Source organism: Temnothorax longispinosus, chromosome 1, assembly GCF_030848805.1.
Source record: "Temnothorax longispinosus isolate EJ_2023e chromosome 1, Tlon_JGU_v1, whole genome shotgun sequence".
NCBI lineage: Eukaryota > Metazoa > Arthropoda > Insecta > Hymenoptera > Formicidae > Temnothorax > Temnothorax longispinosus.
The window spans coordinates 4,152,491-4,380,558 of record NC_092358.1 but is presented as its reverse complement, the minus strand read 5'-3'; the positions used below and the strand labels follow the sequence as shown (position 1 = coordinate 4,380,558).

At 39.7% G+C, this 228,068-nt stretch overlaps 7 protein-coding genes and 5 non-coding genes across 18 annotated transcripts; 9 read left to right on the top strand and 3 right to left on the bottom strand.

Annotated features, from left to right (window-relative positions):
• Positions 1-2,911: 2,911 nt before the first annotated feature.
• On the bottom strand, positions 2,912-79,895 carry LOC139816050 (uncharacterized). 3 transcript variants are annotated; one of them, XM_071783370.1, is made up of 20 exons: positions 58,086-58,495; positions 47,636-47,694; positions 46,932-47,297; positions 42,324-42,469; positions 27,420-27,592; positions 23,504-23,668; positions 17,177-18,078; positions 16,290-16,673; positions 13,443-13,623; positions 11,027-11,125; positions 8,829-9,049; positions 8,586-8,724; positions 7,157-7,923; positions 6,934-7,025; positions 5,899-6,488; positions 5,502-5,748; positions 4,883-5,128; positions 4,476-4,656; positions 3,970-4,240; positions 2,912-3,049 (listed from the first exon to the last, which is right to left on the bottom strand). In XM_071783370.1, exons 4-19 carry the CDS (start codon positions 42,466-42,468, stop codon positions 3,970-3,972), a joined length of 4,803 nt encoding a protein of 1,600 aa, XP_071639471.1. In that variant the 5' UTR covers position 42,469; positions 46,932-47,297; positions 47,636-47,694; positions 58,086-58,495; the 3' UTR covers positions 2,912-3,049. The 3 variants fall into 3 exon arrangements, with proteins under 3 accessions (XP_071639471.1, XP_071639462.1, XP_071639454.1); XM_071783361.1 differs by lacking the exon at positions 47,636-47,694; XM_071783353.1 differs by lacking the exons at positions 46,932-47,297; positions 47,636-47,694; positions 58,086-58,495 and adding an exon at positions 79,439-79,895.
• Positions 11,767-11,838, top strand: Trnae-uuc (transfer RNA glutamic acid (anticodon UUC)). The gene has a single exon. It is a non-coding gene; the product is annotated as a tRNA-Glu (tRNA).
• Trnae-uuc (transfer RNA glutamic acid (anticodon UUC)) lies at positions 12,304-12,375 on the top strand. Its single transcript has one exon. It is a non-coding gene; the product is annotated as a tRNA-Glu (tRNA).
• On the top strand, positions 12,741-12,812 carry Trnae-cuc (transfer RNA glutamic acid (anticodon CUC)). The gene has a single exon. It is a non-coding gene; the product is annotated as a tRNA-Glu (tRNA).
• Trnae-cuc (transfer RNA glutamic acid (anticodon CUC)) lies at positions 12,963-13,034 on the top strand. The gene has a single exon. It is a non-coding gene; the product is annotated as a tRNA-Glu (tRNA).
• Trnae-uuc (transfer RNA glutamic acid (anticodon UUC)) lies at positions 41,874-41,945 on the top strand. The gene has a single exon. It is a non-coding gene; the product is annotated as a tRNA-Glu (tRNA).
• On the top strand, positions 70,258-73,897 carry LOC139810406 (uncharacterized). Its single transcript, XM_071773938.1, has one exon. It carries the CDS (start codon positions 71,508-71,510, stop codon positions 72,420-72,422), a length of 915 nt encoding a protein of 304 aa, XP_071630039.1. The 5' UTR covers positions 70,258-71,507; the 3' UTR covers positions 72,423-73,897.
• Positions 79,896-81,022: 1,127 nt separating the features above from the next.
• On the top strand, positions 81,023-86,878 carry LOC139816141 (sialin). Of its 2 annotated transcripts, XM_071783509.1 has the most exons (10): positions 81,023-81,382; positions 81,823-82,057; positions 82,962-83,167; positions 83,403-83,624; positions 83,765-83,849; positions 84,064-84,230; positions 84,498-84,647; positions 84,922-85,054; positions 85,545-85,798; positions 86,369-86,878. In XM_071783509.1, the coding sequence occupies exons 2-10, from the start codon at positions 81,973-81,975 to the stop codon at positions 86,660-86,662; spliced, it is 1,596 nt and encodes a 531-aa protein (XP_071639610.1). In that variant the 5' UTR covers positions 81,023-81,382; positions 81,823-81,972; the 3' UTR covers positions 86,663-86,878. The 2 variants fall into 2 exon arrangements, with proteins under 2 accessions (XP_071639610.1, XP_071639617.1); XM_071783516.1 differs by lacking the exon at positions 81,823-82,057 and having other exon boundaries at positions 81,024-81,382.
• Positions 86,879-88,470: 1,592 nt separating this feature from the next.
• Positions 88,471-173,050, bottom strand: LOC139816087 (uncharacterized). 4 transcript variants are annotated; one of them, XM_071783438.1, is made up of 4 exons: positions 172,244-173,050; positions 171,812-171,861; positions 92,108-92,287; positions 88,471-91,450 (listed from the first exon to the last, which is right to left on the bottom strand). In XM_071783438.1, exons 3-4 carry the CDS (start codon positions 92,285-92,287, stop codon positions 89,492-89,494), a joined length of 2,139 nt encoding a protein of 712 aa, XP_071639539.1. In that variant the 5' UTR covers positions 171,812-171,861; positions 172,244-173,050; the 3' UTR covers positions 88,471-89,491. The 4 variants fall into 4 exon arrangements, 2 of the variants coding, with proteins under 2 accessions (XP_071639539.1, XP_071639534.1); XM_071783433.1 differs by lacking the exons at positions 171,812-171,861; positions 172,244-173,050 and adding an exon at positions 92,856-101,534; XR_011732940.1 differs by lacking the exons at positions 88,471-91,450; positions 92,108-92,287 and adding an exon at positions 103,120-103,195.
• On the bottom strand, positions 127,572-133,203 carry Cpr27 (cuticular protein 27). The gene is made up of 4 exons (XM_071783575.1): positions 132,652-133,203; positions 131,907-132,004; positions 131,283-131,675; positions 127,572-130,783 (listed from the first exon to the last, which is right to left on the bottom strand). The coding sequence occupies exons 1-4, from the start codon at positions 132,661-132,663 to the stop codon at positions 130,558-130,560; spliced, it is 729 nt and encodes a 242-aa protein (XP_071639676.1). The 5' UTR covers positions 132,664-133,203; the 3' UTR covers positions 127,572-130,557.
• On the top strand, positions 149,853-191,212 carry LOC139816118 (uncharacterized). The gene is made up of 2 exons (XM_071783466.1): positions 149,853-150,656; positions 186,712-191,212. The coding sequence occupies exons 1-2, from the start codon at positions 150,600-150,602 to the stop codon at positions 188,551-188,553; spliced, it is 1,899 nt and encodes a 632-aa protein (XP_071639567.1). The 5' UTR covers positions 149,853-150,599; the 3' UTR covers positions 188,554-191,212.
• An 18,725-nt stretch (positions 191,213-209,937) lies between these two features.
• Positions 209,938-218,095, top strand: Tll (nuclear receptor subfamily 2 group E member tailless). Its single transcript, XM_071782696.1, has 4 exons — positions 209,938-210,004; positions 216,568-216,804; positions 216,976-217,199; positions 217,430-218,095. The coding sequence occupies exons 1-4, from the start codon at positions 209,938-209,940 to the stop codon at positions 218,093-218,095; spliced, it is 1,194 nt and encodes a 397-aa protein (XP_071638797.1).
• Positions 218,096-228,068: the final 9,973 nt, after the last annotated feature.

The following is a 228,068-nucleotide window of genomic DNA, read 5'->3' as shown; positions in this document are numbered from 1 at the left end:
ACGGTCGTCGCATCGCCCCGAATCTCGTAATACTTAACGAAACTCCTAACTTTACCCGGGGTTATCGTTACAACGTCGCGAAATGATTGGTCATTACTTACGTTAGCTACAGGTGTTACGGCCCTGTTATTGTCATTATTATTACAAGGGCTTAAGGAAATAGTTTTCCTAGCTATGGCACACTTATCGTCGCTACTCATCGTATCCTTTACTAATGCTAATGCCGATCGATTCGCGATCCTTCTTCGATCATCGTCGATCTCATCGTCCGCGATTACTTCGTCAGTCTTTTCTTCGCCGCGAGTGTGAATCTCCCTCGAAGCTTTTTCGCACTTCCTGCCGTTTTCCAGGCTGTTTCTGCGCGTCGCCTTGAACTCTCTACTATCGAAAATCTTGTTCATTGTCGCGGGTGCTCCGATGGGAATTCTCTTCTGGAATTCGTTGGCTTGTTGCCGTTCACACTCAACGCTAGTCTTCTTAAGTATCGTCTTGGGGATGCGAATATCTCGCGATTTTTTATTCTCTCGATTCGCCTCGACTGCACTTTTTGTCTCTTCGAACATTTTTCCGTTACTCGTTTTCATCTTGATCTTCTCTGATTTGATATCTGCAAAATTTGTATCGATATTCATTTTGGAGTTATCCTTTACAATTTTATTTTCAATCTCGCAGGATGATTTGTTGAGTTTTTCAATACTATTAATCTTGATGATTTTTTCGCTAACCACTGGAGTGTCGTTCTTGAGATCTTGAGGCCTTTCCTCGATCTTCATTTTCGTGAAATCTTCCTTTACAATTTCCTCAACGATTATTATATCATTATTTACGTCAATAGCCTTGGTGTTTAAAGGAATGCTGCAAACGTCGTTTCGAGATATTTCAAATTTAGATGCATTCTCTTTTTCTTTGGAAATTCTGTTATCGATCGCAATCGAGCGAGAAATATTTTCGTCATCTTCTATCTTTGTTACTGCTTTCTTATTCTCGGGGCTCACTATTTTTAACTTTATGTTATTAAAATTGCAGAGAAGCTCATTCAGCATGTCATTCTTTACGTCACTGGCACTTTTATTTTCTGATTGCATTGACTTTACGTTTGAAATCTTAACAATCTTTTCTTCCATTTTTTTGGAGTTTTTTAAAACTTTTTGATTTTTTGTATCCATTTCTGTCGCATTAGAAAAATTATGCAAACGTTCACTTTCTGTGGTGACATCTGTTTCTAATTCCCGAATTTTATCTGATGATTTATTAGAGTCGCTTAATTCTTTATCAATGCTTGTTGAAGTTATAGCAGAAATTATCGCGTAATTCATCGAAATATCTGTCGAATCGTCAGATAGCATAGTTTCCAAAAAAGAATTTCGTCTAACTTTCACGGGTATATTCTTTACGAAAATGTCTTCCGACGGTAAAATTGTCTCGTGGTTATTCTTGGAATCCACAAAAGAATTGTTTCTTTCCTTATTCTCTTCAGGAAGCCGTCGAGCTTGTTCGATTTGGACCGATTTGTTTATGAAATCATCAGTAGAAATGTTCTTGTTTGATTTAACGTCATTGCATTCGTTTAAAAAAGTTGGCGATGACTCGAAAAAAGCTTTTTCGTTCTTGGCAACACATTTCTCGTTGATGTCATCGCAAGTTTTTTGAAAAAACTTTTTTTCTTCCCGGTGTATTCTTCTTTGTGTTATTTTCGCCGCTTCTTCAATTCTGCAAGCCGTTTCTAAACTTTTATCTGTAAAGCGATGAACGTTTTCCGTAACTTCTGAAGTATTATTACTTTGATCCACTTGTTTTGCGTCGTGTTTCTCGTTTGTGATAGTTTGTCCCGTTATTAACGTTATTATATTTTCCTTTCCGGTTTTGAGACTCTCATCGCTGGCTCGCATGTTCCATGATATCGAATTAGAGTCCTCTTCGCGAATTTCCTCGCAATTGACGTCGTTATTTCTATCGTCACAATACGTTTGTGGAATCGTCTTTAATTTCGCGTCAATCTTGTTTGCGCCCGCCGGTATAAAAGGATCGTCTTCTCTCGTTGCGGAATTTCCTTTCTCGACACTCGACGTGTATGATTTATCTCGCGTATTGTCACAGCAATCTTTTACGTCCTCTCGGATTTCAGTCAATCTCACGGAAGAAGCGGCGCTTTGTTCGCCGGCTTGTTCATCGCCGAGAATGGATTCGTAGCTTTGTGAACTGTCACATGGCACACCGTTTTTTACATTAGAGTCGCGTTTGGACGAGGAAGAATTTGACGATTCGATCACGAATCGTACCTTCGTGCCTGTACGACATTTTGAATCGTCATTATTATTGAAAACATCATAACCAGGCGATCTCTTGTCATTTATTCGATTGTTTTCGTTCGTGGTATCTTCGAATCGATAGTCGTCAAACTTTCGAACGAAGTCACCGTCGTCGTCAAAAGGGTCCCTCCATCTGTCCGATCTGTCCAGACACTTCTCGAACGGAAGGTTCGTTGTCGTTACGCGAAAACAAACATCACCGTCATCCAACATATGCACTTTCGACGATTCTTTCTCGTGTAAGTTTTTTGTGTCTTCGAGATCCACAGAATTGTTTCTATCCCATGTGTTGGACACTACGTTCTCGAAATCGTGCAGAGTGAAAAAGAGCGGTGGATATTTGTCGGTTGCTTTTCGCTTAGACAACGCGACATCGACGGAAGACAGAAACGGCGGTTTCGATACGATTGACTTTGGAATTGGGTCATCGCTGTTGCTCGTCGTCGAGCTGTCTTTGACGATGACGCGACTCTCACGGCGGTGTTGCTCGCTTTCGACTCTTGGACAGTTCGCCGCGATGTCGCATTGCGGCTGGCGGTTTTCGAGGTATGCAGAATTGTTTCGTCGACATATTTCCGGCAGAGGCGACGGCGGCGGCGGACGTTTTTGCTGAGATATCGCGACGTCATTCGTGGTTCCCGTTACTGCTCCATTCGCTACCAACGGTTCGATCGGTGCAATTTTGATCTTACGTTTCATTCGCCGCGGTGGCACAGGTGGTTCGGTTAAATTTCCATTATCTGTCAGGGAAAAAGAGATGGGACCTTAGAGAAATATTCTTTAATTTCGATAGAAGATAGAGAAACGAGAGACTTCAATTGATTTGAAAATGATATATTATTTGTGACGTTACTGTAACGTGTTTGCGATTCTTACGATTGTACATAATGCGAATGATGATATAAATATAACGGGCGAACGGGTAATTCCAGAATATGAACGCGAGAGGGTAACTACAACGTTAGACTGCCCGAGACATACTAAAGATGATTCCTTAGAAATGACATCCAGACTTCCCCTTCCTGTTACACGGTCAATACCAAGCTTATATACCATTGCCAAGGTTAATTTCATGTTAGGTGTAATTTCATTAAAAACAGAGACATAAAAACATTGCATAATAATATCATGAAAAATCCAATGCATTTTATCGTATACAAAATATCGTACAAAAGCTAAAAGCATGTGTTATGTATGTTATTTAAACTTTACTACTTTGTTTAAAAAAGGTAGATTTAATTAACACAAAAATATGCTACTTTATTTTATAAAATTATTTTAGATTTGCTGAACAGTTAAGATAAGAAATTCGTTTTTATTCCTGAAATTTTTTCTAATAATTTTAATTTAACCGAGCAAGAGTTACGAACTTTAGTAGTTCCGACAAGGGCTTCGCTAAACGGATAACGACAATTCGATTACAGTGCTGCTGTACGTTGGCACAGTCGTGTATGGCCTAGCAGAGATAATAGTCTTTTCGCAAATAGAATTTTCTATGAGATTCCGTCATATGCGGTCAATAACAGCGGAAAACGTAATAAGTCGAGAGGTTTTACATTGACAAAATTTTATATATATATATATATATATATATATATATCCTATATATATATATATGAAATAGAACGCGGATTACATGTATGTATAGATAGTTACTTACCTAAATGAAAACTTGGCGACTTGTTCTACTGACATCGAAATCTTCTATAGATAGCAACATACTGGCAGATTTTAACGCATTATTGTCATCAATGAAATCAGTCATGTATAGGCTGTTGGCGTTATTATGATTGCCCATAGCGCTGGATGCGGCACTGCTATATGCGCTTGAAGTATTCTGCACCGACGCTACGTCCGTGGTTTTCTGAACGATCCACTTGTTCATCATACTAGACGTTTCCGCCTCCGATGACACATCGAATTTGATGTTACTGCGAACGAGATAGAGAACGAAAGAGTTAACTCTGCGGATGCAGCGAGATCTTTAAGAATATTGATTAATTCGCAAAATTAATCATTTATACTAATTATTGAATCGGAAGGAGCGAATAAACGCTGTATGCCTGATTTATCCGAAACTACTCGATAAGAAAATTCGTTTTTCCAAGACAATATCCGTTATTTTAGCAAATTGTCAAACTAATCATAGTCGGTTGAAATACTCACTGTAAGTAATTGTTTTCTACAGAGCCCTGGCCTTGGTCATTTCTCGATTCTATGCTTTTTCGAATAGCGGGCTGCGAGAGAACCAACTCGACCGTTTCAGACGAGCTCTGCAACATCTTCAGAGCGTCCTCGTAACGAAGGTTCAGCAGATTCTGTCCGTTTATTGCTACGATCCGGTCACCTATTAAAGAAAGTTTAACTAAAGATATTTACTTTGTACATTTAGTTATATTTATATTTATTTATGTTATTCTCTAATTTGAATCCATTAATTTTTTTTTCTATATCTCATTATATATCACCGTTTATTTGATTTATTCAATTCGTTAGCATTTTAATTATGATATCTACTGCGAATGAATTAGATGCTTTCATTTTGAAGCAATGTGAACATTTTACTTACGAACCTTTATTTACGTTTCCGGCCATATCGGCTGATCCGCCAACGGAGACCGCCTGAACGTAAACGCCACCGTCATTACCCTCCATTACTTGCAAACCTATGCTACCACCGTGGCCGCGTTCCAACTTGATCGTGTGCAAAATTCGTTCCTCGGCGAACGACAGCTCTTCCAAACGAGCCATTAAGGATGCGGACATCGATTCGTCCTCCGGTATTCGGAACGTTTCGTCGTCGGTCCGTATGTCGGCATCTATCGAAGCAAAAAGCAAACAAATTTTAAGTAAAACTGTTATTTCAAAGATATTTGTAATAAACGTAAGTGATGCATAACATTTTTATAGAATGAAAGTAGCTAAAAATTGTCCACACACAGCAATGACAAAACAGCGTTTTAAACATTTAATTTATTTAGAAATAAAAATTTGATTAAAAAGTGTTTTATTTAAAGTTTGTAAAAATTCGTGAGAATATTTTTGTCAAAACGTGATTTTTTTTTTAACGTGTATATGTATCTGATCGCAGTGTCGTTAGGAGCAATATTTTTATTTATATAAGTAGAATTGATTAAAATTATTTTTATTTGTATGAAAATTCGTAAAATATATGTGTACACCATCACTTACTTAGCACATACGCTTCTGGCATAGGTGACTCGGTAGATCGTGCCGATAGTGATTGAACAGACGATTCGGTATCGGACTTGAGAGATAGTGACTCCGTGTCGTCGGTAAGCGCGGTATCTTTCTGGACTAAGCTGCTGTAAATCGCTCGCGTTCCCATTTTTACACCCAATCGACGCGGTAGACTGGGTGTACGAAAACCGGCCGACTGCCTCGGCGCTCCGTGATTCGGTAAACTGGCCGCTTTCATCTAAAATGATGAAACATCGTTTCGTTAAATAGAGAAATATGAGATAAGTTTTTCAATAGCAAATTTGGACAGAATCTGCTGTTGGATGTATTTTAATGGTATAATGAGAGAATAGTAAACAATTAATGTATAAAATGTGCGTTATAGTACCTTCTGCAATGTTTTCTTGACATCCGCCACATTCCAAACTTCATCCGGAACGGGAAATTCACTCTTTCTCGTTAAACGAACTTTATTAATAGCGGCGTATAGTTCCTCCGGATTGTTAGGTTTATCTAGCTGGTTGATGTTGTTCGACATAACTTTTGGGAGCGAATATGTGCACTCGGTTTCAACTTCACTGTCTATACCGGGGCAGCTATAGAGTTTGTCGTGCTCTGATTTCGTTTCTCTGGGTTCCAACAGGATCTTGTGCGGTGTCGTTAAGCCTCTCTCCGATTCTTCTTCTGTGTCTCGCGATTGACCCTCTGGTTCTAATCGCACGTTTACTTGCGCGTAAAGAACGTCTTCTTCGGACGAATAAAAGCCGGGTTCGCGACCAGCGTCCTTCGTTGTCGTCACTACAATTGTGTCTTTCTGAGGATTTTCGTTCTCTTTGTTTTGATATTCTTCCAATTGCATCGGATAATTTAATTTCTGCTGCACTTTAACCGCGCTCGTGATCGTTATCTTAGTTTTACCGTCGCCGATCTTGGACTTTAATGGTGTAAGTTTTGTTTCCGCCAGGGGCACTCCAAAATCTGAAAAATAATATAGATTGATTTTATTCTAGATATTTTTATATGACTGTTTTAAAGAAATAACATTTTACAAATTTGTGAATTACTAAACTTTATTTATATTAATTATTGTATTTATAAAAATCTAACAAAAATAAAAAACCGCGATAGATTGAGAAATTAATAGTAGTAATTAAAATATGAGGTTTGAAGAAAGTTTTTGTGTGTTTAATAGTTTCTGCCAGACTATTAATATAACATCATTGTAGTTTATTGAAATTTCAGCTGAATTTCAGTTCAGTTTTCTGCGAAATTTACGTTTTAAGAGGATTTCCATAGAAGAGGAAGATCAAAATTCGTGCGGCAAAGTGTCACAATTTAGCTAGTTTCCTATCGCGTAACTTTCGCGGAAAGTTCAAGTTTTAAACATTTTAGCAAGCTTATCGGTAGGTGAAAGCACGTGTACCTTTAGCGAGGCCCTGAAGCGACGTGAGCTCCGAGCGAAGTCTAAGGAAGAACTGATGATGCAGGGAGGTGAGCTTGAAGGCGAAGTAACTTCTAGAAAATAGAAAGACACTTTATGCAAAGGTCGTTATTGCAAGTGGTGAGCGGCAGTGCGGCACTCGATACACATTTTCGAGCACTTGCCGCGGCATTAAGAGTTCGCTCGATGCGACGAGCAGACTTACTTTCGATGATCCATCCGCAATTTGAACTTGCATCGTTTTCCATTCAGCTTGCTGTACACCACCAAGCAACTCTTACTGTAACTCAACGTCTGCACGTCCCGCCACAGAAAGTGAGCCAGTTCCGTTCTCTCCCTAGGCTCGCCCCCTCGCTCTAACAGTTTCAAACCTTGAGAATGTATCGCCAGCCACACGTTGCTCTCCGTTTTTTTCTTACTACTCTTACTGTTTTTACTATTATTACCATTAACGTTGTTAATATTATTATTGTTGTTTTTGTTATTATTGTTATTGCACGTTTCATCGCGGCATAAACCAGCGTTCTTCGCGTGCTCGTCCGAGTAAGGTATCATCGGTACATTTTCGCGAGAGCTTAATCGCGGGATCCCGATCCTGTCATAGATTTCCCGAGCGGGTTTCTCCTGACGATAAGCGTTTCCCGCACCATCGTGCGGCGACACGACGTCACGGTTGTCAGACACGGCGGTCTTCCCCTTTCTCTGTCGCACCATTAGTTTCTCCAGCTCCTTCGAGTCTACCGTGGCGATGTAGTAGTGCGAACCGTAATCCGGCAAGGACTGCGCGTGAGTTATGAACATCTCCTCGGCTTTGTTCGAGTCCAAGCCACGACGGTCGCGGTGAGCGCGGTGTAGCTGCGCCCGAAGTGTATCGGCGTCGACGCAGGGTTGCGATTGATGCCGGTCCGCGCTCAATACCAAGGACTCCGGCACGTAGTGTTCGAGGAGGAAGTAATCCCCACAGCCGTGCTCCTGTGAGATATACAATAGCTCTGATGAAGCAGAGAAGTTGCGCATGGATTATGTCAAACTTGTTGTCAACTCCGCCACAACAGATCAAAATAACGTCTTTAACTATTTACTTAAGATGTTGAGAACTGACTCAACAATTATTCAGCTATTAATATCTAGTATTGATAGTTGAACGTAGTTTAATAACTGAATTTATGGCATAGAAATTATAGAATACACACTATTGATATATATTATATATTAATAGATATATACCGTTTCTATTTCTACATTTTAACATCAAAAGAAAGTATGACAGATGCAAAAAATGACGTTAATTTTGAAATATATTGTACAATATTTATTTCTTTTAACCCATTTCACTTAAATTTTAGAACTTATTATCTTTGAATTTAACAATCGATAGATTCACGTATATATATGAAAATTCCTAGGTCTTATTGTGAAAAATAAATTAATCGTGTTTCATAGTAGAAGAGTGTAGACTTTTTACAGAGTCGCAATATTTTCTATCTATGATGTCTCATTTCAGCTTCTCATTTTATTTAAAATAATCCCAATTATCTAGAGTTACGATCATTTTTGACCATTTTATTGTTCCGTATTGTGAAGATAATCTCATTATAAATAGCGCGCATCGTATGAATCACTCGTTAACTCACGTTGACGTTGTAGTTCCCGAATTCAGCTTGAAGTGCGAGGCCCGTCAAATTGATTAATTCGGAATATGGGCAGACCAGCTGCTGCTCCAGTATACATCGCCTTATTTGTAGATATAGCAGATGCTTCGATATCCAACTCCTGGAAACAGTATGGACAATTAGTGGACAAATTAGTCGTAGTCGAGACGAAACTAACGAGTTAAGTCGAGTCGAATGTATTGTCGTTGTCTGGTTCGAACGAACCTGATGCCACGGAGAGATGGCAGGAAGAATCGGAGCCGCAGATACAGCATGAAACTAGTCGGTAGGCCCAGCAAACCTTTGCTTTTACCGCTGCTTAACCATCCCGGTGGTGCGACTTTATTTAGTTTCGTGTCGGGTGGTAACATCGCGAAATCCCCGGCCAATAGCACGGCCAGTCCTAGAGTGAAGTTTTCATCGAGACTTTCCGCTTGAACAATAGCCTGGAAGGATTTGCGTATATAATGTGTAAAATGGTATATGTTATAAAACTGTCTGAGATTGGTTAAATCCATGCAGTTGGTTTAATCTTTAATGGTACGGATATAATAACGGTGGTTATACGAACAAATATCAGTTTAAAGATGTAAATATAATTATTTGTTATATCAATTCCTAGTGTAAACTGATAACATAAATTTGATACATGTTTCTATATCTTCTATTAGCATTTCTACTTATGCAATGCATGTAAGACACGCGAGAGGGAAAACTGAAACAGCGTCTGTAAGCCACGCTATTTATCGTGGAATTATTATGCGAGACAAGCAATTAAATGCAGAGAGCACAGGATTTGTGCATTTGATTGCTTTAAAGATTATTTATTATAGCGCGATATGATACGCATTTCTGTCGCAGAGGTAATTTTCTATTGGCGCGGATTTGCAGAAGTAATCCAATTTGGAAGTTTCGAGTGAGCTCTCGAGTTTCAGACGCTCTGTAAATCGACCATTTATTAAAAATTGCACGATAAAATACTCCGGTCACGTTTAAAAGCTTGAATTAAGCAGCAGATGGACAGTGAGAGGAAGAGTTACGAGCTTGAAACAGAGAGCTTGAAACTTGTCTTTTTAGACTAGTGAAATTAAATGCCACCAAATTCTCTTACTCTACTTTTATATTTCAGTATTTTCGTAAAAGAGAAGTCTGGTATATATTCGGTAAGCTGTAAAAATTTTAAAAATACTGACTTATTAAAAATACTGACTGATTAAAATGTAGCGGAGTAATATAATTGTTTTAATTATATTATAAAATAGCTTTATAGGTTCAAATGATTTTATTTTAATTTTAATTCTACAAATAATTCAGAATGATATTGCCGATCGATATTTTCGTTGATAATTTTATTGATAGCGTTATAAAGAAGACAGAAAGAAGACAGAAAAGTGTCTCTCTCTCTTTGTAATGTTGGATTTGAACAAATGTTGAAACATAGATTTTTATGGAAGAAGGGATTGCGCGATACGCTCGTCGAGATCACATAACTCGTGGTTTGTGGATCTGTCGTATATAATGATTAGGCTTGGCGGCACGCCAGAACTTCTCGCGAGTTCACGCCGGAATTTGTGGTCTCGTAAACAACCGGCCACGTCTTGGCTTTCGCGGCCTAAGTGTGGCTTTGAGAGGCCACCGTCGCGCGAGCATTACGATCGAACCAGTTCCGCTCGAGAACTAGCGGACGAAGTATATTTTTTAAAGGATTTTTGTCAGGATATATACCGGCAGGATACATTCTTCCGCGTACGCAGCAAATGAAAAATAATTCTTTCACGCCGATGTTCTTGCGTAGACGCCGTATACATATATTTCACTTACTTATAGGTGATACAATTTATTAGTGTTCTGAGGTATGATTTTTCGCAGAAAAGAACTTTTACGAGGTAGGAAAGATATGTGCGATAAGACACGAGATAATATTCAAGCATATCATCGAAAATTGATTTCCAAGTTATATCAATTAATTTGATTGATTTATATTGATGCTTTTATATTATTTTAAATGGGCTGATGTTTATTATATCTTCATTATCTTTGGATTAACGTATTACATGTACAAATTTGACAATGCGAAAGCAGTGACCATTAGTTTAGTCATATGATTGATTCTCGGATAAATAAATGCCTGATTTGCGAATGACTGTCAATAAAATAATGATTATATAACGACATCACAAATAAAGATTAACGCGTTTTTAAATATTTTAAATTACGATCGAACTTTAAATTTTGAAGAATGTCATTGGTCTAGAGTATTAGATAATTTTTTCATTAATAATCTTTCGAGAATAAGTACCGAATAAGCTACGTGAAATATCCGATTTTTTCTTTTTTTATTCATCTTTTGTTTGAAACGTGCGTTATTTCATCATTGTTCATAGAAAATTAACGAATTTAGTGCACTTTACCAGTGAGCTTACCTGAAATAAATCCCCGGCGGTGACCTTTTGAGGATCACAGGTTACCTCCACGCGTTGTCCTGTTAGCATTATTACGACTATCCGGCCAGAGTTTCCCGCCTACGCAGACGAGTTATTAATTATATCATCTTATATTTCTCTCTCTATTTTGTCTTTCTCTCCGCAACTTTATATGTTGATGCAAATGTTTATTGTCAGATCTATTTCCCTTACATCCAAGAAAATGTTAAATTACTTTGTAAAAAATATGGAATAATTTATTTTACGAATTGCATAAGTAATATATCTCTATTTATCATTATTTTAATTCTAATATCGTATGGAAATTATAAATTACAAATATCAAGAGACACGGTAGTGTCTCGCGCCAAGTATATTTTATACAACAATATAGGAAACCAACCTATAAAACATTATTTTTGTTTATTTTAGTTGAATAAAATTAATATTTATTTAGAGTCCAAGAAAATAAATCGTTGATGTTAGTTTTTTTATCTAAAAGACACGAAAGTTCTGAAATTATATTAAAATAATTCATGTTGCCTAATACACAAAGCCACACGTACACAGCTAAATTGAAGGGCGACACCAGGATCCGGTATGGTCTAGTGGCTAGGATACCTGGCTTAATTTCACCCAGGAGGCTCGGGTTCGATTTCCGGTACCGGAATATCTTTTTTTTACCCCATTTTACCGTCATATAGCTACAAGTACGTTCTTAAGAACGTTCCTAAACGTAATCCGGTATGGTCTAGTGGCTAGGATACCTGGCTTTCACCCAGGAGGCTCGGGTTCGATTCCCGGTACCGGAAATTTTTTTTTAATTTAGATTTGGCAAAAATAAAAAGAATAGATTAAAATTGTATTGCAAAAATGGTGCAAACAAAATTCGTAAAGCGTTAAATAACACGATTTTTATTAATATTTTTATTAATGTTTTTATAATATAGCTGCAGAGAGGCAGAAAGTAATAAAGATATTAAATTAAAATAAATGCAATATGCTAAATGGTTTCATATATATCTTGAAAATTAAACATACATTTTAAAATCAGAAACATTTTTTAAATATTTTATGTTATGTTCGGTAATTGCATAATAATATATCATTCCATGTATATATTCCATGTATATATTCCATGTATTATATTCTGTAAAATAAGTCTATATTTTGTGATATAATAGCTTGTTATGTGTATCTGTTATTTTAAAATTAATATCAAATGCAATATTATTGATAGCAGTTGGATATGTGAACTTTAGCCTCGTCGTCTTCAATCCGGTATGGTCTAGTGGCTAGGATACCTGGCTTTCACCCAGGAGGCTCGGGTTCGATTCCCGGTACCGGAAAATTTTTTTTTTCGCAGTCTAAATATTTTTTAATTTTTATTCATGCATCGTGCAATGTTAGTAAATATTATTTTAATTTTATGTCTAAAATTATGTTAAATTTTTTTATTTTTTAATCACGAATTTTTTGTATCCTTATTTTGAAATTAAAAAATAAATTTTGTATAATATAAATTGATCTCTGTTTCTAAATAATTTTAAAAAAATATTAAATAATAGTGCAATGTAATTTAAAAAATGTGAATACTCTTTTATTAATAGCGTTTAATATATTACATATTAGATTTCAGTGATGTAATACGCAATGATACATTTTCTAAAAATATGATCAATTTCATGCGTTGTTTCGAGAACGATCATCGTCATCCGGTATGGTCTAGTGGCTAGGATACCTGGCTCTCACCCAGGAGGCTCGGGTTCGATTCCCGGTACCGGAAAATTTATTTTGCATTTCTATTTTTGCGAATATTTTAATGTAATTTTTTATAGTCTTTTATTTTTAGAAATTATTAAATAAATTTATATAATAATTCATAATTTGAATGTCGGCTGATAGTGACGACTTATAGCAAAGGGGCCATACAATCTCCGGTATGGTCTAGTGGCTAGGATACCTGGCTCTCACCCAGGAGGCTCGGGTTCGATTCCCGGTACCGGAAATCTTTTTTTTTACAGGTTTTGCGGAACTTTATAAAGTTACATTGACAATGAAGTCCTCCATTTAATTTTCTGTCCATTCCAGAATCCATGAATTATTTAAATATTCTTTGTATTTTTTAATCGTTTCTTTTGAAATTAATACGCGAGAAACGAATAAAGATCAAATGTAGACAATTTTGAACATTTCCATTAAAAATATTTCGTTTTATACTAGAAATTTGATTTGTAAAATATAGTTTGTGTGTGTAATTTTAAATAATTTAGAAATTTACGACAAATGGGAAGTTAAAAGTGAAACATAACCGTGTACCGCAGGTTATTTATAAAATTATTTACGTCCTGCATCTAATCATTAATCTAAGTTTAATCATTTAATCATTCTAATTAATATACTTTTATTTTCGTACCTTGACTTGTCCCACGCATAACGTCTTCGGGGGTTGATTGGCACGAACCACAAATTCAGGACCAACACATCGCGCCTTATTGAAACACCTCGTGGGTCCACCCACTGTTCTGTACAAGCGCGACGGTGCTCTTTGAACTGCTTTTCCTCGCCGAGCTCTTGGCCCGTTCCTCACCATAATTCTGAGAAAATATTTTTCATACGATTCTTCAAGATGAAACAGACCAGTTATCACAACAACGTATTTCAATATATCAGTAAAAAAATTAACTTTTTAAATTTTTTTATTTTATTGCTTTTGTAGGATTTTTGAGTATATATTTTTACATTAAACACACATTTAACATTCTTTACACAAGTTTTTTGACAGATTAAAGTAACATTTTTTGTGGAACACTTTTCACGTGCATTCTTTTTAAAACCATTTTTAAAAGGTAATTTTTTACTAATATCGCTATTTTTTGTACATTTTAATATCAGGAAATATTAATTTTATATCCTAAAAAAGCAGTGAAAGATTCATAATCTTTATTTTTTATCGTATTTAAAAATAGAAACTTCTTTGCTTATTAAATATCAATTTGCATACATAGCAAAGTTCTCAACTCCTATTTTTTTATAAATTCCTTCGTTTCAATGTTTTGTTGGATCAAAAATATACATTTAATGCATATTGATTAATATGAATAGACATTAAATATATATCTTAAATACACACACAAAGAAGAAGTTCATAATTATTATATTTTTAGCAACAAGCAAATTAACCAATGACTTAAGTTTTCAAGACTACTTGACTGTGATTGGTCAATTTTTTTGCCATGGCCCTTACAGTAGTCAATACTGTCGATAAGTCGATAGTCAGTTGCCTAACACCTCGTCTAACATCAAATGGTGCAGATAGACTGATAGAGACTTTTTTAGGCGACAATGACCAAATCATATAATCACTGCATTTTTGGCTTTTCGCTGCATCATCTTCGCTCATAGCGCATGTAGGACAAAAATAAAGATAATTTTGTTATATATTTTCTCCATCAGCTTTCGATTGAGTCTACTCAGAATCCAATCAGTTCAGCCGTTATAGCAATACGATATAAATTGCGTATAGTCTCAACTAGCTATGTCATAAAAGACATATCCGGTCTTGCGGCTCGATCGCTCACACGTACACCTGACGTGAGACATTATTGTGTCTCTTAATAAAATGCGCAATAAATCTGTAGTATAAGTCAAATGTAATCGAGCTGACGTTGAAGAGGCTGGTTTCATTTTTCTCGCCCTTTTTTCTCTGCTGCCGCGTGATTAATATGGATCGAGCCAAGCGGAGCTTTTCATTCGGCATAACATACCGCGATGCACTTAATTATGCAACGAACCGAAACACGCCTATGGCAAAATTTCGCACAGACAGCACGTAGAACACGATCTTGCTATATGCAGCGATGTTAACGAACTCTGTCGCACCGAGTTTAATTAAACTTTAACTGGAATAGACTCCGGAAATGCTTTTTTAGGCAGTCAACGTTAAATGCTTCCTTGTCTTTCTCATTTCCTGTCCTTCTCTTCTCTTCTGTCGTTCACACCGAGAACTTGGTGCAGGAAGAACGCGTTGAGGTAAAAGCTCGCGTGTTTTCTCGAGGCCAAATTAATTTTTGCAACGTACTAGGGATGTAATGTCCACAGGAGAGAATAGTAAAGATTTGTGAAAATAGTACCAGAGAACATACTTGCATTTACACAATTAAATAGAGATATGGCATCTTTGATTGAGCTGGATCTTTATAGTTTAATAATATTTTTGTGTGAATTTATATACTTTTAATTTTAATTTAATCACATTGACTCCGATTTATTATAATTTCTAGATACAACAAAAGTTGTATTAATTTCCTGTCCAACTGCGCGCTTTTTGTTTTATTTTCGCTCGACTAAATGTCATCATAAAATCTAGGACTCCGTAACTCTCACGAAGTTCAAAAGTTGTCGCCGCGTGCCGTGTTTTGACCTTTCCACGACATGGACGTAGAGCAGTCGATCGGCATGCATTCGATTGCCATTAGCTGCATCATCTAGCTAATTTCACGTGCTCCGGTGTATCTTGAGCTGTTCGAAACCACGATGCGTCAGAGGAAAATTGTCTCTGACGCTTCTCTCTGCTAGAGTGAACTTCGTAAGCGCTTATTAACACGAACATATGACTGGGAGGCAAAACTTAATAATGCGGGTCGCACGTGAAGATCGCGAAACTGTTTCACGTCCCCCTGTGTCCTCAATTACCTCCGAAACGCCCGCCCTCGTCACAAGATCGATGAAATTCCGGCAGAGAAAGTGTGAATTTTAAAACAGGAAATATGAATTTCTGGGTTATTCATAATGCGACATTATCGTTATACAAAATTGCAAGTTTCCTCGTTTTCGCACAGTGTACGGTGCATAATGTTATATATTGGCGATTTTCAAGGGAATGCTAAAACCTTACGAGACCTTTTTTTTTACTTTTTTTACTCGGAGAGATTCTAAATAAAAGGACTTCTTTAATTAAGGAATGGGAAGTATACAGAAGCTCCTTTCTTTTTTTCTTTTCTTCTTACTCTAAACGAAATTGGTTATTGATTAAAATTTTATCCGCTACCTCAGATGGTTTGTAACGATTCGAAACAGCAAATTGCAATCGGGATTGAATGCTCTTCTCTAATAAAATGAGTAACACGCAATTTGTTACTCATTTCTCTGACGAACATCCTACTTTCTTCTTTCTTTCATCGTGATAGAAAGCTGATGTATAATAGAATATAGTGAACTGACGTAGATAATTGAGTATAATATAGGAAACAAAAGAAATTACCTGGGAGGCTTTGCCGGCGGCTCTGTATGGCTGTTGCATTCCGAATCGGAGAGAGCGGTTTTTCTCAGAGTGGTGATAATTCGAGGTGGCTTCGGGGGTCCCTGGATTCCCCTTAGTCTCATGGTTGCTGAATTGTGTTGTCGTACCGTTTGTTCTTCTTTTCGCGGAACGCCGACGTATCGAGGCTCGGCTGTTGCGACGCTCGGTTGCGACAATCGTTTGAAATCCTCGTCAGCTTGCGTCCTGCTCGGTAGCTGCGGGTTCGAGTGTTGCCTTTGCAGGAGCACCCTTCCCGGAGGTGTTCGTCCGTACATATCTTCGCGAAGACGCTCATTTGGTTGCGAAGTTACGTCGGGCTGAGAACGACCGGTATTCGAAGGATGCCTATTTCGAACGAGTTGGTATTGGTAATGTCTCAGAATGAGAAAGGGACATTGCGCCAATAGGAAAAATTATTTAAGATTAGAAGTAATTAGTCTCTGACGAACATTTGGGACCGAACGACTTTAAATTCGTGAGAATATCCGCGCTCAAATGTAATATCTCCCTCAAAGCTTTTTGATTTATAATGAGAAACTATTGTGCAGAATCTATAAAGACTGTTTCCATTCTTATAATTCACGCTTACAATGAACTTAAAAAGAAATTAAATCTTTTTCATCTCAGAATTTATATTTAACCTCGTGAGTTAAGAAATAACAACTATGAAGGCAATAAATATGAAGAATATAGGTTGTATAAATTATGATAAGTTAAATTACAAATAAAATTGATTGGCACAAGTAAAGAAGTGCCTTTTCGGTCGGGCTGAATCTTTGTAGCTTAATAATAAAAATTGATTCGTTTTTCTGGCGCGTGTAAGTATGCTAACGATGTCCCGCACGTACCTGTTTATCGATGACGATCCGTAAACGTCGTCACCGTGACAGATCGGGTGGGTTTTTGCCGACAGTCCATTGACTCGCACATCCTGGGAGCTCAGGAAGGGCTTAACTGGCAGGGCATATATCGGGTCGTTGTAAACATTCCCGTCGGGATTACCGTCGGCCATCGCGCTCGTCGCCGTCGGCAGATTGCCGCTACTCCTGGTGTGTTGAAGCCGCGTGTAAACCGGTTGCGAATACGTCCTCGAGTGATGATGAATCCGACGTGCCGTCGCTGGTCCTATCGATCGGCTGCCGCTTTGGATATCCAGCTGCGATTGAAAGTGCGCCCTGTAGGCGCTGAGGGCGGTCTCTCGTTGTTGTTGTTGTTGCTGTTGCTGTTGCTGCTGCTGCTGCGAGTCGCACAAGCTCGTTAAATTGGGATGCGACTGGGAATTGCGCGATTGTGCTCTGAAATGCGCCCCTTTTGCGTGCTGGTAATTGTAATGATGACTACCATGATCCTGCTGACTCTTTGGTAGCTGCTGCGTGTGATCTTGTTGCTGGTGAAGCGAGCGAAATTGATTGACTGTCCGTTGAACATGATTATGTTGTTGTTGTTGCTGCTGCCGTTGGACAATTAACTGATTTGACAAATGTTGCCCAATATGAGCCTGATATTGAAAAGGTTGACCATTCATAGCTTGGACATATTCCTGCTGCTGTCGTAGTGGGAGACTGTAGATCTTCTGCTGATTCAATTGTTCGACCATGTTTCGTGTAGGGCACAGGGCATTCAGCTGATAGTGAACTGCTCGTTTCCGCGCTGCATATTGCGGCGACTTCACAACCTCTCGATACATCTCCATCACTATGTGCGTGAAGGGCCTTGCTTGTAGACGCGTTCGGCAATATTCGGATATTACCTGCAAAGCGAGAATATGATACTGTCATATCGTCGAGTCGTGTATTAATGGCGTAGGTAGCTTTTATTGATATTTGATAGCGACAGGAAAGGATCCGCAATAGAAGCGGAAATTGCACAAGTTATAGTTCTATATATGATTAACATTGTAAAAATATAAATACTTTAATTAAATAATTCATGAAAAATTCAGAATTCGAGATTTCAGAATTTAATTCTATTTTTTAAATGTCAATGATTAGAATAGAATACAATTAGCCTTATCCTGTTGTGAAGATAGAATTACTTAATTCATATATATTATATATATATGTATATATATCAGATAAACGTTCATGCAAATCTGAAAGTTCGCAGTAATCATCGCAGACATAATATGATCGCGAAGATGCGTTTATCGTGCTACCCAGCGCGCCGATTATCTAGTTTCGAAACTTTCGCATCGTGCAGGAGATGAACTATTAGCTTAAGAAGACAATAGTTGTTGCCGGAATTCTATAGATCCAGCTAAGCTAAGATCCTCGAGGAGAAGTACCGGCACCTATTAACACGTCATTGTGTTCTCTATGATGATGAATGCGAAACTTCACGCACAGTTAAAGATTTAATAATATTATTCTCTTTTCGCAAAGATTTTATAATGAAATAATCATTGTCGACAACGTTAAATATCTATTTGTACAGTTAATTAGAATGTCGCTTTTGGATTTATGCATCGTAACGCTAGCTTTCAGCTTTATTACTCGCAATCAACTAGGATAGTTCTAATCAACGTTAATTAGGTGATAAACGCGTTCGTAACGTTTCGTTGCTCAAGTATTTCTTCTTTCAATTTTTAAGATAGATAAAAATAGGATATTTTAAGCTGATAAAAAAATTGGTTTTAAATATTGCTTAACGAGGAAGTCAATTCTAGTGTCAAATAGTATGTTATAAATAATGATTAGATGATAAAATTGCCAGTAGTCAAGAATGGAATTCAGACAAATATATTAATCAGTTAGAAAGTTTAATGCAGAAGTGTTCTGAAGCTAAATACAATAAATAGGACAGCCTTTCATTCAACTATGGTATACAAAGTTTCTCTATATACGAAGGCAATGGACAGACCTGAAGCTGATATGCCGTTTCATTGCACTGGGATATTAAGGAATAAGCGATGTACGGGAAGAGTAATAGACGTGTAGACTATTATTCTTAACAAATAACGGCAAATCGTTTCGCTGGATAGCTCAGTTCGCGCCACGATTGGCATCCACCGGCTGCGAAGTCAGTGGGGCACTCGTCTTAACCCCGGTGTGTTCAGCCACAGGCTTGCTTTATCCGCGCGGATAGATACGGTCAGGCAAAGTAGGTACTCGAACGGATAATTTATTGGCTGCCGAGGATTCCTCCTAGAAACTGCGGTTCCGCATTACGCCGCATGCCGTGCTCTCGTCCTTCCGCCTCTCCGCCGACCGATTTCATCAATTTTGGGGGTTATCGGAGTTGCAGAATTATTATCTCGACCCGAGATGGACGACTTATTAGACGGCCGCCCGCCTCGTTGTTTGCGGGCGATAACGGCCGCCGCGTTTTTGAGGTTGTCGGCCGTTAATCATCGAGCTTGGCGAAATTATCGTATAGGTATATGTGAGCCACCACCCTCGCATACAATTTTGCGCTCGGAACCGCCACTCATCACGCCGTTCGAGGTGCGCTAAACCCCCGAAAGATCCACGGAATTATACCGGTTCGCGAATTTATTTCTTGTAATGTCGCAGTCGCTTAATGATCCCGTGCCTACATAAAGTAATCTTTTGAGAGATTTGGACTCGCGCAGATTTATCGATGGCTTTATTGCGCTTGCAATGGACTCCGTTTTAATTTTCGTTCTAACTCTTGCATTCAATATATCGTTATTCATTTGAGTTATTCATTATAAAATCGGAGTGCATATTTTATGTAAATTTTTGGACTGATTTCTGGAGCTGATATGCTAAAAGTCGGATAATATTACGATCTTTCTCGCACAAAAGTTCCCTTATTTACAAATTGAATGTAAGAAATTTCCCTTTCTTTCTTTCTCATCCCGAGTTTCCTAAGAAAGCAAGGAAGAAAAGACGATTCTCTCCTTTATCTCAAGTTTATACACATTCCAAGACTAGAATTGGAAAATTTCGCATCGCGTTGCGCTCGCGTGCTCCGCGTTCGTGCGGAAATATATACGCTTCGCGCTGCAGCCTATAGCTGTGTTGCACCGTGCGACCGCATCCGATCCTCTATCACGCTATCTGTTCACCCTAATATTTACATGTGAGAGAAGTCCGCATCACACGTATATCCCGTCTGTTTGCTGTCCGATCAAAATAATTTAATCATGCGCGGAGGCGTCGCGCGAGCCCGTCGCCCACGATTAAATTTCATAATCTTGCCATTTGCATCTGTATAATTGTCGTTGAAAATCCGATGAACAGGTAGAAATCGCACGTGTGCATTAACTCCCCTCGTTAAATCCCGTCGGTGTGAAACTGAAATCGAAAATTTTCGCGTCGACATCGCGTCGACATCTGAAAAATACATTTTAACTCTAGTATGCGAGTAAGGTAAACAGGAGTTTCAATTAATATTAATGTTATTTTGTTTATTACACGGATAGACTATGCAAACAATCGGCAGAAATCAATTCGATGCAATATATAGTAATTGTATATTTACATTTTATATACAAAATTTGTTTACTCAAATTATAATCGATACATAAAACAACACGCGTCTGAAATACCATTGGGTCTAACGTAATATAATTGTAAACAGATAAATATTTTTTGTTGAAATGTCATGCGTCGAGCATGCGATTGTATGTTAGGTAAATGACACATTTTTACAACAATATGAAGTATTTTCCATGACATATATCATTTTCATTATCTTTTTTCATCCTTCGAACGTATTATACCACGACTCATCGACCTATTATATGCGGTTGGCAGTTGTTGGAGCGTATATTCATTCTATTGGTTTTCAGTTTGTGTTAAGACTCTTATATACATATATGTACATACATATGTATATATAATGACACAATAATAAGATATCTTATATAAATGCTATTCCACATTTCTTCGCTGTGACAAATTCTTTTGCAAATTAAAAGTTTCTTGTTTGTTGAAAGGAACAGAACGGAATGCAATTTCATTAAACAGGATTTACACAACTTTTTAATTGTGGACATTAAATATCTTGTTAAAGGAGCCTTAAATTAATATTTCACTAAAACAAAGTTTCAAACAGTATTATATTTGCAGTAATTGTAACTGGGGGCTACTATTATAAATTGGATCCACGTTTATTATTTATCTCAATGTTATCTCAATGCACGTTACGTGCTTAGCTACGGATATTTTTTTTGCTCCGTGCAGTTAATTAAATTTCACAATGTAGTATTTTATCAGATATTAAATATTGTTTTGAGTCGGACTGACTGACTCATTCTTCGAGTGTCATTTAAAGGTACGTATATTCACCGTTATACCACGACATCTCACATTGCTATTCCTTGTCATGCAAATCATCGGCATCTGCTTGCACCTCGAATGTCGTCTCGACGTACAAATGCTGCACGCGCAGCGTACTCGCCCTGCCCGTGATAGGTGATTCAATTAAAGCGAGCTTTCATGCAAGCCGACGGCGGACACTCGAGGGCCGCACGGTGTCGCGTGGCTATGATTAAGTCTATGTGATCTATCGATTAATTCTGCATGAACATTATCGAAGTTTAGACATAAGCCGTGCGTAGTTAAAAAAATTATCGCGGAAAAAAATCCGTAATATTGATTATTCAGTTCGACTTTCTCATTGAATTAAATTCCTGCTTAGGAATTCAATTGATCCCTCGATCGCTTGATCAATTTACCGAAGAGACAATAAAAAGTAAGCAAGAGCATAGTCGCGTGATATTACAGAAAAATATGTGTAGCGCTCAATACATTTTTCATATTTCTATAACGATGATAATATTCATTTATGGTCTTTCTTTCTGCTTTCTGACAATGAGAATCACAATTTAGGTGATTATTGTATAAAACGGAAGTCATGAATAAAATGCATAAGCATGATGGTCTACATAAAATACTTGGCTCTTGCGATTACGATCTGCATCAGGACATGGATGCATGTCTATGCAGATACATGAACTTTAGCATGGAGACTGGATGGACACGTATATACACATCTGCTGTAACATCTAGTCGCAGTTACAAGTTAAGGATCTAGTTACTATGACATGCTGCGTCTCGAAATTTCATCGTCACGGTAGTGTCGCGTGTTATTAGCGACAAATTGCTTTATTATTCTCACCGTAGAGACGACCCGGCCTTTCTTGGCGCACGCTATGCATTCCTCATGTGTTTGTGCCCAATTCCAGTCTGACGCAGCTGCTCGCATGGATACGTTCACGACATTGAATTACTCGCCATTTGTAATCGTGATGTGAAAATTAATTTTGCTATATATGTGCTGCGGTACATGGGATTGGGATTGATATTGTTAATCTGCGGGTCGTCAAGATCCAAGTCGCAGCGATATACGTTGAATAATGTATATCTATGATCCGTAATCATAATTGTCTGCAGAGACGATTTCTTTGATATATATTTATTAAAACATCTAATTTAATACAGCGATATAGAACCTTATTCATTTGAAATGTGTTATTATATTATTTTTTAAAAGTATATTTTTCGCGATTATTAACGACTGATTTTTTTATCGTAAAAAAATATTTTCCAAAAAATAACATAGGATATATATAAAAATAAATCGTAAAACAATGCAAACAAGCAAAATTAAAATGTACATTATTAAATATCGTCGTTTAATGATGAATGTTACGTTATCTAACTCCAGATATATCGAACAACCGGCAGAATGATGAAACACGAGAATCGAAAACTGTTTTGAGAAAGATACGTGAAAACGATGCGTTGTTACGGCGCGCAGAGTGAAATATCGAACGCTGAAGAGTCACTCTAAACGATACTCGTTGATTTATTTCGGACCGTCGATAGTGCACACACAATGAACTTCGGAATTTCGAGCTATCTAACCGTACCCCACGGCAAAATCGGTAGTCTCGACCTTTTATTAACAGATTGTACAACGCGCTGCGCACAATGCTCGCCAGTTAGGTAACGCGGAGCTTGCGTGTGCGTGTGCGCGTGAGTGTTTGTACTGATGATGAATGAATAACGTGCAGCAGTCTTTTAAAGAGTACGAGTAAAACGTATTAAATATATTTGTACATACAAATTATATTGACAAATTATGAGAAAATTAAACGAAAATTGGCGGAGATTGACGGAAATGTAACGGGGCTAAGAGACCTTCAGGATGGAAATCTGGATAGAAGAATATATTTCATTAAAACTTAAGAACTTAAGACTTACGTCGAGCAAATTCATCAAGGAGGCACGTCTGCGAGGATCAGGCTCCGTCATGGCGGCCAACACTGATTGCAAAGCGGAAGAGGGCGAAACGGAAACGGTCCCCGTTAACGCCGTTGCTCTCGGAGTCGTGTCTAATAATGCTCTGCCTAAGGAATACATCCACATCTGGAATCAAAATGAGATTAATCTTTATTAAGCACATTAAACATTAAATATGATTAATAGTAGGAGTATGTTTTGCGTTGATTAAAAAATGCAATAATTACATTAAATATGTCATGAAATACATTATTCTTTTACTGAGAATTTTCAGGATTTCTATTACATATATAGGTAGTTTGTAAATTCTCTTTTAACAATAAGTAAAGTAACGTAAGTTACTATATGTATATAAGATATTCGACTGCGCGCAGTGTTAAGTAGTTATACGTATTCCTACTGAAAATTTTTGAATTTGCCATCCATTTTTAAAATACACTTTACTCTGCACGCAGAATTATATTGTTGAATATATAAACAAAAGAATGGCTATTTAAAAATGTAGAGAAATATTAGTATCTCTACTCGCGATAAATTTTGATATGTTTCTTATCCTAAGTGATAGACACTAGCGTTAGACTGATAAATAAAAGAATGCTACTATCTGGAGGAAAGGGGTACAATACTCTCAGGAACAATATCTTATATCGGATAAGCTGTGCATGTCGAAGAATACATCAATTTTGAGAGTCGAGACTGCTTCTATCTAAAGCGGATGCAATTTTTCTTATTTTCGCGGGGTAATATGTATACTGCACATACGCATCTAAACATGTCTAGGAAGATTATGTAGATTCGAGGAAGTATTAGAGTTATCCACATTTTTATTCGCTGGAAAAACAATGTTGTCCGATACTTTCATCGATAGTACTAGAAAATGTCGACTTCATCCCTTTGATACTTGAAAACTAAGCATCGATGTTATTCGATACTTCCGTTGCTCGAAAAGAATAAATAGCACAGCGTCAGTATGAATAATTTCTTCTGTCATTTTTAATTACTTTTGCATTTTATTTTATTTAGCGGTTCACGATTTTTTGTCAACATTTATAATTAAACGTAAAAAAACGAGATTTTTGTAAATCTTCCCGTTATATATTGACTTCGTGGTTTTTTCATTTATTTACGTAGAAGAGAAGTGATGTTGTTGCATATGCAACTATATAGCACCTGTGCTCTCACCGTGTCACAGAGATCATTCTAACAACTCGCTTGTGCACTGTGTCACGCGATGAAAAATGTAAGAGCGACAACCGCCGGAAAGGCGAGTGCTTTTTCGCGCTAGCTTTATGTCGCCCAGGTAATCGTCGTTGTGTACCCTGATGCTGCAACCATCACCGGCGAGAGTTTCGTGTTCTCCGGAAAAGTGGAGTCGTGACGTGAATGTCAAGGTGCGCGGGACTCTGTTATCAATGATGGATTTAGGACATTTTAGATCAAAAGCACAACTCAAGTGAAAAATATTTTTAAAGGCTAATTCTTCGACAAATTTTGATTGAAATATTTGTAAAAACACCCCGTGCATGCTAGTGCTTTCGTAGAAGATTAAAAGTTACACAAAACGTAAGAAAATAATATGCATTTGTTTAATTGCATAATGCGTAATGAAATTGTACATGCAATTACTTTCAATTAATATTGCCATGAACAGTGTAGACTATAAAATATTCACACTTTAAGTTCATGCACGATCTAAAGTCGTATAGAATCGGAACAAAAATTACAGGAAAGTTGCATAAATTACTATCATAATTTTTTTTATTATAGTAGAAGCACATTTTGTAAGATAAAAAACCGAACTTTCTTTTGTACCTTTTAATTACGATGTCTAAGTAGTCTCGCCTTTCATAGTCTCTCATAGAAGTCTTTCATTATCGCCTTCATGTTAAGTGTACTAGTAATATTAAATTACTAACGAAGTGATAATTATTTCTAACTTAAAAGTGCAGTGAAATTTATTATACTTTTTGCTCTGTGTGCAGTGAAGCTTCTCATTTTTCTCTTTTGCTAGAATCCTGTTGGACGAATCGGAATTTATTTTTCGATACGCTTTAAAGTATCGTTAATGGAGATGCACCGATACTTTATTTGAGATTGAAACTGAATATTACATCTTGATGTTAGTTTACGATACAGACAGACAGAAAGCAGATTGAAATACTAGATCTTAACGAATTTTATTGAAAGAACTTTTGCATTTTGCATTTAATCGATACCGTGCTTTCGAGATAATTAATAATAGCTTATTTCGTAATTTTACATGAAAAGAGAAATATTTTTTATTGAAACTTAGAATATTTTTTTATTTCTATTTTCAAATCATTGATTTTCAGAGTAAATAAAATGTAAAACGCGGAAGTTAACGTTCTTTTTGAATCGCTCCTCTCCAGTTTTGGTTTTATTTACGTTATAACTTCCATCAATGTTTATTTAAACCATCATGTTATTTCTTTTTGAACATTGATAAATACACATTGATGTGTTTATAAAGCGGAAGATATCTAAGTTTTTACGATTTTTCACAACGGATATTTCTAACCGTAAAATATTGAATCGTAAAAGTATATCTTCCATCTTTTGTTCCTTTCTCACTACAGGGTTTTATTCACTTCTGTCATATAACTCTATATAAGTATTATACTCACTATCGTAAACGTCGGGAGTTTTACTTCTATGCTATTTCAATAGTTACGAACGTTGCGCAAACGTAAATTACGTACGTACGCGTCTCTTCGCGCGCTTAACGAGCGATGCGGATGCAGCAGGGTGCATCAAGATTGCGCGCTCCGCGAGGCCTTATCTCTTCGTTAGGGGCTGGGGTGAGATAAGGAGAGGCTTTGGAATTTGGCGATATAAAAGAACGATACGGCCAAAGTTTATTTATCGTGCGCGTCGTTTGTTCTCCCTTTAATCTGCAGGAGATAAATATACCGGTGTTCGTGTTGAAACAACGAGGCTCCGTCCAGCCGTCAACGAGAAGAAAGGATGGCGCTATAAAGGGGAGTGAAAAAGATTGCTGAGGGTGGAGGGTGGTAGAGAGAGAGCGCGAGAAAATCCGACGGACGTGCCTGAAAAAATGTGAGAGGGGCCATAGGAACGGCGCTAGGATTTTGCTAAAAGTACACAAAAACCGGCTTCAGTCTCTGTTGCATCTCTCTTCGTTCTTCGAGTTCTTCGAACGGTCGGCCTCGGCGCGGCGCGGCGCGGCCCCGTTAAAAATTCACCCGGCGCTGAAACGCGGAAGTCGAGCAAATAAAAAGTCGTCGAGCCGTCAAAGGACGACTATGGCGGCTTAATCCTCTTCGCGTTGAAAGGATTTTAATAGGATACGTTAATAATTCTCCGGCGCGCGGGTGCTCTTTTAATTATACCATCGGCCTCGCCCTTCCGTAAATACCGCTATCATTTATACACGCTTTCGCGTATAATTGAACGATCGGAGAAATTGAGATGTTCCATGACAAACGTGTTTTGTCACGTCGTTTCTTGATCCTCATATCTAATTTCGCGACGCGCAATTATTCGACTCTGTTTCGGTTGTTTACCTTTATCAGTATAATATCGCATAATCGTGATTGAACAGTCGAAAGCTCAAACATTTCATAAATCCAGATAACAATACGCATTGCGTAAGTAGATTGAGAGGAAATTCGTAAAAGGCAAAGAAAATCAGTACAAAATACAAGTCGTTCAAAATTTCAGCTGTAATTTATAATTAGCCTTAAAGTAAGTTACACACTTACTTATATAGTAAGTGTGTAACAAACGTCGGAACGCCCACTTTAAAGTCTCTCGCGTAACGGACGTCAGATCAGAGCGCAATTCGTTATTGATTTAATGGCGCGTCATTAAGTACTGTGTGCTGAATGTGACGTACTTTTTCCGAATCCGTGTCCGAATATACGCGGCCGGGTCGATATTCTGGCGGCAGGTACGCCCGAGCAGTTTCCGGCGGTGCGAGCTGCAGCAAAACCCTACCACGTGGTGTCAGTTCCAGCGTATGCGGAGTCACCACTGGTCCTGCTCTCGAACCACCCACCACTCCTCCATCTAGAACAAATATTAATAGAAAATATAAGATTGTTGTCAGAACCACAAACTTACTTCTATCTATACAATAACGTAGTGAAGAATCAGCAAAAATGTCTCTAAATCGAGAATGGTTGTAAAAATATTTCGCTAAAATGATCGTAATTTATCATTTTCTTTATAAATAAATACGCAAAGAGCAAAGGCAAATTATTAATAATTCATATTAAATTTTTTGAAAGGCATGAATTACGTTTAAATATAAAATTGTACGTATATTCGTTTTTATTTATAATTCATTCATTTTTAAAAAATATGAAAATTGAATTTTGTACGGATAAAATCTCTATATGATATGGCATAAAAAAACGAAGTCTTTCAGACACAGCTTTTTGTGCAAAAATTCTCTTTATTTATTTTAATCGTATGAGGTATTCATATAATTATATAGAAACATATTTTTAGAGACACCAGTCTGGTATGCTTTGACTCACTGGGTACGACTGTAGTATGTTGTATAATTGCGATTTGTCGCTGGAAGCTGTGATATCGGCCATATATGTGCCAAACTACTTACGGAGAGGGATTAGGGTTATAATTAATTCTTCGACTAGTTATAGCCTACGGAGCGGCTGACAAGCTTAAAGGCAGACGGAGTTGGGGTCGCAGGTGCTCACGAGGGGATCCTCACTCGACAAGGGGATTTTCTGGAAATTGCCCGGTTTATTTACCGCGATCGCGCGCCCACGCCAATTCGGATCATTTGTTATCGTTTTTAACGCGTTGTATTTCTTTTCAACGTCTTCGCTGTCTTCTCAAGCTGTTTTTCTGAAATCCTATTCTCAGAAATTGTGTCGAACGTTTGAAACATAATTGAAAGGAAATCACGTCGAGGTCGAGGAAGATTGAGGAAACCGCGAATGAATTCGACCTCTTCTCCGCCTGCAAATCGCATTTTCCGCAAACTCGTAATTGTATTTTCATTTTTACGATCGCCAATTTCTCCAACATCTGTACTAAATGATCGAGATCGAATTTTGCCGTAATTTCTGTATTAAAGGGATGTATTAGAACTTTCAAGTATTACTCCACAGCTATCTTGTAAGCAGCATTTCATTCTGATGTCTTAATAACGCCACATTTTCCACACGGACCTCACTTTTGTTTAATGGCAAACAGCCTGGTCTGAAATGTTAGACCATCCATTATACTACTCCCGTTATAAATTCCGTATAATTCGCCATTGGGGTGCTAATTCTGCGCGTGTCACGGACATTAACAGCCTAATGGTGGGCTAAAGCGCCTTGACACGGAGAATATTCTCCCGCGAGTACTCCCTGGTAATTTAGCTAAGCGCTCCGACCGACAAATTCTTCCTCTTCCGCCGTGTCCCCGTAAGCGCCCTAAGGAAATTAGCGCAGACTGCCAGAATCGACACGTTAAACGTTTAATACTGAGCACGCTCGATTAACTTGAATTAATATGCGTGCCTATACGCTTATATCGTTGTCGTATTTCATTTTGACTGTAGAAACAAGGATCTACATATCCGTTTAAAATGTTTCAAACCAATGCACGTTACTACGTGACAATTATGTGTGACATTTTCGTATCGTCGTTCGTATCGTCGTTTTTTTTTTTTAATGCAGTTTCGTTTAGCGATACGAGACGCAATTTCTAATTCTGCCAGTAGTCAATCTCCGCGAACGATCGGACAGGTTTCCGTGTAAATTAGAAAGCAGAGACGCATCGGATGGGACGCTCCCAGCGATAAACTATTTCCGTTCTCCGAAGATTTAAGCTCTAAGGAAATTAGGTGGATCTGAACGGGATCGACGTGTTCCCTGATAAATCTCGACTAATCCCTAGATGGAGAGAGACGACTCGCGCAATCACATCGGCTGATAATTAGCGGAACATTTCCATGTCACTTCAATTCGCACGTATCTATAGAGATGCGTTTAAAATTGAATTACATGTAAAAAAACATTACACACATTATACGCTTTTCAAATAAAATCGAACGCAAACGGAATCTGATTGGTGCCACCGCGTTGTTGCAAGTTTAGTCTGGTTGTTTTTGAAAATATCAATTTGCATAATAAACACGTTAATTATCGATGTCATTTGCATTTCGTTGATGGGAAGAAATATACTGGATAAACTGTACAGCGGTATCGAGCGTTTGCGTCATCTATCACTGTCTGTTTTTGTTACCGTCAATGTTATTTCGCCCTGTGTGTTGCACTAGTAGTCAATCTCTGTAAACGATCGGACTCGTTTGGGCGGCGGAATCCGATCGTCGACGGAGGTGCGATTTCCTGCTCTATGGGACGCAAGTCCTCGAAACTAATGTCACGACAATCTACTTGTTGTAGGTATGCAGCATGTGCAACAAAACACAAACTCGCTATTTGCAGGACATTCTGCTTGGCGAAAGTCGATGAAATTCTCTCGCACAAAAAAAGGTTTACTGTTCGCGAGATTTAATATAAAACTGTTATTTATATACGAATTTTCACGCGGGAAGGGAGAAAAATATAGAATAAATATGTGCTATTGATCTATCTCTAAATATATATTTTTTAATTTTTTGTTATTTTATTTTAAAATAATATTCTTTTATATAACAGTTCTTTACATTCTTGCATATGTTAAAAATTTGTAATATTCGTAGTTTCCATGAATTAATAGCGAAAGCCATTAAAATATGTTAATAAGTGGTTACTGAATGCATCATAGAGTTTTACATTTCTCTTTGTTTATTGAAGTATGCCGAAGGTGCAAGTGAGTCTTTCAAGTGCAATTAACGCACAACATTAATTACTGTCGGTAAATTATTGTAACTGCTTTACTAATATGAGGTGAATTTTCGGTGCATACAATCATAAACGTGTTCGCGAGGTTCTCATACATGATTGATGATTCGTGCGTATACTTCAAACATTAGGTCGCTCTTTCTACATCCCATCATATCTCTCCGCGCCGCGAAAGGTCAAAGCAGACTTCGCGTTACATCGCATTGTGTCTGTCTTCCATCGATCTTCGTTCAGGCAGTAATGCGTTATGGATACCTAATAGCCCGGGTCCTTCAAATCTTTTTCAAAAATGGAAGTATCTATAAATGTATATATATTTTTTTTCTTCAAGATTTTAGGATAGGCGACTGAAATATTCACGTGAATAAATTTAACATTTCTAACAGTCTATACTAAATAAAAAGAAAAGAAATATATAAAATAGAAAGTCCGTTAATATATTTAGTCCTAACTTAGAGTCCCATTTCGTCTCAGAGTCTGCTATCCGACGTATTTTCTCTCTGGCAAAAATCTTTAAATATAATCCGAGTTTAATTTAAAAATGAGACATAATTAATGAGATTAAATTTAATGATATATCGTGGAAAAATTAATTTTAGATCATTCCTTTTATGTTTGAAATAATTCTTTTTCAATCCCTCGGGAATTGCGCAATGAAATGTCCGGCGGAAGAAAGAGCCACATTTACGTTGTCGAATTAAATAGATATTAGGTTGTAATTCCGGAAAGTAGGATTAGGTTTCCCGAGAACTGATAACATTCATTATCTCGAGCTCCTATCGACACCCCGCATTATTGAGAGCGTCCGGAGATTGTTTTAGAGATTCATGAAGCACCGCAATGTTCACCTATTTCTTAACCGCGTTGGCGGATTCCAGGACGGTGTCCCGTTCGCGTGGGTGTGACGTAGGCGTGCGTACGTGTGTGGACAGCATCGAGGATGAGGATGTATCCTTGTCTACACGTATGAATGTACACGTACACATATATGTGCGTGTTTCGACATTGATGAATAGTTCCCTAGAGCCCTTCGTTTCTGTCTGTCCTATAAACACTGACCGTTTGAAATCTACCCTCTACAATCCTTCTGGGCTTTCCCTATTCCCGCCTCTATTTAGTGCCTCTTGTATCTGCTGAGTAATTCGATGGGTGACCGTTTTGGCGGGGAAAAATCGCGTTGCGCGAAATGAGGAAATGCGCCGCGCGAGCGGAGGAAGATTTTTCAGGTCGCGAAAATCAACAGCCGACGGAAATAACTCGAGTAAAATATTACCGACAAGTATATAAGTATAATTGAATTTTACGGAATAATCTGCAAAAAAAATAAATAAAGTTATCTATAAAATAATATTACGTGTGATTCGTTCTAAGAAAAGTTTATTAACGGGTACTTTGAAACATATTTAATTCTCAAGATCACCTTTTACAAAAAAATATCTCGGGGAGCGGAGGAAGCTTCGAGCTTTAGATACATCTCTCGCAAAAGAAAAAAAATCTGAAAGCCGCGGAAAATGTCGAGTCGATTCGCCTTTGCGGTCCACGATTTACGATACGAGTTCCCTGCGGATCAGAGCCGGCGTTATTGGCGCGAGCATTTTAAAAAGGAGCCTGATACTGACGCGTCTCTTTCCACTTGAGAGTGCGGAAGAGAAATATGTTCCATCTGGCTCTTATACTTGCAGCGTGGCTTGTCGCGAGAGCTAGATATTAGCATAATCTGGTATTAGCATAATCAAAAATTTGTATAGGTACTTAAGGTAAAATTTGTAGTCTTAAAGTTTACGATACGAGTTTCCTGCGAAGCATTTTTAATAAATTTTAGTATCAAACCCCCAAATCTATCACACAATGTCTAATCTTTTTTTTTTTAATTAAAATGTCAGATTTAATTTAAAATAGCGCAAAGCAAGTTTAATATATTTTTTGTAAAGAATATATATGTATAGTGGAGATATATTTTTAATATTTTATCTATCACGTATTTTTTAAGATATATAAAGTTAGATTTTTCTTTATACAAAATTATAATATTGTTTTCAATGCAAAACGCGAGTCTTTATGTTGGGCATATTTTCATGACCGCTACTGGACCGTAGCTCTAACGTTATTAAAATTTAGGTCAACCGCGGGTTATCGAGAAATCACCGTGTAAAACGTACGTGTCGCGCGCAAGACTCAACATGCAAAGCTAACGCGCGACGGTAATACTAAAGCGTCGGTTTTCAGCGTGGTTGGAATTTCATTTTATAAGAGAGGAAACGTGGGAAATGACTGAAATTCCACGACTTTCCGCTATTCGCATAACTTTTCGCTACAGTAGGCGCGACGATTTACATGCACGAAGATGCACATCTCATTGTAACAAACGCGTTGCGGATTACATTGATTGCGGATTACACACGTATCGAATAGCAAGTGACAGACAAGTGACACTATTTGTTGAAAAAATTGGTCCTTTTTAGTATTTGATTGTTAGGCGAGAAGAGTGCAAAACCGTTACCGCTCTTTGTTATGGATTTGAAAGCTTTGCTCGAATGTTTTTCACTGGCAGCTGTTCGTTGCATCGGTTGACCGAACAAAGTTTTGCAGGACTTAACTGTGGTTGCATTAGCTATGCTACTAGTCCTACAGTGAAACAAATACACATTTGCAAGTGTCTGTACCTTTAATGGCAATCCTGTGTTTCGCGGGTGAAATAGGCACAGTTTTGAATCAAGAAAAAAGCGATAGGAGGCACAGTATAACGTGTGGTGCACCGATTACATTTCTTGGAGATTCGGCGCTTTTTTTCAACATAGAAAAGTTTTCATTGATTGACGTAACAACATTTGTATTCTATAGAATCGCTAAGAAATGCTACTAAGATTAGTATAATTTTACAAGAAGTAAGTATAATATGAATTATATTTAACAAAGTTTATATTTAAAAAAGAAAATACATTCTCTTTTCTCTAGATTCATTTAGATTAAGTTTTACTACTAAACTTGTGATGTTAATAAGAGACGATAATATCAAGCACAGACAAAGCATGGAAGTAACTCACGTCTTTATTTCAACTGTGATTCATCGCGATCGTTAATACTGAAGTTAAGAACTTTGGATTTTCTTAGAGGACGAACAAGATGTAATGTTGTTTACTCAAGAATGCTCGGAAAAGTAAGGATTTTTCAATGTACGGAAAACAACGTCGGGAAACGAGAAATGTCCGGAAGGCGAATTAGTATGTTGGCAGTTACTAAATTACATTAGTTAGTTGGCGTTCAAGTCGCCCGTTGCCGCAAATCGATTCGGCCGTCAACGGTAATATGGCAATGTAATTATCGTCTGGATGCGAAGCGTTGGAGAAAAAGGAACGCGAGGGAAAGGATTAAGGCGTCGTTGATGGCACCGGGGGGAAGGTGCGACGCGGAAAATTCGTGCGGTAAATATTTAACCGCGAGGTCTCCGAGCCTGCCGGCGGCAAATAACGCACAAAGATGGCAGATCATTAGACGTTACATCTCCCTTTAAGGGCGTATACCGGGGTCGCTCATCCCTGCAACCCTCAATGTCGGCTTCTTCGAGAGAAACCGGAGAAACCAACCCCCGGGGACGTACCACTGTAAAATATGCCGCGTACATTTACATACATCTACCATTTTTCTCGACGTTACTAGCTTTTCCCGTTCCACCTGCCGTTCTGAGCATATGCGGTATCTTATGAATGAATTGAGAACAAACGACTGCAAACCCGTTGACGAGATTCCTCAAACGCCACAGGTCTCTCTAGTCAGAGGACGTTTTGTCAAAGACGAAATTTAAGATCTTTTTAGTTAAGTTTCTCTTTTTTTTTTATTGCAAGTTGTATCCTAATTACAATTACAGCGAATTTAAAAACATGATAGAAACTTAGATTACATTCTCAGATTATTGTGTAATAATTTTAGAATCTTTTGACAAATTATACGATTATTTGAGAACGCAGTAGGTACGCATAATTGACAAAGATATGTAAGATTTGGACTGGGGTCGAAAATTAAAGCTTCTTGTGTCGCAGCATAAACTTTACATTTTGGATGTAATTGGGAGCTTGAGTGGTTCATCAAAATGTGGAATGTTTCCCGTCGGCGCGAATATTCGCTATGTACTGGCAAACTGTGAAAGAGGAGTTAGAAAGGTCGTTAACGCGAAAGACGTTCGAAGTGTACCGCCGCGGTCCTGACTTCGGCTGCAGCGACGGCGAAACGTAATTAATGATCGAGATGGAAGTCGCTAACCATCGAAGGGCGGCGCGGCGGAGAGAACGTGGAAGACGAGCAGGCATTTCCCACGCGCCGCGCGCTCAAGATGAGTTTGAAGGAGGGAATCACGGAATCTCGCGCTCGCGCGGATGATCGAGTTATGAACGTAGCGAACCGATGATGCTGTTATCGTGATATAATATACCATCTCTCCTCATAAAGTCATTATCCTAAATTGTATGTTACAGTGGTGGAGAGAATATATGGTGAAATATGTTAACGGCGTTGTTAAGAAAGTTCCTCTGACATGTAACACGAACTGATTACAAGCAAACAGACACAGTAGGGAATAATGAAAGTAGTAATAATGGAAGACGGTCTTTTATCTGTGCGAGAGTCTTGTTTATTCGTGGCAGGGAAATTTACGACAGCGATTTTACGACAAAAGACATTTTATGTCGCAGTAATAACGTCACAAAATTATCTTTTACGAAGAATTCTTCTATAAAGAAATAATAAGGTTGATCATTATGAGAATAAGTTCTTAAAATTTCTCAAACATTTTCGCCGTAAACCAATGCTATTGTTGAATAAAATCAGCTCCGGCTGATTCGCTCGAACAATCGGAAATAAAAGTCTTCGATGAATACGGTGGCTGGATACGGTCGTTCAAGTCTCAATTGCTAGGCGCGTGCCACTTGAATACGATTTCTCTTTCGTTTAGTCTTCAGCTCACGTACTTTACACTTTTCGTATCATATATCATTGATTTAACTACAGTGCATTGATTTTTTTATCGTTATTTTATTTTAAGGAAAATTCCAGATTAATATATTGTAGATTGAGAAGAAAAAAGGGAAAATTGAAATTGAGAAGAATTTGATTAAAAATAAGATAAAATAAGTGTGCAATAAATCTTACACAGCTAATAAAGAGACAGAATTCTTTTGATTTTATTAGCACTCAAGCCACTCAATTTAATTAATGTTTTTAAAAATATATTTAATTCTATTAAACGATTGTATAACATTTGTTGCGTATAACATTAAAATAAATAAATAAGTGGATGTTGTCGTGTTTCGTTTAATCACGAAATAGATCTCAACTGCCTTGAATATCAGGATCTGACTAGTGGTTTTTGAAACATTACAAAAGTATCGCAAAATAGGAATATATAGAGATTAGCGATCTGATACGTTTTTTTTTAACACAAGTAAGACGAATAATTTACAACTGTTAAAGTTGTATGACTTTTTGTTAATTAATTTTTGCGGTAGGAAAGGAAACCCTTATTGATTTTTAAATGACCGATAATTTCACGATTATATATAAAGATGTTTAAAATTATATATAAGCTCGTTTTTGCCGGATATAGAGATTTTCCAGAATAGAGATCTATATACAATTTATCAAAGACCATGTTATTAAAATTAAATGCGGCAGTCGCTAATGAGTATAGCACACCATTTTACCTGCGAGTATTATTTCTCAAAACTATCATAATATTTCTCTTGGAGTTACTGTCTGCTTTTAATTTGCAAAAGACCGTTTAAGAGGCTCTACAGGCAGGCAGGCAAGCGTAAGCTCGCCTCGAGAGTTAGAAGGGTCGTCTCTTTGTGGATAGATAATGAGAGACAAAGATAAATGAGATGGAACGGAGGAAACTTCATATGTCGGGATTATCGTCGGGATTTTCACCCTTCATCTCTCATTAAGTTATACACGTTATACACGTTGAATGATTTCGATACTGCTTTAATATCGCTATTTTGAATGATTCATTAACTTATTAATTTGTCAGTGATTCAAATTTGTCGACTTTCGTTTATTCGGTTTGTCTTGTTTTGAATAAATGGAGGATAAAACTTTAACCCCTTTCAGATCGATTATATTTTTATATTTTCAACTACGTAGTATAGAAACAGGTGTAGATTAACGGAAGATTTGTATGGGTACAGATATATTCTATAGATCAATACGAGAACGGAGTCTCCTTCCTTATGCCGCGATTGCCCTGAATCTATATTTTTATTCCATGTTAATCTACTGCCTTTTTTACGATGCAGCCTTTTCATCCCACACATAGGCACTTGGTGAAATTAAATCTGCGAATGCCGCAAGCATGCTCAGCACGAGCGTTTCTCCTTTGTTGTTATGAATGCAGTTTTCCACATTCTGCAATCGAAAATTATTTAGAATTTTAATAAAAATTCTAATTACTGAAAAATTGACGATTGTGATAATTAGAAATGCTAATCAAACAATGAGCAACGGACCAAATAATTGTGTTCTCTTCACATTTTATTAAATATATTTTTTGAATAATTTTTCTATTAAACATTAATCATATATATTTCTCTCTAAATTTTTCCTTCAATTTATTATTTTATCTGCATCGATCGTTTCGAAGTTATAAATACATCTCTATAAATCTTTTAACGGTTTAATTTTCTTTCAATTATTGAAAAAGACAATAATTCTTGCTGAAAGATTAATGCGAGTGAGTTGGCTTGCGCAGCGTTTACAATCGACTAATTAAGAATTGATTACAATTGAAATTTCGATTCATAGTAAATCACCGCGATGAGTAAAGAGAACCAGGGAAACGACGTTCGAGGAGGATGAGATTTAAGCGCGCGCCTTTGACGGACGGTTGAAAACATCTAGAGCAACTACGCGACCGCTTTTCGCCGAGTTCTGTATTAACGTGGATGAGAATATTTCAAAGACACGGCGCGGTGAACGCACGGATACACCGGTGACCCTATTTGTTCGTCGACGAATGGTGACTTCTCGCCGAAGGGATTATACGTTGCCGACATTATTAAAGCTCTTGTATACTTTTTACGACGTGTAACCAAAGGAGTCACCGCCGTATTCCGAGTTTTTCTTCTACAAGGTGTATTATCAATAAATAGATTGTTGCTTTAAATTAAAGGGTTACTTCATTAAGAGCGGCTCTTGTTGTCGGCCAGTTGAAGGCGCAGATGCTACGAAGGCGATTACGCGACGGGAAACAATTCGCTCGACGGTGGTGGGACCACATCTTGCATTTAAAACTTTCACAGCTGTGCGAATTTACGCGATAATTTCGAGCTCCTGACAGGTCTGATGTGAGCTTATTTCGAGGATGTGCGGTCGAATCATCTCGCGTGGATGATTTTTGAGGTGCATACAGAAAATTATACATTTCTACACAGAACTAGGAAATGCAATAATATTGCTATCGCAGTCTCTCACTTTGAAACGCTTCAGCAATATTAATAAAATTTAATACCGCTATCTTAATTAAGATATTATTAATATATTAATATTAACATTGCGCGGACACCGTGGGCTTTTTAAGGCATAGTCGAGTTTTCATTTATGATTCCCACGGAAATGGCTTCAGCTTTTAAAAAAAAATTGCAACAGTTCCGGCCCATGTAAGTATAGAAATTATTTTTTGAAACCTTAAAGATGATACATGAATTTTTGTAGATTTCTTGTAACACAGAAACGCTTTCAAAAAGCCTTTGAACTTAAAAGTCTCAGGGTGTTCGGGTGAGTGCTCCAAAAACACGGCGTCCGAGCAGTGTTAATAATTATGATTTACGAAAATATTTTTCTCTTTTCTTCTCCTTTTCTTTATCTCTCTCTTTCACGATGCTTTATTTTATTACATTACATCTGATAAACTCGGTGCTTGCAAGATTTTCGGAGAAGTTTGCGAGATTTTGAAGAAACCGCGCTCATGACGTGTTCAAAATCAACGAACAAAATAAAGGTCCAGTTTTCAGGGCAAATGCAAGGACGAATTCTCGGCATTCGGGATACGAGGGTCCTGCGGTGCGGGCGATGCACCGCTTATTATACGGCGCTCGTGAGTCATGCTATGCGAGCATCGCAATCGCGTGCAGGATACCTCACGGCAATCTCAGGGAGAGAACTGGAGGGTCCGAATTGCCGACATTGTAAACACGCCTGTTAAGCCGCGCGTATGTGAGTCAAGAATGAGAGCCTGGCGCAACGTTGAGCGCGGCTTGACGCGTTTAATCTCGCGCCGATGTTGAGAGAAGGGGACGCTGATGGATATTTCGATACTGAAGATACATCGTTACTTCTTCGCTTTACTATCCATACTTCACTGCCTCCATTAGTTAGGTCTGATGTCCGGCACTGTCGAGCAAAAAGTACAAACTCGTACCGATCTCCGTAATTTACTATTTCACAAATCTTTATCCCTCCGATTATCATAGGTATTAATGTGGTGCCACGACGTTTCTCGATACTTTTTGCAATCGAGCAAAAGTATTAATCGCTGTTAAGTAGTTCTTGTCAAGAGAAGATGTAAGCGACGATATTTTTCAGATGTTTTAACGTCTTTCGACATTAGATAGCAAAGACTTTGGCATACGTTCTCCTCGAGTCTTTCAGAAGTTTCTAAGGAAGATATTTCTTGAGATATTTTGTGCGAATTTTCAAGAGCTAGCCGAAAGAGAGCTGCTTCTTGAGATTCTGCTTTTTCATAGTATCTATATCTTATCGGATTACGATAGTTAAAAGAAGATTTGAGATCGGGATGTTCCTAGATTTCCTAGATGTAGAAGCAATCGTTGAAAAGAGAGAATAAATGTTCTGTTATATAGGTATATATCATTAAAAATAATACCGTAAAGTGCAATATCTATACAGGAAAGTTTAAACCATAAGGGTAAAGTTGTTTAAATCATAAGGGTAATCTTACGGATAAGCCAATTACCGTAACAGTGGCTTTGCTCGATGATGCGATTAATACTGCGACAGCGTCGTCGATTACTCGATTAGCAGTGTCTCTTTGACGACGATACCTGGTCTCTCTCGACACGGTTTGTAATTATTGAATATTTAACGTTGACGCCTGTCCGACGTTTGACTTGCTCAGAGAGCGTCGTAATTGTCGCGATACATGCGGTTTAACGGCCCACCGATCTCCCGGCCTTTGTCCTTTGTCCAGATTTGATATTATCGATCCCTCTGGAATGCGACGTAATGTCCCATTTCGGATTCCGTTTGCAGTTTCTCAGCGCCGTACCGCGTTTAAATATCGAGGCGAATAAAAATCTTTCTTGCACAATTCTACCCCTCATGCGCCGCGCTCTTCTAAATATTATTTTATATCATGAGAAATATGTTTGTCTCGCGTCGCGCTGCGTCGAGCTATCTTCATTTCGCTCGCAGCAATGTAATTTTCGCAGCGATGTACATCTCGAAAGTGTGTTAATCTCGCGCGATGATAAATTTACCTATCGCCACGGGGAACGTAAATGAATCGGCAGAGAGCGGCGATACGGATACGACGCATACGGCGCCAGATGCATTGCGATTTTTTTTCAGTATACGGAGAAAAAAGTCGGGACGAGATATTAATGAATTTAGTTAACGAGCGCATTGCAGCAGTTTCTCCGATTGCACTATTATAATATGGGCGATTGCCGGTGTGTGGATTTCTCGCTGGATTTAATAAAAATCGCAGCGTGACAAAAGAGCCAGAAATGGAATTGGATGGAATTTACGTGTTTCGTGATTTATTCGTAAAGCAAACATACGGTCATACACAAAATGCAGCCGTGCACTTTCCAACTATTCGCGCGATAATTCAATAAATTTGCGGGCGTATTAATTGCGTGATAAAGCTATATAATTACTGAAGTATACAATAGACACGCGTGATTAATATTCGTTTGCCGGGACATCGAATTGCACGTTGCTTTCTATTTTATTAGAAAAATTTATATATGTCCACTTTGTATTTTGTTATTATATTTTAACACAAATGCATGATTACACAATAATGCAAATTACATAATAGGAATAACGGGAGGTGAACCAATATACAATAGTTTAATTGAGTATAAATGAACTCTTGGTGTTATTCTTTCTCTGGGGTGGAGGGAGACTTTGCCTAAGTCCTTGATGTATCATCAATCACGTAGCTCGATCGAGAATTTTTGGCGCCGGAGGATAGATGAGGCGGATGGATACGATTTTTATAGCTCACCCCGTCATACGGAAGGCATTTTTTCCAACGGCCGTCAATGCGTGAAATAAATCGGATATATAGAGGAAGATACCATAAGAGAACTGCCTCGTTAGACCATGACACTGCCTCTCGCCTCGACCCTTGAGGCGTCTTAAACGTGAAGAAGGATGATGCAGGAGAGAATTGATGACGTAATCGAGCGTATATATCTATAATATTGTTGGCGATGTTGAGATGGAAGTATTCAAAAAGACATCAATGTACTTAATGGAAATGTTTTTTTTTTGCGTGTAATATTTCCCCGGGAGATATGGATTTTCTCTCTATGGAATATTTTAGCGCTGTCACGAGGATGATGCAAGTGACAATATTTTTATCGAAATAAAATATACAAGCGATATTGGCTCTTATCAATTACGTCAATAACGAATGCTGTAAAATGAAATTTTTCAGAAGAATTGGAATTTGTAATAACTTTAATATTAGCAATATTGACATTAAAATTCTGATGACTCGATGAGAGTATAGTGATGTAGAATTTTACATTAACGAATATCGATACTTTTTTTTTATTTTCAATAATATTTTATCAAAAGCAATATTTTAAAATTTTTATCAAGAGGTTAAACTGTCGTACTAACTGAGATTAAGTTAGTACGACATTCTTTTATTCATTGAGGTTAATTTTATTCGATCTTGTTTAATTTTTTTATTCGCACTTTTATCGGCGCTTCTTTTGAGTTACGAGGTGGCATTGATCGTGATAAAGTTTCGGCTTCACACAGTGTTTCATATCCGAAACATGCTAAGCCGTGTCACATGTAGTGAAAGCTCGTGACAAACTCGACCAATATTTTCTGAAAAGCCTCTGGGATTTGTGGACGGATCATCTTTGGCTGCTTTATGCCCACGAAAGCAGAAAAGACCGCGTAAGTCTCGAGTAGGGAATATGAAAGGATAGTAACGTGATGGTGACGATCATATTTTACGTGTATTTTCAACATTTAATATTTTGAGAATAAAAATTATGAGAGGTTCTCTGTATTTAAAAAAAAAATACGAGAAATTATAAAGAGAAAAAATACATACAGTTAAGTCACTTTTTTATTAGATTTTTGCAATTAGGAAAACCATTTTTTTCCATATTATTAAAACACAATTTATGGGAGAAAATATTTATTATGTAATATTTATTGCACGATTAGTACGTTTGTCTTCTTCCTGCGTGTGTAGTATCGAGTTTATACAACCGTTCGTATAATCCGGTATGGTCTAGTGGCTAGGATACCTGGCTTTCACCCAGGAGGCTCGGGTTCGATTCCCGGTACCGGAATATTTTTTTTTTTACAAAAATTTAGTCTGCAACTATTTTTTAAGTTATACATTTCCTACTATTCAATAAAACTAAAATAGCACGTTTAATTATTATTTATTAATAATGTATTTATAATATCTGTGTAAAAACTTTTTTTTTTGGAAATGTATAAATTGCAAAAGTAAATATGTATAAGAGTAAATAAGATAATATAATGTTTTTATATTAAATATTAATTATATAGTGACAATATATAGTGGCAATATACAGTATAGCAATATCTATCTTTATTACTTTTTCCTCTTTCCTCCAAAAATTATATGTCAAGATTATGTGAAATATTTTATTATGGATAATATTGGGATGAATTATGTATAACAGAATTTTTTAACTTACTTGATAGAAAAAGATCCTGGAGGGCCTGGGCTGCCTGGCAGAGGAGAGCCCACGTTTCTGCAGCAGCGAGTCCTGTGCCTCGCAGGGTAAGGACGTCCCCTGCCACTACTGCGAGTCCTGGGCCCCCGGTCACATCCGTCGGCATTCTGTGAGTAACAAAATAGTATTTTATAATTATCTATTTGAAATTTTAAATGCTTATACCTTTATGGAATTTTTTAAATAAGTAGTTAATGATTTTGTAAAAATAATTAATAACAAATTTGTAAGAGTAGTTGTAAATTTTGTAAAAATATAATAGTGATAAATTTGGTAAAAATGTGAGATGAAGACATTGAGCGGATCGCGAGGTAGAGATTTCAAATACTAGGATTAGGACGACGATACTTTGTTTTGCCTTGTGGGGTGAACATGCGCAGAATCGGGGAAACGACACGACGGCAACGTGTAGCCCGTATCGCGAACAAACAAATGCAAACACGGCGTGCATATTGAAGGTATCGGGTTTGTTGCTTGCTCAGTCCCGCTTATATTAGCCCCTTTGTTCGGTGTGTCGCCGTGACTTGATGTCCCAGCGAATGAAGAATTATTTTGCAAGGATTACTCAGGTTCTTTTCTTGATAATGTCACGCGATGTGTAAACGCAAGATACGGAGCATTTTGCGATGAAAATTTATTATGTGATGGTGCCTTGTTTATATTAAAGCAACATGTTTATGTTAAAGAACATGCCCATAATAATATCTTTTCGATAGCTATAATGCAAATATAATTTTAGAGAATTTGATCAAATCAGATAATAAATATACTTCTTACATGTTATTTTTTATGTTGTATGGCTTTTTCTATAAATACGTATTTTCAAAATTATCTCGAGAAAAAAATTATTAGAAAATTCCTATACAACTTAATTGCATTTTAAAGATTATAACATTGTAAAAGTAGAAAAGAACTGAGGATTGTGATATTTTTCGTAAATTATATATTTTTTGTTAAAATTTTTCTGTTTTCTATTATCTCGTGAAATCTTTTCCACATTTTTGGAATATAAGAAGAGAATATCGAGAGTTGGGAAGATTTATCGGTTTAACTAAAAATCCCTGAGTTTTCCCGCTTATTTTTAATCAAACACACGCAACCCACGTGGCGACGCAGTTCTTCTGTCTCTGGTCGTCTGCAATTTTGCTTATAAATCTAGCAACCACGCGCGGGAATCTCGACGTCATATGCACATCTCGAGGAACAATCAACAGATACCGTCAGAGAAAACAATAGACGTCAGTCCCGTTTTCAGCAGCGTTCTCCTCTGCGATTGCTCTTTCAAGTAGAGTAACGCGGGCTATCGTTATCTGCTTTTCTCTGTGTTTCTCACTGATTTCTGCACGTTACGGGAAAGGGGACTTGTCTCGTGCACGTTTGCGCGACGCATAGGGCATAGGTCGTGTTTGGATTGTATTAAAATTTAATCCGCCATCTAATTATGACGTCGAGCTGTTTAACATGAAAAGCAAAATACATTCCGATAATTATATTCAAGTTTCATGAAAATCATGAAGGGAAATTTTAGTGGTAACTTTAAAATACGTTATGTCTATCTACTTTATGGTTATTGTGATTATAGAGTCATTTTTATTAAATCGACAAAGAAATATATGCATATATATGTCCACTTTATATCTAACTTTCTCGATAATAGTGATTATCTTTAATTACTGCATACTTTCTCTAATAAAATAAACGCGTGTTATATCGAGAAGTTCGATGGACGGTGAGCGTACGCATGAAAGTTTCAGATTATCGGGTTTCCCGCGAAACTAAAGTTCAGATAGTTCAGAGCCGATATATTCGGTCCCACGAGCGTGTTTTGGACTTCTGCACTTTCTCGCACTTCTAACTTATTGTTAGTCAGCTGCGATTGTCCTCTCTATTGTGCGAAAATCACGACCGTAAGATCTCCGCCGAAAAGTTTTTCTTCATTTCTCGCGTGAAACAGCGCAATACAACAATTTTGGTATCTTCGGCGAAGTGTCGATATTATACTTTATGATCGAACTGACTAATAACGAAAGTAATCGAAGCTGCAAACTGCTCAAATACGTATTAACTGTGAGTGTAATATTTTGTCGCGTAACAAAATCTTCGAAAATCAATTGTCAACAAAGTTTTCGGAGCAACACCTCGTTCTATAATTTGTTTTTAGTCTTTCGCGAAACCCAGTTTTATCAGACAGATCACACGTAATTCTTTGACCGCATGATCCTTTTTCAATTTGTTCGATATCGGTATGACTTTAATTGTGATTAGCTCCATTGCACGACGGCTGTCAATTTACAGCGAGTTCGACTTTATTCGATCGGGCGTGATCGCTCGTTCCGTACTGTCCGTACTGACGTGTATTACGAAGTTATCGCCAGCAGAAATTTCCCATTCGGCGTGCACGCAACACCACGCATGCTATTTAACCACACATAAATTTCGTTTTGTGAACGAAGTTTCGAGAGAACGAATCAAACATAATTTCCGAAGTGTAACTTTCATAGTATAGTAATTAGGGAGTAATTAAGAAGATGCATTCTGATCGCAATAGCGATCGAGGTTATTTACAGCGTCAATAAACGCCTTGATTAGACTTTCGCTCCAGACGGTGACCATTCCGCGATTGATATCTGTCTCGTGTGTTGATATTGGCTTGCATGGCTCTATCATGCATTATCTTTCCATCGGATTATTTTTAATCTATGAACTATCGTAAAATATAGTGACGCGCGCGATGATGGATATTCTGGATGTTCGTACACATCCTGCAGTTCAAAACGTTAGATTGCATTGCGATAGGATTTATTGCGGATATTGCCTCGCGCACTCTCGTCGCGATATCAATCATATTTTCGCCTTTACAATTACTCACTTTTAAATTGATATTACATTATTGACGATAATAACATCCATCGTTTTTTTTATTTTCTTAGAGCTAATTCCTTTTTAATTCTAGGATATAATGAATTTATATGATTCCAGATTATTCTAAACAATGAGAAATGAGACCTTGTCGTCTTTTATTAAAAATGTAGTGTTCTAAGATGGCTAAAAGTATAACTTAATATAGGAGAAGAAAAAGAAGCAAAGACTATGATATGTTGTTCCTTTTTTAATAAAAAGTATCCAAAACTTTATAGTTTTTTTCATCCTTTATCCGTGTCGACACTCGCCGAAAAGTTTGAGCATCATCCAGTTTTGAAACTTTCGTTCTTCATTAATATCGCTGTTTGTGATTCTCTCCAGCGCGTCGTGTATCAAGCTTGATTTCTCCCGGCGACCAGAGCAAAGAAACTTCGCGGAAATATTAATTTTCCGCGACAAATAGTCCATTTTGCGAAGCCGGTCGCCGGTTTTCCATGGAGTCAGCCGGGGCGCTAAAGGAAAACGTCGAGAGCAATTAACGAGCTAATTCGGCGCCGAAGTCTACGTCGTTACTAAACGCGCAAAGTCGATTATTGAAGTGGAAGATAAAAATTAACTCTATAAAATAGACGAAATATTTTACTATATATATATAGATACATCTTCATGTATGTTTTGTTCGTTTTGTTAACGCAAAATTGGTCAATTTTGTCACAATGTATTTTCAAACTCATTTTCCTTGTCAAGCTTAACAGTTGAAATGTTAATGTCATAGCAGCTATCGGTTTTATTATTATTAGCGTCATATTTATTTTACAAGATTATAATTTTAACAAGACGTATGTCATTTCATCCAAGATGTATGCTATTTCAATCAAGCGTGCAATTTATTTTATATCACGTTCGATCGTTCCACGTATTAGGTTATTCTCGGCATACAATGGACAAACGTGCAGCCATTCATGCAACTCGGTCACCTTTTATGCAATTCCCGACGCAGAACAGCATTGAATTATGCAATATCCGAATTCGGTCGCAGTTGAAAGTTGAAAGAGATAGCCTTGAGTGCTTTTGACAGACCTGATCATCCGATAACTTGCTCTCAGCTAATCAGACGTGCATCGGATATTACATTTCATTGGTTGGCGTTATTAATTTTCGTTACTATACCGCGTGCTATTCCTAAATCAAATTTTTTTAATGTCAGCGTGGAAACATTTGCAAGAGACAGACAAATGCGCATGTAATAACGTTAACACATTCGTTATGAGTGATCACGCGGGTAGGGCATTTAATTAGCGAACAATCAGCGTCGACCGGCAGGGTCCCATTCCGATTTCACGCGATTTAATCAGGGCGCCCCGATCTCTCTCAAACTGCACGGTGTAACAATCACGCAGGAAGTTCCAATCCGCGTACGTAATCAAATCAGCGTTGTGCAACTTCGGACGTTTTAAATCGAAAACATCAATGGAACAATTTAATCGAGAGGCAGTCGAGAATATGATACCTATAACGGAACCAATTCAGCGCCCGCGCGTGGACGATGATCGATTTTCCAAAACCGAAAACGGTTTATCGGCTATTCGTGAATCGCGTAAAGCGAAATCGGTGCCTGTGGCGCGCGATTATCGTGTCTGGCGGGACACCTCGCATAATCTCAGCCTGCCTGTCTCCGATCGTATATATGCATTCCTATATACCCACCTTACACATTGTCGATCGGTGCGTCATAGCGCGGCGACATTCGCGCCGTGATGATCTCGTGCGGCGCGAAAGCATGCGCCCGAGTACCCGGCAGGTAGTACACGAGGCAGGAGACCCCGACGAGGAACAGGAAAAACAGGAACACGAGGTCGAACATCAGCAGAGAGTTCAAGGTCATCAGCTGCATCGTGCGCGTACAACTTGATCCACCATTACACGCGTGCACCCACGCACCAGCAAACCCGTCGCGTCTACCACCACCACACCGCCTCCCTTCTTACTTCATCACGCGCCTCGACGTTCGACGTATTCCCGTTTGCACGAGTGGAACGTCTCACGAGCCTGCTCGGCGTTCGGCGCGTTTGACTATACGATAAAAGTAATTCCGTCTCAGACTGCGAGCGTGGCGATTAGTGATTTTTGATGACCATTTGTACGAAACTACGTTGTGTCTAATTTATGAAGTTTATAAAAACATTATATTTGTATATCAAAATCAGGAAAGAAATTTATAGTTGCGTGAAAAAATTGGATTGCAATTGGATGCGCATTTAAAGAGAAAATATCTGCATTTGTTCGATTTAATTACGTTGCTTGATATTTGCGCAGGGAAAATAAAAAGCTTTGATGTAATAGCGTTTCTGGTGTACTCGCTGTAACAGCGAGTGCAGCGGAGAGCAATTAGCGGTTAATTAAAAGTATACCGAAAGGCAACGAGACGAGTGAAAGTAGCGGAGCGGTTTTTTCCCGTTTCTTCTTTTTACTAGAATGAAATTTTCGGAAACCTTTTCGAAATCAACTTGCGGCAGTTATACGACCGATGATGGCGGGGGCGGCCGCGGTAATTGGATTTCTCACGAATTATTATCGAAAGTTATCGGAGCCAACGGCACCAGAGTCGTCGAGTTGCGCGTATTGCCGTCGATAGGAATGTACGTGCCGATATCAGCGATTATAGGTACTTTCGTACCGAAATGAGCGCGGAATAATTAGCCTCATTATCGATTCCATTTATCTACGCGCATTCCGCCGTTCACATATAGTGACCTGCGTCATTTCAATGGAATTGTCATTGATTCCTTTGATTCACGTGGAATCCACGTGTGATCTTCATTCTGCGCAAATCTCTACGACAATCATAATCAATAATAATTCAGTAAAAGCGAGCAATTTTACAAGACTCGTCAAATTTGTTGTGGCTGTCGCAGATATCTTTTTATAAGTCAATCTGGTACATTTATAGAGTTAATATTAAAATGATAAATTGTCTTTAAATGTTTTTCGAATATTGTTTCTCTGATATTTCTTTTTTTGTTTTTTAATGAGACGCACAGTTCTACATTGCCTTATCTCTGTGATTCTATTAATTAGATTTATTCTCGTCGAGCGAGAATCAATAACCCTTTGTCTGACGTGGCATTGACTTTATCGCGATCTCCACCATTGATCGGATGCTCGACCGTGTACAAGATATAAGCTCTATCTCGAAATAATTGTCACTAGGACCTCTCGAGGACCACGGCAAGTCGAAAGCAGCGCTTGAAAATCTTCTCGTTCAGCTAAACGTATATTTGAGAGAGACGAAAGAATCGGCGGCCTTCCTAAACACAATAGCCACGAGCCATTGGTTGCAGCGTGGGCAGCACGGCGGAAAGAGGAGCGGTTTAAGCACAGAAAACGGTGACACGAGCAGACCGATCGATTGCCGATTAAATGATTAAACGTAATTCTGCGCTCGAAGCATCATTCACATCGAGATTTAGAAAATAATTAGAAACGATGGATTACGTTCTAGGGAAAATGCACAATGAAGCACCATTTGCGTTTCAGTGAGATTTGCGAAAAAGTTATACAATTTATAGAAATAATTAATAGTAAAGGATATTTTAATTTATTATTTTTTCCATCTGAGGTTACTAAACTCGGGGTTTTTAATTTTTAATTTATCTTTTTTATACCCCGCATCGGGGTATATCTCTGCGCGCGGCCGAGTGATTTTCCAGTTACGCAAATTTTCCAGTATCCGCTGGTCCATTCAATGGGTCTCGCCGACGCGTCGACTACCGGCGGAAATTTACGGGATGACATAATTTCCGTGCGACCCGGTGTGTCCGCCCAAAAAGGCGAATTCCATCTTCGTGTCAGTCGCCCGCGTCCGTTCGTTGAATACCCGGGAAAATTCATAAATCATCGACGGAAACGCGAAAGTCATAGATCGATACGACGAGTTATCTCGAATCCTTTACCTCCGGTACTAAATTTTCCACGTCATACTTGCTACCGCTCGTCGTGAATTTTCGCGAATTAGAAATACTTTGCGTTATATAAACTTGAAATAAGAAAGAACTATTGAAAGAACAATTTACAAAATTTTTACTTCTAATTCCCAATTAGTCATAAGTCTATATAGCGAAATATTATTGCGTTAAATCCAATTTGACTATAATATTTTCGCAACGGATTTTTTTCGGCTTTTCAAAAATATTTGCGAAAAAGGATCTCGAAACTGTCAAATAGGTTTATAAAATTTGTCCTTGTCTCTTTTATTTTCTCTCTTTGTTACTTTAATTAAATCTGCATAACCTCATATTTTTTGGTACCTTTAAACAATGTAATACCTTTTCGTAATTTACAAAATGGAAGAGTATCAATCGAATCGCACTTCAAAGCGGAAGTACTATTAAATAAGGACGGTATTCACGGAACGACGAGCGGAAAGGGAGAAAAAATAAATCTGCCTCTCTTTGTCAATACGGTCCGCGAGGAAATAAAAGAAATAATAAAATTATTCCATCAGTGATTTAACTTTTCTCCGGAACTTAATCCGCGTAGATCAGACGGAGCATTCTTAATTTGAACTTCGTTCCGCGAGGGAACAGCTTTCGTCCTTCCGCGCGACTATCCAGTAAAAAGTTCAGAAGGGATCCCCTCATGAGAAAGATCCTCCATGATACCGGTATTGTGCCTCGACGACAAACAAGAAGCGAAAACGGGAAATGTCATGTGCGCCCGCCAGCTGTTGCGTGTTTTAAAGCTCAAAAGCGTGACACGCGCGTGTTTCACGGCGTGACACGTGCTCCGTTGCACAGCATCTCGATAAATAGGACACCGCTATGCGACAGAATGGATTGAATCATGATACTCGGAAATGACGGTCCCTGTCCGCCACGTCAGTCTATTAATTTCCTTGTTTACGAGAAAGGAAAAACAGAATGCTTAATCCTGGGAGTGTCTGTGATGAAAAGACGTCTCTCTTGAAAGCTTTTTCAAATTGGCAAGATTTCGCATTTCTGTTATTATTCTCAAATTCTCTCAAGTATACCACGTTTAGGAGAAAATAAATATTTTACAGAGATGATTTGTCGATGTATTTGTCGCAGAAAACCATACCGAGGGTGTATAATGCCATTTGTATTTCCTTGGATTATTTTTTTTGTACACAAATAGAGATGCGTAGATGATTTATTATGATTTGAATTGCGCGATATATATTGTTGATAAGACGCATTAAGACGTCAGTCTACTGGACTTAACGTATTCATCGAATGATTAATACATCGCAATGACGCGTAGAATATCGCGGACAATTATACTTGATCGAGTGCAGAAATAAAATCTTCTTATCGTCTTTAACGCTGATTTTTATGTTTAGACATTTATGCGTGGACCGAGCACGTCCGTGCATAAATGTACTTAACGAAAAGAGAAAGTCATTCGTGTAAATGTAAGCGCAGGTCTGTAACGGCGCTCGTTTAAAGCTAAATCGGAAATAGCATTTTATTTCTCTGTTGGAATCTGTTTAATGTACCGAGAAAGTGGATTAATTTTCTTGGTAATAATAATGTGACTTTGAATGCATTTCTTCGGCGCGGCGCGAGTTCTCGCAAATTCGACACAGTTGCAGTGTCCCGATAGTTCTCTCGTCTTCTCTTTTGCGCGATGGGAATATTTCAAACCGATAGAAATCCCGGTGGGATTTATGCTAATTTCAAGATCGGCTACGGCATAGATTGCGCGGTAAATGACGTGTGAAGGGAGTAGATAGAAAACGTTGTAATGTACGATATTGGGTTTTGCGATAAAACGTGGCTTTAAAGCGCGCGAAAATAGGACGAATAGCAGCAATCGATGATACCTGATGAAAGGGTCCCGAGCGGCCTCTCTTTCCTTTTCCCCACTACTTTTTCCTACTTCTCGAAGAAATTCGCTGGATATCAAACAGGAGACGAGACGAAGGAAGAGTTCGGAATGGTTTACGCCGCTACCGAGTAGTTTGCGACAGATATAGACCACGAGATAAACGACGTATTACCGGTATAAAGCAACTTCCTCGGCGCACGGCGACAGCTATGCCTGTCAGCGTACCATTGCACCTCGTATCTTTCCCATAGCCTCTTTTCTCGAATCCAATTCAACGAATCTGCGGAGTACGTGCGCGTCAGTACGTAGCATGGGATATGCGCCAGCACGTGTGAATACGATGAGATCGCGTCAACATCGAAATGTGAAAATTCGAAGGAAATCTTAGAAAAGAAGCGTAAGAAGGGAGAGAAAGAATGAAACCCGCGATGTGAATTTTCGCGAAACTTCAATATTGTAGCGCAATGTGTAACGTAAATGATAAATTGGATAATAGCGAACGAGGCTTCATTGAAATAACGTAGGAAAAATATAGGTCCATTTTATCATGTTGCGTAATCTAAATTATGACAGTGAGACATCATTAACTTTACTTTGCCAGCAAAATTGTCTGAAATATATTGTCGAAGCGAAAATCCAACCGGCCACAATCGGATCAGCACGATATCGGATATGTATAAACGCAAATCCTCCCCTCCCCTTTTCCCCTTTGATTACTCAACCTTGTGTAATGGAAATCATTTATAACGATCCAGCAACCACATATCAATTAGGTATATTGCATTTATCTCGCACTTCGTGTAATCATTGCATCATTACGGCTGCAGCTGTTGAATTTGATATCAATTGATCATGAGCTCGTGATTCTGACGGTCCAATTTGATAATTTGATACGCATCACGTTGCAAAAAGTTGTGCGTTTCATGCGCGTGACGACACGCGATTGATTTCGATTTCGTCGTTTAATGGCTCGTTCAGTCTTCACAATGCGATGGTCCAGTCCGGATTTTATTAAACGGCTTTCCCATGGTCGTGTTTTTCTTTCCCCTTTTAGCTTTCAGTTCTTACGCTTCGGCGAGTCTACCTCCGACAAACACGCGTCCACGTCGGCGATAAAAACAGCGTTTTCCGCGGCCGGTTTTTCTTACGGCTAATAGCAACACTTTTTTTGAACGTTGAAATATTTTACCAAAATAAACCCGCTCATTTTGCAGTTTTCAGCACGTAAATTAGTTTGGATTATCACTCGGTTGGGCTAATCTATGAAGAAAAAAAAATATTTGACTTAACTTACTATTGTAAGTAGAACAAAATTATATAATTTGACAATAATATCGCATTAATTGATGTGTATTATTCAATTATGACAAAAATATAATTTTATAAAATTTGGTACTCCGGAAATAAATCAAATATTCTAGCATTAGAAAAATTTATTTATTAAAAGTTGTTACAGTTGTACAAATTAATATAAAATTAGAAAGAAAAGTTACAGCAAATTACAATAGCAAGTATGACTTGTAGCTTGATGTAATATAATTTCGTAATTTATAATTGAATTTTTTTTTTTTTGAAAACTACGCGCCTTGAATACGTAAAAACTTTCTGCAAAATATACAAATCCAATATAAATTTAAACTGTCCACGCGCTAAAATTGTTCTCGCACGTAGCAAGGACGAGTTCGGTTCAACTTTTCGCTGGAAGGAATTACACCCGATGGCATTCTCGAAATGGACAGGCAGATAGACGTTAAGGAACATGAGAGGAAAAAGTTTTCGCAGATGCGAGACGGTCTCTCCGCGGGGCGCGATTAAATATGGGACACATGGGCACATCTTAGGCGGTCGGAGTTGCGGAAACGAATGTGGAAAAAAGTGGCTGACGCGCGCGAACACGTTAAACGAACCGCGACGTCATAATTTCCAGCGGTGGATCGCGATAATTTAATTTCGCCGGAATGAAAGATAGCGCGCCTTCACAAAGTGGACCGACCTTGCGCGAGAAATTACGTCGTGCATTCGCGCCGGGGTGGGCGCGGGGCCCTGGCGTTCCACAAGTCGCTAAACTGGGAAGCAACCCGAATTCCTTATCGAATTTCCAGTACATTATTCCTCATGGAAAATTACAATTCGCATAGCAGAAATATGAGTCATATTAACGGTTTAGAATAGAACGGCAGGAATTGTTTAGTTAGCATTGGCAATGTGTGCGAGCGCGAAATATGTAGGAGCAGCTGTCATGATGTAAGTACACGTGTGAGTTCTAGCGATATAGATACATATTTGATACGAGAGAAGTGCGAGAGAAGCTATTTTTTTTTCTTTAAAACTTTGTATAATTATATAGTTATACTAAAATTCACACGTTGGCTAAGTCCATAAAGAAGTGATTGTATTATCTTTTTTTTATCTCAATTATCTTATTTTTATCTCAATTCAATTCAACAATTAATTCTTATTTATTTGACATGGACGATACTTTTTTTATATAGGATGTTTTTTGTAGCGCGTAAATGATTGTCTGCGATTTGATCTTTTAATCTCGTTCGTTAATGGTGTGCGATTCTCCTATCTAATACACACATCCAAAACCGATAAAATATATTTTATTTTTGTTTTTATTTTATTTCTGTTCCGACGTTTAACTGGCGACAAATCTCATTTCACGTGAGAATATTTTTCTTTGCATTGCATCACAATCAACTCGCAACGTAGTTTATACTTTAACTCTTTTTTTTTGCGCCCACGATTGGTCCGATAATTAATCCTGCAATAATGAATTATCCGTTATAAACGTTATTTTTTCTCCGACAGAAATCTCGTCCGTTTTTCGCTGCGTTGCGCACAGCAATAGTCTTTCCCTTTATCGTTACTTTTAAAATCTTTCATCAACGATCGGTTCCTCAGTTTCTAACACGGCCGCAAATTGGATTTCTTACCGACACGGAATTCATTTTGCCTCCATGGCGATGTATCGCTTTCGTCAGCTGTTCCTATATTACGCTTTTTCATCCAGTTACAGTACCGATAAAGTCTCACCTCCCAAATTCGATTTTTTATAATTCTTTTTCTATCGAAAAACTTTATTGAAAAATGTATCTAAATTTCAGGATAATTAGTGACGAGAGCTTGTCAGAAATTCGCTCATATTTCTCTCAGACGAGGCTTTTATGTATATATACAACCGTGACTCGTTAGGAACAGGTTGAAAGAAGCCTGACGTCTCGTGTGGGATTAAAAGACCAAAAAAGAGAAGAAGAACCGAGGGCTGTCGTGCAAATTGCGCGCGGTGGCACAACCGCGTGTATAACTGAAGTGTATTGCGAGAGTTGAATATTCCAAGCAGAAATTAGTCGATGGTCGGAGATAAGAATTTTAATTTGCGGATTTTAATTTGCAAGAATGCCTATTTGTATGTTTCTTCTGGTCGCTTACTGAATATTATAGCGATTCTTACATTCTTTTATCGGATTTTCTTTTAAGCATTTGTTAACAAAAAATAAAGAACCACGGCTATCGATAGAAAATAATACGTGTCGATGTTTTTGCTCAATTGCGCGTAAACTTTTATCGAGAAAAATGGAAGGAGGTGTCACGATGTTTCCGGTTACGATGGTCGTGTAGAGTGGATAGGAATTTAGAGGAATCGCCTTCCATAGTAATCGTCCCCTGCGGAAATGATGTGATTTACGGAGAAACTCTCTGCGGAGGGTAACGCGAAAATGATTTTGTCATTTTACTCTGGAGGAATTTTTTCCTCGGAGGAACGAAATATTAATTAATATTATTATTTAATCAGTTTCCATTTTACTTAGCTTGATAGAATACTGTAACACGCTGTGCATTTAGATTACGTGGAGAAGTAGCATAACCTTTTCTGTTTTAAACTAGTAATAAAAAATAACAGGGTTGTCATTATTATTTAACAATTATTAATTTGAATATAAAAATATCGATTATTTTTACAACAAATACCGTTAAACGAGTTTAGACATATTTGTAGAAATTAATAATTTTATTTTGGAAACGAGAGCCAAATAGATAAATTTATTTATTAAACAAATATATTTTGATAATTTTTGAAAAAGGCAGATATGACAGTTTACATTCTTTTTCACGTACGAAAGTGACAGGAAATGATTACGCCTTTAACGATTTATATTGGAAGTAAATATCGGGATATTGTCGCCGCATTGCTTCCATCAGTCTCTCCGTGACGATTCATCTTCTCTTACAGAGAATGACTCGCAAATGGTAGAAAGTGAATAGTATCAGTGTGAGAGAATAAAAAGAATTTAAATGGAAGAGAGAGTATTTATATTCTGAATGCGAGTTTATCTCTCGTCTTTTTGTACATAATCATATTTTATCACATGATATTATCAGATTTATTTCGTTAATTAATTAATTTCGTAAATGACGTTATTATCTTATCGGTTTTCGAAATCGGAGTTTCAATGAAAATTACGTAATTTTTTGTAATTCCTAATCATCTATGGATTTAATTTTTTTTTTTACGAAAAAATTATATTCAGAGAAAAAATAATTTTTTTATTATTTTCTCACTTTTGTAATTTTAACAATAGATTGCAATCGCGCAAAATAAACTTGAAAAATTAATATAAAAAAGCCGTATAGTTCATTTTGAAAATGCATTCATAAAGAGTTAAATGATGTCATCGTCAAATTTAGTTTTTTGAAGCTAAATGAAATCTTTGCCGTCAGATAGGATGAAACAACGTAACATGATGAAAGAAAAAAGTGGATAATTCTTTCTACTGGAGCTTCATTAGAAACGCAATCGACTTCCTGGTTTTAATGAGGTATGACGACCAATACGGCCACGAACGAAGATGAGCTTCCGGATTTCGTTAACAGATATCTGCTTCGTCTATAGCAGTTTGTAAATTATGCAATTGCATTAATAATCTCGTTTCCCTTTGAAGAACTGACGAGAAAACCTTTCACATTTTTAGAATCCATCAATTATTCAGAATCTATCTATGCCACCTACGAGAATTTGTCCGTAAATTTTATCTGTGTGCCGGAAAAAATATCATATGCAATTGTGTAGATCGCGGGAAAAGGTTTTATTCCTATGCGAATTAATGTATTCGCGGAACAGTTTATTTGTGATGCGCTGAAATAAAATTTTTAATTCAATTTTTCCACTACGTTTCACGCAGGAGTCCAATTACTTGTTTTAATTAATTAATTATGACCCCCTTTCATTTCGTGTAAACGGTAGCGTATATTCAGCATTTAAATAACAACTGTACCGTTCCGTAAATATGAATGTTTCCAGTCAATGAATCGATATATCAAAAGCAAGTCTCGTATTCTGCGAGACACCATTATGATAGTTTAATATTGTCACATTTTGTATTTTTGGCTGTACATGTACCGAGATTATACTAAATTGAATTAGCGAACGCAATATGACAATTTTTTACAACTGTCGCAATCGATACGAATATTCCCAACATATATTCAAGCACATAACATTCTGATATCGTCAATCAATATATAATTCGTATTTTAATTCGCTTATTAATATGATCCAAATTAATCACAATTTAAATTGTCGACATGGATTTTATTAATATTGATGTACGAGGAATTCTTAAAGGAAGTTGCGAAGTGAAATATTAAATTAACACAGCATTGGCTGCAATATTGATAATGCTGGAGCCCTTTAAAAAGTAACGTATAATGCATTTACATGAAAATAATTAAAGTACAAACAAGTTAAGAAACAAAGGAAGAATTTTGCGCAATAAAGATATTGGCATATCTTACGTGTATCTCAATCGCATTACTTATTACTTTTTTCCATTTTTTATTCATTATTATATCACGAACTTACATTGTAAGTTATATAAAATTTCCAAATGAAAAATTGTCACTTTTATAAAAATTGTAAATGTGATAAATATATCAAGTCCAACATATCCAGACATTTTTATAATTACAGATATAAAAAGGAGAGAGAGAAAGAGAGAGAATTATAAAAATTTATTTTTCCACTCATTAATATTAATTCTTTATTTTAATTATTTGAATATTGGAAATTGCATTAGAGTTCAAGAGCTTCATGGAATAATTATTTCAAGAAAAAATTGGTTTCCCTTTTAACGGGAGAAAGAAGTTATACAGATAAAATAGACTCGGATATATCTCGTAACACCGATAATCTATATTAATGCCTATATTGTTTGGATTTTTTGTCAACGCTATTTTTTCGCCGCGTTTTCTATTTTTTCGATATTTTCCCGCAGTTTCACACTCGCGTTCCTGGCGCAAATACCATGATTACCGGGATCTACATTCTATTGCGCGAACGTCGCGTAGGAGTGTCGTCAGTTGTGCGATATTATTGAAATATTACGCGGATCGGTATGATATGTACATGTTCATCTAGTTTTTATCACGCCCGCACATTATTTCGGATTTTCCAGCTCACTTGTAACGCTGAACTTTGAACTTTGTGCTAAGAAACTTCAATTTGCGGTCTATAGTGAACGAGAAGCCGGGATATAATTCGATTCAAAGGATCGAGATCTATATTCGATAGTAACTTGCGTGAACAGAAATTAATCATCGTAATTGCCATTGTGGTTACTTCAATTTTTATTTCAATTTTCACTTCAATTTAAGTAGTTCTTAATACGTGATATAAAAATTAATGTCATAATATAAAATATACGAAAAGAACATTAATTGTATATAATACCCCTGAAAATTTTATATCTATTAATGAATTAAATCATATATATTTTTTTCTTTTTTAAGATGAATAATGAACTTTGTAAACTTTACGAGAAATGTGGAAGTATATATATATAAGTTGTTATTAGGTTATATCACATATAAATATGTCGTTGTTTAATCATATGTAATTTTCCAAAAATCGCTCTACATATATATCTGATGTCTTTCAAAAATTTTGCGAAATTTTTTATTGATGAATGTGCAATGAAATGTGCAGTAGAATTTGTTTATCATATAATTTACTCGTAAATCCAAACCGCGAGTGAAGATTGGAAATCTCGTGGACGAAGTTCCACGTGGTATCGCTGCTTAATATCGAACTTCTAGGCGGAATTGCGATCGCTACGCTCACGTAACGTCGAAGTGCCTCGACGCACTGATTTAGAGATGGCTCTCTGCATTTTTGATACTGTCACCACTGATCGCACTTCGGCGAGCGATTGCTTTTTTGCCTTTTAGTGCAAACTAAGCGCGAATCGAAGTAACGCGACGAGAGGACACGAGAGCTCCACAAAAATCAATTTGCCCGAGTGTCAAGTGAAAAGCCGATCTCGATCGACAGCCGATCGCGATCCCGCGTTAAATCGCGAACCGATCTTTTCTTTCTCGACGGACGTGGTTTCTCGCGAAGTCTCGTGGATGGGGTTGCTTGCGACGTGAATGCTAGATGAATACTGAGGCACGTCACGTCAGCCGCCGGGTTTCAACCCCCTTCTACGTGTGCTTCTCATCCCTCTTCCGGTCCCCGCTACCATCCGCCCGCTCCACTCTATCAGATGCGCATCCACCCACGCAACTGTTGCGCCCCCGCCCGTTTCTGATCATTCCTCAGGATTTCGCCAACCATTCAGCGAGCGCGTGGTGGCGAGAATCGAGTCACGTGGACGATCAATCGCGATCGCGATCGTACCTCGCGCGCGCATTAAAATACTCATGCTGGTGTATTGAGTTAAGCGATTAATTATCGATTGTTCCGGCCACTAGAACCGTCGTTAATGGAGTTAATGGCGATATCGCTGCTTAAAAGAATTAATTAAATATATTGACCTTTCGACATTTCAAGCCCGATCGTAAATGCTGTTGTAAATTTGATTAAATCGCCACTTTTAGGACGATAAACGATCTCAGAGCGGACGGCTGGTATCAATTTAATTAATCAATTTCCGACTGTGAAAGCTGGACTAAATAGTTGCCGATTAGGTACACTGAAAAATGGATGTAGCATCAGCTTTATAATGTTAAGTAAACTTTTTAACTCTTGACAAGTTGGGGGTTAAAGTTAACACTTGATTTTTTCTCACTACCGTATACTTATCGTCGTCAGCAGACTGAATCTTACTTTAGTTCGCACTAAATCTGTCTTAATTGCTTAGAACTTCTGACGTGATTCACAGAACTGTAATTAAGGCGTAATAGACACGCATTGGTAATCAACTCTCGAGATCGGCTGTCGCTCTTTGTATTTCTCTGTAATACTCGGGAATCAGATGAACGATTCATTCGCATTTGTCAGTTTTTTTCGATACAGTGAATGGATCATTAATACTAGAATGCGCGTTTCTTTTTCGCAGTTTTTAGCGAAACTTAACAGAATCTCTTACTTGCTTTTCTATCATTCTCGCGAGTTTACGCTTTTAATACGACGCTTTTATTTTTACCAATAGATTTATCTTCATTAAAGAAGAGACACGAGTCTTTTAATTGTCTATTTAATGTTATTTTTTCTAATAATACCCTTCTATAATAATCCTGCAATTATGCTTAGCCGAAACCAACAATAATAATACATATAATATTATGTTAATCGATAATTGTTCAAAAAATTCAAAATTTATTAGTTTGTAGAGTTTATATTATATGTTTCTAAGCAGTAATATAAACGATGTCTCTGAACCAAGACGATATACGATAGACGGGAGCGATTATGAAAAAAAAAACTATACGAATCGTGAAAAATGTATTAATCGATTTTTTGCAGGCGCGAGACCGAGAGTTGGGTGTGCGCGTTGATGTTTTCGCATTGAGACGACGACGACTATAATGTGCACGTCGTACTTTGTAAACTCGACTCGAACAATGCATAAAACACGTCGGCGCACGTAACTCGCCTTCGCCTCCTAACTAATTAGCCTAGATTTATTAACGGCAGTTTTGTAACGGTCGTAGAATTCTTACGGCCAGTCTTCTTGTCGAGACCGCTTAATTAATTACTCTCCCGTAGGGCGGAGATGGTAATAATGCGTTTCTAATTAGTCGCGTTCGCGCGCGCGTGAAATAACTACGAGCTTGCAACCAACGCGAGATAAGCGGAGGGGAATGTGCGAAAAGGATGCCCGCGGTCAAATAATTTTCCTCCGTCGAGTTATTTTTTACACGCTTCTTCGAAGAAGTGCACAGTTGGTTTAAGGAAGTTTCCGATAAGATATCGATTAAATATTAAACATCGGTATACTCGACTAACATTATTTATGTCGTTTTTCAAACTTTAGCGTATATATATTTCTCACGTGTGAATGAGCTCTTCCAGTGCGAAAGAATTCGTTCACCGAAAGAAATTATATTTAATAGATTCTTTTTTTGTGTGTGCAAAAATTGACAATTCAAACCGTTTGAATAGCGAAGTATTTCGCTCGCGAAGTCTCTCACTGAAGTCAATCTTGACAGTTCTCGGGCATCGGTCGGACTCATATGTGATCTCCGAATGGAACATGATCTAGGGACGTATGAGGCGTGACGTTCGCCGACAATTTCATGAATAATTGAACGTGTGCTTTAAGCGGACCGTGACGTATTGGCGGGGTATCGGTTCGTCCTGCAAACAGAATATTCTAGCTAACCGTCTGGACTGTTTGATTGATTAACAGTTTGCGCTGAATTTTGAATCGCCGGCGGAGGATCTTACACAATTTGTTTTCAACAGATAGGAATAATTTATGTGCCACGATTGAATATTACTTTGTACACTACGATTCAATCGAATGGATTGTAAACAACAGTTATATTTTACATGGAATATATAATTTAAAGAAATGCCAGTTAGATTGGATTGTTATATTTGTAGCTGATTGCATAATACACAATACTTTTATTTTTTCTGAAGCTGCAAATATCTCCGTTTTTTTAAATATGATTACTCCTGTTTTTACGATTATATGAAGGTATAAAATCATGAACAAGCAAGAATATTAGAAGCTCCGTTACTTCTCCGCGGATAACGCACATGAAACTTGCGTCATGACGCTAAGCATTCAACTCAAATATCAATGTAGTACGTAAATACCAATAGTATATTCTAGATAATCTATCGGAGTTTTATTTATAAAAATTCGTTGGTCGTGCGAACGAAATGGACAGCTTGCAACCCCTAATATAGCTCTATGCATGGAGTTGTTTTCTTATTTCTCTTATTCACAGTCCATACGAGCGATAAAAGAATCGCAGATAAGTGTACCTTATATTGATTAACAGTTTTTACGCGTAAACTAGTCAATAACGATAATTTTAATGATCATTACTTTTTATTTACTATAGATATTATGGAATTAATTTAAAGTGAAAATAATAATTTATAAAAGAAAATATACAGGAAATAATAATAATTATAACAGAAATTAAAAACCACTGCAGTTTTATTTTTCACGTAATTATAATGTTTATTTATGTCTGTTTTTAACAGCCTTGAATATAATAAAACGAGGAATACAAATTATTAATATATAGTCACAAAATTATATAAACCGTATAAATTCTTAAGCAAAGCATTCATAAATTTTTGAAATACACGCACGCGCGTTAGACTTTAATGGGAACACATATATCTTTATACCTGAAAGGATTAATAGCGCGCAATTTTCCTGGGGTATGCGTACACTTCATGAAAGAACAAAATGCGATTAATAATTTTGCGTAACGAGTATTTGGATAATTCTTTACGCAACTCACGTATAGCTACCCACTACCCGTACACGAGACATATGAGCATCGCGAATGCAAATTTCGCGAATGTCATTTTCGTATCGCCACGTCATGATATACTTAAATATTTTTCTACGCTCACAGACTATGGTAATCCTATGGTACAATGAGATTATTCGATGAATAACAAATATTACTACCACCAATGCATCGTTAACATATACAATATTGGAACGCAACTGTTCCGCTGTATTAAAAAAATATTAGAAACAGATAAATACAGCGCGAGAAGAAATATTTATTTGTTTCGAGGACATTTTAAAAAGATATTCTTTCTTTCTGTGACGTTTTCGTTCATTTTTTCTCAATATATGCATACGAGCAGATATTAGATGTGCGTATAAATTTTAAAAGTAAGAGAGGCGATATCGTAAAATTTATTTTTGTTTTAATGAGAGGAGTTTGTGAGCAAATAAATTAAAAACTTTGTAATACTTCATATCAAAATGCTATTCATCAATATTCTGTCAAATCAGTTCATTAATGCGTCATCACGGTTTTCCTCTCGAGTCGCTTTCTTACTTGCCTCTCTAGCATGAAAAACAGGTATCTCGTCGCCAACGAACCGTTACTCGCTTCTTTTTGCAACCAAGAATAATTTAGGAATAATTTGCATTTGATAATTACATCTGAAAGTAGATCGCGAAATTTTTTCTTTCAAAGAATAAAAAATTTCGATTTTCCTACAAAACGATTTATTTAGATGTAAAATTTTTGATATGATATGAAAGGTGAAAGAGTTCGCGACAAATGTATGATAGGTTTTCTAAAAAATAGTTTCATTTCATATTTGTAAAACAATGATATACAGGAATCAATGGCGCGCACAATTCAAATTTATTTCATGATCTAGCTGTATGTATCTTTATTGTTATGTTTTCATGTAAAAATTCACGGTGTATCTTCCTGCTCAAATTATCTATCTAAACATAATTTTAATTCTTTGTTGAGGATCAAGTTCCAGTATTCGCGCAAACATCTGCGAGCCGACTAATTGTGTCGGCAGATGAAGATAAAGCATGACTTTACGAAATAAATGGTGAACGTATCGCCACGTCGAGAGTTGCTGACTGGAAAGCTTAAAATGGTTTTATTCCCGTAACAATTTAACAAAATAATCCGTATTAATTAAATTCTTTATATTTCATGAATTCGTATAAATACGTCTTAATTTTCATTTGATTAATAGAATTAATTTATAAATTTTATATGGATATCTATTAATTTAGTATTAATTAATAATTTATAAATATTAATCAAATCTAATTTGTAATGTGATAAGTATATCTACTGAAAATTTTAATAATATAATTGGCATTATTTATGATATTTACACGCTGTGCATTAAAAAAAAAAAAAAACAGATGATGTGTGATAATTATTATTAATGCCACTAAATAGGTACATGGCATATATTTACCCTCGTATTTACCGTATCTGATTGTATTAAATATACTGCAGTTGATCGTTTGTTTTATATTTAATAATTACATATTATTTACCAAGTTTTATCATTCTATTCTCTTTAATATCGTTCAAGACGAAAAGCTCACGACTGCTTAAACACTTACATTAGCACAAGGCACAAGGCTTTCGTTAAAGCAGCGATAAAGTTTGCGTCAATGACGAAACGTAATTACGAAGAATTCTAACGAAGCTGCCGGCGCGATGCTCTGAGTGAATAAGAAGGGAAGCAACGCTTTTAAGGCTATAATGAAAACTGCTATAAACCGTAGACTTCTCTATGCTGCTTGACCTTCGATTTTGTCTTAAACATCCCTTCCATTTCTTCCTTATTATTCATGATTTAATTCGTATAGTCGTATCAAATTGAGATTTACTTGGTAACATAATAAGCTTATCATTAACATAGTAAGCTTATATATTTTGAATTATGAATTTTGTTACAAGAATCCATCACACAGAATAAGATAAGATAGCGTAAGGATCGCTAAGAAATTCGTGCAATGTATAGTAAATGAGTCATGAGGTGCTCAGATGAAAAGGTCATCTGAGAAACAAATTACAAATTATTTGCAAATTATTTATTCAAATCGACATAGAGATGGAATTGCATAATTCGTGTCAAATGCTTTTCTAGACGTAAAAAATCCAAGTGCGCCGTGCGATAAATCCGACGTGTAAATAATTAAACTCAGCTACGAGAATTCCCAACGAAATTGCTGGACATTTCTGGAGAGTTTGCGAAAGGGTTTGCATATCGCGCCGGACGACTAACTTTGCATGGACTTTAGCGGCCTGCCCTATCCATTTGTATTTGTGCGCGGAAGAGCTCAGTTTGCTCACACAACGCCCGGTCAAACAGCCGTAATTTTGCGTAGCTAAAAGTGATCTAATAGCTCTGCGTATTATAATTCACGATGATAATTGCTCTTGCATGCAGCCGGTATAATTTTGTCACTGATTGCGGGAAGTCGAAAATATTTTTCGCCATGACAGCGTTAAAAAAGAGGAGATAACATATGTAGTTAATGTAATACAATTATTAATGCTGTTAGCTGAAATGGAATCGTCGATAGAAGATAGTAACATTTTAAAAAAAATTTATTTAGTTAAAATATTTCTATAAGGTCATTACTTTATCGATTTGTTTCTATGTGTGACACATTGACCATAAATTAGCATACCAATAACAGTTAATAATTAAATATAAGTTAAGTTAATAATTAAATGTAATTAATTAAATATTAATAATTCCGGTAATAACGAAATCTATTCTCAGTGACAACGGATTGTATCAATTATTAATCATCCGAAGCGTCATTAATCATTATATTGATACGTTCAATATTCAGAAGCTCCAGAAATCCCACTCATTAGGCTTATCTATAGAAAGGGTGAGATGCATTTAAACCAAGCCACTTATTCTGAGTACAGGCCGGTCTAGTTACACGCGCGTCGAATGCAGCGTTCGCGGTATAGCATTCCCGAGAGATCCCGCACCATCCAGACGGTGCAAGACATGTTACTTACGAGGAGCGACCTGGAAATTCCTCAGCAAAACGACCGATGCACGACCGTTAGGGAGTTTCTCATTCCGATTGGAAGTTTTCCTCGCCATAAGCGGCGGGAGAGAAAGAGCGCGTCGCAACAGCCGGAGGGAACGCAAAAATGGTTCAACACCTCTTGGAATCCGGTCGAGTCTTTCCAGAGAGAAACGTAATACCAATAGTCACGCTGCACTTACTTTGACAAAGTTCTTTTTCGTCGAGTTCAACGCGTTTCTTTTTTCCGTCGCGCTACGTATTTACGAGTAATCCGAGAAATTGGCACTGTGAACGGCGACAGCGCGTTTTTACCTGTGTCAGGAACCCCTGGGGGAATATGAGACTCCGCAGTAGCAGAATAACACTTCATTTTATTTAAAAAGACTGCATAATGCATTTTTTTTAAACATAAATATGTTATGTAGAAAACAGTAGAAGAAAATAGGATTAACGAAATAATCTGCAGTGTCATAATAATTCTGTGCATATTAAATTAACAAACAAATAGGGTTACAAGTTACAGTTTATTATGTATTTTTAAAATAAAGTGTTTAAAAAATAAGAAAGATTATATTAGATTGTTTATAGCATTTATAGGGAGAATTACAATACTCACAATTACGAAATTCTTTTTTACGATAATTTAAATTTATTTAAAGATGTGTACACATTTCACAATTCGCCTTTGATAGTGAAAGCGCCTGATGTAAGATTCTTAAATTTTTTTTTTAATAATTAGGCTTGATAGAGATTGTTTTAAAACTTTATATAGCATGATATTCCATGACGGCGCAAATAATATTTTCGGAGAAAATTGTATCGAGCGTGCCGGATCCGTCCGCTGCTGTAGGTGGAAACTGCATCTATGATGCCTTTGGCATTATCAGCGAAACAAAGTACCGGATAACCGCGTTACGAGTCAATCTCTCCGTCAGGAATAAGCTAGTCTCCGGAGGCTTCGATGGAAGTAGGAAACAGTGGGAGTTCTTATTTCGGCCGCAGAATTTCGAATCCGTTCTATTTTTAACTTTGTTTCAAGGAAACGATCTCTACTGATAAATTTATAATAATCTTATGAATTGATAACTGTAATAATTTCTACTTATTTTAATACAGTATTTATACAATACTTCCTACTTGTGTAGATTTGCATAATAATTCTGGCCATGATTGAAATTGACATATTTAGATAAAGAAATAGTCTGCTTTCTTTACAATGTCGCAATAAATCCTTTCACTCGATGCGCACGTGCCTTATATCTCCTTTATTTTTGCATAAACGTAGGTGTTCGTTTCCGCTATATATCTTCAGATAAATCTTTTTTCGATACATCTTCGACAGGAAATTACATTTATACACCAATATCTGGTAATGCGAATATTTATTCGCATTGTAGTCGACATCGCGCTATTTATATATATATGTTCTCTGAATAGTGTAAGTAGGGACCACGTATCTTTTCTATTCAAAATTTTAGACAGCTCGTGTGATTAATCGAGCTTCTTCATGGAGCACCACATGGGAAATGTTGCATGTGATCTAATCGATTGGAAGATGACAACGTCGGATTTCACCTCATGTATCGGTGATTTATTAAGCCATGGATAGTAATTACCGGGTTGTGTATTTGATCGCAACATAATCGTTCAAGTCGGGATTGTGCTATTATATGAATAAACGATGACGGGAAGGCCATAGGAAAATTGGGACATGATAAATTTGATTATAGAGTTCATATACCTGGAAGAAATCAATAATCGAATGAGTTAAAAAGATATTGAACTTATATTATTTATGCAGTTTTGTTGCAGTTCTACATTTGCAAATTTAACAGTAAATATCTCATCTTGTTGCAACTCTTCCTCATCGCAATATTTGTTCAAAATATGTACATTTAGATTGTCACACATTCAAATGAGATAGATAAGGAATTTATTAGATCCTTATTTAATTTCGTTTTTTTTTAGCATAAAATCATAATATTTAACTGAATATCGAATGTAATACTGCAACTGAATCATATTTAATGTGTAATTATTTTTTAATAGTCGCCACGTATATATACGTAACGAAATGTAATATACATCAAAGTTAGTTCACTTTGACATTGCGCGATATTGCACATAAGAATATAACACAAAGGGATTGTAAAGGGGTTGAACAGTATTGAATTTACTAGATACTTAGGAACGCTGTCACGCGCCGTGCGAGCCTTCGAGAACCCTCGGCACTGCCGTGAAATCTTTTAATGAGCTTACCAAGCCTAGAAGCCTTATATCGGCACGTCTCGCGGCAAAGTAAACGCGAAAAGCGGCAAACCGTTGGTGGCAGTTGTTGCGTGCGTCACGTCGCCGGGATTTCACGCTTCGTAAAAAGCCGTAAAAGACGTAAGGCTACTTTGAATTCGAACGTACGTTTACGGTCGTTGAGAAAGATTGACCGTGTACCATGGTGAGTTTGTCGATACATCACAATCGAAGACACAAGTGGACGAAAAGAAATATATTTTATTATTTTTCAAAATATGATTTATTCTGTCCAGAAATAAATTATAATTTTTGTTATTATATTTTCCATTATACCGTATTGGGTTAAATTCTAAAAGCAGATCGGATTTTACTTTTAAGTCGACAAGACAAATATTCATGATCCTGTTCCTAAACTCATCTCTTTGTAACTAGTCAAATATTTGGCAATATCGGTGAGACAACATGTAATAACGGTGTTCAGCTATCATATCCAACGCTGATAGTTGAAATTTACCAACTATGGTTTGTGCTACGCGAGAGAGAGCAATGGGAGGAGAGATTCAACTTCCTCGCACACAATAGAACGGTTCGACTTACGGTGAAGGGATGCGCCGAGAATGAGGGCTCGCCGGACATATCACTTTCCATAGAAATGATCGCGCACAGCCCCGAGGGCTGTCCTTTGCCGATAACTGCGTCGTCGTTGTAATTTCCTCGTTCGCTGACCGCAAGCTCTGTGGCGCGGATCTGCACGTTTCGTTGCGCGCAGTCGCGCGTTCCATGCACACTTTATTGCGTACGATTGTTTCTCCAGTAACTGGTTCCGAACGCGAATTTAGAACCTGGGAACCGAGGGAGTTTTATTTCATCCTTGTCGATATACCGATGACGTGTTATCAACTACTAGTTCTCATTTACGCGCGCATCGTTTTCGATAACGGACAAAGCCGGCCGGGTGCGCGTTCGAATAGGAATAACGACCGAGGCAACTTTTCTAACTAAGCGCTCGACGGGCGACTTCCGAAGTGGAGCATCGGGGACAGTACGCTGTACTCTGTTACCTCGTAGTGACCAACTTTCCGTTCGTGACGTAACATATACTGAATCCATTTAATTATAGGACGAGCAATTATGCAACTAGCGTCAACGGTCGACGTCTGATGGACCTAGATCGATTTTCACTTGCTATGTTCTCAATACTCTTCTGCCATCTTTGGCCTTCATATATGGATATTATTACGTATACTTAATAATATGTATGTGTTGTAGCTTTGAAGCTATCTCTAGCAGATAGTTGTCAATGATTTCGAGGATTTCGTATTATTTCATTATTCACAGTGAATATATTTTTATCAGCCTTTTATTTGCCATGACGAAGCGTGTCGGCACGTTTGTGAAACAAATCAGTCATTTATCGATTTGTTTTGTTGCCATCGACACACCTTTTACCAATCGTAAGAGCGACGCGGAATATTCTGTATCAAATTCAATTACGATCAATCGTTGACCTTTGTAACTACATAATTTGAAATCTTCTGCCGACCCGTTTCCATCAATTCTCCCTCGTGATCCCATCGTATCCCTATTATTCATCGTTGAAGTGTGAACAATAGAGTTAAAATTTTGATAACTATAGCCAATCACTGGAAAGACCGGGCGACAGTCTCGAGATAGGGGGATGGAGCGAGAGCAAGAGAGAGAGGGAGAGAGAGAGGAAGGGAGAGGGGAATTGAGCATTGTAGAGAGAACGATCTGCTCTGGCGAAGGCTGTTCTTTGTCGATAACGATTCCACTATTCCTCCTTGCAATTTACTTGGTATAATACCGTGAACTTTGATCTGCCAAGATCCATATTCGTAGCTTCACAGATCACGAGGTGAAAAAGAGAAGTTATTAAAGCTGTTTGATGCCATCGAGTAAATTAGCTTTGAATTGCGTATACGAATTGATGCGAGCAAATATTACGCGAGTTATACATTTTCATAGTTCTTTCGATCCACCTTGTAAGTGTCCCTTACTCACGGTTTTGATATAAACGCATACAACATATAGTTTAACTACATATTATTCATTATTTTATGTAAGAATTGAAAGATCGGCATTTAGGGACAAAAATTTTTATTAGTTTTACATATGAAAATTTTTCATTCTAAAAATATCAAATTTTATTTTGTTTTAACACCAAATTTTCATTATGTTCTTTGCACTTTCAAATAACATAATTAATAATTATTATAGTTAATAGGAATTTAAAAAAAATTGTAATAGTTTATGTTGAGAGAGTATGTGATGAATCATGAATATTTTTCTGTAATTTGAATTTTGTATGCGACGGTTGGAGGGCGTACGTAGACTCGATGCGTTGATCGCGGTCAACACACCCACTCTTGAGTATGCACGTTTCTTGTACGCGCAGGAATGTCACGTGTAACTGTGCTCATGCACACGTATATCTCGGGAATATACGTGGACGCTTTTAATTTCATCTCCTCCCAGGAGATTCATCGATTATCGTAAATCGTCACATAGCGAGACAATTTTCTTTGAATTCGCGATTTGAATTATTAGTTAATAATCGGAATTACGTGATCTGGTAAACAGTAGAAGAACGAAGCACGGTAATCAATTCCCTTGATTACATTTGGACTAGACTGGATTAAAATTCTAAACGTATAATGTTAACGTTATCTAGTGACAATCCTTGACATTCCTTCGATTTTTTTACAAGAGTACTCAAAATATTATTCGTTACATTTCACATAGAGCTCGTGAACTTTTATGAACGTGATTTCTTTTCTTGATTTTATTCGTTTATCTTTGAAAACATAATGTCTATTATACAAATTACATTTTCATAACAATTAAATATCTAGCATTGAAATCAATACTTGCAGATGATTGTTATATGATCAGTATGAAGAAACGTGGGAACAACGAGAATAAAGATAGTAAGAATGGAGGTTGTCAGAATGGAGGCAAAGCAACGGAGAACTCAGATTCGGGAAATCTGAGCGATGACGAGAATCAAGGCTTCGGAAATTGGCTTCGATCCAGCACCGGTGCCGAAATGATGCGACTCTTCGTGATCACGAATTCGATTTTGGTCTTCGTGACTATGGCTTGGCCGAACATGAAAGAATCCTTCTACATCATCAAAGACTATTTCATGGGAGAAGAAGATTAAAAGAAGATTAAATGATTAAATGATATCAATCGAGGAATAGAATAAATAACGTTGTCATTTAATCTGTTTTAAATAAGCATGGCAATATTATTCTCAATTGTAGAATTGTTAAACATATCTGTTAACATCAGTGTTTTATCTTTATCTCTCATATCATTGATTAATCTCGAGTGATATCTTAAATTAGGCGTTAATATCAAAACAAATGGGCATTGATAATAGAGAATAGATAGGTATTAACTTTACAGAAATTGTTATTGATTGTTATTATACGCTAACTGTTGTTTATTAATTATATAAGTTATATAAAAAATATTCAATTGTTTGATCGTAAGTGCGTTTTAAAATCAGTGAGAGATAAATAGGTACTTAAATCTAGATAGATCTAGGAAGATAAACGAGAAACAATCGTCGACTTTCACAAGATTTAATATTCTTACAAATGCCACAAAATGGGTAAACAGAACTGTGACAGAACTTCTTTTTCGCGCAGCGTTTGAAAGTCAGATTTGTGCAGATCGCGATATTTGTATAAGATAAAACTCTTCCCTATATTTTTCTTGCCAGAAGTTTGTTATTTTGAAGGAGTAAACTTTCATAGATCCATCAGTCGTATAACTTTTAGCAGAACTGACAAATAAGTCAGTTATTAAATCGGACTGTTTTAATTCTCAGTTAGATTAAAACAGTTTTAATGATAATTTACAGTAGCACTTATAATTATCTTGACAAAAAATTTATAAAAGCTTTTATAATATCAATATTTGGTAACAAGAAATTTTAAAAATGCATAATTTATAAAAAAAAAGATTACAAAATGCAAATATAATTTAATTTAATGAGAAATATTTTGACATAATTGAATAATTTTCAAATAAATAAATATCAAAATGCTTATGAGCCAAGTGAATTATGAAAACTTCAAATCAGAATGTATAAAATCTTGAAATTTTATATCAAATTTAATCTTAGCATATGTCTCTCATCAATAATAATAGAAGACTGTTAGTTTTCTTTATATTCTCAACTTTGACTTACTTGTGCCCTGAAAACTCAAAATATTTATAAGCTCTACTTCCAAAACCGTACGTCTCAAACAGAGAGATCAGTCTTCTATCAATGTATCGGCTTGATCACATTAACCGTTAAACTTATAAGTAATAGTATATTTAGGATACATTTATACTGCAATATTCTACATGGAATGTTGTAATATCGCATCGCAATAATTAACCGCAAGGCCTTGTCATGTTGACGTTCGTTATTCGTGGGGTGTTTCTGGTCAGCATATTGGGCTGGTATAGCGCCATCGTCTGGAAGATAATCGACGGTTACTTCCAAGACGAGTTTCGCGCTTACTTGCAGGAAGAGTATCGCAAGCATCCGCGGATCAAGGCCGACGTCGAGAGCGCCGGGGCTGTCGATAAGGGGCCGGTTCCGAGCGCGTTGCCAGCCGAGCCGAGTTTGAGCCACGGCATCGCGGAGACCTACGGTTCCAACGCGGCATGCCCGGCCGACATCGCAGACGCCTGTCCGCGCGCGATCGTTTCGAGCGGGAAGAAACCGGAGGAAGCGGTGGCAGGTGGCACCAGCGAAATCGCGGTCGCCGTCGGCGCCGGTACCACCGAGAAAAATACATTCCCGGCGAACGCGGCCCGATCGGCGCAGGAAAGTAGGAAATCTCCTCCGAGCGGCAGCGACACGCGCGATAAAGAACAGCGACCGGGTGCCATCAATCAGGACGCTGACCGCGAAGAGGCTCCGATCGAGGGGAGCGTACTTCCGCACCCCGCGTCCACGCGTCGTGCCGAGAAACCGCGACGTCGTCTTGACAAGAAGACATTATTGCGTGCTTCGAAAGAGGTCTTGAAGGAGATATCGCGGAAAATGCCGAGGAATCGAAGAGTGAACACGCTCGTTCTGACCAATGCTGATTTCGCCGCCGCGAGGACCAGGACCAGGGACGACGGAGACGACGATTTCTCAGAGTTCGAAGAAGAGGAGAAGGATCAAAGGGTCCGTAAGGAAGGGGTTCTCGTATCGGAATTGCCATTCAAGCCCAAGGCGGATATCGGCGACTTGGATAGGGTTACCGCGGAAGAGTTCTGTCCCCTGACCTTGGAGGACGAGGCTTCCTGCGGGGAAACCACCACGTGGCCGTGACTGTGCTTGATGAGCGCCGTCGCGGTGAATTTGCTAGTATTAGATCCCGTGGAAAAAGTTGTGCATTAACAGCGGGACACCGAAGGGCTTAGGAACATGCTGAGGAGAGCTGAGGCAGAAGGCTGCGCGACTGTTATTAGAATAAATCTCTGTACAATTAGTTTCGCGTCTTTATTAAGGACGATGATGATAGATGTAGTGTGAAGATCTTCTCATGTTTTTGTTGGTGCATTGCAATTTATTCAGTTCAGAATAAACTTGAGCAGGATGAAATAAGGCTATGACGTGTAATCGTAGTTTTAATATAAAACAATGTATCACTTTATCTTTTTATTAGGCAGAATTAAATCTTGATTCAATATAATTAATATTTTTATGTTAGCATTTCATTTTTCTAAGTCAGATATAAATTATCTGTACCTATTTAGCATAAATTTAATTCTTTAAATGTTTCTTGCTCTGCGCGCGTTCTATGCTATAATAAACCTTATTTATTTTATGAACTCAGCAATTTTTCGACGCGATAATTATGGTATCAGTCGAAGATAAGTTTTCGCTGCCTAAGGATGTTTCGAATCCAGGACAGATATAAGTGAAACGAATAGGATCATTAAGTAAGACACCACTGTCCTTTGACCTTGCGAAAAGAGGTTCTACGAGGAGAAACTAGCGAGTGACCGTGAGAAGTCAGAGAAATCGCGATATACGATGGTGCCGTATCGGAAACACTTGTCCAGCGGAAAAATCGAAAAAGCACGTTTAAACGCGCAATTCGTCTGCACGTATCTCATTGTATATGCTGAAGGATAAAATTAAAAATTGATATATGAGCGTGCCCCCCCCCCCCCCCGCAAAAATGAACATTTGTCGCGTTATGTAAAGATGACAAATGTCGTCAAGTAATCGTCGAATGACACGCGTGGGAGATGTTTTGCAAATGTAATTTCAAGGAAGAACGAGTAAGGTCGAAGCGTTTTAAAAGCTTCTTTCTAACAAGACGTTACTGCATTTTTCTTATTAAGTAATAAAACCTACGCGAGCAGCTAATCACGTCAAAGCAATCACGTTTTGCTTCTGTTTATTGCGCGCTCGAGAGTAAAACCAAGTAATCTTAATAAGCAGAATAAGTATAATCGTACACTCATTTTCTGAAATGTGTACGTCGTAAGTAAATGAGAAAAATCCATTTTTTTTTCATAATGCGTTTAAATTAATAATAGTGTTTGCATTGCATCATATATCTTTATACTAATTTAATTGCTGTCATTGAAATTAATGATTTGTCAACGGATATATCGTCCATGTAAATAAATGCAAATGTAAATAAAATAAGAAAATTTATTTATTACCATTGAATTATAAGAACAGTTGTTGAAGGTCTACATAATTCTTATATTTTAATTTAAATTTACAATTGTTACATTTACATTTGTTTTTAAATGTGCATTTTTATTACTGATATCACTTTGAAATATAAATTTTAATTTTTGATCATATAAATGCGACATAAATTAAATAACTTTTTACATGTCCTCTATAGTTCTCTTCGACATGAATAAATATATTATTTTTATAGAATAGGACCATATTAATAATATTGATAATTATTGAATCAAAAATGCAAAATTATAAATTATAAATTATTTTAAATTGTTTTATTTTAGCAATAAAATATACAGTCAGATACAAAGCATACATTTACAGAAGCAATTATGATAATGATTGAGTAATTTAAAGCAATAAATATTACTTTGGATGGTCGTGATTTTCATTTCCCTGCCACATTAACCATGTAATGATACCACGTTAGATTGTCGGTTCACATTTCTATACGCATGTTAAAGCGCTCAGTATGAATAATTTTTGTTACCTCAAAAAGCCTTGGTAATTGACTGCGTAAATCGAAGCAATTTACATTCGCTAAATGCGCGCGATATCGATTGCATTCAAAACCGGTGACGTCTGTGAATGTATGCTGAAGAATACTAACAGTGCTGTCAAAGTACGAATAACAATAATACAGGATGAGCTCACCGTAACGTCTCCTTTGTCCTTCGCAATTGGAATAACAAAATATTTCTGAATCATTATCAAACAACGGCAAACGTCAGTTTATACAAACTGATTGTAGTATAATAACAAAATTAATTTGCAAGTACTTACGTAACGTCGCGCGTTGGTGAAGCACGAATATTTTAAAATAAGGACATTTTGTTAGCATCTTATTATCATCTTGCGAAGAACAATTTGCATATTTACTTTTGATTATTTACAATGTTCGAATGTTCGTGCGTAACGCAGAAAATAACTTTGCTCGGGAATATACGACGCCGCATTACATACATTATATACATTATATACATGCAAAATGTGTTCTATATACACGTCTACGTCAATTGCATGGCACATACCTATAATACGGCAGCGTAGAAGAGGAATTCTAAATATGGAATTTATAAATGCCTTTGAATATATTTTATTCTGGAGATCTACAGAATAAAGTAGCGAATTAGTACAAATCGGAAATGTCTGATACGTCATAAAATTTTCTGCAAGGAATGTTAGATCGAGCCCTAACCGTTTCTTTCGCCGTGTAATTCTTCGGTTGCGCAACCAAGTATACGTTTAATTCCAGACTCAATTTTCATTTACGTGATAAAAGACTACGTTCTAATTCGAGTCGAGAATATGCAGGTCGATGATCGAAGTTGTACTGGCGTATTCGCGCAGATCTCGACAGATTCCTTATCCGAGCACGTGCCGCGAATGAAAAGACGCTGATTGAGAAGGAGAAAGGAGCCTGCGTAACATCGCACTCATTATTTATTATTAATCGGTCACAATTAAATGACACATTAGAATTTTTGCGACAGAGAGAGCGCAAAGTGCAACTTATATATCTGCATAGTGGTACGGCGAATTCGCGAATCGCAAAAATTGTGCACAGGATTGTGCCCGTCTATCAAATCATTTGCCGGGTATTGTTTTACAAAAGTACTTTTTACAAAAGTTGTCTTTTTGCGTATCGTAACGACGCGGCAATTCCTCGCGCGCGCACGAGGAAAAAATGATGTCGAAAGAGAAGTGGTCGTGGACGCGCGGGGGTAATTTCCTATGTAATTGAGAAAATACACCGGCAATGGCCTCATTACGGTAGTCGTCGATTTCTCGTAACGACTTTCCGCGCGCGCGCGCGCCCTGATTTGGCGCTACGCGCTACGCTTGTTTTATCCTGCTCCTCTCTCGCATCGTAAGAATTATAATGCGGACGATAGCGTGGCGCACAGATATCTCGATCTACTTCCGCGGAATACTGGCGAACGGTTGAGAAAGGTACGGACGAGGTCGGGTTTTGTTAATCGTATGACTTAGGTATGATGTGTTACGTTACACTCGCCTCCAGGGTAATGATCGATGATGACTCTCATCACTCTCGTAATATCAAAAATTTGCTATCTTACTACCTACTGTTTAAATATATTGTTACGTGAAATACGTGCGTCTATAGATCCCAGAAATTCGGATTTTAATTTCCGTATTATCGATCTTTTTTTTTTTCCCCAGAAGACTGGAAGGGAATTTATCTCGAGACCTACATACATCTCTTACTCCATAAATAAAGAAATTGTTTATTTTATTGAAGTATCGGTGTGAGAAAGTGTGCTTTTCTTGAAAATAATGTACATGCGGAAGATAATTCTAATGTGTCACGTCACGTCACAAGACGCGCGATTTCCTCAAAACAATTACACGTAATAAACGCCTCGAGGAGCCCCGACACCGTGACCCTACTTTCTCAGTTTCGGCGAGAAGAAAGTAGTCCGGAATCCTTAATTTCCTCGCCGTTTTTCAAGCTTCGCGGCGACTGGCGAAGAGGAGCGGAATTTTGGAGCAATTAGAAGAGACTCGCAAATGAACCGTGAAGCGCGCGCCTTCACGAATTGCATGAATAGGCATCGGAGAAAATCTAGTTTCACTTTTGCGCCGCCGTGTCCTTCTTCTCCTGCTTCCTCGCGCGCGCCGCGCGTCCCGCTCCATAATGGATTTCCTAATGAAGATTATCAGTTGCATTGGTTGCAGTCGCCAGCGTGGTTAATTGGATCTCGTGGTATCACGTGCGAGCGATTTGGGGTGTGACGTGATTTACACCTGCGAATAATGCTAACTTGCGGGAGAGCGCGTTTCACTTCGGCTCGATGCCGGGCGATTAAAACTATGCGGAATTCATTTACGTGACAAGCGCACAGTCTGTGCACGTGCAAGGTCGCGTCTTCTGACATTTTCGTACGTAACCGATAAATACGTATTCAGGGAACGATAGCTGCAATACTTATTGTTCTTTAAACCGTTCATCGGACTTACATAATTTTCCGTGCAACGAGTAATTTCAACGTGAACGGAATGGCGATCTTTTCATTAAATTTCCGCGACTTTGTCCAGAATCTAATGTCGTAATTATGTAATTCTCGTAATGAATTGCTTGTAATTTCTACACACGCATAATTAAATTATCTGTGGAAACCTTGACATTAGAGTTGACAATCGAATCGACATTATTAATTTTATTATAACAGAATCATAACCGTATTGTTTCTAAGACTGCTTCACATTTCTCAGCATTCTAGGATAGAGTTGATTTCTTTTTCCGTTAGAGGTGTACTATTATTTCAGGCAGCAAAGGCAAGTATTGTCAGAAGTATTATTTGGGTCACAACTTCTTTTCTGAAGAAAACCTGGCTCACGCTGGATGCACAATGACACGATTTTCCAAACGTTTACGTTCAAATCGAATAACTGATGGCAATGGTATCTCATTGAAGCACGTATACGCGCCCAGAACGTGACGGTTAACAATCGAATCGAGATGTCAGGTAAAGATTATTATTGCCAGATCGTGTCGGATTTTTAGCAGGAGTCCGCTTCAATACTTGGAAGTTTTAGCTTCTCAAAATCGTCGCACGCGAGCTTCGACCGAAATCGTCATCCGGCGTGCAGGAGCAGCGTCGTAATACGACACCCGTCGGAAAGACATAAGACACGTATTCATTTTCTTCCGCGATTTGTGTCGCGTAAAATACCGGTAGCTACTCCTGCGCTGAATCACAGTCGGTAGGTAGATAAGTGAACGACCTTAATGCAACGGTATTTGTGCGTGATTTTCAAAGCACGTACGACAACGGCACGTACGTACGTATACGCGCGAAAAGGTGCCGCGCGCCGAAACTGCTCCGGTTTCCTCGCCCGGATCCGTCGCGTAGATTTAGGCATTCGTGTGGGTATAAGCGAAACAATAATCTTCGTGAGCATCTATACTGCGGCAGAACGTCGCGAAAAATTAAGAATATTTTAATTTAATTTTTTCATTCACTGTTGCACAGTCAAAACTGACACGAGTATTAGGTGAGACAGATGAGCGGATAAGAATTTGAGATATTAAAATATAAAATTTAAATGTTTAAATTTAGATTTATATTGCGGATTATTTATGTTATCGAGGAAGAGATTATAAATATTAAAAGAGAGACAAGAAAGATATTTATTATATTATCAAATATATATGCACGAAAATAAAATATAGTAATTTAGAATTAGTCGACATTGAGTCGACATTTATAGCATATTAATTGCATTCATTAACACCGTTTTAAATTTTTCGTCGATGTTTTATTAACATAATAAGATCGTAACACCGAGAAATAAATTTTAAAATTTATTCCTGCGATATACCATCGCGTCTTGAAAATATCATCACATTAGTTTTAAATTATTCCGTTTTTCTCTCATTGTCAGTGTTAACAGTATCAAGTCATTTTCCTATCCCCGCCGCGCGCGCTAGGATAGGAAGATGACTTGATACTGTTAAACTCATTTCGATGAATGGCAAGTTTTAAGGATTATCATACGAATACGTTCACCTGAGCAAGACATAACAGTACTTATAAATCCGATTTAAACCAGCGCAAGAACCAGCGAGGGAAGCTCGTAAATTATTTCAGAATTATATTAATTAGCTCGACGCGTTCACTCGTGGCGACAAACTTGTTTGATTTTTGTAATCGTTATCGGGACCGTTGATTCTGAAAGTCGAAAACCGGCACGGCACGAGTATGAAATCGCTCGTATTTCTAGCGGGCAGAAGTGGGAGCTCGAAACTCTAGACAGGGACCTGTTGCGGATGATTCTACGATCAGAAATATGCCTGAGCCCTCGAGAAGCACATTCCAAAGGAACGGTCGCGGGGGGGGAGAGGAGGGAAGAGGAAAAGGACAGGAATTGGGATAGGGAAAAGGGAAATTTTTTATTATGGTTCGATATACAGGTTGATACTCTTTGACGCGAGCTATTAATAAAATACATTAGCGTACTGCGTCATAATAATTACTCGTATCGCAATAATTACTTGCGATAAGTATGGAAGATAAAGCAAGACGAAAATAAATAATAATATCTACTAATTATCAGGGCGAGTGAATTGTAGCGATAGCGAAGACGCGGCGGTAATGATGAGAGTAATTCTAAAGATATCTAGTGGGAATAATTTTCGCGATACACAGGGAAATATTGGTGAAACAATGAATGAGGAGACGCTTATTAAAAATTGACGTAACTCTTCGTGCGTTTAGCAACCAAGACTAGTTCGAAAATAGATCGAAAGAGTCGAAAATTCAAGAGAATCACAGAGCGACGCAACGGAGTGAGAGTGAAATGGACGGGAATACGAAATAAAGAAGAATCCGGATGAGCAGGAGAAGGAGCGGGGACGAAGGAGATGCGCCGGCACACGCATTCCGACCGTTCAAAGGACCTTTCGGTCGGAATGGACCCGGGTGCCCTTCGCTGGTCTCTCCGGAGGGCCGTATTGTCCGTGTCGGACCATTCGCGGCTGGGGGGACTGGGGGGCTGGGGAGGAGGCGGGCGGGGATTGGGGGAGGTGGTATCGCGGGACCCCAGCAGGGCACCCAACTTAACCTCTTAGAACAAACGGTCAAAACGCAACCAAAACGGAGTCCACTCACCTCGTAGCTTGTTTGTGCCGCGCTCCGCTCCGACAATGCCTCCCTCGTCATTCACCGTCACCGACCACTGTCGCTCGCGGGTATCCTAGAGCACTCTCGTTGATATCACTGTAATAAAATATAACTATACGTCGCAAATGTCAAAACACCCGGGTGCCCTGCGCGCCGCATCGTCCTGCGTTCGTTTGAACATCAACTCCTCGGCGCGATTCCGAAATTCGCAACACACAGATCCTGACTCGATCTTCTCCGGGCCGCCGCGTCGCCCGTGCTCTCCTATTTCTCGGGATTACGCACTGTGATGAACGGTCTTTCGTACATGTGCCAATCACTGCGGATAAGACACGAAAAATGCGAGGCCGCGGGGACCGCGCGCTCCGCTTCGAAGCGGCAGATAAGTGTGGCGAACGCCGACCGAGCGATGTGTTGCCGTTTTGACCTGCCTGCAAACTGACCAATCGTCGCGCAGGTGGCATCCCGCTGGTCCCCCGTAGTCCCTGCTGGTGGCAGGCGCTGGAGAAGGGACCCAACCACCTGCCGCGCGACCTGCTGGGGCCTGGGACAAGATCAACCCGTAACAGGCTCCGGGCCCGTTTGAACAATAGCCTGCCAATGCTCATTGGTTGTTGGTAACATAGAATCTCGTCCGTGAACGACGGATGCTGGATCGTTCACATTCTGAAACATTATTATTGAATAATGTGTTTCTAGGTTTACACCCATCAATCATCTGCTGCGCGACCTGCTGGGACTTGATGTCCCAGGACACAAATTATAGAACTTTTCGGAATAGATTCCGAAGATTAGAATTATTTCGTTTTCTCTGGAGTCTAGAAGACACGATAGAAATCTAGGAAAGAGCTATACAATTCCAATCGGAGTCAATTCCGAAAAGTTCCGCAATACGTGCCCAGGTTTGCTTGAACGATAGTCAGTCCATGCTGACTGGTCGTTGGTAACATAGAACTACATCCGTGAACGACAGATGGTGAATTATTCGATGTTCTGAAACATTATCATTGAATGAACAGTGTTTCAGATTCACAAAGAACCATTCGCGGCTGAAACTATTAACGAGGTTTCCTTCATTGTCAGTTGCTGATATAGTCTTTCACATTAATAATTTATTACACTAATTACACTGTGCATGTGATGTGCAGGAGGTAGCTTGAATTCTTATACCTTGAAAATAGGAAATATTATACATCACACTTTTCGTGTTTATCTAATAAAAACGCTTAAAAATGTTTTTTTTTTCTTATTAATCGCTCTCGAAAAAATATAAAGCAGTTTTGATGTATTTATCAAATTAAGATTGCGGAATATTATTATATTTTCGTGAATATCAGGATTAAGAATGTGAACATTGCAACAATTTTTTAACTTATATCAATGATCCAGAAATGCTTTTATAGACACCGCACTAGCGCTTGTGTATAATAATGCTGCATTAATTAAACTCAATAATATTTTTTACTACATCACGCGTCGCGAGCGTTGTGATAAGGCCAGGAAAAAACCAGCCGCTGCGTTTGAAGATCTTTATCGGCGATGAGATTCGATATATCGCTCGGCGGCTCCGGCGTTGGGAAAATATTACGAGGCGGGCCTCGGGGCCTCGCGCGCGGTGCTTCAAGGCTGACCCGACATAGGTACTTATTGTATCAAGTCTCGTTAACGGAGATGTTCATTCACTCGCACCGGCCAGATGACCAGTATGGCTCGCGTAACTCGCCGCCGCTGCCGCGTCTCGCTAATCTCGTATCGCGCGGTGGAAAAGTGACCGGAAAGATCAACGGATTTCCCATTGATATGTGCCTGAAGTATCGGTCCTACATCATGGAAACGCAATCGATGTCTGAGCTCGTTTGACGACGATGGCAGCGCTGGTTCGTCTTAAACGCGGTAGCGTCCAGCTGAGACACGCGGCACTCGAGGTCAAAGGTACGTGTGCCCTCAATCGACTTCCCTCGGTAAACGGGTTTCCGGAATTCTCAGTGCGTCATTATCGTGGTACGACCGCAGGAAATAATTAATAAACGATTTGCAACACGCTTCACGTCTGTCGAGTTTAAGGAAATCGAATAACGTATTAATTATTCATACAGAGTATCTTGAAACGACGATATGATACTTGGTCAGATTCTTCGATTAATGTAGAACTAATTTTTTCATATTAAAAAAAAGGAAATCTTAGAATCACGATTACATTCGGATGAAAATCATACGTTTGGCGTTAGAATTCTATACTTGTTATTGGCAACCCTTATCTATAATTTGACAAACTGATGTCAAGATCAGAGAGAATACTGAGATCATTATTTCTCCGGTTCACATTACTGAAGGAATTAATAGCGTTACGCGTTCATTGTCTTGTCGAAAAGTCAGCTATTTGCGTTGCATCATTGCCGAGCCAAAGTCGAGGTCGCCTGCAATATGCTCGGAGTAGTGGAGAGATAGTGCGCGAAGAATCTCACCGGGCGTGATAAGAGCGAGATGTCGCGGTCGATTTCATTATTTTTGAGTTCTGTGAGATGGCAGACTTCGTCAAGAGAGGTAGCGTGCAGTTCGTTAAACGTGGCAGTTGTCAACTAAAGCTTGCTGCGCAAGAGGTTCGAGGTTCGTTAAAATTCTAATCACTGCAACTAATTTTATTTCTCACATCGCGCACGCGAGATCTAATTTTATTTCACGCTGTCGCGCAGCCAAACTTTAAATGGCTTCATTGATACTATCATTATACTACTTAAGATAATATTTAGGATAATATGATTACAATTACTTTAACAAATTAATAGAGGGAAGAATTCTTTTGATATTCAGGCATTTTTGACAGCTGCGTTTTATGGTTAAATATTTTGACTGTGTGATGTACGAGATATGTAAAAATTTATAGTTTAATATTATCGAAATATTATAACTAATGTCGATTGTATTTTGTAATGTACATTTTAACACAAATATTATTTTTAGACGGTAAAAATCGACACAAATATCTTTTAAATTTAGAATTTGTACGTAGATACTATCGTGCCAGCCGTTTGAGTAAGTTATCAAAATCAAACATTGCCGAGTGCTCGCATGTTTAGAGACTACGATAATAAATGTATGGTACATACGTACGCGAAAATTTCTTTTGTTACTATTGTACCTCTAATTTGCTGAGAATAATAGAGATTCTGTGAGAACTGTTAATTCTCTTCTCTAATTAGTAAGGGATACCTACGGTTCTTTTTAATAATTCTTTTTTAAAATAATTTCGGAGTAAATAAAAAATTATTTTTTCTGATTTTTACTAACAATTCGATGTTACTAAAATTTTTACGTCTAAAAACTTTTATTAACGACACGATTGTAATTAAATAATCTTTTAATGATCTTTATTCAATGATCTTTATCGATGGCATGATAAATTATTGTTGCAAATTTTTAACGGTTTTTAGTGATTTAATTGAGTTGATTGCAATTATTATGATATTATGTTTGCATGATATTATCACGTAATTATATTGTTATCTGTTAGCGGCTGTACGAGCGCGACACATCGTCGCCGCGTTAGTCGCAGTTGGATTTGCGCTTTGCGGCGCGGTTGAAGTCAGCTCTTCCGTCGCACTGTTGGCGAATCAGAAGGACAATCATGCCATCATCGACACATCGTGGCACTGCGATATGCTGGTCAATATCACCAGCCGCAATCGCACCGAGGACTTCGAAATTATATTCATGGAGGTATACATACATTTAAACATTTTGCCTCATGTTTCATATGTTTCCCCTCCAACTTTTATTTGTTTTACAAATTTTTGTTCGCGAATATGAAATCAAACTAATTGTAAGCTTTGTTTTGCATGAATTTGAATTGTCGAGTCTTTCCAAGAAATGCACATATAACCCTGGAGAACAGTAATGTTTTGCAGTGCTGCAGTTGTAGAATGACATTTATGATTCGTGTTATGAACGACAGCTGCCACAGGAGGAGCGAGCGGAATCGATTATGCGCGAGGCGTTCTTATGGGGACAAGTCGCCGGTCCGATCCTGGGAGGTTGCCTGGTGTGGGGCCGATCCGGGCCCTCCATGGTCTTCTCACGTGCGGTTCTTAGCGCTTGCTTAGCGTCTCTATTAGTACCTGCAGCCTGGCGTGGACCGTCGCACGTCGCGCTTCGGTTGTTTCAAGGATTATGCACCGTAAGTCGGCGCGTAGAATTTATCTCGCCGTCTGCAGACGCTTTGCAACAAAACATAGAACTCGATTTTGCGTAGCGTCGTAAAACACGGCGCTACATAAAACATTTGCGCGAGGATCATTGCGACATCCTCTTTTACAGGGAGCAACCATGCCCGCTGCTCACATGTTCGCTATGACCTGGTTCAAAAGTAATCACAGAAGCTGGTACTTCAGTTGTTACGCAGGTATGTCGGCGATTGCGGCCGCTTAAATGAAAAGTAAAGAGTTAATGAGAGCAATGAATTCCCCGAGCCATTCATTATTTTGTAGTAAAAGCATACTTGGTAATATACCCTACGATAATATACTCTAGAATATCTTTTAAAATGCCCCATCGAGCGCTATGTAACGCTATGTGGCTCCAAGTTGCTCGATTAATCCTAATTCCCATGCTTTAAGCCGTTAGCGTGGGTTACTGTCTCACCGGATGGCTGGGCACCGCGGTGGTGCGAACGTTCGGCCGCGATTCTTTGTGCTACGGTCTGGTTCTTTTGGCACTATGCTGGTACTTCGCCTTCGGCCGTTTCGTTAAGGACACTCCGAAGAATTATCAACACGACACAACTGTAAGCGATATTTCTGATCTATTTAGCGAACACCCGCTACACTCTCGGAAATTTATCAAAATAGATGGACGCGCTAATTAGTAGTCTGATAAGAGACTACATAGTTGAAGGTTTCTATGCGGTTTTTAGGAATTTTCCAGTCACTAATTAGTAGTTGCGACAAACCTGTCATGCGACTGTAACATGGACTTAAGGTTTACCGCATGTATGCTTAGTTTATGAGGCAGTTTTTTTTAAATATAAATACGAAGTTAGTAATTATCACAGGCGGCTGTGATACCATGGGGAAAGCTGTTGAGATCCGTACCCGTCTGGGCGTCCGCAGTGGCGACGATGGGCAATCAATGGGGCGACGCGACGCTCGCGCTTGGCATGACGAAGTACCTGAAGCTCATCTATGGGTTTTCTACAGCCAACGTAAGTTGGCTGAAATTTCTTATTGTTTTGTTTTACTTTTGTTTTAAATACTGTAAAAAATTTACCACAAATATCAAAGTAAAAAAACGTGTCAAAGTATCAGAATGAAAAAAAGATATAAGACGAAAAAAGGAAAGAGGCATAAACTTAATATGATGACATAATATTACGACATAAAATATTCAGTTAGGGTTCTACGGTCGATCGATATTATAGTGGACAGCTGCGAGAGCTCGTATGTTTCACCCCTTTACTAAATTGTGATTCAATTCAGGACTCCGTGCTGACCACGTTACCTCACATCGGTCACTTCATGGCTGCGCTGACCTGCGGTCTCCTCGTAGATCACGTCCGCGAATCTAAAATAGTTTCCACGACCACGGCGAGAAAGTTGGTCGTCTATACAGGTACGTTATGTGTATCTCCGTAAACGGCATTATGTTTACAACATTGTGAAACGCGTGCAAGAATTTTGATCATTTTATAATATCTTGATGGTTGAATTAATTTATACAAAAGGAGACAATTTTTGTTTCTTATTTTTTACAAATACTCAATAAAATTTTGAATTTTAAGGAAATGTGTAACGTAAAAATCTACGGAAATTCAATAGATGGATAACAATGTTGTTACAACTATAGAAAACTCTGTGCGTCGGTGCGTTATAGATTACTCATTTCACGCTGCGAGGCGAATTGATTGTTGGTGTTACCTTGCCCTAAGGGTAATAGCTTACGAGATCTCATTACGATAATTGAAGATGGAAAGTCTCAAACGTGTTGAGTAACAAGCTTAATGGCTTTATCCCACGTAACACAGCGAGAATATTTTCTCGACGTCTTTCTGACTTCATTTTTTATTTAGTACTCTCGATAATATTGAATTAAATACGATCAGCGCACTTCATCCCCGCGGCCCTCCTCTTCGTCGCCGGTTACGCCGGCTGCCAGGCCCTGGGTGCTGCCTGGCTGGGGATAGCAGCCCTCCTCGTTTCCGGCACCGCACCGGCCGGTGCCCTCGCGGCCATAGCCGATCTCGCACCCGCGGAATCGCCGGCGTGTGCCGCGGCCGCGTGCGCTCTCTGCTCCACGCTGGGCGCCGCGGGACTGCTGGCCGCCAATTACTTCGTCACCCAGGCTCTCCATGGCTCCGTAAGTCGAATTACTATATACATTTATACTATCCCGGACACGGGCACGCGCGTTATCCGCCCGCGCAAACGTAACGCATTAAATAGCCTCGTACGCCCGCGAATGCTAAACGGACGTCGGATTGCGTAACGAGAATTTAGCGACGAGTCTTTCCTTTTACTTTCTACGTTTCGCACAAGTCGCCTCCCGTTGCTTTTCACTTAAATAATTGTTAATTATTTCGTGCCTTGCATGTCATTTTCGAATAAGAGCGCGTAACATTTTTAATTCTGAAATAAGAAAAGAATATCAACAAATTTTTTTAATTCTTTATCTAGATATTTCTTTATTGTATATAAAAAATTTTTTAATTTTAACATAAATGTTGGAAAGTGAATAATTTTACTTCTACATTCCTTAAATAAAATTTGGAAATCGAGATTACGTATCAAATTTTATGCAATACATAATATCCTCCCTCTCCAATTGTAATTGCCCACGATATTATTGGCAAAAGTATTTTTTTATTTATTTTCTAATCCTGTGTTTATTCAGTCGACATTCATGTTTGCGATATGTCGTGCGTTTCAGATCGCTGGCTCTTGGCGGTTGGTGTTCGGCGTTGCCTCTGTCGTCCTGCTGACGACCGCTGCGGTTTTTCTTGCGCTCGGCAAAGGCGTTCCGCAACCGTGGATCCCATCCGTGGCGAGACCGCGTAGTCACGACGTAATCTACGAGCAGGACGCATTAGAGCTCGATCATGAGGACGTGGGCGTGCAGACCGAGCCCTTCGTGCCCTATAACCTCGAGGACGACGTCGAGAGCTTGAAGAACGTGCCTCGCTCCTCGTCCATTCACTCGAAGATCTCGGTGGCCTCCAATTAAATTGCGACCGCCCTCGTGCCAATTCTCTATGCTATTTTCATGCCTCATCTTGCGCCAAGGATATTCTATTCCCCCTTCCCTCATCCCCCAGATTACAGCGATAAAAAAAACGATGTACAGTGAATATATCGCAAAGATATAGTACGATTAACATGAACGTCGACGATGAATTGTATATAAGGTTTTAAGAATAGGAATAAAAGTTTATACGATCAAGAGGAATTGTCCTCGAAAAATATTACAACGAAAAATATTTAAAAAACTGAATATCTAATTTTTTATCGGGATTTATTTTTCGTAGAAAATAATATTGCCATTACGAGTTGTCGTTGAATAACGCGAAACGCAATTTGAACACTGATGGAGCTGCTCAAGATAAAATCGTTGCGAAACAATGCCGTGAATAATAACAAGCAGATCCACCGACTGATATAATTCGACTCGTAGAAAGTTGATAGCTGATAAAAATGTCGACGCGCGTTGGAAATTTGAGGGACATGACAGGACAAATGTCAGGTAAGCGTCTCTTTTGTCTCTCGGATTACTCGCTTTCGACTATTGTTGAGGCGGCTTCGCTTCATCGGGATACCTCGTCGCGATTTTCTCCGCTCGCGTTATTTCCTAGCTCGTTGCATACAAATCTATGCATTACGCGCGCGTTTCTGTGAGACACCGTGCGCCCTCCGCGACGACTTTCTATCCCCGGAGAAAGAGTGAAAGACAAACCGGCGCTCTAATTAGATGATCTTCTAAGCCCGCGGATTCCCTATCGGTGCAGATCTTATCGCGAAAATGCACCTACGCCATTGTAGCTGGTGCATGCACGGAATACCGGAAGACCATGTGCAAGACCACTGTCCGTGCTGGTAAGTGTCCCCGCGTCCTAACGACAGCCTTTCAAATGCAGGCGTGCATATCCGGCGCGCGCGGAAAAATCAGGACACTCTTTAGATACCCGCGGAAAATTGCCTAACCGTTCGCTGTGAATTGAAATATTTCGCATCGCGTTATTTTTTTCACGCCGGAACTCGTTCGATCGACATTCTCGAGCAGAGCGTTGAGTTAATATTTGCATTGAAATTATTCGTTCATACGTGTTTCACTTCACTTATCAGTAACTGAAACACGCATACTTTTATACTTTATATAAACAAAACTTGGAAAATCTTGGAATAAGCTTGTTTAACTTTCTTTTCTGAGATGCAATGTCAATATAATTATTCGCGTCCAATAAATCAGCGATAATCAGCAATGGCTATCAAAGTAAATTATTTAATTCACCTTGTCGTGCTTATTAATATCACGCGAATTATTGATTCATCAGACGAAGTGAATTTATTACTTTAATTCCCTTCGTCTGATGAATCAATAATTCGCATGCTGTTAATGAGCTCGTTTCCCATTTATGTTTTTAACATCCAATTGATTCGCCTTTTGCGTCGTCACTTGTGCAAATCGAACGTTCACCGAGCGGTGATTGTTCCGCTTCTCACGTGCCGTTCGGATATATACGCGTGAGATATTTGCGTCGTGTGTCGCGCGCGTAATGCTTTTTTCGACAAAGAAATTCGCTCTCGCAGACAAACGAGGCAGGCTCCCCGTATGCGTGGAAATCACGGCGCGAGATCTCATGATCTACGCCCTCGGCCGCATATTCGCGCGTAAAGTTTGCCGCGTAAGACCCGACCGGGCAGGAATGTCGCAACGCGCGACGCTAATTACCGGCAGTAGACGCGTTACTATTCTTTCCCGGTAACGCCGACTCTCAGGGACTTATGAAATGAGTTCTCACACAACGCCTTGGCGTCTACCGTCCGACTCTTTCTTTATTTCGATGCGTATATATCACACTAGTCTCTTACGTAACGCCGTATTTACAGTCGTAAGCAGGGAGTACGCTAGAGATGCCTTAGGATCTAAAAGCTTTCGCTGGTGCTGTCCGTCCCGTTTTAACAGAGGATATCTCGTAAGAGAGATTTCTTTCGGATAATCGCTTTAGGATAGATGCACCAGTGATTGATTGCTGACCAATAAATGCCCAATGTATTTTTTCGGTTTCTAAAAGATCGCGTTAAGATAAATATATTTTCTGAAGCTACGGGATAATTAATATAGTTATCGTAATGTAATTATCGTCTAATTGTAAATTAAAGCTGTCATCTATTGGAATGCTATTCACTGGTGATATTTCGTTGTTTCAACATTCTTCCCTCATTGTTAATTTTAAACGACATGATATTGACGCAAATCCCAGCAGCGTGAGAAAAATTTCACGCGATACCTGGAAGATAAGTGTATGAGAAAATAATATCTTCATTTAGAAAAAAATTTAATTATCTAACAATATTTCTTATAGTCGATTGCGAACACTGATGCACCTACTCTAAGGTAAATATGCGCGTCAACAAAAGTCGGGAGGCTATCGTGCAGAAAATCGGTCGGGCTGCGCAGCAACGATTTCCCTTTCGCGAAACCGATTCGATTCATTAACGACGAATGCGTCCGTTGCAAAGACGATTAGTTGGACATATCCGTTCGCTATTAAAAAAAAAGGTTATCGTTGACGTAAGCCGCTTCGTCATACTTAAATATGCTATCGTGAGAATTCGATATCGTTCCGGGATAATTGATAATGATATTAGGGATGACATATCTAAAAATATATTGCCGAAAGCAAATTCGTTAACTTCCGTCGAGTTTCTCTCATCTTGTAAAAAAAGTCGTAACAATTAGTTAAAATTCTACAATAATTTAACTCATATATATTATACTTGAAGTGAGTAATACTTCTTCGTAATTCCTAACTATTTCTAACTCCATTTGTCGTCGTTACATCTTCTTCCTCATGTCCTTTTCTTCCTCGTCGTCCGTAATAATCTGCACGCTCCTAACCGGACCCGTCTTTCTGTATCTCGATGCCGGCGTCGTGGTAGTCAACACGGTTGTCGGAACCATCGTCGATCGTTCGGTGTTGATCGCTAGGTTCACCATTCGCAGCAGTAAAGCTTCCCTAATGGGTGCCGGTAGAATCTCATCGGCTTCGTCGGCTACGTCCTGCGTGTAGAATTTCTGCCTGTACACTCTCTTGGGATATCTGTCGTGATAATCGTCATATTGAGGGTGATAGAGCGGGCTCAGAGCCCGGGGATACACCGGGCGTCTCAGAGACACTCGATCGCCGTACTGCGCCTGTTGATCGTACGCGAGTTCGGGTCTGGGAAGTGGCGCCTGATAGCCCGCCGGGTACGAAGGATACGGCTGCTGGTCGTACAGGGCGTCTTCAAGGAAGCTCTTCGGGTATGACAGGGCTTGCACGCCGTATTGGCTCACCAGTAGCTTCCGCAGCAACATCTGAAAGTCTCGTCGGCTCAGAGGCGGCGCGATCGGATTTGGCGGCTCCGGAGGCAGCGCCAGGCCGCCAGCTCGGTAAGGATACTCGGGCGTCGTCGCCTGATAGTCTCTGTCGTCAGGATGAATTGCCGCACTCGGAATCGGCCGTAGGATCGGCCGCGCTCTCTGCTCGGGATCCGGATAGATCAGCGGCCGCACGGGACGCGGACGCATGTAATTCATGTTCATTGCGATCCGCGCCTCATCCTCGGGATCGGGCACGGGGTTCTCCGTCAGGTAATGAACATTGGCGTCCGTCGTGCTCGAGTAGACCGGCTGGTGATTCGGCGGAGGCCGAGGTAACAAGATCCTGCCGATCGGTATCGCTCGATAGACACCTTCGTCGTCCTCGAGATTGCCCTGTTGAGACTGGACGAGTATTCTTGGCGGCAGTTCCCGCAGATACTGATCAGATTGCTGTCTCACGAAGACAGGCTCGGTGCTCTGTCTGACGTAGTCCCGGGTCTCCGTCGGTATCCTGGCCGTAGAACTGCGAAGCAAGATCTGTTGTTGGGTCGTCGTGCGCTCCTCCTGGGTGGGCTTCGTCTCCGTCTCGTAGACCCGAGAACCTTCGTACTTCGGACTGTCGAATCGACCACCCGCTCCCAAGTTCTCCTGACGATTGACGTAGAACTTTGGCCGTTCTGGGCGCGAAGTACTGGAAACTCTCTGGAGGACCCGCGACGGGGCCGACGTGGTGAACAAAGGACGCGTCGTGGACAAGGAACCACCATAAACGTCGGAGTGGTCGTCGCCGTCATCGGCAATGGAACTCGACTTGGTGGTCTCGTCGTGCAATTGCCTCCTCAAAGTATTCCCCGTCGTGATTTTAGCCTCGTCCTCCTTCTCTACGAAGTCTTCAGAGATCGGCGGGAGACTATGCTCGATCGGTCGCTTGGCAAAGATGATTCTTCGGTAGGCGCCGCTCTTGTCATCCGTACTAGGTCGATTGATCTGCGAATCTTCGTCTTCGGTGTCTTCCTCTATGACGATCGGTCTCTGTTGGCCATTGATGACGAAACGCGGCCTGCTCTTCGACGTGCCTTTCAAGTAGTGTCCGAATATCGTTTTCGGTGCCTCGGTAGTAGTGGTGCTTGTGGTCGTGGTGGTACTGGTAGTCGTCTTCCTCGTTCGAGGAATCGACTGCACGACCGATGGCCTGGTCGACGATTCCGTCGTCGTGGCGTACACGATGTTCGGTTTTCTCGTAGTTGATAACGTACGGTTGAGACGCGGTATACTTTGCACGACCGATACGTGTTCCTGCAATGGCGACATGGTGGTTGCTTTAAAGCCCGTCCCGTTCGACGACGAGTACGAGACCCTCTTTATCTCGCCGTCGGCGTCGACGAAACCGAACGTGCCTTTAATGTTGCCCAAAACATCGCGACTCTCGACCTGACAAAGCAAGTATTTTCCGTTCAGTTCTTCACGAAAATAGCGCGATTCTAACTGTAAATCTTGAACAAATAAATTTATCTTTCTATTGTCAATGCAATTAGGATTGTAAAAAATAAAAATATTTTTATGAAATAATTTTATTTATATATAAGTTATATGTATATATAAATATTTTTATTATATATACATAATATATAATAAATATAATTAAACTATATCTTTTATAATTAAAATTTATTTAAATAATATATTTCCAAAGTCGAATGATAATTTAAACAATCGTATATTATTCGCTCCATTTATTAATTTAATTTAAATAACATTGAAAATTTTATAATTATAGATAAAAGCATAAATAAGATTATATAGTACGTAGGTATAAATTTTTAATTATGACAAAGACAATTAGATTTTTATTGAAGTTACACTATTAATATCGTTATTGTTATTTAATATGTGATTAATATGGCCATTAGCATTACTCGCTCAGCAAGTAATCGCTACTTTAAATATAATTAGAAATGAAAAGAACCCTTCTGACTAATTAATATCCGATATTGTGGGAACTTATTGTGCGATGCAGTTTATAATTCTTGGAAAAATAGGCGTCAGGCGCGGTTTACGCCACGCTTAAGTAGTTACGCACGTAATTACCTTGAATGATCCATCGCCGGCTTCGTAACCGTATGTATAAGAGCCGTCTTCGTTCACCTTTCTGATCTGCTTCAAGATCGCCACTTGATGATCATGATGCGTTTCCGATGGTTGCTGGTCCGTGACGTTCGAGCAGCCGGCGGTCACCAGACAGAAGAATGCCATCAGCCATGGCGTCATCTTAAAAGGAAAGACGATTTTTCTCTATGAAGAAAAACGCAGTAATGCGAAATAAACATGACGCACAATGGTGTATCATTATTATCACGAAAAATGAGTGCCAAAAATTGTAACAAATCGTTGGATACACAAATTCTGAAATGACAAATTTATATTTCTGCGCGATGGGAATTGCGTGTTTTTAATTTATTCGACGCTTATATATTAAAAATGAAATACTTTCATAATACGCGTTCACGTTCACATAATGATGCACTTGTCACTTTACAGCATTTCGCGTTCTAAAACGTTTTCTCGGAATAAATCTTGAGGACGTATGGGCGAAACATCGCGTGCAATCGTTCGCCAAGGCGCGCACTTTCCCACGAGCACCAATATCGGTTTCGCGAAAAAAAAAATCGCCGGAACGTTTAGACCGAACACTTGCATTTAGATTGATAGCGACTGAAATCGATCTCGTTTTCTCTCTCTCTCTCTCTCTCTCTCTTTTTCTCGCTTGCGCGGATCGCGGGCACCATGAACGCGTTACTCGTGCACTCGCGCCAGCACGGAATACTCGGCGATATACCTTGTTGGAACTGGAAACCATGTTACCGCGGATGCGGTGAATGTTCTTAATACGGCGTGGGGTGTCGGGTGCCGTTATATATAGGGTGACACAATAGGCAACCACCGCCGCGCCCCTTCCACGGCGCGCCGCGTCGAGCCGCCACGTTCAACCTTGATGACCCCTAAACGTTCATTAAGGCGTTGGAATACCAAATGACAACTCCTCTCCCTGCTAGTAAAAAAAAAAACGCAAAGCGCGTCGCGCGCGCAGAAAGTACACGATAATGAAGGCCCGCGGTTGGTGTTTGCTCATCTCGATTACACGTTCTTTCGTTGCGCGAAATTGCCCAAGATAGAATTACTCTAACGACTCGAAGACGGGAAAAGTCACCGGATGATTGACTGCTGTGCGAAGTTGAAAAGCAGCTGCTTTTTCTGTCTTCCTTAAACAAATGCATTGATTGGCGTTTATGTTTTACATCTCGCTCACAAGTTGCTCTAATTCTGTAAGATAAATGTTTCCTTTCTTTATTAAAGTAGGTATACATGAGTTGTCGGTTCCATACTGACATAAAATGATGATTTCACAAACTATACATTTTATTTATTTATTTTCTTAAATATTTACAATCGCGGCTTTAGACTCTAGAGACTGTTGAAAGTCTGAAAAAAATCACATAGCTTGCGAGGCCCCGAAGAAAGTGCACCGATAACGGCCGCGTAAAGGAGCGGAAACGCGTTTACCGCAGGGGGGGGGGGAATGAGCGCGATGTCCTGACAGAATGGAACATACGAAGAAGTTTGGCTTCGCGGGGACAAGTGAAAGCCACGTGGGAGTTGACGGCCGGGCAAGAAGCACACAGTAGTAGACTGTAAAATCTGTAACAATAGTTCCCATAGTGTGCAACACCGGTATTGTGGTATTCGCTCCACTCTAGGCACTCCCACAGGACAATTATTACATCATGCAATTTCCTCCGGGTTTCGTATTCACTTTTTTGATGCCACCTTGATATGCCTCGCGTTCGTAGACGTATCGGCTGTCTATCTCGCCTCGCGTCGCACGTTTCCTCCGCGGAGGATCATTGTCTCTCGTCGGGGCCTTTACTACCTCGGGGGCCCGCGAACGCAAACGCGCGGTCGGCGGACCTATTGAAATCTAAATAATTAAAATATGCAGGATATCCGGGAAAAGTGTACGGGGTACATCGGGAGACACTAATACTTTCTCTTAGTTACTAAATATTTTACAATGGAATCAATTCTTCTTAACATTTTTGCACTTAACAATCTTATGAACATAATATTATCATTAAAATTATATGATTTCATAGAAATGACTTTATAGATTGGTCATTCGTGATCATTCGTGATGTTGTTGGTTTCGTAATAGAAATTAAATTTCTATCGGAGGAAAATTTGCTTGAAATTGAATGAAAAATTAGATCTTGTTATCTGTTTACGCTTTTGATGCTTAATTCACCAAAACACTGCAATTCTCAACGTTGTATAACGGTAATTAGACTTCCCGACGAGTTTTTGCTAAGGAAAAGTCAACTCTTAGTACGTTGCTTAGTCCAAAACTGCTATTAACTATCTTTTATTTAATTTTTGATGTTCAAGTTACGAAGCATTTTCTTTCTTTAATTTCTAATCATAATATATCTGAGCAGTTTTGTTTTATTGATTATAATCTTTTAATATCTACTTCCATGCGCTACAATAGCTAGACAATCGTGTGATTAGTTCCTTCCAAAGAAAGTGGGTACGAAGTTAATCGTAACGCAACTACCGGTTACACATTATCTCAGTTATATTTCGACTGACACACCTACTTTCGTTACATATTCTCACATTATGCCCGTGGAAACCATAGGTCCATGTTCCGTTTTCAGCAACCGGTAGCCGAAAATCCGAGGCCGTGCTGTTTTTTGTTGCGGAAATATGTTATTCGCGTGTGCTGAAACGGTATCACGAGTGGATATTGCGAAACGTCTTAATATGTAATCGGATAATTTGCTACGTGACACAAATATTAGAATACGAATTTATGAAATGAAATTAATTTTAAATTTTTGATAAATTCTTTTATGTAATAATTATTTATAAAAAAAATTAAGAATTCTTAATAATCACAGCATAAAGAACTTATTTAAGAAAGCGTATCTTTTATTTTAAATATATTTGATTAAACATTGCAATTTCAAACTTTATTCTTTGCGTTTCTAGGAAAAGTGTAAAACATCAGTTGGATGGCATAACAAAATACAAACATCTGAGAATTAATCTTACTATCCCATCTTATCGTGCGTGCAGTCCTTTTATAATCTGCCGGCTCATTATTTCCGAAGGAGTACTAAGTCATCGCAAAATGTTTCCCATCCTGAATACATATTTTATCATCAGTAATGAACTAGTTGTGTGTTAGTATGTGACTCATTGATGTCATATATAATGTGCAACGCCTCGGATATACTGCCTTTCGTACGGCGTTGCATGCGAGGTTGCATGGCGTAGTGAAATGCATCAGGAACTATGCTATAAAAGCAAAAAGAACATTAACTCTTCTTATAAAAATATTTATCGATATCGAGACACAAAAGAAATATCTAAAAACACCCAAAAAGGGAGAAAGACTGATATAATTTTAGAAAATAAAAATCAAATTTAAATATAAGGAATAAAAACATGTATCAAATATTTTTCCTATGTCAAATTTTTCAAGACAATGATTTGATTAATAAATATACACACACATAATGTACCATAAAAATAAAATATCTACATACTTTAGGAAAATTTTAGGTTGCTAGTTTAATTAGCTGTTTTTTTTACCACATATAAATTGCATGCTTATATCTGTATTGAGTTACGTGCTAAGCGATGGGATATCATATAACTTAATTACGACAGATTCTTCATAGATAACGAGGTATATTAATATTATCGTCATTAGGAATCATATTGTTTGTCTATTCGCGAACGCGTAAGTAAGAAACTGACTTTGCATATAATGCAAGCAAAATTCTACAGCGAAATTATTATAATTAGATTACTTCAGAGGATTTTGCGTATATATGTGTGCGCACGTCCGTGCAGTGTGTGGGCCGCAATTGTCATCTTTGTTACCGGTTCTCTCGCGAGCTAGCTTACTAGTAATCGCATCAGGCGCGTAGCGCATCTAAATGACATATAAACTACCGCCGTTAAGTTATGTCAATCTACGTATTTATATCCGCCGTGAGAGTGGCAAAAACAGAATGGTTGTCACATTCTTCTGACGTTTATCGTATAGGATAGAGTAGAGGATGTTGCGCATTACCGTCATCCTGTGCATGGTCTGTTCCGCGTGATTGAATGGCGTTGACAATAACTAATGACAATAACTAATGACATTTCCATCTACCTGTCTCCGGCTATTTACATTTCAAGCAGTTATCCATTTTTTCCACCGCGCGAATGTCAAACAACGTATTAGGAATTTCTTAAGGTATACGTATTTATTAATAATTTATATATAAAATCGTATATTTTTATTTTTTTACATTCTTCCTAATTTTTAATAATCTTTTTACAATTTTCTTTATAATTTTCTTGTGTAAAATAAATACAATTGTTCAATCTTGAAGTGTATAATGTACGTTAATCCATTTCCTATCGAAGAGTTTTCAGTATAGATTTTTATGCTTTTATTAATTGATTACGTTTAATACATGACGATATCACTTATGGCAATTACACAGTTGTGGCAATACTTATACGGCATCTCTTATAGAAGTCTAAAACGTGCGATTGCGTAGATACACAGTTGTTCGTTAAATGACAGCTGTTATTGTCTCGTTCATCTTTTACCGGTAAAATAGAGAGCGTGTTTAGAAAGCAGTGTAACTTTCGCTAACGATCTGTGGCTTGCGTTAACCACAAAATCATAAATAAACCGTGACCTATAGTATTACGGTCCACTGGAACCGAGTTCAAGGTTGTATCTCTCGTTAGTGTGCAATCCAAAGATTTCGGCGTGAAGTAATGAAGTAATAAAAAATTAGAGCGACCGTTCCCGATACTACTATGCAAATTATCTATTTTTAATTAATTGCACATCGATTATATGAATAAAAAGCGGGCAGCCTTGTTCCTAGATTTCGCAACGCGAAGTTCAGCTGTTGCACGAGTCAGCTAATAGAATATGATACATCTTCTACGACGTAGCGTCGAAAATAAATCATCGATCCAATTTACTTTCGCGATTGTATTCACGTGCGCACGTTTCAAAACTTAGATAATATATTTAGCAACGGTCATTCAACACATACACACAAACACGTGTACAAGCTGTCTGGCGTGGTTTGATTTAACACTTCACTCGACCCTTTCATTTTCGATGACTTTCACCTAAGCGCTCACAATCCACTTTTACCGCAAAATTGAATATATACGACGCGCATAATGCATATCCTTGTTTATTAAATTACTAATTTCGTTGTTTATTAATACATTCGAGGTTTACCGTAAAAATCTTAAATTTATTATTAACGACATTTACGAAAGCGTTGCAAATCCTGCGTACGAAATGTTTCATCGGAATTGACATTTCATTAAAAGATTACCTTTCAAGCGAGGCTAACGTCGTACATGGTCATTATATGCATATCGACGTTGATTGGATACGCAAAAGTGACGAGAATACGAGATGCAACCCAATACATATGAGATTCATTTAACCTTTTCAGGAACAGTTCTTTTGAGCCGCGAATAGAGATAAGTTAAGTAGAACGTGATGCGCGATAATAAGAAGCACTCTCGCAGCAGCGACTTGGAAAATCGCAATTAAGATGGCTATTTTTGCAAAACCATCTTTTCAAGGCGGGATCGCTCGTGAGACGTTACTGCGCGCTGCGGGATAATTTTGTCTTCATTTTTATGGGCATACGCCGCCGATTGCGATTTCACAGCGGCACGTGGTTCATAATCGGAGCGGAGAAAACGCCGCAGGTGGATAGCACGTAGCAGTCGTTCGTGACGTAACAACGTTTATATACATCGTGCACGACGATGCCGCCTCGCGCCGCCTTTCCCACTTTTCCAATTTCTTCTCGCGGAAGCGTCTACCGCGCGTGATTCAGCCGCGGCACGAAACGAAAAACGACATGCCGCCGGGCGTCGCGTCGGCCCGTTATTCTCGCCCCGTAAAAATCGCACGTTCGCATGTCCAGCAACACCTTGGGGCCATCAAGTCGTGCGAGGTAATATTTCATCCGCACAGATGCAGGAATTTATAGCGTTCGTAATTTCTATTAAACTAGAGAGGGAGAGAGAGTTGGTATAATTGTTATCTGTGAGAATCAGCTTACTTTCTTAATTAACATAATGTGGCTTTTTAAATAAACAAGCTTTAATTAATAATCTTACATTAAATCAACATAACGTGGCTTTAATGGCGAGATAATTAATAAAAGTCTGTCTTCACACTTTCTTTGTTTCATAATAAAATATAAATGACATCAGCTGGACGCCACATTACAACGTACGTAACGAATTTGATTATTACAAACGTCGTTCGCGTGTTTTCTCCTTCCAATAAAGTGCAGATTTATAAAGGAACGCGGAAATGTGTGAAGTACCTACAGTTACAAGTTATAATACGTTACGAATGTTTACCACGCCGTGATTTTATCATAAACAAACATTCGACACGCCTGTTTCAATCTCCATTCGTACATACTGATATTTCCGTTTCGCGATTCATATTCCAATGGAGCGAAAGTGAATGACACTGAGGACTCGGGGAAAATGAAATGACAGCGCAGCACATTTTCGCAATGATATTTTTCTTTCGATTATGCTTACAAATAATACAAAAAGAAAACAACTGTAAACGTAAAACTCTTCTTTACGAAGATTTATGCGCAATTGTCGTATCATTAATTATGCGTATGAATTGCTAAGTAGTCGCTATGCATTTTAACGCTAACGAGTATTATTTACAGTATGAGTAGACAACCGCCGCTCTGAGCCCATTATAGCAACGACGTGATTGCGATTAAAACCGCGAAATCGGTTAAAATGTATCTCCTTACGGTGGTACATGAAATCTCTTCAAGAAATGTGCATCGAATTGCGTTTTACAGGAAGACGAATTGTAATGGCGCTGTTAATTATAGCTCTTGATAATTGAATTACTGAAATTATTTTCCTATTAATTTTAAGTAAGTTTCGCTTTAAATGTCTAGTTTGAGAATTAAATGTTAATGTATTCGAGACGTTGCAATTTTAATAATTATTGTATAACAATCTCTTGTTAAGATTTTTTGTTGAAGGAAAATTAGATCCATTAAATCTGTAATGATATAGGATGTATATCCGAGAAACTTTATACTGGTTTTTATTAATGGCTGCGGTATCTCGCGTGGTAAAAGTGATTTCATCGCGTGCGCGACCTACCGCCGCGCGCCGTTTCCTTCCCGGATTTGATATACATATTATTTCCGCGGGCTTGAACAGTCGACGCCGCGGAACGCATTAAACTCGAATCGATTCTCACACTTGTGACAGAGAATGCAAATAGAAAGTCCGCGACGGTTACGGCGCGAATAGAATGTTGTCCCTACAAACCCGGCTACGCCGATAAGAATGTATTGCAGTTTCCTTGACGGTCGATTCGCGGTGAACCCTACTCGCGGCAGGCTTGCAAAATTCTCTACATTGCAAAAGGCCGAGTACACTTCCTACCCGAGGTCCGCGCGTATCGAATATCGGAATTACTACCCAGTTGAAACGCGAGCGATACGTTTGCATCGCGGAATTCGTATAGACGCAACGAAGTAGACAAGCCTGGGAATTTCGATGCGATGATCTGCTCGAAAATATTAAGAAACGTTACGAAGTTTAAATCAACGGAGAAGCTTTCATCGCGATTGTCACGAAATGTTACGTTATTTAAAAATAGAGATCTTTACATGATAATTTTAAATTAAATTAAACAAAAATTTAAAATATTTTCATTTATTAGATTTCGAATTATTTTTTAATTTAAAAAATATAAAATCTAGTGACATACGATTTATTTCTTAACACTTTATGCACACATGGTTGGACTTTTGAAAATCTTGAGAAAGATTAGGATAGACGAGATTGAAGAATTAACTGCATCCTATTATATCATACAATGCATTCTATGCATTATATGATACAATAGGTATGGATGTGCAACATTGTATGCCTAATCGAAAGTATCTCGAAACACCGACGGTTTTGATTCGACTAATTATCCCCTTTTGCTTGATCGCGTTTCACTCGCCTTTCATGCGACTCGATGTTGCACTGGATCGACGTTTTGTAATCGAGTCGAGCATTATTACGTGGCTTGGGCTTACGGGGTCGTAAATAAAAGGTCCGCGCGGCCGCGCGACGAAGTGTTTCGTTTGTATCGTGAACCTTCGTGGATGTATACCTTTACGACAGTGCCGGTGTTAGGGATCTGCGAGAAATTGCCACGGTAATACATCGTACATGCGTGCGTGAGTATTGCGTCAGGTCGTTGGCTTTCACTCTCTAACATGCCTCATAAATGCACGATACTCGAGTGGAAAGAGAGGTGTTCTCGGAATCGGCCTGAGAAAACGGAAGGAACCTCATTCGGTGTCAACTCTCGACGCGCGAATAAATAAAATTTCACTATTCTTAATGAACGCATTGTTTCAACAAGTTGTCAGTTAGCGAAACGACGCTAGAACTCGCTCGAATAATTCTTCCCTCGTTATGTGTTCGGACAGAATGAATTAAGATTTACGACGAGATTATTCAACTGGAAATTATGGAGAAAAAAACATAAAGATATGATTATCTAAGAGGATTTAAATTTTTTGTCACGTATCACGTTTTGCCACTCGGCTCTCCGTTATTGTTACGAGTTACATTATCCATGTAATCGTACGCGCGCGGTTCCTCCATCCATTATCACATACTTTAATCTCTTTAACCTTCGTTCTCCGATTGCGTCGTCGACGGATAATGTTACGTTCGCGCGCTAGCCGAGACGAGCGGATAGCGCAAGAACGCTTTGAGACACGCATTGGACGGAAAAGCGAGCGCTATATACAATTACATACGGACATATCGAGGCATGAAAGCGCGCCTATCGGGAATACGGTAATTCGGAAAGTCTCGCATTACTGCAAAGTTGAAAATTACGGTAAAACCGCAAGATCCGTTCGTAATAATGAACCTTGAATATGTTTTCTTGGAAAGTTTCGCGTTTCCTGCAATACACGGTAAAATCCGCGACGGTAAAAATCCGCGGCCTTTATTATCGCCGATACTTTTCATCGCAACTATGCTCGCCGCGCGCCTTTCTCGCGCGTCGTCGCGCGGATTATATTAAATATTTACTGCACACGCATTCCCCGCGTACAACGCATGCAATCGAAGCGCTCGTGTGTGCCATTCACTCGGCAATATATTTGACATATCCCAGCTTTGGCGCCACCACGTGAGATATATACTTTATATATAATGCATGTACTTATATGTAATACCCTCTGTGTACGCACGGGCCGACATTATGACCTGTGATCGGCGCAAGATCCTCAGCGGAGGATTTAATTCGCGAGGAACGCTCGAGGCGATACTGAATGATAAATATCGACGAGGGGCGATTCGAGGATCCGAGGGAGATCTCTTTTAAGAATCGCGACTCAGATTACATCAGTAGTTATTAGCGCCGCTACCTCGGAGAAACTGATCGATCTGACCTACTGAAAGGGACGAGGTGGCGGCGGAGGCCTTCAGAGGCGCGACGTAATAGAACGCCTGGGGTTCTCTCTGCGACTCCAGCAGCTGGAGCCTGTGTGGTTGTTGCTGCTGTTGCTGGCGGCGTTGTTGCTGCGCGTAGAGCTGCTGGGACTGCTGCAGCAGCTGCGCCTGCTGCTTCCTGTAGAGGACCTCCTGAGGCTGGGCTACGGTCGGACTGGGCGCCGACTGGGCCTGCTTATAGACCGGACGCTGGGATTGCTGGGATTGCTGGTACTGCTGGAGCTGCTGCAGGCCGATTAGGGACTGGGGCTGGGCTACGAACGGTTGGAGTTTGTGACTGAGGCTAAAGTCACCCACGGTTTGGGGTAATGTCTGATAAAGCTGGGTATTGTACTGACCGGTCGCGGGATCGTACACGAGCTCCGATTGGTAGATGGGTTCAGCGGCTGCGGAACCGGCGGTGACCGACGTCTGACCGGTCAGCTTAACTCTCGAGTTGGTTTGGGGCGATGCTTGGGCGGTCTGGGGCCTCGCAACGGGGGCGGCGGACACGTGTGAGCCGACCGTGTTCACGTAACGCTCGAGCTCGGCAGCGAAGTCGAGGTGGGGCGCACTAGCGGCGGTCGTGGTGCGCAATGGCGATATCGTGGGGTGGGTCTGGGCGTAGAGCAGACTGCTGGGACGTTCGGTGCTACTAGGGGAGACGTATTGCGCGGCTACTTGGGCGACGTGGGGTCGTGGGGTTATCGCGACCGATTGGGGCCTGGGATGACGGGACACCGGCCGGCGAGTGGTGGTCTCGAGCGACTGGTAGACGGACGAAGTGACCGTGGGCTGGCTACGGAGAACAGGCGCCGCAGTGGTATACTGGGGGGTGGAAGCTAGCCTAAAAAGAGACGGACTGGCGGACTGCGAAGATTCGTAAATGGCGGAGGAGGGGGTGACTTGCACTATGGTCGAGGGTCTTCTAAAGGCTGACGGTCGCAGTTGCGGTTTCAGATCATCCTCGGTCAGCTCCTGGCTGGCGTCGTCGTCGAGCTGGTACTCGGTCTGGAATATCGTGGTAGGTTGACGAGTAGTGGTCGGCTGATGATACGTGGGTCTCACTGAGACAGGTCGGGGTACGGGCCTGACGACGGGATAATTCGCCGGTCCCGGGAGCTCCTCTTCCTCCTTTTCCTCCTCTTCTTCTTCATCCTTCGGCGCGTTTGGATCGCAGGGATTGCCCGAGACATAGGTGAACTCTCTCTTATTACCGTCCGGGTCGATGTAGCCGTATTTACCGCGCACTACGCAGTCGGTGCCGCGGGTCTCCTCCTTGAAAGAACCGTCGGCCGCCTCGTAGCCGAAGGTGAAGGACCCGTCGTCGTTAACTTTATTGTAGTTCCTAATAGTCTGCACCGGCGGCGGCTTCGACCCGTGCAGCGCATCCTTGGATCGTGGCGAAGGAAGGGCGCGGGTGCGCGGGTGATAAACCGCCACGGTATCGAATTCGTCCTCTGCGGCCTGGTTGTCCTGTTCCTCGTAGTACACTTGAGGCTCCGTTACGCGAGGCCGGATCTGCACTCGCCGCGCTTCCGTTAGGGCGAGCAGACATGCCGGGATTACCTGGTAATAAAGAAAAATTTACTATGGTAGACAACACACGCTGTGCGATCGGTACGGGGATATGATCATTAACGTGTTGATATGACGTTACGCGTGTTGCGCACGGAAGAAAGTGGCCGGAGCTCTTGTCGGATCGAAATTTTTAGAAAAGTTTCGCGAAGTGAAAACGGGAAGCAGGATAGACGGTTTTTTTAAAGTGAAAATCGTGATTTGTAAATTTTTACGGCTAAATTATCGGCTAAAATCTAGATACTAATTGTTAGGCAATGAATATCTGTTTTCTAAAATTTCTCAATTTATTCAAGAAAACAATATTCCTATATTGTACCCTAACGCACAATTTCTACTTTCTAACTGTTCAAAAAAATTAATTAAAATCTTTTTAAATATACATGTTGTTTAATTAATGTAATATAGTTACGTGACTTTTTACAGAGAAATAAATTTACGAAATAATAGAAGAATTCAAGAATTCTGATATTTCACATCGGCATTCATGTGCGTCGAGAAACTTAATAACACGCTATCGAGTGGCGTTAAGTAGAAATGTACGATACTTGTCAGACTCTCGCGATCTTTTACCCGCAGCGAAGGGGGGAAGTACATGGTTTTATCGCGTCACGCGAGAAGCGTAATCGAAATTGTTGGAGCCACTCGAGGCGGAATGGATATGGGCCTAGCCGACTAGTCTGGTTTCCAAGCATGAAGTCGGATCCGCGTTAAGGAGGTACGCTTATAGTCAATAGGAAGCAGAAGATGGAGCGAGGAGAGAGCGTGTTTCGCGGATCAGTGAATACTCGTGCGGTATGCGCGCAAAATTCCTTATCGCACGAACGCGACCGAATGCTCGGCTTCGCTGTTAAACGCGAGTACGGAGAGCACGAGCGGTGTGTACGGCCGTGGTCGACGTCGTAAAAGGTTTTCGAGCCTGCTAGATTACATCTGGATTTGCTCTGATTCCACGACTGTGTCTGTTGCGATAGATTCCGCCTAGAATGTGAATTTTGCGACCGCGAATGCTTCAAATTCCTTTACGAATTACTGGTTGGTTATCTGATCTTACGAATCGAATCTGATCTTTATGCAGATACTATATAAAGTAATAATTGCCATTGTATTAATATCCAATTCTCTACGAGCAAAGATCACAAAGATATATGTATTTAATAAAGTTGGGAATGAACAATGTAATAATACTTTGCAAATTCATTAAAACAGAAATATGTACTGCGTGATTTATGTAACGAGATTCCTTTTCTTATCGTTCTATGCGTCATGAGTCATTGTTTAAACAGTCTTTCGATATTTCCCAGTTCGACATTCGCCATATATCCTGCATACAGGATACGAAACGCTCGTGCGTTTTTTCTCGCGAGGCTGACCGTGCGTCCTCTGACAAAACGTGGTCTCGACTTCCGGTAAGGCGGCACTCGGTGGGAACCGCCCCGGCGCACACGTGTTACGTAATTTCTACTACTCGGCTGACCCGAATACGGGGCGAGGCGCAGGAGCGCGCGCGGCCGCGGCCGGCGCGCTGCCTACCGTGAGAGAGAAAGAGATTCAGATTCAGAGCGTCGTAACGTAACTCGGCGCGCATGTTTCGCCGTCGTTGCCGGCCGCTTCTGGATCTCCTTGAACCAAGTCGAGAGCAAAACACGCGCGCGCGCACACACAAAAGACAGGCGGCGGTAACCACACCTAGCGACGACCCACAGGAAACGCCGTGTAAGCTCTCGCTGAATACAATAATATAAAAGATAGGCGCGCGAGGAAAAAAAGCCCTATTATTCTTCGATTGCCGTGTGGACGATTGGGTCAATCGAAAGTGCCACGAAAGCAGGTCTAGCATTTTTATATAATGATGCGTGGAGAATTAATGAGCCTTTTACTTTCTCAGGCATTCTATAGATTCGTATCTCCGACCGCTTCAATTAATGTTGTTAATAATGCGTACATAATCAGCGTACATAATCAATTGCCTTTAAAATTTTTATCGTCGCCGTAAAACGGATCTTTGTTTTTACTGTCAGCACACCGTTCATAGACAATAACGAAGAGAATATATCCGGACGCGGATATACGAGGTAGTCGTTAGATCCCACGCGATACTGTTCGCCCCTTGAAATGGCGCTCCGCGCGCCGGTCGAGCGCCGATAAGATCGATTCGCTCGACTTCGCGATGACCCGATCGGGAATATTCGACGATTGCGCATTAGCACACGATCCGTCCTTGGGACGAGAAGGCACGTCGTCCTGGAACTTTCGAGCGATACGGTATGGCTGCAGCGTGCTCTCCTGGGCGTGCGCCGATTAATTTCCAAGTCGACCCCGTGATAAAATGTCGGGCGCCTTTCTTCGCGTCGACGACGACGACGACGACGACGACGCAGCGCGTTGCCCGCGCTGACGAAACACCCGTCGGACTTAATTCGGCGCACACATGACAAATGGGACAGTGGTGTCGCAAGCGTGGCAAGTATGCGAAAGTTGTCTCTCATATCTCACCGATTGCTCAGCCAGAGAGCTCGCAGTCGCGAATTCAATTGCGAGCGCAAAGTTCGCGGGAACTGTAATGAGACGATTAGCTATTCAGAGGTGCAATTCTGTATCCCACCCGTATTTTCGTCACCTTCTGCGAACCAATCGGTTAAATCGGTGAAGCGAAGAGAAAGAGAGGAAGAAGCAATAGGTACGCAGAATTTTTATGAGTATAGAGCGAAACTCGTAACTTTCCGTCCCGCTACCATCGGGTACAAAGCAGGCATTGTCGCCCTCGAAGCTTTACAGTTGCTCCCAAAGTTCGCGAATCGATTCTTCCGGGTTCTGGATTTTTAGGACGATCCCCGATCATTAGAGAATCGAGACGAACCGTTTGATTATCTAACCGACGATTGAGGGGAAACGAAATTGCGTACCCGTTTCCAAGCGTTTCTCCCTGAAAATAGGAAAAGGTCTTCGGTCGGCGCGGCGGTACAAAACCGATTCGCGATTATCGGACCCGTGCGGAGGATTGCGCGCCGCGCGGTCGGGTACCGACGAAATCGACGAGGAGACTTGCAACGTCGTCATTATCGTCGGCCACGGTATACGCGCTCGCAACTGTCCGGACCATTGAAAGCGTGTACAGGCTAATGACTCCTCCATCTGGTTCGGGTTGGAGGAAAATCGTGACGCTGAGGTAGGGCTCTGTAATCAACGTTGTGGCATGCCAGTCACATACAGTGAGAGGCACGGACACATTCGGTCCGTGGCCCGATCCAGTTGGGAGCGATCGACCACGGCGCACCACGCCTCGTCTAAGTGAGGCCCCCGCGCGAAGCTGGGGCCCGGAGAAAGGAAGAATCGTTGCGCCGCGCCGCGCCGCGCAAATCCGCGTTCGCCGCGCTCAATAAGCATACGTCCTGCTTCTCCGCGCGCGCGCGTACTTCTCGTGTCTCCTATTTCGATTATTTCCGCGACATTTTTGCGGCTGACACTGTAAATTGTTATCTCATTTAGAGATATGAAGTACTCGGTTAAAATCAAAGTACAAAGAAAAAATATTTACAAAAGGTACTAATTAAATACTAATTGTAAATGTTGTTGCTGATAAGGATTTAAAAAAACTGTACGCATCAACTAAAGAAATTTTCGGTATAATGTTCAATTATTCTTTTACAATTTTACGAAAGGAATAATCTTCAATATATTACGCAACAGCATAATAATTATTTACCGCCAAGATCCACAATCGCTCAATTTTACGCCGAGTACAATTTGATGGCGGGAGATGATTAATAAGCAATATCCACTTTACTTGACTAGCTGTGGGTTTTTAGAGGATGAAAGAACCTCGCCGCGTGGGATCAATCATGCAAGCGGGAGAGCCAATTACCGATCTACGATTAGCGGCGGTCTCGTAACGCGCTGTCTGTGTACGCCAATACGTTTTACGTAAAAAATCGGAGGAAGTTATTGAAAGCGCGGAGTACGCTCGCGGAAAACGTTACTATATACACTTGTAAGAGCGGTCTTGGTTGAGCTAAATAGATAAATATAACAGTAAGAGCTCGCGTACAACGTCAAGGAGCAGGATAACAAGTGGTTCCTTTCATGGTGAAGGTGACGCGTTAGTTTCGAAAGGAAAAGAAAACTAAGACCTGGGACGACCGGTTGCGCTTCAACAGCCGCGTTCTCGATTTCATTACACGTATGTACACATACACATGTGCACACCCGCCTGGCATGCGTATGTCCGTATACGTAATGTAGATCGGTCGCGGACACCGATCTGATGAACGTTTCTCTCGTGTTTCACGCTAGGAAGTAGTTAGAACAGATCGCCCGCAACTTTCCTCGCCTAGATTTCCGGAAGCGATGGAAGCTGCGCCTCTGCGTCGCGATCGCAAATTCATTTCTGATGAACTCAGCGTTTATTATCGGTAATTAGTAAGCGACTGACGGGCGTATCGGATCCGCTTTATCTCAAGCTCGACATGATTAATTGCATCGCGCGCACCAGGAAGGGTACTCCGAACGCTATTTACACAGGTATCAATACATTCTATTCCCGAATAAAGACGGTGACGTAACGAGGATACAAACCGCCATGAGAAATGTGAATCCTTGTTTTATTTATCAACGTGCGTGATAAATAGTACGCGGAAAGTAACGGCGAGTAGAATGCTTCCGGCAGATACTCGTAAGTTATAGAAAATAGGAGTGTGGACGCGCTGACTCACTCAGGTGTAAGTTAATTCGAAGGGGAAACGCGATACCCGTGTCGGATCTTCCGACTATAATGCGGTGATTAAAGCACGTGCATCGATGCAATTTCAACCTGAGATTATTACTTATGCGACTAATGCTCAAGGAGAAATGGTTAAGATAAGATATTAATCCTCAGCGGCGTATAATCGCGAGTGTGGAGATCGCGTTTAACCTTGTGGATTGAATTTCTTCTCACATATCCAGGAGTCATCGAAGCGTTGCTGACCAAACTCATCGTAATGATACGTTAATGGACATGTAACGAGGATGATTAAAATAACCGTATAAAATCCGCCGTGTCACGAGCATATATCGAATAGTAAGGAATAGTAAGATTGGCGAGGATAGACAGATGACGAAAGCAACCCAAATAATCAATCCATCACCTCTGTAATTACATCATGACGTAATTCCCGATCGACGCAATTCAGAATTGAGATCACCTCGAGAAGAGGTGTGGGTTGAGGGTTGGATCTCAAGGTCTTGCGTTCGTGAAGGAACGAGATTCGTGTATAGCGTCGGGCGTACACGCGTCGCCGGAGAGTTACGAGAAATTGCACGCGTCTAGGAAAAAAAAAATGCCAAGGAAGTGTTTGCGACGATAGAAAGTTACGAGATCGTTCAGACACCTCTTGGCTGCAGCAAAGAATAGCGAGAGATATGTTAATCCGCTACTGTTGAAACCCTGACATTTAAATAAATCTTTTTTCATTACTTTCGACACCTGTCTCCGCGTCTCCTCTTGCGCAGAAACGACGCGTGTAGATGCCAATGATAACCGGCGTGCAACAATGAGCGTACCCGGGCAACTGTGTAGCGCCCACGTTTATCAACGCAAGCGAAAGTCACATGTATAAGACGTCCCGATTACGTCCACGCGGCCCCGACGAGGACGCCATAAGGATGTGGATCGCCTCGTAAAGAATCAACCTGACAGCTTTCATTATCTAGCGCCGTTATTTTCCCGCGCCGTTCTTTTCTAAGGCAACGGGAAGATGACTTTCTCGCGAGTGCAGGGACGCCTCGCACCCGCGCGATCGACACGCGAGAGAAAAACAGTTCCGCGGAACATCCCGTTCTCGCTGGGTTTGGTGTTTCGGAAGTGTCTGCCGGAAGTGAGAACGAACACGCGCGCGCGAGAAAATGAACGAGAACGTTGATTCGCGCCTCGGCTATAAACGAACGCGCGCGAGCGTAAGGTTCTCACGTAAGGTCGAAACAAATATTTGAAAGTGCGACGCGCGGCGTTAACAAAGGCAGTGCTCGGAAAAAGGTGCTTAGAGGCACTCGATTACCTGGCGGGTGGTTTCGCGCGGCGAGAGCGAACGTGACTCATTTCGTATGGGCATCGGGCGGCGACACATTGGTATGTGCGCACGAGGCACCGGCCTGCCCTTGTCTTTTGAAAACTGCGCTGACCACACCGGTCAGCGATCTATTTGCGTAGAGTTCCATTCGCTCTCACTTTCTTCCGTCCGGCCGCGCCGAGACCTCGCGCCGAGAGCCGCGCGATTCGTATTTACGGCTAGCCGGTCTTGCGCGCGCGCGCTCGCTAGTCTCCACAACTTTCGTTTTTCTTTATCATTAGAATGTCATTCGGCTACATGTTTTTTCAGACTGCCACGCGGGAAAGTTGAAAGCAGATTAATAAGCGCGCAATTTGGCGTGTACCAATATTCCGCCGCATCTTTTTAGCGCCAATTCTCAATTTATAATTGATTATTTATTAACCAAGATGTTGAAGCGATAATTCTTGAAACGAATGAAGAGTCAAGAGAGTTTTATAAACTGGAATCTTAGTTACTGATGAATTATAGATTAATTTTTATTCTTTGAACTCTCTCTATATTTCAATAAAATTCTGCTGGAATTAATTAAAGTAATTACGAGCATATTATAATGTCGAATATGGAAAGTTGTGAGAGAAGTAACACCCACTCAAATTTCCATGCGGAAGATGGACGTCAAATTAATCGGGCAATCTCATTACCGTAATGGAGGGGTTTCATCTCCATCGCAAGACGCCATCGCGAATTCAGCTTCGTCGCTACAACGGGATGTGTGTGTAACGATCTATCCGATATTTCTAAACCACCCCGCCTACCTTATGCGGCGAACTTAATGCGTTTACCCGCCTGTGCATCCACAATACCGGGCGTAATTATAACACCGGCGGTGCGTTTCGTAAGGAGCGACCGCTCGGAGTCGCTCGAAAGATCGGCATGCCCTTAATTTATGGATTTGCCAGCCTCCCGTGTGTGTTGCGATATATTTCTTGCTCTCACATTTTCTTCTGAACCGGCTGTCTAATGAGACTATACACGAGACTGCCGCCGCGGCCATGCACGCGCAAAAACGGGAAAGCCCGCTTCGGAATGCTAATTAGCCGGGCAGTTACGACGTTCTTTCGACGCGTTAAAACTTTACATCGTCTATTTTTTTAAAGAAGCGCGCTAACAATTATTCTATGTAACAACAAAAAAGTGAATCCATCGAAATTGCTCGATTTTCCGTCGAAAGTGCATGTCCATAAATTGACGGCGTTCGACGGGTGCTCGATGAGCCGATATAATTGAGAAGCATGCGATAATCAATTTCCTGTTGCATAATGACGGTAAAAAGGAGGCCGTAAAATGACGTGGTCTACACAATGGCTTGGGTGCCGACCGCGTCAATATCCCTGAGACGAGCGGCAAAGGACCGCGGCGAATGAGAGAACGAAGCCTCCGCGTCGCGTCGCGTCGTCCCGAAGATCGTTTATCGCCGACGAATCGCTGCTGAAAGCGGGCTAGAGATTTGCTTCTATTATATATATTAGCCTCGCTTTCGCAATTCGGCGTTACCGAGGTTTCTCTGTCGTCGTCGTCGTCATCGTCGAGGCTCCGGGAAAACTCCGGTTTCTCGACGTTCTCGCTGTCGAGAACCGTGGCCGCGATAAGTCGTTTTTATTTTCATTTCTTTATTTTTATCGCGAATCGCGGGCGACTTGTATGTATCGTCGGCGTTCGTGCTCGAGCGACTTCGATCGAGCGAGGAAAAAGCGCCGCTCGATTCGGCGTTCGATCTTCATGACAGACAAGCTGCGTCATTGGAAACCGACGTTTCTCGCGATTGCCAATATCGAAAATCGTGAGAAGTGCTCTCGATTCATCTCGCGGGGAGAAAAAAAATGCTTTTATGTGCGTAGGAACGCTTTCTGCCTTCGGTATCGACGACTTTACTGCCGCGAGGAAATCTTGAGTGGCGTACGTCGGGGCGATGGGGATATTGTGCATCGCCGTGAAAAGTTTCGCGAAAACAGACGTCCCATATTTGTGTAATCGGTGAAAGTGCCAATAATCGGACTACCCCAGGCAACTTCTCCAGATCGCCTGATCGTTCGATCGCGCCGCCGATTTCTTGGTATCGGGCTCGAGGCATTTCGCGCACGCATCCGGATGAGTTTATCCACCTCGGCAACAACAAGTCCGCGCGATGCACATGCGAGATCGTCTTGCGTTTCACGCGATTAACTCTCGCAGAACGAACCCGCCGCGCCGCTCTGCCTGCGAGAGATCGGGTCATGAAACTTGAATGGTAGGGAAACGATCGCGATATAGAAACCGCTCGTGAATTATTAATAAGCGTTTAATTGTCGTCTTACGCCGCGGGAAAGAAGAATCGGAGAAATCGATGTTGATGTATCCCGCGTGCGGGATTCTTGTGCATTTCTTCGCACGATTCGCGAATTATAACTTGTGCCGCAGGTGCAATGCACGGGTGAAATCGGCGATCATTAAACGTTCCCACAACAGCTTGACAGACACCAGGCTGTTTATGAACGTATAGTAAGAACACAAGTGGTAATTGTTTATTATGCGCCTTTGAGTAGGTACGCGAACGTAACCGACTAAATTCATATTAATTTCAACTCTGCCGGCTCAAGTTAATAACGACTGTCGTCGTAAAAACTTTACAGATAAAGAAAGAAACGTCACGTCTACCGATCTCAAGCGACTCAGGTCAAGAATAACCAACCGGCAGGTATAACAATGCAGTTATAACCGCAATATATAATGAACAAAACTTTCACTATCAATCAATAGGGCACGTAACAAGCGTGTTCGAAAAATGCAAGTCGCCGCGAAAAATGGGTTGTAACGAGATGGCCGTCGCGCAAACGCGCGCTTGTAACACGCGGATTTCGATGTGCGAAGTGCGAGTCTACTTCCCATTCAACAAAAGATTACGTTACCCAACCGCCCGGGTGCGGGTTCATTAAGGCAACGAACGGATGTCAACAACTGCCTGCGGTGTACAATTAATTCACGACTCTTCGCGGGAAAACTGTTGCAATTTTCGAGTTCAACAGTTTCCTCGCGTCCGGCGCGTCTTTCGCACGGAAGAAACGACAAAAGGGGAATTTCCAACAAAAATTCTCGTGGCCATGCTCGGAACACCGAGTGGGCGGACACAATTCACTTTCCGTTGTTGTTAATCATGCACCGTCTATGAATTATAAATGCCTTCACACGATCGCGCGCGCGCGCGCAAATTACAACAATGAACCGTGATAGATCTTATCGAGATTCTGACTTTCCTGCGTTAATGATGGTTAATTTAATATAGGTCACTGGATAATGAGCAGTTTTTAAGACATCGCCATTAATATGTTAATGTAGTAAAAAGTCTAAATGCTTTCTACATAAATCCGATGTGTTAGGATGAACACGTAATGGATGATAAAAAAATATATAATTAGAATATAACATATAATAAATATATTCATTATACATATAGTATAATGAATATTTTCATTATAATATGTAAACTGATTTTGAACACTTATTGTCAGTGATAATGTAATTATCGATAATAATTAATTCTTGTGAAAACAAAAGATGATACAATAAATATATATATTGTGCACATATTATATATATAATGCAAAATAATATATAATTTTAAAAAATATGTAAAAAATGAATTATATTGTTATGTCATATTATTACTGCACGTATAATGTCCACGGAAAACAAAAAGAATACTAAAGATATTTGTGTTGTACAACTTCTTTTGAACGATTTATACTTATTAATTTAGAAAACTTCCTGGCAGTATGCTAATGTTGTAACGTTGTAATATTTGAAGCATTGTAACGTACATTTGAAATATTGCAATCTTTAATCAGTTAGAAGTTTCTCTTTCAATCAATTTTTTACAAATTTAGTGTATTCACAATTATACATGTTATATCAAACGCGGATATTAGATAGAAATAAAACACAGAATTATAACATGTTGAAATTTTCGAAAGATGTTCCCGATGGAGTAACCGCGGAAATATGGGACACGGCTGACGAAACTCACGCTTAACAATTAGTCGAATAATTTGGCACGTACCAGCAATATAATCCTCATGGTGCACGCGTCGCTGATGAGGAGGGGGAGGAGTACTACTTTTGTCGGGGAACGGTCCTCCGTGAGTTTCACTGAGAGAGTGCAGCCGTATAGTACCGTGCTCGGTCCTTTATAACCTACACGAAGGCTTTTGCCTATAGTGGGGGACCGCGGTCGTCGGATAGCAGCTACGTCCTCTTCGACACCGTGACACCCGCGAATTAGATTCCGGCTGTGCCCAGAGAGGACCGGCGACATGGCCATTGCCAAACAGGCACGCACCCCGCTGCGATTGCGAAATCCGTCGTAGTTGCGTGCACATTGAATATGTAGTAAAGGTGCGTGGACACCGAGAGAGGAGCGACACGTCGATCTCCTCCGAAAGGCCCGGGGTACGGGAATCGGATCGGGCAGGGTCGTGAGAACCGATTCTGTACGCGCGCCCAAGACAACGCTCCGCCACGTTGTGCCCTATGCCAAATTAGATTGTCAGCGTCTATTGAGATATGATGATGGAAAGGCGGTTCATATAGGATGATAGAATATCCCTCGAGGTATTCACCGCACAAATGAGCAACGGCGTATTAATTACCACTCTAAAATAATCCGGCATGTTGTGGCATGTAGCAGGTTTCTTCCGTATGTTATGTTACGTTGTAGCTTGTAGATATATATATATATATATATATATATATATATATATATATTTCAGTTCACGATGACATGTTTATGACAACAATTATTCGTGTGAAGTTTATCAAACAAGTTTTTTATGATCGAATTGCATGTTGGAAGTTGGAATTATATTACCATAAACTAGTTTTAACCATGTATGTGTGTGTGTGTTTCTTCCATTGATAATACTATTTAATTTTACAATGCTCCGGATCCGGCAAAGTCATTATCAATTCATACCCATAATTCTGCACTGCTTAATTACAACGAAGTGCGTGTAAATAACATGCATTGTGTGAGCGCGCATGGCGAATTGGCATACGAAAGTTTAGATCGAGCGATAGACCACAGATCGTGCAGGGTCGTGAGAAAAATTTGTACACGTGGGCGGATATATACGAATTACATTAGAAATTGACGTTTCTACGAGATACGTTCTGTGGAAGCTATTTAACCCTTTTTTCAGTGTTTCGGCCTAACATTTACATGTAGTCATACCGCGTATCTTAACACTAATCAAGATATAACGCAGTCAGTATTAATGAGTATTGAAGTCAGTATAATATGCTTTCGGTATAAATAATTGAAAATGTGAATTCGGCGTTCGTAAAACGTTGCTTCAATTCTACTTTGCAAAGAAATCTATTTTAAGAAAATAGCCTTTCGACTTTAGACATAAAGGATATATTAAATAATATAAATCAGAGCATGTAATAATAAATTGAATATAATAAAGTTCGATTACTTCAAGCTTACGACATCACGCTTTTACAATTTAGAAGAATTTTATTTACAGAAAATTTAAAAAATTTTATATTTTTTGGCTCATTAATAGACATTGATTTCTTTCTTATATAAATAGCATTCTTGTTATGTTCCATTCACTTTCATTTTTCTATCCCGTTTCCATTTATTTGCATCGGAGCAAATGAAACAAGCGAGATCTCAAGATTTTCCGATAAATATTTTCATGAAATTGAGTGAAATAGAAGCAATCTAGTGTAATCCACGTGGTTCTATCGAACCACGCTGATTGTAATATCCCCAGAAACGGTGTTAATCTCTTAGTTCTTTAAGGACGACGAGTACGAGTACGTGCGTACCAGCGGGAAGAAGAAAGTGACGGAGAGGCCGTGTAGAGTGGCTAATATCACATTCAAGCGCCGCGAGAACGATGTATATTAATTCGGGAGAGTCGCAGGGTAATTGATGTTCCTATTTCTTAAGACAGTTACGAAGCATCTGCGCGATCTATGTGAAGCCTAGACTAGACGATGGCGATACGCTTTCGCTCGTTGTGTATTATGGACGGAAGAGTACTTAGCATAATCGATATAGTCATCGATTCGCGTGTCTGTCCATATCTGTCGGCTTGTCGAATTTGTAATAATGAAGGTAGCGAATGAATTAAAATGATCGTTCGTCGATAAATCGGGACCGATTCTAAAAATCCGATTTTGAATCGAGCGATTCTTGAACAATAGTTCGTGAACAATAGGGGGACATGATCACGCAAACGCCGATATTATATATTAATTACATTCTCGTGTAAGTACCGTATAAAATCGGCAGTAATAACCCATTGGAGAGATTTCAATTCCGCGGAAATATATATATATCGGCGACTTTCGCGATACGCAGCTGATGGCTTTCAAATTTCTGTGAAATTATCGTAAAATTTCCTAGCAATAAATAGCGACGTGTTGCAGCACCAGCGAATCTTATTTCAAGTTCCAAGATTTATGCCAATATCGCGAAGCCGGTTTCTCAGGAAGAAATCGTTATTCACTCGCTTTCATTAGATCGGATGGAGGCGTATTCGAGTTCGCTCTCGGTATCATCAATGGAAAAGACGAGGCGAATGGATACGCTCGCGGCGCCGGCATTGCGCTGAACGTGGAACACGATGTTATTACTTCTCGAGGCATCGATTCATCTCCACGCGAGCACGTGCCTAGACTCGGTTCATTATCAATGCTGCGGCATTTTCTGCCGCACGCTCACAGCTGATCGTCCTGGCTCCGATACGACAATATTATGACAGAAATAAAATTGCTCAAGAGTAATAAACTTGTACAATCACTCGATCTCTTTAAGTAGTTATAATACTGTTTTTATATATCAGAGCATTCCTATTATCAATAACTAATAATTATAAAAAATGTTGTTATGCAAATAACAGAATCTTTTAGTTTCTGGCACAATCTTCCTCACGAGATCTCAAATATATATTTCAGTATATTATTATATTTATATTTCAGCGAATATAAAAAATATAAAAATATGAAACGCTTGAATGTGGACTTAAATTATAAGAAAAAAAAATTAGAGGTAACAGAAAAGAAAATAATTAGAGATAATTTGCAATTATCAATACGGAGTGTCGTATGTGCATATCGTGTAATAAATACAGTGTAATATATATTTTGATCATATTTCTGTATAATGTACAGAGAATCGTATTGGCTTGAACATACACAGCTCATTATCAATCCTGCTTTACATCCAACGTGATCGCGAACGGATTCCGCGACGCTCAGCTGACCGTCTTAAAACTTTCGAAGGGGAAAGTTATTTTCACGAGACTATTTTCACACTCGCAGGTCCGATCTAAGTGTTTACAGAAGCGTTACATATATCTTCGTTATTCCCTTGTACCTTGCGTGCAACTCGTAATTTAATCAGTTTTATTTCTGGTATTACATAAAAATTTATTCGGTTACTATCACTCCGTTACGCATTTCTGTGGAATTCGTTGTTATTAACATTAGAACTACTGAAGATTAATGTGTACATCTATATTTCTGCTATATATTTAAGTATATCATATATGTATCTTTGAAGAGATAAAGAGGAAAATTAATCAATGTAATTATTTACATGTTGCAACAATAGTCACGGAATATCCCAGAAAATGCACCGTTACAAATTTAATAAAAAATTATAAACCAATGATTTTGACTGCTTTGGTAGTTCTCTATAGTGTTAATTATCCTAAATAAATTACGAAACGTTTTTTCGCAATCGATTAATCGACCTACTTTAATATAAATTTGCATTTATCAACGAAAGCATTGTCGAAGATGAGATGTGAAGGTATAAATTTAAATCTAAATAAGAAATATATTTTTCTTAAAAAATTTAGAGAATTCTAAGTTTAATAAATACAGGTAAACTATATTTAATCAAACGAAGTAATGACAGAAAAATTTCAATTATTTCCTCCGAATTTTCGTTAAGCGAGCCTCGATCGAAAGTCACGATCGCTTGCATCAATGTTATCGTAGATTTCGCGCAACTTCGACGAAGTGCATAAATTCAGGCGAGGTAGGTGAAGCCTGCCAGCCTGCCGTCTAATGTTGAAATCCGACGGAACGTTTTTGCGTGACTGGCCTGGCTGACAAGTCAACGGCCCGTTAAGAGCGGCGTATAGTATAATTTCGCGAGCCACGCGTGATTTTCCTTCATTACGAATTTTATAGCGCGAGTCATGTCCTACCTCCGTCGTCGCGTCGCGCGCTATCGCTAGTCCACGAATAAGTCAATAAGAGTAATTGGGATTCTAAAGAGTATTAAGATTGCGATAATTGGCACTATCTCGACACGCGTATCAGCTTTCTAAGGAGTGAATGTCAATACGTACATTTTATGTAGCGGTACCAATGTTTTACGCGTATAGTGCGCGAACATCGTCGTTAAGAACACGCTGTCGTACACCGCGAGACGCCGATGGCGCGGCTGTTCTTTGCATGCGAGAAGGTCAACGTGCATGAAGTAATGCCCACCTTGCACAAAGCGTTATGATGCGATCGTCTGGCGCGACGCCAGGGTATACGCCTCGCTGCAATTTGTCCTGTAACCGTGAACGCGGTGCTTATACTGATGTACGGCGCCCTTCGTTGATAAATGCGCGATTTCGCGGGTCTTCACCTTGCGCGGCTCGCGATACGTGATGGGCGATGGGAAAAAGAGTATTTATTATGCGGCCCCTGAAGCACGGCCCTTGAAATGCGCGATACAACGGCATAAGTAATGCAAACAAGAATAAGATTATATGCGGTACATCCTTGAATACGTTAAAAAGGAAAGAAACAAAATCTACTGCAGAAAATTATGTATGCGTGGAATGATTGGGGATAATGCTTGCTAAAGCGCAAATTTTAAGGCGGTATAATAGATAGACGTAAAAAATAGACAAGTAATCGATGAAGAAACGCCTATCACATATACATATATAAACCGAATAAAGATATTTCTGACCACTTATTACGAAAGATGCAGGAAGTAGTGGCGAAAATTACGGGGCCAGCAAGGTCGCGTTTTATCGAGAGTTTACAATACACGTAATAACTCGCATATAGCGCACACGCACTTTTTTTGCGTCGAACCGATCGCTGAGAACTTTTAAAGATGAAAAAACACAGCGCCGGCTCGCTCACCTTGAAACCTTTTGAAAACGAAAGTAGAACTCCTTTGTTCGGTGTAACAAGATTCAATTGTGACGGATATCTTTGGAAATGGTAAATATTTCTAGAAGTAAGTATCTGCCGAATTGTTGTCGTGGCGAAATTCCGAGGAACCCGCGAATCATTCGCGCGCGGTAAAACAGGACGTGAGAACGATGCTATTTTGGCAATCAAAAAGCAGAAGATAAAGGCCAAGACGCTGTGCGATGCGAAAATTTAACCTGTGAGAAATCGGACCGGTTTATGCTTACTCGCGGCATTTCATAATCTTTGGAAGTCAAGGCGGGGAGGCAAGATATGATCGCTACCGCATGCAGCCTTTCGTGCAACAACGTTACTTTGGTTGTCATTGCATCAGGCGTTTTTAAATTAATCTTGCGTACATTGAACGAATTCATTGAGAAATGAAGCGCTAAGATTTTAAGAGCCTTTAACAAAGACCCGGTAGTCTTTGTGTGTGTGTGTGTGTTCTCAGGAATATAATGTTATTTTTACAAAATTATAAAAATTATTTTTAATGAGTCCTGCGACTGGAACGATGCTATTCACTTAAAACTGAAATACTTTTTGTTCTGCAGGAAAACTTTGAATTAATTTTTTTAGTATAGGTAATTAAAGAAGAATTTTTTGTAATTAACATGTTAAAGGTTGACATCACTTTGCAAAAATACGATGATAATCAAACGCGTATTGTCATCGTTGCATGCAATCATCTCTAAAATAAATTAAGTTTTCCTGCTTCCGTGTTCATAAATGTGAAGAACAATTTAGTAATTTAGAATTGAGTATGGGTTACTACATTCGAGCGAAGATGCGACTCTGTGTTCCTTTGTGCATTCAGCAAATATGAACATCGAGTGCCTTTGTGCCTAAGAGGAGCGTAATTGGAAAGGTGAAATCAGGAAATCTCGTCGCCGAGCCGGCATTGTACGGAAATTTTTTTACGTTCCATAAGACAGACGGTGGAATTTAGTATTGGCCTCACTTTATTCCACTCGAATTACCTTACAATAATCTAATTACAATAGTAAACACACACCCAATTAACATAACATTCTCGCGGGACCCTCGCAATTCTAACTGATCGCAACGGTACTTTAATGGCGAGTTCTCGAGGCGAAAGCGTTTTTTCTGGAGTTAAAGGCAAACGCCCACCGGAGGGAGAGACAAGAAATTTTATTTACATTCTTTTTACAATTTCTACTATCACCTAATGTCCTAATCGGTACCGCTTGTTATCTGGGCAATTCTTCGACGAGTTGTGATGTATGTAACAATAATTTTAATGATTGGTAAAAAGATGACGTTAAATATTATCCTCTAATGTTATAACTCGATGGATATTCGTGAAAACAAATAATCGAAGTAAGAAGTCGAGAACCTCAGACCTTGGCGTCTATCTGCTCGAAAAGTCAGCATTTCTCACTTTTAAGACATCTTGAAAAACTCTTTTACCTCATTTAATTTTCAAAGTCAAGAAAAGGAAATATGATAAGGCTAAAAATCTCCGCTCGAACAACGTATTCATTTCTATCAAAATTGTTTTATATTTTACTGTCAACTTATCACTAGTTTACCGCTGATGGAACGATGCAATGTGAAATACACGAGATTTATCGTTTTTTTAATATCATGGGTACAAATCTTTAATTATTAATTAAGTATAATTAATATGGAGAAATCCGTGGTTACGTGGACTTAGAGAAATAGAGTCTTATATTTCGACTTGCGATTTCAGACGTCAATAGACTAGTAGTTCTCAACTTCCGATTGCAATAGACGATCTATTCACAGCGATCATCAATCACAGTGCTGTCCACTTCGGTGAGAGTGGGCCGCGCCGCGATTACGATGAGTCGCCGACGCGTCCCATTCACGAATAGAATACAAGACCAACACGCAACCGAGACGAGCAATCGAGCCTGGGATCAATCGTAATGTTCGGTAGTACTTAATAGCTTTTAATTGCTATATACATCAAAATTAAACTCTATGGCGACGTAAAGTAAATCTATCCTACGAAAAACATTGAAGTTTCCATATAGCATTACAGTTGAACGGTAAAAAAATTTTGTTGAGGCTCCAACGATTGATCCTAGACTCTCCTACTCTTCGGTAGGCAAAGAGGCAGGACTAGACGGCCTAGTAGTAGCCGAAGCTGATGTCGTGCAACGGCGGCGCCACTCCCTGGGGCAGAGCGTAGTCCCTGGCGAGCTGGTCCAGGATACCGCCGCCGCTACGAGTCTGCGGTTGACGGCCGTCCTGTTGGTTCGGCGCCGGACCGAACTGAGCAGGTCCCTGATTGTAGAGCTGCGAGGCCGGCGCTGGTTCATCATAGCCCGATCCCTGCACCAGGGACTGTTGCGGTGCCGCAGCGGCCGGGGTGAAAATGGGCGGTTTAGGTAGCGCGGGTCTGCTTGGGGCTACCTGCGCGGGAGCGTACACAGCCTGGGTGTGCGACTGCGGTTGGTATGCCGGACGAGCCGCCAACTGCTGTCGCTGCTGTTGCTGCTGCTGTTGCTGCTGCTGTTGCTGCTGATACTCCTCATAGGCCTGCGCCTGGAGAGCCTCCTTGCTGGTGGTCTCGTCGAACAGAGTCGGCGGAGCGACGGTAATACCTTCACCGGCCGGCTGAAAACCGTACTGATTCGCACCGTACTCGACTATACGGACCTTGCCGGTGTCATCGACGAAGCCGTATTTGCCCTTCACGTCGCCGGTTGGCAGCTTGGTCTCGATCTTGAAGGAGCCATCCGCGCCTTCGAAACCGTACGTGTACGAGCCGTCCTCGTTGTGGCGATTAATCTGCTTCAGGATCGCCACTGGCGTTGGCTTCGGATTCGCTGGCGCGGCCGATTGACGGCCCGGGTCGGTCGCGTAACTACGTGGAGTCGGTTGGCTAGGTCGTTGGGAGTCATACTGGGCGTAATCGTCAACGTAATTGCCGCCGGGTTGCTGATACTGCTGTGCCGACACCGCCAGCAGCGCGGTAAGCACCGTTGCTACCTAAAACACGGAAGTATCGTTAGTTCGTTAATTGCCTTTTGCAGCATATTTCCAATTAATATGATTAGAGCATGTACCATTGGATTCTGCTTATGTATTAGTGTGTGATAGAAGCAGGATTTAATTGCAACTTTTCCTTACGTCTCGCTAGCTCTCTGCATATTTATCTCTGTTCAATTTAATTATATAAATTAAGTTAAAACCCAAAACTAAGTTATTATTCAGTTTTGTTCTGCTTTTTCAGCCACTTAATAACTTTCTAGTTTTCATAATTTAATTAAGACTTATAAAAACAAGTTACACATAAAAAATGTGGCAGATAATTCGGGACAGTAATAGTCAGACATTTTACAGCTTCTCGTTTTAATGCTAGATTTACTGCCATTTTTACGCTGCATTCTTATATAGTGCCCGTTACGTTTTTCACGCGAGGAGAAGAGCGTTAAGGTTCGATGCAAAATAAAGCGAGAATTTCTCTGCGCGTGGCGCAAGAATGGACGTGTAGTGTCACAAAGTTATGAACCGTTAACTTCGTGAAATGCAACCGTGAGATCATCGCGCGACAGCGCGTGAACTTAAGGCTATCCTGCAGGCTATCGAGCAGAACCTTAACCGCCAGATGTGATAGCATTGCGACACGGTCGAGAATAGATCGCGCGGGGCTCGAAGGATACCGGATTCCGCGACGGCAAAACGGGTCTCGAGTCGCGGAAACCACACAACCGATATGGGGAACCGATAAAATCAAGTTATTAATCGCGATCGTTCACGCGTGACCGTGCGTGCCCCCTATTCATTCCCGTGCGCGATTACGACCGCGTGCCGATTCTAAAATTAACAAGAAATTAATTAATTCACTCGATCTGCATAGTATGCTTCCTGTAACTCCAAATGAACGAGCGTGAAATGCCGAGAGAAGGCATTTGAATCAGCATCAATTAACCGATTCGAATTAATTGAATAAACTATTAATCAAATCTCCGTATAGTGAAATTCATTTGCTCTTTTATCGTATTATGCCACGCTTTACAGTTATATGTTTCGTCATTCTCTCGTTGACTTGTTAATATAAATTTCTATTTCTATGATATAACAGCTATTTTACATATGTGCGCGCAAATATTTGTACGAATTGTTCAATATTAATTGGCATTTATTTCCGTTCTCTCAGTATTTCTGTTCTTTCTGTATTTATGCTCAGTTTTTTTATTTCCGTGTGCTCTTAACGAATGTAAATTATAGAACATGAATAACTTACATTTCTTTTTTTATCTGTTTCCATACAATTTATTACGAAAAAAATAATAGAAAATTATTTTGAAAGTCCAGAACATTTTCGTCACAGAAAAATGAAGAAAAGAATGAAACAATGGACTTATATAGCGTACTTTTGCGGTAAGGAGTTAATTAACCATGGTTAACCGATGCTGGTGCAACCGACCTCGAGAGCTGCTCGTATTCTCGGTCGGTCATCGCACGCGACCGCACTCGAACATAATGATGAATTATATAATCATCTTCCCGTAAGCGTCAGTAGGCGCGCTATAAAAATAAATGCATCCCGCGCGGCTCATAATAGGTGAAACCTTAATAAATTTTTCCACGACGTGGAAGAAAGTAGGAAACGGGACCACGAGAGTTGCGCAACGCGGCCAAGCCTACGCATTTTATTAACATCCAATATACCGACCGTTTTTCGTTTCGCTTTTTACCGCGAATTTAACGATTCCAACGAGCAGCAATTAGAGTCATGGTAAAAAGACAAACAAGATGAAACATTAATAAATTAAGAAGAGAACGAGACTTATCTAATCGCGGTTATAAGCATTGTTCTTCCATCACGATCTTGAGATTTCTTTTTTAGATATAACTTCTACAATGAAATTGCGATGCGATTCTTTATTGCAATAATTCGGTAGATTTATAACAGTCCATATTGCTAACGAGCGTAAAAACACAGAGAAATGGAAAGTCAAAAGAAGTTTTAAAGACTTTGTTAATAAAGACAGGACAAATGAAAATAAAGGAAGAATGAAAAAAAATTCTTCAGGGTTTTTAGCGTCAATTTTCCAAACTCGCGATACGGATATGCACTGGTCACAGCCACAATCACATCACACACGCGATTTCCGTTTTGGCGCTCGCATTCGAAGGTGGTTTTTTTCATATTTTCTGTTTTTCAGGCAAAGATCTGCGAGAGGCGACTACGCGAGGAGAACAATGATGAGACGACGATGATGCTGCTGATGCACTCAGATACGTACCGTCGCGAGGGTGCGCATCGTGTTTCCCGGCGGTCGGTGGTTGTGTTAGTGTATGTGAATATAAGTAGGCAGCGAGGCTAGAGTACCGGCGATTGCTCGAACTGAGGCCCTCATATACCTTACTGGAGCCCCCCCGTTCCTGCCAACCCCCGCTCCCACCCTCTGCACTCCTGTTCGCTCCGGGGGACTTTCACTATCTATTCGACTCCTGTACGTACGTACGGTCGCCTTGTCTCGTTACAGCACCTTATATCCCCTAAATATTCCCCACCAGCCTGCTCGCTTTGGTTTCTCGGGAATCTGGAAAATAGCGACTCCGTCGCTCGGTTGGTTGATCCGCGGATCGCGATTACGGGTAGAATTTCGTCATTAAGAGCATAACGCTCGAATCAAACTGTTCGGAAAGACTATCATTTCTATCGGTTGTGTACACTGTTAAAAACGGAACGGTTCGAGAATCAGGGGGTACGGTTGGGAAAATCCCTCGTTGCTTGATGACATCTTCTCGAATGAATAGGATAAATCTCGCTTAGAAATTGGCACCCGATACGACAATTACGTAACCTGTCCCGACGAAAAATTCGGATCGGTTTTGTGAAACTGGTGTGCCGGGTTTCTAAGGTGAGATATTATGTAAAACTGTGGCGATAGGTATAGATCGGGGCCACGAAAGAGAAATTACACGCAGGAGCACCGTTTCAAATAATTTGACGAGTGCGCTCGTTCTTATCACTGGCCACCGTCTCGCCTCCCAGTCGCGGAGTCGTAAAAAAAAAAACGAGCTATTTTCTCTACGCCGTGTCGTTCAGTCTTTCTCTCGCAACGGGAGCCATTTTAAATCCAGTATTGGACCACTAACATGACGGGTTTTGCAACTCCCGTGTCACGCACGTCCCGTGTAACTACCCTGAGCACATACTTTATACATTCCAAAATTAATCTGCAACTTGCAAATTTAAGTCTACTTATGTGTCTGTTAGAAACTTAGATATGTCTACTTCGATTGTAGATATTTCCATGCCTAATGATCAAAAGTCACTGAAATAAATGCAGGTGCATATGTTACAATTAAAAAATATATATAATTAAAATATTTCCTGTGAGTTTTTATTAATGTATGATTAAATGTGTTTTTAATATATTTTCAGGGGTTAAATTATCGCTTACGAAAGCAAAGAATCAAAACCTCATAGAATATCATAACGCACACTTGATCATCAGCCATTAAAGTTAATGAGCAGATGTAAGTCTATACGGACTGTGCTATCGAAATACTTCCTACCGAAATTGCATTTCCTGTGAACACATAAATTGTACGAGATCGCTCGCGTACGAGGATCAAGTGTAATTGACCGCATTTCGAAGCATCGAGTTTATGTAATATCAATCTCAACAATACGTTCTGCCCCGCGACACTCACTCTCGCTCATGCTCAAGTAGTATCTTGAAAAAGAGAAAGTGTTATTACATATCGCCCCGCCCTGATTTGATTATACATATTTGAAAATCAAATATCGATAGAATGAACGGTATATACAAACTTACGGAGGAATATTTTGCTATGATCCTAATTATACATTACTTTGGAGTGATAATTTTCATAAACAAATATGTATTATATGTATTATATGTATTATATATATTATATATATTATATGTATTATATGTATTATATGTATTATATGTATTATATGTATTATATGTATTACATGTATTACAAACGGAAAAAGGAAATATTGAGATATAAATAGTCTTTAAAAATCATACTATTACATTATCTGGTTTTCGTTAGATTCCGCATCTGAAAATAGAGAGCGTGGCATTGAGCCTCAAAATATAATGGCGTGACTCCCGTTCGTCTCCTTGAAACTGACCGAATGCAAGGTTGAACAGCGATTCGGTAAAATGGAGTGCGGCCTTTGCAGGCCGATCGGCCGGTCACTCGTGATGTTTTCACCCGATGCTTTTACGAAACACGCGAATCGCATGAGTTCCGTCTGTGAAATTATGGTGGATCGATCGGTATTTTGTAACTTTCTATCGGCATATTGGACAGCCAGCCAACCAATCGACCGATATTCTCTTATTTCGTTAGCTAATTTTTCTTGCCGCGTCACGCGCCAATTAATATCGATAATGTGTCGACTAAACTCGCCAATTATTTTGACTTAATTTTACTTGATATTCTATAAAATTCTATAAAATTATATTACTGCTATAATAAAATAATACATAGTATAGATATGTATGCATGCACATGGAATTTGCATAAACTGTGAATATATAAATATAAGTAACACATTTCTTTAAAAAAATGAGAAAAGAAACGGAAACTTTTTTTATTTCTCATATTTGTGTAAACTGTAATACAATTGCATCCTCAAGGTTTTCGAGGCGATTGCGATGATGTGGTTTAACGATAATTTCCACGAGGCGTACCCCACAATAAGACCCGCAATAATCGTCCGTGAACGACCCAGATTATTTCTGCATTTACAACTTTGTTTTGCCGAAGATTTCGCGGTGGCTCCAATGCCGCTCAGTGAAAGGGAATGTATCAGTCATTTTTTTTTACAACCACCAACAAAGAATTCTTAATCTTATAATGAACTTATTGGATCCAGACATCTTGGATTTTGTTTAACTCGAACAGTCTGATCTTTCTAAATATATCGCTGCAGCTTTGTAAAAAGTTTCGTCGAACTAGTCGATGATACTCAAGCGATATCATTTAATGTCTATTGCTTTGACTAGGAAAAGTAGCAACGTATTAAAAATTAACATTACAGGAATATAGATATAGGAAAATTTCTGAAAGTGGAATATTTATTAAGATATCTTTCGGGCATTCGATAAATGATCAACAATTTAAATAAGAATGGTCAGTAACTTTATAATATGCCTTTGTATTGAAACAAACATATATCGAATTCATAATGTTCTAATAATACTTGTAGAAAGATCGAATGAGTCTCATCGTAAACTTCCCTTTAATTAAAGAGGTATTATCCTATCATGATACATGATGAACACACACACACAGAATTCTGTATAATTTGCCATGAAGTATGCAAATTATACAGGTACCTCGCCTTTCACAAGTCGCTCTCTTCGAAAACAGATCTCACAGCCGCTAGCCCTGACATTTACTGATATAGATCATCTCAAGTCGAATTAATTACTTGATATGTGATTGTAGGACGCCCATCAGCAATGTTATTTACGACGGCACATTTCTCTCGCGCTTTGCGCCTTATTTTTATTATGTAACTATCACGGATGTTGCATGCTGTAACGATTTGCGATAAAAGCCAATCGATGCTCCTGTCGCAAATAATCCAACAAGATGTTAATAATAATTATTAAGAACGCTCGGCTACCGAGTTTGGTGGAAATTTTTCCGGATATTACGCGATTTTTTAACAGGTCGATGACGATTCACCTGGCAGCTTCCTCCGATTAATGTTACGACTTTCTATTTTTATGCAACAATCGAAAAGGATTGTCCGAGCTTAACGACAACTGACACACACGGCTCGCGCAGGAACTGGATCTCAGGTCCGCAAAAACTCGGTGCGTTTGGCGCTCGCTAAGAGAAGGTGATGTGATTAGCGCGTGAACTATCTAAAATGTAAGTAAAAGTCGTTCTGTCGTCGTGGCACGCGCGCGTATTTCGGAAAAAAAAGAACCAGTATACACACACAATTACGTATAAATTATTTTATTATACATTATCAACTATTACATCTATGTTATGTCTTGAGATGCAGGTTTAATATTGAAAACTAGAATATAGTGGAATCTTTCCTTAAACAATTTTTCTAAAAATTATCTTTTTGTCTTGAAATGTGCAATGTGAAAACATGTTGATTAAGCAAAACTAAATTTAGTTGTAATTATGATTTTTATTGTGTTACCAATAATATGTCAATAAAATAAAGTAGTTTTATTAAGAGCTATATTAAAAAGTTCAATATTAAAAATTAGTAATAACGCGGTGTATATTGAAGGTAAATGAAAAAAGAGTAAATCTCCTAAAGAAAATGTGACATTTCCCATTTATTAAATAAGCGTATTAAGTTCTATTTATTTTGCAACGTGTAGAACGAACGTGAATAAAAATATTGTTCTGATGGTAGTTAGTAGTAGTTTATTGAGAATTATGCATGTGAATTTTTAATTGCACGAAAAATCATCAGTGATACATGTTATGACGAAACAAATGCTAATTTTTTTTATTCAATCTTTGTTGCGATTCTCAACATAATTCAACTGCAATGCGGCGTAGACTGAACGTATAAAAATTAAAGAATAAATTTTGAAAATATTGGAAAGGCATAATTATCTTAATGCAATATATATTATATCGCGTTTTAGTAGGAGATACAAATGACTCTCGGCTGACTTAGCGCGAATCGACTTGTTTTATAATTACGTAGCTGCGACAAAAAGAGGAAAGTTATACGTGTTCATTACGCCGATAAAGGAAAGCAAGTTCTGCCGACATCTGGCGCACCGGACCGTCGCACCACGCCTTGCATCAGAATGTCTCGAGAGTGAACGCGGAATCGCGATATACTGCGTGCACGCGTGTCGTGTCACGATAAACTACATATCGAAGACAAGGGAACGAAAACTCGATCACGAAAATCGACAAGTCATCACGCGTAACATTTGCGTGTACTTTTCTTTTCAGGAATAATCTTTTTTCAAATATCATTATAAATGTATATCTATGAGTTTTATATGTGCAATTTTACTATGCATGGTAATTGATTGCTGTTACGCAATATTAAATATGATATTATAATAATAAACGAATTAACTTTATTCCTCCGATGCACCATATGTGGGATGCAACTTCATTTTAATTGCTTTAGTTTTCCTAATTATATATTTACAAGTGTACTATCTCGATAATTAATATAATCTAACGGTTCCATTGTGTTTGCGGAAGTTTAAAAGGAGCTGTATCGAACTTTTCTCCGGTAGAACTGATGCCTCGATACATATGTGCTCGATTGAGCGGTAGACGCCGATCTCGCGGTAGAATCGAGTAGATCGCGGATTATATTGTGAAAGGTGGACTTGGGCGGTGGTCCGTGGCACTCTCCACGTATCAGGTATGCGCGACGTGTAAGCCCCATGCGTGGAGATTAGGATCCTAAACCAGAAGCTGAAACGCGATGCTGGCACGAGCCAACTTCGTTCCTATTATAGCCACTATTCCACATAACTATCATCATATACCATTATGAAAAAATGAAAGAAAAAAGTATGTACGTTGCATTTTAATGAATACATTACATCTTTCTTATATTATAAAATTAAGATATATTTTTATATATCTTAACTGACGTCATTTGCAGAAGAAATTTATATCACTTCCGCGTCAAGAGTTGACAATATTGTTTAATTAAAATTAAAATTAAATTTTACATACAATTTCCATCGCGGACAGTGTAATAAAGTAACTTTTAGGAATTATCTATTGTAATTACATAACGTTATTTATATTTACCGTTATAATTTACACATGTGATATGTATTTCCCTGCATATGTTATGACGAATGTAAAGATAAATTGCCATTCGATATGAATGATGTGCAAAAAATATAGACTGTCGAACACTAAGAATTGGAGGAATGCGAAGGAAAAATCGATTGGCGGATTCGATCCAACGCAATGCACGCGGATTTTTATTGTACGCGCATTCGGAAAGGCCGAGTGCGAAGGTATCGTTAGGTCTTTAGATATTACACAACGATAAAATTCTTGGGTGTGTCCCGATGTAGCCCGATGGCGTTCTTCGTAGGCTGGAGAAAAATGTTAATTGCGTCTTCAATCATTAAAATAGGGGGATTAGGAATCTCCATTACCGGTGCATAAATTTGGCATGACTTGATTTTGCTGGCAAGTAGATTGATTAGGTTGTCCAATTGTATATTGATCAATATCATTATAAATTGATCCAAACCAGAAGGACGCGTCCTTCAGATTAAATCTCTGCTATTGATCTCGTGGTTATATCCTGTTTTAATTCGCACAGCATTATATAATACATTCTTGTGTTTCATCATGTGATACATTATGCGCTTAAATATGAATAAGACTTTAACGTCGATCCTAAATTGTTTTGCAAGTGTACTTTAGATTTTTCGGACAAAGACGTAAATTAATTCTAATACGCGTAATTGCGAAATGAAAAAAGTGGAGACACATGTGCAAGTAGAAATTGAGAATAACTAAATCTTAGAAGAAATATAATTTTCCAGTAAGAGAGGTAGACTCTTCTAAAGCGGAAGAGAAAACATCGGGGAACAAGAGGTAGAAAATACTGTCTCGTTCGAAACTCGTGTGGACAAAAGGCAAATGTAATCTAAAATATATTTAACACTAGAACTACCGAAGATTAACCTATACTTATTTCTACCGAAGGGGTCAAAATGAAAAAAAGAGAAAACAAATTTATAAAGCTAATTATATATTTCAATAAAAGTCAGAGAAAATTTCAGAAATTGTGATGTTTTAAAAATAAATAATAATTATATAAAAAAAATATCAAACAAGTTATTTTGACCCCCTTGGTAGTTCTAGTGTTGAACTAATCATAGTATCTATGCTGATGCAATTTGTCCCTAAATTATCAATAAATCAGTGTGTTATCGAAAATATTCCGACGGCGACACCAACCAGTTTTACGTGCAATAATTAAATAAATGTTGAGAGCAACGATCTTAAAATATCTATAAATAACATATATACACACATACAATATATACGATTGCTCGACTTTCTCTCTCTTTTCTCCCTCTTTCTTTATCATTTGTAATTAACCGTGTAAGATGCTAATCCGGCATTGACGTCGATGTTGGTCGCGGAATGTCCTTGAGGACTGGCTGAAATCGCGAGCGAAGGATATGCGGATTGCAGCTGCTGACCTTGCGATTCGTACTGCGATTCGTACTGCGACCGATACTGCGGTCGATATTCCGGCTGGAACCGCGGGCTCACCGTTGCCGGCCGATAATTGACAGGCGGGTTATATCTGAAAATTCGAAAAATTGGGTTAACCGATTCCTTTCCCATTCCTGTTGAAGCGCGGAGGTGCGACCGATTTCCCGCCAAGTTGAGCAAGTCACGATCTCTGTACTTTCGAGTGATTCACTTGACATTTAGCCCGCTCGTTATCGCTTTGCGTTCTCCGCGGCGAGCCGATCTTCCCGCATGCATTTTAATTCGATTGATTCGGTCGAATGAAAATTGACATACTTCGTCGAGCAAAATTGAGAACCTTAGTACAAAAGCCATATAAAGCAAAATCGTGAATCTTAATGCAGAAGTTACGTAAGTTCATTTGCCAAATTTTTAGCAGAAATAATTAATCTTTATTATAATTAATCTCTCAAATTTGAGATACGCTCTAAATTTTTATGTATTAATTACTGTATATCGATGCTTAGAGAAGTCCATTCAAAATTTATTAAAGAATTCCGCATTAAAATTAAGACATTTTCGAGATAGTCTGTGCGTTTATTGCGACCCACCTCGGTTTGTTATAACCAGCCGGTGCAATCTGTTGCGGCGGATTGTAGGCGATTGGTTGCTGTTTATACTTAGGTTGGTCCTCGTAACGTTCCCCGTTGGTGTAACGCGGATCGGTATGATAGATCGACGGATCCTCGCGGTACTGTCCGTCGTCTTCAGGCTCGTTGCCGTTAATGCTGTTACCGGTCAAGGTTGGCGGGGGCACGTTTATCCCAGGACCGACCGGCTCGAAGCCGCGCCTGGACGCGCCGTATTCGATCTCGCGTACATTCCCGGTGTCGTCCACGAAGCCGTACTTACCGTAAACCTCGCCGGTCGGACTCTTGGACTCGATCTTGTACGAGCCGTCCGCCGCCTCGAAACCGTAACTGTAACTACCGTCCTCGTTGTGCCTGTCGAAAATTGACGGTCCATATTTCGAAAATTGTCAGTCCACCCGCATACACACGCACACATTTGTCAAAATTATAAAAAAATAGAATAAACTGTAGCTGTGTAGAGTAAGAATTAAAGAAAATTGCATTATATATAATAAAATAACTTTCACATAGAAAAGAAATTCAAAGGTATTCATTGCGTTGTTTCGCTTTCATTCGGTTACATAATTCTGATATAGCACTCACTTGTTTATCTGTTTTAAGATAGGTACCGGTGTATTCACAGGATACGGTTGATTGTGCTGGGCGACCGCAAGGCCGAGGCAAAACAAGAGAAACAGCACCTGGTGACACGAATTTGCATAAAAACGTCGGTATTCGGAACACTTTCCAATGGCCTCGTACGCGCATTCGAGGAAAGTCGATGACGAGATGGCGCGAACACGAGATGCGCTATTATCGTAATTTTCTGCCAATTTTTTAAAATGAATATAAACAGCTACGTGAAATTTAGCATTCGTCGATATATACTCGTTTCTTCACAGAAAGAATAAACGCCGGTTGTAATGACAATATCTGACTGCTAACCACTGAAACATAACTACCATCCTGGAACCCCACTGTTATAAACACGATTATTGTAATTCCTCTGTCTGCGAAAGGTGCCTTTAAAAGAATTTATAGTAATAACGTAACACACACTTTATACAACTGCGAGACGCTCATACATATTGCTCTTTCACTGAAATTAATATAATCCTTGTAAAGTCAATTTTATTCATGGAATACAAAATATTCACTCTTGTAAATTCTAAAAATTAACTTCGATATTTTACGCTAATTAATACACAATTATCATACAAATATTTGTACATGTCCCAATTACCGGAATTAAATTTAGCTTCAAAAACAAAATAATTCCTGTTATGTCAGCACTTACGAATGGATGAAACAGGTGAAAGAGAGAAGAAAAAGGAGTAACGATACTCACGGGAAGACGCATGTCTGGTTGGTGATGAGGCACAAGTGATTGTGTTATAGCTTTGCGTTATACGCCGAGCAAGTCTACTTATATAGGTCCCCTTCGGGAGCGGCGGGGCCCGCCCATGGGCCCGACCTCCGCCTTAACTTCAGCACGCGAGTTCGTCTTACAAAGAGATTGAAAATTTCTGTTGCACCTCTCGGCTTCTTCCGATTTTCATTCACGACAAAAATATAACTTCGTATTACGCATGATACACAAATATTAGTAGTGATGAACGAACCGATGATTATATTAAATGCATATAAATAAGTACAATTGTCACGGTAGTCGCAGGTTTAAATTACTACGCGGGATGGTTCAGAGTTACGTTCCACTCTTTTCAAACTTTCGAATATGTTAATACGTTGGAATAAATCAGCTAAACGAGTTTTTCTGTTCTTCTTCCAATATTACTACCATTTGCTTCTTATGTAAATTAATGTAAAAAAATATAAATTATTTGTTTGCACTTCTTCATTGTTCTCTATAGTAAATAGATATTTCTAAAATTTTTTTTCGTGCAAGTATAAATAACATTTTGGTATTATTAAAAGCTATTATTAAAATTATTTTCATACTTATTATTTTTAAGATTAAAATTATTTTTCATATTAATGTTAATAATTGTATCATAAATAGTCGGACATACACGTGAGAGTAATTGTATTTTAGAAATAATAATTTAGCTATTATTTCTCAGTCTGAAGAAATTCAGTTAAGAAATTACATATCACCTTATAATATGCATATTGCAATCAACAATAAGTAATTCTACCTCGATATTGCTTAAATGACTGGCAGACATGCAAGCACAAAGTGGCGTCAATCGAAAGGAGCCCTTGACCACTCAAAACGTCCTTGATTTTCAGAGATGTAATTTTGCAGTGCGCGAAACCCTCTTGTATTTCCATCTCAAGGATGTCTGTGTCCGCAAGATACATTTCTCGTTAGAGACTTCAACGATGGAGATTTTAATGCCGGTGATTTCGACATAGGACACTCAAGTGGCACATACAGCAATATTTTAATTACCAATTTTATTAATCCCAAAAATTTCTTAATTAAGACTACTCGATTCGGGCCAATTGGGCGTGATGTTAAATGTTCTCCAATAAAAAATTATATTTGCACATGTATAATGTATCGGAAGAATAAAGATTTTTGTTATCCGAAGGTATATGCTCTTTTTGGAGCACATTAGATTTCTTATTATTTTGTAGAAGTTTAGATTTATGTATGTCCATCTATCAATTGCTACAACAAATTGTTCTTCGCGTATTAATTATTTTTAACATTTGTTGGCATCTACCAAACAAATAAGTTTGACCATTGAACAAATAAGTATATCTTTTCCAATATTGTAGTATGCTGTAACGGTGCGCAGTACCGTAGCGATTTTGACGCGTAATTGTACAAGCAATGAACATCGATTTTGTAATTATACGAATCATCAGGTTAACCCAGAACTTTCCCGATCATACAAGAGAACATCTTGACATTTAACGTGGCAGACATAAGGGTGATGCGGAATATCGCGGCGCAATATAGTAAAGCCTACTGCTTTTACTACCTTGCGGCGTACGTTTCGCTGCCGTGAGAATCGTATAGTGTGAAAATAATAACGTCGATCATACTAATGCGCCACTAATTATCCCTCGCATATATAGTAATGCGAATAATAATTCAAACAAACATCGTTCTGAAATAAATCAAACTTCGAGCGAAATTTTATAAAAACTATTTCGCCTATTTTTCAGAAATATCATACATTAATACTCTGTTAAAATGTTTTATATTTTTTAAAATGGTGGCTTGTTACGACAGGCCTTTTTTAGAATAGCTAAATTTAAATATAAAAGCAAACAAGTAAACTTCATTCAGGAAATTTTTTCTCTCTTCAAAAACGACAGATTGCTATAAGGAAGTATTACAATTGCACTGTTCTTCGAGAAGAGTGGCGGTGAAAGTATGCGAGGACAGTGCTCCGGAATTTACATTCGAGCAATGACAAACAAAGCAGACGGAATTCCTTTGCAATTGAGTGACAGCCGTAACTAGAGAGTTTATTACCCGTCTCATTGATCGCATGTCACACTCGTTATATCTTTATGCAACGTGGTTGCGTGATTGCGTAGGTATAATTCTTACGTGATAGCTCTCGCCGCGCGAATGACCACGGCGTTGAAGACAATGAACATCCGCTTTCCGCGAAAACCTGCGATAGTTCCAAGACCGAAAGCGAATTTTAATTCCACCGAGTTTTCCGCTCGTAACATCGATTGCATACAATTATTTCATAACGGATATTGCATAAGTGTACTTTAGATTTATATTATTCTCACGTATCGATTACAACGCTTAACGTTCTTTAAAATCTTTTTCTATAAAGTGTTATTTATAGAAATAAAATGTAAAATTGACGAGAAAATAATGCAGTAAAATCTTTTTGATTTAAAAGCAATTTTTTAAACTATTTAGACAATAGTATCACATCAATATTATTTAAATTAATAAGAGATATGTAGAGTTAAGCGTTAGTCGAATAGGATGATAATATGTGGTGTGAAGATTGTGGAAAAAAAAGGTGTGACCACAACGGGTTAAGTTTATAATAGCTAGGTAAGTTAATATTACAACCTTATATAATTAATATATATATTTTTTAAATATATATTTTTTCACACAGGAATGTTCCACAATTTTCTGGAATTGAGCAAGAGATCAACAGCGACAAGTTAACTTCGAGGCGTAACACGCACTAAATTGACCAAAACTCCCAAGCTCCCCAAGCTTGACGACCAATTTCAAATTTAATGTCTCCTCCGAAAGATAGCCCAGTTTCTCCGCACAAGCCCCACTCGTGCGGGGGGTGCAGTTTGGAATATAAAAATTCCTGTGATCAGGTGGACTCGAACCCGGTTCCTTGGAGTTACGAGTCTGGCGCTTTACCACAAGACCACACTGCCACCCTGTGATTATCAGTGGATCCTGATATGCATAAGTCTACGTTACTACTCTATGGCCGGTATTCAGATCTTATATTTAAGATCATGTCTGGTCAAAGGCAATCTTAAGACTCCATCCAACCAATGAAATGACCATATTAGCATCTTAAGACATTACTTAAGACGATCTTGAAATAAGATCCGGCTATGAATACCGGCCTATGCAACCGCGAATATTTTTCGTATATCTTGGTTGACGAAAAGAGAGTATGAAGTTCACCATCAGCCCGTAAGGTATCGACACTGCGACGTCCGAGCGAATGCAGGACTGACGCCGAACCTCGAGCTTTCATCTCGACTTTGCTGCAAGAGGAAAGTCAATCGGTAGGCTTAAGTGCTCGCGTTTGATCCGCGAGACTTATCTTTCAATGTTTTAAATAAAAAATTAATACATATCTTGATATCTTTAGTTACGGGAAAAAAGTAAATATGTATAAAAAACTTAGAAATAGTGATAATGATGAAAAACATAAATAAAATATAAAAATGTAAGTAAAACATAGCCAAAAAAAATCTTCTAAGCGTTATTTTCTTCTAATTTTTAAATTTTCAACAATTAAAGAACATTTCTTGCTAAATTTGCAATACATATATATTTCTGAGATTTAAAAATCAAAGCACTAGTTTCCATTTAAAGACACGCATATTCTCGACGTACCTTCTATCCTCGTAAAATATGTAGATCGCGATAATAAAAGTGACACGTGTTTGTACATTAATTGTTTCTCGTTAATTCGCGAATTTTGATTCATTCTGAAGCTCCGCGCATTTTTCATGTATACATACGCATTCGCCTCCCCAAGTATGATATACGAAATTGAAGCGTCACATAAAACAGATTAAGTTGATGTACAATGAAAAGGTAATCATTCCCTCTCCCTCTCCTCTACGCGCCATTCCGTTTATTTTATTATCGTAAGTCTCGCTACATGTATCTCACGCATGCCTGTTATTCTGCCATCGCAATAAGTGTCAGAATGTCGTCATATTAAAAACTTAAGCGAGTATGCAGTTGGGACCGCATCTCGTTCGGAAGAGAAAGAAAAAGGAGGTGTCGGTCGAAGTGACCGAAGGAAAAAAATGATCCGACAATGAATATTCCCGTCGAAGACGCTTGACTTTATTCTTGTTGCCCTTCTACTCGCGAATTATCGCCGCAAAGGAAAAACCAGCTGTTAAATCATTACCTTCTTTTCTTTCGTTCGTAATTCGTTATAACTACTCCCTCGTTCCCTTGTTCTCGTGTCTCGCGTTTCACGTTCCAATATTTCAGGCTTAATGTAATTTACAATATCGAGGAGAGACACAAACCGCGATAATAAGCTGCTGTCAAGTTTTTTTTAAAAACGTTATCGTGAAACAAATATACAGCGATTACATGCGAATGATTGCACTACATTATATTCTGTACATTTTCAAATTGACAATGAAGATAACAAAAAGTTTAAGCTATTGCTGACAGAGTCGCGCAAAACATATTTTCTCGCCGTTAACATCGGAGTTAATGTTCAATAACTCAAGAGTCAGAAATCTTTGAGCATGCATGATTTCTATATGGATGATTACAATCTCGTATATAATAATATATATTATATATGTATATATAAATTTTTCAGGTACAGCAAATCGAGAAAAAAACGGTGGTCCAGACTTCATTTTATTGCGAGAGTTTTGATCCCGCAACAGTTACGGGGACAGTTAGCGGGACGACGTCCGGCGTCGTAATTAACTGCCGGGTCCGACGTCGTATAGTACAACGATTCGATTAACATTGTACCCGTGTGCCAGTTGCATGATTTCCCAGTAACGAGTCAGGTGCCATTTATTCCTGTATCATCGGCGGCCATCTGCGGCGTAGCTCCACGCTGCCACCGCGGTGTAATTTACAGCAGCGCGAGCGTAAATAATGAAAATTTCCGTCTGTCGAAGGGGGCTATCCTCAAGGTCTTCATGCCGCAGATAATGCTAACCGGGGCTACAATTATCATCGGCTCGAGATACTCTCGAATCAAGGATGAATCACGGCATTGGGAGCGCCGCGCCGCGCCGCGCCGCGCGGGTCCCGGCGCGACCGGTTCGACTTTATTCAAATTATTTCGTCCCGATACATCATCATCGAGAGCCAATTATTGCTCGTCCCGCGCCGTATTCCGTTTTGTAATTAAGTTGCACCTGCAATTGAATGCGCCCTGTCCTACTATGTCATGAATAAACGACTCTTCACGAGTGCGACGCTGATAATATATCAGCGACGATCCGCGCGTACCAGGCCGCCAATTAGCGACGGTTAGTCGTCCGAAAAAGACGTCCCGATCGATCGTGCGATGGGCTAAGTCGCTATATCAAGATGTTTTCCGTCAGGAAAAGGAAAGGAAGACGGGTCGAACAACGCGGCTCTTATCAATCTGCTCGCGCCGCGGTCATTTCGAACTCGCATACGGGTGTGCCGATCGTAAATAACGCTTTACGAACTTCTCGCTGCTGATAAATCAGACCGTTTATGATTCCAGTTGCTGCCCGCGTGTCAATTAGTCGGTTATTAAGTCGGTCAGCGACACGTCGCGATGCCGGAACCCGAAGAATATGTGACGTGCGACCGCGAAGGACGATTCTTTTGGCTCACTTTGTGAATCAGTAGTTGCTTAACGCAAAATCACTGTGAATCACGTACGAAACTATTTCCGAGAATAGCCGATGACACGTAAGTATATCTTATCAGTCGTTTTTCGCCGAGCATAATAAAAGCAACAAAATGTTAAGTACAAAATGTAAGTACATTCGCATCGTTTTCATGTATTCGAATAAGATCCCGTTGAATCGGCGCTCGGTGCACATTGACAGGCCGTTACGGCATCATGAAGCACCGAAATTACGATTATGGCGCGTGAAAAATTTGTCCTCGACAGAACAAACAACGAGTGCAACAAAAATTCCGAAATTATCATACGAAAGTCGATGGACGACTTTAACAAATTTAAACATGATCGCCGAGGTTCCTTAGCCCTAGCCCGCATGCGATAATCAAGAAATACGCACTATTAACGACAGTTCTCTCTCTCGTTAGACCGCTTACGAAAATATTTTATCGAGCATTCTGGTGAAGATTCGTGCCGATAATTTCAAGCGCGCTATTAAGTTCATGCATTGAAGACTCGAATACATGTCGTTGCCGCGGGGCGTTCCAGATTAAATCCGCATTTAAATTATAGATTTCTCTTTCCATCGATTGCTTTTTCTTTTTCGCTCTCCTACTCGAATTTTATTCTTTGTAAATATATGTTAACGCGCTTGAATTCTTTTCACGAAGTAATGCGATGCGCGTGGCAAATAATCGAATATTTTTATCTTTATTAATTTTGATCCTGATCGGTTGACTTCGAACTCGTCTCGACGGGACATCGAATGGTTCGTTTCGATCGCTCGCTAATTCTTTTGAATTCGCAAAAGGCACAACGAGACAACTGGCGCCATGTAGCTTTTCTTCGCCTGAACGATCGCACATAGTTGCAATATATTCGACTGTAGATTATGCTAATTAATTGCCGCACGCTACCGCTTTCTGCTCACGGCTATTTTCTCCATAGGTGGTCGTTGCTATCGTATTTGAAGTATATTTTATCTTCAGATTGTATTATCTTGATCAGCTTTACGATCTTTCTTAAGGACGGTTTTTATTATAATATAATTCTCCTACCGCCAATAAATATCACTTTTGCCCAATTAAGAAGATATGCGACTATCGTCGCGTCTCTATGCCATTCCAAAATCACCAGTTAATTTAATTGAAAGTGTTTTAGGCGGCATTTTAGATACAAAACTGCTTATCTCGAGATATCTTTATCTACTCGATTTTCTTCTGTTGTATTTTTTGCAGTCATAAAGATTGTGATAAAGATTGATGTGATCATTGAGAAACTCAACGTTGATTAAATTTTCAGATTATCTGGCTGACATTGATTTTGTTTCACAAAGTTCCCTCATCTATCACTCGTAAACGAGAAATCAAGGCAATCCACCGACGCGTCATTCTTAATTTGCTACGATATAAATGGGTTCATGTAATCGAGTGTCGTACAGCGTAGATAGGTCGTTAAATGTATATTTTTTCGCCAACATTTTCTCATTCCACTTGCATATGGGAACGAACGTAAGCCCGTTCTCGCTGATCGCGCTATGCAAATCGAGCTCGTCCAATTTAATTCTTATTCGGTATGTCCTTTATACCGTGATATGCATTATTGTACGTTAAAGACAACCATCTCGTTGTTCAATGCACAACGTGAAGCATAATGAAGACGGGGGAACATTATTCATAAGAATGGATAACGACGTGATGATTAATGCCAAACAAGATTAATGACGAGAGGAAGCATAGTTCACGCGTGAACAATTGCGAACAATCGCAATTAGGACAATGTCATAATACATCTTCACTTTACGCTGTTACATCGTGCAAGAATGTATTTTTCCGAGTGCACTTAAAACTCATTTAACTTAATATCTTGACTTGATAAATTCCACAGATTTTAGAATATAAAAATATATTTAAAAAACAAACTATTTTTTTTTTAATAAAATATCTTTGCTTCAAATTCGTTAGAGAATATTTTATGCAAGATTAATATGGTAACGATGGGCCATACTTCTATCTCTTGTGTATGTAATACTTTACTGTCACGATAGCGAAGAGCACGAAAAGGGATGGCGAATCTTTTCTATGGGGCAGTTGCATTATGCAAATCGATTGTCGCCGTGTTTCAGATTTCTTCACAACGTTGAAAAATCATTCGCCGTTGGTCCGACAGAAATTCGACCCGCTGCTCAGGTCGTCTCTCCCGCATCGTATCGGGGTATAAGTACCGGTTGACCTTGCGAAAAATGCAGATCCGCGCGCCTCTCGCAATGGACCGTCCGAATTATGCGGAACAACGCCCCGTCACAGAAATTGGACCGGCTACGTCGCGACAATCTTTCGATATCATAGCTTAGCATATTAATTCCCGTGCTAGGTGTGTAAACATCTGCGGTCAGAAAACAAGCTGACGTTTCAAGACGCGTCGATCCACGATCGCGATAACGATGCGAATCGGTTTTGAAGATCAGTAATCGAGAACGTTACTTGAAATGTGTATACACAGTAGCCAAAAGGACGATGCAATTAAGCGATAAATTCCGATAAGTCAAAGTACCTGGCGTCCGCAAAAGTGTGCAGTTTTATAAACTTTGTTTATCAATTATATTATGTGAAAATATAGTGATTATCCGATTCGACAAATGTCGAGAAAGATAAATTGAATACTTACGAAATATTATACGTAATATATGTTTTATTGCTTTATGTCAGACTTGTTTTAAAACATGTTATCTTCTTGATTATATCTGCAGAGAACGATATGGAGGACGTCCAACGGTGTGTTATATTGCATGTCACACGATGTCCATCAATCCCTCGTAACGAAAGAGTGGAGGAGAGCAATGAGAAATAATAAAAGGGGTATTCATCGAGGCTGATGGATAGTTGTCGACAGGCAAAACGAGCTTATGATCGAATAATCGTCTAATTAATCAAGTTGTCGGAATTTGCGTAAAAGATATTCATCATTCGGACATATAGTGATATATATGTCCGCGTGTAATGAACATCGCGTTGCGTTAATCATTGATGACAAGTTTAGACAAGTGCGAATATTTACAAATTTGGATACAATTACAATTTCCTATCTTTTCTTTTTTACCTCTAGTCATAATAATCAATGTAATAAAAGCACGTTATGATTCTTTTTGTGCGTAACTTGAATCTTTATTAATCCTTATTCCATTCAGTTTTGTGTTTTGTATTGAAATGAAAAACTTGTAACTTTAATGATTCTTTATAGCTGATCATCTCTGTTATCAATCGAATTTGTGATAACAGAGAATATATTGTGTTGTATGTTACTCTGTATATAATATAAAAGAATATATGCAAAAGTGTGTGTTATATATTTAATTCTATCGCTGCGATTTCCACGTAAAGCCGCGATATGATCACACAAGATATATGGAAAACGTCCAGGGTCCCAAGTCCCAGAATTTTGGTCGGAATGCACATTGGAATCCCGCGGAATTCCACGCGAATTCTATTTTAGTCGTCAGGGGCCATCGTACGTTAGAACGCGCGGTGGTTGTTCTTCCAGGCCAGAGGTGGAGCTTCAACGGACCTAATCGCGAATGTTAAAAGGATCAGAGGAGTGGAGGAAGGTTTATCGACACTTGGCCTGATCCACCCCCGACATTCTCGTCCGAATATCGGCACTATTTATAGAGGGGACGGGATACGTGAGGGGACAAAAATCCGGCGCCACGTGAAAGTTGGTGTCACTCACGACGGTAGATTCAAATTTCTCCTCATCACCGGTCTCCATGCCATGCCGGCGTGTTTCCTTTGTTTCTCTACGAAAAGTATCGTTTTCCAAAAGGGCGTTCGCGCAACAAATCCCAAACTTAATCGGCATTAGTTGTATATACTAAACTAATTAAAGGGATACGTTGTTTTGTCTTATCTTCCAGCGCGTTTAGTAACGATTTTTTTACTGACTGTGAGTGTGAGTGTGTGGAACTATGAGATAGAAAATTTGTATCTGTTATGTTATAAATATATGTATGTAAATTTTTCGATCCAGTATCTCTCTTACGAAATGATTGCTGCACACTTACATAATAGTGTCGTCAAATTATCGTAACAGTGGACACAATCGAGTTGAGATCAACGCAGAGTTTAGACACACTCTATATATGAATGTATTACAACCTAAATATTATTTTATTTTATTATTTCCGAATGTTGTGATCCATGTTCGTTATTATCGCCCGGTTGTAATCTTAATATCGATCTAGTCGAATCCCAACCGGATTGCTACCATCTTACACGCTGTAGCACCATACAAAAATACATAATATTTAATTCGAAGTATCGCGGAAGTCAGACTTCGCTTTTTTATGCGCGTTGCAGATCGATTTGAAGAAGGCGTCTCCATTTAGAGCGGCCTTGCTCGGCCCAGCCCAATCCGCTCGTTGCGATTTAACGAACTCATTCTCATTTATCATCGATGTTTACCGAAACGACAAGGCCATCGTGAGCATCCTGCCACCTTCTCGACGTACTTACTCGTCGATTTTATTAACTGCTCGTGCAAGTATGTTCCCGATGAAATGCCTCGCATGATGCGAATGACGTTAACCGTGTCCATTACAAACTCGCTCTTGATCTTAATACGGATCTCTGCATTCTGAAAGCCGTCACCGATATACTTACGGATTCTTCCCAATACATTGACGAGAAGCAGCAAAAAAAGAATTTTTTTTATGTATGAGCTTAGAGCAGTCTGCACTTTTTTATTTATATTTAAAATTTTTTAAATAATGATTTGTTTTAATGCAAAAAGATTGATAAAATCTAAAATTGCACAATAGAAAGTTAGAGTATTGATTAAGCTTTATTAATATCTACTTATTAATACTTTGCCTTAAATCGATAAGTTTTTCAAATAAATTGTAATTGTTTTATAAAATCGAGTTTATAATGAATAAAATGACAGATAATGAAAAGAGCTAAGAATATATTTAACTTTTTACTTTAGTAATCGGTAATTCAATTCTCAATAGGTACTAAAAACCAGGTTTGCTTTTCATCGGATCACGCAGTTACCAAATTGCTGGCGAGATTCATACGTTTCGATAAACACTTTCATGGTCTGTCTATTTGCTTGAAGCTATTTACTCGCAAGACTTTTGCTACGATGTACCCCTATTCTTGACTCTGAACACATTACGCACGAGCTCGTACACAACGTCGCTCCCGTCCTACGATGATACGGCTATTCGTTTGAACGCTGAGCGCCAATCTTAATGTCAATCTCCGGTCCTGGGACCTGGACCCGCTACCGTCTTACGTGGGGATCCACGAAAACATAACAAAGTGTCGCGGGACCGACCGGCGCGGCGTGGCTGGTACCGCGCCGGCCGGCGCGGCGCGGCATATAGGGATCCGGTCTTGCATCCCCGCGCCGATTAATTTCAAGAATGCACCGCCATTTATAACAAGCCGGCATCCCGCTCGCTTAATGGTTACAGATAGCCCGTGGCGGAGCCGCTCCGACCTCGTATGTGCAACTGCATCCCGTATGCGTCACCATTTCTCATACAGACCGGCGAAGTACGCGCGTTACTAATAGCACTTGTAGGGATACCCGTTTCAACTTCTCGAAACAAGGTGGTGACTGCAAAAAAGGCAGGAACATTATTTCGGATGCACGCATTCGTCTTTGACGAAAAGAGTTGAGAATTCGATTTTTTTTTCCAAGCGTTTCTAAAAAGTAATTAACTAGAAGTGTGGTCAATATAACACAACATTTGGATCCTTAAAATTTAACTGTTATTCTACTTTGCAGTACATTTTAATGTGCTTTCTTCACGATCTCAATTCACCATCTTTCTTCTTTGATTCTTCCGTCTATCATGTGTCTTTCTCTCTCTGTCACATTGTAGTTTCTGCCTCTTATATAGCTCTCTTGTTATTCTCGTACTTTATTTACTTTAAGGGAATAACTTCGTTGTTTTAAGCGATGAAAATTATTTTACTAATCGTACTGATCAAGATTTTCTTGGGGGTAATTGCATTTCATTTTAATGAATAAACTATGTCATGATGTCATGTCGAATTAGGGCAACGTAATCGTTAATCGAAAATCCGGTATGCTGTTTCACAAAAGTTACCACTATTGCAGACTGATTCATACAGTTTCGTGTACCATTTGTGATGAAATCAAGCGTAATTAAGTTACTTCCCGTTGAATCATAGGATATCGATACGCGAGGCAAAAGTTTCTCTGAATGTTTGTATTATTCAAGGCCACTCGCATCAGATATATATACATATATTTCGCATTGAAGTTGGAAATACCAATACCATATTTTCTACCGTTCGTGCTATAGCCACTTGTGTGTATCGGAATTCACACATAAGCCTGCGTGTCTAAGTATGTGTATGATTAGAAAGCATTCTTTGAACACACGCACATTGGTTGACAGCGGTCAATTTGATTTCTCGATGCAATCTTCGTCTAAATCAAGAAACACTTATTCAAGATCAATTTCTCAAGAAGATGTGATGATAAGGTTTTTTTTTCTTCGTGACTACATAATTATAATTACATTACCATCGAGCGGATCGTATTGCGACGCATACTTTCAGAAAAGTCAATAAATACACGACTTAATTAATTACTTTATCCTTACATACATCTTGACTGTATAGTTAGTAACCAATTCCTGTATCTTGTTGAAATCTACTGACATTCGTTTCACATCATCTGATCTTTTCGCGAGGACTGTGATGCGACGATTTCGATAACACGCTGAATGCTCAGTCGCGTGTCGAGAGCGAAATCGAATGGATTTTAAGGACCGGAAATCATCCACTTCGCAATGATTCAGAGAAAATTATCCAAACTGTTCGATAATATGAAGAAATATGCTTTCCCAGAGAATCGGTCCCATTGGGAGATTGCTACCGTTCCCCTTTCGATTCCCCATCGATTTAATGGTCGCTGATACCTTGACACGCATATTTTCGTTCCCGACATAATGCGCTAGAAATAAAATCCGTCTTACGGAAAAGTGGGGTTTCCGTGATATGAAAACCGGGTGATATGCAAGTCATTCTGCAATTGATGATTCCGAGCACTATGTATTTGATTAAAAGCAATCGGATCCGCGTGAGAGAACTTATTGTTAGTTATTAAGTTCGATATTTGTCTCTTTGATATCTAAGAAACTGGTACAATCGTTAATAATAGTCTGATGGCCGGCTTATTAAATATTATCCCATACCTATTAAACAAATCCTGTTAAAAGCGGATTTCATTTCAATAATCCGCGTCGCGTTTGGACAAAAATAAAGTCGCAAATAAAGACGCGATTTAAATCGTCCGGCTACAAGATTTACGACTTCGCGCGCGCATTATTGTCCGAAGATTTGTTTGCTCGATGCATACCTCGCGAATACGAATGCGCAATAGATTGTCTCGAAAGCATATGTATTTTTTTTTTTTTTTTTTTTTACATAGGCATACATACAGGTAGAAAGAATCGCATGACAGGATCCTTAAAAGTTGCACAAAATACAAATCGAATCTGACAAATTTGTTTTTTCACATTTATTTATGCCTTATTTAGTATTACACATATTTTTTTTGCATTTTATTTTTAAATTGTGAAATAGAAGATAAATCATAGAATTGTTTTTGTCAATTATGAATCCAGTAGTAGCACATAATCAATTGGTATTAAAGTAGGCTATTAAATTTATGTAATTTCCCTAAGCGTCGGCTAGTAAGACATTTATTTCGACAACGAAAGCAACCATTTTTATGGGACTATAACCAAAGAAATCCGAGGAATGTATATAACGTAAAACTGGCGTTATATGTCAGGATAGCGTCACACACAGTCGAACGCAATATTTACGAATCTCGTGGGAATCAAAACCCCGGACTTTGTCGTTAAACGAATCCTCTTTCGCGGAGATCAATATTTTTCCCGATCTCCGTGAGAGAGCGAGCCGAGTGACTTACAGATACATTGTAGTCGCTACGGAATGCAATTACATTGTCCGCACGGACGCGAGGAATGCGCCGAGAATAAATACGAGTTTTTACAACGTGGAACTGGACCGTAGGCGAGACTGACGGTCCTTGTTCAAACTTTTCGCGACGATACCGCGCCGCATGTTTAAACAGGAAGAGACGTTTGTTATTCTTTATCCACCTCTCTCTTCACCGGCTCTTCTACACATCAATTAAATAAAATATTTCTTGAGATTTTATTTATTCATTATTATATTCATATTGTCTTTTATTTTTATTTTTATATTTGCTACATTATATTTTTACTTGTGTTATAACATTATTAAATTTTAATTTTTTGTTCAATTTTAAATCGCTTTCTTTTTCTCCTAAATTTTACAACAGACAGATTGCTCGAAAGTTGTTTTATACGTTTGTAATAATTCATCGCGTACGGTTAAAAATCCCTTGTCGCGATGGTATCCGAAGCACCCAGCCGCCACGATTTTTGCCGAACACTTTAGAAACCCCTCTTGCTTCTCCGGGCGCGAGATATGGATCCTCCGTCCTCCCGTATCTTGACCTTTCGCCGGCGAAATCGCGAAACAATGCCGACGCTCGCGCGGGAACAATGCGCCCATGGATATTCCTAGGTCGCGGCTGACCTCCGATATAAGACCCGGCCGCTACGTCGCTTGGATTCCTACGAAGGCCCCGCGCGAGTAAATGCACCGGGGTATAGGCACGCGAATAATGCAGATAAAGGGAAAATTTAGCGGCCCGCGCGTGCGGTATATACCGTATGCGCCGCATGCGATCCCCGAAGCATCCTCGATCTCTCTGGCGGCGCAATGATCTTCGCGAGATATGCCATGCGTCACAAAAAGCGCATCGATACCCAACAGGATATATATCGATACCTCACTTCAAAGAGAAGCAGTGACTGAAATTTCACACTCGGAGAAAACTCGTTTGAGATGATCTATCGTCATCTTAGAAAAATCCAATTGTCCTTGTTTTTTTAATTTAAGAAGTTACTCCCTAGATAGCAAGATGAAGTCTTAATGACGTTTTATTGACGTTAGAGACGTCATTAAGATGTTATTAATACGTCATTTGACGTCACTCTGCTACCTGGGTCAAATTCAAGAAAAATTTAGGATTTTCAGAAAGTTTTCCGTCTCTTGTAAGATACTGGTTTTTTTTCCTAGCGTGAGAAAAAAGATTACTGCTCCTAAAAGTACCAATGTCTAAACATATTTTTTTATTTAAAAACTTTTGAGTCTCTATAAAATATTAATGTAATGTTATATTATATTGTAAGTATACAAGATATTAATCGTATATTTTAATGATGAGATAAATTATGTGGCTAACTTAAATATTGTTCAAATTTTGATGAAATGGCAAACTCGCGGGAAGCTATCTGATCGAATATTTCGTTAACGATAGCTCGAGGAAAAATGATTAAATCGCAGTCTTGAGTGCGGGTTCTGAGAAATGCAAAATGTTCTCTCAAATATTCCTTTTTCGTAGAAACAAACGGTAGCCGAATGAAAATAAAGTCACGGCCCGTCGAGACGGCGCCAATAAATTCGCGCGTGGTTTAATCATCGGGAGCGACGTTCCGAACGAAATACGTTCTACGTTCGCTCGTACCGTGCGTGATCGAGTGTAAACGCGGTCCAAAAGCCCGATGTAACTTGAGCCGCGTTCAAGATATTTCGTGATCCGTATCCGGCGTGGAAAAACCTGAAGAAGGCGGTATATATCCTTGTCTTCGTGAGAGCGCGCCACCACGAAGGTCGTCCCGCTCATTCGCAAGGTCGGTTATTCATCCGCGCCCGTTGCACAAGGATTTCGTTAAATACGCTTTATACTCCCCGCCAGTCATCGTCGTCATCATATCCTCTATCGTAACGGAGGAACACCGGAACGAATAGCCGTTCCGGAAATTTTACCGCGTTGAACCCGCAACCATCAGTTCCGCGACCCCCCTGCCTCTTGATTTTCCATCCCGTAGGATGATTTCGAAAGAGCGGCCATCTTCCGATGACTGTCATTCTCGAGATTTAGGATTCCCTCGAGAGAATCAATTTTGACAAACAACATCACCTGGTACTACGTATAAATAAGTTAGAGACATCAAAAACGACGTGAAATGCAAATGTAAACTTGCAATCTTGAATGATTTTTATGCAAGATCGTAAAAGTTTTCCCGCACAAGCTAGTTCTTTGATTATATTGATCATAATGCCACGTTTGTGACTTATATTTGAAAATATATAGGAATAAAAACAAAAACAGACAATCAAAAAATTATATACGCACTTATATACGAGTTGTAGTGCCAAAAATGATCCGTGCGAAATCGCTCGTACAACTTACAGCCATTATTATCGATTACTTCACCGCGTGATTAAGATAGAAAGTTTGGTTCACTCATCCGCCCATTTTAGTACGTTTTTTCGAGATGAAGATATTTCGTAAGATTCATATATTACACCAGTGATCACCGAGTGAGCATTCCGAGGTATTTCTTTGTAGGTGAAACTTTAATGGGTTTTAATATTATTTTCTTTTTGTGCCAAAAGTTGTTAATCGCAGCATTAAACAGCTTGTTAATTAAGGTCTTAAATCGCAGTTTAATTATAATTTAAAGGATCATATATGAACAATACTGAAGAGAAGAGCCGGTGCGGTCGTTAAGGGCACGTGGGCTATATTTCCAGGGAACGCGGAAATTTTATAGATCGTTGCCTGTCTGCGACCGACGGCTTATACGACCTTCAGTTCGTGGTAACGAGCACCACACAACTAATTAGCGTGCTTTAATAGGACATTCTTTTTGCAAGCTCGTAAAACCAACAGCGAAATATCCGCAAACATCCAGGATGCAAGCGTAACGTACGTAGGTTTGCATTAATATTTATGAATTGTTTCGTGACCATTAATTATCATTGCATTCTGTCACCAACCTGGTGACAGACAGACTCGCTCACGTCCAATTGCGAAAGAGTACAAACGTTTTTTCGATCAGTAAAGGCACTTCTTCGTAGTTTTGTAAGGATAGGGAGCAATTTTAAAGGGTTTCGTGTCAGTACAAAAAATTAATTATTAGGCATTACCAGAGCAAGGTTCATTAAAAGTGACAAAATTAATTCTGCTAATTTGCACGTTTAGCAACTTCGAGTTCAAAGGGACAGGGATATTTTTCAATGCGGTTCGTAGTCTTGTCTCTGTTGTTTTGTATTTTAGAAATAGCAGAGTTAAGAATTCCGTCAACAAAGTGGCGACTCAAAATTCCTCGCTTTAGGAAAAATTCATTCTTAATTTCTAATAAAGATACATAGATCGAATCTCGAGCGATAATATATGTATCCTTAACATTCTTCTGCTCTATTCGTGGCCCCCAGGTATTCGAACATTAACATAATCCGAGATCGGAGTCAATCGGGATGAATTGGGACGTGTCGGAGGGAGCGTCGCGGCGCGGCGCGGCGCGGCGCGACACAGCGCGGCGCGGAGATTAAGAATCGCGCGTTAGAGAGAGGGTAAGAGCGGGCCCCCTCGCGAAGGAAGGAAGGAGGGGAGCGCTGATAGAGGCGATCGGTTCTCTCAGATCAGCTGTAAGAGCGGCGTGGCGCCGTGTGCCGCGGCTCTGACCCGCTGTCAGTTGCCCGAGCCCTGTGCTACGGTTAGGACCGCGTGTAATCGTCACCTTTTACACGACGACGTGTCGGACTAGCCACGGGCCATCCGTGCCGATCCACGTCGTCCTCGGCAGCAAGCGCGTCCTTCACGTCCCCGTTACGAGATCAGCGATCGGGCGAGCGATCGACGGTAATCGACGTCCGAGAGAGGCGAAAGGCCAACAACGCGCGGGGAGCAGCGATCGAGAGCGAGTGTGATCGACCGTAATCCGACCTCCGATCGGACCCTCCGTCCGCGAGAGAGATAGCTTGGCATGTCGTTAAATCGTTAGTCAATAATCGTCGATTACCACGGGCTATCGGGGAAATTTCCGAGCGAGCGTGGGTCCTCTCGTCGGGAGTCGCGAGTCGCAGAGAGAAGGGCAATTCGATTTAAGGGACGGACGTAATTGGTGATCCTCCTCTTTCTTTTCTTCTTCTTCTTCTTCTTTTGTGTGCCGTGGAGTAGTGAACATCAGACCTCCGACTCCCGAGGAGTCCCCGCGGGTGGCACGAACCCGGGGAGCTGCGAGCTGCGAGCTGCGAGCTGACGACGCGTCCAGGATGGTCTGGTAGAGGAGAGCGAGCAACCCCCTCGTTCGAGAGCGCGAGAAATGGCGTGCGGCATATCGGTCGACGCGATCACCACGAGCACGGTGCTTCTCCTGCTGGTAAGCCCCCGCGTATTGCTATTTTACGAGCGATCGGACCCCGAGAGGTCGATAACGCGCTTTTACGAGGGCGTAGTCGACGGCGACGGATCCGGTGGTATAGGCCAGAGCTTTCCTGCTATCGTCCGTCACGAACAACTATTGCTACTTAAAGTATCTCGACTTTACGAGGTTCTACGGTCGGATAATAAAACGTTTCTTAAAAATAAATGGATACAATTTAAACGTGATCTCGTTGGACCCCGGTGAAATACAGTGAGATTTAAGATGACGAAGATAATGCAATGCAATGAAATAATTATACTCTTGTTATTTCGTTAGCAATGAGATCTGTAGTGTCGGTTGGCTTTCGTAAAATCTCAACGCGTGTACCTTCGTATGCAGAGTGGCATTCACACACGGCGCGTGCAACGTGTCCGCTGGTGTACGTGGCTGGAGTCAAGGATAACGTCGTTATCTAGCCCCGTGCCCGCTATACTTACATCGAGTATACCTGGTGGTATACATGTAGATACACAATAAAACGTCGCCGTCGCGGGCGAATGCTACTTTCGTTATGCAAGCGCGGAATGTTAACTTATCGCGGTCCCTGCGAGCGATCATGCGCCTCTTTTCTTACGTAATGCAACGTAAGATGAGACCAACGCAAAAATTTCGTGAGCCGTACATTTTATAGACGAGAGAGAGAGAGAGAGAAAGAAAATAAATGTTATGGTATTTACATAAGTATCAACACAACGTCAAAGTGAACCCAATTGATACCTATAATCGGATGGCGGAATGTATCAAATCTGAATTAATACAATCTGACGAATGAATAAATTACTTATAATTAGGTAACTAATTTGCAAGTCATATTAGATAATTTTTTATGAGTAAGAGAAGGGTTATCGGAAGTTGAATTATTTATACAGATTTATACATATACATATTATTTATACGTGTTGGATAGGTTTATATCTCAAATTGTTTTGCAGTTTTCAATTCAATACATATTGATAAAACAGACGTAGAATGAGCTCTCAAATAAGACTATGTTCCTTCGCGACATCAAAAGAATTTACAAAATGGAGATCGTACAAATGTATACATATGTCGTGGCTTGTACGAGTACCATGTTAATTTTCTGTTCGCCATGCATAAAATCATTAGCAAACTGTAGTAAAGAATTGGCGAGAGACACTACACTGGTGTCTCTCGAGAGACGACATCATTAATGATATATTGGCTCTTTCGAGAATTAAAGAGATAATATATAGATGCAGATGTTCGTATAGATTTTTATTCCTTTGAGATAAATTGACTTAAAATATACTTTTTTAAATCAATGTCGAATTTCCAGATGGAGTAACTTCGCAATAATATACAAAGCTTCTTTCCGTATTTAATTAGGATTTAATTAATAACCAATATTTACTCGATCGTAATACGCTCGTTATTCACGGAGCAGCTTTAATTAATCATTCGAGATTATTTACATCTTTCTTCTCGCCTGTATTGATTTTTTTTCTTTCTTTTTTTTGCGAATTAAAGGTCCTATCACAAATTACGTGATTGCACATGGTCGAGCTTAAAGCGAGAGATATTCCGCATAAGTGTATTAATTATCGGCGAGCCGACGAACGATGAGGCAGCGCCTCAATGATTCAATTAATTAACGCTCACGACCGTATGACAATTACGGGACCGCCGATCGCAAAGTGATCCGGTTCTTGGCAACTGGTTTGTTCGCGCGAATGTTTTTTACGATATGGAAGTGTAGCGTTTCGAATGCACATTTCGCGATGCATCTGAAATGCCAGGCGCGTGTAGACGCGATTCTTTTCAGTAGCTGCCTGTCACTGAAAAATCCAGTGCGATAAAGCAAGATTTATGAGTGCGTAAAATACAATTCGGAACACATAGGCTTGTATACGTTTTATACATTTATACGTAAATGAATAATTAATTCACTAAATTCGTGGTTTGACTTAAAAACGGATCTAACGTGTCACATTTAAAATTGATGATAATTGGATAAATTAAAGATAAAACGATATCTAATACATTATACATAAAATGATATGATATAGACATTGCTATAGAATAATGAATTAAGAAATTTGTTGTAAGCAAATATAACTTTAGGCAAATTCAATTTTGAGAATATATGTATAGATAGTAAAAGTATGCTTTTGAAATACTTTTAAACGGTGCCTATTTTACTAGAAAATTAATTTACAGTATAAGAACAAAGAAAGGTTGTAAAACTACAAAAAATTAAACTTGAAAAAATTAAAAACATGCTAGAATTATTTTGAGTCTTTTTTAATATAAAATTTTATAAGCCGAACAGCTTTTGTTTCTGTGTATGTTTCAAATACAAACGTATTTTTCGACTCTCGTCTCATATGGGCACATCGTGTGCGGTGGTGCTATGTAGGCGGATGCATCTAAAAATTGCAAATTTAAGATGCAATAATTTATCTGCAAATATACGAAAAGTTAACCACGTTACGGCGCTCACGAGAGAATCATTCGGCCAAGGCGAATAGCGTCCAGTTAAAAAAGGTTCTTATGGACGGCCGTCTCCGTCTAATACCACGTTTACAAATGTAATCCTAGCACAATCCACGCACAGACACGCGCCACTATGATGCGACACCGTGGAAGATACACAACACAGGCGATCCTCGGCGTATACGAAATGTCTTTTATCTGGAATCTCGTTTCGACGTAAATGCATTTTCCGAAGCCGATTCGCGTTACGTTCATTATTCCGGATTCTTTATGGGAGTTAATAAGAAAAACATCATATAACTTACATAAAAATTACTTTATGTCATAAACAAACTATTACACTAAATCTGATATTTTCCCGCTGACATATCGGATTTCGTAGATTTAGCAATTTTTTTTCTGCAAGTAATATTGCTTTCTGCTTCATTAATTGCTAACATTAAAGCATAATGGATTAACAATGTTGAAACAATCTCGAGAATCCCTGCCTTCCACGCGCTCCGCTAATTAAGATGCCCTGAGGGAGCGAAGTAGCAATATGAACAAAACTGTACTGACGACACTACGGGATGTCCGAGCCGTTTTTTAATTCGCAACGCCGACCGAGGCAGTCTCTTTTAATTAACGCGCCCGCGCTCCGTTACAAAGGTCCAAGGTAATTGGATAATGAGCGGTTTGAGAACCAATCCTACTTGTAAGACACGCGGATTTAACCGGGACCGGAAGTGGCGGAAATCAATGCACTAGCATCTTTCGCTTAATTAAGTACGTGTGCCGGTCAGCAAAAATCGATGCAAAATAAAGATACATCGCCCGTAGCGTTAATAAGAGAGAATCTCCGAGTCCGATCAATGATAAAATGTAAATATTCTGTTGATTTTTTTACCATCTTTTCCCTTTTAATCACCGCAAATAACGACGACGCGTAAATAACTGACGGGTTATAGCTCTTCCATTCAGTCTTTAAGATTAATGAAGATTTTATCGGTGAATATTATACCTTGTTATCTTTCCAATAAATATATGAGGTCACGTGTATTTCCAAGGTGAGGTTTTGAAACATATGTTTGTTACCCCGATCAGTCCGTTCTTTAATACGTGATGTATTCACGTGTAATAAGTTACGAAATCGCCGTTACACGATAAATCCACGTATTATACGCCATTACGTCCGATGAGAGTCACGAAAAGAAGCGGGGATGTGAACTCGATGTTTAAATACCGATTTACGCCGTCTGAACGCAGTGTCGCTTGAAAAATTGTTTTCAAAACGAGAGACGCCCGCGTGTGCCATACAAGTGGCACTCCGCGGCGGGGGGCAGGCACATAAACATATCCTCTCCAACAGAGAGCGAAGAGAAATTTACGATTTCGCATAACGGACGAAAGACCGTTTTCCACGTGCGCCGCGACACGTAACCCTCGGCCGCGGTTATTGCGACCCAAGGTCACGGTCAAGCGGAATAACGCTAAGCTCCCAGGCGATCGGCGTACTGTTTGCAGAATTTATGTTCTACGCTTGCCTTGTTTGCGCACTGGGTTATTATAAATCATCGATCGCGATTGACGATCCTTTACGTATCCACTGCGCCTTTCCCCTCAATTGAAGACTCCTTTGATTACTAATTCTTTTCCAATTCTTGGAATATTTACAATATTTCGATTACAGTTTACTCGTAAAACTTTTACTCGCTATAATTTTATACTTGCTATATTTCATGTATATAATTATCCTTTTTATACAGATAAATCTTTTTATGAACACGATTTATATAGCATTTAAGAAATAAATAGCTTTGGAAAGAGCTTTAACGCTATTTTTTATTTTATATTTTACTTGCTGAAAAAAACTTTGGCATTTTTTCTCAAGAAAAAATCTGTCAATCTGTAGATTCCTATTATAGAATCCGTGACATATTAACTTGCAAAAGGGATGGTGCGTATTTTCGCAGAACGGCAGCAGGAGCTCCTCACGGTTTTTTAATTCCAGAACATGCATGCATGCTTAATGTATTCTCGGTGCCACGCGCATGCAAACAGTAGCATCGATAAAGGGACTGGTGATTTATACGTGAATTTTTGTGCCCGCTGGACGCGCGCGTGTCACATCTTCATGCGAGAATGCACCAGGATCATTAATACAGTTTTTGCTAATGTATGCGAGATGATTTCTTACTTTTGCTGAGATTCAGGTTGTTTTATAAATTAAATCATGATTATAAGTTACAATTAATTAGCTCATAGAACATTCCGAAGACCGATTTTCCGTATTTTATTGAAGAAATTTGTCAAGGCTTTCCGAGACGTAATTAAAACAATGTTTTAATATTTACCATCAAATATCTTAATTGTATATGACAGAGTGATAAATATTTCATAATTTGTTACACGTTCCGTTCGCATATCAATATTAAGTGACTTTTATTACATATGTTCATATATATGCAATATAAGTGCATTTGAATGGAAAAAGCCTCGATCGAAGATACGAGGCAATCATCGCCGCAAGACGATCTCCGCTCCATATAGGACGTTATTCAGGACTCGAAAGAGAAAGAGAGAAAGAGAGAGAGAGAGAGAGAGAGAGAGAGAGAGACTTTTTGCACGAACGTTCCATTCCAGGCCGAGGCGCGTGCTCATTGTTACGAGGAGCTATCCACAAAACCGGTCCAATGATATTATAGAAAATTTATCGCTCTCGCCTCTCACGGGCGCCGCGTCAGAGCGTGGAAGCGGTGCAACGGTACATATAACCGGGCATATTTGTGGAAGATTCTCTCGAAATTGCCGAACAATTAACAGAAAGCGCATGCCACCGTTCCGCAAGCTGCGATCGCGATCGCTAACGATCGAGAGAAAATCGGTGTAAAAAAACTGCGCGTCAGCCGCTGAAACTCTCGTCGTGGAATCTAGGATAATATGAGACACACCGCGGTAAAGATTTCATTCTCGGTAAAACGACCAGAGCATTTCCGTTAAATTGCGCAGCATTTTCACGCCCTGTATAGCATTTAAAAATGCACGGCGAAACATGCGGAATGTTAAAAGCGCGAGAAATAGAACGCTCATGAAAAATTCATTTTGCTGCAGCGAGATGTATTATTTAAAATCAAATATGTTATCTCTTTCCTACCATGATACCAAAAGCATTACCGTTCTTCAGAGTTATAAATGAAGGGTTAAAAACACCGTTAACATAGTTTAACATAAAATCTATTTTTTTTTCCCAAGAAATACCAGTCAATCCAGTATTTGCATCTCGAAAGAATGCAGAATTATTCGAAAAAGTAAAACGCACAATTTTTCTACGGTCATTTCTTGAATTAAACACGCATCAGCGATAATATGGATTAGGCGGATATCTAAATCGTGTCTCAAATATCTCGTCTCAAGTATAATACTACGTCGCAGACTGCACTACCCGCGTTGGAATCTCCATTCTGGAGATATCGCGGCGCCGCCGTTGTGTCGAACGAGCGTTAGTCAGAAGCAACGAAAGATGCGTTAAACCGTCGCATCATCGTTTGACCGCATACCACTGATAAATAAAAATATTTTAGTGAATAAAACTTATTTGCGCCAAGTCTTCTTTTTTAACACGAAAGGAGACTTTCGCGATCATTTATTAAAATAATTCGAGATGCAATAACATTTATTCTGAAAACTCTTCAGCTATCGAGTGCCATCAACATCTCACCTCTTTCACACTTAAATCACTTTATTTTGCATTGTGCAATTGCATCGATCGTCAATGAACTAGTGACCACGAATGATTCACGTAATTCTGCTTGGTAACCAGCGTTCGAAGTGACCAGCCTCAGTAACCTCAGAACGGCTGGTCTGTAAATCTCCCGGCATGGCAAACTCTTTTGTCGCGAGTCAGTATGCAGCCCCGTCACGATCTCGGTTATTGAAGCATGAATAAAGAAATGGCTTGAGCAATGTGTTTGAGCAAAATTATTTTTAAATAATTTAAATAATATGTACATTGTCTGAATAATTATTCATAAAAATAATATGTATGTATTAAATAACTTATTATTAACTTATTATTTTATTTTATATTTATGTGAGATAGGTCTTTTTGCGAATCATTTTTTATTTTACTTATGATGGCACATTGATTATTAAAGGTAATCATCTCATCAAAGGTTTAGATGTAGAAATTACTAAATTGCTTAATTACTTAATTACTAAATCAGGTTCCGAAATTACATAAGTGATAATAAATCACGTGTATTCTACCCTATATTCAGACATGACAATACCACGTTAGAATGCGATTATATTATTGCAGTCACAATGATAATGTCATAGGTGACTGCGAAGCCGCAAAGTACGCTTCGCGGATGGAACTAAATCACGATTAACAGAGAAGGTGCAATTGCGAAGAAATGCTTACGGAAACCCGTTTCACGGGAACGATTCGACTAATCGCGCGGTACCGTACGAGCGGAGGAAATACACGGATGTAACCGAAAGATAGCTCTGTTGTGCGTCTCGAAATACCGTTAGCGGATATAAAGACGCGCGGAATTCACGTTGCATTGTGACGAAGGTGCGTGTAAAGCACGATGGTGCCTCGATAACGGTACACCGTAACAGATAGAGAGCGTCGGTTCGAAGCGGCTTGCGTGCCCGTTGTCCCATCTCAACAAAAATAGTAAAAAAACTGTAGCAGTTGCACAGGACTGTCGATGGCATTCGGATCGAATTAAAAACGAATCTTCTTCGACACATCGTAAATTCCATCGGCGTAAAAAAGCGTAATAAAAAGTCACCGCTCGATGAGTGGCCAGAGGCGTGAGAACGAGGAAGAATATAATATTCGATTAATGACACAAAAGTGTTCGAGACTAAAAAAACATATGATTATATCAATTACATTGATATATATCGTTGCCCACGTTTGATGATGTTACAAAAAACCGAGATTGGTAATCGCTCAGAAACGGATTGTCCGATCTGCTTGTTATTTTATTTTATTTTATTTTTCTGTCTTCTGACTGCTGTGCCGGTAGCCGCGTTATTAACAATAATTTCATGTTTTATCGATAGACATTATTACGCGCGCGTTTCAGAGACGGAGAAGAGATGAGAATCGGATTCACGATGATTCCGATATCGTGGACTGCAAGTAGCGTAAGTACATCAGCCGGGTGTGAATTATCGTTGGCCGACGCCGACGGGACAATAATAACGAATGACATGTCAGATTCTCAAGGATCTCGTGATATATTATCCCACGTCGCTCCGTGATAGCCATTCATCGAGACGCATCGTTAATGTGACTTTAACGAGTCTTTTTACATTCTTGAATATTTGATCGAGGCGCGGAGCGTCAAATAATTAATTTCTTTTCTCGCTTTTTTAACAATATTAGTTGTTTCTTTTTCATATCTGACTCACAGTTGTAATGACCAATCTCGCGATGCTATTCCTCAACTGTAAAATTCTCAATTTTACAGTTCAGGAACATAATTTCTGTATAAATAGCGTATCGCTATTCTGGGGTGGCTAGCCCGTGGAGAACGAATCACATTCTGTGCGCTCTCATCCAATTTCCTGAGAGGTTAATAGAAAATTTCCGTTAACTTTTTTTATGAAGCAAAGGGATTGCTTCTCCCTATAGGCAAACCGGCGTCACGTAGTTCCTGTCATACAATTAACTCGTCATTACAATTAATTGAAACAACAACGCGGTATCAGACAGCGATGACGTTGTTATCACCCCTTCGCGCGTTTCCTCTTCGCCAATTTCTCCCTCTCGTTCACAGGATTGTATGACTCGTCTCGACAACTAATGCTATAGATTACTTTAGAATAATATAATATATTAAATAATAATATATTAAATTTGAATTCTCTCTCTCTCTTTTTCTCGAGTAGATCAACAGCTAATTTAATTCCTTTCTTTTTATATTATTCTTGAAACCTTTGAGGCAATATTTAAATTAACATTTACCTGCTTACCTGCTTACCACTAAGCATTAAAAATAAAGAACTTATCTGAAATTTCTCAAGAAGCCGTAAGAAGGGACCGCTTTTAATACCCCGGACAAAACCCGAGGCGCGATCTCGCATTCCGCTAACGTCGCCGCTCGTCCGAAGGAACCTCGTCCTGCATGTGCGAAACTTTCGCCGTCAGGATAACTCAAAAGACAATACGTTCTCGCTCGCACACACGTTTCGAGTCGATTCGGATGGCGCCAGATATTTTTAAACCAGGACGATAACAGCGGGCGCCGACCGACCGGATTCCGACCAAACCATTATCTCCAACCAGGAGGAACTATACCTTGCGAAATCAAGATCGGAGGAAAATGTTCGCGTTACGTTAACGCGCGATTTACCTATACGCTCGCGGTAATAGGGCTAAATCATATCGGTAATTTCCGAAGTTATTAAAAAGAGATTTACAAATCCGAGAGAAACGTAATTTTCACGTAATATTTCTGATATACGCTACATTCGTATAAAACAAAAAAACAAAAATTACAACAAATATAATTTAAGTGATTAATTTTAAGACATATCGGTTTCATTAATGAGGAAAGGTTGAAAAATATTTCACAAATTATGCAATTTATTTGTATAACGAAGGATTCAGCGCGTGGTACCTGAGATAATGTTCGAACCTTTAACGTTATTTTTAGGTTATCGAAAGTGGGCCGACGTTGTGTAACGAGTGGGCATAAACTTAGTTAACGAACCTTTCGATGCCCCATGCCAATCCCGAATTATTAGAAAAATACGACCAGCGTTCCACCCACACGAAACTTCGTGATCGCTGCGGATCTATTGAACGAGGAGCAAAACTTCGTTAGAAAATCCTGCCTACGTTCGTGCCATAACAAGTCAACGATCCTATCAATCGCGGTGCATTGTTTGTGCGAATGTACGTATCAATCTCTGACTAGCACCCGCGTGACATCAAGCGATCTATTAATCGTTGCGAAACGTTGAAACAGATAGTCGGCATCGAGTGATTAAAAATTCGATCGAGAGACGAGCGCCGTTATAATATACGTCTAATCAGTATTCGATTACAATTATACAGCTCTTATCTGAATTAATCTAAAACCTTCTTCGTCGCATCTTCTTTCAAAACGAGATTATTTTAATCGCGAGAGGCATGTTAAATTTTCGATGTTCTGTTTATAAATATGGGTGGCTGAAAAGTTATCTGGTAATACATAGTCCCTTTTATGCGAGGATACCGAATTATTCTCGGACTAACTTCGTAGCTCATTGCTAAGTGCATCGGTTAACGTAACTCACGAGGGATTGCATTAACCCAAACGACATTTCTTTACCGGGGGAGCGTCATTAATTCTGGATAATTGTAATGTATAGCGTTAGCCTAACAATTTAACTTACCAACGTACTAAGAGTCTCACATTAAGAGGCTTTAATCGCAGGGCGCTTATCGTCATTTGCGCATGCAACGTTTCTCAGGCAGATCGTCGATCATAAATTTTTCCGGGATAACATCCCGCAGAAAATACGACAGCGCGTAAAAATTCTCGTCTCCCTGCGAAACAGGTAAAGGGCCCGGCACGAATTCCCTCCCTCCATCCCCTTCTCCCCCCGAAGCTGTAAAACATTTGTCGGCGAAGAAATCAGGTAGGAAGGGCGAGGATACTCGGGCGCTATTAATAGAATTGTGCTTATCTCGTCGGATTCTATATATAGCCGTAGGGTGCAGTTTCACGAGGGGGTGCGTGTCGACGGACAAATTATCTGTACCGGTTTTCTGGTACGGTGTGTGCCGTGTGTGTCAATCGTTCGGCAAACGTGCGAAATATACAGAGTATAAAAATATGCAGAGTGATATTCGTAGCAACCGCGTCGAAAACACGTACTCCGAAAACTTGGAAGTTCAACTGAAATAAGACTGAAGCTCACGCGGTCGAGAGAACGGAAGTTCGGTGATTAATTCGATCGTTTCCGATCTTTCTTGAAGGACTAGAAGGGTTGTCGTTTATCAGTATATATTGCTCATTGGTCGAGATTGCATGTAATGGTAGCGTCGCGAACTCATTGGCAGTCGCCATGTTATTTATGCCTCCTCGAGGCAAGGTCGAGAAAAAATGGTCCCGAGCACCCACATCTCGTGCTCTCGTGTACGACCTTAGCTCGTAAATCCTCGCGTTCGTTGGGAAGCAGATCGAAGATTGCGTCGGCCGTATTCTCCGTTGAGTACCGGTGGACAGGTCGATGTTCCTTAATCGAATCTTTTTAATCCCGAAAGCTCCGCTGGCGCCGAACTGTACTTGTTTTACTCGCCAGCAAGTTTCCAATCCTGGATCGCGCTGCGAATCGGCGCCATTTATTCCACATTTATTCCAGTGTGCATGCAGAAAGCAAATTTCGCTCTCTCTTCTAATTATCGCTTCTAACCTACTTCTACCGGTGAACTGGTTTCGCAGAGTAAGTATTTTATTAAGAAAAAGTCTAAGTAGGACAATTGCGATGTACATCGCTAATTAGATTATTAACTGAAATTTTATAGAACCTATCATATATTTATATCTAGGAAACATGCTTTCGAGTCTACATCATTATAAAAGTTTACGTTATTATTATAGCATTTCAATTGAAATGACGACGCGATATTTACACGCGCGAATCTCTTCAGTCGACAGCAGGATCAACTTAACGTTCGCCGACCACGGTCCTTCGGAATGTGTCGTCGTGTCGAATTCTCCATTCCCGTTTCTCTCCTTTTTCCTCATTCCGCCTCCTTCCGCGGGAATCGAGTCGCGCGCGGGGACCAACCTCACGGGGAATTTCGAGAGAAGCTTTATAGTACCCTTTATAAGTACTTTTATCTCGCTGTGGCTATTCCTTGCGTCATATATTTGGGCCGTTGACGCCGCTCGTCGCGATGGGTTGGAGGACCTCGGCAAGGACGATCTGGCAAACACAGCTATATACACCCGTAATCCATGCCCGATGCCCATCTTCTTCTTTTGCATTTTTTTCCCCTTCCACGCAAGCAGGATTTTCCCTTTCGCGATCCCAGTCGGTCGTTGACACATCTTCCCGTGAAACCACTCAGTTTGCACTAAACTCATATCCCAAACTCGAGACGATTGCTTAAGCTAACATTCGCAAAATCCACTGTGTTTCGCAATTTGCTATAATTTTACAAATAGATAGACTACCGTCTCATCTATTATATGTATTTTTAATACAAAGTTATTATTTTTCACGCGATGTTCTGTATTCATTATATTGTCTTCTGTACATTGTAACGTCGAGTCTTGTTCGATAAACTTCTCCAATCTCGCAGATTATGTTAGCAAAATATTTTTCATCTTTTTGCCATAACAACACTAACATTTTCAAATATAATCGACAGTCTTTTATGTGCCTCCGTGTTTCTTATGTTCTTTATACTATTTATAAAACGGTTATTCATGGAACCTGCCGAACGGTGGCGGAGAGATGCAGGATAATGAAGTGCCTTTTTCCGATTTTTCTTCCCTTTTTTTTTAAGAGAGTGCGGAATAAAGAATTGGTTTCATCCTCAAGGTAAACCTGGCAGGACTTGCACTTAAACCGGACAGATAACCTTTGGCGGAGCACGTAGAGATCTTATGGGCAATTAAGTGGTCTTTATGAGCATACAATGTGACATATTCCCCGTGTAATTTTGCCGAGCGAATGCAGCAACGACTGCACCGGATAGAGCACGCACATGTGTCACGTCGTATTTTCTTCGTTTTGGCTGCGCGTCTCTTTGTGCGCAAATCCGTTTCCAAGGAATTCCGCGGCTGCAGCCTCTGTTGGGCCGAAAGATTACGATTCGCGCCTCGCGGGCCTCGAAATTCTCGCGTAAGTGCGCGACGATGTTAATCCACTTTGAAATAGTAATCGCGATACGCGACATAATTTCGTATTAATTTAATCCGAAGGGCGCCGCGCGAGCATTTTCAATTGCTCGCTATCGTAACGCGACAACAACCGAGAATTCCCTTCGATAAGATACACCCGTAAATACTTAACTAACTATACTCTCTCGCTTTCGGCGGAACAATTTCGGTTTTAAGCTTATGTTCTTTATCTGCTTTTTAGCCTGTCTGAGCCTTTAGAATCGCTGAAATATCGAACGTATTGAACATACGCGCAAGAGAATTATCGAAAGAATGGAGCTGAATTCAAACAGATTAAAATTGATAAAAGTCGAAAGATGCACGACATGTTGTACAGTTAAGAGTAAGATCACCGCAATTTTATCGAAGAAGGTAAGTAGAAACGCATCCGATGAACTATTTAGGGTGTTTTTTAGAGAAGTGCAAAAATCCGAAAGGAATTATGTAGGGCCACCCGGTACGAACGGCATTGAACGACCTTCACAAATCGGGGTCTCTGTCCCGTGAATGGCCTCACGCGGGAAGACGATTTTTACGCTCGGCTACATCGACACGGCGCACACATTGAGACACAGGCATCGTAACGCCAGTCGAATTATGTGTTATCCCGGCTACACACTGATGATCAGCGTTCGGAGCACAATATCGCCCGATCCCGGCTATAAATATCTTCATCGGCGACAATGTGACAATTATTCGCGGCTATCCGTAGTTAATATCGTTCGTCGTGCCTCGGCATCATAGCGAAAGCCGATGCGACTTGTTCTTGTTCTTTCCAAGTTGTAGCTGTAAATAAGGATCGCAGGGGAAACACGCGCCAAGCAGATTTATGACGTGGCGTTTGGATGCGATAGAACCAGCTACTAGTTTAGGATCGAAACGGCAAACGGCTAGATGATGTCATCAAGAATCCCGTATATCATCTTTCTTCTATTTAATCCCGTTTGATAAAGAGATGACATTGCTCCTAACGCACCGTTATAGATATATCAATTTTATCCGTGTCTATTTTTCCTTTTATATCCAGTAGTATCTACAGAAAAAAACTAGATAATATATCCTGAAATATAATACCTATTCCCCTTTTCTCTCTCTCTCTCTTTAGGAGAAAGAAAAATATTTTTAACACCATTAAACATCAACTTAATTGTTATATTTATTAGGAACAGTTTCTAGTTTAAATTAATAAAATTAGAAATGTTGTAATAAGAAATATTTACTTAGCAGCAAATACTAGATTGGCATATGATGTTAATAAAAATAGAAGGAGATTTATTTGTGAAGCTACTTGAGGGTCAAAAGATTTCAACCATCCAGTTTTCTTATTCGCTTGAATTCACCGCGGGAAGAGTCGCCCAGACATCGTCGGGAATGATTAGGTTCTTCGTTCGTTCGTTTAAACTCACTTGACTGGTGACCCTTGATCCGGATGTCGTCGCGTTCGGACACGCGATGGTCCCCACGAGATACATTATTACCATATGGGCGCATCCGGGGCAGAGTAACAACGAGCGACGCAATTTATGGGCCTAACTCTTCCGGCGAGAGACGAGAGCGCGACGCGGGCGCTTCTCGATGAGAGCACGCGAACGCGAACAATACGAGGAAGAGCGTGCTTTGTTGCTCGCTCTCTAATTGGGCGAGTGATCGTATTTTAAAAGCTCCTAAACGGCCTTGGGACACGGCACGAATAAATTGCACGACCACCATTCGATATCTCATCGAAGCGCATTTGTACTCGTTGCCAACGTGTTATGTACATAATTTGTAGTAATGCGCCTTTAAGACTGCGATAACCTTTTTTAAAGCTCTACGAGATCGAGGAACGTAAAAAGGTTTATCTTATAAATGATTTACAACAACGTTCAAACGCGCGTTCTTCCACAATTCTGCATCATTATATTTTTATCTTTTTAGATAATATCATTTTTACATATGCGATTTGCATTTTTTGTGATTTATACGAGAATCAGATTAAAAGAACGCTTAAGTATATATATACTGACTATTAAAAATTTCCGGACACGTACTATCGGTGCGAAAGACCGGGAACATTTTTTCGTGTATGTAGCGTTGCTAATTGAACTAATACGTTAGTTATGCCGGTTTGGAAATCGGATACTTGCACAATATACATTTTAAGCACGTACGTTCGGTCATTCTTTGAGCCCCACGTGCGTTTACGAGATAAAAAAATGATTTAAGGTGTCGTAAGGTGTCATTTACGTCATTAAATTAATTCACGACATCCGCGGTCCATATTTAAGAGCATTTCTCTCGACTTTACGACGCGCCTCGAACACTTCGCGCCGTCGAAAAAGAGCCGTCGGGACGAAAACCTCGACGGACGACCCGTGTTTTCATGCAAAAGTGAACTTTTACTTTTCATGAAGCGGGTTCGGTTGTAACCGGCCGATATAAATATCTTTCGCTTCCTTAATAAATTTTAATTCCCTCGTTTAATTGTTCATAAACCGCCCGCGAATTCGCCCGAGTAATATGAGCGGATCCATACAAAGAAGGATATTAACAGCCTATCGTACGTTATTCCCGAATGTATAAACGGCGATATAATTAAAAAATTTGTCGTAAAAAAATGGGGAAAGAATTACTCTCCGCGCGGTTGACAAATGTAGAATGTTGCGCAATGTGTTATCGAAATTGCGACATGAAGGGCTGGTTGCTGCTAAAGTCGCATTAACCTTCTGACAATTGCTGGTTTTTGCATCTTACGATCGTGTCGTGCACACGGTGACATATCATCAAAATATATGACTTAATCTCTTGCGTAATGAGAAAAATAAGTAAGTTGCGGGAGACCGAGAGGATGTGCCGGTTCGTCCAATAAAAAAATCTGGCTGCTGGCTGTCGCGATGATTTATTTCCAAAAAGCGTTTTAAAAACAATTCAATGTAAGATTCGACAACTGCACACAACATCATATAAATTTTTTCTTTTATGACTTTCTTTTATAACTTTCCTAAGACGATATCTCGGAAATTAAATGCGCCATAACGTTTTAATGCACTCATTCGGTATTTGGAGTAAGTAGCGCACACTCGCTCGCGATCTCTCGCGTGCTCCAGACAGAGAGCCGCGATAACCGCCGTCGGATATATATTTTCAACACTTCGGAGTGCGGCGAATTACTTTTTTCGTGTTTGCCTCTACGCGCAAAGACGCAGCGCGCATCGACAGAGGATAAAAATCGCAGTCGCCATTAAAGTCACCCCGTATTTCCTGTGATTTACGACCGCACGCAACGCTCGGAGCACGGATGCCGTTATATATACATATATATATGTATAATACATACATGTATTCCTTCGTCGTTCTCTTCATGCGCGCACGTGTCCATCGGTGCTCGGTAAGTGCGGCCGCGTCGATGTATACGTATTCGGGTTTGAAAATAACTTACGTACTGCAACGTAAGCAGAGATTACATTTTAAGCGAGAGTCACGTACAAATTCTTAACTCGTGTAAAAACATGTAATTTAGAACACAAAGAAAAACGGCCATTATCTCTTTTCTCGCGACCGGTTATCTCGAAATTGTATTTTCCCGGCCTGGTGTTATTGAAAAGATTAATGGAAAGTGTGCACGACGACCCTCGCACATTTTGATTTCTCGTAATTCCTCGAAGATCGTTTTCAAATACCCAAAAATTGGGTCTCGTGCGCGAGTACGGCACGGTATACGAACTGATCTTTATTCATGCACGCGCTCGTCCGTGTCACGGCCATCCAAAGGCAGGGAGCAACAACATATATTATGCGCCAGATAGCGGAATGTTCATCAATCACACCGGAGATCTGGACCGGTCATCAAAAAATTCGGCACGACGAAAGAGCCTCTTATCGAGCGGCGTGATCGGTCGCTGCTCCATCCATCCGGGCGCATTTAGTCGTAATACCTTAGACCGTATTAATAAATTTACATCTCGCACAATTTGTCACGGGCATAGAGAAAAAGACTTCGTGACAACCTGTTACTCGTAACGTATAAGTGACATAATGGCTGCCGGTGATGTGACACGAGAGAAAAAGCACGAAACTTTACGACGATCGTATCTCATTAATTAATTCCGGAATAAATTTGCGACGAACGATGCGCGTATAACATATACAGAAGATAATAGGTAATTTAGCATAAGTCGAGGTATAAGTGCATCACTGAGATTAATCATCCATGTTATCTAATTCGATTTGCTTTAATTTTGTTAATCTTGTCACGCGATGCACAAGTGAATATTTTATAGTCTCTTTTATATCGAAAGAACCTTCGCTTAAGAGCCGATTTCTATCTTTGTCGTGGTATTCTTCAATTGATATTTTTATGAAACTCATCAACGTCGGCTCCCACGTACGAGGACAAAATTCCGCGAAGCGATGCGTCTTCGGGTTTCGCATCTTCGCGCGAGGGAATGGGAATCGCGGCTCACTCGAGGGTACCGATAAGGTTCGCGACCCGCTGCATGCAGCCTCGTGTATTGAATCACCGCAGGTATACCTACTTCGCCTCTAGCCCACTTAACGTTACTACCTGTAATCGCTACAACTGTCTGATACTAAACGGCAACGAGCGGGACTGGATGACGCGAAAATAAACATTCTCCTCGGGATTGGCACTTGTTGATTGATATGAACTATAGAACGAAGAAATATTTCTCTTTTTAAATATTATTATATCCTTACAGATAAAAAAAGAGAATTAAATAAATTAAAGAAACTTTTTTGAAATATTTATGTGCGCAAAGTATCTTTAATTAAATCTTATTCGATATTTCAATTTCAATACTTTGTATGCATTTATTTTCGGTTAAGTACGCATTTATTTTAACTGTCTGTTGCACGTAAACCTGTTCGGGAATCTGTTATGTAAATTTCAAAGTATCCTGGTATTGGAAAATAAAATTTATTAATTTAATTAGAGTGTCGGTACGAGGAATGATTAATAACGAGGTTATTAATAAGAGAGTCCATGTGAGAAATAAATTACGAATTTAAAAGCTTAACCATTGCAACGTTATATTACGATTGTTCTAATGGTTTCTATTTTGCAACAAAAAGAGAAACCCCTTGTAGAAGTAATTGTGTATGATAACAGACGATTGTCAGGCCACAGAGATATCAGTCGCGAACCACAATGCGATTCCACGGCCGTGCATAATTTTTTCGTCGAACGCCGAGTGCGCGCGATGGCATTTGCAATTTAATTTCCAAGCGGCACATTCGTAATTCATATCCCGCCCGCGTTTATCCATCCCGATTGAGTTACTACGACGGACAATTAACGAGAGACATCCGTTATCGCGATTATTTCACGAAGCGATGAGCTACACTACAAATATATGTAGACAATCTTGCAGAGAAACGAGAGAGAGAGAGAGAGAGAGAGAGAGAGAGAGAGAGAGAGAGAGACTGCGACCAATCACGGTTTCTTTCTCCGCTCGACGACATGGGCGGTCGACCTGCGTTAATTAAAATGTCAACCGAGGAAAAGGAATCACGTCCAAGGCGACGTACGTCGCTGCGACAGTTTTAAAATGGCGAAACAACGAGCGCTAAATTATACCTTTGTCTCGCTACGGAAATACAGCCATTAGGCTAACAGCTAGTTTTGTCGCGCACTGTTTTGCGGTGTGGGACGTATCCGTCTTGCAAATTTAATCATACGATCGTTATGTAAGGATGCTAATTACCAGAGTATCAATAAAGTGGACTTTACTTTCCAGTTCTACAGCTTGTTTCGCGAGTCAGACAAGTGCGAATGACAGATCCAAGCATGGCACGTGTCATCGGGCGACAGAATCGCGTGTATGTCGCAGTGCAAACAGCTCGATTTGTGTCGATATGTACACCGAAACCCACCAACGGATGTTCGCTTAATTGTAGCATCTTGCCTCCGCGCGGCTATTAGCCGGCGAGACGAGCATCGGTCGGCCGCAATAACGGCGGTGCACGGCGAGATGTATTGTGCAAGTGTGCGTACTATGTAGGAGTACCTTGGGCACCGGGCGAGATATGCCTTTCACATAACTGTGAGTAAATGCCAGGCCGCAACCGCGTGCGCTGGCGGCTCTCCGTGCTCCACCTCCCAGATGAGACCTATCCTCTATCTATCCCGTCGAGCAATAAGCGATAAACTTGTTCTCGACGCTCTGTTATATCGGAAAGCTACGATTTTGACCCATTATCCGCTCGCATGACCGCGGACGACTTTAATCCGTCGGTCCTCTCTACTGGCGCCGTCTTCGTAAAGCAGTTTCTAACGGTCATGTATAAATTATTATGAAATTGTATAATCGTTACTGACGATTCCATTGTAATAAATGAGTTATTAACGTGACAGGATTGCCTTGAGATCTTGACGAAGATGCCGCAGAGAGAGCTTAACTGTATCTCTTGGATCTCATTATAATGGACTCAGATTGAACGAGACTTTTAATTCTCAATCAATGTCCATTACGTGTAATTCAACGTTTAACGAGATTTTACGAACTTAATATGAAACCCAGACGTACCGTTCGCTGTAATCAGATTTCATGAAGTTATGGAATCTTGCTCTCTCACAGATAGCCTTTAAGTATTCTTATACATAAAAAAAAAATAACACAACACTAAAACTTGAGTAAGAAATTTCTCGGAGAAAGAAATTTCCAAAAAAATCTTTATTGTTTCGCGTTTATGGGTGAAAGTTTGCTTTAGCTCGTTTAATTTAATTTAGCAGATAAATGCTAATGGAAAAGTGTTAACGCCGCGCATCGAAAGTATCGGCCATGTACCGCAACGATGTCGACAAGGCTGCATCGCGGAATCGCATAGCTTCGCGCGATGCAGCTGCTGCGACGCTCGTGAAACCTCGAGGAGATCCCTGATCTTCCACGTGACGGTATTCCGCGATATCGCCATAACAATCGCGATAAACCATGCTAAATTCAGGATCGATTCCACGCAATATATGAACGTATACCGCGCGTCGAATTAAAATTGCGACCCACCCCGTCATCAGCGCGCAATTACATCGAGAAGATGACATAATCGTTATTATATTAAAATTATATTATATTAAAAGCGTATAACCGTAATCTTAATTAAAATAATTGCGGTTCTACGACTCGAATTGTCGGCCCAACACCGGCATCTCAAGATACAATTCAAAACGCAACCAGCGGATGTGACATTGGCACCAAATTTTCATTTGCCTAGATCAGCGTTGGGTGACCTCAGACAAAAATACGTGTTCCACATTCGAAATGTCACGATCGTTGCATTACGACGATGATCAGGGCAGCGATGGTGGTGAGAGCCGCGGAGTAACGAGTTTTATTGAAACATACATTGTAAATCACATTATGTGTCGTGCTAGCGCGATAAGATAGATAAGATTATGTGATCAATAAGACTAGGATTATACCTGCAATATTATCCTTCTTGATTTCTGTTTGCTGTACCGGATGTCTCAGAACTTCGCACTTCATTTTAATTAACGAATTTGAAATTCTTTTGTCATTTAAAAAAAATGTAATTATTATATTAAATGTTAAACATCTTATTATTTAAAATAGACATAAAATCTCATAAAGAGCGCGTACATACTTTTATTTTTCTCTCTATTCGAAGAATACAAATTAATTCACTATATTATATTCAGGATATTTTATTATATAGGCGACTTCCTACATATACGTTTACCATGTTGACGTCATACAACCTACATAATACGTGTAGCTAACTTATAATTTTCTTTACGACACTTGCGCAATACAAATGTCGCCTATTTCTAGAGAGACAAAGTTTTTAGATATAAAAATCTCGGATATCCTGTTATAGTTTTCGTTGCAAGTGCCTTTAATGTCACGTGAAGGCCGGCTGGACAATATAACGCACAATGAACACACACCGGATTCTGTTAATCGTGGCGCATAAAAGCGAGGGAAAGGCAAGACTAACGATAATAATTGATCGTTAATGTGCCGGCGAGCGGGCCGTTTTAATTAATTCTTTCGGAGTACGCGGCTCGCGCGATTACCCCGGATTGGCCCGCAGAACGATTATTATTAAAACGTCCTGTGGCGCACACAACCGCATAAGGATATACCCGGCGAAATTATCCTTCTCTCGAGTCGTGCGCGCCTGTCCTTTCAACGTCATGATCGTCTGACACGTGTCTACCGCAAACGAGCCTCACTTTGCTCGAGCCGAAAGTGCCGAGAGTACGCGGGAGAGAGGAAAAAAGGTATTAAAGATCCTCGAGCGACCGCAGGGTGCCGTTGACGAGAGCGCGATGTGCTTCTCTCTCGCGAATGTCGGGGAGAACCTTCGGCGGCCTTGCGCGAACACACATTGCACTAGGCACACCGTGACAATGCTTAGTCAGTCTACCACTTTTATTGTCATAAAGTGCAAAAATATTTTCCAGTCTATCTATCCGAGCCTATCCATTTCGAGGCAATAAATTATAATATTAATTAATTTGTAATATATTTTTATTCTTAATCTTTAATGTTTTAATTTTTTTCTGTAATAATTGTAAAAATAAATAATATGTTCAGATATTTCATGAGATTAAATGATACCGAACACTTTACCGCTACGTTAATTATTTATCATTTTAAATGAAAATTTTGATATGTTTAATAATTGTTAGAAAAAAACACTGTTCGTAACTCTTATAATATCTCATTTCTCTCATATATAACTTTTATTTACGCGTTCGTGATATAATTTTTACAAATCCATTGCCTCGACATGGAAAGAAAAAAAATCACTCACCGGCCGATGCGCAACAGCGGAGTTATAAGTTGTACTACCCCTGCGTTGATCTGTAACATAGAAATATTTTTACATTGAAGCAGTGTGTAAAATAATCGAGACTTAAAGTAAATAATGATCGCGCCCGAATGAATTTTCAAAACGTTATTTTAACTGACATCTGATTTTAAAATGCTAATGCAAGAAACAAGCGCGCCGCAAGCGGCTGCATATTTCCACATTAATTCGTTCGCATAATTAATCCGCGAAAAACCGTGCAAGAATATTACGACCGTACGAATGAGAGGGACGTGAGACATACGCGACGGAGTCGATCTCTTTTCGCGTATGCCAGAGCTCGAACTCCGGCGAAGTTGCGTCGGAGCTAGTTAAACCTCGAAAGTGGCGGAATCCGCCACGGGACAGCAAAATAATAAACAAATAATTACTCACCTCACGGTCGCTCCGCCGTCGCCCGATGCCTCCCAGGCCCCCTCCTCCTCTCCTCGGGCCTCCACCGATGTCGCATCTCCGTCGACGCACTCACTCACTCGTTCACTCGACTCACACACGCGTGAAAATATCGTCACTTATGATCGCGCGACACTTTTAACACTTTGCACGGCACTCCCGGTATTAATCTCGCGACGCAACGCGTACTTAATTACACGGCGACGAAAGAATTACGTCGGAGAAGCTACGAACGCAGCAACGCGATCCGCTCGACGCTCGTCGGCCCGTGACGTTCCGCAGCCTCCGCAGGTAGACGCTAACATGGCGGAGAAAATTTCGTTAATCGCGCGGCCAACTTCACTCGTCAGGAGCACGACGTGTCTCGTCGCGTCGTGAGGACGCTACACTTGCTGCATGTAACGAGGCGATTTTGGTTAACCGCAATTAAATCATCGATTTATGAACACTGTCTCCTACAATCGCTACATATTAAAACACTATTTATTAAATATGAAGTTAAAACGTGCAATGTTAATAGACTGTGATCGTTAATTAAACATGTCGCGGCGTCACTCAATTTAACCCCGGTTCTACATAATTCGCAGTTCGCGAAACGCCAGACACACGCACAGTCTGCATGTAGAGGTTATGTCCGACATGTAGACTGTGCGCGTATCTTGCGTTTCGCGTCTTCGCGAACTGCGAATTATGTAGACCGGGCTTCAGGATCCGCTCGTATCCTTTATTCGTGTTCCGAAAACGACTACAATTTCATTCCGAAGACCGCACGAACATGACGCGGGTCAAGTTGACCAAGTTGACGATTGACAAAAAACAAGACTCATCCGAAAGAATGTAATCGAAAGTCACTATATTATCGAATGCGATATATCGCGGTATCCGTATAAATTCCGCGAAACACATGTATTGAGATATCACAGTTTTTCGCGCAATTTATGCTGCGATACATCGCATTCGATAATAGTGACTTTCGATTACATTTTTTCGGACGATCAATCTCGCTTTTTTCAATCGTCATCGTCAACTTGATCCGCGTCGTGCAATGTTCGTGCGGTTTTCAGAATAAAGTTGTAATCGTTTTCGGAACACGAATAAAAGGTACGAGCGGATTCTAAATTGAGTGACGCCGCGACGTATTTAATTAACGATCACAGTCCATTAACGTCGTACTACGTTTAACTATTTTAATAGTGTTTTGATGTGTAGTAATCGTGGGGGATAGACGCAGTGTTCATAAATCGCAGTTAACCTATAACATTAATTGCAGTTAAGCGGGGGAGCACACACTTCTGCACAATGCATAATCCGTATAAGCATAAGAAAATTGATTGGTCCATATACATGTGCATAAGGAAATAGACAAATCAATTTTTTTATGCTTATACGCATTATGCGTTGTGCAGAAGTGTGTGCTCCCCGCTTTAACCAAAATCGCCTCATTACATGCAGCAAGTGTAGCGTCCTCGCGACGCGACGGTTGCTCCTGTCGAGAGTGGCGAGTGAAGTTGGCCGCGCGATTAACGAAATTCTTTCCGCCATGTTAGCGTCTCTACCTGCGGAGGCTGCGGAACGTCACGGGCCGACGGGGCGTCGAGCGGATCGCGTTGCTTCGTTCGTAGCTTCTCCGACGTAATTCTTTCGTCGCCGTGTAATTAAGTACGCGCCGCGTCGCGAGATTAATGCCGGGAGTGCCGTGCAAAGTGTCAAAAGTGTCGCGCGATCATAAGTGACGATATTTTCACGCGTGTGTGAGTCGAGTGAACGAGTGAGTGAGTGCGTCGACGGAGATGCGACATCGGTGGAGGCCCGAGGAGAGGAGGAGGGGGCCTGGGAGGCATCGGGCAACGGCGGAGCGACCGTGAGGTAATTATTTGTTTATTATTTTGCTGTCCTGTGACGGATTCCGCCACTTTCGAGGTTTAACTAGCTCCGACGCAACTTCGCCGGAGTTCGAGCTCTGGCATACGCGAAAAGAGATCGAGCTCCGTCGCGTACGTCTCACGTCCCTCTCATTCGTACGGTCGTAATAATACTTGCGCGGTTTTTCGCGGATTAATTATGCGAACGAATTAATGTGGAAATATGTAGCCGCTTGCGGCGCGCTTGTTTCCTGCATTAGCATTTTAAAATCAGATATCAGTTAAAATAACGTTTTAAAAATTCTTTCGGGCGCGATCATTATGTACTTTAAGTCTCGATTATTTTACACACTGCTTCAATGTAAAAATATTTCTATGTTACAGATCAACGCAGGGGTAGTACAACTTATAACTCCGCTGTTGCGCATCGGCCGGTGAGTGATTTTTTTCTTTCCATGTCGAGGCAATGGATTTGTACGACAATACGGAATTCGTATCGAACCTACGTTTCTTTGTTTACCTGCGTAGTCCGGTCGGAGTTTTTACGTAAGAATGGCCAACACGTCAAATGTGGCTGATAGCCATCACGAAACTGACTCTCCGTGATGAATTCGACGAAAAGAAACAGGAAGTTTCTTATTGAAAGACAGATTGAGGAAATAGCGAGTAATATCCTTGAAATAATACCGGCTAATAATATAGAAATTTATTTGCAAAACAATTGTGCGCGCGTTCAGGGACAAAAGTAATATATTTTTATATAAAATACACGAGTACTAAACATATACTTAAATAACTTCTTTAAAAAAAAAAACTGACGAATTTCATTTGTAGTTTGAGAGACCAGTCAGCTGAGTAGGCTGGTTTCTCAGTTGTTCTTAAGTGCAAGTACGGCACAGCCTTTCACGATCACGAGCGCAATTCGTGCAATCATACTTACCTTCAACCGCACCGTACTCGCTCCGTATGCGAAATGCGTTTCTACCGTGTCGGTGGCTAAACGTCCCTCTTCTTGCTCTGCTTTCTTGACGTAATCGCGCAAGGCCGCGACGAAGAAATCGCTCCGAGCGGCACTTATAAAACACTTAGACTAACTAATTCTCAATAATATCCGGCAATATCGTAACAGACGCGTATCGCATTACCATAATCAACTCCGAAATCGGATCGCATTTATGATTTCCGAATATACCAGTAACTGATGAATTAAATTGATGAATTAAAAGAGAGATTCTCAACTTCAAGTCTTGTAACAAAATTCGAATACCTGATAGTACTTATCGAGTGTCTAAATTCAATACACGCATATTATTTATCTTTTTGTTATTATATACAAGTTACATTATCTATATGTATAGAAATTGTTATTGTTATATATGGAAATGTTCATCCATCATATCAGTATTTTTTGGCTACATTTTTAACTCCGGTTGTATACGCATTTACCACTCGTTCTCGCTTACTCCGATAATTGCCGCTCCCTCGTCGTCGAAGTTGCCGAGGATCGACGAAGGGGTACGGCAAGCTGATAGCAGGCTACTTGCCAATTCTCGTGCACCGACCAGCACAATAATCGTTTATCGCTTCATTCGCCGACCATTATAAGCAAGCACCATCGGTAATAACGTCTCCCGCTGCGACCATATATCGTCCTGCCAGAGTTACACCGCTACGGATATCGAACGGCGAACGATTTATTAACCCCCCTATCGGCTCCGTTTTCGCGATATCGTATCCCGAGTAATTACCTGATGAGTCTATAATGCAACGTAATCAACCTGTCACGAGCACGCGGAATAAAAAAGTAAACGGCGGCGCCTCCGCCTCCGCCGTCGTTGTGATGAATGCGAATTTCTTTATTATTCAATCGCGCCGGATTATTATACCAACTTTGTTTACACGCGCGCGCATAAATTCACCGTCGCGTGTACCACGCGCGACGTTTGTCTCTCCGATATAAATAAAATACGGCATGCGTTTTTTTTTCTTTTGCTTCTTCTCTGCCTCTCTTATACCTCGCATAATATCCATATTTAATATCTCATTACTAGCACAAGACACGTTTCGGCCGTTTTATATTATGCTTCAGAACGTGTTCCGTAATTTGTATTACACGGTATAGACGTGGAAAGTAATTCTCAATTTCAGAATTATTCTTAAAGCTCGCGCAATTATATCGAAATAATGATAAATTTGCTGCTCTCACAAGTCCACAAATAAGAAACGATTGGGCTAATTGGGTCTTGTCATATTTTATGTAAATTCTATAAAGATTTATTATTTCTCTCTATGTCTTGAAATAAAAAAAATATTTTCCAAGCACATATTCAGTAATCTTCAGGCTTATTTAAAGACTTACTGAGATGTTTTGAACGAGAAGAATATTAAAATACAGTCGAAGATAAATTATTAAACTTCGCAAGTCACTGTCTCAGATTTTAAAGCCCTGCTATCGCCACATCAAAGTATATTTTTATTAGTTTTAAATTGGCGGAATCTTCTTTCCACATCCAAACAAAAAAAAAAGTACAAACTTTTCTTCACGTAATCGGCCGTAATTTCTGAACTTTCACTTTCGGAGGTAACGCCTCGCGTACCGATCGCAGACGAAAGAATATAACTCCGGTTCCTACCGCAAATCGATCTGCGAACGAGTTGGCATTTTCGTTCTCAATACGGTGCAAAAATGTTTCCGTAAAATTTTTGCGCTATGTTAGGCAATCGCAAGAACGACCACTATATCGAAATTATAAAAAAAAAATTGCATCGTTGCACGGAGCACAGTGATGTCTGTGTGCAGCAAGTAGATAGATAATAAACTCAGGCATGTTTTTATTACGATCGTGTCGGAAAACGATCGTAATAAGCATATCTGCACGGTAAATGCACACGAGTTTATAGTTTACAACATTCTGTGTTAAATCTTTATTAAAGAAACGTAACAAATAAAATATAACGTGTCCGAGAGCTATTTGAAATAGCTTCCTCTGCTGTTCCGATTCGACTTGACCGTGTTACTTACCGCATCATTTTCATCTGTCGGTGATGTCCATTCTGCCGTCGAACTTCGCGCGAACGTCGCGCACGAGAATCCAAACATACGCCCACGTACAAGGAAGTCATTAGAATGATGTATCTGATGCGAGGCGCCACAACTCGACTCAATGACCCGAATACTTTCGATACACGCGTGCCCGTTACTTTCTTATATACACCAGGACTCCTCCGTGACACTGTATAATCTTGCGATTATCCAACACTGAAGAAAGAGTATACGCGTAAGTGTTTTCGAAAACGTCATGCGTTTTCTCTTCGATTCTTAATAACGGGAGATTTTATTTGCTCTATTAATAGGCAACCTGCTCTCAAAGTCAGAATAGAATTACGATATCTAGGTCCAGGTATATATGCGCAAGATCTGTGCGCAAACATGTCGGAGAAAAATCATTTTTCGCAATTAAAGTATTTCTCATATACGATATAGTTGCAAAAATTAATAAACACTTATGTCTGTGTTGACTGGTGTTTTTCAAATTATATTTTGCATATCTCAGCGAATGTAAATTGCGTTGCATTTCAGCGTGATATAATGAATTGGAGAAATTCAATTTTGAATTTAACAAAAAATTATAAATTATTAAGAACATTTGTACGTAGTGTTTTGCGCAGAAAATAAATGAAAATTTGAACACTAATTTCCGTAATTTCCAAATATAGTTACTAATACCAATTGTACAATTTAACAATAATGCCTTCGACAATATTAAGCGATTTCTATGGAACCTGCGTTACGTAAACTACTGCAAACACGGTAGTTACATATCGATATTTTGTATGGGACACTTTTCCCGAGCTTGCTTAATACAATTTCGCTTAAAAATCTCGCGGTTTCTTTTGGGCGTCGCGCTTGTCGTATCGCGCTTATAAAACGCGTGAACGCGTTCTTATGTAATTTATTTAGAAGCTGCGTGTGGGAGGGCGTATTTATAAGACCGGCGACTCGGAGTACGAAATTACGCCACTATGCTCATTGTGTAAGTATTGTCGACATATACGCAAGCTAGTTAAACTTTCGCTTAACGGACACTGAAAACTGACCCTTGACTGTCTCGGCGATAGAATGCGCGATAAATCTGCTACCGATATCTGATACCGATCGAAGGATACGGTCGATGCAAAAAATATGTCAAACAGGTTAACAGCACAGACTATACGTTCTCCACAGTAAATAACGTAGATTTCGAAAAGTATTTGGATCACAAGATGGGCATCAATTGATTCTCACACTGTTAAATTCGTAGTTTCAAATTGTACTCAATTTGAGTCATTTTTAACTATTTCTATAAGTCACTTAATAATATGTCTATCTTAATATGTTCATCTTACCGTAATCACTGAAATTAATTGCAAGTAAGAATTCAAGAAGACGCGGTGATTTAGGGAAAGTAGTTTCGAATAAAATTGTGAGGAAAATTCTTTGCAAAGCATGCGATATATGATGTAATCATATATGAAAAACTGATAAGTGCGCGGAAGATAAACACTGATGAAAATGTGCGTACCGCATCTCGATATTGAACAAATCCCATAAAAAAATCTATGAATGACATATCCTGATATGCTCGTTGCAAATAGAACATATTATTTGCATAAGTAATGCGTCGTAAATATAAGTTATGGATAGTTTCAGCTTCGCGCGTTATCTTGACTCCTACGGATCGATAGGATAGCGATTCGTAACGCGCTTCTCGCGTCATAATTTAACCGGTAAGAAGCGTGAGAAACTGAGAACATCATGTAATTCCATGTTGTACCAAGATGTTTGCACGCAAATGTTGTCGTACTAAAATTTAATCCTAGAATTATTACGATCATAACCTTGGAAACCTTCTAAAATATACAGATTTTTGTTAAACATAAAGAGTTACGTGAAATGATAAGATGTAAGTTTAAGTATAAAACGAAGCGTGATAAAATAGGTATGTTTTAACAAGATATTTCTCACACAATAAATATTTGAAGATGAAAAATATTCGTGTACCGAGTGTGCTCGAGAAAACGCGCAAAAAAATTACAATATATCTGTTGAAATAAATTAAAATTGATATGTGTCTTAATTTAAATCTGATTGTAATTAGACAAAATATTGCATCAAGTTAAAAGAAATTCTATATTCCTATAATCAAACTCTCTCTTTAAACTTTAAACTTTATATCTAAATTAATCTAAAGTAAATTTTATTGTTTATTTCAAAGTTTAATTACTGAGATTACGAATTGTGTATTGAATATTATTAAGTGTGATAACAATTGAACTTGTACTAACGTTTTCTAACGGAAGATTGATATTTCATGAAGATAACTATTTCTTTTACACTTCTGCTGTTCACTCCGTATAATGTCTTGAGATTTATACGATACACTTGCATACCACACCCAGTCGCAACCTTGATCGGCCTCTTTCGCAGATTCCTCAGAATCTGATACGCTCGTATCATTTACTTCGCGTACTTACTGCTCGAGCGATTCTCCGATCACGTGCTTCACGCTGTCACGTTCGCGTCACGCAGAACCGGATATACGCGAAAAGAATCTCGACAGTGACCGGTCAAGAACGCCGACAAACGCAGCATCCATTTGTGCAACAGTGACATGCATTTTACCTCGTTTACCTTCGCTGTGTCCCGATGAGACCATTAAGAACGCAGTACTAAATTATTATTATTACTTTTTGCGGATCAAAATAATTATACGCCATATTAGGCAGGGTACATCAAAGGTGTTTATAAGAGTAAATCAGTTTGTTCGTTTATAAGATCTATTTGAGATATATGACTTGATACGCTTAAAATAGATCTTAATTATGAGCCACGGATACTTGACGTTTTAATTCTGATGAGCATCTTATTTATCTAAGAGGGCCTAACGGAAGAAAACTGGAAAAAATTGATAATGTTAGACATTGAAAAGAAACTCCTTCTTGTTTCTCATCTGAGAAACACGAAAATGGGACACGAGGGTATCCACGAAGGGACGTTCGTCGAACAGGGACAGGGCGTCGAAACGAGGGCGAGGGCGTTAACTTGATTTGCGCCCACCTCGCGCCGGTTCACAAATCCGTGATTCTTTCGTGATGATGGGATCGTCTTTTAAGACCAGCCGCACCTGCATATTGTTTATAACTCATCGGATAAATCCGTCGGCCCGAGACATCGTCATGTTCTTCGTCACTTTATGCACGGTACCCACGCGAATTCCTGCGTGAATTCCTCTGTTTATTAACTGGTATTATCGCCGTGCTGTCGATTTCGCGCAAGCGTAGTCGGAATATAGATCATAATCGTGTATCTTGTTGACTTTGATCCCGGTACGTTTAAAGCGCCGGGCTTCTCCGGAAAGCGCTCTGGGCATTTTAATTGAGTCCGCTATAAAAAAAAAGGAATAATTATCGCCTCGGAGACCGTTGATACGTTGAGTTGACGAAGAACTACAAGCGATTCGCGATACGATACAGTGAAATGTCGAGCTTGTATCAGAATACATATGGGATTCTCTTTCTAATGGTATTAAAGAACTAAATGAACATTATCTACTTTCTAATATTAGACATCTTGATTTTTTCCCTGTGACATCATTAAGGATTTATTTGTAACTAACTGAGAAATGGCATGTTGTTATCTATTTTCAATTTCAAAGGGATTTTTTAATTTTTGATTGTTCGTATTGTTCATAGCTCATAGATAATTATTTGACACTGAAAATTCTTCTTAATTCCAGTATCTGCATGTGATCGAGAACAAATGTTCAGCTTCTTGAACGACCTGCGCGAAGATACCATACATTTGTATGATAAATGGAACTACGGGGAATAATCAATATAACGAAACGACGACTTTGTTAGCGCGCGAAGGAATCGTTCGATCTTGGATGTCAGCGTGACGAAATAAATTACCCCCAATACCGCTCGTATCGAGATACCGCTCGTACAAATATATTAGCGCAATTTATCGCGGTCGAGCCAATCTTAAAGAAAAAAGAAAGAGGAAGGAATTTGTTATCCGCGATAAAAACAATCCCGCGGGCGCACAATGTTCGTAATTGATTATTGGACCTTGACGCGTCTCCTGATAAACTTCGCGCTCCTCGGTAATGAACGTGGCTCCGAAAGCAGATACGACAGAAGAAGAAAAATGAAAGAAGCAATAAATAAATATATCTGATACGAGAGAAACGCGCGGCGTGTCTAATTTAGCCGCACATCAATCATCGCGCGTATTAAGCGTCGTAACACGAGCGGCGATGATCGCTTTTTCATTTAAACGATCCTGTCGCGTGGGATGCATTGATTATGAAGGAGTACACTTGCAAAAAAAAACGTGCATGCGTACGTGCGTGCGTGCGTGCGTGCGCGGGCAGATACGTACTCGTGGAATGACTCGACACCGTCACGCCGAAGTGACCTCACGCCGAGGTGTCCGCGCGACAGTACGTGGTCTCCTTTCAACAGGAAACCACCATTCTCTATTCCGTCGACCGGACAGTCCCGGCGCGCGCCTTTTAACATCTTGTTGCCCAGCCGCCTTTATAAATCGGGCGATATTAATCCTACGTATATTTACAATATCTGCGCGCGCGCTTAGCGTCGATTTATGAGAAGCCGCACGAGCCGAGGACACTATGATTAATCTCGATACACCAGTATCGAGTAAACATTGAATCCACACGTCCGTGTTGTTTGACATCGATAATCGTCCCGAGAGGACCGAATATTAATCCCTCGTAAGGAATTAACCGTATAGCGCTCGAACGACTGACGTTTAACACGTCGCCCACGGATTGAGACCTTTTTGATCGTAACATATATATATGCGTGTACCGCTTGGGGAAAATCGAGATCTGGCTGGGAGAATTCTCTTGAGTGTCAATGCCTTATGTAAACGGCTTACGGACATTCTTGCAAGCAAAAATATTTTTTAAATTAATTAATATTTAATTGTAAGACGATAATTTTAGAGTTTTAATTTAGAATATCTAAATGTGGAAGACAAAAAGTGTCATTCAACTTGTCGTGTGGTATCGGATATGTATTGTATAATGTAATTACATTAGATAATGTTCAAGATATTCGCGGCACAATTTTATTCAATTGTAACATATATTCGTATGATGGTGAGCAGAAACGACGCGTCTATTCTTGAGACACGGGCGCATTTTCCATCATCGATGCAAGAGTTAGTATGGTATACTGGTGGTACCGGTTTGTGCGGATCTCAGTCTCTTTATTCAGAGTAACTCTTAATCCTCCTCCGCGTCCTCCTCTTTACCTTCCATTTTGCAATCGCGGGGGCACGATAAGTAATAAAAGCGAGGATAAAGTCCTGCAAATGTGCTGTAAATCGCTGCGAAATAATTGCCGAAGCAGCGCCGTGAGTTATCTTAAGTAAGATAACTCACAAAAGACATATGGGGTAACGTTCGTATTGAATCTGAACTATACGTCGGATCTGAACTTGATTTGACGGAATGTGAATATTTGATTTTTATCGTGTTCTTTTTTCCTCGAAACGCTGTCGTTAGTCGTTATGCGACTCCATGTTGGCGATATTGAAATTCGGCGTTTAAGTAAAAAGTGTCGACGGCCGCGCCGGGCGAAAATAATGCGTCGCCACGTGTATCGTAAAGTAGCTACATATACACCCACGCTGCAGGTCTCTCCTGTTACCCTTCTCCTGTCACCTACACTGTACCCCACCCTTGTTCTGCAGCTTCGTTTCTCCTGTGGCGAGGAAAGCGACATGATCAGTGGCGGTTTCATGCACATTCTGTTTGCATGGGTCCACGTATAAAAATAGAATCACTCTCTTATAATGATCGAAGAAATTGAGTAATATAGGAAGTTCGAATATATGAAAAGTAACTAGCTTTATTATGATTGCAGGGAAGTATGCCTCCAAAAATTAACATGCATAAATTATAAAGATTTTCTTATCGAAATATTAATTGTATTTTTCCAACAGTAAATTATTTATTAAAGTTTTATGTGCATATCGCAGAAATTGTTAATTATATATGTTTGATAATTTGTCCCTTAATCATGTCATTTCTCGCGAATTAAACTGCGAATTGAAGAGATTCTCAGAAATCAAGTAATAAAATGAAATAACAGTGGGGTCCCTGGAACAATCACGTGACAGTGCGGTTAATCTTAGCCATTCCACCAGGCGTACCGTCACTCGGGTCGTGGCAAGGACGGCAGCGACCTTCCCGGAGTCGCAAAAATCCGGCGCGCTGCAACAGCACGAAACACGATGCGCGCTGTAATGCAACAGCAAGCCCGGCAATAAAATCAAACTCGGGAGGTCCAGACACTTTTATATTCGCAATCTTTAAATTTCGCGCAGCTTTTACGTCGCACCGTGGCCCGCATAAGAAACTTGAACGAGAAGAAAAATGTAATTCTCTTTTTTTTTCTCTCTTCTCGCTTTTTCGCGCCAACCATCGCGTCACGGTATCGCGTAATAACACCATTAAACGCGCGTCGCGAGAAACATGTACTTTGTCGGTCGAGTGCGTCGATAGCTAATCGAAATTATAGTATGTTCGTGAAATCATTTTCTTTAACTTCCCCCTACGCGAATTAAAATAATTCCCGGCACGTCGTCCTTAAGTTCTCCAAAACACGTTTGTGCTCCTTATCTCGACCCATGAACGTCGTCGGGATTATTATAGGAGGATCCATGGGCGTCGTCAGGACTGCTGAGGATATGCTTCAAACTTCCTTATATACTCTTTTTTTTTATTATTGTTATAATTGAATACACGCAAGAGTACAATTGATTACAAATCATATACTTATTGTATGTGATTATTTAATATTTTGTGTTTTTTTTGTATTTTTATATATTTTACTACTCTTTTATAATTGTTTATTACAAAATTTATGCACCCCACTCACTTATTATAATTTATCTTTAATATTTAAAGAAATATTTTATAAAATCTGTTTCAGAAACATTTACAACTTGCCTTTTTCAAACAAATTCTCTGCCTCCTGTCTGCAGATATAAAGTAGTGCACGTGCATCTTGTCGCACGTATCTTGCGGCGCCCATGGCATCTCGCTGTGCGTCCTTTCTCCGTGCATGTCGCCGGGCAATCGCGTAATAAGAAATAAATTAAGCGTTTATGTTCGGCGGCAGTCGCTATCTCCCGAATGCGGATTCCCCGGCACGTGAGAAGCACGCACGCCTAATTGCCGTTGAAATGATCGTCGAGTACGCCTTAAAACACTCAACAATGCGCAGCTCATTACGACCGCTCCCTCATTCTCCGCGACGCAGGAGGAATGTCCTTTCGCGCGAATCTCTGAATTTTTCCCAATTTTCGGACGCTGTTGGTATATCAAAAATCGACTTTTTTATCGCATTTTTAGCAGACGATTAGTCTCTCGAATGTCACGAACGTCAATATTGTTTCCGCACCCGAAATTGCGCGTTGTTATGCGAAATCCATCATTCAACTTCGCACAATCGAAGTCACGTAGCCTCCACGATGATCACTATAATCATAATGTATGAATGTAGTGTCCCTGCGTGCATAATTTCAGATGTGAATGCCATTAATGGCGAAGAAAAATGGTTGAAATTGCTTCAAGGCTCGCGAGTAAATAGTCACGAAATTCCTGAACTCTGACGAGGACCGCACGATTGTAAACAGATAATAAAGCACCGTTTTCTTCCTCGGTTATTACCTGGATTGTCGTGCCCCTCGCAAACGTCGATACACACTTTGTTTTCTTCCGAGATTCTCACCTACAAATACCTCGCGCGACGATTCTGCTTCCGTCGATCGTCGATATCGATGCAACGCTCGCCATTGTTTGCAAATGCGAGTCCCGGACGCGTAATGGTTCCGGCATTATTAGACGTAGGACTTGTATATGTACTTATACGTTTGCCGTTTGAGCGATAATCTCGACTACCGTGCGCGAATCTTCGCGGAGCAGAAGAGGCAAGGATCCTGATAAACCGTTCCGCTCTCGCATAAATAAATATTGTATTCGCGATGTTGGCTCCTTTACCCGCGCGACTTCGTCAAGGTCGCGTTTACAAAGAACTCGAGCGTATGCAGGTATCTTATTACATTCGCAATAGCCGCGTATTATATAGGTGTAGAACCCACGACGAACAGTGAGAGGAAATCGATTAAGAACGCGATCGATAAGTCTAAAAATCAGAATGGACGATAATTACCTGCGTCCTATGGGCAACGCGTAATTTATGCTCGGAACTGAAAGTCACGGAGCGTGGCACGATACATAAATAGCGAGAACATAGAACGCGCTATGATTAGTCGATCGAGATCTAAAAGAGTCATTTTGTCATTTTGCGCGCGTAAAATGCATTTATATAAAATAATGTGAATCTTCTCCAAAAATTCACGCAATTCACATAAAAGATCATTTATATTAAAATATTGCCCTCATGTAGCGTCATTAGTAAAAGATTTTGAGATTTAATTTATTTTAATTAGTCTTAAATATGCAGTCGGCTCGTGTTGTATTCACGCAGTCAAGTTACATTCTCGTGTAATTGTTAAAAAAATTTTGATTCGCGAGATTCAGCGACAACAGGAAGTAATGCGCTGCGAAATTGTGTCCGCGACGAGTCCGCTGTAAAAATGTACGAGATTTTCATCGGCAGAGCGGTCTGTCGTTGCAAGATTTTACGAGCGACCACATCGGGCAATTTATAAATCGCACGGATGCACACCTGCCTGCGTCCTTCGTGCAAAACGCGGGACGCATAAAAGCGGTTTATCGTCTCTCGGCGCGAATTCGACGTGGAACCGACACGATCGCGTTGCGTTTTGTTCCTCTTCTTTCGGGAGGGAATAAGGCATTCGCGAGCTCGTTTGGCGGTTCCGCGTGTCTTTAACGACGCCACAAAAAACGCACGACTAAAATGTTATATCCTGTAAATGTTACACCCGGACTGTTTACTTGGATATTACGGTAATTCGAACGCTGATACGGCTTCATTTGCGTGGTTTTGTTTATTTCACTAGCTAGCATAAACTGAACGCTTAATTTTCTACTACGCTTCATTACGATCGCTTCCTTACAGTCACTGCATAATTGAACCTTAATATAAATTTTATTAAATCATAAATTAAATATAAGCTATTTTTGCCATAGAACATGAATTGCTTCCAAACTGCAACTGGTTAATTTGCAAGGAATGTAAACTTGATTCTTCTGCATATTTCAAATTTACTTATATAAACAAGCCTCGGATCTTATATAAACGTTATATATTCAATTTCGAAACTTTATGTCTGTCGAAAAAATTGGCAATAAATTATAATGAAAATTACAATAGGTAAGTTTAGTAATAGTTTTGATATAGATAAAATTGTTTCATAAATAAGCATTTTCTATTTACAAAATGTGTTTGCTATCGATCCCTGTACATAGAGTTAATATACAAAACTCTAAGAAATGTAAATCAATCTGATTCAGTCTATTATGAAATAAATATATTTCTGACATAACTGAAATTGTAGTATTGAACAATTGTATGGTTTTTCAGGTACTGCTTCAGGCGGCACTGGTCTGGGAGGAGGCGCGCGGCGCTCCAGCAAAGAAGAGCGACATACTCGCCGGTACAGAATTCCTCTCGGTCTTTATAAACGGCGCGATGGCAACACCCCCGCAACGGCGCCGGGGCTTTCGACGTGGCGGTCACCAAGCGGCCGCGCCAGCGGGTGACAGCGCGACCGCCGAGTCGCACCAACATGAGGCGTCGATCTATCGAATATCACGGAATCCGAGCGGCGCCCGACCGATTTCGGTGTCTAGGCCGCAGACAAACGGCCGCGAAGAGGTCGTTCGTTTCTATCCTATAAATCAAAAGACACTGGAGAATCGGCAGCAGAATCTAGCGTCGTTGATCGACGACCTGAGCACGCCTGGCGGCATAAGTTCGACGCGATTGACGTCCTCGAGCGCGGCGACAACGACGATGACGAACACGCCGACGCTGACCTATCAAGATCGAACGAGGTCGAACGGGACCAACGGATCTTCTATCGGCAGAGGTGTTGTCAGCCGGCAAAAGGTGATTGGAGTCAGCGTCACGTCCACGGTCGAGGCCACGCCGTATAAAGTGCGCGTCGAGCATTACGACAGCACTGACGCCGCGGTGGTTACGCGACCACCAGGTTTGGAATCTGCGGTGAATAGAGAAGTTACCAGAGAGTCGACCGCTAGAAGCATGACGAGGGATACGAGCAGACCGGCGACGCCGTCGTCCACGACAACAACAACAACGACCACGACCACGACGACTACGATAACGTCGACGCCACCGCCGGATCGATTTGTCACCGAGGAACTCAGCAACATTGTCTCGGAGTCAAACAGAAGCGAATTTTCCATCGACGAGGACTCGCCGAGAACGAGCTGGCGCGGCCGCGTAACCATGAAGCCACGAATTCAACAGACCCCCGCGAAGAGTCACCAGGACGAGGAAGTCAATGAGGCGACGCGGATCATCGACGTCGATGCGATCACTCTACCGACGGAGGTGAATTACGAGCTACCTGTAGAGAACTCGGAACGGCGGGAGTTGAACGAAGAACTGCCGGAGATGTCGTCGGATCGGCTTCAAGGACGCAAAATGGGACGTCATTACGACGCGCCGCTCTACAACCGATCGGGCCCGAAGGTGTATAGCCAATCGTCGAAGGCGTACAAACCTCCGCGTACCTATAACGAGCCGGCCAAGGTATACAGCGAACCGGCCAAGGTGTACGGTGAACCCGAGCGTGTGTACGGAGAGCCGGCTAAGGTGTACGGCGAGCCAGCTAAGGTCTACAGCGAACCAGCCAAAGTCTACAGCGAGCCCGCGAAGATCTATAGTGAGCCCGCCAAAGTTTACGGCGAGCCAGAGAAAATCTATTCTGAACCGTCTAAAATCTACTCGGAGCCGGCCAAAGTCTACTCCGAGCCGGCCAAGATCTACTCGCAGCCGGCCAAGGTGTACGGCGAGCCCAGCAAGGTGTACGACTCCGAGGGTCAGCCGGTGGACCGTCAGCAAGAGAGCGGCGAGCCCGACGAACAGAACTACGAGATCGACGAGTCGGTCAGCGTCGGCAGCAACGGCAACGTCCACGGGCCTCAATTGGTTGTTACGGAGGAAACCCCGGGCGCATCCGAGGTCGAGGACGGTCACAAGGTCGGCTACGTGGTGGAGGGCAGGAACTATAGGAAGTACAGGGTCGAAGAAAGAACGCCGGACGGCTTCATCGTGGGCGAGTACGGCGTCGTCAGTCATGATGATGGTTCGCTGCGCGGCGTCAGATACACCGCTGACGGCACTATCAATCCTCAGCTCATCTACGACGCCCTGATGAAGTTCCTCGCATTGTGAGCGTCGTAACAGAAGAAAATAAAAGGAAGAAAGACGAATCGCCGCATGACGTCGGGGGAAGTCGCGTCGCTGGACCAATTTCATCTTCATAATTTATGTTTAAAAAATCGAAAATAATTCGAAGCTCTGGTGAAAGGCAATTGCTATGATCTACGCGATATCTCCATTGCAATTGTTTTCCAGATGTCTGGTCGATGATCTGGTTTTCTAGATCATTCAATATCAGCTAATGATGGCGATGGATTATGGAGAGCACCATTATTTCCTTCTTCAGGAAGACTCGGTCCCGACGTCGATGGCGAAATTGCGGATTTCTTCGAGATGGCTTCGGCGATGTCGTCGACGAGACGAACACGACTGATTCTTTTGCTCTTGCCAACTCAACTGCCTCAACAATTAATTTTAAGGACGACGACTTAGGATCTAAGGAAAAACTCATTCGACGTAGGCGAACGCCAAGTACCGAAAGGTCGACCGGGACCGACGCACGAAAGTCGAATCTCGACGCTCAGTCATTGCGAAACGCTGACAGATGAAAGTTACTCTTTGGGTGGCGAAAGTACGAACTTTTGTGCGCAGTGCTGTTCGATGGCCTTTGACGATTGTGGCAACCGATCGAAGTGGTTGTCGAACGTTTTTCTCTAGAGCTACTCGCAAGAACTTTTGAAGTGAGAACGCGGCTACTTTGCGGGCCGCTAAAAATATATTTTAGTGCGTAAGAAGCTTGCGCTTGTGTGCACGGCACGCATCGGCCTGGACGATTTAATGTAATATGGACAATGTTAGGGAGTTAGTAATTTTTCGTTTGCAAATTTTATACGACATTCGATACGGTATTTATCCTTGCTTGAGAGCACGATAATAAATTCATAACTGTCGTTTCATTATCATAATTATGAGATAAATGGGAGTCGTGCCTGACGAAACGTAAAATGTTGAAGAGATGTCTGATCCCGGTGCGATATCGGCGCAACTCGAGATTGATTTTAAGTTTACACTGACAATGATTTCCTCGTACGCATATCGATACGTATCTTCACAAATAAATATCTGACATAACGAGAATCCGTACCCACCTTTGTGCACTCGTCGAGGATGTACCCGCGACAGGCCCTCGATCCCTGATCTCTGATCTTTGATCTCCGGTAAGAAAATTTTGAATTGAATGCTCGGACCCCAAATATTTGGGCTGCAACAAATACTTGGCTGAAAGTGTGTTTTAACACGTACGTTCTATGAAAAGACTTGCATTACAGAACTAATTCACGATAGCTTTCCGTCAACTTTTTAGAATAATAAATGTCGGAGATCCTCGATCGATCAATATGATACGATCTCGCGTGACACGAGATTAAATCTTTTCTTATATATTGAAGAGAAATGTTATCGCAGTGTCAAGAGATCTGTATTGAGATTAATTTAACCACTGAAGGGGATTTAACGAATTACTCGCTATTTTTTATGCCGCAGTTAATGATGGAACATTCGATATTTTCTCTTATTGTTTTTAACGCCTAAGAAATGCTTAATGTACATACAGTACGATCCAGGTTTGTTGAAGTACCTTGTCTTCAAGGTATTTAATAAAAATATAAAAAATAAAATAAATAGTATTTAAACAAAATATTTTATCATGAGATATATTGAAATTACTCGATGAATCGACCGCGTCCGAATGTTCCAACATTGAAAGCCTCCGAAATCACTTGACTGAGAGTCCCCTTCGTGCGCTTTTATCGCGGTCACGCTTCTGCGATGAAGAGGTAGATGAAGAAATTGCAACTGCCAGGGCCCTCGTCCGAGAATGGTCGGTCCCCTAAATTAGCTAGCGGGCCCCGCAGCTGCGATGGACGGACCGACTTGTCGCGGCAGCGTCTCCGCGCGTATCCTAGCTTCGTAAGTTCCCTAGATCTTAAGGCTGACAAAGGAAGTATCTCAATCAGAGCGAGAAAGCTCGTTTTTCTTCGTAGTGTCGATTATATTATTTAGCGATTACAACTAGCTCGTTCTTTCACATTACCTCAGTCCTTTGAGATAGTTCCTCTCGCCACGCAATATCGAGCGCACACACTCATACTACTAAGCGCGAGTAACGCTCCGCGAAATTCGCCGAGAAACATATACGGGATGTTCCGAAATCGTCTTTACTTCCTTGATGAGCAATTGCAGGAAGATAAATTTCAAGTTTATCGACGAAAAGAAAGATACATAAATAAAAGCAATGTTAGTTTCTGGGCAGCCTGTATATGGATATCTCTCGCGTATTGCTCACGTTCGTAGACTATAAAGGTCTCGATTATATTCTACTTTACTCTTCCGTATGTACATTTCTAAAGCATTTCAATATATTACAGACGGTATCTCTAAGAATTCTTTCTTGTATAAGGCATGCATCCTAGATAATCTTTAGTACCTTTACTATAAAAATACTATATAATGCTGTCGTGCAAGCCATCGCCATTTTTCAACAGCAACTTTGTAATAAATCCATTGCCATGAAGAAAACATTCCGATTATTATGACCTGAGTAAAATGAGCATTTCTCCGATCAGCCAACTATTAATCCCGATTATTTCCTAATAAACTTAATTTTATATCTTTCGTAATATTTTTTTCAACGTTTATATTTATGAATTCTCCAAATCTAAAATAAGTTATTCTAAGGAATGTTTATAAAAAATTAAAATATGAATCTGTTATATGATTATAAATCTCAAAAATCATCAATTTATGATATTTTTTATTTAATTTATATTTATATTCATAACAAAAAACTAATTGAAAGTCATTCTTTTAATAATAAACTATGCATACACCATTTCGCGAAATTGTGAAAAAATTTGATCAAATTCATGTTATTTGCTGACATAAAGGACGATTTATGCATGTGTTGTTACCTGGAACGGAAATCGATAATACGCACATCATGAATATGAAGCGATCAGATCAGCGAAAATAAGGGATCATTGATCGTCCCAGTATCATACATGTTCGGACTTAACAAGGGGTTCTCAGCGTCCGTTTACTGTGTATCATGTTCATTTTCGCGGAACACAAAGGCCCTATATATAGTTACCTTCATGACCCTGGGGATATATGTCGGATTACAACGGAATCGAAGTTATTTCAACGAATCATACTTATGCTCGCGGTAAAATGGCAGTAATTGCGCGTGATTTCTTCAGATATGTCGAACAATGTCGACAAATACAAAGAATCCATCGAAATTTGCTGCCGGCGTTTTTGTATCTCTTTAATTACAAAAAAATTTTTTGATAACAATTCTACAACTTTTTTATTAATGCTTTAAAATGATAAATAAACACGGTAGACGCACGTAGACCATTTCTATTAGTACCTATGCATATAACTCCATTGTCATACTTTGCCTATATTGATTTAAAAAGCTAGCGAAGGCAAAGAATTAGGCACGTATTAAAAATAAAATTAGACATTTGATTTTTCAGAAACTTTTAATTGCGTGAAAAATGCATAAGAACCCTCTGCATGACTTAGCGAATAGAAAAGAAGATTTATTTTGACCACTATCGAGATTTTCTCATTTCCATATTAGAGCTATTTAAATATTACTTTAAATAGCTCTAATATGGAAATATTGTTGGAGCTATCAGAAGAAGGATAGTACATTGATATGAGCGCTTTGCAAATCAAGAATTATAACAATTAAATGAGCGACTATTTAAACACGGGACTTTTCGATTTAATTGATAGGGAATCTAGGGATATTAAACAAAGATAGAAAAAACCGGTCTCCTTTCTTTAAAAAACCGCGGCCTGTGATTATTTTTTTGCGACCTAATGATCGTATTAATAATACTTCTTGTATAAATCACGCAATAATACCACTGATCAATGTCGGTGCTGGAACAGAGGGCGGGGCGACATTAATAACAGCGTTTTGACAGGATCCTTCCTATAGGAGAAATATTGACAGTACAATGTTTCTTCATAGTAATTTTCACATTGTGTTCCGCTGGATTTTTTGTAATGAAAGGAGACGTCTAGCAAATTAAATAGAATTTTAATTATCGCAATTAGAAAGGCCATCAATAATTCTGGATAATAAACATTTTAAAAGGTAGCAAAGGTATTTTAAAAGGAACAAAGGTATTATAAGTCTTAAACCCCAAGTTTTGACAGTCCTACAATTAAAAAATTTGCATTGTGAAAGTTCTAAATTATAATTCTCTTTGAGAAGTTTAGTTCAATGGTTCTGATTGTGAGTTTAAAAAAGCTTAGTTTTTACATTAGATCGAGTCAATGCGTGTTTAAGTGGTTCAGACTTGTCAGAAACATAACTTTAGCGGCTGTCAAAATGCGATTTTTTATATCTTTATGTATGCCGTGCAAATCTAAGCTGATTTTAATTTCCTCATACCTATTAAACTCTGCCCGTGGCGATCATGCGCAAGAGTCCAAATACTCGCGTGCGGCGACATTGACCGGTTATTCATTACCGTGGCGCCAGACAGGAGGTACTCGTGAAGTATTCGTGCAGTTTGGGGAGTAATGAACGTCCTTGAAGGCCAGGCAATTTTCTCCATCAGATACTTTCGTCCGTGTCTCGATAACTCGATCGCTAACAACGATCTATTCTGAGCAACAGGCTCTGAAATTGTTATCTCTCTTTTTGAAAAATATTCTGAATTTTGTGAAAAAGAAGAACTGGTAGGTAACTTTAAAAAAGTATTTAACAGATCTTACTTAATTGAATATCCAATTTGCTATCTATTATTATTATTATTCAATCATTAACGGAAACATACATTTCAATTTCTCATGTGTAATTATTTAAAAGGTACAGTTTCTTGCTATTTCTTTATTAACATTATTGTGTTGAATTGGTGTTCAATAGGGCTATATTCAAAATTCTCTTCCTGCCTTTGAGGCTGAACTAATTTCATAACTAACGGTAATAAATCTGCCGGACAACATATATCGAATATGTTTTGTAAAACAGGTATTCAATGACGCACGTTGAATGAAATATATATAAAAATTGTACGGTGGCATTCTTGTCTTGACATATCAATCATAATTTATCTACAGCAATAATTTATACGTTCAAAAACAAAAAGTTTTTCTATCGCTTGGATGATCGGCATCTAGTTCGATCAATCGGTCGCGTTAAAATTTTTAATTTTAACAAACCTTTTCTTATTATAAATTATTATATTATAAATTATTGTATAAATTTTTCTGTCATCTTTAGATGTTTAGAACTCTTTTTAATATAGTAGAAAATAATCATAAAAAATAAAGCTATACTTATAAATGCGAAATACAAGAATATTAACAATGTGAGGTACTTCCAAAACACACATAAGTTTTCTGTGGCTCTTTTAAATCTTTTATAAAATAATTTTTTGTCCAACAATATATTTAAAAAATGTTCTATACTCTGTTTTTTCGATCGGTCGCAACTCTGACGCTGTCTAAGCGTGTAGATGGAACCAGGTGACTGTCACCTGACGCAGGTAAGAGGCCGATAAGTTAGGAGAAGGTCTTACCGCTACACGGTCGGATTACCGATACGGTGTGCTGGATTTGAAAGAGAAATAGCGTTCAAAGGAGCAACCGCCGGGGTTTCGACGGCGAATAAACATGGTCACGCGACTCCGCCACTCGATATAGCGCCGGTCCACGCGCGTCGTCTGGTCACGCTTCTTATTGTGCAAATAATTGAAACACTAATCCCCTTTGCCCTCGCGTTGACAGTCAGGATGTGATCGGACGTGACGCGACGACCCGGCGCTATTTAGGAGAGTGCGTGCTCGAGAGGGTGCAACCCCGGAACGAGATGAGCGCCGCAAAAATGAAAGCGCAAACGCGCGATACGCACTCACCCCGCGGGGGTACACGTGACTTCGATACACTTTCGCTTTAAACTGTCGCCTACAACAGTCCTCGTATATTTGCTAACGACAGAAAGTACTTTAGATTGCGTTGCAGTTGAAAAAGCGAGGACCGTTCGCGTGATTCTAAAAATGGAGGATTAAAGGATAGATATACGAGAGATAGAAGATTATGGGTTTTAAAAGGTGAAAATTCTCTCTCTCTCTCTCTCTATATATATATATATATATATATATATATATATATATATATATATATATATATACAAAGACAACAAAATATCGAATAGTGTAGAGAATATAATATAAAATGGAATATTCGGAATGAAGTACTTCGATTTTATATGGAACAATTCGGAGATCAAAGATTAATTACTCAACTTATTGTTAGACATTCGGCATCTTAAATATTTTATAATTCAAACATATAATACAAAAGATTTTAAGAGAACGGTCTAACGTCTCTTCTGAAAGACGAAACCAAGTTTCTCCCACGAAAGTCTCCCTGTTAATTTCTCGTGTGGAGGGGGTGCAGTTTAGAATATTAAAACTCAAACCTGGTTCTTCGTGGTTAGTCTGGCGCTTAACCACGAGACCACACTGCCACCTTTTCGTTATATCTTATGTTTAACGAATAACAGTTTTGCAGTTCGACGGATTTAATGGCAGAGATCGCCGAGATAACGTATACAAAGCGGCTACAAGCCGGCACGATTCTTAGTGTCACGATGCGAACAATCGGTAAGCTAGGCAAATGCGAAGGAAACGGCTTCTGGAAAAGGCCTCTGAATGACCACCTACGGAGAATAATGAGCGGGAAATTAGTGGTGCGTGAGGGTACCAAGAGGATGTACCACCTGTACACACCTACCTCCGTCACAACCGGGGGGGGGGGAGAGTATCCACTCAATAACGGTGAGATAAAGAAGGAAGAGGGAGGAGAGAGAAGGGAAGCCCGGTATATCCTTCGTCCTTTGCGACTCGTTACTCCTCCCACTCTCTTATTCCACGAACGAAGGATCTCGCGACGCGACCTGGTACAAAGGTAGTCGACGAAGGTATTCAGCCAACGTAGATCCTCGATAAAACATTGAATGCTGCGTCCATTCAAAGCCTACCTACCCCTCCGCCTCTCTTCAACAGCCGATCCTGTGTCCTTCTCCCGCGGACTCCTTGGGACGTACGCCCACAAAACGAAGTGGAAATGTCGTCGCATCTCTATCCGGATCTCCGGCCTGCCGACCTGGCTTGAGATTCGATCTAACGGCTGCTGCGTGGTATAAAGACGAGTGAATTTCGACGACAGTTTTTCAGGTCACTAACAGTGACATTGACAATGGCGTCGAACAAATCTCTAAAGCTTGTATACAGAAAATCTACTTTAACGTTGTATTAGTCTAAGCGATGTGTCTACGATGTTTTTTTCTCAAATTTATATCGAAGATGTAATGCAAAAACTTTTAATAATATATTGTTTAATGGTTGAAGGATTCGTATACGATATTACATTGATGGCCGTGTAATAAATCTTTAAAAACTGATGACCTTAAAAGATAATATAAATGCTACGTTCCATCGTGTTATACGCGATATATCTCTTCATCCAATTACCATTTCAGTTATCGTATTAAAATGTATCACCTGCTTTATAAAAATATAAAATTATATGAAACCTTAAAATAACGTCACGGACTAAACCTGCCTCTCAAGGAAGAAATCCAAATTGCAATCAAGCTTGCATCCTGCTATCGAATGACCAAGACTATCAAGAGCGCAATAAATTTAGTCAGTCCTCGACGGCCATAAATATCGTTCGAGCATAGTAATTAAGTGGTGACTCTGGAATTTAGTTTTCTTTCGATTCTCGCGTACATGAACGCGACAACACGCTCGGTCCATTGTAATTATCTCACGCTCGGCAATTAAAGTCGCGCGGCGAGATAAGCGAGCTTCCATCGCATTACTGTTAACGCGCGCTCCGACACTCGTGTCTCGCTAATTAAGTCCCGACGCAGCGGACGCTTTCCATATTTTATCACTGACACTGCGCGTCATCGGTGAACCATAATGGAGGAATAATTTGTCACATCGAGCAGCGGCGCCATCCCAGCGTCGGGTCTTAAGTGATTTGTCCTTGCCACCCCGAGAGGAGCCACCATTATGTGCCGTTATGAATATAGGACGTGCGATCGGCGGTAAGAAAGGGAGGACCGCTTTTCATCCAAAAAGGAATCCGCTAGGCAAAACGAAGATCTTAATGTCGAATGTTACTCGCGCTTACAGACGAATCAATCATCACCCATCACTAATTTTTCGGAAAAATTTGTTTGGTTTTAATGTTAATTATTCATAATTGAAGCTGTGCTTATTTGATAAGACTAAAGATTTTTTTCTATTGTTATATGTAAATTTAAAGAGATAATAAATGGATTATAAATAGTAAATAGGTGATAAAATATTAAAATTGATGAGAAAAAAGAAATTAATAAATGATATAATAAATAGATAGGGTATTAGGATCCGTGTATAAAAAAAGCTTGTTACGTAAGTAATTATTGGAAAACAGATGAAGAAGTTATATTCCCTGCGGTCAGCAAAGATTCTTCGAAATATAGTTTTGCGTGATGTTATTATCGTAATACTACGATTGTTATAAAAACTACAGAAACTCCAATTTCCCGTCCCAATAAACGTTTCTGCGAGGAATCGACTGAACGGCGGGGAGAAGTCCGATAAACTTTCCCACAAAACTCTCCTGAAAGGCGAAGACATGCGGGCCGTCGTCGGCCAAGATGTTTTTGTCTTTCAAGTACCGGAGAGGGCTTTCCCCGACTGGAGAACTCCCCGACCTCGTGCGTATTCACGCATACGCGCGCACACGCGTGCACGCCATTATTTCTCGAGCCCTCCGCGAGGTACTCCATCCCTCGCGATAACCTCGCACTTGTCCTGGCACCCTCTCGTGCTCTTTCGCGAGACAAATATTTATATCGCGAACACCCGCTGCGCGCTATTGTGGAATCCGCATCAGCTACTCTTGCTCCGATTAATTCCTAAGTGAGACGCCGTCTTTCACCTTTGATTCTTTTACAAATTCTTTCATTTGTTCCATCAATATGGATCTACTAAATTGCAAAAATAGCAGATATTATAGAATACATTGTATACCATCTTTGATAAACTCTGTTGAAATTAGTACAATGATTTGCCAAAAACAAAATAAACTATACCATGAATTTCTCTCTTAAAGCCAGAGGCACACGATGCATGTTTTCCTGCTGGATTGCTTGCGATCTAGTAAATTACAATAATTGCACTCAACACTCAGGATTTCTAGTAATTTACTAGATCGCAAGCAATCCAGCAGGAAAACATGCTCCGTATGCCGCTGGCTTTAGGTACTTATTGATTTATGCAACTATTTACGTGATGCGATAAAGTTACGATCTTCAAATCTGCATTTTAAAAAAATAAAACAATTCTAAATAATTCTAGAATTAAAAGCGGCGTTTAAATCCCGTACACGAAGACGGTTTTAACCGAACGATTTACTCTATTTCTATATAAATTCGAAATTACAGAACGCGCGCTAATAATTCGCTCGATTTGCCTCGTTGATGCGTCCGTGTATATCGAGCACTCGAGCGTGGACGGTATCGCGCGTCATCAGCTAGTTGACTAATGAGCTCCTCCATATGACGATTGCACGGCACTGCGGCACCGCGAGTTCTCATGGACGTTCACGTGAGCCACGTGTGCGGAGGCGAGGGTGAATGCGTTTCGTGTAAGCGGGTTGCATGACGCGCTCTACAATTTTCACCGCAACTTCGTGCTCAGCGACGCTAAAGGCACGGTGCCCCCCTCGTATTTTTTCCGTACCGTCCGACTCTTCACGGTTTTTCGATACGTGACAGTACGATAAATTAATAATTATACCGATGCATTGTTCCTCGAAAAGGAAATGATAGACAATAACAGCGTACGACATCCGTGCGCAACATTTCTTTTTGCATCGCGCTCTCGCTGCTCTCTATATCATTCCAATTTCGCGAAATTAAATTGTTAAAGAAAGAAAGAAAGAAAAGCAGTACGAATCTAAATAGACGGATGCAGCAATTTTCAATCTATACCTATTATAAAAATTGCAACCCTATGTGTTTTTAAGAGAATTACGTCGAGTCTATCACATAAGTAGCTACGATACCCATTTTGGACCCTTGCGGTTAGTAATGAATCGCATACTGGTTGATAAATTATTGAAAAAGAAGAATGATAGATTATATATTAAAAATCTGATATCTCTCTCCGTTACTGAAAAAAAATCACTTAAGAAATTAAGGATTTCAATATTACGAGCAGAATAGTACGTTATAGATCGATTAATCATTCCAAGAAAGGGCTTTTTACGGTGACGGGATTTTGTAAATACTTTTTTTCCCGGGTTCGTATTTTTCATGGCCTCGTTGCAGTGCCTTAAAACTTATTCTTATAACGCATAGACTCGGACCCTTTGTCGGGCTCTTTCATTAAAATATTGTTTTGTACGGAATGATCAATGATCATGCACAACTGTGGAGACTAAAAACCTCCCAGAAGGAAGTCCAATAGTGGGGTCAGGTGCGGGGAATTCTCCGGAAGAATCTTAAGTTTCCCGGGCCCCTCCCACTAACGCACACCAGGACAGCCGCTTATATACGGAAAGATCATGCACAACTCGTCGACTGCAAAAAATAAAAGTCACATTTATATTAAATGATGAATGGATTACTTTAGAATGGATTTACTTTAGAATGGATTTACTTTAGAATGGATTTACTTTAGAATCGCCAGGAGAATAGTCACCTGATGTGATTTTTAGACCCCAGAGTCGAAAAAATTCTTAAGTTACAATAGTTTTCTTTATTGATCTTTATAATCCTGCTGGACATCCAATCAATACATATTTTTGTATATTTTTACTTAAAAATGTTCTACATGAACAACAATTAAGTTTTCTACCAGTGACTTCTTCAGCGTAATATTACTATTTTAACTGATACATTTGCCGCTTGTAAGTCTTCCGTCCGCTATTCTCGGAACATACGTATTATACGTGTGATGTATTAAGCGTAATGATATAGGATCCCCACACACATCGTTGTACGAAATACGTCGGCAAAAATTCACACGTGATGGGATACGCAGGGGGTACGCCTTCGTCGAGCAGGTCGCATGTATTGTATAGTTAAGTATACGTCACGTTGTACTATTATGGCACGGACGACCACCACAAGGCACATCGCAGGGCACATCGCGCATGCGGGTGCCGTAGGTGGATGTCACGGAAGGCGTGGTGATCTGATCTCTGGCAGGCACATATCCCCCCCCCCCTTCCTCTTCGAGTCCTAACGGCTCCATTAACACCTGGTATCGCATATCTCTCGCTCTTTTCTCTATCTCTCGCGTCATCAAGTTTACATCATACATAACAAATTGAAAGGGGCAAGTGGATAAAAAAAATAATGTGTTGCCTTCCAAGTTACTTAGGAATAACTAACTTTGAAATTTAAATAGGTTCAATAAGTTGATCGCCACACTATGTTGATATTATGTGTTACGTATGTTTATTTAGGGACAGGTTTTTCAAACATTATCATGCTATTGTTTCATAACATATAACGTTTTCAGAATTTTCGATTTTTAAAGTGAAAATTGAGAAGGTAAAACAAATGATAACTTTTAAGTAATAAATTTTTGCTGAGACAAGCATTCTCACTTTGAGAAGGAAAAGGTAAATTTCTTGAAAACTCCACGATGCATTTTGTTTAACTGTATCTTGCGATTCTTAAGTAAGAATCGACATAATCATATTGTGTCATATATTCGCGGGGATACATTGTGCGGTTTCCAGCTCGTCACTTTTTCGATCACTATAAATCAGACGATGTCCAACCGCGCAAGGTCGCATGGCGCGAAAATAGCGTCGCTTATGGAAACCGCCCACGCCCCGCGACATATATTCCGCGCGCCATCGGCGTGGCACAAAGGAGGACCGGAATGACGACGCCTCGCTTCCATCTCAACGAGAAGTGCGCGTTCGTCGTTCGTGAGTCGGGACAGGCATAAATCGTGGCCGCGATAATGGAATTCTCAACGGGGGTCGCATTGACACGGCTGCGAAATGTCGTGTGCCGCGGCGGCGAATAGAGATCAGGCGTCGCAACCGGGGGCGGCGTCGCGGGATGAGGAACTGGCGAGGGAACGATGCTGCACACCTTAGTATACAGGCTGTTTCAGATTCCCCATGCTGAAAATTAAATGGTAAAAAAATATAACGATTATATTGAAACATTTAATACAAATGTTAAAAAGATTTAGCGTGTCGAAAGAAGACGTTCAGAAATTATGTTAAAATTATGTTATTATGCGACTCTTCACACAGATTATATTTTATTTTAATTAATAATAAAATATTTGTCGAATTTTTTGTCGTAACGAAATTCGATTAACGAAGTTAAATTAAATAATCATCAGCTAAAGATTTATTCTTAACAAAAGTTTACATCAAATTATTTATAAAGATTCTGTGAATAGAAAGAAGCACCCTGTATACGTGATGTACCTTATATTCGAATGATTAGATTAACCGACGACGATGGTCCTCGTGTGAACGCTCCCATACAAGAAACACGTGCGCTCCGTTTTCCTTCCTTTTCCTATATTCTCCCTCGGATTTCTCTCTCCGTCGCACCATCCCCTACCTTGAGCGTCGCGCACTATGCTTCGCATGAATCACGTCTAGCCCCGTAGATTTCTCCTATCCTCCGTTTATCTCGCGCCATTCCGTCGACAAAATTGGAAGATTGATTGATGGCGATCGATTTTAGTAAAATCTCCGGTTAGAAATTATCTGATGCTTCTCGCTAATGATACGTACGACAGCATAATCTAGAATAAATGAGAAAGATCTTACTTGCTCGTATTTGCCATACTTCATTTGTGAAAATACTTTTCAGTCGCTTCTAATTAAAAAATTATTGATGTTTTGACAGTTTTGTTAATAACTTTCAAAAGAAGAACATTGCAATAATTTCATATTAATTAATTACATAGATATTTTATATAGAAAAATGTTAAGGAAACGTATGTAATAATAAAAGGGAGAATTTTATAAAATAATTTTGTTTCTTGAAAATATAATTTTATAATTAACGCGCGCGTGAGCAAGTGTAATAACGTGACTAACTTCTAAGTTATACTAGTTATACTGCAGTGAATCACTTGCCGCTATGTTTTACGACGTGCCGAAGTGTTTTTCACGATACCTTTTGATCTATACGGCGCCGACTTTTACGACTGTTTGCCAGATGTGCAATTTTGCGAAGGTTGAACAATCATTAGTGCCCCTATATATTTTTTTCAATATTTAACCCTAGCACTCGATTTCTCTCTGGTCGCCATCCATTAACTAAATATTGTTTTGCGTCTGCATGTATGTGAAATTACGCATCGCAATTTGCTTACGGTATTTTAAGAGTTTTTCGGCATCACTAAAGGCTGACCCTTTAATGCTTTTTCTTGAAAAAAGAAGTAAAAGCTACAGTTTTTCTGGTAAAGATCCATAACATTTTAAATATTGCATTTTTATGTTATTATAGAGGTGCAGTTGCATCAACAATCATATATTCATGGAAAAGGAAGAAATAAATAAAAGTGTGCATCAGAAAATGTTATTTGGAATATTGTTTATTACGAACGTTCTTTTTACATTAAGCAGTTGTAAGGATTAAATGCATTTGTTTTTTGACTCTTATAGTACGAAGAAACACAAGTGTTCTTCCCGTGGAGATTTTCGTCGATCAGTATTACACAGGTTCGACACGAAGTGGGTAAATCAGCCAGCATCAACTACCTGCGATCTGCGATGCAGCGAGATAGTTAAATCTCACGGCGTTTCCGGAAGCGCTTTGTTTGGCGCGGGCGGGAGTATTGAATGACGCGCGTTTTCAAACTAAAGAAGCACTTCGTCAAAAGGCGAATCGCCCAGGCGAGGACACGAATGAAAAGGGGAAGGCGAGCGTCGAAACGCCGCCGATGGAAATTTGAGAAGCCGAAGAGAGGCGAAATGGAAGCGAACGACGGGGGCACTCGTTAACAGAGTAAGGGAACCGGCGAAAAAAAGGCGCGCAACTTATGAAAGGGATGATGAGATTCTGTCAGAAGAAGACAAGACACTGTCGTTCGAGAGAGAAGAGTAGATGAGACAGAAAAGTAGGAATTACACCAAAAAATAAGTATAGCAAGAAAACGATAAATTGCAGTATCGTGCTTAGTTCTTTCTAAGATATTTCAATATATTTTTCTTTCTTAAAATAAGATAGAAAAATAATTTCATTATTCAATTTATAACTATTAACAATTTATAACAAAACTGTTATTACGTAACTAATATGTATACATTTACTTTATTTTTATTTTATTTTAAATGACTCAAATAACCACTGAGAAATTTGTAAAACAAAGAGAAACTTTATTAGAGAACAAGCGAAGATTTTTTAAAGTTCCATTGACAATAGATCTGCTAAATGATCGTAAAAAGATTTAAAAATTTGTTTTTATTTTGAGTGAGAGAGAAGGAAAGAAAGAGAATGTAGGAGTAGGTGAGATCGACGATCCTGACAAAGAATCGACTGTCAGCACATTGTCAGTGCTGACAGCGGGTTCGAGTTACGTCACTTGGTCGGGGCCGCTGCGCTTTTTCAGAACAGCCATTCAAAGCTGCGCTTTACAGTCACTGCGGGTAGACGACTACGGGAATCGACGGGGATGCTTCTTACATGCACGGTGCCCACATGATCCGTGCAAGAAGACATCTTTCTTGGGCGTCCGACGCCCGTGGGAGTGGTCCCGTCGAGATGGTCGGCCATTGCACGAAGCATAAGAATCTCAAAGCAAATTGTCCCAACAAAAAAATGTTATCCAGCTTAATTTCACTTACAAATATGTAAGATTCAAGAAGCTTGATAAAAAAAAACAGTAAAAATTATTTCGCCAAAAAATTAAATTGCTTAGATATAAGCAAGAGGATAACAAATATATAATTGTGGCCAAAGAAACATGGAAAATTAATTTCAAGTAAAAACAAAAGCAGTGCCTACAAACAAAAACATTTAATAAATTTTTGCAACAACATTGTAATATAAATTAAAATATAAATATGAGTAAAAGTGTAAAAAATGTCAAAAAATGTTTTTTTTATTTGCTTTAACTGAAATGCAATCCTTTTTCGAGGAATCAAACTATAGAGAGAAATGATCCTCCCATCAGAAGTACGTTATAAAGTCCTCTTTGCAAGTTGGTTCCAGAAATGGTTCCCACCGATCGTCTTGCCTTTTCTTTCTCTTTCTTATTCTTCTGATATAACGACAAGCAGTCTCTCGCGCATAGATGAATGCGTAACCAGAGGCCGGATGTCTCCGCCCAGGATGGATGCGCGTCTTGTAAGGTACTCTTCAAGAAGGTGCTCTCCTTCGTCTTCTTTCTCAAGGTGCGCCGTCTCTGATTTCTGATCTGCTGGCCGGTGTAACTACTTGTCGCCCTACACTTTGCACCGCCCACTTTGAGAACAGGAGGAGAACGCGAAAAGTTCGTTACGTATCCCGGGTTACGTATCCCGGGTTACGAGACCAACCGACGTCTGATTTTCATAACACTGAACTTCCGGCCGACTAACGGACGTCTTTGCGCTCTCGTTTTTCTCCGTCGTTTTATCATCATCCACGATGGAGAACTTCATGGTCTCCGGGCAGCCGGAAGGGGTTAAAAGTCGGCGGGTCACTATTAACGCCATATTGTCATACTGACAAATCTCAGTAAAAATCTACCGATATCTGACTTGAAAAAAAATTGATCCTAGGCATTTATTTTTGTTCTTACGAGAATAATGTTTCTATTTTCGCAAGAATGGTCTCATGAGAATAGAGTTAAAATAAATATAATAAATTATTACATATATATATACACCGGGAAATTTTTGTAGACCATTGATACATCGCGCAACGCGCTTTTAACGCGAGCTTCCCATGTCAAATTAAGCGCAGACTCGAGTATTCTCATGAGCGATGCGCGAGTTCACGCATATGGCGGATTTTCGTATGGTTTCATCGTCAAAGGGCGCCCGCTTTACTTCCCCAACGATCAGGTAAAAACGCGAGGGCATCATGCCCGATGCTCGCGTTTATGCGATATTGACCCGACCATATGCTCGTTAGTTCCCATAACATTGCTATCCTAGCGTTGCTGATGTACGCGGTGGTATCTCGATGGAGACAGCAACAGGTAGATGCTCCGTCATTGTTCTAATCACTCCATCACGTCTCCGATAGGCGAACTGACGATTTGCTCGGTCACGTAAACTATAATCGCCTAATCTCATGTCTTTCATGCTGCGTCATATAATTTATGCTCATTAGAGATCAATGAAAAACTATTTATATATATCACAACGCTGTATAAAATTAAAATTTGAAAATGCGGAATAGTAAAATAATAGAGATTTAATAGCGTAACATTTAACTTTTTAAATTGCATGATCTTTCGATGATCAATTGAGATGGATTAGAGGAAGGAGACTTGAGTCGAATTTTGTGTTCAATAAACACTATATTGAAAAATAAAATTTTAAGTTTCGTATCTTATAAAATTTGGAGACCTTTTGTTAATACATTTGTTATTATCTTATGTTTAAAGCGAAACTGAATTGCATAAATCTAAATGCGTTTCCATCCAAAATTACATATTTGCTTATTCATATATGCCTTTTTTCATTATATGATAATAATTATTTTATCACTTATTATATTTAAAATACCAGCAAGAAATATGAATACACTTTTCTATTGTTTTATCGTATTTTTTATAGTAAGAATTTGTTTACATAACGGTAATGTTACAAGCTATTTGTGAGAGCAGATTTATTCTTATTCACAGAGAACAGAACATTTTCTTAATTCTAGAAAATTGGAAAAACCGGATATGAGAGATTTATAAAGGTAGTCTCCTGACGAGTTAGAGAATTGAATTCTAAGCATCTTTACTTGAAAGAGTCTGGAAACCCCTTATAATGAGGGGATATTTTACTACTTATGTGTCTGAAACCTTTCTTGGTTATTATTTTTCGTCATTTTGTCAATTTTTAATTCGTTGAAATATTCCTCTAATTTGACATTTATCCTTTGCTTTTATCATTAAAAGAAAGTTGTTCCGACAAATGTTTAAAATAATGAAAGCCCAAATAGTGAATCTGGTAAAATAGTGAAATTCCATTTATAAAACTTTCCTATAAAGACTTTTAATGAGAAATTATTTGAAGGAAGAACTGGAATCATTCTGTTTAAAAATAATGAATAAAACTCTAATGTCCTTTTAGTGTCATCACGAATCAAATAAATCTTAATTAAATTGCTTTTTATTCTTGCTATCGTGAAGGCGTTGTCAAGCATTCTGCAAAAGTAATTACAAGAAATGGTCGAAATAATTGTAGAAAAGAGTGGAATAAAATTCAGTAATAAATCGTTCGTTTCGTCGGCATAAAAATAAAACAAATCTATCGGTTCTTGTCATCTCCCCCAGTTGTGATGAAATCCATTCAACATTTCCATAAATGCCAAGACGGCATCCACATAAACCAACCACAAGAAAGGGTATTGAAAAAAAAGGCATTCGGTTTAGGTAGATTTTACGGTTTGGAAGATTTTGGCGCCTACATTCACATTACCTGAAGCAATGAAAAAAAAAACAGTCAAAACAAAGTGAAAACTATGTCAGATTATTTTCGGACTGGTCGTCATGTTCGGAGGCAAAAGATAACGACGGAATCTAAGGAAACTTTGATTTATTTCTGCTTTTTAGATTATACTTTCACATATTTTTCGTTACAATTTAGATTTTTAAAGTCAATTTATTTCCCATTTTATTAAGTTGCTTTTCTATATTTATTTATGCAACTCAATACATGTCCTAATATACCTAAAGAATTTACTACCCATTAATTTTTTGTTAGTCAAACTTATAACTAAACTGACTTTGTATGTTGTGACAAACTGACTCATTTTCGGCATTTTAGAAATATCTAGAGATTTTATTTGAGTTTCAGTGGAACTTCTGTTTTAATAAACAATAAACAATTGTTCTCTTTTCGGTAAAATTAAAAAAAACTAGCACATCTTCTCTCCCTCTGTTTCTCTCTTTTTTTCAGCTTCAATGACTTTGAGAGATTCGGTCATCTGTACATTTATTTTGCCGCGCGTGATAAACATACAAATAAAAGAATTTATATTCAATGGAACTTACAGATTATCAGATTCAACATTTGTTTACACACTTTACTTTATATATTTTAATCATTTTTTAATCCGTTCAGGATGGAGGCTTGCTAATAAGAATAGTTTTCCTAAAGTTTATGAGTCGCTTTTTACAATTCTGGCCCACAATTCTAAAATTTTAATATCTAACATAAATTCAATATGATCTAATGTTCAAATAGTGATACAATTTACGTGAAACTCACTTTATATATATTTTTGAGGTCGCTAAATTCAAATAAACCTTGAAATTACACAATTTCAAATAGCAGATCTCCGTTCAGAACGGAATACGTTCAACAATTGTTTTGTATATACTCGAGCTATAATGACATGAATAATGTTAAAATGGTTTTTCTATTATTCTGGCGATCGTGGTACAGAGAGTTGTATGTTACTCTAACGAACCAAAGATTTGAAGTTATAATCGAACTTAACAACCTCAAAAACCTATATAAAATGAGTTTCATGTAAATTTTATTATTTAAAAATTTAGGTCCACCTATTAGTTCCGCAATAGTACACCATGCATGAAAACCTTTTATACAGTAAGTTCCATGAAAATCTAATTTCTGAAAGGCCTGGTTTCTATAAAAATTACTCTTCCCGAAAGGGTTAATAGGCAATTAGTTATAATCTTCTGAACGTCACTTAAAGTCACGTCAAAAATATGTCGATGTTGAAGTTAAGTCGACAGTTACGAAAAAAGGCTTTTTTTAAAATAACACCCTTTCGACATACTATTGTACATTCTTGTGCATCTCATAGAAAACCTGCTCTTTTACGATACCGCCACAGACAAATCTATTCTGATTTTGGTCTCATTAGGCGCGTTTGCCTTCTTGACAAAGCGACTCGAATCTCTTACTCATGTCCCGCGAAATTCTTCCCCCTCCGTGAACGCAGTGCAGAATAGAGAAGCGACGTGGCTATTGTGAGGCTCCGTATTCCCGAGGCAGTTACGTAGATAATCTTCTATCCCCGACATATTGCGCCAAAGCCAAAACGGTGCACGGTCGGACGAGCATTCGGCCGCGCCGGGCTTACCTCTCAATGGCGGCCAAGTCGAGGGTGCAAAACATACAACTCAAACCGAGAATACGTTTCTATTCGCGTAGAAAAATTTTTTTCTATCGCGCGTTCATGGAGTCCCTGGAGTGTTTATGTTTAAGAAAAGATTACGGAAACGCGTTATAAAACACACAAATATTCGTATACATGACGATAGATTTGTGGACAAATACTGCTACAGCCTTTTTGCTTCGAATTATTTACAATTTTTATCTCGAAAGGTAAATCATCGAAAAAGGTATGGTAATATCACGTGCATGTGCAATTGGGAATAGTTTTTCTTCAGTAAAAAAGCATCGAAATAACTCCTCTAATAAAATTTTCCATAACTTTTGGTTTGATCAATGTTGTTGTTAAATGCAAATAATACGAAAAGAATTTAAACCTTTCGTTCAATATTTAAAGACTCGGTCCTGAAAGAAATTAATAACGCGCACGATTAATTAGGATTATCAAAGCACCCCCCGAGTGCCCTCCGCGCTGTTGCCTGCGAAGCGTCATAAAAATACACCTGGTGTAATCTGCGAAGATAGCATCGACTCGAGTAGGACTCTTTCGGGCGAGGGGGAGCGTGATATGCCATCGAGAGATCCAATCTCCGCGATATTACATCGGTTATGACGGATTCCTGGCGTAATTCACCGACTGTAAGAACAGCTAGCGCCCCAACCCCGTTTCGCGCGCGCATTTATGTATATACACGCGCATATATACGCATTCATGAGGAGGGGGACACCGTAGGGGATCGGGCACGAGATAATTCAAGATGGAGTCAGGGAGTCAGGCGCAGCGCATCTGCCCGCGTTGCTATTATTCCAAGTATATGCACTCTGTCGTTTAACCTCCTCCACGTATCTCCGCGGCATTTTGAAACGGCGAAACTCCAACAAAGGTCTACCCTCTACCTGAGCCTCCTCCGGCACACGCATCAACGAATCTCAACGGCCGCGAGGAGCGAGGGATTTAATTCCGGTCCTTAAACAGAGCGCGTCCAGAATTACGGCGCCGCAGAATCACGGACCATTAGCCAGACCACAGCAACGTTGTGAGAATTTTTAATGTAGGATTGCTTCATGATACTGCAAATACAGCTGCTTATTTTAATATTCGAGTAAGTAGGGCTTGCTGCTTCCTAGATTAATATTCTATATTAAATGCCGAAAATATTATAAATTAACCACATTCTATATTAAATCATCTGTTTTATAAAAGTATGAGCAATTTCTTTTACAACGCGAAATGTAAATACTGAATTAGAAATGTTTATAGAAATCTCGATTTTAATATCCAGATATTAGTACGGGTTTGCTGCTTTATATACATATTAATAAATTGCTAAAAATACTGTGAATTAGTCACTCACGTGTATTAAAGCATCTATTTTACAATTTACAAAATTGTAAGTCATTTTTTTGCAACGCAAAACATAAATACTAGATTAGATAATTTTATACACAGCTTCCTGAACTTACCGGAAATGGGCGACATATAATATTAATTTGTCAAGTAATTGTCAGCAACAACGTTGATAATCTAAGGTTTGCTCGCGAGGAATGTAAATGTATGCATATAATGCGAAAAAATTGCCATGCGCAACGTCGCATGGGGGGTGTGAGGAAGCTGCCTTCCTTCTCACCTTCGGTTCCGCGGTGACTCGCGCGAAGTGGTGTTCGCGAGGTGGTGTGGCGGGGATGATGACGCAACCCCCTGTCGTCTCGTAGCGATGACGTTCAACCCCCGGACACGTCAGGGACGAACCACTCCTTTCGTCAGATCCGCCCTTCGCCGAGGGTAGGGAAGCCCTCGACCAATGAAATACGTTTTCCACATAGCAGCATCAAAACTGTTCACTAACGGCGCTTAGCATCAAAAAGTCTCGACTAAGGTGACTCTCAGTCACATTTCACCTCGATGTTAGTCCTCAGCGTGTCGCCGCAGCCAGAAAGTGACGTCGTAAAACACAAAAGACTAACCCGTCCAAAAATTCCGACTTTAAGAAAAAAATCTTATTGTGCGCGCGGTGCTGTCGGTGAAAAAAAATTCTGTCTCTCGTTCGAACCTCTTCAATGATCATTGTGCAGTGACGATCGCAAAGGATGCAGAATCAGGAGTCACAGATGCCACACATGCCAGTTCCAGCGCCAAAGATGCCGGCTTCTTCAAGTAAATAGCCCTTGATTTTATGTTGCTTTAAAATTATCGAAAACTCAAATATATTTTTAGTTATCTCATTCTAAGATTTTAACATGTTCCCTACCGCATGGGGTGTATCTGCCCCATGTTAAATTTTCCGTTCCGTCAAACCATTTAACATTTTCATTACTATAAATGTAACATTATTATAAAATATTTTATAAAATTATGTGTTAATGCTTGAATATTATGTAATGTGCAGTTGTCACATTGTGGGAACATCATTACACCGTTTTCTTAATAATGATGATGAATAATAATGAATTTGTCTTTTAAATATTGTACGATCGATATATGTTAAATATAGGTTATAAGCAAAATTATTAGTCTCAACAATGTGAAGCCCATGCGACCCACGTGGGTTGAATGGAAAGTTATCGAAAATTAGTTTGGCAGGCAACGTGTTAATATTTTCTTTTTGACAATATTTCGGGACATTTTCTAAACATTCGTTTACATAATGCAGCAATGTGTATAAATTTTATTTATATCTACAAATTGTTCTTTATGTACTGTGCTTTGTTCTACATGTTATATCAAGTCACATTTATCTTTCTGTTTTTATCTTTTCTTTCTTAACCTTTTTACTTACAAACTTTTAATTATTCTATGATTATGTGTGCTGAAAAGAATTTGTCTTACATTTAAATAAATCATATTTAATAAAATTTGTTTAATAATAATAATAACAACATTAGATTTACCGGAATAGATTTTTTAATAAAATGTATATACATATAACAATATCCAGAATTATTTTTAACGATTTATTATTTTATAAAAGTTTACCTCTCTTGTGTAAACAACTGTTGATATTAAGATGACAAATGGAACACTATTAAATTTGATGAATTACTTTTTATTAATGCACAGAGAGAGATATTCCAAGTATACAATATTAATGAAACTACACGAAAACTGTTGTTCAATCCCAAATTTTCCACTAAGTAAATTTTTTTTTTGACGAATCACCTGTATTCAGAAAAAATGTAACAAGTGACATAGGGACAGCTTTCTTTCTTCTTATGAATGCTAAGACAAATTCTTTTCTTTTCTATGTTATTTATAAGGCCTTTTTACTGTAAAGTCAGTCGTAAAGAAAAATAAACTATATTTACTTAGTCCAATGCCATTAGCCTTGAAAAATGTGAGTATAAGGTATTTAAAGATGAGAAACCCAGATTTAAAAGGACAAATGAAATCGTGTAACATTACCTAACTTAAGAATTTTTCCTTCGTTTTTCCCTCTTTTTTTACTTTGCATCGTTTGAGACACTGTCTAATTTGCTAAGCTTTTGATACGACCTTGGTACTCATTAAGTACGCATAAACTGAGTGTATTCATTTATCAGAACATTTAAACAAGATTATTTTATTACCTTGTTTCAATGTGTAAATATATTATTCATTCTTAGGTATGATACTTAAATTAAACATTCGATGATGGAACAGGATAAATGTTTGCAAGAGTTGTAACAACTATTAGAAAATTGAACTATTAGAAATTGGTTCTATATCTGACAAGATCAATATGTAACAACTAAATATTTTCTCTCTCACTTTTTATAAATTCTCTAGAAACAGAAAATAGAAAATTTGTTTTTGTGTTGCGTTAGCTACGAGTTGTTTTATAATTTTATTACCTTCTTCTAATTTTGTAAATAATCCGAAATTTCCTAAATTCTTAACCCTTTTTCTGGCACCTATCAGTGACTTTATGTGATTTCTACCTGAACTCTGAATTGCCGTACTTTGAGCTTCGCCCATTTATTGCCTTCAATGCAGAGATAAAACTCCGAATGGTCTATAACTCATAACTTTGCATTACAAAAACAGGATTGCACCTGACGGACGTGTGTCATGTAAACGTGCAATAAAAGTCTACATTCATTTCCGTGACATACCTGCGATCTATCTGAGTGATCGATCGTGGCGCGCCGATTACAATACCGATTCTCATGGTCTTCGCCGCGGCATGCTAATTTCATCTCGTGTGAAACAACAAACATGTGGCCTTTAAATATAGCGAACCACCGTGCATTTAAAACGATTCATCCCCGAGCGCAGCTCATCCATGAGAAAGTAACGACAGATGGTTCAAAACGACGTTCAGAACGAATCACCGTGGTGGTCGGCTAGCAGGTTGACGCGGATGGTTGAACACTGCGTCATTTGGTTTCCAATCAGTGCAAACGCATCGGGCTAATTATGGCGTGGTTATATAACCCTTATACCTAAAAGTGATGTGTAGCTATATCTATCTACCTGTTTCTATCACTTGTAATGATTTTTCTGCAATACGATTACAATAAACAGATGAGATATAATAAGTACGTACTTTATTACAAGTTTACAACCATCTCTTTTTAACTCTTTTTAATACGTACGTAAATGAAAAATTTGTAACATATTAATGATAGACCTAAGATAAGATTGATTAAAGCATTATCTAGAAAGATGTGATCTCCTCTCTTGAATTTGTCAGAATAAGTTTTTCTTTGCAGATGCAGAAGGGGTGCGTCGGCGAAGCGAGCAGATGACATTGCTCTAGATCAATTATATATGAATACATACACTGATAGCAAGCGGCTGTCTTTTAAACACATGTCACTACATTCCCATGCTCGTTTACCGCGTGCCACCTGATGGTGCGTGAAATGATAGAACGATGGGAAACGAGTCATTTAACGATACAACATTACATACAGAAAGTTATGTATAACTGTATGTACATCTGTATCAATTTCTACTATTTGCGATGATTTTTCTTTAACTCTACATCACTCTCGTGTGGGTTTTTTTTTTTACGTAATTACTCTTGCATGGGGTGTATTTTACACTCCGACATTATATCTTAATTTTTATTCTTCTCTTTAATTATTTAAATTAGTAAATAAAGATTGATAATATTCTATGTCTTTCAAATAGAGATAAGTAAATGCAAATTTTTTTTCTTTAATTATGAAACAATTTGTGCAACATTCAATCGGTATAAAAAGTTTTAATCTATGTATTTAATAGATTTCTAAAACCGTGGCGCATTTTATGTCCTACGCGAATAACGTAGAGTTTTTCCGATTATATAGTAAACAGATAAGATTCATACTTCATTTAGGTTTAGCATATTCTTTTTTAACTCTTTTTAATATATGCAAATTAACAATTTATAATATATTGATATAAGACATAGATATGTATGATGACAAATACAATTGATGATAAACAAGATTCCCTATGTTTCTTTCTCAAAATTATTTTTAAAAAATCTTTCTAACAACTTAACATTTTATTCGTCATTTTAACGCACCTGAATTTAATAGATGTGTTTAAAACCGTACGGACACCGTGTTTTTGAAGCATTCACCCGGGCACCCTGAGACTTTTAAGTCTAATGCCCGTTTCCACCAACGTCGTTTAACTTGAACCTCAGTTCAATTCACTCCTTGTCTTTTTCTAATGGACTCTCTTAGAAACAGACAAAGAGTGAATTGAACTAAGGTTCAAGTTAAACAACTTTGGTGAAAACGGACGTAAAAGGTTTTTGAAAGCGTTTTTGTATTACAAAAAATCTATAAAAATTCATGTGTCATCTTTCAAAAAGTGATTTCTATACCTACATAGATCGGAATTGCTGCATTTTTTTTAAGAGCGCTGAAGGCCATTCTCGTGGGAATCATAAATGAAAAATCGACTGTGTCTTGACAGACTCAGCGTCCGCACAGTGTTAATGGATATTTAATCGTAATATTTTTGTCCGTCGTTTGTAACGCTTGCAAATGCGTTACAAAGTAAAACTGATGGAAGATCAATACGAAAAAAGTTTAACGGCAGGACGGTTATTTTTTGCCGACCAAACTCGTGCTGTCCGAGTGGAGAGGCAACGATGCGTCGTCGCCATAAAACGAGTCATATGCGTTTCGTGGATTAGAGACTCGGTCTATCAACCCCTTGCAATTATATCAAGAAGTTGGTAATTTTGCATAGCAAAAGTTCGGCCGGAGAACACATCATTTTACGCCACGTTTAGCCGGTCCTCGTCGGGTCAGACCGACCGGCCGCGGCCGGCCCGTTTTCCTCTCCTCTCTTTCTCTCATTGTCGTTCACCCTTTGCATGCGAACGTGCACCGGCCACGGGGATGCGCGCAACAAACTTTTCCCTTAATTTCGTGGTCACGAACACGCGGTGCCAACTTTCGGCTTTCGGCGAGAGAAGGAGAAAACGTCGGCCGAAATAAAAGCCGAAATAACCGTCGCTGGCCAGTGAATTACATATCCGAAATTATACATATTCGCGGAACTCGGTTCTGCCCTTCTCCGCCTCCGAATTTTAGATGTCGGATGTTCCAGCGTGTATATACGGGGTATTTCCAGAATTGAAGTTTACAATTCTGACGTAACGTGTACACCTATAACATTCGGGCTGTTTTTTTGTCGGTGGCCACCCACGGTTCAAATGAAATAATTGATAACGGGGAAACACGTGCTCGCGCTTTAGAGTGATACTTACCGTCTTCGTGCCGTACGGCGAACGTACGATTTTACATTCCCCTCTTTCCGCAAGCCACACCTCCGGGCTAATGACAGTATTTTTCGCATATATGCGCGATTGAAAACGCGCGTTTACGCGCATTCACGCGCCTCATCAAATATTCACGCGATTTTTACAGCAACCCCGTAAAGGGGCTTTCCCTCCTCCTCCTCCTCCTTCTTTCTTCCCTCCATCTTTTCTTCCCTCTTTCCTACTTCGGACATGGAGGAAAAGACCGTACGCGATTGTTGCTATAAAAATCGCATGAATATTTGACGCGATACGTGACAGAAGGAAGATGATCGGCGCCCGAGCTCGATTCCTCGACGATGAAAAATTCAATTGCGAGTGACTCGCGAGCCGACCGACCTGCAAATTTCATGTCGACCGCGTGACGGCGAGTGCAGAAACGCGTTGCGTGATTCCGACGCGCGCCCGCGATCGTGGGCACGCGTGCACGCGCGCGTCCGCTCGCGCGACTTCCAAGTTTCCCTCCTGGGAAGGGAAGAGAAAAGGTGGACATTCCTCGTCGCGGCAAGGGGTGCTGCCCTGTCATTCGGCCGCAACCCGTCTGCTTTCCGCTTGAACATGTGCACCGCATTTTGCGCATTACCGTACCTCCTCGTTAATGATTTACCCCCAGGAACACCCGAGGTCCTCTTTCTCTCTCTCTCTCTCTCTCTCTCTCTCGGTCACATACGCCGCCAAGAAGGGTGAGCGCCTTTTAACCGTGAATATTATAAAGAAAAAGAGCGCCTCGCGTGCGCCCGGGGAAACTTTTCGATTTGTCGCTATTACCGACAATTGAAGTATACGTAAGAAGCGGTATAGAAACGTATAATATGGAAGTTGAGGCTTGATAACCGAGGGTGTGACTCTCACGAACAATCCTCGAAAGTTTTGATGGCCGAGTCTGGAAGAACTAACGACGAGTGCGCGTATTTAGTCACGATATCGTAATGTAAAGTCGTCATCAGCGTCGCCAGTTGGAATGTACCAATCAACAGGTTGTCGCATGGTGTTTACAGCGCGCGCGTTCCACGCTCGCAATTTAAAGAATTAAACGAGCTCTGGCCGCGTTGTTCTCGCACTTGGTCTCGCCATCGCGACTATAATAACTACGGCAGAGATAAAGAAACCGACGGGACAGATCGAGAGAGCGAGCGAGATCGGGGCCCGATACCGAGCAAAGTGTCGTGTTTCTGGCTGCTCACTTAGGATCACTGAATGCAGCAGCCACATCCGGTCTATTCATGGCCCATTCACGATCTCGTCGGTCTCAATGGCGTAGGCGGAGCCCGTGACAAGGAGTTGGTACCCCATTACAAACGCGCGCGCGCGCTCCCGCTCCCGCTCCCCTTCCCGTTATCCCCGTGCGCCCGAGAGCCGCGGGTTTATGGTGTGCGTGTGTATACGCGCGCATATTGTACCACGTTCCCTCCTGCGGGAACTATTGGCGACAAATCGATCCATTCACGTCCGAAACGTCATTCAGTGGGCTCGTGTTGTCGCTCGTAAACGGGTTTCGACCAAAATACCGGCATTTTTCACCAGCCAGAGATTAACGCGCCCTTTCCATTGATTGTCAACGACAATGCCGTGCTTACTCGCCGGCCGGCAACGACTCCTTCCTTGAACGCGACGAAGTTGACGGCGAGGACTGTATCGAATTGATTGACGAGGGAATGATGAAGTGCCTCTTCGCGTCAGCGCGTTCCTCGGGCGGACTACCGAAGTCGCTGCCTTGAGAAAACGTCTGTCAATCGAGAGGATCAAATTGCGCTAACATTTCTTTAAAGGGACTACTATACCTATTGAAATATGCAAAAATATGGAGAAGCCAAGCTTGCCCTCTTTCTACATTTTTCAGATCTTTCTAATTTCTTACAAGAAATAGCAATATATCAAAATATTCTTTTTTGTTTTTAGATAAAAAGTTTTGTATGTAGATGAACTTTTTTTTGTATTTTGTCGTTATTGTATGGAATATTTTTTTTCGTTTCAGGCCGTATTCTTTACGACATACCCTGTAAGGTATGCCGGGATCACTCTTCGGGAAAGCATTATGGCATATTCGCCTGCGACGGATGTGCCGGTTTTTTCAAACGGTCGATTAGAAGGAACCGTCAATACGTATGCAAGGCGAAATCCGAGGGTGGTTGTATGGTCGACAAAACGCATCGGAATCAATGTCGTGCCTGTCGACTGGCAAAATGCATTCAGGCCGGCATGAACAAAGACGGTAATTGAGGCGTTCTCGCGCCAGTGCTCTCATTCTCGCTGTTTCTTAATATATATTTTTTAAATAAATCTTTTTTATGAAAATAGTATATAGCTATCATATCTTTTTCCGCCGCTTGTTAATGTATACAAGTCTTTAGGACTAAGTGAAACTACATCGCTCTCTTTATAGCTGTGCAACACGAACGAGGCCCACGTAACTCGACACTTCGTAGACAAATGGCTCTATTCCTTAAGGAACCTGAAATTATGAATAGCATGGTAGCACCGCCGCCAACGGCTTTAGACCTTGTTCTACCTAAAGCGCCGTCGGAACCACGCGTCTCCGTACCTGGACCGTCGCCCCACCCTCCCCTTCCGCATCCAGCGTATTGCAACGCATTGACATTATCAAAAGTACGTCTGTATCTAATGTATATCCATGTCTAGTGTGTTAATTTTTCTTTAAATTTTCTTTACGAAGAGAATCCAATATAGCATACATATTTTCTAGATATTTTTATAGAATCTAAATAAATTTTTTATAGAATCCATTTACAAAATGTAAACCTTTTTCTGGAATCTTGGGAGGTTGGGAAACTCATTTCCAACAGCGACGAAACGTTGGGGATCATTGTCTATTCCAGATGCCATCGAATATACCGAATCTACAGTTACCGTTTATACCTTCGATCAATCCCGAGTCTATATGCGAGCAGGCCGCGAGGTTGCTCTTCCTGAACGTGCACTGGGCACGAGATCTGGTGTCGGCGACGAGTCTCGTTATGGAGGATCAGCTGACGTTGCTCGAGTCTTCCTGGCGCGAGCTCTTTCTGTTGGCCGCCGCGCAAATGATCCCTACCCTGGATCCCACGCCTTTACTGCCGCCGAGTCTTCAGAGTATCGGGCTCGCGATCGAAGTGAACCGTTTTCGCGAGACCCTGGCCGGCTTCCACGCGATGAACCTAGACCAACACGAGTTCGCCTGCATTAGGGCGATAGTGCTCTTCAAGGCCGGTCTGGACAGCGAATCGGTGTCCAGCAGTAGGAGCACCAGCAGCAACTCGCCCAGTCCCGGAAGTCGGCTTAGAGACGCGGTCTGCGTTGCTCGGTTGATGGACAGCGCACAACTGGCTTTAGGCCAGCGACTCAGCGGGGCCTCCTACGGGACTCTCAGGCTTAATAAGCTGCTACTGCTGTTACCTACCTTGCGATCCGTATCTGCACATGCCATCGAGGAGCTCTTCTTCAGAACAACGATCGGCGTAATCCCGATTGAAAGGATCATCTGCGACGTGTATAAGGCAGCCTAACGCAACAGACCCGTCCCGACAAAGCAATATGAAACTCGAGGGAAATATTTGTTATGTTTTTGTTCTGGCTCATTAAGATTTTTTTAAATACTCAATATTAATGTATTTTATTTATATGAAAAAAAAGAAACATTTTCTTAATAATTTGAAATTATTTATGTTTTCTTCTTTTCATTGCTACACAAGAGAGAATGTACAAAATTTTATTTTAATTTTATTTGTGTGTTGCACTGGTACGTAAAATGCAATAATTCTGCAACAATTCTATTGGAGAATTTTAATGTGTTTAATTTTTACTTATAGCGAATTCGATTGGCCGCAGTGTATATTCAATGTGTATTGATGTACTTAAAGACTGTATGCATCTATATACATTAACGTACAAACATATATAAGTGATTGAGACTTGTCCGATGTACAGCTCAAACCATTACAGTTTGATTAAATATATATTGAACATTTAATTGACCAAGATTTATGTCATGGCTTTTTCGTAATCTACATTCGTGCATTCGTATGTATCGTGTATTCAACTATACATACTCTTGTATATTAGTGCAGCCAATCCAATTTGCTGTTAAAGAAAAGAAAGATTATATACATAATCGTAAAAAAACATGATATGCGCGAAATATTAGTGTGAGCCTGGAGTGATCACGCGATAGGTTTTAGTTTTATTAACAAGGAGTACGGAGGCAAAATAAAATTATGTTTTCCGAGACTCTGGAGTTGTGCAAGAAATTAACTAAAAGAAATTGTCTAAAATGTTTCAAGAATAAAATGCTTACGAATGAAAGGAATGTACTGAAAACTAAAGAAATTATTATAAAAACACATGTAAATACAAATGTAAAAACGATGTAGCTTCGTTACATTCTAGCTAAGATCTAATTAAGTAAGATATGAAATGTGTAGGATGATATCTTATTGCGACGCACATGTCAAAATCATAAGCGTGTGTATAAATGGGATTTCCAAAATATGTAAATAAAACGTTATATATCTTCAATATTTCTCTTTCCTTTTCTTGATATTTTTATTTTGAAGTTTATTACGTACATTTACAGGTATCAAGACAATAAGCGCGAGGTAATTATTTTAGGTATTTTTACCTGCTTTCACGGAAATCTAGCGACTAGAAGAGATAAAGATCTACCTTCCATTTATTATAGAAGCGGAGAAAAGCAAAGGGATTACTATACAAACGTTTGAATTCGACCTGATCGTCAGGATCGACAGAAAACGTGGTGATTTCACAGTGATTTGATCTATAATCGCGGTACAAAGAAAACCTGTGTCGTGAACCTCTGGCGCTGTCGGTTATTTTATTTATTTCTTAAGCTAACGTGTAATCACTCGGGCAAATAGTTCTCTAAAGTCCACATCTTTGTTAACGGCTGTCACGCTTCTGTTAGAGAGACTTTGTTATTTCTAAGGTTTGATTCTTTCCAAGATCTTTGTTACATCGCTTTCTCTCGTCAACCTTCTATTAATTCCTTTTACCTTGCTATTTGATTCTGACGCTATGCAAATAAGAATAAGAAAAACATCAGACAACGAAGTCTGAGGGCCCGGGCAAGACGTAAGCAGTAAGGAAATCAACGGTACTGATTCGCTACCGCTTGCGTTATGTCTTAAGTTCTGGACTGTAATTGACTGATTTGCTTACTGCTAACGTTTTATTGCTTAAGTTTTTCTATGTGCCCAGGCCTTAAAATCTGGTTAGTCCCCTAACGTAATTATAATTGCACGCTGCGTCGTATATTTTTATTAATTTAGAAATGTATAGAATCGCTTTTCACAAATAGGTTTGCCTATTTTTCTTTCGCGTATATTTTCCAATTATTCTAAATTATACGAAAAAGTTATTGTAATGAAACCTGAATAGAATTTGTCGGTTTGTACTCGCGTTGCGATACGCTTGAGACGCGCGAAAGAATATTCTCACGAAGTTGCGAGATGCGGGACATGTGGAGTAATATTGGCGCTCGGTTCAATCGTACCTGAGCGACTCTCGTTACTCGCATGAACGAACTCTCGAATGTTGCCACTTACCGACACTAGTACTTCCTTGTGCCTAAATATGTTTATGTCGATACGTATTCTAATTCTCACCCTCTTGCTTGCTCAAGCTGCGTGCACGCACAAAAATTTTCCAAACATCTGAAAATGTTAACAATAAATGAAGAACGTAATCTACTTATAAATTTTTATAATTCTATAAGTTATTTACGTGTTTAACTCTTACTTATTGTGTTTCTAATAAAATAATTTACTTTCTCCTATGTAACGTTTTTCTTTTTATAGAATGATAAAGATCTTTAACATGTCAAAATGTCAACGTTTATACGAGCAAATTTTTCACAGAACTTTTATACTTGTCTGTACAAATTCCGAAAGATTTTGCAAATCATAGCATCAAACAAAGGAGAATGTAACTGTCACGTTTAGCTAAAAATTTCACCAATTTCACCGAGGTGGAATGTTTACCTGACTAATTCGACGGGCTATTATCCCGACGAATCCGAACAACTTTTTGAAGGATTTTGCTATCCGGTTGAACTCTTGTCCAGCTACTGTTTAATTCAAGATCGGTCATCCAAATAATCGGTTCACCCAACAAGTTCCGTAGCTATCTTTCATTTTTGTACGTTATAGAGAGGTCAAGGATCCGTGGGCACCATTGAGTTAAGTTCTTTGTATTTTAATAGATTTTGGGTTGATTTTAATAGAACGTGAAACGTGAAATTTTTACATTAATTTCCACAAAATTTATGTTAAAATCGTGAAGAAACTTTAATCAAAATTTCGAGATACAGTTTTCCATATAAATTTTATTTTCTAATTAATGCTATAAAGATAATATACATATTCAAATAATAATGTAAATAATGTAGAAAGATTTGATTGTTAAATTTAATATTAAATTTGAAGGCGAGTTCGACGTGGTTACGCAAATCACTGAGCTCTTCGACAGCGACGAGGGGTGCGTGTATCATTCAAGAGAAACGGAGAGGAGCGATATCGCAGCACCCAATTAACATCTCGATTTAATAAAACCCTCGAGCCGCCGTATGTTACCATTTCCCGCACAAAGTGTCTGCCAACTAAAGAAAGAAAGAGAGAGAGCGAGAGAGAGAAAGAGAGAGAGAGAGAGAGAGAGAGAGAGAGAGAGAGAGAGAGAGAGAGCCCGCTTGTCGTCTCTGCACCCCTGAAGCCTGCTCTCGTAATCGAGGAGGCCAACGCTCTTCAGCAAGTAACATTGTAACGTTTCCGAGTGAGTGAATAATAATCCCGGGACTTCCTGAACAATGACGGGCCACTCCGGTGGTAACAATGACGATAACAGAGAGGCGGCATTCTAACGTCATAGGCCTGCTACTGTGTGGAATTCCTCTGGTTAAAATAAAAGCTGTTCCACGGTGCACATGGATAGTACGCACATGTAGATAATTGTACCAAGATATTAAATAACAATAATGTTTTTAATATATCTGGTAAATTGTACGTCCTCAAAACAGCGTCTTAATTTCTACAGATTATTTATCCGTTTTCGGAATATCATTTCGATGTGTATTGTTTCTTTTTTCTAATTATACACCAAAATAAAAATGAAAAGAATACATGATTTGAAACATTTCGCGTACAAAAGATATGATGAAAAATTTGTTTAGCAGTTTAGAATGGCTCTCTCTATGAAATTTTGTAAAAGATTTGGTGATTTCAATCGGCGGCTGGCCGTGCGTGTACATGTGCCAATTTATGTACGAGCGGTTCCCACCGGTAAAGAGTATTGGACAACACCTTGCCACCTCGACTACGCCGCGATGAAAACACACGGCCCAGCTCGAGAACGCGCGGCTCATTCCGGGGAACAATACCGGAAACAATAACGCCGATCTCCCATCGCTCGCCTCCGCCGATCCCGGTACATATCGCCGTATCGTATATAAGTAACAGTAACAAAACGCGATTGGGGCACAATGGGGCGACGATGTAATTGCGCCCCACGGTGGCAACTGGTGCTCGTATATACAAAGAGTACTCGACTATATGTTACAATCTCGATTTCGTCGCCGATCCTCGAAGGCTATATAGACGGCAAGAGAAACAGGAGAGACAGAGAGCAAGAGAGAAAAAGAGAGAAATAGAAAAGCCTGGAGAGACCGCGTCAATGCCGCTCAAGTGACCTCTCACGAATTGCGCTTTGCTTTGTGCGCCATTGTTGGCTTTGTTTTGAGGTAACAAAATAGAAAACGCGACCGCCATTCTAGTCAATTAGCGACCATGTGATCCCCCGGATGCATCCCCCAAAGTGCAGGGATATTTCTCCAAATTCTCGGCACAATTATGCCATCGCAATCTGAATTTAAAATCCGTAGTTTCATATAACATTATTATTCCATTACAAATTTCAGTATAAGAGAGTATCAGTATAACGTTGATCTAATCAACTAATGCGTCTAACAAAAATCAGAGAGAAAAATATGATGTTAAATGCATTAAATCGTTATTATTGCGTTGAAGTCTCAATTCTTGCTAACGTCTTAGTTCATCTTTATATCTATATCAAATCTAAAAAGATGAAAGAAATAAACGATCTAAATCGAGTACACCCCGTGCCGCGTTACGGAGAGGTTTCGGCTTGCCCTCGATATAATTTATTCGGACAATAAGCATGCGTCTAACAGGCGTTCTACCCCTCCGCCACCGCGCCGGGCCGCAGGCATCAGTGTCAGGCACGGTGATGAGCCCCTCAATGACAGCGACCAACATAATCTGTTCCCATCAGCCAAGTAGACATAATGGACGCATCAGCGGCGGGAAGCGACAATGGGAGCCGGATAGCATTTTACAGGAGCGCGCGCGGTGGTTGCGCCCGAGAATCGACGGGGGTGGTAAAAGTAGGGTGACTAGTGAGTGGGCCCGCGCGCGCGAAGGGGCGAGCCGTAGGGTGAGACTGTCGTCGTCGTCGTCGTTTCCTAGTGGCACGCTTAAAACGCGCGGATGCACGCACGGGTAGCGCAACGCGACGCAACGCAACGCAACGCATTCGGCCCACCTCAGGTTCACGGCGCCGAAGGCTTCGCTTTATTAAATTCCTGACGCGAAACGCCCGGCACGTGCAAATATTCGTTCCCCGAATGAGACGAGCAATTCGGGATGCTTGCTTACGACGGACGCGCTAAATTCAACCAAGCACCCCGAGTCGCGAGAAGCCGTGCCAGAGTCGCGGGAACGCTTCCAGCTGCCGGGTTCCCTTGTTGCCCGACGCGATCCAGCAAAACAATAGTAGAGAAATCCCTGTACATACGGTATTCCGAAGCAATCACTTTCTGATGCGGATGCTAAAAAGAGTACATAAAGAGAAAAAGATTTGTAAAAATAATTGTCGATTGTGAAAAAAAACTACTTTTTATAATTTTTATCCCTTTGTACATATTAAGGTTTCTCGCGTAGACATCTCAATCATACTACACAAAACGGTTTCTGTGCACGACATGCTCATACATTATGCGAAACTAAAATTAACCGATATCGAATATATACACGTTACGTGATAATATCTAGCAACAACTTACATAACTAAAAATAGACATATATATTATTCCTGCATAAACAGGTTGGATTGATTTTTAATATCCAGTATGCTAATCACGAAATCGTTGACTTGCACACCTTAACGGAAGTTTTATTAAAGCAAGATAATGAAAAATATGTATATGAATGATTTAATTAAGATCGGCCAGAAATACTCCAAAAATTTTCAATTAAGAAATGGAGATAAGAGAAATTAGCCATCTGTGTGAATTTTAATAATCATACTTTTGATATCTAATTTTATTCATTTATATAAGTAAAATCATATTCTTGTCTTACAATTAGCAGAAGAGTAATAAATCTGAGACGGTTAATGAATATTGTGGTTTAGTCAATTTGAAAACGGATACCGCATATACTTGTTAAAACTGTATTCAGATGGAGTTATGTTTTACTTTAAATACCTATAAGCTATATAAGCTATAAAAAAAACACATAGTGCAAAAAGATATAGAAATTTTAATTATCTAATTAACTAATATTTCTAGAAACGGTTTGTAATCAAATCATCAGTTGCGTTTGGAAGTGAAAACCCAGTAACGCGAGCTTGCATGCTTTTATTTGACAATTTATATCTCTATCTCTTTCTCTCTCTCTCTCTCGCGCGCGAAGTAGAAACGTCACACGACACCATGACAGCTTTTCAAATATATCCTTTCTCCTTGTGTTACGACATCGGTGTTCAAAGGACCATATATCCCCAGTGTTGGGCGCGCGTTTAAGACGCTAAAAAAAGCACGTGTGTGCGACAGACAATTACGAGACCGGCTACGACGACTTAAGACCACATGAAGGATCACGCACGTCAGCGCGATACTCGGGCGAACGGGGCCCCTTTCACAATGGCTGACTTCGTAAGGCAAAAATCAGAAAGTTAGGCCCCCGATCCTGCGCTATAACATCTCGGCGCTGCGCGCAAAGAGAGGGACTACCGAACGAGCGAGTTTCCGAGGGATGCGCAGCTGTCATAGAGAGAGTGCAGCGATTGGCCGCTACTATTAGTCGGCCATGCTGAATCTTTCCGGTCTGGCTTCTCCTCACAATGGTACACGGAGGACTTGGAACAGGGTCAGTAACTTCGCCAAAGATCAGGGTCGCCCAATAACATCTCACGTCGCTCTCGCGTACCCGCGAGCGTTTCGTTCATTCATTGTTCAACTGACAACACCGCTCGTCAACTCGATAAAATAGGCTGGATCAACGTCGAATCAATTGTCCAGATTTATCTCTTAACAAACAGACACTGAAAAAATGATCAAAACGGAAAAAGAACATTTTTATATAATTTATATTTTTTAACACCGAGAAATTCTGCGTGAAAGACGTATGAGTTAAATACGTACGTGCGGTATGAAAATCTCTCGTGCCTGACGATACCCTTGACTGTTGCTGGTGACACGTGGAATATTTCGCGCGGGACGAGATTATAACAAACAGAAGCGCTGCGTGCCTCTGTTATTGAAATAAATCCCGTCATAATCATTGCTAACACTTCTGAAGAGAATCTGGCCTAAGCTAGCAGTAGCACGGGAGAAAATGGTCAAGAGGCGGAGAGAGAAAGACAGAGGGTTGCTGGGGACACGTCCACGATTGTCGGCCGCGTGCCGCCACCCTAAGGATTAAGCGCAATTATTGGAATCACTTCGACAGACCACAACCCGTTTCACACGCTCCTTGTGTCATTTCGAACTGTTATGAAAGTTCTTGCTCTATTAAAATATATTTACATTTTAAAATATATTTCGAAAGTTGCAGAAATAAATGCACGGCTAATATTTAGATATAAAAAGAATAGTTCGATCGTATATCTTTCGTATATGAATTAGAAACGTAATTTTGAACCTCAATTGCATTCTACTTGCAATTACATTAACTTCAAAAAAGAACCGTGAGTTAAAAAATACTGACTTATAAGAAAATTAATTTTTTATGTTTATAAAACAATGTCTATGTGTATATCTTATAAAGTATATAAAATCTTATAATTTAGTATGTTATTTTTTTTAATAATCGAAAATCTTGAAAGGTTTTCTGAAAGATATATTATAATATTATTTTGTAAATAACTGAAAGCAAAAAATAACAAATTAAATATTATAAAACTTTAAAGAGTATAATAGATATCTTGCACATATCTTATTTTTTGAAAATATCGACCTTTCCTTTCTCACAAACATGTGCTTATGAAGAAATAATTATAAGACTTGTATTTAAGTGAATGTGCAGTTTAGCGAACTGCAATAAAATAGTATAACGAGGTAACATTAATCGCGATTTGTACACCGGAATTTGCAACGTGCCGAGTATATAAGGTGTCACCTATTCCTCTCGCTCCTTTCCAACATTATGTCTTTAATAATTAATTTCTGTAATTAATTTAATAACAAGAATTTTATCAAAATTAATTTTAAATTGAACATAATTAAACTAGTATTATTTATTTATTCGTATATACACGATGCTCATTCCAATCTAATAAGTTTTAAAACTATGGGTAGCTGTAATATAAAAAAATATTTATACATTATCGTTCAAGATCAAGATTTGCCAAAAAAATTGTGAATAATCTCAAATGCGGGAAATTCAGGACACTTTGTATAACACTTTCGAATTCAAGTGGCTGACATATTTCTCGTCGATGAAAGCCAGGAAAGCCGACCTCCTCTCTCTTTTTCCTCGTATTACCTCGACGAAGGAAACACGACACCCGTTAGCACAGTTGCAAAATCCGCCAACGAAAAACGTATGTTTTAGCGAGCTGAGATACGTACCTATATCGCGTTAACCTCGTAATTAGCTGCACAAAAGCCATGCAAAGTACATTACATAGTCTATATCTACGAATGATATGCTAGCCGTTGCATTTTTCTCGATCACGCTTCGCGAGTTGGCTTCGTTAAGCGTGCAGTTATGGCAGTGTTTTTTTTTCTCGATGCTATTCACTGGCGTTGTATCTAATCTATGAATATTAAACAGCTGGAAATTCCTTTCAAAGAAAGGAAACAAAGGTTTCGATAAATTTTTGTTTTTTCTATCAGCATTTTATTACAGTATTAAGATTTATTGTATTCTTACACGCACGTACATAATACTGCGAGCTGTCAAAATACGATATTATATGATGTTTTAAAATTCATAGTTTGTAGAGTTGCGATTGCCTATCATATTTTTATTTCAAAAATAGGCTAAAGATAAAGATAAAGATATAAGCTAAAGATTATCACAAAGCATATGTTTTTTTTACAATAAATACAATGTAATAATAAATACAATAAATACGACAAGAATAAGCAATGCTCGATATATATCTTTTATAGTTTGCAGCAAATATTTCGAGGAGATTTCTCAAATCGTTGAACTCGCGACTCCGCAGCTTCGCCAATAAATCTCTAATGCTTGATAGACGCATTCCACGTGCGCGCACGTACACGTGGTGTCACAGCCTAACCGCTCGTCACCCCTTTTGGGATGCGGCTTGGGTTTTGGCTTGCTATAACTCCGATAATTATGTTACCAATGCGTCGAAGGACAAAGAGCTCTCGAGCGACGTGGATGGCTCACTCGCTCGCGCGAGAGCCAGAAGAGACGTGGTTGCTTGGTAGTCCAGCTGCCGGTAATCCTCCCTTTGTAATTTGCCTCTATGACCCCCCCTCCCCTTCTTCAGTGGCGTCGATTTTTTTCCGTGAACCTTTCCCCGCGCGTTTTCCAACAATCTTCTAGCCATCGGTGCGCCACTTTTGTCACACAATTCTAATTCATCGTGCTTTTACTATGTCAATGCAACTGCATCAGTAAACGACTAACAACTATATAAAATAGATTACAAAATTAAATTAGTATTGTGTAAATAAATTACATGTTACATATAAGAGATAAATGTTCGAAATAATCGTTCAAAATAATTGTCACAGCCATTCTACGACGGATGGAATAAGAAAATAAATTATTCTTGAATATTTATAAAGAACTATAAGTAAATTTTTTTCTTTCTGCAAGAACAAATTCTTTCTATAAGCCTCAAAGAGCAATGAAAGTTTGATTCGCGAGGTCGTCGTACGGTCTACGCCAATGACGAGCAGTTGATGTCACCGTGGCCGTGCCCTCCGGATAATAGAGTCCGCGACTTTAATGGACTCGCTAATCCTCTTCCCTGTTTGTCGGCGAGGGGGCACGTATTCAGGATGCACGGAGGTAAGAATCGGCAGCGAGGGGGCAGGACGGGGGATGGTGTGACTGCGGTGCGTGCGCCTCTCTGGGGTGCGCGAAGTGAAGACTGCATTCGTTCGTGCGGGCCGCGCCGTGACGGCGCGCGGCGTGGCGGCGTGAAGGGGGTGACACACAAGGGGGTGATCTCTCCGGCCTGTCCTGCCGG

What these genes read in the sequence shown, in the direction of transcription:
- LOC139816118 (XM_071783466.1), top strand. Translation starts at nt 150,600, where the DNA reads ATGGCGTGCGGCATATCGGTCGACGCGATCACCACGAGCACGGTGCTT. An exon ending in GCACGGTGCTTCTCCTGCTG is followed by an intron (nt 150,657 to 186,711) that starts GTAAGCCCCCGC and finishes ATGGTTTTTCAG; the next exon opens with GTACTGCTTCAGGCGGCACT.
- Cpr27 (XM_071783575.1), bottom strand. An exon ending in ATCTTAAAACAGATAAACAA is followed by an intron (nt 131,676 to 131,906) that starts GTGAGTGCTATA and finishes AATTTTCGACAG; the next exon opens with GCACAACGAGGACGGTAGTT. An exon ending in GCTGGTTATAACAAACCGAG is followed by an intron (nt 130,784 to 131,282) that starts GTGGGTCGCAAT and finishes TCGAATTTTCAG; the next exon opens with ATATAACCCGCCTGTCAATT.
- LOC139816050 (XM_071783353.1), bottom strand. Translation starts at nt 42,468, where the DNA reads ATGCCGACGGATGTGACCGGGGGCCCAGGACTCGCAGTAGTGGCAGGG. An exon ending in TATGCGTGGGACAAGTCAAG is followed by an intron (nt 11,126 to 13,442) that starts GTACGAAAATAA and finishes TCGTCTGCGTAG; the next exon opens with GCGGGAAACTCTGGCCGGAT. An exon ending in TTGCGGATGGATCATCGAAA is followed by an intron (nt 7,026 to 7,156) that starts GTAAGTCTGCTC and finishes TCTATTTTCTAG; the next exon opens with AAGTTACTTCGCCTTCAAGC.
- LOC139816087 (XM_071783433.1), bottom strand. Translation starts at nt 92,876, where the DNA reads ATGGTTTCCAGTTCCAACAAG. An exon ending in TGGTTTCCAGTTCCAACAAG is followed by an intron (nt 92,288 to 92,855) that starts GTATATCGCCGA and finishes TTTCCTTTTAAG; the next exon opens with ATGACGCCATGGCTGATGGC. An exon ending in CCGGCGATGGATCATTCAAG is followed by an intron (nt 91,451 to 92,107) that starts GTAATTACGTGC and finishes TTGCTTTGTCAG; the next exon opens with GTCGAGAGTCGCGATGTTTT.
- Tll (XM_071782696.1), top strand. Translation starts at nt 209,938, where the DNA reads ATGCAGAATCAGGAGTCACAGATGCCACACATGCCAGTTCCAGCGCCA. An exon ending in GGCCGGCATGAACAAAGACG is followed by an intron (nt 216,805 to 216,975) that starts GTAATTGAGGCG and finishes CTCTCTTTATAG; the next exon opens with CTGTGCAACACGAACGAGGC. An exon ending in ACGCATTGACATTATCAAAA is followed by an intron (nt 217,200 to 217,429) that starts GTACGTCTGTAT and finishes TGTCTATTCCAG; the next exon opens with ATGCCATCGAATATACCGAA.
- LOC139810406 (XM_071773938.1), top strand. Translation starts at nt 71,508, where the DNA reads ATGTTGACGTTCGTTATTCGTGGGGTGTTTCTGGTCAGCATATTGGGC.
- LOC139816141 (XM_071783509.1), top strand. Translation starts at nt 81,973, where the DNA reads ATGGCAGACTTCGTCAAGAGAGGTAGCGTGCAGTTCGTTAAACGTGGC. An exon ending in TGCTGCGCAAGAGGTTCGAG is followed by an intron (nt 82,058 to 82,961) that starts GTTCGTTAAAAT and finishes GTTATCTGTTAG; the next exon opens with CGGCTGTACGAGCGCGACAC. An exon ending in AAAGTTGGTCGTCTATACAG is followed by an intron (nt 85,055 to 85,544) that starts GTACGTTATGTG and finishes AAATACGATCAG; the next exon opens with CGCACTTCATCCCCGCGGCC.